Below are 288,358 nucleotides of genomic sequence, written 5' to 3'. Positions count from 1 at the left end.
ATTAATCTCCAATCCCCTGCATCTCCTAGCCATCACTGAAACCTGGATTACCCCCTCTGACATGGTGGTGGTGTTGGTGTCCTTTTACCCTCTAGCTACACCTACCAACTCATGCCTCCAGAACCACCCCTCACATTCTCTACATTCAATGTCCATGCTATACGCCTCTACCAACCTACTAATCTTCGAGTTGCTGTCATTTACCACCCCCCTGGCATTTCCTCTAAATTCCTTGATAACTTTGCTTTCTGGCTTCCTCACTTCCTCTCTTCTGACATTCCCTGAGATTTCAACATCCCTATTAATATCCCCACAAAATCCCCTGCCTCTAAACTCCTTAAACTCACCTCTTCACTTGGTCTCTCCCAGTGAACCTTCTCACCCCCCCATGTGAATGGGAGCTCATTGAATCTGGTTTTCACTCACCATTGTGATATTCCTGATTTCTATAACTCCCCATTTCCCCTCTCTGACCACTACCTGATCTCTGCTTCTCCATCTCTATCTCCTAAGGCCACCATCATTAAGCATAACATTGATACTATTGACACCACATCCCTATCCTCCCTGTTTGACTTACTTATCTCTCCTATTCTTTATCTCTCATGCCCTGACAAAGCCACTTCCCAATACAGTGCATCCCTTACTGCTGCTCTTGACTCTGTCGCTCCACCAACCACTATTCACCCTTGCAGATTACAGCCTCAACCCTGGCACACCAAATGCACCAGATATCTTCAAAAATGCTCATGCACTGCCGAGCGACAGTGGAGGAAATCATGCTCTAAGGCAGACTTCCTCCATTTCAAACTTATGCTCTCATCCTCCAGTGCTGCCCTTTCCCTCACTAAACAGTCATACTTCAAGATTCTCATCTCCTCCCAATCTTCCAACCTCCAGCGCCTCTTTGCCACTGTCAACTCTGCCCACCCCCACCTCATCTCCCCTCCTCACTGTCTGCTCTAGACGTTGCCAATTATTTCACATCCAAGATTGACTCTATACGGTAGGACATCACATCCCACCAGACCATCAGCAACCGGCCACCTCCTATCCCTTACCACCCCTCCCCATCCCTCTCACCAACTCTGACATCTTTCTCCCATGTATCTGGTGAGGAAGTCATTGTCTTCAACTGTTCCTCCCACCACAACACCTCTCCATTTGACCCTATCCCCTCCAACCTCCTATGCTACCTTTCTCCTTGCGCCTGTTCCCATTTTGCCCACCTTCTCAAACTCTCCGTCTTATCAGGCACTGTTCCCTCTGCCTTCAAGCATGCACTCATCTCCTCTATTATTAAAAAACCTACCAAACACCCTCTCCAACTACCGACTCATCTCTCTCCTCTCTTTTGCCTCCAAACTCCTTCAGCATATTGCCTACAATCGCCTTACTGCTTTTCTTTCCTCCCACTCACTGCTTGACCCTTTCCAGTCTGGCTTCCGTTCTTTCCACTCCACTGAAACCTCCCTCACAAAAGTCTGCAATGACCTCTATGCCACCAAATCTAAGGGCCACTACTATTCATCTTGACCTCTCTGCTGCTTTTGACACTGTGGACCACCCTCTCCTTCTGCAAGTCCTATACTCCATTGGTCTCCATGATACTGCCCTCTCCTGGCTGTCCTCCTATCTCTGTGACCATTCCTTTTCTGTCTTCTCTCATGACTCCACCTCTCCCTCTACGCTCCCACCCATCCTCTTTGCTCTGCTAATGCAGGCCGCCTCTCCTGCCTACTGATTACTTCCTCCGACCCTCAAGATTTCTCACATGCTGCTCCCTTTCTCTGGAATTCTCTACCTCTCCCCTTCAGACTATCCACCTCTCTACAAAACTTCAAACAGGCTCTGAAGACCCACTTCTTCACCAAACCAAGCCTAATGTCATTTTAACTTTTTGTTCCATGCACACTGTCTACCCCATCTGTGTCACCCCTGTCTGTCTGCCCCTCCCTTTTAGACTGTAAGCTCTCACAAGCAGGGTCCTCTAGAGTTAAACAGATTTTTGCAAGATACATTTGGAAGGGCTCTTAATCTAAGATTACAAAGAGTACTCTATCTCTTCCTCAATCTGTGGGAGGAGTAGCCTTCACAGATGTGGAAAAATATCACTCTTCTTGACTTTTGAGCCAAGTAAGAGATTGGTTTGAGTTATAATCTCCAAAACCGTGGGTACTTAAAGAAAGATGCATCACGCATCCCTTAGCTCTCCCAGACCTGTTCTGGTTGCCTCCATTTGTTATTTACACACTGTCGGGCCCTTGTAATGTGGTTAGGACCACATTAATTGCTTGGCTAAAGTTGGTTTCTCCAGTGCAGAGATCACTTTTCCCTCTCCAGCCTTATTACTAAAGTCCATAGTGACCCTAATCCCGAATCTACTACTTGACACTTGGACTAGAGGTGGTCTTTCTATGTTAGGTGATGTATTTTAGGGGACAACTTAGCTCCCTTCTTTCACCTTCAGGAATGGTATGGCATCAAAAAGCAGGACTTTTTAAGTACTTACAATTGTGACATTGGCTTCAGCCTTATCTTCCCTCACCGGAAGGTGCCGCTTTCATACAGGGACGTGCTTTCAACCTATGAAAGCACGCCCCTGTGAGTGAGGCCAAAGTGATTGACAGCAGATCCAGTGACGCCCCCCGCTCCCATATCTTTCCCCATGCACAATGGGAGGCACCTTGATCGGTGCCTCCCAAACACACTTTAAACCTATAATGATGAGTAAAATAATAAAGGAGATACTTATGACACAGAATATGTGTCATAAGTATCTTCTTTGTATTATTTTACTCCTTAATGACAGGGGAGGCACTGCCTCCCCTGCCTCCCCTGACTGCATGTCCCTGCACCAATCCAAGGCACCCCTGCAAGTGTCCCGAAGCATCCCAGGGTGCCACGGCACACATTTTGAGAACTCCTGGGCTAGCCCATTCCATAGAGTTACTTTAGTGACTGCTGGGGTCCCTGGTCCGGCCATTGTTAAATAGAGCTACAGTAAAAGGGCTCGCAGTCATTAGGTCAACACCAATTGGTCAACGTGCACATGGTCGACATGGTCAAAAGGTTGACAGTAACAAAAGGTCGACATGTAAAAGGTAGACAATGGAAAAGGTAATCGGGAACAAAACGTTGACAGGAACAAAAGGCTGACATCACAATAGTCGACATACAAAATTTCTACACCTATTTATTTGTTTTTTTGGGGGTGGCACATTTTGATTCTGTTCTCATCTGGGACTTCTATTTGTTGAAATGCATCCCCTCGCAGGCTCCCTGTGCTCGCCATGCTTCGGGAGCGGTGTCCCACTCCACTCCACTTTGCTCACCACAAGATTATTATTTGTGACATGGATAGTCAATGAAGCAAAAGCTGAAAAAAAATACCCCCCCAAGAAAACACGTGTCGACCATATGTGTGTCGACAGGGCCGAAACTAGGCTTTCTGTCACCCGGGGCAAGGCACAAATTCGCACCACACACACACACACACACACACACACACACACACACACACACACACACACACACACACACACACACACACACACACCCCAAAAGAAAAAAAAAAGGTTTTCCACCTGTCCTATATTGTCTTGTAAGTGCTGTTTTCTTGTTTGCCCACTTGATTATGTACTGTGTAATGGGCACTGTGGCTCCCTTGTGGCACCATATAAATAAAGGATAATAATAATAAATAAATATATATATATATATATATATATATATATATATAGTCCTAAACAATAGTAGCAATGGCCCAGGTGCCCTTTGTACTGAATAGATACCCACTGAAAAAAGACAATGGCACTTAGGTTTTTTTTTTTTTTTGAAGTGTTACAAGTATATTGTCAGGTGTCACATCAAATAAGCCAATGTTACGAGTCCGTAGCCCAAAGGGGCTAAGGAGGGGATACAGGCGCCAGAACATTGGCTTATTTAATACTTTACAATATACTTGTAACACTTCAAAAGACCCTGACTGAAATATTTATATATCTATATTTATGTGTATAACATTATATAACATTTTATATATATATATATATATATATATATATATACATACACATACACACATAAGCACATATCCAGCAGACAGTGCAGTGTGCACTGCAGCCAAGCTTAGCCTGTTGCCCCAGTGCCAGCACGCACCTTCTTTTGGGTGCGCATCATGGGCTCACTCTGTGACAGGAATAAACTGTGACTATCTATACAAGTAACCATTGCTAACTGCACCGTTAATTTGTTTCATATATATAATTTGCACATTTTGTCATAATAAACAGATATGTTTATACATATTATATTCTTGAAGAGCGCGAGAACCCACAACCCTTTCTATAATACTATTGCACACAGGGGACGGGTACCCCTGTAAGGGTTCCAGCCGCACTCCGGCATACATGATCTAAAGAGCACATACTCGGTCAATCCCTGTACTTACACACGCTCACTCACTACTGTCCGCGGCCGCCAGACTCCCGCCTCCGTCCTCTCTTTAGCGCGGCCGCATTCTGCCTCCTTCCTCTCTCATCGCTCATGTGACATCATGATGCACCGCATCCGCCGCGTCCCATGTGCCGCGTCCGCATCCCGGAAGCGCCGGGACCCTCTAGTGCTGCTGGCACCTGACAGCAGGTAACTTACTGTCGGGGGAGCTAGCGGGGCCAGTGCTGCACCAGAAGTGGTCTCTTAGCGCCCCCCTACTGCCCAGCACCCGGGGCACGTGACCCCCTAGCCCCCCCCTTGTTGCGGCTCTGGTGTCAACTATTACTGTATCGACAATTTGAACCTGATGACCTTTTGACCATGTTGACCTTTTGTATGTGTCAACCTGGTGCATTTTCACCATATGGTGTCAACCCATTGACTGTCTATCAAGACCAGTGGTGGCCAACCCACGGCTCTTGAGCCACATGCGGCTGTTTCATCTGCTGCATGCAGCTCGGCCGGCTCCTGGCCACCGATGCCTGGCACATACACTTGTCTCCGGCAGCGGTGTCACTCTTCAATTCACCGTCGGTCTGTGAGCCAATCAGAGCTTGCTGACCGGCAGCTAAGGCTCCGGATTGGCTGCTGGACCGCTAGCTTTGATCGGCTCACGGACCGGTGCCTAATTGAAGAGACACTGCCGCCGGAGAGTGAGGGGCAGGAGAGGCGTATGCCACGCTCTCCTCCCCTCACAGACAGCAGCATTGCTGTGAGCAGCATGGGGGAAGGGGGGCATATATATCTGGCACTGGGGGCATAGCTGGCACTGTGGGGACATATATACCTGGCACTAGTGTCATAGCTGGCACTGGGGGCATAGCTGGCATCGGGGGCATAGCTGGCACTGTGGGGACATGTATATCTGGCACTGGGTGCGGAGCTGGCACTGGGGGCATATCTGACACTGGGGGGGCATAGCTGACACTGTGGGGACATGTATACCTGGCACTAGGGGCATAGCTGGCACTGTGGGGACATGTATATCTGGCACTGGGGGCATATCTGGCACTGTGGGGACACTGGCACTAGGGGCATAGCTGGCACTGTGGGGACATGTATATCTGGCACTGGGGGCATAGCTAGCACTAAGGGCATAGCTGGCACTGTGGGGACATGTATATCTGGCACTGGGGGCATAGTTGGCACTGTGGGGACATGTATATCTGGCACTGTGGGGACATGTATATCTTGCACTGGGGGCAGAGCTGACACTTTGGGGACATATATATCTGGCACGGGGGGCATACTGGCACTGTGGGGACATGTATATCTGGCACTAGGGGCATTGCTGGCACTGTGGGGACATGTATATCTGGCACTGGGGACATATCTGGCACTGTAGGGACATGTATATCTGGCACTGGGGGCATGCCTGGCACTGTGGGGGCATGTGTATCTGGCACTGGGGGCATATCTGGCATCATGGGGACATGTGTATCTGGCACTGTGAGCATATATGTATCTGGCACTGTGGGGCATATATGTATTTGGCACTGTGGGGCATATATGTATTTGGCACTATCGGGCATATGTGTACTTGGCACTGTGAGGCATATGTGTATCTGGTACTGTGGGGCATATGTGTATCTGGTATTGTGGGACATATATGTAACTGTGGGGTTATATGTGTCAGGCACTATGGGGATATGTGTATCATGCACTGGGGGCATATATGTATCTGGCACTGTAGGGGCATATGTGTATCTGGCACTGTGGGGACATATATTTCTGGCAGTGTGGAGGCACCCATATATTGACATTTTTATATGTATGTGGCACTGTACAACATGACTAAAAACTGAGTTATGACACAAGGTCATACTCCTACAAATGTCATACCGAAAGGTGTGTGCACAAAAATGGGGTGTGGCTTTGTGAAAACTAGGCCATGCCCCATTTTTGCACGCGCATGATACTGGCTCTTGCCCTTGACTACAGATATTTTCTGGCTCTTTGCCTCTGGCTGGTATAGCTTGTATAGCTGGCACTGTGGGGACATGTATATCTGGCACTGGGGACATATCTGGCACTGTGGGGACACTGGCACTGTGGGGCATAGCTGGTACTGGGGGCATAGCTGGCACTGTGGGGACATGTATATCTGGCACTGGGGGCATAGCTGGCACTGTGGGGACATGTATATCTGGCAGCGACCGCCTCTGGCTCAGAGGCGATCGCTAGGCAACGACGGCCTTCGGCCATCTGGCATGCGCCGGCATGCTACGGCGCCGCCGCATGCACAGTTCCGACCTGATCGCTGCGCAGCGATAAACTGTAGCAAGCGATCGGGTCGGAATGACCCCCAATGTCCCTAGTAGGACTTACCGCCCTACATGCTCGTTGCCACGGTTTTCTTGCTCGTTGCCAGGTGTTACATGCTCATTGCCATGGGTTTCTTACTCGTTGCCAGGGGTTACATTCTCCTCGCTGGCGGTTATATGCTCCTTGTTATATATTTCTATGCTCGTTGCCTGGAGGTTACATGGTCATTGTCCGAGGTTTACATGCTCATTGCCAAGTGCGCCAGTGCTCCCGGAATCTGCACTTCTGGGTAGCGCTGTGAGCGATGCGCTCCCCTGACAGACGTTAGAGGTAAAATAGTACCTCTAGCATCTTTCTCCTCCAAGGCGGTGGCCATTTTTAGAGGGGCGCGGGGTCTGTGCCCTTCGGCGCCAGCAGTGGGCTGGTGGTACAGCATACCGGCCCCATATTTCTTCATTGCTTTCACTATTTCTGAGTAGAAAGGGGGAGCTGGAGGAGCCTTCAGAGGCAGTAAGCGATCCAACTGCAAATTCTGAGAAAAAGATGCGGGCGCATACGCAGCGCCTGTCCTACGCATGCACCCGCATTTTCAGCAAGGGGGTGCAGGAAATGTGATTGCTTCCGCCTGTCAATCAGACAGAGGTGGTCATGGGGTGGGGTGGGGGGGGGGGTGGCGGCAATGCTCCATTTACAGGGCGGAGGTGGCCAAATGGGGGGGTGTCGGGGGCATGATCATGGCGGATGTGTGATGTCACATGCAATCGTCGCGATCGAGAAGCTAAGCTGCGCTGGCAGGAGACTTCACTAATTTCTACGATGAAGCAGAAATTGCGAAGCGATCACAATTTCTGCTTCATCAAGGGTGGGAGGCAGTGGTCAGCATACTGGGTGGCCTTGCCCTGCAATGGGCGGCCCCCAGCATGCTAAGAAAAGGATTGCAAATTCTGCTAATTAGCAGAGTTTGCAATCCTTACTGAATTAGGCCCATAGTTTCTGAGGTTGAAAAAGTACAAATTGTCGATCGAGTTCAACCTATTAATGGTCTCCTACACTGTATTATTTTTAGGACTCATTTTATCTGTTGTGAATGTTAGCTTCTGTTCTTTTTTTTAACTATAGTGCATGATCTACCCCCCATAGCCATGTATATCCTTATCATTTTTCTCTCTGTGTGTGAAATGTCCTCTCCTCTGACCTAAGCGGATGTTCACGTATCCTCTGTGTTGATCTTACCAAAAACAAATTCCCTGCAAGCTCTGTGTATTGTCCTCTTATATATATGTAAATGTTAATCATGTCCTCTCTTAATCTCCTCTTTTCCAGTGTAATCATGCCTTTCCTTGTATTCTAGCATCTCCATCTTCTTAATCAATTTGGTTGCCTGTCTCTGAACCTTTTCCAGTTCCAGGATATCCTTTTTTTTTTGAGAGAATTTTTTTCTTGATTTTAATGTTTAACAATACATTTGCAAAGCAGAAGATACATACATCAAATAATAGCACACATCGCGCTCAGTATTAAATAATAGTAATATTGTATCTGCATGAAAAAGGAAGAGGTGACGAAACAGATCAAACAAATAGGTATGTCTGAGTGTACTGTCAAAGTCGAAAAATATAGCGACCTATGATGCCTTGTACTAACCCCATGCGCTTGCCCGATGCACGTGCACATTCTCTCCCATGCGTGCGCATATTCGCAGTTGCGTAACGACGCCTCCACGGTCGTGCGCTCAGGCGCGTGGTATGTGTATTTACGGTAGAGTTTGTGTGCGTCTGGTGGGCGACTCGATCGTTACATAGTTAATCTAAATAGTGTATTTTATAAGTTATGGTCCCCTTAACAATATCAGTAAGTTTGTTTAGTGTAACTGGTTCATGGACAGAGAGATCCCTCTTTACATGATACGAAGGGTCAGACAGGCTTTGAGCAATGGTGTTTAGTATGTAACGGAAGAGTATATTATTAGTAACATTCCGGTGTTGGTTTGAAAGAGATTAATCGCTCCTGCGAATAGTTATGTTTATAAGAAGTTTATGGACATTTACTGTATTTGTGTTAGGCGCCGAGGGTCCGCTCGTCAGTGCGGCCGGCGCCTAGCAACGGGGACGCCACTGTCGGATCGTGTTCCCCGTTGCTGGGTCTAGGTTTATATCATCACTGGTTTCCTGGCTGTGTAGCATGCAGCTGCACGGCATGTTGTAATTATCACTCATCTGTTTCCCTGGCCATGCAGCTTGTCAGCTGCATGGCATTTAATCCAATCAGCCTCCAAACAGCTGATTGGAAGACTCTCTGTTAAAAGCACTCCCAGGACTCCTCACAGACGCCGGTGATAGCTTCCTGTTTGCCTGATTCTGCTGCAGAGAGAGTTCCCAGTCCCGGTCTGTTCGTTTGTTCCTGTTCTCAGTGATCCAGTACTCGGAAGTTACCATCTGTTCCTGGAGTCTGACCGAGCACCTTTAACATCTGGTGGTGTTCGTGAGTCACGGCGCAGCCGTGTGTTGCGGCTTGTCCGCTACTATTTATTATTGTGTTTATTTTGAGTTCTGGAGCTTTGCGGAGGATTCCGCTTCCACAAGATCCACTCTGGTGTCCAGCGGTGCCGGATAGGAGTGTCGGATCCGTGGATCCTTGGTTGTCCTTTTCCCTGGCGGCTAGTCCGCACATACCTTTTGATTTAGTTAAGTTAGCTTGTAACCCCTGGCTTGGTTGCTTAGTCAGAGGGCCCCTTGTTATCACCCTGTCTCGGACTTCCCCTTGTCTCCCATTAAGACCTGCGGGGGCATCGGGGTTGGGCAGACATAATCCGCCCTTCGAACGCGGCTGCCATGGGCTCAAGCAACCATAGTCTCGCAGGGGATTTCTGATAACACGGGCGAGACAACGGAGTTAGGGCGCCAGGGGTTACTAGGCTCTCCAGCTCCCACAACCTGTATCTCATTCCTGTACTCAGATCTCTGCCATAAGATCTTCTCCAGTCTGGAGTACAGGAATCGTAACATTATCACCGGCCAGACAAAAGAAAAAATTTCAACAGGAGTTAATTTTTTCACTTATCCAGTAGGGAGAATTTTGTCGGCCTCATGAATCCCACCGGTGTTGGGCCAAATCCTGGCCAGTTTTTGGTTAGTCAGATTCAGGAACTTACCCAGATGGTTCAGGATCTGTCCCTCCGGGTGAGCTCACAGGAAGATCTATTACGGACTTCCCCGAGGGTCATCCCTGAACCAAAAATGCATCTGCCTGACCGTTTTTCTGGGGATAGAAAACAGTTTTTTAATTTTAAAGAGTCTTGTAAACTGTATTTTCGTTTAAGACCAGTTTCCTCAGGTACGGAGGCTCAGCGGGTTGGAATTATAATTTCTCTGCTTCAGGGGGATCCTCAGACCTGGGCTTTTGGTTTAAAGACAGACGATCCGGCCTTATCGTCTGTAGACGCTTTTTTGAAATCTTTAGGGCTATTGTATGACGACCCTGATAGAGAGGCATCCGCAGAAAGTCAGTTGCGTGCTCTAAGACAGGGTAGGAATCCTGCAGAGAATTATTGTACAGAGTTTCGCCGTTGGTCGAACGACTGTGGCTGGAATGATCCTGCCCTGCGCAGTCAGTTTCGCCTCGGCTTATCTGAATCTATAAAAGACAGCCTCCTTCAGTATCCCGCTCCTGAGAACCTTGATAAACTCATGGAGCTCTCTATTAAAATAGATCGTCGGCTCAGAGAGCGGAGGACTGAGAAAGGGGCATCTGTAGTTTCTTTTCCCTGTGTTTCTTCCGTTCCGATAGACATGGAGGAGCCTATGCAGATTGGTCTCTCCAAATTGTCTCCGGAAGAAAGAACCAGGAGGCAAAATTCTGGTCTGTGTTTGTACTGCGGAGGTAAGGGACATTTTGCCCGTAGTTGCCCAAACAAGTCGGGAAACTTCCTGACCAAGTGAATAGTGAGGGGGTTCACTTTGGTCTACAGCTCATCTCCTCAAATAATTCACTATTGGTTCCTGCTAAAGTTTCTTATGACAGCCTCTGTTCCTCGGTCTCTGCTTTTGTGGACAGTGGAGCTGCAGGAAACTTTATGGACTTAACATGGGCCAAGGCCTTAGGTATTCCTCAGTTAACCTTAAGTAGGTGTATCACCATGCATGGTTTAGATGGGAGTCCCTTATCCAATGGGGTTATTTCTCTATGTACACCTCCTGTTTTGCTCTCGGTGGGAGCTCTACATTCTGAAAAGATTGAGTTTTTTCTTACCCATTGTCCAGCAGTTCCTGTGGTTCTGGGTCACCCTTGGCTGGCCTTTCATAATCCCATCATAGATTGGCAGTCTGGGGAGATTCTACAATGGAGTACCATCTGTGATAAAGAATGTATTACACTTCCTATCCGAGTAGCTGCTGCCAGGTCCGCACATATTCCTGGAGAGTACCAAGATTTTTTGGATGTGTTTTCCAAGGGCAATGCGGATATTTTGCCTCCCTATAGGCCTTATGATTGTACCATTGAGTTAATTCCTGGTGCCACGTTGCCTAAAGGAAGGTTATATGCATTGTCTGGTCCTGAAACTGTGGCCATGAATGAGTATGTGAAAGAAAGTCTTGAGAAAGGGTTTATCAGGCCATCTAAATCCCCTTTAAGTGCAGGTTTTTTCTTCGTAGAGAAGAAGGATGGTTCCCTCAGACCCTGCATTGACTTTCGAGCCCTGAATAAAATCTCAGTAAAGAATACTTACCCTCTGCCTCTGATCTCTGTCCTCTTTGATCAGCTACGTTCGGCTGTTATTTTTTCTAAGATTGACCTGAGAGGAGCATATAATCTCATTAGAATCAGATCGGGGGATGAGTGGAAAACGGCATTCAGTACTTAATCAGGTCACTATGAGTATCTGGTCATGCCTTTCGGCCTATCTAACGCTCCGGCAGTCTTTCAGGATCTCATTAATGATGTGCTCCGTGAGTTTCTGGGAAGATTCGTTGTGGTCTATTTAGACGACATTTTGATTTATTCTGACTCTATAGAACAACATGTTACCCAGGTGCGTCAGGTACTTAAGAAATTACGTGAAAATCACTTGTATGCCAAACCGGAGAAGTGTGAATTTCATGTCACGGAGGTATCCTTTTTAGGGTACATTATTTCCCCTCGGGGATTCCGAATGGAACCTAAGAAGCTCCAAGCCATCCTGAGTTGGGCGCAACCCACCAACTTAAAAGCAATTCAGCGCTTTTTAGGGTTTGCGAACTACTACAGAAGGTTTATTCACTCTTTCTCTGACATAGTTGCTCCCATTGTGGCACTCACTAAGAAGGGAGCAGATCCTACCAATTGGTCATGTGAAGCTAAAGTATCTTTTCAGGCCTTGAAACAAGCCTTTGTCTCAGCCCCTGTCCTTAGACATCCCAACCCAGAATTGCCTTTCATCGTTGAGGTAGATGCCTCGGAGGTTGGTGTAGGGGCTATCCTTTCTCAGAAGGATCCAGATTCCCTTGAGTTACATCCTTGTGCCTTTATGTCCAGGAAATTCTCATCTGCTGAATCCAACTACGATGTTGGTAATCGGGAGTTGCTGGCTATTAAATGGGCTTTTGAGGAGTGGAGACATTGGCTTGAAGGAGCGACCCATACCATTTCTGTTTTGACAGATCACAAAAATCTTCAATACATTGAATCAGCTAAGCGACTGAATGCCCGACAGGCTCGTTGGGCTTTATTTTTCACTCGTTTCAAATTCATTATCACCTTCAGACCTGGTTCCAAGAATACCAAGGCAGATGCCCTCTCACGCAGTTTTCTTCCCGCTCAAGACAACAGTCCTGTTACTCTCATACTTCCGCCTTCAGTCATTCAGGCAGGTCTCACACAGGATGTTTTTTCTCAATTGAAGCTGCTTCAACATCAAGCTCCGGGAAATACTCCTGCTGGTCGTCTTTTTGTTCCTGAGTTTTTGAGAGCAACTGTTTTGGAGGAATTTCATGATAGCAAAGTTGCAGGGCATCTGGGAGTCGCTAAAACTTTTGAATTGGTATCCCGCTCAGTGTGGTGGCCTGGTCTTTCTAAAGACATTAAAGAGTTTGTTTTTTCGTGTCAGGTCTGTGCACAGCATAAAGTTCCCCGTTCTTTGCCTATTGGTCAACTTATGCCATTGAATGTTCCTCTTAGACCATGGTCGCATATCTCCATGGATTTTGTGGTGGATCTCCCTCTGTCAGCTGGATGCACAGTCATATGGGTGGTAGTGGACCGTTTTAGTAAGATGGCTCATTTTATTGGTCTTCCCCGATTGCCATCTGCCCAGGGATTGGCAGTCTTGTTCCTCCGTCATGTTTTCAGACTCCATGGGTTACCCACTGATATTGTTTCTGACAGGGGTCCACAATTCATTGCACAGTTTTGGAAGTCTTTTTGTGCTTCGTTAAAAATGAAATTATCATTAACCTCCGGTTATCATCCACAATCAAATGGACAGACTGATCGAGTGAACCAATCCTTAAAGCAATATTTGCGTTTGTACTCGGCCAAACTCCAAAATGACTGGTCTGAGTTTCTTCCATTGGCAGAGTTTGCTTATAATAATGCCTGTCATTCCTCCACCAATGTGTCTCCATTTTTTGCAGTTTTTGGTTTCCACCCCAGAGCTAATTCATTTTTCCAACATTCCTCTGTCTCCTCTCTGGCCCTGACCTCTCATCTTAAACTTATTTGGAAAAAAGTGCACATAGCTCTCAGAAAAGCAGCTTTTAAGGAAAAAGAGTTTTCGGACAGGTTCCGGCGGCCGTGCACTTTTAGAGTAGGAGACAGGGTGTGGCTGTCGACTCGCAATATCAAACTTCGACAAACCTCAGCCAGATTGGGTCCTAGATTTATTGGACCATTTCTCATTATCAAAAAAGTCAATCCAGTTGCTTTCCGGTTACAGCTACCAAAAACGTTACGAATCGGAAATACCTTCCATTGCTCTTTGCTCAAACCATATGTTTCATCTAGCAGATTTCCTCGTAAAAAACCTCAGGGGAGATCACCAGTTAATGTACAGGGTCAGCAGGAGTTCGTGGTTGAGAAGGTTCTCGATTCCAAGCTGTCCCGGGGTCGGCTTTATTTTTTGGTGCATTGGAAAGGTTATGGTCCTGAGGAAAGGTCGTGGGTCCTAGATGAGGACCTTCATGCCCCAAGGCTCAAAAGGGCATTTTTTCAAGAATTTCCTCAGAAACCTGGCTTTAGGGGTTCCTTGACCCCTCCTCAAGGGGGGGGGTACTGTTAGGCGCCGAGGGTCCGCTCGTCAGTGCGGCCGGCGCCTAGCAACGGGGACGCCACTGTCGGATCGTGTTCCCCGTTGCTGGGTCTAGGTTTATATCATCACTGGTTTCCTGGCTGTGTAGCATGCAGCTGCACGGCATGTTGTAATTATCACTCATCTGTTTCCCTGGCCATGCAGCTTGTCAGCTGCATGGCATTTAATCCAATCAGCCTCCAAACAGCTGATTGGAAGACTCTCTGTTAAAAGCACTCCCAGGACTCCTCACAGACGCCGGTGATAGCTTCCTGTTTGCCTGATTCTGCTGCAGAGAGAGTTCCCAGTCCCGGTCTGTTCGTTTGTTCCTGTTCTCAGTGATCCAGTACTCGGAAGTTACCATCTGTTCCTGGAGTCTGACCGAGCACCTTTAACATCTGGTGGTGTTCGTGAGTCACGGCGCAGCCGTGTGTTGCGGCTTGTCCGCTACTATTTATTATTGTGTTTATTTTGAGTTCTGGAGCTTTGCGGAGGATTCCGCTTCCACAAGATCCACTCTGGTGTCCAGCGGTGCCGGATAGGAGTGTCGGATCCGTGGATCCTTGGTTGTCCTTTTCCCTGGCGGCTAGTCCGCACATACCTTTTGATTTAGTTAAGTTAGCTTGTAACCCCTGGCTTGGTTGCTTAGTCAGAGGGCCCCTTGTTATCACCCTGTCTCGGACTTCCCCTTGTCTCCCATTAAGACCTGCGGGGGCATCGGGGTTGGGCAGACATAATCCGCCCTTCGAACGCGGCTGCCATGGGCTCAAGCAACCATAGTCTCGCAGGGGATTTCTGATAACACGGGCGAGACAACGGAGTTAGGGCGCCAGGGGTTACTAGGCTCTCCAGCTCCCACAACCTGTATCTCATTCCTGTACTCAGATCTCTGCCATAAGATCTTCTCCAGTCTGGAGTACAGGAATCGTAACAATTTGCAGTTCATTATCCATGCGGCGGGAATCCTGAGATTCCCTCCCACCTGAGCAGTATGAAATAGTCACAGCCCACCTGTTCGAATCAACCTATGACCTTTTGTTATAATGTGAAGACAGATTCCTGTGTCCAATGAACAATGAGATTGTAGGGCCCTTTGTAGTGTACTGTATGTAGTGTATATAAGAACAGCCAGCCACGGCCAGCTCAGTCTACTCTCCACAACGGTTTTCATCATTGACTAACTAGAGAGCTGGTTCCAGGACTGCGCAGCGATCATTCCCCAGTGTGTAAGTTTTTCTCTGTAACCAACTTGTTCTCTGTTTGTATTTGCCATACTCTCTCGCTCTCTGTTATTGTTTAGGATTAAGACGCTGTTGTATATTGTATAATTTCAGTTATTCTGTTTAGGTGTTTTATGTTAGTGCTGTAGTGTATAAGCTGTAACTGTTTTCCCCTTTTACATACTAAAATCATCTAGATAAAGGTTTCGGAACCTTATAAGGTATTGTGTGTTTATCATTACATTGCTAAGGGTATTCGGAGCGTCTCAATCGCTCAAGCAGCTTTTATATTAACAAGGTTAAGAAGCGTTATATCATTACAGTATTTCAGTATTAGGGTTTACAGTATAAGTATATCCCTTCAGTGTGTTGCTAACAAGGTTTACTGTGTGTCATCCTGTGAGCGTCTGCGCCGCTCGTGTTCCACTCGTGGGCACAGCGTCTGCTACGCTAGTAGCGTAGCATTACGGTACTCGGGCCGCCTATAGCGTGTTCGATACCCAGCGTAAGCCGTGAGCGAACGTGCCGCTCGTGCGTCTCGACCACGGCCTAAGCGTCTGCTACGCTAAGTGCGTACCATTACGGTACCCCGTACGCCCATTGCGCACTGAGTCTCTTACCAATATATAGTGAATGTTATAAGATAAATAATCAGCTTTATCAATTGGCGGCTCGTCCGTCCTCCACATATCCGCTCTAGCGAACACAAGCAGACTTTATCTGTCAGCAAAGGGCGGGAAGGTAGTATCCCTTCGTATCCGTGTTGGTGGTGAGGGATACGGTAGTGCTGACTAGATAAGCGTCTGCATCGCTACGTTGTAGGAGTGCTGGTGGAATCCGGAACCGGAAGGTAAGAACAGTACGCTATTGTCTTTTAAAACTGTTTTATTTCTGTTTGGTACACATTGCGTACGCAACACACGCACACACCTGCATTTTTCATTTGTGTAATTTCACATCTCGCCTTCCTGTTTGCCATTTATCATTGATAACGTGCTGAGAAAGATTTGTTGCTATTGGTAGTTAAAAGTAAAATTAATACGTAAGGGAGTAATTTGTAAAACACGCACACGGCTTTGCCTAAGATACAAGGGAAATCTGTGTGGTGTTCAGTAAATGATTACAGTTAAATATCATTTGCATTGATAGAAACGTGTTACTTGTGTTACTGTGGACGTGTCTGGCCTGCGTACACGTGTCCCTAACAAAGGGCGGGACAAGCGTACGCGACGCAAGGGCTTACACACGTAGCGTATATTACGCAACGGAGCGTATGGGTACACCCACATAATACAAATCACACGATAGCATTGTTTTAGTAGGCGAGACGGAAGCAACGCGATAATAGCGCAAGTCAATCTCAGGGTCCTAAATTTTAGCGTAATAAATCCTTCTCTAGTTGTAACTCCTTTGGGACTAGACTGCGATACTGAATGAAAGGGATTTCTGTACAGAAACGAAAGTAAAGAGTATATGAGGTGAAAGAGTGTGTGCATATATATATATAAGTTTCTCATTTTTGTTGGAACCCCCGGAAGTCGAGTGAGGTACACCCGTGAAAGTGACAGCGCGTGGTGGCTTGGGAGGCATCCCTTGTTAAATATTGAAATAAGAGCATTAGAGTATAGCAGATTAGGAGGTCTACTGTAGACACAGACCAGGAGGTCACAGACCAGGAGGTCTAGGTACAGCAGACTAGGAAGTCCGCTATAGATAGAGTCAAGGAGCACAACCCCAGGAGGGTTGGTGCGGTACCCATATAGGCCATTAAGCTCTGGCTGAAGGAATTCGCAGCCGTAATTTTCGATTCCGTTGGTCGTTCCGCACATAAGATTAGTTGCTTATGTGCAGTACGATTGTACCGCATGTAATTGTGTGCATTAGTTTGTAACTTGACCCAGTACCATTTGCGTACGCTAGAGGGGTCATAAACGCTATTTGTACATTCTAACGTGATTTGTGTAAATTTTTTTATTTTAAGGGAGGTTCGCTGGTCACTCAGGAATTCTCTAACAACCGATACTTGCTGGGGACGGGTAACCTACTCCCACAACGCCCCAGTAAATAAAGGTTTATAGGGGCCCTAGGTTGGGTACATCAGCTCTGAGTCAGTGATTGAAGTACTGGCCAACGTGGGCGAGAAGTGAGTGAAAGCACTCGGTCGAACTTTCACCGTCGGCCTACCCCGGACATCTTGGTTTTTGTAAGGGTTCGCTGAAGACCCTGATTTGAAGGTCAGAGGTAGTGAAAGCAACACCTGCAAAGATGGGGGCCAGTTGTTCAGGTAGGGGGCGATCAACCCTGGTTCAGGTTGATGTAGTAAACCGGCCAATAGGGTCGGCAAGGTATATCATGTGTGAGAAATACGGTTCACACACAGAGGTTTTGTGCGATGAATGGGAAAGAATGACTGTGCATGACGGGGAAAAGTTCCCACGGGTAGGCTGTTTTAGCCCCGAGGTGTTACAAAATCTAAGGAGAAGGATATGTCTCATTAAATCTGCAAAGAGACGGATCAAACATTATGATTATTTACAATTATGGCAACAGGAAGGTGAAATACAAAGAGGATTGGCTCAAGCGGCTGGATCTAACCCTACCAGGAAACTGATAGCCACCGCACCACAACCACCATACATAACAGGAGAGAAAGTGGTTACAGAGAATGGCACACTGGTGTATGATAAACATGCACTTAGTAACTGTATAGATGTTAAGAATAATGTAACTAAGATTGTTGATGCTAATACTAACCCGTGCAAGCTGTACCCTGTTTTAAACTTTCCCCAGGATTGTGACCAAGAGGATGAGCCCACAACAATATCGGCACTCTCTCTAGCAGCCACCATAGCAGAAACAACAGTGGGCACGGCCCAACCAGTAAGAGCAGTATCAAAGGCCCCTAGTGGAGGGACAGGTGAGGTCGTATCAACTGGTAAGTACGGCACTGTACACTATGCAGAAACCATTACACCACATGTTGTAGAATCTACTCAGAATGATGTTATTGAACTTAATCCCGTCAGGGTAATTGCAGTACCAAATGGGAAAACTGACACTTCAGGAGTCACTCCTGTCAGAAACATCGCCATGCACTGCCCCTTTTCCCGAACGGAATTAAGATCAGTGGTGTCTGAATTCCCTGATCCTAGGAAAGATCTAGTTGCAAGCCAGAAGTACATTAGAGAGCTAGGAAATACTGTGGAGCCCAATAACAAAGATTGGCGGACATTGCTGAGGGCACGTTTACCCTCCAATGTCGACTCAGCGAAATTTATAGCTGACTGTAGACTAAATGAAGAGGTACCCCTTACTGAGGAGTACAATCAAGATAATGTGAAAAGAATTAATTTGCAGCTAGGAGTATATTTCCCAGCTGTTGCTAAATGGAACAAAATTTTCTCCATCAAGCAAAAAGAGGGAGAAATAGCTGCTGATTATTTTCATCGGGCACTGCAGGAAATGGCTAAGTATACAGGGATAGAAGACATTAAGACAAATGTGAATCATAGAGAAGTAGCAGTATCTGTGTTAATGGATGGTTTGAAGGAAGTATTGAGGACGAGGGTACAGACCACCCAACCATGTTGGCGAGGTTTGTCGGTGGCTACTTTGAGAGAGGCCGCTATTGATCATGATCGGAACATCACCAGACACAGGGAGTCGCAGAGTGATAAGCTGATGGCCGTAAGTATACAGGCCCTTACCACAAGGCCAACTCAGCATAAGTCTCAGACCCCTGTGGGTAAGTCAAATGTGGTAGTTTGTTATAATTGTCACAAAGAGGGACATTTTGCACGAGACTGTAGAGTGAAAAATATACAAAACTCATATCAACCCCCTAGACAACGACATGACACACGAAATTGGGATCAAGGACCGCAGAGACGGAGTTATGAGCCACACGCAGGGGAAACAAAAAGGTATCGCCCAAGAAGAGACTGGCAAGTCTCTGATAGTTCCCATTTACCCCCTTTACAGGTAATAGCTGCCAGCGCAATGCAAGGAGGTCACCACATACAATAGGGGTGGGGCCACACCTGTAGTCTGCAGCCAGTGAAATTAATTGCGAGCCTTGGAAGTGAACCCGAGGTCACAATTGATGTAGCTGGTAAATCTCTAAATTTCCTTGTAGATACGGGGGCGGCCAAGTCAGTGATAAATTCGACCGTGGGCATGAGTACCACTGGTAAAACAATTCCAGCCATGGGAGTAACAGGAGTAGTACAACACTACCCTTTAAGCAAACCTGCAGAGATTACGATAGGGCCTTTGCATACCAAGCATTCTTTTCTGCTGGCTGCATCGGCTCCGACTAATCTCCTAAGGAGAGATTTACTGTGCAAAATGGGATGTGTCATATATTGTACTCCTGAAGGTGTGTTCTTGGACATACCCGAAAACCACGCTCAGGAAGTGCAGGATATGCTAGACTCCCCAACAAGATTAATGTCACACACTGTTATTGTAAATAGGTGTCCGTCCAAGGTAGAGGAAATGATTTCCCAGATACCGGAATCGCTTTGGACCAAGGATGGACAAGACACTGGATTAATGGCAAACGTAGCCCCAGTAGTTGTACAAGTAAAAGATGGTAGGATAGCTCCAAAAATCCCACAATACCCTCTGAAGCCAGAGGTGGAGTTAGGAGTTTACCCTGTAATAGAGTGCTTGCTACAACAGGGCATTCTGGTAAGGACGTCCAGCACTGCCAATAGTCCCATCTTCCCTGTTAAAAAGAGTGGGGGGAGGGGTTACAGATTAGTGCAGGATCTAAGAGGGATCAACAAAATAGTTGAGAGTCAATTCCCCGTAGTGCCAAATCCAGCTGTCATCCTTATGCAAATCCCTCCCACTGCCAAATTTTTCACTGTGATTGACCTCTGCTCCGCCTTCTTCTCGGTACCTCTGCACTCTGACAGTCAATACTTATTCGCATTTACATACAGAGGAGTTCAGTACACCTGGACTCGCTTACCACAAGGTTTCATTGACAGTCCAAGTATTTTCTCGCAGGCCTTGCATGATTGTTTACAGTCTTTTCAACCTGAGAGTGGATCAATATTAATACAGTACGTAGATGACCTACTGCTGTGTTCAGATTCACTTGAATCGTCCCTGAGAGATACGAAACAACTCCTGTTTCATCTTTCAGACACCGGACACAAGGTTTCCAAAGACAAGTTACAATTATGCCAGACCAAGGTAAAGTATTTAGGACACTGTCTGACGCAAGGACTGAGACACCTCACCGCTGATAGAATTCAAGCAATTCGTGACATGACTCTGCCACAAACCCAGCAACAGATTAGAACGTTTTTAGGAATGTGTGGGTATTGCCGTAACTGGATCCCAGGGTTTTCTATACTGGCCCTGCCTTTGCAGGAGATGGTCTCATCAAACAAACCTGATCGGATTTCGCACACAGACGAGTCTGAGATGGCATTTGAGAGACTTAAACAGTGCCTAACGCAGGCACCAGCATTAGGCATGCCAGATTATGGAAAACCCTTTGAGCTGTACGGAACAGAAAGTGCTGGGTGCACGGCAGGTGTCTTAACCCAGAAGCATGGTGATGCCAGCAGGCCAGTAGCCTACTATAGCGCTCAGCTAGACACGGTAGCGCGATCCCTCCCCACATGCTTGCGAAGTGTTGCAGCAATAGCATTGCTAGTAAGTAAAAGCGAAGATGTAGTGCTAGGACACAACCTCACAATTCATACACCACATGCAGTGTCAGCTTTACTGAATTCTGCCCAAACCAGACATGTCTCATCAGCGCGGTTTACAAGATGGGAATTGGCATTAATGGCCCCCGTAAACATCACCATAAGGAGATGCAGTGCATTAAATCCTGCAACGTATCTCCCAGGTGTGCCTGGACAGGCACAAAGGGTGGAGGATGAGAGTAATGGTGAAGGAGGATTTAGTAAGGAAAATGACACACATGATTGTATGGAATATTTGACCCAAAATTTCACGGCAAGGCCTGACATCAGTGACAACCCACTGGAAGATGTAGATTTTACTTTCTACACTGACGGCAGTTGTCACAGACAGACGGACTCGGGAGACTTGTGTACTTGATACGCAGTCGTAGATGACCAAGGTACCATAGAAGCGGAACCCCTAGGCCCACCACACTCAGCACAAGTTGCTGAACTGGTTGCCCTAATCAGAGCATGCGAATTGGCTAAAGGCAAGTCAGCCAATATCTACACGGATTCTAGGTACGCCTTCGGAGTAGTCCATGATTTCAGGGCCCTATGGCGCCTCAGAAATTTCATGACGGCAGCTGGCACACCCGTAGCGCATGCAGCCCACATCAAAAGACTTCTAACAGCGATACAAGAACCCGACAGAGTGGCTGTTATCAAGTGTAAAGCTCACACGTATAGCCAAGACCCGGTGTCACTTGGTAACAGCCGAGCAGACGAAGCTGCCAAATCAGCAGCCAGTACCCCCATACAGACAGACAGCACACAACTGATGGTATTTAATACTGTAAACACACAGAAATTATATGAAATGCAAAATTTGTGTTCACCACAAGAAAAGGCAGTTTGGAGGTCAAAAGGATATGGCCAGGAGTCCTCAGGACTCTGGACAGATGGACAGGGTAAGCCAGTGGCACCCAGAGCATACCTTCCAAGTCTAGCGGAAGCGGCACATGGGCTGACTCATCTAGGCAAAGAAGGAATGTTTAAGTTGGTAAGAGCTTATTGGTGCGTCCCAGGATTTTCTTCCCATGCGGGTAAAAGAGCGATGACATGTCTCACCTGCTTGAGGAAGAATATCGGAAAGGCAATACCAACAGAGCCATCCCATATCCCTCCTACAGATGGCCCTTTCCAGGTAATACAAATTGATTTCATACAATTGCCACCTTGTAGAAATTTAAAGTATGTATTGGTTTGTATTGACGTGTTCTCAAATTGGGTTGAAGCATTTCCCGTGGCCACAAATGCCGCTGTGTTTACTGCAAAGAAAATTGTACAGGAATTTGTGTGTAGGTACGGTATCCCTAGAATCATTGAGAGTGATAGGGGTACCCATTTTACAGGTGAAGTTTTTCAAGTAATGTGTAAGTTGATGGGAATTAATAGTAAAGAAAGGGAGGTATGCTCTGCGCTTGAAACAATATATCAAAAATAAATGTGCAGTCGGACACAGAAGATTGACTCAGTACAACTTCAAAATAATAAAAAACACTTTATATAGTATCGGTTGAAGCAGAATATACAGCATTTAGTAAAAGTAAAGAATTAATAACAATTATACAATTTATCGCATGAACTATCTAAATGAAAATTAGATTATCATACAGCATGCAATAAAACAGTTAAAATAACTATTTCAAGTGGTGATATTGAAGAATCAGAACACTGGCGTCCCAGTGTATTGGTTTAAGTTTGTAATTCCCGCAGAGATATTTTACAGTCTCACAGTCTCAGAAATTATTAAAGAAAAGGCGCAATCTGTGATTAATGCTCCCGTGCTGGTTCCTATAGATTGGTAAATGCTCAATTAGCTTAGTGATATCATTCAGGTGCTCGAAAGGAAGGGGTATTTCTGAGCAAGAAAAAAAGCAATTGTTTCCCCAGCACACTGAATGGATAACAGTAACCAGATATAAATCCCACATGATAATAGAATTCAGAGATCTTCGTTACACATATTTGCGCAAACGTGTGGTTAAGCCCCAAAGCCGCATCAAGGCCTCTCTGTATATTTGGGGTCCCTAGCGCTATATCTAGGTGCAGGGTGTGGCACCCCAAAACACCAGAATGAGCCAGAAAGCCCAGCGTGGCATACCAGTGTAAAAAACTATAGTGTTAATAAATTAGTATTTAGGAAGCCGAAGCTATAGAGGGGGTGATACAAACATGAAATGTAATTAAAATAGAGAAATAGTGTTAGAAAATTAATAAGTGAAAAGTGTTAATAGAATGTAAAGGTATGCCACACTAAAGCCATCCAGCTCAGCCAGTCCAGAGGCACCACACCTCACACCTCCATTACCCCAATCTGGGTCTAATATTAACCAGCAAGGAGCCACATGATAATGGCTCCTTACTAAAATATGTCTAAGCTAAGAGCTACCTACCTTGGAGCAACCCCATAATGCTCCATGTGGCATGTCAGGGCCTGCACCTCCTCCTAATGCAGAAACCTCTCTGCCTCTCACAACAGACATATAGATTGGTAAATGCTCAATTAGCTTAGTGATATCATTCAGGTGCTCGAAAGGAAGGGGTATTTCTGAGCAAGAAAAAAAGGCAATTGTTTCCCCAGCACACTGAATGGATAACAGTAACCAGATATAAATCCCACATGATAATAGAATTCAGAGATCTTCATTACACATATTTGCGCAAATGTGTGGTTAAGCCCCAAAGCCGCATCAAGGCCTCTCTGTATATTTGGGGTCCCTAGCGCTATATCTAGGTGCAGGGTGTGGCACCCCAAAACACCAGAATGAGCCAGAAAGCCCAGCGTGGCATACCAGTGTAAAAAACTATAGTGTTAATAAATTAGTATTTAGGAAGCCGAAGCTATAGAGGGGGTGATACAAACATGAAATGTAATTAAAATAGAGAAATAGTGTTAGAAAATTAATAAGTGAAAAGTGTTAATAGAATGTAAAGGTATGCCACACTAAAGCCATCCAGCTCAGCCAGTCCAGAGGCACCACACCTCACACCTCCCTTACCCCAATCTGGGTCTAATATTAACCAGCAAGGAGCCACATGATAATGGCTCCTTACTAAAATATGTCTAAGCTAAGAGCTACCTACCTTGGAGCAACCCCATAATGCTCCATGTGGCATGTCAGGGCCTGCACCTCCTCCTAATGCAGAAACCTCTCTGCCTATCACAACAGACATATAGATTGGTAAATGCTCAATTAGCTTAGTGATATCATTCAGGTGCTCGAAAGGAAGGGGTATTTCTGAGCAAGAAAAAAAGCAATTGTTTCCCCAGCACACTGAATGGATAACAGTAACCAGATATAAATCCCACATGATAATAGAATTCAGAGATCTTCGTTACACATATTTGCGCAAATGTGTGGTTAAGCCCCAAAGCCGCATCAAGGCCTCTCTGTATATTTGGGGTCCCTAGCGCTATATCTAGGTGCAGGGTGTGGCACCCCAAAACACCAGAATGAGCCAGAAAGCCCAGCGTGGCATACCAGTGTAAAAAACTATAGTGTTAATAAATTAGTATTTAGGAAGCCGAAGCTATAGAGGGGGTGATACAAACATGAAATGTAATTAAAATAGAGAAATAGTGTTAGAAAATTAATAAGTGAAAAGTGTTAATAGAATGTAAAGGTATGCCACACTAAAGCCATCCAGCTCAGCCAGTCCAGAGGCACCACACCTCACACCTCCATTACCCCAATCTGGGTCTAATATTAACCAGCAAGGAGCCACATGATAATGGCTCCTTACTAAAATATGTCTAAGCTAAGAGCTACCTACCTTGGAGCAACCCCATAATGCTCCATGTGGCATGTCAGGGCCTGCACCTCCTCCTAATGCAGAAACCTCTCTGCCTCTCACAACAGACATATAGATTGGTAAATGCTCAATTAGCTTAGTGATATCATTCAGGTGCTCGAAAGGAAGGGGTATTTCTGAGCAAGAAAAAAAGCAATTGTTTCCCCAGCACACTGAATGGATAACAGTAACCAGATATAAATCCCACATGATAATAGAATTCAGAGATCTTCGTTACACATATTTGCGCAAATGTGTGGTTAAGCCCCAAAGCCGCATCAAGGCCTCTCTGTATATTTGGGGTCCCTAGCGCTATATCTAGGTGCAGGGTGTGGCACCCCAAAACACCAGAATGAGCCAGAAAGCCCAGCGTGGCATACCAGTGTAAAAAACTATAGTGTTAATAAATTAGTATTTAGGAAGCCGAAGCTATAGAGGGGGTGATACAAACATGAAATGTAATTAAAATAGAGAAATAGTGTTAGAAAATTAATAAGTGAAAAGTGTTAATAGAATGTAAAGGTATGCCACACTAAAGCCATCCAGCTCAGCCAGTCCAGAGGCACCACACCTCACACCTCCATTACCCCAATCTGGGTCTAATATTAACCAGCAAGGAGCCACATGATAATGGCTCCTTACTAAAATATGTCTAAGCTAAGAGCTACCTACCTTGGAGCAACCCCATAATGCTCCATGTGGCATGTCAGGGCCTGCACCTCCTCCTAATGCAGAAACCTCTCTGCCTCAAATATACAGAGAGGCCTTGATGCGGCTTTGGGGCTTAACCACACATTTGCGCAAATATGTGTAACGAAGATCTCTGAATTCTATTATCATGTGGGATTTATATCTGGTTACTGTTATCCATTCAGTGTGCTGGGGAAACAATTGCTTTTTTTCTTGCTCAGAAATACCCCTTCCTTTCGAGCACCTGAATGATATCACTAAGCTAATTGAGCATTTACCAATCTATATGTCTGTTGTGAGAGGCAGAGAGGTTTCTGCATTAGGAGGAGGTGCAGGCCCTGACATGCCACATGGAGCATTATGGGGTTGCTCCAAGGTAGGTAGCTCTTAGCTTAGACATATTTTAGTAAGGAGCCATTATCATGTGGCTCCTTGCTGGTTAATATTAGACCCAGATTGGGGTAATGGAGGTGTGAGGTGTGGTGCCTCTGGACTGGCTGAGCTGGATGGCTTTAGTGTGGCATACCTTTACATTCTATTAACACTTTTCACTTATTAATTTTCTAACACTATTTCTCTATTTTAATTACATTTCATGTTTGTATCACCCCCTCTATAGCTTCGGCTTCCTAAATACTAATTTATTAACACTATAGTTTTTTACACTGGTATGCCACGCTGGGCTTTCTGGCTCATTCTGGTGTTTTGGGGTGCCACACCCTGCACCTAGATATAGCGCTAGGGACCCCAAATATACAGAGAGGCCTTGATGCGGCTTTGGGGCTTAACCACACATTTGCGCAAATATGTGTAACGAAGATCTCTGAATTCTATTATCATGTGGGATTTATATCTGGTTACTGTTATCCATTCAGTGTGCTGGGGAAACAATTGCTTTTTTTCTTGCTCAGAAATACCCCTTCCTTTCGAGCACCTGAATGATATCACTAAGCTAATTGAGCATTTACCAATCTATATGTCTGTTGTGAGAGGCAGAGAGGTTTCTGCATTAGGAGGAGGTGCAGGCCCTGACATGCCACATGGAGCATTATGGGGTTGCTCCAAGGTAGGTAGCTCTTAGCTTAGACATATTTTAGTAAGGAGCCATTATCATGTGGCTCCTTGCTGGTTAATATTAGACCCAGATTGGGGTAATGGAGGTGTGAGGTGTGGTGCCTCTGGACTGGCTGAGCTGGATGGCTTTAGTGTGGCATACCTTTACATTCTATTAACACTTTTCACTTATTAATTTTCTAACACTATTTCTCTATTTTAATTACATTTCATGTTTGTATCACCCCCTCTATAGCTTCGGCTTCCTAAATACTAATTTATTAACACTATAGTTTTTTACACTGGTATGCCACGCTGGGCTTTCTGGCTCATTCTGGTGTTTTGGGGTGCCACACCCTGCACCTAGATATAGCGCTAGGGACTCCAAATATACAGAGAGGCCTTGATGCGGCTTTGGGGCTTAACCACACATTTGCGCAAATATGTGTAACGAAGATCTCTGAATTCTATTATCATGTGGGATTTATATCTGGTTACTGTTATCCATTCAGTGTGCTGGGGAAACAATTGCTTTTTTTCTTGCTCAGAAATACCCCTTCCTTTCGAGCACCTGAATGATATCACTAAGCTAATTGAGCATTTACCAATCTATATGTCTGTTGTGAGAGGCAGAGAGGTTTCTGCATTAGGAGGAGGTGCAGGCCCTGACATGCCACATGGAGCATTATGGGGTTGCTCCAAGGTAGGTAGCTCTTAGCTTAGACATATTTTAGTAAGGAGCCATTATCATGTGGCTCCTTGCTGGTTAATATTAGACCCAGATTGGGGTAATGGAGGTGTGAGGTGTGGTGCCTCTGGACTGGCTGAGCTGGATGGCTTTAGTGTGGCATACCTTTACATTCTATTAACACTTTTCACTTATTAATTTTCTAACACTATTTCTCTATTTTAATTACATTTCATGTTTGTATCACCCCCTCTATAGCTTCGGCTTCCTAAATACTAATTTATTAACACTATAGTTTTTTATACTGGTATGCCACGCTGGGCTTTCTGGCTCATTCTGGTGTTTTGGGGTGCCACACCCTGCACCTAGATATAGCGCTAGGGACCCCAAATATACAGAGAGGCCTTGATGCGGCTTTGGGGCTTAACCACACATTTGCGCAAATATGTGTAACGAAGATCTCTGAATTCTATTATCATGTGGGATTTATATCTGGTTACTGTTATCCATTCAGTGTGCTGGGGAAACAATTGCTTTTTTTCTTGCTCAGAAATACCCCTTCCTTTCGAGCACCTGAATGATATCACTAAGCTAATTGAGCATTTACCAATCTATATGTCTGTTGTGAGAGGCAGAGAGGTTTCTGCATTAGGAGGAGGTGCAGGCCCTGACATGCCACATGGAGCATTATGGGGTTGCTCCAAGGTAGGTAGCTCTTAGCTTAGACATATTTTAGTAAGGAGCCATTATCATGTGGCTCCTTGCTGGTTAATATTAGACCCAGATTGGGGTAATGGAGGTGTGAGGTGTGGTGCCTCTGGACTGGCTGAGCTGGATGGCTTTAGTGTGGCATACCTTTACATTCTATTAACACTTTTCACTTATTAATTTTCTAACACTATTTCTCTATTTTAATTACATTTCATGTTTGTATCACCCCCTCTATAGCTTCGGCTTCCTAAATACTAATTTATTAACACTATAGTTTTTTACACTGGTATGCCACGCTGGGCTTTCTGGCTCATTCTGGTGTTTTGGGGTGCCACACCCTGCACCTAGATATAGCGCTAGGGACCCCAAATATACAGAGAGGCCTTGATGCGGCTTTGGGGCTTAACCACACATTTGCGCAAATATGTGTAACGAAGATCTCTGAATTCTATTATCATGTGGGATTTATATCTGGTTACTGTTATCCATTCAGTGTGCTGGGGAAACAATTGCTTTTTTTCTTGCTCAGAAATACCCCTTCCTTTCGAGCACCTGAATGATATCACTAAGCTAATTGAGCATTTACCAATCTATATGTCTGTTGTGAGAGGCAGAGAGGTTTCTGCATTAGGAGGAGGTGCAGGCCCTGACATGCCACATGGAGCATTATGGGGTTGCTCCAAGGTAGGTAGCTCTTAGCTTAGACATATTTTAGTAAGGAGCCATTATCATGTGGCTCCTTGCTGGTTAATATTAGACCTAGATTGGGGTAATGGAGGTGTGAGGTGTGGTGCCTCTGGACTGGCTGAGCTGGATGGCTTTAGTGTGGCATACCTTTACATTCTATTAACACTTTTCACTTATTAATTTTCTAACACTATTTCTCTATTTTAATTACATTTCATGTTTGTATCACCCCCTCTATAGCTTCGGCTTCCTAAATACTAATTTATTAACACTATAGTTTTTTACACTGGTATGCCACGCTGGGCTTTCTGGCTCATTCTGGTGTTTTGGGGTGCCACACCCTGCACCTAGATATAGCGCTAGGGACCCCAAATATACAGAGAGGCCTTGATGCGGCTTTGGGGCTTAACCACACATTTGCGCAAATATGTGTAACGAAGATCTCTGAATTCTATTATCATGTGGGATTTATATCTGGTTACTGTTATCCATTCAGTGTGCTGGGGAAACAATTGCTTTTTTTCTTGCTCAGAAATACCCCTTCCTTTCGAGCACCTGAATGATATCACTAAGCTAATTGAGCATTTACCAATCTATATGTCTGTTGTGAGAGGCAGAGAGGTTTCTGCATTAGGAGGAGGTGCAGGCCCTGACATGCCACATGGAGCATTATGGGGTTGCTCCAAGGTAGGTAGCTCTTAGCTTAGACATATTTTAGTAAGGAGCCATTATCATGTGGCTCCTTGCTGGTTAATATTAGACCCAGATTGGGGTAATGGAGGTGTGAGGTGTGGTGCCTCTGGACTGGCTGAGCTGGATGGCTTTAGTGTGGCATACCTTTACATTCTATTAACACTTTTCACTTATTAATTTTCTAACACTATTTCTCTATTTTAATTACATTTCATGTTTGTATCACCCCCTCTATAGCTTCGGCTTCCTAAATACTAATTTATTAACACTATAGTTTTTTACATTGGTATGCCACGCTGGGCTTTCTGGCTCATTCTGGTGTTTTGGGGTGCCACACCCTGCACCTAGATATAGCGCTAGGGACCCCAAATATACAGAGAGGCCTTGATGCGGCTTTGGGGCTTAACCACACATTTGTGCAAATATGTGTAACGAAGATCTCTGAATTCTATTATCATGTGGGATTTATATCTGGTTACTGTTATCCATTCAGTGTGCTGGGGAAACAATTGCTTTTTTTCTTGCTCAGAAATACCCCTTCCTTTCGAGCACCTGAATGATATCACTAAGCTAATTGAGCATTTACCAATCTATATGTCTGTTGTGAGAGGCAGAGAGGTTTCTGCATTAGGAGGAGGTGCAGGCCCTGACATGCCACATGGAGCATTATGGGGTTGCTCCAAGGTAGGTAGCTCTTAGCTTAGACATATTTTAGTAAGGAGCCATTATCATGTGGCTCCTTGCTGGTTAATATTAGACCCAGATTGGGGTAATGGAGGTGTGAGGTGTGGTGCCTCTGGACTGGCTGAGCTGGATGGCTTTAGTGTGGCATACCTTTACATTCTATTAACACTTTTCACTTATTAATTTTCTAACACTATTTCTCTATTTTAATTACATTTCATGTTTGTATCACCCCCTCTATAGCTTCGGCTTCCTAAATACTAATTTATTAACACTATAGTTTTTTACACTGGTATGCCACGCTGGGCTTTCTGGCTCATTCTGGTGTTTTGGGGTGCCACACCCTGCACCTAGATATAGCGCTAGGGACCCCAAATATACAGAGAGGCCTTGATGCGGCTTTGGGGCTTAACCACACATTTGCGCAAATATGTGTAACGAAGATCTCTGAATTCTATTATCATGTGGGATTTATATCTGGTTACTGTTATCCATTCAGTGTGCTGGGGAAACAATTGCTTTTTTTCTTGCTCAGAAATACCCCTTCCTTTCGAGCACCTGAATGATATCACTAAGCTAATTGAGCATTTACCAATCTATATGTCTGTTGTGAGAGGCAGAGAGGTTTCTGCATTAGGAGGAGGTGCAGGCCCTGACATGCCACATGGAGCATTATGGGGTTGCTCCAAGGTAGGTAGCTCTTAGCTTAGACATATGTCAAAGTCAGAAAAATATCCCTATACACGCTGCCATATTTGCACCTCACGCTGGCCCGCGCTGCGCATGCGTGCGCTTTCCCGTGATAGCGCATACCCGCTGATGCGTGCACCCGCTCGCATCGGTATGCGTATTTACGGTAAAGAGTATGTAGTCGTAGCGTGCGACCCAATCGTTACATATTTCCACAATTAATGTAGTTTGTAGATCATGGTCCCTTTGATAGATTCTGAAAGTTTGGTTAATATAGAATGTCCCTGAACGGAGGAATCCCTCTTTGTATTGTAGGAAGGGTCTAACAGGAGTCATACAGCAGTGTTTGGTACCCATCGGAAGAGTATTTAATTAACAATATTCCGGTGTTGGTTTGGAGCGTATTAATCGCTCGTGCGGATAGTTATGGACATAAGAAGTTTATGTCCATTTCTATTATTTACTCATACTCAGGTATGCGGCGGGAAACCCAGTTTCCCACCCACCTGAGCTGTTGGAAATCGTCACAGCCCACCTGTATGAATCAACCTATGACCTTTTGTTATGATGCAGGGCCGAATTCCTTCGTCCAATGGACAATGGGATTGTAGGGACTATGAGATTGCATTGTGTGTGGGGCATAAATAGGCAGGCCGACCATATCCAACTTCACTCTCTCATCAACGGTTTTCTTGCTGATAATCGGGAGCTGGATATCGAGGCGCATGCGATCATACCCTTTGTGCGTAAGTTTTCTCTCCGTAATCATTGTCTTACTGTGAGCCAATTTCTCTCATCTCTCTCCATTTCTCTCTCTCTCTCTCCCTTCTCTTTTCTCTCACATCTCCCCTAGACTAGTATTGTATTGTATTAGATAGTATCGTATTTTGGTTAGGAAGTATCTGTTATATTGTAGTGTATCATTTGTACTGTTATTCTCTTTTACAAGTATATTAGATATAATACAGTTAATAGGCTTTGGACCCTAAACCAGTATCTGTGTATTTCCTATAGTTTTAAGTGTTCACTTGAGCGTCGGTGACGCTCAAGCAGCTTTGTAGTTAGTTAGGTTACACAAGGTTGCACTTACACCCTGTATTCACATTAAGGTATTCTGTGTATTTCATTGATAAAAGGTTTAGACATAAAGGTATAGCGTTGTGAGCGTCTGCGCCGCTGGTGATCTCCTCGTGGTCTCGAGCGTCCGCTACGCCATAGCGAATCATTACTCTAGTCATAGCCAATAACGTGCTGTCCTGTGATCTCTGGGCCGTGAGCGAACGTGACGCTTGAGCGTCTCGCCTACGGCTAAGCGATCGTTACGCAACTAGCGTACCCTTACGGTACTTCTTAAGTAAACCGCGTACAGTGTTCTTAGACTTCATTAAGGGTTGTTTATACGACAAAAGATTTTAGCATTGTCAATTGGGGACTCGTCCTGTCCTTCTCATATCTGCACTAGGTAGATCAGCAGACATTATCCCCCAGAAAAGGGTGGGAGGTTGTCTCACAGTGCTGACGGGATAAGCGTCTGCTTCGCTTAGATAAAGAGTGCTGAAGGAATCCGGGAACCGGAAGTAAGAACAAAACGCTTGTGTCTTTTAAAACTGTTTATTTCTCTTCTGTCTTGCGTATACACGCACGCATACATCTGCATTTCTTTTTCAATTTCGTATATCACTATTCCTGTTTGCCAAATTTTTATAGTTGATAGAAAGTGCTAAAAGAGATTTGCTGTTATTTCATAGTAGAGGTAATAGTTAAAGTATAGACCAACACACTGCTTGTCTGGGAGATAAGGCAGTCAGTGTGGTGTGCGGTAGATGATCAGGGATCATCTACATTGATAAAAGTAGAAATTGTGTTACGGTGGATCTTTTGTTTTGCGTACACGTGTCTCTAACAAAGACTAGCGTACGCAATCCAAAGGCAGACGCACGCAGCGTACATTACGCAACGTAGCGTCCGGTTACGCCCACGTAGCTCAAGTTGTGATAAGGCGATAAGTAACGCAAAGGCGATAAGTAACGCACAGCGGTAGATAACGCGACGCGGTAAATAACGCAAATCTATTTTTGGAAAATTTGAAATTTAGTTTAACAGATCCTGCTCCTAATTGGTAACACAGCTGGGCTAAAGAAAATTTCTGCGCAGAAATAGATATAGAAACGAAAGTGTACATGTGTTGAGTGAGTGTGTTTTTGTATACATAAGTTTATATAACTTAGAGGTTGAACCAAAAAAAGAAATCGGGTACTCGTAAAGGACATACGTGTAAGTGACATATACGGTGGCTAGGGAGGCATCCCTGGTTAAATAATATTTGAGCATTAGAGTATAGCGGATCACAAGGTAACAAGACCAGGAGGTCACAAGGTAACAAGGCCAGGAGGTCACAAGGTACAAGAAGGTCCGCTATAAAGGTACAAGAAGCACAACCCCGGGGGTTGGTGCTAAAACCCATATAGGCCATTGGAAGCTCTGGCTGAAGGAATTCGCAGCCGCAATTTTCGATTCCATTGATCTCTCAGTACATAACAGGTAGTGCTTATGTACTGAACGATTGTACCGCACGTAATTGTGTGCAGTAGTTAGTAATCTGACCTAATACCATTAGAGTAAAGTGGTCACAAACGCTATTTGTACATTCTGACGTGATTTGTGTAATTTTTTATTTTTAAAGGGAAGTTCGCTGGTCACTCAGGAACTATCTAACAACCCCACCTTTACTGGAAAGAGTAAGTGTCCTGCGGGTAACCCTCATATGTTCCAGTAAACAGAAGGTTTTCTGGTAGGGCCCTGTATCGAGTACGCCAGCACCATATCGGTGTGATCAGGTCGTATTGGTCGAGGTGGGCGAGTGAGTGGGGTACTCGGTAAACCGCCACCGCCGGCCTATTTTGAATAATTTGGTTTGCTGTAAGGGTTCGCTGAAGACCGTGATATAAAGATCAAAGGAGTAGTAAGCAACACCTGCAGATTATGGGGGCCAATTGTTCAGGTAGGGGGCGATCAACCTCGGTTCGGGTTGATTCAGGGAACCGACCAGTCGGGTCGGCAAGGTACATCATGTGTGAAAAATACGGAAGTCACACAGAGGTTTTATGTGATGAATGGGAGAGAATGACTGAACAAGACCGGGAGAAATTCCCAAGAATAGGTAGCTTCAGTCCAGAAGTGTTACAAAATTTAAGGAGGAGGATATGTCTCATAAAATCAACAAAGAGACGAATTCAGCATCATGATTATTTACAGTTATGGCACCAGGAAGGTGAGATACAGAAAGGTTTGGCTCTGGCGGCGGGATCTGGGGCAGTCAGGAAACTGATAGCCACAGCCCCGCCACCACCATACATAGCAGGAGAGAAGTTGATTACGGAGAGAAACGCACTGGGTTGTAAAACACAAACACTTAGTAACCCTGTAAATGTTAATGATGTTAACCAAGTAACTCATGCAAGTATTAACCCGTGCAAGTTGTACCCTGTTTTGAACTTTCCTCAGGAGTGTGATCAAGAAGACGAATCCGAAACAGCATTTGAGAGACTTAAGCAATGCCTAACGCAAGCACCAGCACTAGGTTGTCTTATTGATAGATGGGAAGGACCATACCAGGTCTTATTGACTAGCACCACAGCATTGAAGGTTGCTGAGAGAGAGACTTGGGTCCATTCATCCCACTGCAAAAAGGTTGCTGATCCAGAGAAGTCCCGTGATAAGGAACAGACGGTAGAGGTTGTATCACTGGAGTGTCTGTTCCAGGAGGACTGAGGCGGCACCTGAGCCTTGAAGACCGAAAGCAGTTGTTGACTCCCTTCTCCCTTTTATTGTTTTTCTCCACTTCCCATCCCCTCTCCCTTAAAATTTCTTTTTCCCCCTTCTCATTCTTCTCTATTTCCTCCTCAAAGATGGACTTGCCCCAAGAGACTGTGATCCGGATTTTTATGTTAACCATGATGTTGACCAGAGCAGTCTGTTCCGGCGAGAGTACCATAGAGGTCGAGAGAGGTTCTGGAATGGGTTCCGATTATGATGATGGAGGCGTAGTTTTCCAAGATCAACCAAACCAACAAGCAAAGGCGAGTATCAGAAAACGATCCGATAGAAGAAATTGTGATGGATTGTTAGCTGAAGAAAACTGTATCTGTAGGCTCTGTGACAATTTGATTGAGGATGGGTGCATAAAGAAATGCCAATCCAGTTTTAATATCCATATGGACCGGCATCCATTGAGTGACTATCACTCCTTAGTGGGTAACGTATTAAACCAAACAGATTGTTGGGTATGCTCTCAAGTACCTCAGGGTCATAGCAAATCAGGGCTAGTACCATTTCCTTTAACGTTAGGGGAGGTACTTGAGCTAAGTGGTGGGAGACCGGTGGACCGGAGGTTTAACATCTCCAGCCCTCCTAGTTTGAAGCTCCACCAATACCATGTGGATAGGTCCCTCTTATGTTTTAATATCTCCAATCCCCGTAAGCCGGGAAATTGGGAAGTGTCATGGAGCAACCTTACCATGACCTTTTCACACAGAGCAGATAGAATGCCTACAGATACAGAACTTGTACGCCACATAGCCAGTAGAGGAAAATCTTTCCGGTATCGATATACCTTAGGAAATAGGATTACTAGAGTTGGAGAAGTATCACCAGGATACTGTGCACATATCGTACAAACTGATACGTGCATTAAGCAGATGGAAGAATTAGGGTCAGGAGAGTTCACCTGGAAGGTGTGTAATATGGTAATGTCCTTCTCCGTCCCATATGTTCTCCCCGATGATGCATATTTCATATGCGGGAGAAAGGCGTACAAGTGGCTTGCCCCAAACTCTGAAGGATTGTGTTATATTGGAAAAGTATTGCCTGAAGTGATGACTGTTACACATGACAAAATGAAGGACATACACCGTGGTGCCCAAGCTCCTTATACTCACACTCATTACGAGCACCGAGTTAAAAGACAACTGTCAGAAAAGTTAGAGCATCCGGCCTCTGATCTTATCCATGAATCCACCGGGATTCAGGTTCTGGTAGCGTTAGATTTCACTCGCACCGCTCGAGGAGTGATGAATTATAGATACATCTCTGCGCTTGCAAATTTGTTAGATAATATCACTGAAATGTATGATGACACGTTTAGATACACTGGAAGAGAACTCCAAGCTTATAAAACAGAACTAGTTCAGCATAGGATGGTTCTTAATTATCTTACAGCAGTAACAGGCGGATATTGTGTTACATTGGCAACACAGTACGGCATAAAGTGTTGCACGTATATCACAAATAGCACCGAGGATCCGGTAGAGGTCATAGACCAAAAGATGGACGATATTCTCCAATTGAAGTGGGAATTTCGTCAAAAACACAATCTCACCCTTGCTGCTGTAGGTAATGAGCTGACTGGTTGGGTGTCATGGTTGAACCCGCGAAATTGGTTCTCCGGTTTAGGAGACTGGGCTCAAGGAGTCATAATGGATGTTGGAAAGTTTCTCCTATGTATCTTAGGTGTTGTTATATCTATTGGATTGATATTTAGATGCGGGCAGGCTTTAATGAGGTGCAAACAAAGTACAAGAGTGATGAGCTTGAGGAGTGAGGAAACTGTAATTAACCTGGATTTGATTTATGACCCAATGATAGAAACCAGGATGTGATGAAAATGCGATTATAAGGTCCGTTTCTTTCACCTGTTTTTCTGCTTTTTCTCCAAGATACAAAGACCCCCTTGGACGAGGAAGTTGACGAGACGCTATACAGACAACAGACAAGCACCAAAGATGAAGTTTTGACCACTTGAGAAATGGACATTTGATGAACTTTGCCATGGATCCCCAGTTTCCCTAGTATTCTTAAACTCACGCTAGCCCAACATTCTTGTAAATCTGATGGCACTGACAAAGCTATTTGCTCATGCCCAAGGAGCAATACAGCGCAAAGAAGACGACTCTCAACAGATACCGAACAAAACTTCAACAACAGATGTACATTTCCCTGACATAGAATATCATTGCATTTTCCATAAGTGTTCTTTATCTTCATCTCTACAACCCTCAGGTAATAACACACATAGTATAGGGAATACAGGCACAGATATCAGCAATCACATATTCCCCCATTCATGTATCATCAACTAAAATGTGCTCCCCATTTTGTTCAAAAGCCGAAAAGAGCTCGGTAAAGTTTGACAGCCCATCCACAGACCTGTACCACGGGATAAGAAGGAATTCAAATGTATACTTCGCAATACCTCGAAGCTTGATTTACAACACGTACGGCACGATGATACATGACCCCCCCAAACATGGACTCATACACACATGCTTCTGCTATCTCACTAGGTCATACCCTTTTCACACCTACTCCTCTCTTCTTCCTTACCCAACCATGGAAATGAATTAACCCCTGACTTATATTTTTCTCCTGTTGAAATGTTTTAGAAGGTGGCAGTTATTATTGACTGCCAAAGGGTGGACTGTCAAAGTCAGAAAAATATCCCTATACACGCTGCCATATTTGCACCTCACGCTGGCCCGCGCTGCGCATGCGTGCGCTTTCCCGTGATAGCGCATACCCGCTGATGCGTGCACCCGCTCGCATCGGTATGCGTATTTACGGTAAAGAGTATGTAGTCGTAGCGTGCGACCCAATCGTTACATATTTCCACAATTAATGTAGTTTGTAGATCATGGTCCCTTTGATAGATTCTGAAAGTTTGGTTAATATAGAATGTCCCTGAACGGAGGAATCCCTCTTTGTATTGTAGGAAGGGTCTAACAGGAGTCATACAGCAGTGTTTGGTACCCATCGGAAGAGTATTTAATTAACAATATTCCGGTGTTGGTTTGGAGCGTATTAATCGCTCGTGCGGATAGTTATGGACATAAGAAGTTTATGTCCATTTCTATTATTTACTCATACTCAGGTATGCGGCGGGAAACCCAGTTTCCCACCCACCTGAGCTGTTGGAAATCGTCACAGCCCACCTGTATGAATCAACCTATGACCTTTTGTTATGATGCAGGGCCGAATTCCTTCGTCCAATGGACAATGGGATTGTAGGGACTATGAGATTGCATTGTGTGTGGGGCATAAATAGGCAGGCCGACCATATCCAACTTCACTCTCTCATCAACGGTTTTCTTGCTGATAATCGGGAGCTGGATATCGAGGCGCATGCGATCATACCCTTTGTGCGTAAGTTTTCTCTCCGTAATCATTGTCTTACTGTGAGCCAATTTCTCTCATCTCTCTCCATTTCTCTCTCTCTCTCTCCCTTCTCTTTTCTCTCACATCTCCCCTAGACTAGTATTGTATTGTATTAGATAGTATCGTATTTTGGTTAGGAAGTATCTGTTATATTGTAGTGTATCATTTGTACTGTTATTCTCTTTTACAAGTATATTAGATATAATACAGTTAATAGGCTTTGGACCCTAAACCAGTATCTGTGTATTTCCTATAGTTTTAAGTGTTCACTTGAGCGTCGGTGACGCTCAAGCAGCTTTGTAGTTAGTTAGGTTACACAAGGTTGCACTTACACCCTGTATTCACATTAAGGTATTCTGTGTATTTCATTGATAAAAGGTTTAGACATAAAGGTATAGCGTTGTGAGCGTCTGCGCCGCTGGTGATCTCCTCGTGGTCTCGAGCGTCCGCTACGCCATAGCGAATCATTACTCTAGTCATAGCCAATAACGTGCTGTCCTGTGATCTCTGGGCCGTGAGCGAACGTGACGCTTGAGCGTCTCGCCTACGGCTAAGCGATCGTTACGCAACTAGCGTACCCTTACGGTACTTCTTAAGTAAACCGCGTACAGTGTTCTTAGACTTCATTAAGGGTTGTTTATACGACAAAAGATTTTAGCATTGTCACATATTTTAGTAAGGAGCCATTATCATGTGGCTCCTTGCTGGTTAATATTAGACCCAGATTGGGGTAATGGAGGTGTGAGGTGTGGTGCCTCTGGACTGGCTGAGCTGGATGGCTTTAGTGTGGCATACCTTTACATTCTATTAACACTTTTCACTTATTAATTTTCTAACACTATTTCTCTATTTTAATTACATTTCATGTTTGTATCACCCCCTCTATAGCTTCGGCTTCCTAAATACTAATTTATTAACACTATAGTTTTTTACACTGGTATGCCACGCTGGGCTTTCTGGCTCATTCTGGTGTTTTGGGGTGCCACACCCTGCACCTAGATATAGCGCTAGGGACCCCAAATATACAGAGAGGCCTTGATGTGGCTTTGGGGCTTAACCACACATTTGTGCAAATATGTGTAACGAAGATCTCTGAATTCTATTATCATGTGGGATTTATATCTGGTTACTGTTATCCATTCAGTGTGCTGGGGAAACAATTGCTTTTTTTCTTGCTCAGAAATACCCCTTCCTTTCGAGCACCTGAATGATATCACTAAGCTAATTGAGCATTTACCAATCTATATGTCTGTTGTGAGAGGCAGAGAGGTTTCTGCATTAGGAGGAGGTGCAGGCCCTGACATGCCACATGGAGCATTATGGGGTTGCTCCAAGGTAGGTAGCTCTTAGCTTAGACATATTTTAGTAAGGAGCCATTATCATGTGGCTCCTTGCTGGTTAATATTAGACCCAGATTGGGGTAATGGAGGTGTGAGGTGTGGTGCCTCTGGACTGGCTGAGCTGGATGGCTTTAGTGTGGCATACCTTTACATTCTATTAACACTTTTCACTTATTAATTTTCTAACACTATTTCTCTATTTTAATTACATTTCATGTTTGTATCACCCCCTCTATAGCTTCGGCTTCCTAAATACTAATTTATTAACACTATAGTTTTTTACACTGGTATGCCACGCTGGGCTTTCTGGCTCATTCTGGTGTTTTGGGGTGCCACACCCTGCACCTAGATATAGCGCTAGGGACCCCAAATATACAGAGAGGCCTTGATGCGGCTTTGGGGCTTAACCACACATTTGCGCAAATATGTGTAACGAAGATCTCTGAATTCTATTATCATGTGGGATTTATATCTGGTTACTGTTATCCATTCAGTGTGCTGGGGAAACAATTGCTTTTTTTCTTGCCCGTGCTGGTTCCTGCAGGAACCAGCACGGGAGCATTAATCACAGATTGCACCTTTTCTTTAATAATTTCTGAGACTGTGAGACTGTAAAATATCTCTGCGGGAATTACAAACTTAAACCAATACACTGGGACGCCAGTGTTCTGATTCTTCAATATCACCACTTGAAATAGTTATTTTAACTGTTTTATTGCATGCTGTATGATAATCTAATTTTCATTTAGATAGTTCATGCGATAAATTGTATAATTGTTATTAATTCTTTACTTTTACTAAATGCTGTATATTCTGCTTCAACCGATACTATATAAAGTGTTTTTTATTATTTTGAAGTTGTACTGAGTCAATCTTCTGTGTCCGACTGCACATTTATTTTTGATATATTGTTTCAAGCGCAGAGCATACCTCCCATTCTTTTCTAGTCCTTAAATGTTGCAACCTGGCAAGTTGTTCATGCTTAGCTGCTGAAACAAATAGTTTATAAAGATTTATACTATTACAGCGCCGGGTTATCACAAACGGTAACCGTTTTGTGATCTCTCTCCTTTCTTGGGAATTAATAGTAAGCTGCACACTCCGTATCGCCCCCAGGCGAGTGCGAAAGTGGAAAGAGTAAACAGCACTATTAAAAACAAATTAAGCAAGGTAATGGCTGAAACAGGATTGTTGTGGCCCGAAGCTTTGCCAATCGTATTATACAGCATCAGAACCACTCCCAGGTCCCCTCTTAATCTGTCTCCTTTTGAAATTCTGTTTGGTCGACAACCCCATGTTATGATTAACCCCCAGGATGATTTGAAATGTAACAATGAAGTAACTGTAAAGTATTTGGTTAAGATGAGTAAGCAATTGAGGAATCAGAATGATAATCTAAAGTTGGTGATTCCTGATTTGCCAGACAGTAATTGTCATGACATTGAAACTGGGGATTATGTAATGATACAGAATTTTCTACGCTCAGGTTGCCTTATTGACAGATGGGAAGGACCATATCAAGTCTTATTGACCAGCACGACAGCATTGAAGGTTGCCGAGAGAGAGACTTGGGTCCATTCGTCTCATTGTAAAAAGGTTGCTGACCCAGAGAGGTCCCGTGATAAAGAACAGACGGTAGAGGTTGTATCACTAGAGTGTCTGTTCCGGGAAGGTTGAGACGACACCTGAGCGCTGAGAATAATAAGACCGGAGGCGTTTGTCGAGCCAGATTTCTTTTTCCCTTTTGTTATTTTCTCCAGTTCCCATCTCCCTCCTATTCTCCTTCCCCCTTCTTATTTTTCTCCTTTTCCTCCTATAAGATGGACTTGCCCCAACAGACTGTGATCCGGATTTTCCTGTTGACCATGATGTTGACCAGAGCAGTCTGTTTCGGTGAGAGTACCATGGAGGTCGAGAAAGGATCTGGAATGGGTTCTGATGACCAGGATGGAGGCGTAGTTTTCCAAGAGCAACATAATCACCGAGTAAAGGCGAGTATCAGAAAACGATCTGGTAGCATTGACAATAGAAGGAATTGTGAAGGATTGTTAGCTGAAGAGAACTGCATCTGTAGGCATTGTGACAATATAGTTGAGGATGGGTGCATCAAGAAATGTCAGTCCAGTTTTAATGTCCACATGGACCGGCATCCATTGGGTGACTATCACTCCTTAGTGGGTAAAGTGTTAAACCAGACAGACTGTTGGGTATGCTCAGAAGTACCTCAAGGTCATAGCAAATCAGGACTAGTACCATTCCCTTTAACTGTAGGAGAGGTACTTGAGTTAAGTGGTGGGAGGCCGGTGGACAAGAGGTTTAATATCTCTAGTCCTCCTAGTTTGAAGCTCCACCAGTATCATGTGGATAAGTCCTTAGTATGCTTTAACATTTCCAATCCTCGAAAGCCGGGAAATTGGGAAGTGTCATGGAGTAATCAAACCATGACATTTTCATATAGAGCCGATAGAATGCCCATAGACACAGAGCTTATACGCCAGATAGCCGACAGTGGAAAATATTTCCGGTATAGGTACACTCTAGGAAGTAGGACCATGCGAGTTGGAGAAGTATCACCAGGATACTGTGCACATATCGTACAACCGGATACGTGTACTAGACAGATGGGAGAATTAGGGTTAGGAGATTTCACATGGAAAATTTGTAACATGGTTATGTCATACTCCGTCCCATATGTTCTCCCCGATGATGCATATTTCATATGCGGGAGAAAGGCGTATAAGTGGCTTGCCCCAAACTCAGAGGGATTGTGTTACATTGGAAAAGTACTGCCTGAAGTAATGACTGTATCCCATATCAAAATGAAAGACATTCACCGCGGTGCCCAAGCTCCTTATACTCACACTCATTACGAGCACGTCGTTAAACGGCACCTGATAGAGAGGACAGAGCATCCGGCCTCTGATCTGATCCATGAATCCACCGGGATTCAATTCCTACTCGCGTTAGATATCACTCGTACCGCCAGAGGAGTGATAAATTATAGGTATATATCTGCGCTAGCAAACTTGTTAGACAATATCACCGAAATGTATGACGACACGTTCAGGTACACTGGAAAAGAGTTACAAGCCTACAAAACAGAGCTGGTTCAGCATAGGATGATTCTCAATTACCTCACAGCAGTGACAGGCGGGTATTGTGTTACCCTAGCAACTCAGCATGGAGTAAAGTGCTGCACGTATATTACAAACAGCACTGAGGACCCGGCCGAGGTCATAGACCAAAAGATGGATGACATTTTGCAATTGAAGTGGGAGTTTCGAAGGAAACACAATCTCACTCTCGCTGCTGTGGGTAATGAGCTGACCAGTTGGGTGTCATGGTTGAACCCACGAAATTGGTTCTCTGGTTTAGGAGAATGGGGCCAAGGTATTATAATGGATGTAGGGAAATTTCTCTTGTGTATTCTGGGAGTCGTCATATTGGTTGGTCTGATATTTAGATGCGTTCGGACTTTAACGAAGTGTAAAGGTAATACCAGAGTGATGAGTCTGAGGAGCGAGGACACTGTAATAACAACTAATTTGATTTATGACCCAATGATAGAGACAATGTTGTGATGAAAATGTGATTCCACGGTCCGTTTCTTTCACCCGTTTCTCCTTTGTTTTCCTCCAAGGCACAAAGACATCCACTTGGAAGAAGAATTTGACAACCTCTTTTATACAGACCATTGATGAACTATGTCACAGACCCCCAATATCCCTAGTGACTTTAACTTTCTACGAAAGCCCAATACTTTAGAGACTAATTTTATGGACATTGGAAAAGCTTTTGTCGCCATTTACAACAAAAGCACCGAGAGACATCAGACAACATGTACATCAGACAAGACATCAGACAAGACCTCAATCGGCGACTGTTTATTTAAACTCACATAGTTTACGACTGCATTTATAACGATTGTTTCTTATATTCATCTCTACAACCTCCAGGTAGTATCCCACATAGTTGACAGGTGATTCTCACATATTAGCATTCACATGTTCCCCCCCCTTCATGTATCATCAACTAAATGTGCTCCCCCATTTGCTGCAACCAGAAGCCGAAAAGAGCTTGGTAGAGTTTGACAGCCCATCCACAGACCCGTGATACGGGATAAGAAGGATTCAAATGTATACTTCGCAATACCTCGAAGCTTGATTTAAAACACGTACGGCACGATGATACATGACCCCTCAAACATGGATTTCATACACACATGCTTTTACTGTCTCACTAGGTCATACTTTTCCCACCTTCTCCTCTCCTCCCTTTACCCAATCATAAAAAGGTATTTACATGATGACATATATTTTTCTGTTTGAACTGTTTAGGAAGTGGCAGTTATTGGTGACTGCCAAAGGGTGGACTGTCAAAGTCGAAAAATATAGCGACCTATGATGCCTTGTACTAACCCCATGCGCTTGCCCGATGCACATTCTCTCCCGTGCGTGCGCATATTCGCAGTTGCATGACGGCGCCTCCACGGTCGTGCGCTCAGGCACGTGGTATGTGCATTTACGGTAGAGTTTGTGTGCGTCTGGCGGGCGACTCGATCGTTACATAGTTAATCTAAATAGTGTATTTTATAAGTTATGGTCCCCTTAACAATATCAGTAAGTTTGTTTAGTGTAACTGGTTCATGGACAGAGAGATCCCTCTTTACATGATACGAAGGGTCAGACAGGCTTTGAGCAATGGTGTTTAGTATGTAACGGAAGAGTATATTATTAGTAACATTCCGGTGTTGGTTTGAAAGAGATTAATCGCTCCTGCGAATAGTTATGTTTATAAGAAGTTTATGGACATTTACTGTATTTGCAGTTCATTATCCATGCGGCGGGAATCCTGAGATTCCCTCCCACCTGAGCAGTATGAAATAGTCACAGCCCACCTGTTCGAATCAACCTATGACCTTTTGTTATAATGTGAAGACAGATTCCTGTGTCCAATGAACAATGAGATTTTAGGGCCTTTTGTAGTGTACTGTATGTATTGTATATAAGAACAGCCAGCCAGGGCCAGCTCAGTCTACTCTCCACAACGGTTTTCATCATTGACTAACTAGAGAGCTGGTTCCAGGACTGCGCAGCGATCATTCCCCAGTGTGTAAGTTTTTCTCTGTAACCAACTTGTTCTCTGTTTGTATTTGCCATACTCTCTCTCTCTCTCTCTGTTATTGTTTAGGATTAAGACGCTGTTGTATATTGTATAATTTCAGTTATTCTGTTTAGGTGTTTTATGTTAGTGCTGTAGTGTATAAGCTGTAACTGTTTTCCACTTTTACATACTAAAATCATCTAGATAAAGGTTTTCGGAACCTTATAAGGTATTGTGTGTTTATCATTACATTGCTAAGGGTATTCGGAGCGTCTCAATTGCTCAAGCAGCTTTTATATTAACAAGGTTAAGAAGCGTTATATCATTACAGTATTTCAGTATTAGGGTTTACAGTATAAGTATATCCCTTCAGTGTGTTGCTAACAAGGTTTACTGTGTGTCATCCTGTGAGCGTCTGCACCGCTCGTGTTCCACTCGTGGGCACAGCGTCCGCTACGCTAGTAGCGTAGCATTACGGTACTCGGGCCGCCTATAGCGTGTTCGATACCCAGCGTAAGCCGTGAGCGAACGTGCCGCTCGTGCGTCTCGACCACGGCCTAAGCGTCTGCTACGCTAAGTGCGTACCATTACGGTACCCCGTACGCCCATTGCGTACTGATTCTCTTACCAATATATAGTGAATGTTATAAGATAAATAATCAGCTTTATCTGTACAGAACCACAAAAAGGTGGCAATGAGCAGAGGATAAGAACACCATCCAAAAGCAAAGGAGTACCTTTCATTGAGACAATATAAACTACAAGATAGGAACAAAAGTGAAGTTAGAAATGGGAAAAAGAGAGAGAGAGGAGGGGAGAGATAGAGGGGGGGGGGGGGGGGGGAGGAATAGCCAGACGGTCCCAAGCGCCGCAGCCATGCATCAGGTTAATACAGAATGGATATAAACATAGGGCATGAAGAATGTAACAAAGATTTGCTAGATTTCAGTGCGCTGCCCACAGCCGCTATTCGGGTATCACTAACGAGGTTCCTCCACCCTCAAATCACACCAACAATCACAAACATATAGGATACCACTGAGTCAGCGCTGTATGGAGGTCAAGATCGATCGTATTCTTATAATCTCTTTCTCTTAGTCCAACAGACCGAAAAAGGAAAGAGAATTGTGGAACATAGTGCAGTACCTTAAGGTTAAAAGGTTTTTAATCACACAAGTTACACCACATAAAACATTAAAACATCCTGGATAACACCACTTTTTATCAATAGAATAAACAGCCTATGCTGTTGGGCATTCTTTGGTGGACTCAATCCGACATAGATACAGGCAATGGGTAATTACCAGAAAAAGGTAGAAACTGGCAAAATACAGTTCCACAGGCGTGCAGACGTCAGGCCTTTCCAACTGCAGCAGGAGAGTTCTCTGGTGTCAATTCAGCCTTCTTAATCTGGCATAGATGGTACCACGTCCTCCTCTAGTCAGTTAAGTCCACTGGGGCACCCACGCGTTCCGACCCTGCCTGGGTCTTTCTCAAGGTCAGCTCCCTCTGTGAATCGTAGGGCATGAAGACCCTTAAGCATAAGCAGAGGTCGAAAAATAATATATTATATGATAGCTAACGGAGGTTCAGCACCAAAATATGTCGTCCAAGGAGACCATGTTGCAATAAAGTGGACTGGGGTGTCATGAAGTACCGCAGTAATACGTTCTAGTCTATAGGTTTGCCATATAGCGTTTATGGTAGCAGGAACAGTAGGGGGTGATATAGATTTCCAATTAGCTGCAATTTGGCATTTGGCCGTATTCAGAATATGCTTAACTAATTTCTGTTGTTGGCAGGGGGTGTGAGGAACTGGACGAGAAAGCAGATTGTAGAAAGGTGACATCAGAACCGATAGGCCAAGAATGTTAAAAATTAGTTTATGGATCCTAGTCCAATATCCCTTAATCCGCGGGCAGTTCCACCAAATATGCAGCAGGGTTCCGCGTTGACCACATTGTCGCCAACAGCCATCCGAGCAGGAGGGGTAGAATGAGTGGAGACGTGTAGATACCAGGTACCAGCGGTAGTATAATTTGTAAGAGTTTTCTTTAATTCGAACTGATATGGAGCTCGTGGAGATTTCCTGTTTGGCAACAGACCAGTCCTCAGGCGTCAGAGTCTTACCCACCTCCCGTTCCCAAGCTAACTCATGTGGCTCCTTTTGGGGTAAATTATGAGCTAGCAAAATTTGATATATAGCCGAAAGCAATCCCTTGGTTGATCTGCAATTGTAGCACAAAGATTCAAAGTTCGAGTTACTTCCCATGGATGATGGTCTGGGGGTAGAGGTAAAAAAGTGGCGTATCTGTAAGAATTGGTAGAAGGCTGAGTGTGGGAGGGAGAAATGGGATTGTAGATCAGCAAATGTAGGGAACGAATGGAGTGGATGTCCAAAAGGAACAGTATGTTGTTGTTGATCCATGACTAAAAATGCTAAATGGTTCTCACCCGGTGGAAAGCCAGGGTTGTTCCACAGAGGGGTGAGAAGGGGATGGAAGGAACGTGGCTGGTAGAGCCGAGAACAAAGTTCCCAGATGGAAAGAGTAAATCGAACAGTAGGCAACAAAGAGGAAGTAGGAGGGCGGTGTTTCGGATGACACCATAGCAAGCTATAAGGCGAGTACTTTTGAAGTGAGGCTGCCTCCAGATGTGTCCAGATTCTATGTCCAGGAGTACCGTGCCAAAGGACACACGCGGTTAAGTGAGCTGCTCTATAATATTTAAGGAGGTCAGGAACTCCCAGACCTCCCACCAGGCGGTGCTTCTGAAGAATTCGCATCTTCACCCTGGGTTTTCTCCCTGCCCAGATAAATTTGGTGAGATCAGCCTGAAGATTTTTAAGAACTTTAGTAGGGACATGGATGGGGAGAGTTTGCCACAGGTATAGCAGGCGGGGTAGTAAAGTCATCTTAACAGCCGTCATTCGCCCAAACCAGGACAGGATATACTTGTTCCAATTGGTCATGTCATGTTTAATAGAGGATAGTAACCTCGGAAAGTTGGGAGCATAGAGACCAGAATAGGATTTAGTTAAATAGATACCCAGGTACTTGAGCTTATCAGCTTGCCAAGTACATGGGAAGGAAGCCTGGAGAAGTCGGAGATCCACATGTAAGGCCAAGATTTCGGTTTTGTCCGAATTAATGTTATAATTCGAAAAACGGCTGTATGTAGATATCTCTTCCAACAATTGTGGAAGGGAGGCATGAGGGTCCGTAAGGGTAAGAATAACATCATCGGCATAGAGTGCAATTTTGTGATTCTGGTTTCCCGATACGATACCAGATATACAACGATTCAGTCTAATTCTAGCCGCTAATGGCTCCATAATGAGGGCAAATAGCAGGGGGGAGAGGGGACAACCTTGTCGGGTGCCATTTCGTATGGGACTGGGGTTGGAGAATAGGCAGTTGGAGGCTGAGGGATTATGGTAGAGCGAAGTGACACCATTATAATAGGCCCCATGCAAACCCATATTGAGGAATGTCTGTTGTAAAAATGGCCAGGCCACCCTATCGAAGGCCTTCTCTGCGTCAAGGTCCACCACCAATGTCGAAAGGAACTGATCTTGTGCTAGGTGGATAAGGTCGATGAGGTGCCTAGTGTTATCTGCAGCCTGTCTACATGGGATAAAGCCGACCTGATCGGGGTGAATGAGGGAGGGCAGAAATGGGGCAAGTCTATTAGCCAGGATTTTAGCAAAGAGCTTCAGGTCGACATTCAGAAGTGAGATAGGTCGATAGTTTTCCATCTCTAAAGGATCCTATCAGGCTTAGGAATAAGGATAAGGTTGGCCCTGGCGGTGGCCGCATCAAATGATCCCCCGTCTAGGACTGAATTAAATAGAGATTGAATCATGGGGAGCAAAGGTGTTGTACATTTTTTATAGTACAGGGCAGTAAAGGGCAGTAAAGCCATCAGGGCCAGGGGCTGCAGAACGGCGTAGCTGTTTAATGGCCGCCGATATTTCTTCTATAGAGATGGGGGCGTTAAGCTTCGACACATCCGATTCGGAGAGCTTAGGGAGATTACAAGAGGACAGGTAATCTTGGAGTTCAGTGACATGGTGGGAGTCAGAGTCCGTGGTGGATGGAAGATTGTACAAAGATGTGTAATAGTCCCGAAATTGAGAGGCCATACACATTGGGTCGAACGTAGTGGAACCGTCAGCGCAGCATAGAGAAACAATGCGGTTTTGGGTGCGCTTCGCTCGGAGTTTCTGGGCTAGCAAGGTATCAGCCTTATCAGACTTCTCATAGAACCTCTGACGTGCCCACAAGAGTGCCTTGACCGCCTTTTTGGTCAGAATTTAAGACAATTGGCTCTTGACTGCTAGTAGTTTAGAATACGTTTTCCTTCTGGGGCGGCGTTGATGCAAAAGGGTCTCGGACATGTTGCGCCTCGGTTTTTCTTTGGCCAGCCGAGAGGCTTATAAGGTAACCTCGAATGGTGGCCTTGTGTGCTTCCCATAGCAAGGAGGGAGTGATGTCTGGGGTCGCATTATCTGCGTAGTAATTTGTCAGTGCGGTGGTAATATCAGCAACAGTGCCCTTCTTGAGGAGAAGGGATTCATTTAAGCGCCAGGATCGGATAGGGCGGAGTGGAGAGGGAGTCGAAATCTCAAACAGGACAGCTGAGTGGTCTGACCAGGAGATGGGGAACGTCTGAGCACTGAGGAGTTTACGGGTCGTGTCTCGGTCGACAAACACATAGTCAATACGAGTATAGAGATCATGAGGTGGGGAGTAATGAGTAAATCCCTTCGCTGAGGGATACAAGATTCTCCAACCGTCGTACAGATTATAAAGTGACAAATGTGACTGTAGACGTTTAGCCAGTTTGGTGGAAGAAACAGCAGTAGCACCGGGATGGGACCTATCCAGAAGGGGGTCCATAGTAACATTACAGTCTCCACCAATTAAGAACCCTGCTGCGCATTAGGGGCATATACGGAGGCCAGAACAAGAGGAGCCTGGTTAAAGGAACATGAGAGGATAATGTAGCGGCCCTGGGGATCCGATACAGTATCGTGAACAACTATGGGGAGGCCACGACGAATCATGATAGCGGTGCCTCTACGTTTGGCAGGCATATTTGAGTAATATACGTGTGGAAATTGTTTACAGGACATAGAGGGATGAGGGGATTTCAAATGAGTCTCCTGGATCAAAACAATATAGGCTTTCCGTCTATTAAAGAATTGGATGGCCATGGCTCGTTTAGTGGGAGAATTAAGGCCATTAGCATTAACCGAGATAACGTTCAAAGTCATGGTGGGAAAGGGTGCGGGTGATGCAGAGTGGAGGGCAGGGAGGGACCGATCCGGCTATGGGGATGAAAATGAGGAGAAGAAAAAAAAAAGAAAAAGAGAAAAGGGAGAAGAATCCGTATAAGAATACAGAAGGGAGAAACCCATTCCTATAGAAGGGCCGGGTTCAACAAAGAAAGGATAGGCGCCGTCCGGGCGCATCCTTCGGTGGGGGGTTTGGGCTCGTAGCACAAGAGCAAATAAGGTGAGGAGAAACATAGAGACAAAGGGTTTAGGGGAAGCGACCATGTGACAGGGGGGTAGGAAAGGCTGACAGAATTGCATTATGATACCAAATGTGGACATTGCGAGCAGCATGAGCATAGGAAGAGGGCGGGATAAAGCATTTAATAATATCAGGGATTAATCAGATATAAACATTACTGGAATAATATGAACAGGAAAAGAAAAACACAGAACTAGTCTGCCAGCATCTATGCAATGGGTTGTCAAAACAGTAAGGTAGGAAAAGCCCCATAGTGGGGAGCTCCTAGCAGTAAAGCGGGATGCGTACATCACAACAGTATCAGGGGCTGAATAAAGGAGAGAATTACCTAGACTGGCAGTCCATTAACAGAGAGCCCCCTAATTCGTATTGAGAAAAAGATAACACTAATAAAAAACTGGACCTGGTGTAGTGGTAGTCATTTATGAGCGGGTGGCGGAACAGTTAGTAAGCAATGGAGGCAAGAAAAGGAAATATTACTAATGATCCGAAAGGCGTTCACAAGCGGCCGACACAGCGCAGCCAAGAAAATAACCACAGCGTGTCGTCGAATGAGGAGGCCCGCCCAGTACGGCCCAACCAACAGGCTATATAGAAAACATGGAAAACAAATGTGAAAACGAAACTTATAGATAAAAAGATAAACGACCACAGCATGTCGCCGAGCGGGGAGGTCCGCCCAATGCCTCACAACCACCAGGCCGTATAGAGAACACGGGAGACAAATGTTAATACGAGACAAATTAAAACATGAGAGAAATCAGAACAGTAGAAATCACATTAACGAAGACTGTGTAACGAAATACCAGAGAATGTTCAAGTGGAGGACCATTCCGGAGCTGGAGCCCTTGGGCCCGATATAGAGGGCGACAGCTGGTTCCGGATCATCTCAGGTATATCTTCGAAGATGCCAAGAGTCTTGAGCAAATCAACTCCCTGCGTCGGGGTCTTGACTGCAAACATAGTCCCGTTCTGTGTGACCTGTAGTTGAAAAGGGAAGCCCCATTTATATTTGATGGAGTGGGCACAAAGTAAATACAACAACAATAAGGCTGCGCTTAGAGAGATGAATTGTCTAATAATAAAATGAATTTATTAAATATAAAATATAAAATATGTCTTTTGGACAGTAAAATTGAGAATACACTGTAAAAATAGCCTCTAATCTCCTGTTATACAACATACATGCTTGTTCCCAATGTTCCTTAGGACCTTTTAATTTTAGAACCAATTTAATCCTGGGGCTATAGCATAGTCCCTGGGCTGGAATAATCAGAGTCCCAACGCTGGAGGATTAGCAGTTCCAATGGTATGGCATAAATCAAATGGAAAGTCCTCACCAGTGGTGCGTTTGGTTTGCAGAAATCCAGTCCTTAATTGTGGATTTGGTTCAAGACGAGCTGGTTTTTGGGGTCCAAGGTGGTTCAAGCTTGTGGTGATGTATGGTGATAAGGTGACAAGGAGGCTCACACCTGACGCGTTTCACAGCTCCTGCTGTTTTCTCAAAGGTGACTTAGGTTCACAACTATCAGTGTATTTATACCCTAGTTAATTACCTCATACAAAACATGTGTGTAGACAATTCATCTCTTTCTGTGTGCACAAAACATAAACAATGAACTCTTATACTTGATCTAATCAGACTCAGAGGCATACTTGAATAAACTTTAATCTTATTTAATTAGGATTCCACTTAGAAATATTGATATAAGCGGGCTGCGGGTGTTGAGACGCACGCTAGCCCGCTTACTTCCGGCTTTTGAACCGCAATAGTTACTATAGTAACGAAACCTGCTTCTTCGCTCCAATCATGGCGCATCGGTGTGGTCACATGACCGGACGTGAATAGCGTATGTTTGAGCCGCATATTGGCTCCTACACTTCCGGTCTATGGACCGCATCTGTTTCTATGGGGATAAGGTGTGTTACTACCTCCCCTTTCATGGCTGTTTGCGGTCACGTGATCAACTCTCCGTGCTTCATGATTATAGCTTGCTACAATGTTTTTATTACTGATGGGAAAAAAACTAACATTCTTAGTGACTTCATGAAATACTTCTTAACTTTTATACACTGAAATAGATACTTTATACACATTTCTATTGGTTTTTAAATTGCGGACTCTTATTATCCGTTTTCATTATACAGTTTTACGGCACCAGTTTATCTATACTATATTAATAGTATAGATAAATCTTTATAATTTACAAACATAATTATGGCAGTGTTATACCGATACTTGTTCTTCACTTTATGAGATAACAAATGAATATTTATACATTTTTACTGAACAATTTATCAAAGATAGCTTACAGGGATTTCAATAAGGGGGGATTTTATTTCTACTGGAGTATAGAAATGTCAAATTTAATATGCTTGATGTAAAAGGACTACATAAAATCTGTTCTTTAGTATTCATTATGAGACTGCATAAATTCTATTTTTTATTTTTTAGACTCATAGATCAGATGACAGAGTTTAGTTCTACTGCTTCATTTAAGCCTGCAGGAAATATGCTGTTCATTTTTAACATCCAATAGACTTCTTGTCTGCATAAAGTTTTATACCGATCTCCACCCCGTTTTGTTCTAGGTATATATTCTAAGCCTACCAATTTAAGACATTTAGGATTACCATGATGAATATCTGCATAATGTTTTGATACGCTATGTGTGGAGATTTTTTTGATAATGTTCCTCCGGTGCTCAAGGAATCTTGTTCTTAGTGGACGAGTGGTTCTGCCCACATACTTTAAGTCACAACCACAGGTTAACATATAGATTATATACGAAGAGTTGCAGTTCATAAATGTTTTTAACTCATAGTAATTTCTACCTTCATCTATGTTAATCTTAACTGCCTTGGTTATATTGACGAGGTCTCTGCGCTTTTTGAGGGTAGAGGGAGCAAGATCCTGGAAAAGCTGCAACTGAGAGCCGGCATAAGAAACCAACGGTGTCCCCCTAGCCGCCAGCATGATACGCTCTTTGGTAGTGTAGTAATGAAAACCTATAATAACATCATGCGGTGGTTGGTTCGGGGGTGGTTTAGGTCGGAGGGCTCTATGGGCACGGTCCAGGTGGAGAAGGGCTCAGGAACATCCGGAACTAGTTGCAGAAAAAGGTTCTCTAGGTACTCGGGGAGAGAGTCAGAGGACACACTTTCAGGGATGTTGCGAACTCGGATATTGTTCCTGCGATTGTCAATATCCTCTAGGTGGTTCCTGTACACTTCCATATCAGCTCGAATGTCCGAGAGTTCTTGTTCAACTACCGTTTGAAAGTGGCAAACGTCATCAACCTTGCGTTCCAAGGCGTCCGTGCGGGAGCCCAGGTCAGCCAGCTCAGACCTGAACTCAGTTAAGACCGCCCTCATCTCAGACTGAATCGTTTTCGTAACAATAGCCACAATATCCTGAGTAGTAAGCGGAGCAACAGAAGTGGCGGTGTCAACAGAATCAGAGGACCGTTCATTTGACGGTGAACTCCGAGCAGAAGAGCCGGCTTTCTCCCAAGCACGCAGAATACTAGGTTTAGGTGTCTGGGAATTCTTGCAATTTTTTTGAGACATTATGAACACAGAGTCTTGGATCAATATAGTAGGATAATGCAATATATGGGACAGAACTCCAGGATATCCTTTTTGTAATATGGAGCCCAAAATTGTGCACAATATTCCAGATGTGGCCTCACAAATGATTTATATAATGGGAGTATAACACCCTCATCCCTTGCATCAATTCCCCGCTTTATGCATGCTTATACCTTGTTTGCTTTATTTGCTGCAATCCTGCTTTGGGTACTACTGCTGAGTTTGTTATCTATGTGAACTCCTAAGTCTTTTTCCAGTACAGAATACTCTAGTTTTACCCCATTTAGTATGTAAGTGGTATTTTTATTCTTGCTACCAAAGTGCATTACCTTACACTTGTCTATATTGAACCTCATTGTACATTTTGCTACCCATGGTTTCAGTTTAAATAAGTCGTTCTGAAGAGACTCAGCATAGCCCCTGAATTTATAACCTTATGCAGTTTGGTATCGTCTGCAAAAATTTACACCATGCTCTCTAGACCTACTGTACTTCTATATCATTTATGAAAATGTTGAACAATAGTGGTCCAAGTACAGACCCTTGTGGCACAGCACTTAGTACTTCAGTCCAATTCAAAAACGTTCCATTTACCACAACTCGCTGCTACCTATTATCCAACCAATTTCTAACACAAGTGCATATTGTGCTTCCTAGCCCCAGTACTTGTAACTTATAGATAAGTCTCATGTGCGGTACTTTATCGAAAGCTTTAGCAAAGTCTAAAAAGATAACATCCACCTCCTTACCCTGATCTAGGTTCTCGCTAACTATTTCATAAAAGATTAGTAAGTTTTTTTTTACATGATCTATCCTTCACAAATCCATATTGGTTTCTATTAATAACCTTATTGGCTTGGCTTCAAGGAACTTCTGTATACTATCCCTTAAAATACCTTCCAGTACTTTCCCCACTATAGATGTAAGACTAACTGGTCTATAATTACCTGGCTCAGATTTACTTCCCTTTTTGAATATTGGCACAACTTCTGCTATATGTCAGTCTTTGGGAAACATGCCAGATGTAAGTGAGTCATTAAAAATAGCGGGTCTTGCTAGTTCGAAGTGTAGCTCCATGAGAACCCCTGGGTGAATTCCGTCAGGGCCAAGTGACTTATTAATCTTAATTTTTTTTAATCAGTCACAGACCACTTCCTCACTTAAATAAGCACATAGCAGTAGGACGTTATCGTTGTTGAGGTTATGTGTTAATCCCGCTGTCTGTTCCTCTCTTGTGAATACAGATGAGAAAAACTAAATTCATTTTTCCGCTGTCATTATCTTCTTTGATTAAGACGCCCAACTTGTCCTTTAAAGTGCCTATACTATCCTTCTTTTATTTTTTGTTGTTGATGTATTTAAAAAAACTTTTTTGGATTTGATTTACTTTCCTTTGCCACTAATTTTTCAGTCTCTATTTTAGTTGCTCTTATTTCTTTTTTGCATAATTTGTTACAATCTTTCCAGTACTGGAATGACTCTGCTTTCTCGTCTGATTTATATTTTTTGAATGCCCACCTCTTTTTGCCCATTAGTTCCTTAATCTTTTTGTTAAGCCACATTGGTTTGGAATTATTACTCCTTTGTTTGCTTCCCATTGGAATGAATTTAAAAGTATAATTAGCGAGCAGCATTTTTAATATCTCCCATTTCTACATAGTATTCTTTCATTGAAACTAAATCTCCAAATTCCCTGTGCCTTAACGCTTCCCTCATCATGTGAAAGTTGGCTTTGCCTCATGTTGAGAAACCTAGTTGAGCCTATATAGGACCTCTTATGAAAACTGATATTGAATTTGACCATATTGTGGTCACTGTTTCCCATGGACTCCCCTACTATAATATTTGATATCAGTTCCCCATTGTTTGTTAATACCAGGTCTAAGATTGCATTGTACCTAGGTGGTTCCTTGATTAGATGAAGTAGGTAGTGATCATTTAGTGTGTTTAAAAACCTATTACCCCTAGCAGTATCACATTAATAATTTGTCCAATTAATCTCCGGATAGTTAAAATCTTCCATCACTACTATGTCTCCAAATTTTTCAATTTGCTTCAGTAACAATTCCTCATCAGTCAAATTAATATCAGGTGGCTTGTAGCATAGCCCCAATAGTATCTTTTTAGTTCCCTTTCCCCCGCATGCAATTTCTGCCCATAAATTCTCAACAGTGTTTGCAGTCCCCTCGTAAATATCTACCCATATATCAGGTTTTAAAAATAGAAAAATTTGAATCTGTCTCTCCTGAACAGTGTATAACCCTCCAGACTGACTGTGATTCGTCCCACCAAGTCTCAGTAATGCCTATAATATCATACTGCTTGTTTGCTGCAAGGACTTTTAGTTCCCCTTTTTCCCTGTAAGGCTTAAAGCGTTTACATACATACAATTAAGATAAGTATTCCCTCTTATGCTTGGAACATCATTATCTATATGCAGTATTGATGACCCATAATCGTCGTTAGGTAGTGTTTTGGCAATATCCTTTGTAATATCCTTGTTAATACCCTTGACAGCTGATCTTTCCCTTTCCCCTTTTCCACCCCCATTTAGCTCACTACCTTCATCCTTATTATTCTCACTGCTTGACCTGTAGTTTCTAGCTAAACTACCCCCCCAGGCACCTAGTTTAAAATCTCCTCCAACCTTCTAACCATCCTTCCCCCCAGCACTGCTGCTCCTTCCTCATTCAGGTGTAATCCATTGTGACAAAAAAGATGGCACCTGACTGAGAAGTCCGCCCAGTGTTCCAGGAACACAAACCCTTCTTTCCTACACCAGTCTCTAAGCCACACATTTATCTCCCTAATCTCCCTCTGCCTCACTGGCCTAGCGTGTGGCACAGGCAATATTTTGGAGAATATTATCCTAGATGTCCTTGCCTTTAATTTCTTGCCTAAGTCCCTATAATCTTTCTTAAGGACATCCCATCTACCACTAACTTTGCCATTGGTGCCAACGTGCACCAAGACCGCCAGATAGTTCCCAACCCCTCCCAACAATCTTTCTACCCAGTTGTAATGTGTTGTAGCCGAGCACCCGGGAGACAACAGACTGTATGGCATTCATGGTCCTGGTAGCAGATTGCCCTGTGTGTCTTCCTGATAATAGAATCCCCTACCACCACAATCTGACTAGGTACCTCGATTTCTTTTATCCCATCTGTGCCAGAGGGACCGCTCCTCCGTTTGCCAGAGGGAACAGTCTCCTCCTGCTCCATCCTTTCTTTACTACCATCCACAGAATCTTCGTCCAATCGGGTAAATGTTGGGGAGTTTGGTAGTTTAGAGATGTACTGACTCACCCTCTTTTTCTTTTTCCTTCTAACTGTGACCCAGCTGCCTAACTGGCTGTCCTTGTCTACCGGTGTCACCCCCTGCAACTCCTCCACTGTTCTCTCTAAGCTTTGCTCAAGATTGTGAATATCTCTCGGTTTGCTCTAGATCAGTTACCTGGGCTTCCAGGCAACTGTTCGCACACATCTCGTGCATATGTATTCACACTGGGACGGTTGCCTTAGGTGCGCATACATCTTGCACGACATGCACTGAGTGAGATTCTCAATCACGGCTCCACCCATTTGTTTGACAACTCTAACTCCCTATTACCTTCAGAAAAATAATACAAACTATGCAATACAATACTGTACTATGGCCTAGATGTGAAGAGAAACAATATTCACAACAGAACAGTAATTTATAATTCAATCAAGGACAAGGGGAGAGAGAAAAGAAGAAGTCACTTATACAATAAAGTAGGTAATCTAATACTTATCTGTGGGGGCCCTCTCCTTCGGCACCACTTCACCTCCTCCCTTCTCCTCTCTCCAATGTCTTCTCTACTTGCAGTTGCTCTGGCTCACTGCACCTCCGTCCCACCTGGCTTATGGCATTATAGGTATCTTCACCCCCTCACTCTCTCCACCAGCCTGCAGCTCATGCATATCACCATCTTACACCTTGTTCTCTTGCACCTGGCACCTACGCCCAGCACCTGACTCTTTCACGCTCCGTCCTGACTCCATCCTGGATCCTTCCCGCTCCGTCAACTCCTTCCCACTCCATCACGCACCTTGCTTCCCTGCTCCTGGCACCTGCACTCTGCAGCCGGCTCCATCCCGCTCCGTCTCGCGTGTGCGCGGCCGTCACTTCCAGTTCCGGTCCTCCGTGTGTCTCCGGCTTTGCAGCAGCGGCGCAGCATCTCAACCAAACCCTAATTCTAACCTTAACCCTAAGTTATTTGATAATGTCACAATTTCTAATGTCAACATTCTGTTAATGCCAACATTTACAGGTGTCGACATTTTTACCATATTCAGGTCATCAATGGTGACTGCTGTAGACAGTGTGAATGTCGACATGCTCAAACACCAGAATAGTGTTTGAAGGTGTGTTATGTTTTGAATGCAATATAGGTCATAGTGTTGAAGGTCAGTGACTTTTCTTTGTGAACTGAGAGGTTTGAACTAAAAATCAATATTCCCATAGTGCTACAGAAAGGTCTACTAAACCTAAATAATAAATAGCTCTACATAAAAGAGCTACTGATATTATTATATGTAAAAGTTTTGACGCCTTGAAAAAATGTATGTGTCACATTGGGTTGACATTTACTTTGGTGTTAAGTGTAAGATTTTTATTGTCAGCCATTTTCTGCAAAAGGTGTCTCTCTCTCATTGTCACAGGCCGAGTACTTAGAATGCAAAGTGAGTTTATTGCCAGGTAAGTAACCCCGGCACACAGGGGCATAACTAGAACTTTGTGGGTCCCATAGCAAAATTTTGAAAGACCTCCCTTCAACAGAGAGTGGGTACTGGGTGACACACACACACACACACACACACACACACACACACACGGGTTGGGCGGTTTACACTGTGTTATACACGAGAGGGGTAGAGGGTACAGGGTGTCATAAACACACACACAGATAAGAGGTGTACATTGTATCATACACAAGGAGGGGGGTAAAGGGTGTCACACACACAGAGGTAGGGAGTACAGGTAGAGGGGTTTGAGGCCAGGGGCATGGGCGAGTTACTGTAGGCAGAGGCGGAACTACTGTCAGTGCAGGTGATGCAGCTGCTATGGTGACAGACTGCCTCCGGGGACCACTGCTCCCTCTGCACATCCCCAATAGAAACTACCCTGTCCCAGAGCCATACAAGGCAGGTCTGATGGGCCTGTGTCAATGAGAGTCAATTTTTATGCAAAATGCAGGGCACAGAACCCACAATTAATTGAATCAGCACCTAAGTTTACGTTTTTATATCATTAAAAAAATCTATGTCAATATAAATGTTGTCCAAATCATAAAATATGAATTGTTGTTCCCATCATAAATATATCTTTATTGACACAACTAGAAATAATTTAATATTGGCAACTTAATAAATATTGGTCTATTCATCTAATGAGTCATCTAATTACTCACTTAGTCCCCCCTCCCCTAATACATTAATAAAAAGAATAGTACCCCATAAGATTATTATGAAGTTTTTTTATTTTTTATTTTATTCAATACAGAATGATTGGCCACATAAGGCATGTATTAATTTATTACGATTGTACCTTAACAACACTTTAAGCTAGCTTAACTAAGAATAACGACATGGACACAACTGCATTAAAGGTCATTAATAGTTATTAATTGGAATGACCCTATTTGTAAAGGGATGGCAAGGAAGGCGTTACACCAGCTCCAGTCAATTAGATCTTATAAAATGGCGGCGACTGAAATGCCCCAGCTGGAAAATGACGGCGACTTAAACTCCCCATCTATAAATAAGCATAACCTGCTGAAAAGGTCTCACCACCCTTTACTATGAGGACGCTCCCGCAGAGAAGTACCATAGTCCCCCCGCAAGGGCAGGACACACCCACCGTCCTTCAAAAGGGTAAATGCCCCACAACGACCACTTATGCCACACGTAACTGATGGCCAGTAGCGCCTTCCTGACCACTGAATTTTAATTGATTCTGAAGAAATTAGCAAATTGTATGGTATAAAGTTAAACGAATGTTATTGTACTTCCAAACCTAACAATATATTAATATTCAAATTCCCTTTATATACACTAACAAATAAAACCGCCCCTGTACTCCCTGATAGGCTAAACCTAGCTAACCACAAAAATAAACAAAACTTGATCTGCCTAGCAACCAACTGACCTAAACTTAACCCATCACAAAAATGTAAGACTCTTAAATAGTTTTGTGCCTATGCAGCCCTCACCTAATCTAATAAATGTATTGTGCCTATTCATCTTTTGATTGGCTAGGTAGCTTTCTGGAGGCTTTGTGGCGGTTTGACCACTTTTAAATACCCAACATTGACTGCGCTTTGAGAACGAACCTTCAAAGCACTGAATAGTAACTAAATCTAGTGGTATAGAGGTCAAAACTAAAACACAGACTGCCCTTTGGTAAATTCCTGACATTCTTAGGAGGCTTTGTTGATATTGTTGAGAAGGTCAGTGATTCCAAAATATTGATATTGTAGGGCAGGTCTACCAGATGTGAGGAAGATGTGTCCAAGATCCCCCATAACCTAGTAGGAACTAGGTACCAATATAATTTTAGTTAAAAAAAAAGGATTTATTTTTCTCTTGAAGATGACAAGTGCACTATTTTAGGATCATCTCCATATGTATGAATATTGTTTCATGTTACAATTGTTCAATCACTTTATTCAACTGAAACTAATTCCATGGAGAATTCACAGTGAAGAAAACCAGAAATGTATTTAATTTGTTGCAGAATGGAATTGCAGAAAATTGTTTCGTGTCCTGAAAATGATAATTGAACTGATTGTCCAGCAATTTAATAGTTTGTTAAATGTGTGAAAAAGCAAGTACAGCAGTTGTTGCTGGTACATAGCTTTTTGTACTGAAATAGGGTAAAGGGTGGTATGAATCTCAGTCCATTACCTTTCCAAATGTCCCTGATACATGTGGTTCTAATTCTATAGCATACAAATACAGTACCTGTATATAACAATAAATTAGATAATAGTGGGTAATTACCATCTGAGGTGTCTGCCACTACAGCACCTGGAATTGATTTATTAATAATGGAGCCTATTTATTAGTGGTGGCAATGGAGCCTAATAAACTATAATTTCTTTCCATTGTATATTGAGATGATAACAAATTATTATTATTATTATTATTATTATTATTATTATTATGATTAGCAATTTATCCAAATACTCTGTCCTTAACAGTGGCTTCGATAAGAGCTTGTAAATAAACTATTTTCGCATGGTAACTGTTTATGTGATCAAAAATAGGTCTGCGGCAATACCCTTAAATGTCCCTGATACTATGTAATGCGGCATCCACCAAAAGCAGCCATTGGCCTAAAATAATACATTCAGAAATTGACCCCAAAGTCATTTGCAAAGAGTATGTTAACCTCTGACATACCAGCTCAAGAACCAAAACATGTTTTTGCATAGTTCCTTGTTTTGTTCTTTTACAAGCGGTCAGTATATTCATATACCATGCTAAGCAAAAACAGGTTCAGCAGCTTCTTGAAGAACTCCACGAACACACAATGTTGTGCAAATCACATGCAGCTTACCTGTCACATTTATTCTGTTTTAGTTTCTTCTGATTCTATTAAACCAAATGTGGCTACAATAGACCTCTGAGCAGGGGTGTAGCAAGACCTATAGCAAAATTTCCACTGTGCAGTATTAATTGTGGGACATGCACTCACCAGTGGTGGCAATGAGAGGGCAGTGGCCCTCTAACACACATGCTGCAGCCCTGAAGAACAACGTGAACCTCAGACAGACATACTGCCATTCTTACAGGATACATGGGTAAGTGTGAATGCAATCACCCCCCCCTCCCCGGACCCATTTCTGTTCTGGCAGCCTCCGTGCTAGGAGATCAGTGAGGCCAGAGAAACAGGATAAGCTGCCAGCAGTGTAACTGGCTGCAGGGGAAGGGCTACCCGAGCCCCATAGACGGGGACTGTGGGGACTGGTGTCCCGGGCCCTTACAGAGAGGGGGGCCCACCCCCCCATCCAACTGCCAATATCTGTAGAGCTGCACCAGTCTGTGAATTAACATCAGTCTGATGCGCAGGGAGGACTTCTTAAAACAAGCTCTCTGAGAACCATTCCTGTAGGTCCACAACACTCCACCTATATGTAACATCATAATGTATGACATCACATAGGGGTGAAGCAGTGCGGCAGAGTTTTTTTTTTTTTGGGGGGGCTGTCTATTTTGTCAATCCCGGGCCCCACAATTTCTGATGGCAGCCCTGCCCATAGCAGCCGCACCTACTATAGCTACATCTTTGCAAGCCAGCGAGAGTGGTGGGATGAATAAGGCTATAAAATGGTACTACTCAGCTATTATGGCACTTCAAAAATAAAACAGTTGTATCCTATGTTTTTGCACTCACACACAAAAAAAAACACGAATGTACAAATGGGGATAAAGAATGTAAATAATTAAAACAGATAAAACAATGCATTAGTATAATTCAATGTATTATAAGACACAAATAGTTTGGTGTGCCAGAACAATGTGCAGCCTCAAAATGGAAAATAAATATGCCCGCTCTCGGCTTACCCATATTGTACATGGTACCAGCTGCTTGGTAATATTAATGCCATATATGTATACAAAAGAGGGAGAGTTTAGCTATCGGCGCTAACAATAATATACTGCACATCTGTGTGTATGTAGATGTAGCCTCATGCAGTACACAAACAAAAAATCCATAGTGGAGAATATAGATGCACACAACCACCAAGAAGTAACAGAAGTGACTTACACTGTGATTTTTCTCAATAATACGTGTAAGAAAAAAACAATGTATAGATTATTATTGTATTGCAAATGAGAAATGTGCACAAGAAGCTTTCTATAATGCACTCATTGGTGTATCTATAATGAGTGCAGTGTATGCGGTGCACACAGGGTCCTGGGGGGCTCACACTGCACACCATGCGCATGTGCAGACCTGCGCATGTGCACTAGACTCTGGTACAACACTAGGGTCATCTTGAGGTCCTAGTGCCCAGAGTCTATTGCTCTGCTGACTAGAGAGAAGTGTGCCCCGACGGAGACTGCACATGGGCCTCCTCCTCTCTTGATGTGCCCCTGAATGCACTAACCCTTTACAGGGTAAAATGAGCCTTGGATATTGAAATGCACTTCCTCTATTGTCTTCCCAGTGGTTGTATATAGAGGGTTAGAGGGTAAAGGGCCCTACACACTTAAAGATTATCTGTATAGTCTTGCTGATTGGAAAGAAAATCTGACAATGTCTGGGAGCAAATGACAATCAACCATTTGCTTCCAAAATCCAGAAAATGGACAAAAAACGGTTGTTCAGATAAATTGGTTTAATGAAACAAACTTAACCAATTTGTCTTAAAGTCCATTTTTGTCTGTATTCCAGTGTTTGAGAGCAAATGGTCAATTGTCATTTGCTCCCATACATTGCCAGATTTTTGTTCCAATCAGAAAGATTGGACAGGTAATCTTTAAAGGGCCCTACACACTGGCCGACATCACTGCACAATATGAACGATCTCGTTCATTAATGAACAAGATAACGTTCATATCGTGCAGTGTGGAGTCACCAGCGATGAACGATGCGCGGCCCCGCGCTCGTTCATCGCTGGTGCATGTCGGCTGTGCATGCAGGCCAATATGGACGAGATCGTCCATATTTGCCTGCACGTCTACGGAGCCGGGTGACGGGGGAGTGAAGAAACTTCACTCCCCCCATCACTGCCCCCCCGCCGCCGGGTTGCCCGTCGGCAGTATCGGCCATCGGGCACCTCGGCGGCACATCGCGTAATGTGTAGGGACTATAAGTGTGTAGGGACCTTAAGAAACGCCATCTGGAGCAAAATCTTTAAACGTTGATTTATCAATAGAACAAAGATAAAAATTCTTTCTATATAAAGAATCCCACGGGAGGAGGAATAACGGCCTACCAGACACAGGCAAATATTATGCACAACAGCATGGCAGTTCTTTAGATTCCAGAATGTCTCAAAGATAACACCCGCCGCCCTTCTCTCTGCTAATGTCAGGCAGGGAGGTGTGCATTTGCGATGCCTCTGAATCAGACATTAGTGTAGTATGTGAGCAAAACAAAAAACATGAAGCCTAAAATGTTATTTTAAAATGGGATTAAAAAACAATACCAGCACACAAATGTTTCAAGATCTTTTGAATATTTATAATATTGAATATATTTATAATATTGATCTTTTCAATATTTACATTGTTTAGACTAGAGGGAGGGTGATAATGGACAGTCCAAGAGCAAGAGACCATAATCTTAACCTGTCTTTTTCCTGATGGTCCGGGTGGTCCTCTAGTTCCTTTGAGTCAGACTCGTCTTACATCACCACTAGCAGACACGACTGCAGCGGTAGTTGTAGCCTTACCGTCATTACCATTTGTCTGGAAGGATCCGGAGGACCACCCGGACGGACCACTAGGAAAAAGACAGGGTAAGACTAGGGTCACTTGCTCTTGGACTGTGCATTACCACCCACCCGCTAATGCCTACTAAGAACCTAAACTTGTACTTTATGTGATTGAGGCTTCTGATTGGTCCTCTTGCTTACAACACACACTGGGGCCTGGATGTAATGAAGTCCGAGTTGGCCGCAGGTGCGGCCTCCCAGCTGAACTGGGACTTTTTTTTAAAGCGGCAATCATTTATAGGGCATGGAACCCCGCACCTCCGGCCAACTCGGACTTCATTACATCCGGCCTGGATTTCAGACAGTAAAAGTGGTAGTACGGAGAAGCCTCCAGTGTGCAGCTCTGTATATGGGTGAATATCTGCATTTATTTCCATGTACACAGTGTGTGGTATATTTACAAAAATGTGGGTTTTCAGACCTGGAAATGTTGCCATTAGCAAGTAATCAGATTTTAGCTATTATATTCTAGATGATGCTAGATAAATGATAAGTAGAATCTGATTGGTTGTGAATGGCAACATCTCCACATCTGAAAACCCATACTTTAGTAAATATACCCCTGTGAATGCAATTGCAGCCAACTTGCCTATAATTACTCAATTTCATGTTGCACAATTAGACAATGTCATGACAGCACTTGTGAGATATTTACACTGCACCACTATATTGTAATGAACCCTTATCAGTAGGGCAACTTACTTGATATTGTTGGGATTTTCTGAAAACACCTATTTATTCCCAATTGCTGGGCAAATATTTGGAGCACCTTGGTTGATTATGGAATATACTGTCCTTCTCCTCAAAGCTTGTCAGATGCAGGTGCAGTTCCTGTGTAACCTTCTGTCTATAAGGAGCATGAGTGCAGGTGATGATTGGCTGACACAGTAGCTGGAAGTCTGCGGAAGGAAAAAGCATGTACCATGATGCAATCATTATTCACCATTAATAATCTGTCAGGTTAATGTTAGATAATGGAAACTGTTCTCTGCTGTCATAGTAATGATTTTTTTTCTCGTTAAAACATTAGTCATCTATTCCACTAATAAGTGTAAGATGTGCTCTGACCGATGTAAATGTTTGAGGAAAAGATTCCCAATATACTATATATAAATTGCACTGATACACACATATTGCAAATGACTGTGAAAAGTACAGAAATTGTCTTTAGAGTTCAAAGTAACTACATAAAGATAACTCTGATGCCCTTTGCCCCTTTCACAACTTGTTTGTGACTTGCAGATCCCCTCCCCTCCTCCCTTAGGGCTGCCCTCTGATACCTGCTGTATTTATACAGTTCATTGACAACAATCTGGGTTCTTACAGCACTGGACAAGGCTACACAATGGACAGGAAAATACAAGAGCAGAAGGTACTACACTGGTCTCTATTAGCACTAGAAATACTGTTTCCCTTTTGTTTCATTTGTTATCTGTCTGGTGTGTTTTACTATTAGCTTTTGGTCACTTTTGTTATTATGTTTAGAACGTATTTTTATACTAATTTAGGATTTTAAAATTGCATAATCTTTTCATGTGTATTTAGTGCACACACATCTCTTTGTGGCTGTGGTATTGCAGTAAAGTGGCTTGGTAGGTCCTGAAGCCAGGGGTATTGTTTTACTTATTGGTAATACAGGTTGAGTATCCCATATCCACATATTCCGAAATACGGAATATTCCGAAATACGGACTTTTTTGAGTGAGAGTGAAATAGTGAAACCTTTGTTTTTTGATGTCTCAATGTACACAAACTTTGTTTAATACACAAAGTTATTAAAAATATTGTATTAAATTACCTTCAGGCTGTGTGTATAAGGTGTATATGAAACATAAATAAATTGTGTGAATGTAGACACACTTTGTTTAATGCACAAAGTTATAAAAAATATTGCCTAAAATGACCTTCAGGCTGTGTGTATAAGGTGTATATGTAACATAAATGCATTGTGTGCTTAGATTTAGGTCCCATCACCATGATATCTCACTATGGTATGCAATTATTCCAAAATACGGAAAAATCCCATGTCCAAAATACCTCTGGTCCCAAGCATTTTGAATAAGGGAGACTCAACCTGTATTACTTTTATTGCAACTTTTGTTGCAGATATTGTTGACAGAGCCATAGAAGACTGTACTGTAAAGTAATGCACAGATATTAGATTTTTGGGGATAAATCACAGCTCTTAACAGTTATTTACTAACCATTGTACGAAAATTCCATAAATATTTCTATAGGAGCAGAATATTATTATTTTTTTTAGATTTACACACATTTAGAATTATACAGAAAGGAAATAAGCATTCCAAAAAAATAAACCTTTCCTATCATTTGCTTCCCCTGAAACGATGCATGTTATGTGCTGGCTCAGTTCCCTTATCAAATGCACATCCTGACTCCTCAGCTCCAGGAGGACAAGCCTTGTGCAGTCTTTAGTGAAGTTATACTGTAGCTGAGGCTAGGGGTCATCAGCAATACAATGGAGAGCTTCTATAGACAAACAGCCCTCCCAGATGCCTCCTGTAGAGGCTGACCATTGTGTCTACACACAGTCAGAGAAGAGGAATTTACAGACATTTGTTTGCATTAAATAGATATTTAAATATTCAAAGATAGGAAGACCAGAAGACAGTAAAGCTTTCCCGCAGAGGGGATTGTGGGTACAGTTATCTGATGTCTGTACTACATAGTAACATAGCATCTAAGGTTGAAAAAAGACAATTGTCCATCGAGTTCAACCTATTTGTGGTCTCCTATGCACGATTATGTATAACATATGCAGCATCTTGCGCTAAAATGTCTATACACTACATTGTCCTGCATAGGGAAACTTGGACTACTAGTGCTACAATGGTTATGCATCTAGTTTGTTTATACCATGTATTTTGCAGACAGTTTATATTTCTGCTCTGATTCATTTATACATTCCCTCAGTGAAAATTCCATGTTTCTTTCTGATCTTTCTATTTTTTGAACATTTAGGTAATGCAAACCAATGTTAGTCACTGTTCTGTGATCCAGGCAGTGCAGATCCATAAAATAATCTTCATGGTCTACCCAGATTTTTGATGCTGTGACTTATTTGTCCTAAAATGACCATAACAACATCAGCCTGTGTGTGGTCAAAGCTACTGTCAAAGATTGATTGATTGATTGATTTCTTTTTTTTTATTTATCTATTTAAACAATGCTAGCAATTACAAGAGCAATATTTTGCTATGTACACAATCTGTTTAGATAAAATCATTGTTTGGGATTACTGTTTCTTAGATAAGAATGAATAATCTCTAATTCAAATACATTCTAACACTGGGATGAGTGCTAGGGAATCAGAGCAACCTTTGCTCCACACAGCTGCCATCCCTGTGACACACGTACATGGCATACTACTATGGTCTTGGTACTGCTTCTGGCTGACTCATATTTATGACCTTAGAATTGTTTCAGATATGCTGCTGAATCTTGCAATTTACCTTCTGTAGTAAAGTTCTGTGAAGTTCAACCCCGGACACAGACAGAGAAGCAGGGGAAGGCTTTCAGTGCCATAGAGGGTGGCATATGATTGGTTGTAAACTGCTCATAACAATCTCTATAAATGAACCACAAAGATGAAAAATGTGGATGCGTTTCCATTCTGAGGGTTGTAGACCTTTCCCCTTTCCCCAGTACAGAGGTGTTCTATTAATCTGGGATTGCTGAACACTGATGTGCATTACTTACAGGTGTGTTGCAAATGTACTAAAACAAAAATGACAGTAAAATGAATCTTTAAATAAAATCTAGAATTCAGATATATGTTATTACACAGGCGTTTCTCCCTCAGTGTTTTCTTCACCATACAAAATAGAGGTTTAGACACACAGGTTTTAAGGGGATTTAATGAGGGGATGACTCAAAAGCATACAGATAGACAATACTTAGAGGTGGTTTTTCATGAGAGCAACACTCAGCTCCACTAGTATCTCAGAGCAGATGCAAGCACTTGTCAGCTTCATGCGAGCAGAACACAGATGCTCAATGTGTGCACAAGGCAAAGTGGTCATACATGACACAAAAAACATTGGATATTTTTCTGCTGGTTCTTCTTTGTCTCTTTTTGTATGACAATAGTTACTGCTTATTAATTCAATTAACCCTATGATGGCTATACATAGTCTAATCCTTCCACCAGAATTAGTCGGTGGATGGGCAAATAGAACAAGGTCCAACCAGATTGCTTCTGGCTCAGTTAGGCCTGTTCGTGTTGTCAGAAACTGATTTCAGGTGATTAGAAGTCATGCCACTGCCTTTACCAATAAGCCCAATCAGTAAGATTGTTATTGAGCGTCATGGTGATTTTGTGGCCGTGTGCTCATGGTTGTAGAGAGCTGGGCTAGGCCCCATTACTTTTCAAAGGCATGGCCTAAAAGTGAGAAATGGAGCCATGCTGTTAGGGTCTCCTGCCCTGTGCTGCCACGTCGTCATGGCAACCGGGAGACAAGTGCTAGTGGAGTAACCTGAGCGCAGCTGATACTCCGGTTCGGGTCTTTTGCTGTGCAGTGGTTATAGGCTCTGTGCACGGCAGGGGATCCGGTGCTGGTTTTTGTGCTCACAGTCTGTGAGGTCTGAGTGGGGCGTGGACAGCACCTGCTTTATAAGGCCTCTTTTCAGGGTAAGCAGATGCTGCTGAATCTCTGTTGGTTAGTCAGTTCATGAAAGTTAGCCAGTACTGTGTAGCTTTGTATTTGTTTGTTGCTTACTGCAAATAGGCCTGGGGATTTGGTATTACACTCTGCCAATCCAGACCTAGCAGTAAGACTGGAGTCAGTCGTTTAGCTTGCTGGGGTTCTGTTATTACTCTGTGAACTTAGCAAGTTTGCGGCTGTATTCTAACACTTGCCTGTCTAATCCTGTCTCACTGTGCTAGGTGTCAGGGGTCAGTTTAGTGGCAGTAAGCTTAAACCTGTGCACTGCAAGTGAGAATCAGGATTGTGGAGGCTCTCCTTGTGTCTATCATTCCATCTCTGACCAAGGAGTTTACTGCCACACCCGTTGGTAACCCTTTAGGGTTTTGCTGTTGCCCTTAGCAACAGCATTTCGGGTTCTCTACGTATTAAAACACAACATCTTGCTTTTTACATCTGAGCAGTTCTAATACAAGGGAGATACCCAGTTCCTTAGCCTCTGGGCTTCTCTGTTCACTGTGTGTGTATTTTGTTACCCTATCACCTTCTGTGTACGTTATGTCATATTCCCCAGTTTGTCTGTGAGTCCATTTGTTTTGCATAACAGTTCAAACACCAGTACATTCCTGCAGACACTGGAGTGCATAACAGTTCTGACACTAGTACTTTCCTGCAGGCACTGGTGTGCATAACATATTCAGCAGCCTAATACTCCTGTTGAAATTTTGTGGGAATATGGAGCATACCCCTCAAAATACGTTGCAACAGGTGGTCGATCAGGTGCAGGTCCTGACTCGGCAATTTAATGATTTGTCCATTAAAATGCACACCTCCCAGGCTGCTGGCGGAGCTCCCGCAGCAGCAGCACCTGCAGGGGTTAAGGAGCCGAAAGTAAATCTCCCGGATCGTTTTTCTGGAGATCGCTCGCAGTTCTTTTGTTTCAAGGAGAGCTGCAAGCTATACTTCCGGCTTAGGCCTCAGTCTTCTGGGTCGGAGATTCAGCGGGTGGGCATAGTGATTTCCTTGCTACAAGGAGACCCACAGGTCTGGGCATATGGGTTGCAGCCTGACTGTCCGTCGCTTAAAAGTGTTGATGCTTTTTTTACGGCACTGGGCATGTTGTATGATGACCCTGACAAGACGGCCTCAGCCGAGGCTCAGATTTCGATCCTTAAGCAAGGGCGAAGGCCAGTTGAGGTTTACTGTACGGAGTTTCGGAGGTTGGCCCATGATACCCAGTGGAATGACCCAGCCCTGAGACACCAGTACCGAAGAGGTCTTTCTAACCAGATAAAGGACCAACTGGTACAATATCCCTTGCCTGATAGCTTGGATCAGCTCATGCAGTTATCCATCCGGGTGGATAGACGGCTGAGAGAGCGTAGGCTTGAAAGGGAGACTGAGATTTCCTTCCTTCCCAAGGGAACCTCAGACTCTGAGGAATTTTCTGAGGAGCCTATGCAGATTGGGGCTACCCGCCTCTCCTCGCGTGAGAAGACGCGGAGGAGACAGCAGGGGTTGTGTTTGTACTGTGGGAATAAAGGTCATGTGGTAGTATCATGCCCAGAAAAGCCGGAAAACTTCAGGGCCTGAGGGTGATGGGAAATATCCTGTCAGGCCAGAAGTCAGAATTTCCCAAGAAGACTTTTATCATTCCGGTGACCTTGAAGATCCTCGGTCAAACTGTCAAGACTGAGGCCTTTGTGGACAGTGGGGCCGACGGGGTTTTTATGGACCGCCAATTCGCCCTAAAACACTCTGTTCCCTTAGTACCCTTGGCATCGGAAATTGAGATTTGTGGGTTAAACGGGGAACCATTATCCCAAGGTAAAATTACCTCTTGCACTAGCCAGATTTCTTTGTTTATTGGAGCCACACACTCTGAAAAATTGTCCTTTTATGTGACTGTCTGTACTTTTGCCCCATTGGTGTTGGGGTTACCCTGGTTAAGGGCCCACAATCCTCAATTTGACTGGGTCTCTGGGGAGATTCTTAGTTGGGGTACTGATTGTTTCAGGAGTTGCTTGAGCCTTCCAGTCAGGCTCTCGCAGCTAAGTTTGCCAGGATTGCCAGGGTGTTATGCAGATTTTGCGGACGTGTTCTCCAAAAAAGTTGCAGAGGTACTACCTCCCCATCGCCCCTATGACTGTGCCATTGATTTGTTGCCAAATGCTAAGCTTCCCAAGAGCAGGTTGTACTCCCTGTCACGTCCTGAGACTCAGGCTATGGCAGAGTACATTCAGGAGAACTTGGCTAAGGGATTTATCAGACCTTCACAGTCTCCAGTTGGGTCGGGGTTCTTCTTCGTGGGTAAAAAGGACGGTTCGTTGCGACCCTGCATCGACTTCAGGGAATTGAACCGTATCACGATTAAAAACTCATACCCACTGCCTCTCATTTCGGTCTTGTTTGACCAGCTTCGTACTGCCACCATTTTTTCTAAGATTGACCTACGCGGTGCGTACAATCTAATCCGAATAAGAGAGGGGGATGAATGGAAGACTGCCTTTAATACCCACTCAGGGCATTATGAATATTTGGTGATGCCTTTTGGGCTCTGTAATGCCCCGGCAGTCTTCCAGGATTTCATGAATGATGTGCTCAGGGAATATTTGGATAGATTCTTAGTTGTATACTTAGATGACATCCTAATCTTCTCCCATTCCCTGGAGGAACATCGGAAGCATGTACGCTTAGTCCTCCAGAAACTCAGAGACCACCGGCTTGGGGCGAAGCTGGAGAAGTGCGAATTTGAAGTTCAGCAAATCGCATTTCTAGGATATATTATCTCCCCAGAAGGTTTCCAAATGGAGGGTTCCAAGGTACAGGCAGTCCTGGATTGGGTGCAGCCCACTAGTTTGAAGGCGCTTCAGCGTTTCCTGGGCTTTGCGAATTTTTATAGACGATTTATCGCTGGATTTTCGTCTATAGTGGCGCCCTTGGTGGCACTCACTAAGAAAGGGGCGGATGTTGCTCACTGGTCTTGTGAGGCTAAAGCGGCTTTTGCCCGTCTCAAAAGGGCATTTGTTTCGGCCAAGGTGCTGCGACACCCAGATCCAGAGCGTCCTTTTGTGGTGGAGGTGGATGCCTCTGAGATGGGTATTGGGGCAGTGCTTTCTCAGATGGGAGTGTCTGATAATCGCCTTCATCCCTGTGCTTACTTTTCCCGTAAATTTTCGCCTGCCGAGATGAATTATGACGTGGGTAACCGGGAATTGTTGGCTATTAAGGATGCACTCGAGGAGTGGAGACACTGGCTTGAGGGGGCTAAGTTTGTGGTCTCAATTCTCACTGACCATAAGAATCTGGCATATTTAGAGTCAGCGAAGCGTCTCAATGCCAGGCAGGCACGATGGGCTTTGTTTTTTGCTCGCTTTAATTTTTTGATAACATATCGCCCTGGGTCAAAAAACATCAAGGCTGATGCGCTCTCGCGGAGTTTTGCTCCAATCCAGGAGACCACCGAGGAGCCGTTGCCCATTGTTTCCCCATCATGTATTAAAGTGGGCATTACCCAGGACCTCTTATCATTAGTCCTTAGAGCACAGGAGCAGGCTCCTCCAGACCTTCCGGTAGGTCTTTTGTTTGTGCCTCCTAGGTTAAGACAGCGAGTGTTCCTGGAATTCCATGCCAAGAAGTTGGCAGGTCACCCGGGTATTGCCAGAACTCGGGAGTTGCTATCTAGGGCGGTGTGGTGGCCCTCGGAGGCTAAGGATGTGGATCAGTGGGTTCGGGCATGTGACATCTGTGCCCGAAATAAGACTCCAAGAGGGGTTCCTGTTGGCCCATTACATCCACTCTCTATCCCATCTAAGCCATGGACCCACATTTCAATGGATTTTGTGGTGGACTTGCCCAAATCCTCGGGGATGACAGCCATCTGGGTTGTCGTTGACAGGTTTTCGAAGATGGCGCACTTCGTTCCACTGGTTGGGCTGCCATCAGCCAGACGCCTGTCTGAATTATTTATGCTGCATGTTGTGCGTCTCCACGGGTTGCCACTTGATGTGGTCTCTGACCGCGGATCCCAGTTTGTGGCCAAATTCTGGAGGGCATTTTGTTCCGATCTCCAGATTTCTGTCAGCTTGTCGTCAGGCTACCATCCGCAGTCTAATGGGCAGACTGAAAGGGTGAACCAGTCCTTGGAGCAGTTCCTCAGGTGTTATGTCTCCAAGTGTCAGACCGACTGGGTTGCTCATCTGTCCATGGCGGAGTTTGCCTATAACAACGCGGCTCACTCTGCTACAGGGATCTCTCCCTTCCTTTGTGTGTATGGGCATCATCCTAAGGCCAATTCTTTTGACCCCCTGGACTCCACGCCTGGTGGTTCCTCTGTGGTTTCGGTCCTTAGAGGTATTTGGCGGAAAGTGAAGAAAGCCCTTGTATCTGTGTCATTAGTGACCAAAAGGGTTTTTGATAAGCGGAAAAGACCCTGCAGCTTCAAATTAGGAGACTTCGTCTGGTTGTCTACCAAGAATTTGAAGTTGAGACAGCCATCTCATAAGTTAGGGCCCCGGTTCATCGGCCCTTATAAGATCACCAGGGTTATCAATCCGGTGGCATTTCAGTTAGATCTGCCCCGTTCTTTGGGTATCAATAAAACATTTCATTGTTCCCTTTTAAAACGGGCGATTAGTAATCCTTCTTCCAGTGGAAGACCTTCCCCTCTTCTGATACGTGGCCAGAGGGAGTTTGTTGTTGAAAGGATTCTTGACTCCAAGGTGGTTCGGGGTCGGCTGTCATTTTTGGTGCACTGGAAGGGGTATGGCCCGGAGGAGCGGTCGTGGGTGCGCAGTTGTGATCTTCATGCCCCCAGACTGATACGCTCTTTCTTCTCGCAGTTCCCCGATAAACCCGGTGGTAGGGGTTCTTTGACCCCTCGTCAGAGGGGGGGTACTGTTAGGGTCTCCTGCCCTGTGCTGCCACGTCGTCATGGCAACCGGGAGACAAGTGCTAGTGGAGTAACCTGAGCGCAGCTGATACTCCGGTTCGGGTCTTTTGCTGTGCAGTGGTTATAGGCTCTGTGCACGGCAGGGGATCCGGTGCTGGTTTTTGTGCTCACAGTCTGTGAGGTCTGAGTGGGGCGTGGACAGCACCTGCTTTATAAGGCCTCTTTTCAGGGTAAGCAGATGCTGCTGAATCTCTGTTGGTTAGTCAGTTCATGAAAGTTAGCCAGTACTGTGTAGCTTTGTATTTGTTTGTTGCTTACTGCAAATAGGCCTGGGGATTTGGTATTACACTCTGCCAATCCAGACCTAGCAGTAAAACTGGAGTCAGTCGTTTAGCTTGCTGGGGTTCTGTTATTACTCTGTGAACTTAGCAAGTTTGCGGCTGTATTCTAACACTTGCCTGTCTAATCCTGTCTCACTGTGCTAGGTGTCAGGGGTCAGTTTAGTGGCAGTAAGCTTAAACCTGTGCACTGCAAGTGAGAATCAGGATTGTGGAGGCTCTCCTTGTGTCTATCATTCCATCTCTGACCAAGGAGTTTACTGCCACACCCGTTGGTAACCCTTTAGGGTTTTGCTGTTGCCCTTAGCAACAGCATTTTGGGTTCTCTACGTATTAAAACACAACATCTTGCTTTTTACATCTGAGCAGTTCTAATACAAGGGAGATACCCAGTTCCTTAGCCTCTGGGCTTCTCTGTTCACTGTGTGTGTATTTTGTTACCCTATCACCTTCTGTGTACATTATGTCATATTCCCCAGTTTGTCTGTGAGTCCATTTGTTTTGCATAACAGTTCAAACACCAGTACATTCCTGCAGACACTGGAGTGCATAACAGTTCTGACACTAGTACTTTCCTGCAGGCACTGGTGTGCATAACACATGCCCATTAAATACAGGGAAAAAGTATTAAGGGCATTAAACAGGAGGGCACCATGAGCTCCCCAGCCAAGGGCACCCCCTGAGGATGGAGGTGGGCAGATCAGTGTAATCGTTTCCCCCCTGCACAGGCAGAGTAGACTGCTGCCCAGCACACAGCAACGTGTGTTGGGTGAGGGAGAGGTTCTGCTGCTGATGGATAAGAGGGGATGGAAAGGGGGAAGTAGAGGATTGGCGGTGGACCCGGGCCTCTGCTGGGCCCCTCCAACATGCCAGGGTGGGTAACCTGCCCCCACTGGTGGCTCCCTCATGTGCTTTGCAAATGGGCATATATTGGCTGCAAGCTCTTACAAGCAGGGCCCTCCATCACCTTGGCTCAAACACTACACTATCCTTGTCTCAAGGGCACTCCTAGTGACTTTGAGCCTCTTTGTTCACCCCTTCACTGAGCACTGTATCATTGAGTGCTACTGTTAATAATACCCCTGTCACACCCAGGGGCATCTTAACAGCAGTTTAGGCCCCTGGGCAAAGCAATGCTCTGGGGCCCCTAACCATCATCCAGTGTTAGGGGGTGTTCTATCTCCCACTCAGCATGTAGGACCCGGAGGAGTAATTTCTGCTATTCCTCTACTGCACAGATGGTGGGATATGGGGTGGGAGGGGAAACACTAAACTGTATAAGGGGGCATTGGGCTGAATGGAGGGGGCTTGGTACATGACTTCCAGAGTGGTAAATACGTAGGGGTGGGGTGGACAGTGGAATGGGCTTAATATTCAGCATTTTCTGGTGGGAAGGCAGCTTGCTTGACTGCAGATATCCCCAGTTCCTGAAAATAAATTTCTTAGATTTCAATGGAATACAAAACTAAAGAGTCCCATCTTTCAGGAGGTACTGGGGACTTGGGGATCAGAGTTTAGGAGCCAGAGCAATCCACCGACGAAAATATAAAACTGCATACCAGGTGTGTGGAGCTGGAGCAGGGACCAGCTGCTGGAAGGCTGATATCTCTGGTTCTGGACATAGGAGAGACAAGCTGCCAGTGTCCACTGAAAGGGGAGAGTCCCAGCTTTTGGATTATACCCTCAAAAGAACTGTAAATCAGACAGAACCTGAGATATCTGGCTGGGAAGAGCCATTAACAGGCTCGGATGGGGACCACTGCTTTGAAGTTCTCCTGTTCACCAGAGCAGAGGGAGACCTAGATTCCCGATGCTTGTCGGTGATGTCATCTCCAAGCCAGGGCCATGCGCAGGATTTACTGGGGGAAGGTTGTCTTGCATATATATAACCCCCCCAAGTAAAACACATATATATATATATATATATATATATATATATAGAGAGAGAGAGAGAGAGAGAGAGAGAGCAAGAGAGAGAGCTATATATCTAACTATAATCAAGGCAGTCAACAGAAATCCTGGGGCCCAGTACATTGATATCTCAGCCCCTCCCCCAAGTTCATATATACACACATATATACACACACACACACACACACACACACACACACACACACACACACACACACACACACACACACACACACACACCTATGGGAGTACCTGTTTGGTGAAGGTGCCAGGAGCCTGTGTTGGTGCGCCTGTTAATTGTTTTTTAATTAATATGTGGGTGTCCCAGAGCGCACAGTTTAAAAAGCATTCTTATGTGCAGCCCTATTTTTTGCTGCCACTGGTCCTCAGGGCCTCTCTGACCCTCGTGAATACTTATGTACATGTGATTTCTTAGTTTTTTATTTTTTAATAAATTTGCTAAAATCTCAAAAATAACTTTTTTAATGTTGTCATTATGGGGTATTGTGTGTAGAATTTCAAGGACAAAAATGAACTTATTCCATTTTGGAATAAGGCTGTAACATAACAAAATTTGTAAAAAGTGAAGCTTTGAACAAGTGCTTCTTAATTTGGGCTCAAAAGGGCACGTCTCAGTGGTGTATGCTGCATTGAATGGACGTATCAATTTACATCTATTTGATCCTTTGAAAACTAAATGGGAACACAATTTAGGTGAACTTTCTGATGAGCAATGTACGCAAGTGCTGGGTTCCATTAAGTGTACTACCCCATGTGTGAGATACCAGCAGATTTATTTCTATATAATGCACAGAGTATATCGTACTCCTGTAATGATTTCTGGCACCTCTTAAGGTTGTGCTCAAAGGTACTGCCCTTTTGGACTACAGTTTGGGGTGATGTTACTCTTACAGAACCGTCCCTACCTATGCTAGACCCTAGACCAGGCATGTACAAACTACGGCCCTCCAGCTGTTGTGAAACTACATATCCCAGCATGCCTTGACAGTTTTGCTGTCAGAGAATGCTAAACCTGTGTCAGGGCATGCTGGGATGTATAGTTTCTCAACAGCTGGAGGGCCGCAGTTTGGACATGCCTGCCCTAGACTGTGTCTATTCAGGTTGGATATCGAAGAGACACACTCATTGGTCCTATACTGATATGTTTTGTGTTTAACCACTATGGCGAAGGTATTAATAACAAGGAAGTGGCTTTCACCAGAAACACCCAATGTCTCCCACTGGAGAGCTCTAGTCAATGATGTCTCTGGCCATGAGAGATTGATGTTTAGATCTCGGGGTGCGATGTCTAAATACCATGATAAATGGGACAGATGGAACACATCGATTTTTGGGGCGGGATGGTCGGGGTGAGGGAGAGCTGAGTGAGATTTGATAATAGAGCTCAGGGGTCACACACTCACCTTGTAGTTTAACCGGACCGAGATCTTCATACACACTTTCTATGCTGTACACTTTTTCTTTCTTTCCTGTGAATTTTGTCTACATTTTCTTGTATCGTCCTTCTCTCCATGAATAATGGTGTTATGCAGTTCCCTCTACCTATTCTGAAGCCTTAATTTTGCTAGTTTATATGTTGAGTCGTACACCACAGTGACATAGTGTTATCTTTTATTAACAGTGATATTTGTTTACTTTTTTATTGTACTACATGATTTATATCAGACTGTATTTTTTTTTGTCTGTATGTTTGTTTGTGAAAAACTACTAATAAAAAATACCCAATTAAAAAAAAAAAAGTGAAGCGTTGGGAATACTTTCCAGATGCACTGTAAATTGAAGTGTAAAAATAAAGCTGTCCAGCATTGTGGGCTACATGCAGAAGCAGCCGGTATTTACCCTGCATGCAAAAGTAATAAATGCATTTGCATTCCGTGCTGTGCAACATGATTTGTTCTAGATACAAATTAATTTTTTTGCTTAACATATATATATATATATATATATATATATACCAGGCTGGACTTGCGCACACCAAAGGTGCATGTGTGAGTAAATGGAGTTTTGTCTTTAAACCGATAGGGTATGCACCCTAAAATGATGTTTTGAGGGCATACCCGCATAAAACTCTCCCATTTCACCTCACGCTGGGGTCTTGCCCACCACTCTGGGAGCTGCTGGCCATAACCCAGGCTTTCACAGCATAGTGCGGATGAGTGTCACCCATCCCCCCCCCCCAACCCCACTCTGCCCTCAGAACACCGTGGCCCGCAGGTGGGACAGCAGGGCAGTGCCTGAAAAGTAGCACTGTCCCGCTGAAATTGGAACAGTTAGGTGGTATAATTTTTATATATATATATATATATATATATATATATATATATATATATATAGAGTGGGGGGGATATGGGTACCGGCGACTAGTGTTGTTTAAAAGTTAGTATTTCATTAAAGTTAGAATTTATGAGCCAAAAAATATCTAAGATTAACAAACAAGTTTTTTAATAATATATAAAAGTGGAATAACACATAAAAAATTCACAAGGGCCTTTGAAGAAGTCTGGTGTGACGAAACGCGTTGGATTCCCTGCAGTGACCCCCCTTGCCTATCTTAAAAGTTAAGTCAGAATTCCTTACCTTTTACAAAGACTTTTATGCTTTTACCAGTGCTTGTGAATTTTTTATGTTTTATTCCACTTTTATATATTATTAAAAAACTTGTTTGCTAATCTTATATATTTTTTGGCTCATAAATTCTAACTTTTAATGATCATGTTTTAAACAACAACACTAGTCGCCGGTACCCATACCCCCCCACTCTATCCTTTTTTTTAGCAGTACTGTACCAGTACTGCACTCTTAAGGGTTGGCAGACACCTACAGTTAGGTTACGTGTGTGTTTTTAGTTTTTTAAATATTTAAGTAATTTTTAATTCCACTTCACTTACTGAGATTGTACCCCACAAGTGGCGCTGTATCATTTTCTGCTACATATATATATATATATACTGTATATATCCCAAAAACATTATTAGGCGAATGACACATTGTTGCATTTTTTTCTCCATGTTTTATAATGGACATAGAAAGCCATCAGGGAATGGCATAATTCAAAAATGTTGACCCAAATGTGTGTAAACACCTATATTCCATACCTTTACTAATAATTCCTAGTATTATACATTCCTTTGGCAGTTTAATATCTTCCATATGCTATACATTGTGTGACAACATAGTTCTCCCTCATTCATTGCTGCTGACATTTTTGAGATGAGCTCCAGAGATCAGGCAGGCACTGATGAGAGTTGGAGGAAGTGTGATGTCATTGCAGCCCTACTGCTGAATGCTACAGGGGAGCTCCCTGAAATTCAGGAGAGTAGGGAAGCAAGCCCTTATTAAAGTAGCATAACCTAAGGTTGTTGTGAAGATATTCACTGTAAAGTGTGTCAGGTCTGTCTGTGTGTTTGACAACATTGACATAATGCTTATTCCTTGTACTCCTCTCTGCCCTATGTATATGCTCCTGAAAGTGCATATACTGTACGTTTTCATTAAAATCTGCCTTAGTCGGCACATCATGGTCTGACAATGCTTTGCCTGGCACAGTAAGAAAACACGCCCCCTTTACCTACTCATCTTTCCTTTAGGTCATGTATATATCATGCTTTGGTCACATGAGGTGACTGATCCAGGAAATGTATCTCATTACTACTTACAGGACAGGAAGACATTTTTTTTGGTGAGGCTAAATTTCCAGCTGCTACACTGGGTGTTTTTAGTTCTCCTTTCCCAGCATTGTTTTAAAGTTGTGTCTTTTTATTGAACATTAATAAATATGTAGCATCAGCCAGTTTAGGATTTGCACCCATTCGCATTTCTTCCAAAGAAAGCAGACCACCTGGACTGAAGCACTGAGCTGTATCTGCCTATTGTCAATAAACCTCAGCATACAGTATTTATCTATCTAGCTATCTAATCTAATGTCTGTCTGTCTATCTATCCATATATAGGGCCTAATTCAAGGTCGCAAATGCATTTGCAGTTGCCGATAATCGATACACTGCGCATGCGCAAAATGGGCTCAGCGAATGTCCGCCGCTATATTTGCGTTTGGAATAGAGGAAAAATCGCCTCCGCTGTAAACTTGCACAGAAAAACATCCCCTCCACACAAGTTTACAAATGTGGGCGTGTAACAGTGGCATGTAGTGGGAGTTTGTATCTGGGTCCAGGGCTGTGTATACGCATATCTGTAGATAGACAGGCAAAAAGAACGGAAAAAATCAAGGCAGATCCTGGGCAGGTATAGAGCTACACACACTGTGCAAGTTACTATAATGACAGCAGTAACACTGATGATTGAAGTGATGGCTGCACAATTAGCGAATATTGTACACAGCTGATGTTATTTAGTAAAATCACACACAGCTTGTGTGCTGCCTCACTATTTTAGCTAGAGATTTTTGACCCTTTTGCATTTTGAATTTTAGGTTTATTCCTTTGTTTAGCTTATGTTGGTAAGTGCATTATTCAAACTGCTCATGCTTTACAATTTAGGACATTACTAACCTGTGCACATTACCCTTATTTTGTAGTATAATTTACTGCAAACACTAAGGCAGTGGTTCTCTTAGTGCAAATGAATGCTAGTCTGAAAAGAAACTGCAGTAGATTTGCTTCTAACACTAGTTTGCCTAGTTTTCTGGGTGGGTGTGGTTCGTTTTATCGACAGTATCTAGGTCGACAATGTTTAGGTCGACCACTATAGGTCGACAGTCACTAGGTCGAAATGGATGGAAGGTCGACAGGGTTTCTAGGTCGACATGTGCTAGGTCGACAGGTCTAAAGGTCGACATGAGGATTTTTTTTTTGTGTCGTTTTCTTCGTAAAGTGACCGGGATCCCAAATTAGTGCACCGCGTCCCTTCACATGGCTCGCTTCGCTCGCCATGCTTCGGAGATGGTGCCTTCGCTTCGCTCGGCACACTTTACTGTTCCAATCGTAGTCCACGTGGATTGTTAAGTATGAAAAATCCACACAAAAAAAAATGTGAAAAACTCATGTCGACCTTTAGACCTGTCGACCTAGCACATGTCGACCTAGAAACCCTGTCGACCTTCCATCCATGTCGACCTAGTGACTGTCGACCTATAGTGGTCGACCTAAACATTGTTGACCTAGACACTGTCGATCTTCAGACCGGATCCCTTCAGGGTGACTACTCTTTTGTGTTTTGAGATTTTTTTTTGTTAGTTTGCACTTTGGGCATGTATTTTTTTTGTGTGTAGGTTTGCGTTCACTTTGCAAATGTTTGCAAATTTGCTTTTGCTAATACATTTGCGTTCAACCTTGAATTAGGCCCATAGTGTAGAAAATCAGTGCTGATCAGGGACAGGAGGATGCAGCCAGGTCGGTTCAACAGGGGGCAGGGAATTGGCCTATGTAGAGGAGAATTAGCAAAATTCTCATCCATGCCTTTAAATTTGCATTCTAGATCACATTTCACATATTTGCAATGGGAAATGCGATCTAGCAAATGTAGCAAAAAACAAATAAACAGTAAATAAACACCACAAGGAGCCCTGTGATAATATAACTATCTTCAGTTAGCGTTATTTTATTTATTAACAGTTTCTTATATAGCTCACAGAGCCGGATTAAGGGGGGGGGGGCCCGGGGTGTACGTACCCCGGGCCCCCCTTCCTAAAAGGGCCCCCCGCCACAGATCGGAGCTCTTACCGATCTGCGGCGCTGCGCTGCGCTGCATTCCCAGCTCCCGTTTGGTTACCCTGGCAACCTAACACTTGAGCCGTGGCGCCGGCGCCGCCTATCAGTACAGGACAGCTGAGCGACGGCTCAGCTGTCCAATAGTGTGTAATGTAACAGCCTGCGGCTCAGTCACCGTCTGAGCGCGCAGGCTGTATGAGAGACTGTAGTGCAGTTCTTCTCCAAACACCGTACGTAGCGGTGTTTGGAGGAGAAGGAGAGGAACGAACACTCACTCTCCTGTCTCCTGTGCTACAGCAGCCTACCAGCAAAAGTAAGGCTGGCTGTATAATTATGGCTCACGTTTGTGTCTATACATATGTGCATAAATGTTTGTTATAATTATATATATATATATATATATATATGTATATATATATATATATATATATATGTATATATATATAGAAAGACAGCATAAAGGGGCACTCACCAGAGTTTTGCACGTAAAAAGCATTGAATATTTTATTTATACTTATCAAGGTGATTTCACAAGGAGAGTTCTTTCAACGTTTCGATCCATCAGGATCATCATCAGGAAAATACAGCATAGGCAGCATGTACAAAAAGTTGCATCCGTTCATGTACACCAGTATCATGAACGGATGCAACTTTTTGTACATGCTGCCTATGCTGTATTTTCCTGATGATGATCCTGATGGATCGAAACGTTGAAAGAACTCTCCTTGTGAAATCACCTTGATAAGTATAAATAAAATATTCAATGCTTTTTACGTGCAAAACTCTGGTGAGTGCCCCTTTATGCTGTCTTTCTATACGTTGATGTCTGGACTAACACTCTGGACCTCTTGGGAGTCACCCCAGTCAATGTTATACTTCTCTGTGTGAGTGCGACCACATTTGGAATTATATATATATATATATATATATATATATATGTATATAAATGGAAAGAAGGCAGCGGCACTCCGTCAACATAAAAGATCAAACGTGTATTGAAGCAAAAATAACAGTGGTCACATAACAACCAACGTTTCGGGATCCTAAGATCCCTTTGTCAAGACGTGAACAGTGTTAAAAGAGAAAACCCCTTACCTTTATAGCACCCGGTGCAAACCCGCACGTGAAGGAGAGCTGGGCCTGTCGCCGTCAATCGCGGGGGCCGCCGGAAGTCCTCCGGCGTCTCCAGGAAGTGACGTGGTGCCGGGTGCTGGACGCGGTTGCCGTGGCAACCAGCGGCACTATCCCGTAACACCTGCGCCGGCCCTGCAACAAAAACAAATGTGATTGAGAAAGCTGAGAGTGAAATGAAGTAAAGTAAAGTATGGCAGCACAAAATGTAGCTAAAAACACTTAAGGAAGGTGGCGGAAGCTAAGATGGGGCGGCATGGGCTGTGTAAACGGTCTGTATGTAAAGAGGCACATTGAAAATGAACACACAGGGATGTACCATATGAAATGAGTGTGAAGAAAAGGAAAAAGTGTGGAGAGAGATTGTGTAGGACTGAGTGAGCATGGGAGAAAGAGTGACAAGGTTGGGAAAGCAAGATAAGATAGTGAGAAGGAAGATGAATGCAGAAAGGAGCTAGAGTGAGATGAGAAAAAAAGCAATGTGTGCGTGAAGGGGGTGGGGGGGGGGAGGAAGAAGAGAACAGGGGAGTGGGCAGAAAAAGTGATGGGGGGGGGGGGGAAAGAAAGGAAGGAGAGGGAAGGGGAAGGGAAAAGCCGAGCGGAGTAAAGCCCGGGACGTCATATTAGTGAGGAGTGAGTGTGTAAACAAGGAGGGGAGAACAAGATCAAAGTGGAGCATGGAAAAGAGGTGTATGTGTTGAATATGGGCCCTGAACTGAATGATGTGAAAACAGAAAGAAGAAAAAGGGTGATGCAGACCATGTAAGCAGAAAAGGAAGACCCAGATGTGTGTGAGAAAGACCAGAAGAGAAAGAGTATAGGGACCAAAACCTGTGTAACAGTGAAAGTGGAACAAAAGAGCTGTAAACCGCTGGTTCCTGGAGACCCAGTGGATAACCAGTATAAATGATACATGGAGACTGTATCAAGTGCTTTAAAGACTGTTCCACTGGATTTTTTCATTGAGTCCCTTCGGTGGAAAAGTTTCCAGTTTGAATATCCAACGCGCCTCCAATTTTAGTAAAGCACCGCTCCTGTCGCCGCCTCTTAAATTCAAGGGAACATGATTAATTATCATATGTTTCAGTTGGTCTACTGAATGTCCCTTGGTCGCAAAATGTTGCGCCACTGGTTGGTCAGAGTTCCCCTTCTTGATTGCTGCATTAATGGCCGATCTATGTTGTGTCATCCTGGTTCTGAAACTGGTGATGGTCTTACCAACATACCCTAGCCCGCATGGGCAAATTATGAGGTATACCACGTGAGTAGACGTACAGGTCAGCACATGCTTTAGTCTGAACATGAGGTCTTTAGTTGGATGTTTGAAGGAAGGACCGCTGATCATGTTCCTGCAGGTGGTGCAGCCCAGGCATTTATAACAGCCTGGCTGTTTGGTAAGGAAGTTTGAGGGTGTGGAACTGGAGAAGCCGGTAATATCTGCGTGCACAATAGTATCTTTAATGTTTCTGGCCCTCATGAAGCAATTCATGGGCCTCTTGTTGCTGAAACAGGTAAGTTTGTCATCGGTGGCCACTATGGGCCATAGCGCTCGGGTGGCCCGTTGGACCACCGGGCTGGAAGTGCAGAACTGGCTTTTCCAGGGTATTATCTTATCTTTCCTCCTTCCCGATGGCTGCAGTAGCTCCTTCCTGTCCATCTTCATGACCTCTTGTTTGTGTTTCAGCAGGTCAACCTCATTGTAGCCTCTCTGGAGAAATTTGTGGATTACTTTATCCAATTGGATCTCCAGGGTCTCCTGGGTGCTATGGATCCTGGCTGTACGTATTAGCTGGGAACGAGGTAATCCTTTAATGAGTGGTTTAGGGTGATGGCTGCTTGCCAGTAACATCGTATTTTTAAAAAAGGGGAGGTAGAGGACTGCTGCGCCTCAGAGAGCTGCAGTAGGGATACCAACAGATGATCACTCAATCACCCTGGAACACAATGCACAAGAAAATAAGGGATCCCTTCTGCGCTCATCCAACAACAATAAACAGTAATGCAATAAATGATAGGTTCCCAATGGATAAGTCTATGACTAAATTATAGTCTCTTTTAGTTCTTATACAAAGCGGAAGTGCTGGATGTAGGGAGACTCAATGCATACCGTACTCACAAGGAGTCGTGGTATGTCCCGCATGTAGAGGTGTCTTAAGTCGCTTGGTTCTTCTTTACCTTCTCCGAGGTGGAAAGTTCTTATCCTCGTAGTTGGATGACCTTAAATGCAGAGATCTGACCCATCTGGCTCCGCTACCGGTTCGCCCTCCCTGCCGTCCCCGGCTGCTGCTGCTGCGGGCGGTGGCACTGACTGGACTGGTCGCTGTATCTCCGAACTTTCCACCTCGGAGAAGGTAAAGAAGAACCAAGCGACTTAAGACACCTCTACATGCGGGACATACCACGACTCCTTGTGAGTACGGTATGCATTGAGTCTCCCTACATCCAGCACTTCCGCTTTGTATAAGAACTAAAAGAGACTATAATTTAGTCATAGACTTATCCATTGGGAACCTATCATTTATTGCATTACTGTTTATTGTTGTTGGATGAGCGCAGAAGGGATCCCTTATTTTCTTGAACATCGTATTTTTGTCGGTGGGCTTGGTGTATACAGTGGTGTGGATGCTGTTGTTGCGTATGGTGACCTGCACGTCCAAATAATTGATGGTGGAGGCATTACATTGGTAGGTGAATTTGATGTGGACCGCTGCTTGATTGATGTTTTCCATCAACCAGCGGTCCACATCAAATTCACCTACCAATGTGATGCCTCCACCATCAATTATTTGGACGTGCAGGTCACCATACGCAACAACAGCATCCACACCACTGTATACACCAAGCCCACCGACAAAAATACGATGTTACTGGCAAGCAGCCATCACCCTAAACCACTCATTAAAGGATTACCTCGTTCCCAGCTAATATGTACAGCCATGATCCATAGCACCCAGGAGACCCTGGAGATCCAATTGGATAAAGTAATCCACAAATTTCTCCAGAGAGGCTACAATGAGGTTGACCTGCTGAAACACAAACAAGAGGTCATGAAGATGGACAGGAAGGAGCTACTGCAGCCATTGGGAAGGAGGAAAGATAAGATAATACCCTGGAAAAGCCAGTTCTGCACTTCCAGCCCGGTGGTCCAACGGGCCACCCGAGCGCTATGGCCCATAGTGGCCACCGATGACAAACTTACCTGTTTCAGCAACAAGAAGCCCATGAATTGCTTCATGAGGGCCAGAAACATTAAAGATACTGTTGTGCACGCAGATATTACCGGCTTCTCCAGTTCCACACCCTCAAACTTCCTTACCAAACAGCCAGGCTGTTATAAATGCCTGGGCTGCACCACCTGCAGGAACATGATCAGCAGTCCTTCCTTCAAACATCCAACTAAAGACCTCATGTTCAGACTAAAGCATGTGCTGACCTGTACGTCTACTCACGTGGTATACCTCATAATTTGCCCATGCGGGCTAGGGTATGTTGGTAAGACCATCACCAGTTTCAGAACCAGGATGACACAACATAGATCGGCCATTAATGCAGCAATCAAGAAGAGGAACTCTGACCAACCAGAGGCGCAACATTTTGCGACCAAGGGACATTCAGTAGACCAACTGAAACATATGATAATTTATCATGTTCCCTTGAATTTAAGAGGCGGCGACAGGAGCGGTGCTTTACTAAAATTGGAGGCGCGTTGGATATTCAAACTGGAAACTTTTCCACCGAAGGGACTCAATGAAAAAATCCAGTGGAACAGTCTTTAAAGCACTTGATACAGTCTTCATGTATCATTTATACTGGTTATCCACTGGGTCTCCAGGAACCAGCGGTTTACAGCTCTTTTGTTCCACTTTCACTGTTACACAGGTTTTGGTCCCTATACTCTTTCTCTTCTGGTCTTTCTCACACACATCTGGGTCTTCCTTTTCTGCTTACATGGTCTGCATCACCCTTTTTCTTCTTTCTGTTTTCACATCATTCAGTTCAGGGCCCATATTCAGCACATACACCTCTTTTCCATGCTCCACTTTGATCTTGTTCTCCCCTCCTTGTTTACACACTCACTCCTCACTAATATGACGTCCCGGGCTTTACTCCGCTCGGCTTTTCCCTTCCCCTTCCCTCTCCTTCCCTTCTTCCCCCCCCCCCCATCACTTTTTCTGCCCACTCCCCTGTTCTCTTCTTCCTCCCCCCCCCACCCCCTTAACGCACACATTGCTTTTTTTCTCATCTCACTCTAGCTCCTTCCTGCATTCATCTTCCTTCTCACTATCTTATCTTGCTTTCCCAACCTTGTCACTCTTTCTCCCATGCTCACTCAGTCCTACACAATCTCTCTCCACACTTTTTCCTTTTCTTCACACTCATTTCATATAGTACATCCCTGTGTGTTCATTTTCAATGTGCCTCTTTACATACAGACCGTTTACACAGCCCATGCCGCCCCATCTTAGCTTCCGCCACCTTCCTTAAGTGTTTTTAGCTACATTTTGTGCTGCCATACTTTACTTTACTTCATTTCACTCTCAGCTTTCTCAATCACATTTGTTTTTATTGCAGGGCCGGCGCAGGTGTTACGGGATAGTGCCGCTGGTTGCCACAGCAACCGCGTCCAGCACCCGGCACCACGTCACTTCCTGGAGACGCCGGAGGACTTTTGGCGGCCCCTGCGATTGACGGCGTCAGGCCCAGCTCTCCTTCACGTGCGGGTTTGCACCGGGTGCTATAAAGGTAAGGGGTTTTCTCTTTTAACACTGTTCACGCCTTGACAAATTGATCTTAGGATCCCGAAACGTTGGTTGTTATGTGACCACTGTTATTTTTGCTTCAATACACGTTTGATCTTTTATGTTGACGGAGTGCCGCTGCCTTCTTTCCATTTATTCATTGCATCATCGGTTGCGGAGGGCACCCGGATCTACTACGTGTGGGTGGGAGTGCCGGGCATTTCTGCATCATATATATGTATATATATATATATTTATATATATAGATATATATATATATCTATCTGTGTCCGTGTATATATCTGTGTGTGCACATACAGTATATGTAAACATATACTGTATATGTGTGTATATATGTATTTATATGTGTATACATGTGCGTGTGTCTGTATATATATATATATATATATATAGAACAAGGGGATAGGGGTGCTAGCGACCTGCAGTGTCTATACAAACAACAAATATGAAGAATTTGGCAGGATACGTTCTTATAAAAAGTAAAAGATAGGTTTATTTATACAAGATATTGCTTAAAAAGGTGGGCTAATAGGATAAGAATATGATGCTTATCTTAAAAATGGAGGATCAATTGAGGGTGTACCTCAATTGATCCTCCATTATTAAGATAATCATCATATTCTTATCCTATTAGATTGTTGATTTTAGCTTTTTATTGTGTATATATATTTTTTTAGGTTTAATTCGATGCAGTTTTAGTAACCTTCTATACCTGTATTGTTTTAGCCCACCTTTTTAAGCAATATCTTGTATAAACAAACCTATCTTTTACTTTTTATAAGAACGTATCCTGCCAAATTCTTCATATTTGTTGTTTGTACAGACACTGCAGGTCGCTAGCACCCCTATCCCCTTGTTCTATCTCTATTATAAGGCAGCTTATCCCTGCCCAATTATTTAGGGGTCAGCTGACACCTTACATTTTTAAAGGAGTGTCTATAGTCTGGTACTTTTTAACCATAAATACTTACTCTATTCACATACACCTGTGGCGCCGTACTAACACTATCCCATATATATATAAAATACAAGTCCAAGGAAAACAAAGAAGACACAGTTAAATTCATTACCACATTCAATAGACATGAGAAACTTATCCAACAAACCCTCAAAAAACATTGGCATATTTTACTGATGGACCCTATCCTGAAGGACCACCTCACCCAGGAACCGAAACTGGTCTACAGAAAATCCCAAAACTTAAAGGACCTTCTTGCACCTAGTATGTTAAGGAACCCGGACCTAAGAAACATCATGCCAAAATGTGTGGGCAGATTTAAATGTGGCAAATGCAATATCTGCAAATTTCTCCATCACAACAGGAAATCCTTCTCTAACTCCAATACCAACAAAGAATACCGGATCAAACAGTTCATCAACTGCAATACCTCATCAGTAATATATCTCTTGGAATGCCCATGCAAAATGAAATATATTGGTAAACCAAAAGACCTTTGAAACTTTGCATTCAAGAACACATCAGGAATGTAAGGAACAAGGTTCTAACACATGCGGTATCAAGACATTTTTACCACTACCACAACTCAGACCCAGAGACATTGACATATAAAGGTATTGAGCTGGTGGCTTTGGGAGACAGAGGCGGAGATCTTTGCAACCTCCTTTCTAGAAGAGAAATGTTCTGGATTTATGAACTAAACACTCTCCATCCTGATGGGCTTAATGAAGGATACGAAATAGCACCCTTCTTATAATGTAAGCATCCTTCCTTTACTCATTACTCCACCCTCCCTTCGTTCCTTAACTTTTATCCATACAATCGGACCATCATTTTATAGCCATACCACGCTGGGAGGCTTAATCTTGGCCAATCCTGGAAGCAAAGCAGCGTTGGGCCTGGCCAGTACCTGGTTGGGGGACCACCAGGGGAAAGCAGGTGCTGTAATATCAAGGCTATAACATTTATGCCAGATCTACCTTAATATTTTTATAAAATATAAAAAATAAAAAATATATTTATATAAAAAATCATTTTGCTCGTAGTACGATACCATATCTTGTTGCCAATACATTCAACATCTTTCGCAAATGTGTTCCTCGGCTAGTAATCATATGCCCTCCTATGTAATGTGATCGATTCCATTAGGACTGTTTCCACCTTTATGTGGTTGACGTGCTATAAGTATACGGATACATATGAACCCCCATTTATGACTCCTCCTTGTCCTTACAATCATACCATCTTTGGAACGCCCAATGCCATCCGATCTTGGAAGCTAAGCAAGTTTGGGCCCGGCCAGTACAAGGATGGGGGACCTCCTTGGAAGATCGGGTATTGTAAAAACAAAAACTCTGGAGTAGCACTGTGGATATGTTCATACCTGTAATAATATATCTCATATAAACCACCAGGAATTTGTCACATTACCAAATATTTATTAATTATGAACCATGTCCCCTTAGAATTGAATAAAATACCCTCCGACTATTATCTGTTCCACTTATGATGTTTATTTGCCCTATGCTAGTTTCTATACTTTATAAATATGAATTTACTATTAGAATGAAACTATATTACTAATGATATTGGCAGTGCGCTAACAACTTCTTTTCTTTTTACCTTTGCATTCTCCTACTGTCATACTCCATGTATTTCGAAATTGAGCTGGATTAAAATGCACTGAACATTGAACTCAGCCAGCTCCGGTGCAAACACGAACTTGGACTCCTAAAACATGGCCGCCGCTGTAGCTGAAAATCGAGGACATCAAAATGGCCGCTGGAGGCCTATGTTACCATGGACACAAGCACTCGCGGCTATAAGAAAGCAACAACAGCCCAAACTCATCCAGCCACACTGAGCCGGCGCATGCGCATCCGGCCGCCAAGGACACCGGATGTGGGGCGGACATGATATCACGGACGCCCCGGACAGGAAGTTCCCGGCTCCGTGATTTCTCCTTGTTTTAAGAACTTTCTGCTAATAATTTTTGCTTTTTACTCACAGGATGGGATACCCTTATCCATACACCAGTAGAAACTGTGTTTTATCATCATTTTGTAAAATTACAAACACTGTACCTAATTAATTACAGGAAGTGATGTATCTATCACTTCCTGTATAGCCCAGTATATATATAGGATCTGTCTCTAGCATTAGATCACCCCTTGATGAAGTCCATATAGGACGAAACGCGTTGGATGCTGCCTTGATCATACCTCATTTACCAAAAGTTAAGATATTCTTACTCCTACTTTTTATGTTTTGAACTTTTAAGGGAAGGTTTTTTTTTTATATATAAAAAAGTTTTTTTATGTGTAGAAATTCACCCCCCCCTTCCTTTTTTCTTACATTTTATGTCCCATGTCTTTTTTATGCAAAATATTTTGTTGTGTACATGTTTTTACCCTTCTGGCCACATGTTACCCCCTTGCTTTTTGCTCAGAATTTTTAACTCTGTTTTGTTTTAGTGCTATCTAATAAATTTATGTACCATTTTTTATATATAAGTACCCTGCTTCATTTTAATTGTCTAGCACCAGTGGTTGCTTTTAAATACCTCATTTTTTGTTCACAATATATATATATATATATATATATATATATAACCCAGCTGCCTGCCTTTCAATTAGGGGCCTCACTCTCTGAAGTGCCCCCGGGCACCCAGAGCCTTAATCCGGCTCTGATAGCGCAGCAAATTCCGTTGCGCTTTACAATTGGAAATAACAATGATATAACAATACTGGGTAATAACAAACAGACATAGAGGTAGGAAGGCCCTGCTTGCAAGCTTACAATCTATAGGGAAATAGGCCTGTATATACAAGGAAAGGTGCTATCTTTTGCATAGTTGTCCGCCAGATTACAAGGTTCTTGGTGGGCTGTATGATATGGTCACACAGCAATGATGAACCGGGTTCGAGAGGAAGAGAAAGTGAAGAATGAGAAGACGTGAGGATATGTGTGGACTGTGCAGAGTGGATGCAATTTGATAGGAAGGTTTATGAAAGTTATGTGGGCATTCTGGAATTTGATATGCTTGCCTAAAGAGGTGAGTTTTCAGGGAACGCTTGAAGGTGTGGAGACTAGAGGAGAGTCTTATTGTGCGTGGTAGGGCATTCCACAGAGTGGGTGCAGCCCGATGAAAGTCCTGCAATCGTGAGTGGGAGCGACTAATGAGTGTGGATGAGAGACGCAGGTCTTGTGAAGAGCGAAGAGGTTGGGTTGGGAGATATTTTGAGATAAGCGAAGTGATGTACGTTGGTGTAGTTTGGTTAATGGCCTTGTGTGTGAGTAAAAGTATTTTATATTGAATACGGTAGAATACAGGTAACCAATGGAGGGACTGACAGAGTGGATCTGCAGACGATGAACGTCTAGCAAGGAAGATTAGCCTCGCAGCTGCATTCAGAATGGATTGTAGTGGTGAGAGTGTCGTTTTGGGAAGACCAGTAGACTATTGCAATAATCAATCCGGGAGATAATGAGAGTGTGGATTAGAGTTTTAGCAGTGTCTTGTGTAAGGTATGGTTGTATTTTGGATATGTTTTTTTAGATGCATGTAACATGATCTTGAGACAGATTGAATGTGGGGAACAAAAGACAGATCAGAGTCAAGGAAGACACCTAGGCAGCGAGCTTGTGGGGTAGGGTAGATAGTCGAGTGTATCCGAGTTTTCCTGCTCCTGCACAGTCTTCTCTGCTTACTTGCAGTGAAACAAATAATCTAATGAAGTTTAAGGTGTATATTTACTAATAGTTGATTTGGGTCGATTTTCCACTTTTAGTAGATATACCCCTAAGTGTTTTAATACTGAGTTAAGTGACATTGGTGAACTAAAAATATAAATATGAAAAATTAAGTAGAATTTAAATTATTTATTATTTATCTATATATTACCAGTTATTTATATAGCGCACACATATTCCGCAGCGCTTTACAGAGAATATTTGCCCATTCACATCAGTCCCTGCCCCAGTGGAGCTTAAAATCTATATTCCCTATCATATGTACACACAGAAACATTCACGCTAGGGTTAATTTTGTTGGGAACCTTAATTTACCAGTATATTTTTGGATTGTGGGAGGAAACCGGAGTACCCACACAAGTACTGGGAGATTAAACAAACTCCGTACAGTTAGGGCCATGGTGGGAATCAAACCCATGACCTCAGTGCTGTGAAGCAGTAATGCTAACCATTACGCCATCCGTACTGCTCAAATGATGATACTATCCAAAATGGCTTTCAAACTAAGGACATACTAATCTGAATTGGCTTGTTCTACATTATCACTAAGTGCCTCTGAAAAAGAAGCCAATCAATTTGATTGGCTATGCATGCTTCTATCCATAAAGCACGTCATCGATGTGCAAGAAGTGACATGGTGATGCTAGGTGGCTTGGGAATAGCATAGGCTACACCAAAATTATGCTTGATTCTCCAATATATGGGACATATTATAATAAAGGTAAATAAAGCTTACCCAATATGTTGTTGATACTCCATTTGTTTAAGGATTACAGTAAAGTTATATGAAAGAGACTACATAAACGTTGTACCTGATCATCCTATATGGGACTTAAAAGGGGTACACATGGAGAGTTCCATGCTTAAAATCTAAGCAATCTGACTAGATTGCTTAGAAATTAAGCACGGATATCTCTGTGTGTATGCCCCACAGCGATAGCGATTCGCGGCTCCATGATATGCGCGCTATAATACATCTCCCCCAAAGTATTAAACATGTAGATCCATAATTCTTGGCCAATACTAAATCTCTATTATGACAATCAGAAGGGCTATCTTCCAATACAGTAAACTTCAAGGATGATAAATTGGAATTTAGGAACTGCATGAAATGTCTGGATAAACTGTGATTGGATACATTACTGCATATATTGCGTAAAAATGTTCCTGAATTCGTATTTTTTATGATTTTTTGGTCTTACTGATATAGAAGTGACTGCAGCCACTCTCTATACAATAAATCACATATGTGGTATAACAGATTACTATAAAGTATAGTTTTTTCCATTGTCTAATTAATATAACAGATACAGATTGTTTGTCCACATATTTGATTAGTTGTAAGCCAATTGTACTTTTTATGTAATGACTGAGTATTGTAATTACTGGTGGCTAACATTGTTTGGTTTACTAGGAACGTGTGGTCCCAATATAGGGAAATATAGGGTCCTTTTACAAAATGCCCAAATGATTGTTCAACACTTTTTCCATATTACTCAACATTAATCTGAGAAACAAAGGGTATTTTATTGAATTTGGGACTCCACCACAACATTTTGTGGGGTCTGTCTTACTAATAGGTCAGAGTTATATTTAATGCCTTGATCCTTGCTTTTTCCAATATATCCTCATTATAGCAACTATCTACAAATTGTTCTTAAATGAACTGAGATTATATACCATAATTGGCAATCTCTGAACAATGTTTTCAAACTCATAAAAATATTTTAATGGAAACTATTAATCGTTATATAGCTATTAGCGCCTTTAAAAAAAAAAAACAAAAAAAAAACCAGTGTTCATCAGTAATAATAATGACTCTGTTGTTTGGACCAATCTCTAATAATAAATCCAAATAATTAATTTTATTGTTATCATATTTATACATACACTTAAATTCCAATTGTTAGGTTTTGCCATCAAATTTCAATACTTTTGCTGTGACACTCCCATATGAAGATAAAATTGTCAATATAGCTGTTATAGAGATGTATATTTTAGAGATGAGCGGGTTCGGTTCCTCGGAATCCGAACCCGCCCGAACTTCATTTTTTTTTACACGGGTCCGAGCGACTCGGATCTTCCCGCCTTGCTCGGTTAACCCGAGCACGCCCGAACGTCATCATCCCGCTGTCGGATTCTCGCGAGGCTCGGATTCTATCGCGAGACTCGGATTCTATATAAGGAGCCGCGCGTCGCCGCCATTTTCACACGTGCATTGAGATTCATAGGGAGAGGACGTGGCTGGCGTCCTCTCCGTTTATAGAGAAGAGAGTGAGACAGTAGAGAGAGACACAGTAGTAATTTTGGGGAGCATTAGGAGGAGTACTAGACTAGTTACTTGCTGAAGTGATAGATAGTGTGACTGTATTATCTGACTTGTGGCGGAGACACTGACAGTGGGGAGCAGTTAGAGTCTGAGAGCAGGACTCAGGAGTACATATAACGTACAGTGCACACTTTTGCTGCCAGAGTGCCACACTGCCATTGTGACCACACTGACCACCAGTATAATATATATTGTGATTGTCTGCTTAGGAGTACTACTTGCAAGTTGCTGATAGTGTGACCAGTGACCTGACCACCAGTTTAATAATCACCACCAGTTTAATATATATATATATATATATATATATAATTGTATATAATATATATATAATATTGTATACCACCTACCCGTGGTTTTTTTTTTCTTTCTTCTTTATACATACTACTATAGTAGCTTACTGTAGCAGTCTGCGGTGCTGCTGAGCTGACAGTGTCCAGCAGGTCCGTCATCAGTCATTACATAATAAATATATCTACCTGTCCGGCTGCAGTACTAGTGTGATATAATATATATTGATTTCATCTCATTATCATCCAGTCTATATTAGCAGCAGACACAGTACGGTAGTCCACGGCTGTAGCTACTTCTGTGTCGGCAGTCGCTCGTCCATCCATAATTGTATACCACCTACCCGTGGTTTTTTTCTTTTCTTTCTTCTTTATACATACTACTATAGTAGCTTACTGTAGCAGTCTGCGGTGCTGCTAAGCTGACAGTGTCCAGCAGGTCCGTCATCAGTCATTACATAATAAATATATCTACCTGTCCGGCTGCAGTACTAGTGTGATATAATATATATTGATTTCATCTCATTATCATCCAGTCTATATTAGCAGCAGACACAGTACGGTAGTCCACGGCTGTAGCTACCTCTGTGTCGGCAGTCGCTCGTCCATCCATAATTGTTTACGACCTACCCGTGGTTTTTTTTTTCTTTCTTCTTCATACATACTACTATAGTAGCTTACTGTAGCAGTCTGCGGTGCTGCTGAGCTGACAGTGTCCAGCAGGTCCGTCATCAGTCATTACATAATAAATATATCTACCTGTCCGGCTGCAGTACTAGTGTGATATAATATATATTGATTTCATCTCATTATCATCCAGTCTATATTAGCAGCAGACACAGTACGGTAGTCCACAGCTGTAGCTACCTCTGTGTCGGCAGTCGCTCGTCCATCCATAATTGTATACCACCTACCCGTGGTTTTTTTTTTCTTTCTTCTTGATACATACTACTATAGTAGCTTACTGTAGCAGTCTGCGGTGCTGCTGAGCTGACAGTGTCCAGCAGGTCCGTCATCGGTCATTACATAATAAATATATATACCTGTCCGGCTGCAGTACTAGTGATATTATATATATATATATTAATTTCATCTCATTATCATCCAGTCTATATTAGCAGCAGACACAGTACGGTAGTCCACGGCTGTAGCTACCTCTGTGTCGGCAGTCGCTCGTCCATCCATAATTGTATACCACCTACCCGTGGTTTTTTCTTTTCTTTCTTCTTTATACATACTACTACAGTAGCTTACTGTAGCAGTCTGCGGTGCTGCTGAGCTGACAGTGTCCAGCAGGTCCATCATCAGTCATTACATAATAAATATACCTACCTGTCCGGCTGCAGTACTAGTGTGATATAATATATATTGATTTCATCTCATTATCATCCAGTCTATATTAGCAGCAGACACAGTACGGTAGTCCACGGCTGTAGCTACCTCTGTGTCGGCAGTCGCTCGTCCATCCATAATTGTATACCACCTACCCGTGGTTTTTTTTTTTCTTTCTTCTTGATACATACTACTATAGTAGCTTACTGTAGCAGTCTGCGGTGCTGCTGAGCTGACAGTGTCCAGCAGGTCCGTCATCAGTCATTACATAATAAATATATATACCTGTCCGGCTGCAGTACTAGTGATATTATATATATATATATATATATTAATTTCATCTCATTATCATCCAGTCTATATTAGCAGCAGACACAGTACGGTAGTCCACGGCTGTAGCTACCTCTGTGTCGGCAGTCGCTGGTCCATCCATAATTGTATACCACCTACCCGTGGTTTTTTTTTTCTTTCTTCTTGATACATACTACTATAGTAGCTTACTGTAGCAGTCTGCGGTGCTGCTGAGCTGACAGTGTCCAGCAGGTCCGTCATCAGTCATTACATAATAAATATATCTACCTGTCCGGCTGCAGTACTAGTGATATTATATATATATATATATATATTAATTTCATCTCATTATCATCCAGTCTATATTAGCAGCAGACACAGTACGGTAGTCCACGGCTGTAGCTACCTCTGTGTCGGCAGTCGCTCGTCCATCCATAATTGTATACCACCTACCCGTGGTTTTTTTTTTCTTTCTTCTTGATACATACTACTATAGTAGCTTACTGTAGCAGTCTGCTGTGCTGCTGAGCTGACAGTGTCCAGCAGGTCCGTCATCAGTCATTACATAATAAATATATCTACCTGTCCGGCTGCAGTACTAGTGTGATATAATATATATTGATTTCATCTCATTATCATCCAGTCTATATTAGCAGCAGACACAGTACGGTAGTCCACGGCTGTAGCTACCTCTGTGTCGGCAGTCGCTGGTCCATCCATAATTGTATACCACCTACCCGTGGTTTTTTTTTCTTTCTTTCTTCTTGATACATAGTACTATAGTAGCTTACTGTAGCAGTCTGCGGTGCTGCTGAGCTGACAGTGTCCAGCAGGTCCGTCATCAGTCATTACATAATAAATATATATACCTGTCCGGCTGCAGTACTAGTGATATTATATATATATATATATATATATATATATATTAATTTCATCTCATTATCATCCAGTCTATATTAGCAGCAGACACAGTACGGTAGTCCACGGCTGTAGCTACCTCTGTGTCGGCAGTCGCTGGTCCATCCATAATTGTATACCACCTACCCGTGGTTTTTTTTTTCTTTCTTCTTGATACATACTACTATAGTAGCTTACTGTAGCAGTCTGCGGTGCTGCTGAGCTGACAGTGTCCAGCAGGTCCATCATCAGTCATTACATAAAAAATATATATACCTGTCCGGCTGCAGTACTAGTGATATTATATATATATATATTAATTTCATCTCATTATCATCCAGTCTATATTAGCAGCAGACACAGTACGGTAGTCCACGGCTGTAGCTACCTCTGTGTCAGCAGTCGCTGGTCCATCCATAAGTATACTAGTATCCATCCATCTCCATTGTTTACCTGAGGTGCCTTTTAGTTGTGCCTATTAAAATATGGAGAACAAAAATGTTGAGGTTCCAAAATTAGGGAAAGATCAAGATCCACTTCCACCTCGTGCTGAAGCTGCTGCCACTAGTCATGGCCGAGACGATGAAATGCCAGCAACGTCGTCTGCCAAGGCCGATGCCCAATGTCATAGTACAGAGCATGTAAAATCCAAAACACCAAATATCAGTAAAAAAAGGACTCCAAAATCTAAAATAAAATTGTCGGAGGAGAAGCGTAAACTTGCCAATATGCCATTTACCACACGGAGTGGCAAGGAACGGCTGAGGCCCTGGCCTATGTTCATGGCTAGTGGTTCAGCTTCACATGAGGATGGAAGCACTCAGCCTCTCGCTAGAAAAATGAAAAGACTCAAGCTGGCAAAAGCACCGCAAAGAACTGTGCGTTCTTCGAAATCCTAAATCCACAAGGAGAGTCCAATTGTGTCGGTTGCGATGCCTGACCTTCCCAACACTGGACGTGAAGAGCATGCGCCTTCCACCATTTGCACGCCCCCTGCAAGTGCTGGAAGGAGCACCCGCAGTCCAGTTCCTAATAGTCAGATTGAAGATGTCAGTGTTGAAGTACACCAGGATGAGGAGGATATGGGTGTTGCTGGCGCTGGGGAGGAAATTGACAAGGAGGATTCTGATGGTGAGGTGGTTTGTTTAAGTCAGGCACTCGGGGAGACACCTGTTGTCCGTGGGAGGAATAGGGCCGTTGACATGCCTGGTGAAAATACCAAAAAAATCAGCTCTTCGGTGTGGAAGTATTTCACCAGAAATGCGGACAACATTTGTCAAGCCGTGTGTTGCCTTTGTCAAGCTGTAATAAGTAGGGGTAAGGACGTTAACCACCTCGGAACATCCTCCCTTATACGTCACCTGCAGCGCATTCATAATAAGTCAGTGACAAGTTCAAAAACTTTGGGCGACAGCGGAAGCAGTCCACTGACCAGTAAATCCCTTCCTCTTGTAACCAAGCTCACGCAAACCACCCCACCAACTCCCTCAGTGTCAATTTCCTCCTTCCCCAGGAATGCCAATAGTCCTGCAGGCCATGTCACTGGCAATTCTGACGAGTCCTCTCCTGCCTGGGATTCCTCCGATGCATCCTTGCGTGTAACGCCTACTGCTGCTGGCGCTGCTGTTGTTGCTGCTGGGAGTCGATGGTCATCCCAGAGGGGAAGTCGTAAGCCCACTTCTACTACTTCCACCAAGCAATTGACTGTCCAACAGTCCTTTGCGAGGAAGATGGAATATCACAGCAGTCATCCTGTTGCAAAGCGGATAACTGAGGCCTTGACAACTATGTTGGTGTTAGACGTGCGTCCGGTATCCGCCGTTAGTTCACAGGGAACTAGACAATTTCTTGAGGTAGTGTGCCCCCGTTACCAAATACCATCTAGGTTCCACTTCTCTAGGCAGGCGATACCGAGAATGTACACGGACGTCAGAAAAAGACTCACCAGTGTCCTAAAAAATGCAGTTGTACCCAATGTCCACTTAACCACGGACATGTGGACAAGTGGAGCAGGGCAGGGTCAGGACTATATGACTGTGACAGCCCACTGGGTAGATGTATGGACTCCCGCTGCAAGAACAGCAGCGGCGGCACCAGTAGCAGCATCTCGCAAACGCCAACTCTTTCCTAGGCAGGCTACGCTTTGTATCACCGGTTTCCAGAATACGCACACAGCTGAAAACCTCTTACGGCAACTGAGGAAGATCATCGCGGAATGGCTTACCCCAATTGGACTCTCCTGTGGATTTGTGGCATCGGACAACGCCAGCAATATTGTGTGTGCATTAAATATGGGCAAATTCCAGCACGTCCCATGTTTTGCACATACCTTGAATTTGGTGGTGCAGAATTTTTAAAAAAACGACAGGGGCGTGCAAGAGATGCTGTCGGTGGCCAGAAGAATTGCGGGACACTTTCGGCGTACAGGCACCACGTACAGAAGACTGGAGCACCACCAAAAACGCCTGAACCTGCCCTGCCATCATCTAAAGCAAGAAGTGGTAACGAGGTGGAATTCAACCCTATATATGCTTCAGAGGTTGGAGGAGCAGCAAAAGGCCATTCAAGCCTATACAATTGAGCACGATATAGGAGGTGGAATGTACCTGTCTCAAGCGCAGTGGAGAATGATTTCAACGTTGTGCAAGGTTCTGCAACCTTTTGAACTTGCCACACGTGAAGTCAGTTCAGACACTGCCAGCCTGAGTCAGGTCATTCCCCTCATCAGGCTTTTGCAGAAGAAGCTGGAGGCATTGAAGGAGGAGCTAAAAGGGAGCGATTCCGCTAGGCATGTGGGACTTGTGGATGGAGCCCTTAATTTGCTTAACAAGGATTCACGGGTGGTCAATCTGTTGAAATCAGAGCACTACATTTTGGCCACCGTGCTCGATCCTAGATTTAAAACCTACCTTGGATCTCTCTTTCCGGCAGACACAAGTCTGCTGGGGTTCAAAGACCTGCTGGTGACAAAATTGTCAAGTCAAGCAGAACGCGACCTGTCAACATCTCCTCCTTCACATTCTCCCGCAACTGGGGGTGCGAGGAAAAGGCTCAGAATTCCGAGCCCACCCGCTGGCGGTGATGCAGGGCAGTCTGGAGCGACTGCTGATGCTGACATCTGGTCCGGACTGAAGGACCTGACAACGATTACGGACATGTCGTCTACTGTCACTGCATATGATTCTCTCCCCATTGAAAGAATGGTGGAGGATTATATGAGTGACCGCATCCAAGTAGGCACGTCAGACAGTCCATACTTATACTGGCAGGAAAAAGAGGCAATTTGGAGGCCCTTGCACAAACTGGCTTTATTCTACCTAAGTTGCCCTCCCACAAGTGTGTACTCCGAAAGAGTGTTTAGTGCCGCCGCTCACCTTGTCAGCAATCGGCGTACGAGGTTACTTCCAGAAAATGTGGAGAAGATGATGTTCATTAAAATGAATTATAATCAATTCCTCCGTGGAGACATTGACCAGCAGCAATTGCCTCCACAAAGTACACAGGGAGCTGAGATGGTGGATTCCAGTGGGGACGAATTGATAATCTGTGAGGAGCGGGATGTACACGGTGATATATATCGGAGGATGATGATGAGGTGGACATCTTGCCTCTGTAGAGCCAGTTTGTGCAAGGAGAGATTAATTGCTTCTTTTTCGGTGGGGGTCCAAACCAACCCGTCATTTCAGTCACAGTCGTGTGGCAGACCCTGTCACTGAAATGATGGGTTGGTTAAAGTGTGCATGTCCTGTTTATACAACATAAGGGTGGGTGGGAGGGCCCAAGGACAATTCCATCTTACACCTCTTTTTTCTTTCATTTTTATTTGCGTCATGTGCTGTTTGGGGAGTGTTTTTTGGAAGGGCCATCCTGCGTGACACTGCAGTGCCACTCCTAGATGGGCCAGGTGTTTGTGTCGGCCACTAGGGTCGCTTATCTTACTCACACAGCTACCTCATTGCGCCTCTTTTTTTCTTTGCGTCATGTGCTGTTTGGGGAGTGTTTTTTGGAAGGGCCATCCTGCGTGACACTGCAGTGCCACTCCTAGATGGGCCAGGTGTTTGTGTCGGCCACTAGGGTCGCTTATCTTACTCACACAGCTACCTCATTGCGCCTCTTTTTTTCTTTGCGTCATGTGCTGTTTGGGGAGTGTTTTTTGGAAGGGCCATCCTGCGTGACACTGCAGTGCCACTCCTAGATGGGCCAGGTGTTTGTGTCGGCCACTAGGGTCGCTTATCTTAGTCACACAGCTACCTCATTGCGCCTCTTTTTTTCTTTGCGTCATGTGCTGTTTGGGTAGTGTTTTTTGGAAGGGCCATCCTGCGTGACACTGCAGTGCCACTCCTAGATGGGCCAGGTGTTTGTGTCGGCCACTTGGGTCGCTTATCTTACTCACACAGCTACCTCATTGCGCCTCTTTTTTTCTTTGCGTCATGTGCTGTTTGGGGAGTGTTTTTTGGAAGGGCCATCCTGCGTGACACTGCAGTGCCACTCCTAGATGGGCCAGGTGTTTGTGTCGGCCACTAGGGTCGCTTAGCTTAGTCATCCAGCGACCTCGGTGCAAATTTTAGGACTAAAAATAATATTGTGAGGTGTGAGGTATTCAGAATAGACTGAAAATGAGTGGAAATTATGGTTTTTGAGGTTAATAATACTTTGGGATCAAAATGACCCCCAAATTCTATGATTTAAGCTGTTTTTTAGTGTTTTTTGAAAAAAACACCCGAATCCAAAACACACCCGAATCCGACAAAAAAAATTCGGTGAGGTTTTGCCAAAACGCGGTCGAACCCAAAACACGGCCGCGGAACCGAACCCAAAACCAAAACACAAAACCCGAAAAATTTCAAGTGCACATCTCTAGTATATTTATCATAATATCTGGTTCATTACAGATATTTTCCTGTTCCCACATGTAGCCCTTTTGTAACCAAGCTGGATTCTTTTATTCCAGACTGTACCTTCAACAATTCCAAGGATATTGATAGAATCTTTTAAATAAGACCTCAACTTCTTTTATATATGGCTGTAATTCCAAGTCAATATAGTGAGATAAATTCCCTGACAAACACTCCACACTGGAGATGATGAGACACCAATGTGTGTATTGTGCAAACAATTTTGAATATTTTCTTTTCATTCCCACTATCTATTTATCTGTCTATCTATTTGTCTGTCTGTCTGTCTGTCTGTCTATCTATCTACAGTATATCATACTTGCCTACACTCCCGTGATGCGGGCAGGATGAAGAGATACACTGCCATATTCGCGAGTCTGTGGGGTGGGGAAGAGGTTTAAATGATGCGAATCGCGTCATTTTAGCCCCGCCCTCTTCCCACGGACCCACGAATTGCGGTGTTTCCTGATGAGGGGGCAGGGCTTAATGATGTCACAGCCCCGCCCCCTGAAGTCTCCTTCTGTGACTCCGGGCTTCTCCCGGGGAGGAGCTATTTAAAGTAGGCAGCCCTGCAGTATATATATATATATATATATATATACATACAGTACATATATTTATGTCCTGAGACAGCATTTTCAGAGGGCTCACTGTGATACACTGCCTCCTGCACATCTTTTTCTGGCCGTAGGCAGAGAAAACTGTGCAGGGACGCGGCAGTGTGATCAACTATGATCACGGTGTTAAAAAAAAAAAAAAGTAAAGTGGAAAAAAAAAAGCATACCTACCCAGGATTCGGCGATCGATGCTCCAGTGAGGGCTGCCAGTCATCGGGGCTCCCTACCACTCTTGTGACCCCAGGTGCAGTAAAGTTATGCTGCAAAGTAGCAGCTCCTTTACAATACCAAAGGTCACAATAGCAGGGACCCCCGATGACTGGCAGCCCTCCAGGAGCACCGATCACCAATCCCTTGGTAGGTAAGTATGATGAGAAGTGTGTGTGTGTGGGGGGGTGTCATTGTCATGAGGGGGGCCCGGCAGCGGTTGGTAGTGGTGATGTCAGCAGCGGCACATGCCCAGCACATACATAGGGTATTATTTAGAAAACATACCATAATGCTGCGAGGTGTCATTACAGGGACAGAGCTTTCTCGCAAGCTCTGTCCCTGCATGTGATAATTGATACATCCATGCGATGTTATCAATTATTGCGGATTAGGTTGTTTTGATCACATCCCATCAAGATCTTTAGATGCGGATGGTAAAAAAATCTGCCCCTTAGAGCGAGAGAGGGATGTACCAAGCAATTGTGGTACATCCCACCACTTACAATGATACTAATCGCATATGTACTAACATACTGTATGCGATTAGTATTGCAAAGGACAACTCTTCCAATAAGAGCTGTCCTTTGCAAACAGAGGGGGTCCCCGAACTTCCGGGTTTATAACCAGGGAGTCCATCTGCGCAAGCACAGAGGGAACAGCCACCGCGGGGGGAGCTGGGAGGGATCCGATCAGATCCCTCACAGTAAAGGTATGCGGAAAGAAGCCCTTAGGCTTCTGTAGGGTAGCATAAGCAATAGCTAGCATTACTCTCAGCACCGAAGCCTGTCATTGCCCTGTGTTAGTCTGCAACAAGTTAATACCACGCTTCTATATAATAGAATATAATAATAATAATAATAATAATAATAATAAATAACTCTGATAGTTATCACTATCATCGCATATATTTGCACCAATCCTCTGACACCCGCAAGACATATGCCCCATAGCATATCTGCATATGTGTCCATGATTAATTGTATTGCAGTTACTTGAATGTGTCTTGTATTCACTGTAAGCTTGCCAGCTCCTGTTCTCCACCATACTAATGCTCTAGTAGCAAGGAGCTGTGGCTGGAAGATGCAAAAAAATAATCATCTACATATGTAGTTTTTTGTGCAGTAAGAAAATACATATCTTGTCCAAAGCCCTCAAAAATACAATGACAGTATTGTTCATTTATATAGAAGTTAAAGGTCATTCGCGCAACCACTGTGGCAGCCAATTAAAAGGTATATCCAAATGTTTCTATTGACTATAAACATGAAGATGCCTGCAAAGAGGACATCAGCTGGAAGTATGTCTCAGGAGCTGACAATCCGTTCTGACTGTTTTGCTTTCTCTCTTTTGAAGAATTTAACTGGAACTCTGATAGTCGCTGTCTTCACTGCAGTGCTGGGCTCTCTACAGTTTGGATATGGAATTGGAGTCATTAATGCCCCACAAAAGGTAATGTGATTATGCACTACGTTTATTATAATAGGACATTTATTATAAAACACATTCCATTTCATTATTTTAGTCTTGCCTTGATTTTCAGTGACGTTGCTTTTCCATATATTGAGAATTTTGTGTAAGGAACATAAATTATAGCTGGACATTAATGGATATATCACAGTTATACAGCCCATATTAGAAGGTGAATGGTTTATGTGAATCAGCATTCTGTGTAACCAGCTCAATCAGGATATCATATGTAGTCAGTGCAGTATTTTTATGACAGTACTGATAAAGAGCAACAATTAAATGTTCAAAGGAGACACAAAGCCACACACGAGGAATATATGCACATAAATGATGCAAGTTTTTATTGCATGTAAGAGATCATCAAGTCTGCCTGAATGTCAAAAGAAATAGATTACATGTGTAACAGTGATATTGGTGAACCATACTTAGTGGACTATTGTTTCAAACCTTTGTTTTTACTTCCATATGTATTTGACTTAAATAAAAAGAGATGACTCTATAAAAATATTGCAGAACTGTACCTAGTATCAATAAAGGTTCCTGCAAATGTGACCACTGTAATCCATACTTGCCTACCCTCCCTCATTCTGCAGGAGACTCCCTCAAATAGCAGCAATCTCCCTGACTCCCTGAATAGTCCAGCAATCTCCCTGATTGCACCTCACCCCCATTATGTAGCTGTTACATTCTTGGGGGAAAAAATAAATTAGAGATACATACATTTAAATGGGATCATCAGTGCCATTTCCCTGCATCAGTTATAAGGCACAATGATCCCTATGGCTACTAGGCTACATGCATTTTAAATAGGGTTTCTTCTGGCCGATTACAGTATATGCAACACAAATAAATTCTGAAAAATATCAGTGTCTTTCCTTCAACAAGTAGATCTTAATAACTTTGGGCTCAGCTACATTTGGATGTAAGTCATTTTCATGACCCACCTCTCAGATGTATCAGTACACGTCCGCGCTGATAGGTGCTACAGTACAGTACTTTCACAATCTCGCTGAAACAATTTTTCAAAAGTAGGCAAGTATGCTGTAAACATACATTATTACACAGTATATATATAGTAGCAAAGCAAACTGTATTTATGAATATATATATATATATATATATACTCTCTATATATCTATATAAATACAGTATATATATATATATATATATATATAAACATACATACATACCTCCCAACATTTGGGATAGTGGTGGAGGGATGTCTGCACGGGGGTGGATTTTGAAAAGGGTCGGAGCCTAGAAAAGGGGCGTGGCTTCACGGGAGTGCCGCGATTGCGAGCCACGCTCCCCATTTTCATCCCTGAAAGGGCATGCGCAGCGCTCTGTGAGCTGTTGGCATGCCCCTTCTCCCTCTGTCTTCAGTGAAGTCGCCCTCTGTCTCCAGTGAACAGTTGCTGTGCATGCGCACATCGCCTATTCACCACTGCTCTGCTAAGCAGGGCAACCATGACAGGAGCCCCCCAACTGCCCCCCCCCCACTGCGGGATACTGTATATATATATATATATATATAATTCACATACCAGTGCGGCACTCAGCAATCATAAAATGGAAACAACTACCGATGTAGTAACAACGTTTCAGTGCTCTTTATTTAGCACTATCTTCAGGATACATAAAACAGTAAAAAATACAATCTTACCTTTATAAACACTTACACCCATGTGAATAGGCCGTGGTCGGGCATCCCGCCGGAAGCCCCGACCCGCGTCCACTCTAAAAATGACGTCACCCCCGGAGGGGCGATGCCGTGAACCATCACCATAAAAACACCTAAACAAAAGGATGTATAGCAGCGGGTAATCAATATATCCAGTTAGAAAGACAACATGCATGACACTACCAAATTGCTGTTAATAATTCTGGGGCAGATTTATTAAGCTCGGTGAAGTGATAAAGTAGAAGGTGATAGAGCACCAGCCAGTCATCTCCTAACTGTCATTTTTCAAACCCAGCCTGTAACATGGCAGTTAGGAGCTGATTGGCTGGTGCTTTATCACCTTCCACTTTATCACTTCACCGAGCTTAATAAATCTGCCCCTCTATCACATAAACAATAAAGCCAATGTTAATCATAAAATTAGAAACATGCAAGACTAAAGTTTTCATTGAGACCACGGGGACTCAAAACAGATAAGCGGTGAATCCATTGTGCTTCTCTCTGGAGAAGCAATCGATTTCTATCACCTCCCCTTCGTGGCTTGGGAACAAAGTCTATCATTCTGTATCGTAGAGATGATAAACTATGTTTCTTTTCCACAAAGTGGCGAGCTACCGGATGATCCAATTTGCCTTTACCTGCCAGAGCTGCTCTAATCGTGGAACGATGCATAGTCATACGTTCCTTAAACATGCATTGTGTCTTCCCGATGTAAGACAACCCGCACGGGCATAAAATTTGGTAAATCACATATGAAGACTCACAGGTCAGATGATAGTTAATAGTATATTTCTTCCCTGAATGGGGGTGAGAAAAAGAATCACCTGCTAATAGAAAATTACATGTAGTGCAGCCGCACCTGAAACAGCCATGTTTTTTATTAGAAAGAAAATGTGTGCCTGATGCTTTATCATATTCAGTAATATCAGTTCTCACCAGAAGGTCCCGAAGGTTACGCCCCCTAGTGAAACATGGCATCACATCCATGTTGTTAAATGGAAGAGAATCATCAGTTTTAAGTATTTTCCAATTATTTTTAGCTGCTGCATTAACAACATGGATGTGATGCCATGTTTCACTAGGGGGCGTAACCATCGGGACCTTCTGGTGAGAACTGATATTACTGAATATGATAAAGCATCAGGCACACATTTTCTTTCTAATAAAAAACATGGCTGTTTCAGGTGCGGCTGCACTACATGTAATTTTCTATTAGCAGGTGATTCTTTTTCTCACCCTCATTCGGGGAAGAAATATACTATTAACTATCATCTGACCTGCGAGTCTTCATATGTGATTTACCAAATTTTATGCCCGTGCGGGTTGTCTTACATCGGGAAGACACAATGCACGTTTAAGGAACGTATGACTATGCATCGTTCCACGATTAGAGCAGCTCTGGCAGGTAAAGGCAAATTGGATCATCCGGTAGCTCGCCACTTTGTGGAAAAGAAACATAGTTTATCATCTCTACGATACAGAATGATAGACTTTGTTCCCAAGCCACGAAGGGGAGGTGATAGAAATCGATTGCTTCTCCAGAGAGAAGCACAATGGATTCACCGCTTATCTGTTTTGAGTCCCCGTGGTCTCAATGAAAACTTTAGTCTTGCATGTTTCTAATTTTATGATTAACATTGGCTTTATTGTTTATGTGATATAATTATTAACAGCAATTTGGTAGTGTCATGCATGTTGTCTTTCTAACTGGATATATTGATTACCCGCTACTATACATCCTTTTGTTTAGGTGTTGTTATGGTGATGGTTCACGGCATCGCCCCTTCGGGGGTGACGTCATTTCAGAGTGGACGCGGGTCGGGGCTTCCGGCGGGATGCCCGACCACGGCCTATTCACATGGGTGTAAGTGTTTATAAAGGTAAGATTGTATTTGTTACTGTTTTATGTATCCTGAAGATAGTGCTAAATAAAGAGCACTGAAACGTTGTTACTACATCGGTAGTTGTTTCCATTTTATGATTGCTGAGTGCCGCACTGGTATGTGAATTATTTGAAATTTTCTGTGAAGGCACTGGCGCGATTACATGCAAGTTTTCAAGAGTGCCGGATTGATGTTCTAATATATATATATATATATATATATATATATATAAATAAAATAAATAATCTAAAAAAAACAACTATTTGTTGCAGAAAGTTGTAGGTAAAAAATAAGACTGGCCACAAAAGGTCGGACAGAGAACAGTAAAAGGTTCTTAAAACCCAGTATACTTGTGTAGGCCTTATATGTATTCCCCCTCAGGCTCTCTGCTGGATAAAATGAAATCCTTTTTCAATGATAGATGATGTCTCTCCCAGCCATAAGTATGTGTTTCTTAGTTCAAAATGATAGCCTTCAAATCCACCCCTGCTTCTTCACTCATGTACTTGTCAGAGTTTCTCCCTAAATCCCTCTCTCATATAATGGAATCGGGGAAGAGAGTCAAACAAAGCAGACCAGTAGTGCAGAGTTTTCTTGGTAAAATATAACTATTTAATTGTAAAATGCACTCACATCTTAAAAACAGTAACAAGCATAGAGAACACTCAGCCAATTCCTCTGCAGCTTAGATACTCTTAGCAGGTGCCAAAGAGGTACACAGCACAGCAAACAAAGTTCTGGATACAGAGGCTGCTTTCTGAAAGGGTCAGTAGATGTTCCCTGTAGGGGATCAGTATGAGTTCCCGGCGTATGGTATCCCGTTGTTCGAAATACTGACACTGGGATACCGAAGTTGAAAAATACCAACAGGGGTTCTCCCATCTCCCCACCCCCCCTAACCCTCCCTACCCGCAGCCTAACCCTAACCTCCCCCCTTTGTGCCTAACCCTAACCCCCCGCCCACCGAGATGCACCCTAAATGTAACCCCCCTTTCCCCTCGGTGGCTTACCTCTGCAGCGCTGCAGTGTTTCCTCATTCAGAATCCCTGTTGTCGGGATTCTGGCTACCGGGTTCCCGACAGCCGGGATACTGACTGCTTCCCACCAGAAGTGGTCAGCAGAAGTCCATAGAAACAGCCATCACTTAACTAATTTCTTCTATTGGCCTGGCCACAGTGCGGCAATACCCCCAGCACCAGGTAATTTCTGGCTACCACAGAGGGTAGACTGAGCTCATGGCTACCTTACCACTGGTCTCTCACTGGCAGTCTCTGTATTTCCAGTGCAGCCCTGCAAATTTGGTGAGTTTTGACTTTTTGACTATAAAAATGATTAGAATAATACAAAGATGATATTTATAAGTTATTTGTATTATTGTATTCATATTTATAGTCAAAACGCTGGGATTTACTAGAATATGACAGGTAAGGCGCTGTCTTTCCTGCCTACCCTGACTGCTTGTCACTGATATGTAGGTGTCTAACTGGATGATAGCTGGCTGATTGGTGCATGGTACAAGTGACTGAGATGTTCTTGGCTTCACTGAAGCCTGTTAGTACAATTGGAAGATAACTACACATACAGGCCAATAGCAATTATCTTTTAATGTTATTTTCCAATATGTCCAATAATAATCCATTTGATCTGATGAGTACTTACCAACATTTTATTGCTCCCCCCTGGAAGATACCATTCGTGGCATTATGCAGGGGCGCTGGCCAATTCACTGTAAAACAAGTACCCATTCCTGCACACTTCAATGGGCAAGTGATGGCGAGATCAGTGAGGGTGGGCTACTCTCTCTACACAGCAGGGGAACTCACCGAAATCTGGGTGTCTCATGGACATGCACAAATGAATTCTGATTGTTATTAGGCATCAGAAATTTTACATCAATTGTCTGATATATCCTGTTATATTGCAGCTTATATGGGCTTCTTATGTCTACACACACAACTCATCATTTAGTACAATTGTCACCATTTATCTTCTCTTTTTAGGATAATTTTTTCTCCCCAGAGTCCCATTTCCATCTGTCATTCTATACAAAAACGTTGGTCATAGCCTAGTGGTAATTGGTATGAATGACATACTTGGGGTTAGCTCATTGTATTACTGTATGCCAGGCTAGGTCCTGAAAATACAAAAACTATAAGAGCTTGTACAGATGCCTGTACAGAAGGAATACATACATACATATACATTCCCCAGTGACAAGCACAATTACATAAAGTATATTGTGAGCCTGCAATTTTCTGGTTGGTTTTCATAGAGTAGATTTTCTCTCAATACCTGACTCGCAGACAGAGCTGCTTTCCAGAATTACATGTTACATAGTCTGAATCTTCCCCCATTGGCCCCCTAACCCTCCCTATCTTTAGCCTAAAGCTAACCCTCCCTCCCCCGCAGCCTAACCCTAACACTCCCCAGTGATGCCTGAACCTAACCCGCCCTTCTTGCAGCCTAAACCTAACCCCACCCTCACACCGCAGCCTAACCCTAACCCATTGGGGAAGTGCCTAACCCTAACCTAACCCCCCCCCCCCTACACATCCTAAACCTAACCCCCTGGGCCGCAGCCTAACCCTAACCCTCCCCTTGCAGCCTAAACCTAACCTCCGCGGCTTACCTCTCCTGGCTGCTAGGGCACGATCGTTCGGTATCCTGGAGGTCGGGATTCCGGCGCTGGCATTGTGACCCTATTCAGGATGCCGGTGTCAGCATTCTGAGTAGTGTCAGTATCCTGGCGTCGGTATGTCGACTGCCTGGATCCCTGCCTTACAACTAAAGCACTGATGACCCCATTAGAATATATACATGGATACATATGATTCCCCCCCCCCAAGTACATGACAGCTACATAATGTGAGTATAGTGCTGTCAGGGAGATTTCTGGATTATAAGGGGAGTCATGGAGATTGCTGCCATTTCAGAGATCTCCCTGACATTCAGGGAGACTTGGCAAATATGGCCTAATTTATAATATGGTTTATATACTGTGATTTTTTTTTTCTATATAGTACATTGGGGGTCATTCCGAGTTGATCGCTTGTTGCCGATTTTCGCAGCGCAGCGATCAGGAAAAAAAACGCTGAAACTGCGCATGCATATGCACCTCTATGCGCACGCGTGTGTCGTATGGGTATAAAGAGCATCGTTGCTGTGCAATGCTTCTAGCGACGAATCGATTCGCACAGCCGATCGCAAGGAGATTGACAGGAAGAGGGCGTTTATGGGTGTCAACTGACCGTTTTCTGGGAGTGGTTGGGCAAACGCAGGCGTGTCCTGGCATTTGCAGGGCGGGTATCTGACGTCAATTCCGGGACCTGTGTCGCTAGAATCATTGCACAGGATAAATAACTACAGGGCTGGTCTTATTTTGCACAAAATGTGTTTGTGTCGTTCGGCTACACATGCGATCGCACACTTGCAAAGCAAAAATACACTCTCCCGTAGGCGGCGACAATGCGTTTGCGTGGCTGCTAAAAGTAGCTAGCAATCGATCAACTCGGAATGAGGACCCTAGTGAATTTCTATTTCGTTTTTAACTAAGTAGACTAATAAAGGCTTATTTTCTTTGCCAACACAGGTCATTGAGAAACACTATATGGAAGTGCTGGGCTTACAGCCGGAGGAAATTGCGGTGAAGAGTGGAAATATGACAGAGGAAATCAAAATGCCCTCTGTTGTTACCATGTACTGGTCCCTCTCTGTGTCCGTTTTCTCCATAGGGGGTTTGGTGTCTTCCTTTTTTGTTGGCTGGATTGCAGATAAACTAGGAAGGTAAATACTGTGATATTAATGAGTTTGTAGCTATAAAATATTGGATAAATAGAAATTTGCTAAAAGCTATGTACAATATATATTATGTCTTTGTTGCCCATGTGCCCACTCTTCTGGTCAGTACTGCTACATTTATGGAAGAAATGTATCATATCAGAATAATAATAAGAAGAAGAATCAACTTTATTGGCCAGGTACTGTATACTCACTTACACTAGGAATTTTTTGCAGTACAATGCATCGCCATGCAGCAACATGAAGGGGGAATACATAGCATAAGAAGGGGGGAAAACGTAGCATATTACACATATGAGTTCATACTGCACATTGCAACTGTACGAAAGACTCGACATATTCTACATGTTAGACTTTTTATATATTGTTCAGCTGGTAGACAGCTAGTGGGAAGAAGCTTTTAATGGATCTGGTCAACTTCGCGGTTATGGACCTTTAGCGTCTGCCTGATAGAAGTGGTTCCAACAGTTTGTGACCTGGGAGCTGCATATCTGCCACGATTTTCTCTGATTGCTTCCTGACCCTTGACTGCTATAATTCCTGGACGGGAGGGAGGTCAGTCCCAACATTCTTTTCAGCTGTCCTCACCACCCTTTGCAGCCTCCATCTGTCACTCTCATTGGCAGCTCCATACCAGACTGTGAGAGAGGAACAAAGGATCGAGTCTACAATCGCTGTGTAGAAGATGAGCAGCAGCTTCTGCAGGATGTTGAATTTCCTGAGTTGCCTCAGAAAGAACAACCGTTACTGGGCCTTCTTTACGACAGTGTTTATGTTGGGTCCCCATTTGAGGTCTTGTGAAATTTTTGACACTAGGAATTTGAAGGAGTGGTTGCATGTCATTGGGTTTCCTTCTGAAGTCCACCACCATCTCAACTGTTTTGAGGGGATTTAGGTCACGGTTGTTCCTGCTGCACCACTGCGTTAGCCGTTCCACTTTGCGTCTGTATGCAGATTTGTCTTCGTCCTTGTCAAACAGTATTGTCAAACAGAAACAGAAGAATATGTTTAATTATTTAATTATTGATGATAATGAACTTGTTTAATTTAAATAGCTTCAGTCTTCCTATATGCAAATGTTCGTAAAAGGGAAATAGCGATTTTGTTTGACCACAAGCATGAAGTCGGGTGGGTATGGGGACATTGGAAACAATGGGTGTTTAATAGTTACACAATATCCTGATAAACTGATATTAATTTCTGCTATTGTTCTGAATTTTAGGATCAAAGCAATGATGGCTGTAAATACTCTGGCTGTCATTGGAGCACTTCTCATGGGGTTGGCTCCTCTGGGTCAAGCTCATGCTCTAGTTATTTCTGGTCGACTTGTAACTGGCCTTTATTGTGGTAAGTGTGCCATATACAAATGACACGTTTCCATGTACAACGTGAAGGATGAAGTGGATACAGAGCCTGTATGTATAGTATTTCTTGCTTTGAATTCCCATTGTGCATGCACAGAACAGTATGTACAGGTGGCATATGAGCCCATGTACACGTGTGTTTCTGCTACCTACAACTGCCTGGACCTGGATTGGTGGAATGGGGGAGTCTTCATGTAGGGAAGTACAGTAAGGGCTTATTTGCACAATTATGAACACATGCAAGGGAGCAAAAAGACGCATACATGCTTTAAAACGATATAGGAAGTGGGCGCTAGTATACTGACTGTGAGACACCTAAAAAACTTCAGTAGTGACTGCAGCTTCACAGTTTGGGGTGCTGAACCTCAAACAATCTAAAATATATAGACAAAAAACAATTGGAAGCGCTATCACCAAGAGAAGTATCCAGTTTAATAAAATTCCATTTTATATTATTCACAATACCACATACAATTATAAAATCAACTCTCCTAAAACTCTACACCGTTCTGCTGACTCTACATTATAGATACAATGCTACATTAGATTTTATACAGTAACCTATTAGTAACCACACTAAGAAACTCTATTAGGCATACTGTAGCAATATTGAATTTAATTTCCAGTGGAATCCTCAGCAGTTCTTTCGTAATCAGAGGAACTACCAAAACATGCAGACTCCACACATGAACTGATTCCTTGGATGAGTTTATTAGTATCTTTGATTTATTATAACAAATTTAGGATCCACATTTAAAGATGTTTCAAATTCAATCTTTCATGGTGTTCTATTCAATTCAACACTGATTTGTAGCCAACTTCTCCGTTAGAACACACCTAATTATGTGGTCCGGAATTTAGGAGACGTGGCTGGGGTTAAACATTAGTTATTAAGCACAGTTCTTTTATGTTGTTTGTAATGATTAGAGCACTTTCGCTCTCATAAAGGCAGTCAATGACAACACAGTGCTTACCCCGTCTCTATTGTTGTGCGGACCAGCGGAGCTTATAACCATAGATTCGGGTGCCGGCTACCCGTGAATCTAAGTGTGATGAATAAGATCTAACCGGGACTGTAACTGTCCATCTCCGGCCGCTGCTCCCAGTGCGGATCGGCCAGCAAGGCAGGGGAGGCTTCCAGCGTTGATCTGACCGGAGCTTGGCTATCAGTCTCCGTCTGCGGCTCTCAAGGTGGATCAGTGTAATATCAGCAAAGCAGAATGCAGCTCTCAGCGTGGAACAGTCAGCAGAATGGACGTCCTCAATACTTAACGCGTTTCTCAGCCGCAAACCAGGGGCTGTTTCATCAGAAGTCAGCCGGCACCCGAATCTATGGTTATAATAAGCTCTGCTGGTTCACACAACAATTAGGACATTAGGAGGGATTCAAATGGATCGCTCTCAGGAAGAATGCGAAAAGAAGCCCATAGACTTCTATTAGGTAACACCATCAACAGATGGTGTTGCCTACTGGGTCCAAGCTCTGGAATGTATCGCATTCCAGAATTTGGTACATATGGGAATGTGGCCAAAACTCTGAAAACTGCATTATCTGTGTCATAGCTGCATTTTCAGCTATAGTACATCCTGTCCCCTGCCACCCTCTGGCTCTGTCAATCTCTGCCTCTCCCCATCACCCTCTGCCTCTCCCTGTTACCCTCTGCCTCTCCCTTTTACCCTCTACTTGCCCCTGTGACCCACAGACTCTCCCTGTCAGTCCCCTTTTCAGTCCTGCAATTGAATAACAAAACCCCGGGGCTGCAGGAAAAAAAACCATGCCACAGGGTTTTTTTAAATTTACCACCGGCAATTGAATTTGCCCCTCTGCAATGAGTACAAGGATATACTGGGCATACAAGAAGCAAACAGAATGGGGTCATTTTGTTATCTAATAAATTATCACAATATTTTAAAATGAAAAAAGTAATTAACAATAAATGTTGCTGTAATTTACCTACTGTATTTCACTGCTTATATAATCTATAACAATAACGAATGCCCTGTATTTGTTTACATTATGCTAGGATTAACATCAGGATTAGTTCCCATGTATATCGGGGAGATTTCCCCCACGGCACTACGAGGAGCTCTGGGAACCATGAACCAGCTTGCGATCGTCACTGGAATTTTAATAAGTCAGGTACAAGTTAATTATATCTGTAATAAATAAGCATTTGCTACTTATATTAATATGATAAAAAAAGCTAAGACAACGTGGGGTATATTTACTAATGTTCGATTTTGGGTTTTTGGTGATTTTGCATTAAATTTTGCAATGTGGATATTTACTAAAGGCTAAATCGAATGTTAAATAGAATATAAAACCAAATCCGATTCAAAATCGAATATCGGCACAACATTGGTACTTTTACATAGATGAAAATAGGTTCCCCTGATTTACTAACATTCAATTTGAAAATCGAACACAAATAAAACACAAAATCGGGGATGAGAGGTGAACCCTTGGTAATGCAGCGTGGAACAAGGCAAGGCTGCCCACTTTCCCCATTACTTTTCAATCTGTCCATAGACCCCTCTTTAGAATTTTGCAAAATTCCTTCCTATTTGAAAGGAAAGTATCAGCGAAAGGGAGGTTATGTTATCAGCACTTGCAAATTATGTCTTATTGTACATCTACAATCCTCAATTTTCTCTATTTAGAATTCTAGAATTATTAAAGAAATTTGGGACGCTGTCGGGGTTTGAGGTAAACATAGACAAATCAATAGGCATGTATTTAGTACAAGGGATAAAGAAGCCAGCATGGAGTGGGCAATATCATATATGATTCATATAAATACCCTCGTCCTGGGCAAAATCATATATCACTTACATTGGTATTAAACTCCCAAAATGTCCTTCTAAATGATACAAAATAAATATTGGGGAGGTTATTTCAGCCATCTCAGCTGAACTAGATGGGTTGAACCATTTATTATTATCCTATCTTAATAGAGCGAGTTTAATTAAAATGTCCACTTTCCCTTGTCCCCTATATATCTTACAATCCTTACCTTTACTACTAAGGATTCTATTCAATTATTGTCAGATCCTCTCCAACGGAGAGGATCTGACACTGCAGTATTCAATTTGCAGGCATTTTTTCGACAGATTTTTGCCCATTTTCGACAATGCCAATCCGACTTTTTTTAAAACGGGCCAAAAACCTATTGGAAACGCCCGCAAATCTGAGAAAATACATGGATCTATGGCTAATCCGCTGATCCACGTGTTTTCCGAAAAGTTGGAATTCCCGAATTGTCAGAAAAAAGACAATGGACTTTCAAATTTGAAAGTGACGTTTTTCCGACAATTCGGGAATTCCCGACAATAATTGAATAGACCCCTTAGGCAATCTGATGTGATTAAACGTAATGCTGTATTTCATCGCTTTATATGGAAAAGTAAACGACCTCGAATAGCATTGTTACAGCAATCTAAAGTAAATGGAGATATAAATTTCTCGCAAATTCAATCCTATAATTAATTACGCAGCTTTACTGAGATAGTTTAGGGAATGGATTTCTTCTAGCAAAATATATGCTAACAAGCTACTTGAACAACAATTCCTACTGGAAGGTGACTTGGTCACCTTTTTCCATAAATTTTAAGTAGAAGTAGACCAGAGGCTAAATGTAATATGGTGCGATTTCGGAAAATGTGCGATCACTGCTGCGTCTTTAGATTCCCCACCCCCAAAACAGTGACAGCCTGGGGCTTAGAGGACACTGTGTGCGACGACGCAGGACCCATTCTGCACGTGCACATAATGGGTCCTGTGCATGCGCAGATGCCACAGCATTGGAGATGTACACATACCAGCACAGGTGCCCCACCATCGGAGATGTACACATACCAGCACAGGTGCCCCACCATCGGAGAAGTACACATACCAGCACAGGTGCCCCACCATCGGAGAAGTACACATACCAGCACAGGTGCCCCACCATCGGAGAAGTACACATACCAGCACAGGTGCCACACCATCGGAGAAGTACGCAAACCAGAATTAGAGGAGCCACAGCAGCTTCTGCATGTGATATGTTTTGTCCAATAGAAACACAGTGTTTGTTTTACTTTTATCTGTGAGTTTATATTAGATTTTTACACTACACATCCAAAACTGAACAAGAAACTACTAGTCAAAATCAACACACATCGAATTCGATTTTAAAATTGATTTCAAAATCAAATGTTTATTAAATTAAAGATTTGGACAGTGAACAAGAATGTTGATTTAATTCGATTTCAGTTGATTTAAATTGACCTTAAAATCGAATACAAAAACATTAGTAAATATACCTCTATATATTCAACATAACTTGTGTTAATTTCGGTAGCAGAGATATTCACTACAAACCTTGTGTGTTCTCTAGCCCCCCCAAAAAATGCAAAATATATTTGGCTCCATACTCTCTCCCTATTGCGGGTAATGAGAACTGCAGTATCCTGCATTACAGTTAACTCAGATGTCTCCTGCATTAAGCCTTTGGTAGATTGCAGGGATACTTTAACCACCGGTGTAGTTATAGTGGGTGCAGGGAGTGCAATTGCTATGGTTCCCAAAGGCTTAGGTGGTCCAACTCTGGGGCCTGACTCAACTGTACCAGGTTATTCCCGGAATGCCACTATCAGTGTGTGCTATAAAGTAAACTGGGGGAACTGTGTGGCATGTGCACTGGAGGCATTACATTGTGACATTATGGGGTATATGCAATTGCGGTCGAATTCCCGAAAATGTCGAAAAACGGGACATTTTCGCCCAAAAAAATAATTCGACAATGCAATTCAGTACTTTCCGTCAAAAAAACGGACTTTCCAAATTCGACTTTTTGAAATTCGACATTTGTCAAATTCGACATTTCTACAATGGTACAAATGCGGCAATTCGACAAAAGTATATTCAATTGAAGTTTGGAAATTCGACAACAGTGCTTTTAGACAGTAAATTCGTCATTTTCAATCCGCCACACTTTGGTGGCGGAATCTAATAAATTTTTTTAAAAACATGTTTTTTTGGGTGTTTTTTTTTATTGGTAATAGCATATCTATTTATATTAGAAGGGATTAGGTACTTGGTTTGTCTATTTTGGAGGCACAAGTATTATTTATATATTTTTAAAAATATATATATATTTTATTTTTTAAATGGAATGGTAAAAATCAGAAAAAAATTGCGTGGGGTCCCCCCTCCTAAGCATAACCAGCCTCGGGCTCTTCGAGCCGGTCCTGGTTCTAAAAATCCGGGGGGGGGGGGGGGGAAGAATGACAGGGGATCCCCCGTATTTTTAAAACCAGCACCGGGCTCTGCGCCTGGTGCTGGTGCAAAAAATACGGGGGACAAAAAGAGTAGGGGTCCCCCGTATTTTTTACACCAGCATCGGGCTCCACTAGCTGGACAGATAATGCCACAGCCGGGGGTCACTTTTATACAGCGCCCTGCGGCCGTGGCATTAAATATCCAACTAGTCACCCCTGGCCGGGGTACCCTGGGGGAGTGGGGACCCCTTCAATCAAGGGGTCCCCCCCAGCCACCCAAGGGCCAGGGGTGAAGCCCGAGGCTGTCCCCCCCATCCAAGGGCTGCGGATAGGGGGCTGATAGCCTTGAGAAAATGGAAAGAATATTGTTTTTTTCCAGTAGTACTACAAGTCCCAGCAAGCCTCCCCTGCAAGCTGGTACTTGGAGAACCACAAGTACCAGCATGCGGGAGAAAAACGGGCCCGCTGGTACCTGTAGTTCTACTGAAAAAAAAATACCCAAATAAAAACAGGACACGCACACCGTGATAGTAAAACTTTATTTCACACATGTCGACACATACATACTTACCTATGTTCACACGCCGACCTCTGTCCACTTGTCCAAGTAGAATCCACGTGTACCTGTGAATAAAATTATACTCACCTGATCCAGTGTCCAGATTATAATCCACGTACTTGGCAAAAAAAAAAAAAACGAACACCCGGACCAAACGGACTGAAAGGGGTCCCATGTTTACACATGGGACCCCTTTCCACGAATGCCGGGACCCCACGTGACTGCTGTCACAGAAAGGTCCCTTCAGCCAATCAGGAAGCGCTACTTCGTGGCACTCACCTGATTGGCTGTATGCGCGTCTGCTGGCAGACAGCGCATCGCACAGCTCCCTCCATTAGTTTCAATGGTGGGAACTTTGCCGTCAGCGGTGGGGTTACCCGCGGTCAGCCGCTAACCGCGGGTGACCTCACCGCTGACCGCAAAGTTCCCACCATTGAATATAATAGAGAGACTTTGCGATGCGCTGTCTGACAGCACAGACGCGCATAGCCAATCAGCAGAGTGCCAGGACGTTGCGCTCGCTGAGACCTTTCTGTGACAGCAGTCACGGGTGGGTGTCTGCATTCGGGGAAAGGGGTCCCATGTGTAAACATGGGACCCCTTTCAGTCCGTTTGGTCCGGGTGTTCGTTTTGTTGTTTTGCCAAGTACGAGGATTATAATCTGGACACTGGATCAGGTGAGTATAATTTTATTCACAGGTACACGTGGATTCTACTTGGACAAGTGGACAGAGGTCGGCGTGTGAACATAGGTAAGTATGTATGTGTCGACATGTGTGAAATAAAGTTTTACTATCACGGTGTGCGTGTCCTGTTTTTATTTGGGTATTTTTTTTCAGTAGAACTACAGGTACCAGCGGGCCCGTTTTTCTCCCGCATGCTGGTACTTGTGGTTCTCCAAGAACCAGCTTGCGGGGGAGGCTTGCTGGGACTTGTAGTACTACTGGAAAAAACAATATTCTTTCAATTTTCTCAAGGCTATCAGCCCCCCATCCGCAGCCCTTGGATGGGGGGGACAGCCTCGGGCTTCACCCCTGGCCCTTGGGTGGCTGGGGGGGGGACCCCTTGATTGAAGGGGTCCCCACTCCCCCAGGGTACTCCGGCCAGGGGTGACTAGTTGGATATTTAATGCCACGGCCGCAGGGCGCTGTATAAAAGTGACCCCCGGCTGTGGCATTATCTGTCCAGCTAGTGGAGCCCGATGCTGGTGTAAAAAATACGGGGGACCCCTACTCTTTTTGTCCCCCGTATTTTTTACACCAGAACCAGGACCTGCTCGAAGAGCCCGAGGCTGGTTATGCTTTGGAGGGGGGACCCCACGCAATTTTTTTTCGGGTTTTTTACCGTTTTTTTTAAAATCGGATCAAAATCCGTCAAATCGGCCGTTTATCGACAGCGGGACTGTCGAATCCGTTTTTTATTGAATATGTTGAATTCCGGCACCCACTTGCCGGAATTCGACGGTCGAATTGTGTCGAATTAAAAAACGGGCGAAAAATTGCCGCGATTCGCCGCTAATTGCATATACCCCTATATGAACTGGGGGCATTGTGTGGTATAATCTAAACTAAGGCACTACTATGGGCATAATATTAATTATAGTTCATATAATAAACCAGAGCACGGCTATGGCGCATAAAATGATCAACCGCTGTGCAGGTGTCTCTATAACAGTGAAGGGGCCCCTTGTTGCTATGGGTCCCGCATAGTTCTGGCTACGCCCCTGACTTTAATCATACACAAATGTCTTGTTTTTTATGATTTAATTAGCTTGATACATTTTTTGTTCTTGTTAATAATTCTGTTTTTCAAAAGTTCAACATGTGCACAATGCCACCTCTTGTTCTGTGTGCAATTCTTGGTACTGTATCTTATTCTGTATGCTGTATACATGTTTAAGAAAAGTAATAACATTTCCAGAGTATTCTTTGGTGAGTCCAAGACTTAAGTGGGCCCCATATTGCAGAATATATTTAAGGTCAAAATATATGTGCTGTATAAAATATTTTCTCTTTGGCACACATACTCCAGTATGAAACTGTAACAGATGAGTCCATTTACACTGTGGCACAAGTCGCGCAATATAGCCCCTCTTGTCTTTCAGGCCCCGGGAGACTCTGCCGCGCTAAGTGTCCTTTTCCCTCAAAATGTGCATTTTACTTGCATAATTAAAACAGCTAAAAGGGACAAAACTACATTGCTAGCATACGCTGAGCACTGGGGCATGCGACATACATCTGTGTGCGGTTGAGTCTGATTCTATGGATAAAGGGCTCCAATACGAGCGGCTTCTCCTCACACCAAGTTCTACTGTTTTTCATCTGCATCTTTATATGTGTGTTATACCAATTCCTGTGCAATTGGAGTCACAGCCTAGTGTCTCTAGTACACTGAGAAGTTTTTTCATTGCATTTGTGGTACCGTACCCATTGCAGTCACGCAGGGCATCAGGCACCTTATGGCGTAACAATACTCAATGTAATAGGCACATGTATATAAGCTAACTCTAGAAAGAGTGTTTAAAATGACATATTAGCCATGTTAACTAATTGTGTCATGTCTGCCTACACTACACTGTACCAAGGGGGTCATTCCGAGATGATTGTAGCTGTACTAAATTTAGCACAGCTACGATCATTCACACTGACATGCGGGGGGACGCCCAGCACAGGGCTATCCCGCCCCGCATGTCAGTGCCACCCCCCCCCCCCCCCACACACACACACAGAAGTGCAAAGGCATCGCACAGCGGCGATGCCTTTGCACTTCAAGAGCAGCTCCTGACCAGCGCAGCTTTAGCATGCTGGCCGGGAGCTAGTCATCGCCCCCCGGCCCGCAGCGGCTGCGTGTGAGGTCACGCAGCTGCTGCAGCCCACCCCTCATTTGGTCCGGCCACGCCTGTGTTGGCCGGACCGCGCCCACGAAACGGCGGGCAAACGCCGCCGTTCCGCCCCCCCCCCCCTCCTGTCCAGCGACCGCCTCTGCCTGTCAATCAGGCAGAGGTGATCGTAGCGGCCCGATGGCCTTCGGCCATCTGGCATGCGCCGGCGCTCTGCAATGCCGGTGCATGCGCAGTTCTGACCCGATCGCACCGCTGCGATAAACTGCAGCGTGCGATCGGGTCAGAATGACCCCCCATGTGTATTGCACATATTGTAGATGGATTCTATTTGAACATTAATAATGGTCATCCTGTACTGATGGAAAATGTCCCATTTTGCTTTTGTAGATTGTTGGCCTAGAATTTATCCTGGGCAGTGAGAGTTTATGGCCTGTCCTCCTGGGACTTTCTGGTGTCCCCGCTGTTATTCAGACTATCATGCTGTTCTTTTGCCCAGAAAGCCCCAGATATGTCTACATTAAACTCGGAAGGGAAGAAGATACTAAAAGAAGTAAGTAATAACCAGAATTTGCCATATTGTGTGTCATGTATGTTACATAAACTTTATTGCTGTAACAAGCCATGTAAAATAGGGTATAATTGGGTAAAATGTCTATTGTCCCATGTTCTGTAAATTTATTTTCAGAACCTAAATCTATGATTTTATTTAAAGCTAATTAATATTGCAACAGATTATTTATTCTTTCGTGCAATATTCAGGGGACTGTAACCGTATGTTTTTTAATTACCTACTTTATAGTATAGTATATTATTTATAGATTTAGTAAGTCACAGAGCTCACTATTTAGTACAATTCTGATTCTTGCTTTCTCTTCCCTATAATTTTTTCATCTCCTGTTATTTTTAGAGATGAGCGGATTCGGTTTTACTCGGTTTTACTCGGTTCTCAAAACCGAATCTTATTGGCTCACGGATGTCACGTGTTTTGGATAGCCAATAAGATTCGGTTTTGAGAACCGAGTAAAACCGAGTAAAACCGAATCCGCTCATCTCTAGTTATTTTTGGTGTGATTACTTTCTCCCAGTACAGTAGCGTGAGGATATGGGGTGCTGGATCCGCAGCACTCATACTGTACATCCCCACTATCACAGTGGGGGCTGATTCAGATATGGACGGTGTTGTACAGCAGCTGCTGTGCAAAAATGAGGGAAAAGATGCCTCCTGCCAGCACCTCAGATCACAGTAGCATTTGATCACCATGGCAACCACTGGTGGCAGCATCAGCAATGGGAGTAAGTCTAATTTTACTCAGGATGGCCAGGAATGTTTTTCCTGTCCCCAGCATGCAGCATTTTAAACCCTGCAACAGGGTGATTGAACAATCCTGATTTAAAAAACCCTGCAACGGGTGATTGAACAGCTTGTGTAGTTTCCAAGTTGTTTGTTTTCGGTCCCGAGCTAAGTGGTTCGCAACTGTGTACCACTGTGACAAAATGGCGCCGTGCACGGGCAGTACTAAGGTTGGTGGCCATCTATGGGGGTCATTCCGAGTTGTTCGCTCTGTATTTTTTTCTCGCAACGGAGCGATTAGTCGCTAATGCGCATGCGCAATGTCCGCAGTGCGACTGCGCCAAGTAAATTTGCTATGCAGTTAGGTATTTTACTCACGGCATTACGAGGTTTTTTCTTCGTTCTGGTGATCGTAATGTGATTGACAGGAAGTGGGTGTTTCTGGGCGGAAACAGGCCGTTTTATGGGAGTGTGTGAAAAAACGCTACCGTTTCTGGGAAAAACGCAGGAGTGGCTGGAGAAACGGAGGAGTGTCTGGGCGAACGCTGGGTGTGTTTGTGACGTCAAACCAGGAACGACAAGCACTGAACTGATCGCACTGGCAGAGTAAGTCTCGAGCTACTCAGAAACTGCACAGAGAAGTCTTTTCGCAATATTGCGAATCTTTCGTTCGCAATTTTGATAAGCTAAGATTCACTCCCAGTAGGCGGCGGCTTAGCGTGTGCAAAGCTGCTAAAAGCAGCTTGCCAGCGAACAACTCGGAATGAGGGCCTTAGTACAGTCGTTTAAGCCTCCCTGGAGTAACTGTAAAATGTAGTCTGCGTAGTAGTGCACACCATTTTCAATAGTTACAGCTTGAGGAAGGACAATTAACAATTGTATTTAGTGGAACTGTTCCAGAGTGATGTCTACTATTTGCTCTCTCCTTCCCTTCTCTCTGTCTCTAGAAATTCATCTCTGTAGTTTTCAAGGTGCTTTCTGTTTTTAGACATATGTAATGGTTTTTATTTATAAATATTTATAAAAATTTCTGTTAGTGTAATGTAGAAATGAATATGATTACATTATATATGTGTGTGTGTGTGTGTGTAAATATATATATATATATGTGTGTGTGTGTGTTTGTGTGTTTTATACACACACACACACACACACACACACACACACACACACACACCTTTTTTGCACATTACCTGATATGCTGCTTCATAGGAGGATCTTTTGCAGGTAATGCTGGTCTGGTGTAAAGATAAGTGATGATGACACAGCAACTGCATTATATAACTGTTTCTGATTGGCTAATGCAAACTGACAACGTCACTCATTAGCAGCAGAACTAGGGGGATCATTCCGAGTTGATCGTAGCTGTGCTAAATTTAGCACAGCTACTATCATGAACTCAGACATGTGGGGTGACGCCCAGCACAGGGCTAGTCCGCCCCGCATGTTAGCGTCGCCCCCCCCCACAGAAGTGCAAAGGCATCGCATGCCTTTGCACTGCAAGAGTAGCTCCCGGCCAGCGCAGCTTTAGCGTGCTGGGTGGGAGTTACTCTTCGCTCCCCGACCCGCAGTGGCTGCGTGTGATGTCACGCAGCTGCTGCAGGCCACTCCCCACACGGTACGACCACACCTGCGCTGGTCGGACCGCGCCCATGAAATGGCGTCCAAACGCCGCCCTTTCGCCCCCCTCCCACCCATCGACCGCCTCTGTCTGTCAATCAGGCAGAGGCGATCGTAGTGTAGCGACAGGCGGCCATGCGCCGGCGCACTGCGGCGCCGGCGCAGATCTGACCCGACCGCTACGCTACGATAAACTGCAGCGTGCGATCGGGTCAGAATGACCACCTATATTATAAAAAAATTGCAGCTATCTCTTCTGATTATTTATTAGTCATTTCCATTTGAACTACAGCAGGAAAGAAGATTCCTATTGATTTTGAAATCAATAAACAATGGATGCGGGGGTGTTTGCAATTAATTAAATTTTATATTGACTATGTAGTTTTTGCATTTATTAATATAACTGTCAAGCCGCTATTGTCTCTTGGCCATATGACACCATAGGGAGATGTATTGGCCCTCATTCCGAGTTGTTCGCTCGGTATTTTTCATCGCATCGCAGTGAAAATCCGCTTAGTACGCATGCGCAATGTTCGCACTGCGACTGCGCCAAGTAACTTTACTATGAAGAAAGTAATTTTACTCACGGCTTTTTCTTCGCTCCGGCGATCGTAATGTGATTGACAGGAAATGGGTGTTACTGGGCGGAAACACGGCGTTTCAGGGGCGTGTGGCTGAAAACGCTACCGTTTCCGGAAAAAACGCAGGAGTGGCCGGAGAAACGGTGGGAGTGCCTGGGCGAACGCTGGGTGTGTTTGTGACGTCAACCAGGAACGACAAGCACTGAACTGATCGCACAGGCAGAGTAAGTCTGGAGCTACTCTGAAACTGCTAAGTAGTTAGTAATCGCAATATTGCGAATACATCGGTCGCAATTTTAAGAAGCTAAGATTCACTCCCAGTAGGCGGCGGCTTAGCGTGTGTAACTCTGCTAAATTCGCCTTGCGACCGATCAACTCGGAATGAGGGCCGTATTATCACTTACTTAGAGAACGTTATTCCCGCTGCATCACTTCACAGCTTTTTCGCAGTGATCTGCCTGCACACATCGCCAGAATGTACAACCCCCTGGCCTGACATCATAGCGATGCACTCTCTCTCTGGTCCGGTGATGTACCTGTTTGCGTTCGTTGTGGTCCTGCGCATGCGCAGTAAACTTTCCTGCCCTGCACGTCTTCCTGTGCATGCGCGATTCATCTAAGTACTTGGAGGACTTAAGGCGAGTGTGGCAGTGCGCATGTGCTGTCTCCCCAGCTCCCAGAGAGCCATGCTGTGTATACCGACGTATGCGCAGAGGAGCCCTCAGTACGCCGTGGCCAGACGAAAAAGTTTTATTTAAAAAAAAACCCAACAACAAAGTAGCTACAGTGCTGCATTGCCAGCCCCGAACTGGCGAAGTGACAGAGGGGGATTATCATGAGGTGCAGAGCCTCCTCAGTGTTCATACATCAGGTGCCCATCGCCTTCCTATGCCCTATGCAAACAGTACAGCAGATGTTATTGTAGTATGCGCTGTGTGCATTCCTTAAATCCCCGCTGAGAGTTGCTTCATACATTGCGGTGAAGCGGGGAATGCAGGACTTAGCGTGCGCTATGTGCACAAAGGCACATAGCGACACTTCATAGATCTGCCCCCATATTACTTTTTAATGCATACAAATTAAGTAATAAAACTTTCTTATTTGCATTATAGCCAACACTGTTAAACCACATTTGTACACTTGACAACAGGGATGTAACTACAGGTGTGCAAGCTTTGCAGTCACTCATGGTGCTGGGCCCTGGGGTGGCACCATGGCTCCCCCACGGCACTTGCATATAGCTTGTAAGGTGCCTGGAACAATAGAGTGCCCCCCTTCGGCATGATGCCCTGTACAGTAGCCCTTCCTGCACTGCCCAATGTTATTGAGTTTAGAGTTGGACAGACCATGAGATAGATGCATGCTAGTCACAATGCACACATAAAACAGCAATGTTGCAGCTGAATAGTTAGGATTCCATCTGTGCCATAAACATACTTACATACTCTCCCGGAAGCTGTGGGAGACACACAATTATTCAAGTAGTTCCCCGCATCCCCAAAAAGTGGGTGAATCTCCCACATCCTGCCCACCTTCCAAGTGAAGTGAGCAGGATGGGGGAATAATGCCATGAATAGCAAGTGTGTATGGAGGGGGTGAGGCTAAATGATGCAAGTTACATAATTTAACCCCACCCCACCCTCACACTTACCTGCGAATCGTGACATTTTGTAGCTACATGGGCATGGCAGCTACTTTTCTGTACCTTTCTTTGTGTTTTTCTTTCATTAAGGTGTATTTAACATCTTGAAGTTTTTATAAGTTATTATTACAATTCTTTTAGGTTTATATTGTTCTACAGTTCTCCTCAGTGTTGCTGAGAGGGTAAGTCAGAGCACACGTGAAGCGGTGACATGCAAGACAGACATGTGATAATGTCAAATATTACCTTAAAACATAAAGCTATACACTATTACCGTGGAGCCGCTATGGCCGCTAGACTTATTACACACACTACGGACTAAGTACGCTATTTGCGTACTGAATACCGTATGGATACGCACTTAGCGTATCAGACGCTGTGCCGTGGGCGCGACGCACACGTGGCACGTACGCACACGGATTGAAATACTGTAAACCTTATTAATGAAACAATGTAATGATATGCTTATACTTTAAACCTTAAATAGCACTGGCGACACAAAGTATCTGCAGTGCATACACCTTAACAATGCAGGTTAATCTAAAACAGGTTAAACAAGTTAATCTACTTTAAAAGCCCAGGCAGGAAAAATGAAAACACAACACCGGGTTTTGCTAAAACCACAGGGCTCTAATACCGCAGTGGATTATTCAGAGAAAAGGGGTAAACATATACAAATTATACACTACAAGCTAACAGGGAAATCTAAACAGAATAACAGAGAATAATGGCTACAGAGAATATACATACATGGGAAATCGTTCGCAAGCGCGACCTGGATCCAGTCCTCAGCTATTCAGGTAGAAAGCCTTCAGAGTCTCCAGCTGGCCAGGCAACAGTGGTCTTTATATACACAACATACATTCACAATACAATGGTCCCTGTAATCTCATTGTTCATTGGACACAGGGATGTGTCTCTACATTACAGGAAAGGTCATAGGTGGATTTGAACAGGTGGGCTGTGTCTTTCCCCAACTGCTCTTGTGGGTGGTATCCTCTGGATTCCTGCCGCATGTGTAATTTACAGCAAATACAGTTAATGTTCATAATCTACTTCTGTACATAACTATACGCAGGAGCGAGCGATCCTTTCCTAACTAACACCGGAATGTTACCCTTAAAATACCCTACAGCTGGATACTAGACACCACCTTTCATCCTTTATCTGACCCTTCCTATCATGCAAAGAGGAATCCCTCTGCCCAGGAACTGTTTAAACTAATCATACTTGCTGACATGGTCTAGAGGGACAATATCTACAAAATGCACTATTTGGGTTAAATATGCTACGTTCGAGTCGCACGCTACACGTTCACAAACTCCGCCGTAAATACACATATCATGCGCACGAGTCGCTAGAGCGTCTCTTACGCAACTTGCGGGTATGTGTACGCATGGGGGACCAGGTGCACGAGCAGCGTGCATGTGCACGAGGGGTTAGTACAAGGGATATGCATCATGATATTTTTCGACTTTGACAGTCCACCCTTTGGCAGTCAACAATAACTGCCACTATCTAAACAATTAAGCAGAAAAATATACAATACAATGAAATACCTACAAATGATTGGGTGGAGGGAGGAGAGGAAAAGGTGGGAAATGTATGACCTAGTGGGATAGTAAAAGCATGTATGTATGAAATTCATGTCTGAGGGGCATGTATCATCGTGCCGTACATGTTCTAGATAAGCTTCGAGGTATTGCGAAGTATACATTAAATCCTTCTTATCCCGTATTAAGGGTCTGTAAGTGGGCCAACAAACACTACCGAGCTCTTTTCGGCTTCTTGTTCCAACAAATGGGGGGGACATTAGTTGATGATACATGGATGGGGAAAAACATGTGAGTGCTAATATATGTACCTATATCACCTGTCGACTATGTGTGTCACTACCTGAAGGTTATAGAGATGAAGATAAGAAACATATGTCACAAATACATTCATATGATAATGTGTATAATTGTCCTTGGGTGTCTGTTGAAGTCTTGTCCGGAGAGGTGTATCTTTGCTGTGAGTGATAAGCAAAGTCTTTCAAGTGTCCATACAAAGTCTTTTAAAGTCTCTAAAGTGTCTCGCAAAGTCTGTGGAAATGTTCATTAAAGGTCTGTAGAAATGTTCATCAAAGGTCTGTAGAAATGTTCAACAAAATCTTCTTCCGAGTGGATGTCTTCTTACCTTGGAGAAAAACAAAGGAGAAACGGGTGAAAGAAACGGACCGTGGAATCACGTCTTATCACAACATTGTCTCGATTGATGGGTCATAAATTAAACCAGTTGTTGTAACAATGCCCTCGCTCCTCAAACTCATCACTTTGGTACTGCGCTTGCGCTGCATTAAAATCCGAACACATCTAAATATCAAACCCATCATTATGACAACTCCCAGGATACAAAGGAGAAATTTTCCTACATTCACGATAACATTTTGAGCCCATTCTCCTAAACCTGAGAACCAATTGCGTGGGTTAAACCATGACACCCAGCCGGTCAATTCATTACTCACAGCAGTAAGGGTAAGGTTGTGTCTCCTTCGGAACTCCCACTTCAATTGCAAGATATCGTCCATCTTTTGATCTATGACCTCGGTTGGGTCATCAGTGTTGTTTGTGATATATGTACAACACTTCACACCATACTGAGTTGCTAGGGTGACACAATACCCGCCTGTCACCGCTGTGATGTAATTGAGAACCATCCTATGCTGGATCAGTGTCATTTTGTAAGCTTGCAATTCCCTCCCAGTATACCTGAAGGTGTCATCATACATCTCGGTGATATTGTCTATCAGGTTCGCTAGCGCAGTAATATACCTAAAATTTATAATTCCTCTGGCGGTACGGGTGATATCTAACGCGAGTAGGAATTGAATCCCGGTGGATTCGTGGATCAAATCAGAGGCTGCGTGCTCTGTCCTATCTATAAGGTGTCTCTTAACAGTGAGTGTGAGTGTAAGGAGCTTGAGCATTGCGGTGAACGTCTTTCATCTTATTATGGGTAATGGTCATTACTTCTGGCAACACTCTTCCAATGTAACACAATCCCTCTGAGTTTGGGGCAAGCCACTTATACGCCTTCCTCCCGCATATGAAATATGCATCATCGGGGAGAACATATGGGACAGAATATGACATCACCATATTGCAAACCTTCCAGGTGAAAAATCCTATCCCTAACTCTCTCATTTGCTCAGTACACGTATCAGGCTGTATGATATGCGCACAGTACCCTGGAGATACTTCTCCAACCCGCATGGTCCTACTTCCTAGAGTGTACCTATACTGAAAATATCTCCCACCGTCGGCTATTTGGCGTATAAGTTCTGAGTCTATGGGCATTCTATCGGCTCTGTGTGAAAATGCCATGGTTTGGTTATTCCATGTCACTTCCCAATTTCCCGGCTTTCGGGGATTGGAAATGTTGAAACATATTAAGGACCTATCCACATGATATTGGTGGAGCTTCAAACTAGGAGGCCTAGAAATATTACATTTCTTGTCCACCGGTCTCCCACCCCTTAATTCAAGTACCTCATCTATTGTTAAAGGGTATGGTACTAGTCCTGACTTGCTCTGACCTTGAGGTACTTGTGAGCACACCCAGCACTCCGTTTGGTTTAAAACCTTACCCACTAATGAGTGATAGTCACTCAATGGATGACGGTCCATGTTGATATTAAGGCTGGACTGACATCTCTGGATGCACCTGTCCTCAACTATGTTTTCACAATTTCTACAGATACAATTCTCCTCAGCTAACAATCCTTCACAATGTCTCCTAGTGTCATGACTACCAGATCGTTTTCTGATACTCGCCTTTGCTCGGTGACTGTGTTGCTCTTTGAATTCTACTAATCCGTCCTTGTCATCAGAACCCATTCCAGATCCTTTCTCGACCTCTCTGGTACTCTCACCGAAATAGACTGCTCTGGTCAACAACAGGGTCACCAGGAAAACCCGGAACGCAGTCTCTTGAGGTAAGTCCATCTTGCAGGAGGAGAAAGAAAGAGTGGTAATGGGAGGTAAAGAAAATAATAGAAGGGAAAGAAAACTGGTGCGACAACCGCCTCTGATCTTGTAGTTCTCTGTGCTCAGGTGCCGTGACAACAGTCCTGCCTCTCAACCTTCCCGGAACAGGCACTCCAGTGATACGGTTTCCTCTACACTCTGCTCTTTGTCACGGGCTTTCTCTGGGTCAGCGACCTTCTTACAGTGGGACGAGTGGACCCAAGTCTCTCTTTCGGCAACCTTCAATGCTGTCGTGCTGGTCAGTAAGACTTGGTACGGTCCTTCCCACCGGTCAATAAGGCAACCTGAGCGTAGAAAATTTCGAATCATTACATAATCCCCAGGTTCAATGTCATGACAATTACTGTCTGGCAGATCAGGAATAATCAGCTTTAGATTGCTGTTTTGATTCCTCAACTGCTTGCTCATCTTAACCAAATACTTTACAGTCACTTCATTATTGCATTTCAAATCATCCTGGGGGTCAATCATTACATGGGGTTGTCGACCAAAAAGAATCTCAAAGGGTGATAGGTTAAGAGGGGACCTGGGAGTGGTTCTGATGCTGTACAATACAAGTGGCAAAGCTTCTGGCCACAACAATCCAGTTTCAGCCATCACTTTGCTCAGCTTGTTCTTAATAGTGCTGTTTACTCTTTCCACTTTCGCACTCGCCTGTGGGCGGTACGGAGTATGCAGCTTACTATTAATTCCCATTAATTTGCACATTACCTGAAAGACTTCACCTGTAAAATGGGTACCCCTATCACTTCCAATTATCCTAGGGATACCATACCTGCACACAAATTCCTGCACAATTTTATTTGCAGTAAACACAGCAGTATTTGTGGCAGCGGGGAACGCTTCTACCCAATTTGAAAACACATCAATACAAACCAACACATACTTTAAATTTCTACAGGGTGGCAATTGTATGAAATCAATCTGTATTACCTGAAAAGGGCCGTCTGTTGGCGGGATATGGGATGGTTCTGTTGGTATTGACTTTCCAATATTCTTCCTCAAGCAGGTAAGGCATGTCATTGCTCTCTTACCCGCATGAGAAGAGAATCCTGGCGCGCACCAATAGGCTCTTACCAACTTGCACATACCCTCTTTGCCCAGATGAGTCAGACCATGTGCCGCCTCAGCCAAACTTGGAAGATATGCTCTGGGGGCCACTCGCTTACCCTGTCCATCTGTCCAGAGTCCTGAGGACTCCTGGCCATATCCTTTTGACCTCCAGACTGCCTTTTCCTGTGGGGAACACAAATTTTGCATTTCACTCAATTTTTGTGTGTTGATGGTATTGAATACCATCAGTTGTGTGATGTCTGTCTGTATGGGGCTGCTGGCTGCTTCTTTCGCAGCTTCGTCTGCCCGGCTGTTACCAAGTGACACTGGGTCTTGGCTGTATGTGTGGGCTTTACACTTGATAACAGCCACTCTGTCAGGTTCCTGTATCGCTGCTAGAAGTCTTTTGATGTGGGTTGCATGCGCCACGGGTGTGCCAGCTGCCGTCATGAAATTTCTGAGGCGCCATAAGGCCCCGAAATCATGCACTACTCCAAAGGCATACCTCGAATCCGTGTAGATATTGGCTGACTTACCCTTAGCCAATTCACACGCTCTGGTTAGGGCGACCAGCTCAGTAACTTGTGCTGAGTGTGGTGGGCCCAGGGGTTCTGCTTCTATGGTACCTTTGTCATCTACGACTGCGTATCCAGTACACAAGTCTCCCGAGTCCGTCTGTCTGTGACAACTACCGTCAGTGTAAAAAGTAAAATCTACGCCTTCCAGTGGGTTGTCACTAATGTCGGGCCTTGCAGTGAAAGTTTGATTCAAATATTCCATACAATCATGTGTGTCAGTGTCTATACTAAATCCTCCTTCACCATCACTCTCATCCCCCACCCTTTGTGCCTGTCCAGGCACACCTGGGAAATACGTTGCAGGATTTAGTGCGCTGCATCTCCTTATGGTGATGTTTACTGGGGCCATTAGTGCTAATTCCCACCTTGTAAACCGTGCTGATGAGACGTGTCTGGTTTGGGCAGAATTCAGTAAGGCTGACACTGCATGAGGTGTATGGATAGTCAGGCTGTGTCCTAACACTACATCTTCGCTCTTGCTCACCAGCAATGCTATCGCTGCAACACTTCGCAAGCATGTGGGGAGAGACCGTGCTACAGTGTCCAATTGTGCACTGTAGTAAGCTACCGGCCTGCTGGCATCACCATGTCTCTGGGTTAGAACACCTGCCGCACACCCAGCACTCTCCGTACCGTATAGTTCAAAGGGTTTCCCATAATCTGGCATACCTAATGCTGGTGCCTGTGATAGGCACTGTTTGAGTCTCTCAAATGCCAGTTCGGACTCATCTGTGTGCGAAATCCAATCTGGTTTGTTTGACGAGACCATCTCTTGCAAAGGTAAGGCTAGTATGGAAAACCCTGGGATCCAGTTTCGGCAATACCCACACATTCCTAGGAAAGTGCGGATCTGTTGCTGGGTTTGTGGCAGAGTCATGTCGCGAATCGCCTGTATTCTATCAGCGGTGAGGTGTCTCAGTCCTTGTGTTAAGCAATGTCCCAAATATTTTACCTTGGTCTGGCATAACTGCAACTTATCCCTTGAAACCTTGTGTCCCGTATCAGAAAGATGAAACAAAAGTTGTTTCGTGTCTCTCAAGGACGATTCGAGTGAATCAGAACACAGCAGTAAGTCATCTACATACTGTATTAATACTGATCCGCTCTCAGGTTGAAAGGATTGTAAACAGTCATGCAAAGCCTGTGAGAAAATACTTGGGCTGTCAATGAAACCTTGGGGTAAGCGAGTCCAGGTGTGCTGTACTCCTCTGTATGTAAATGCAAACAAGTATTGGTTGTCAGGGTGCAGAGGGACCGAGAAAAAGGTGGAGCAGAGGTCAATAACAGTGAAAAATTTCGCAGTGGGAGGGATTTGCATAAGGATAACAGCTGGATTTGGCACTACGGGGAATTGGCTTTCAACTATTTTGTTTATCCCCCTTAGATCCTGCACTAGCCTGTAACCCCTCCCCCCACTCTTTTTCACAGGGAAGATGGGACTATTGGCAGTGCTGGACGTCCTAACTAGGATGCCCTGTTGCAGCAAGCGCTCTATGATTGGGTACACTCCTAACTCCTCCTCTGGCTTCAGAGGATACTGTGGGATTTTTGGAGCTATCCTACCATCTTTTACTTGCACCACTACAGGAGCTACATTTGCCATCAATCCAGTGTCTTGTCCATCTTTGGTCCAGAGGGACTCCGGTATCTGGGAGATCATTTCCTCTACCTTGGATGGACACCTGTTTGTAACAGCAGTGTGTGACATTAACCTTTGTGGGGAATCTAACATATTTTGCACTTCCTGAGCATGATTCTCGGGTATATCTAAGAAAACACCTTCAGGAGTACAATATATGACACACCCCATCTTACACAGTAAATCTCTTCCAAGTAGATTAGTCGGAGCCGATGCAGCCAGCAAAAAGGAGTGCTTGGCCTACAAAGGCCCTATCGTAATCTCTGCTGGTTTACTTAAAGGGTAGTGTTGTACTACTCCTGTTACTCCCATTGCTGGAATTGTTTTACCTGTGATTTTCATACCCACCATTGAATTTAACACTGACTTGGCCGCCCCCGTATCTACAAGGAAAGGTAGTGATCTACCAGCTACATTAACTGTGACCTCAGGTTCACTTCCAAGGCTCACAATTAATTTCACTGGCTGCAGACTACAGGTGTGGCCCCACCCCTATTGTGTGTGGTGACCCCCCCCCCCCCCCCCCGCAGCGCGCTGGCAGCTACAATATGTGATGGGGGTAACTGAGAATTTTCAGAGACCTGTGAGTCTCTCTTTGGTGGGTACCTCCTTGTTTCCCCTGCATGCGGTTCATAAGTTCTCCTCTGCGGTCCCTGATCCCAATTACGTGCGTTATATTGTGTGTCATGTTCTGGTCTAGGGGGTCGATATACCTTATGTGGGTCTCTAAAATTACAGTTTCGTGCGTAATGACCTTCTCTCTGACAGTTAAAACATTTTACCATATACGACTTACCAACAGGGGTCTGGGGTTTAGGCTGATGTGGCTTTGTTGTAAGTGCCTGTATACTTACCGTCATCAGCTTATCCCCCTGTGACTCCATGTGTTTAATGATGTTCCGATCGTGTTCAATAGCGGACTCTCTTAAGGCAGCCACCGAGATACCTCTCCAACTAGGTTGAGTGGTTTGTACCCTGGTTCTCAACACTTCCTTTATACCGTCCACCAATACGGACACAGCTACCTCCCTATGGTGCACATTATCCTTAATGTTTTCGATCCCAGTAAAGCTAGCCATTTCCTACAGTGCTCGATGGAAATAGTCAGAAGCCGTTTCACCTTCTTTTTGTCTAATGGAGAAAATTTTATTCCACCTGACAACAGTTGGGAAATATACTCCTAATTGCAGATTGATCTGTTTTACGTTCTCCTGATTGTACTCATCAGTGAGAGGTATTTCTGCATCTAATTTACAGTCCGCAATGAATTTCACAGGGTCAATATTGGAGGGCAAACATGCCCGTAGCACTGTACGCCAATCTTTGTTATTGGGTTCGGTGGCGTTACCTAGTTCCCTAATAAACCTCTGACATGCGACTAGATCTTTCCTGGGATCAGGAAATTCAGACATAATTGTTCTCAATTCTGCCCGGGACCAGGGACAGTGCATAGCAATGTTCCTGATGGGAGTGACTCCCAGAGCGTCAGTCTTTCCACAACAATCCAGTTTCAGCCATCACTTTGCTCAGCTTGTTCTTAATAGTGCTGTTTACTCTTTCCACTTTCGCACTCGCCTGTGGGCGGTACGGAGTATGCAGCTTACTATTAATTCCCATTAATTTGCACATTACCTGAAAGACTTCACCTGTAAAATGGGTACCCCTATCACTTCCAATTATCCTAGGGATACCATACCTGCACACAAATTCCTGCACAATTTTATTTGCAGTAAACACAGCAGTATTTGTGGCAGCGGGGAACGCTTCTACCCAATTTGAAAACACATCAATACAAACCAACACATACTTTAAATTTCTACAGGGTGGCAATTGTATGAAATCAATCTGTATTACCTGAAAAGGGCCGTCTGTTGGCGGGATATGGGATGGTTCTGTTGGTATTGACTTTCCAATATTCTTCCTCAAGCAGGTAAGGCATGTCATTGCTCTCTTACCCGCATGAGAAGAGAATCCTGGCGCGCACCAATAGGCTCTTACCAACTTGCACATACCCTCTTTGCCCAGATGAGTCAGACCATGTGCCGCCTCAGCCAAACTTGGAAGATATGCTCTGGGGGCCACTCGCTTACCCTGTCCATCTGTCCAGAGTCCTGAGGACTCCTGGCCATATCCTTTTGACCTCCAGACTGCCTTTTCCTGTGGGGAACACAAATTTTGCATTTCACTCAATTTTTGTGTGTTGATGGTATTGAATACCATCAGTTGTGTGATGTCTGTCTGTATGGGGCTGCTGGCTGCTTCTTTCGCAGCTTCGTCTGCCCGGCTGTTACCAAGTGACACTGGGTCTTGGCTGTATGTGTGGGCTTTACACTTGATAACAGCCACTCTGTCAGGTTCCTGTATCGCTGCTAGAAGTCTTTTGATGTGGGTTGCATGCGCCACGGGTGTGCCAGCTGCCGTCATGAAATTTCTGAGGCGCCATAAGGCCCCGAAATCATGCACTACTCCAAAGGCATACCTCGAATCCGTGTAGATATTGGCTGACTTACCCTTAGCCAATTCACACGCTCTGGTTAGGGCGACCAGCTCAGTAACTTGTGCTGAGTGTGGTGGGCCCAGGGGTTCTGCTTCTATGGTACCTTTGTCATCTACGACTGCGTATCCAGTACACAAGTCTCCCGAGTCCGTCTGTCTGTGACAACTACCGTCAGTGTAAAAAGTAAAATCTACGCCTTCCAGTGGGTTGTCACTAATGTCGGGCCTTGCAGTGAAAGTTTGATTCAAATATTCCATACAATCATGTGTGTCAGTGTCTATACTAAATCCTCCTTCACCATCACTCTCATCCCCCACCCTTTGTGCCTGTCCAGGCACACCTGGGAAATACGTTGCAGGATTTAGTGCGCTGCATCTCCTTATGGTGATGTTTACTGGGGCCATTAGTGCTAATTCCCACCTTGTAAACCGTGCTGATGAGACGTGTCTGGTTTGGGCAGAATTCAGTAAGGCTGACACTGCATGAGGTGTATGGATAGTCAGGCTGTGTCCTAACACTACATCTTCGCTCTTGCTCACCAGCAATGCTATCGCTGCAACACTTCGCAAGCATGTGGGGAGAGACCGTGCTACAGTGTCCAATTGTGCACTGTAGTAAGCTACCGGCCTGCTGGCATCACCATGTCTCTGGGTTAGAACACCTGCCGCACACCCAGCACTCTCCGTACCGTATAGTTCAAAGGGTTTCCCATAATCTGGCATACCTAATGCTGGTGCCTGTGATAGGCACTGTTTGAGTCTCTCAAATGCCAGTTCGGACTCATCTGTGTGCGAAATCCAATCTGGTTTGTTTGACGAGACCATCTCTTGCAAAGGTAAGGCTAGTATGGAAAACCCTGGGATCCAGTTTCGGCAATACCCACACATTCCTAGGAAAGTGCGGATCTGTTGCTGGGTTTGTGGCAGAGTCATGTCGCGAATCGCCTGTATTCTATCAGCGGTGAGGTGTCTCAGTCCTTGTGTTAAGCAATGTCCCAAATATTTTACCTTGGTCTGGCATAACTGCAACTTATCCCTTGAAACCTTGTGTCCCGTATCAGAAAGATGAAACAAAAGTTGTTTCGTGTCTCTCAAGGACGATTCGAGTGAATCAGAACACAGCAGTAAGTCATCTACATACTGTATTAATACTGATCCGCTCTCAGGTTGAAAGGATTGTAAACAGTCATGCAAAGCCTGTGAGAAAATACTTGGGCTGTCAATGAAACCTTGGGGTAAGCGAGTCCAGGTGTGCTGTACTCCTCTGTATGTAAATGCAAACAAGTATTGGTTGTCAGGGTGCAGAGGGACCGAGAAAAAGGTGGAGCAGAGGTCAATAACAGTGAAAAATTTCGCAGTGGGAGGGATTTGCATAAGGATAACAGCTGGATTTGGCACTACGGGGAATTGGCTTTCAACTATTTTGTTTATCCCCCTTAGATCCTGCACTAGCCTGTAACCCCTCCCCCCACTCTTTTTCACAGGGAAGATGGGACTATTGGCAGTGCTGGACGTCCTAACTAGGATGCCCTGTTGCAGCAAGCGCTCTATGATTGGGTACACTCCTAACTCCTCCTCTGGCTTCAGAGGATACTGTGGGATTTTTGGAGCTATCCTACCATCTTTTACTTGCACCACTACAGGAGCTACATTTGCCATCAATCCAGTGTCTTGTCCATCTTTGGTCCAGAGGGACTCCGGTATCTGGGAGATCATTTCCTCTACCTTGGATGGACACCTGTTTGTAACAGCAGTGTGTGACATTAACCTTTGTGGGGAATCTAACATATTTTGCACTTCCTGAGCATGATTCTCGGGTATATCTAAGAAAACACCTTCAGGAGTACAATATATGACACACCCCATCTTACACAGTAAATCTCTTCCAAGTAGATTAGTCGGAGCCGATGCAGCCAGCAAAAAGGAGTGCTTGGCCTACAAAGGCCCTATCGTAATCTCTGCTGGTTTACTTAAAGGGTAGTGTTGTACTACTCCTGTTACTCCCATTGCTGGAATTGTTTTACCTGTGATTTTCATACCCACCATTGAATTTAACACTGACTTGGCCGCCCCCGTATCTACAAGGAAAGGTAGTGATCTACCAGCTACATTAACTGTGACCTCAGGTTCACTTCCAAGGCTCACAATTAATTTCACTGGCTGCAGACTACAGGTGTGGCCCCACCCCTATTGTGTGTGGTGACCCCCCCCCCCCCCCCGCAGCGCGCTGGCAGCTACAATATGTGATGGGGGTAACTGAGAATTTTCAGAGACCTGTGAGTCTCTCTTTGGTGGGTACCTCCTTGTTTCCCCTGCATGCGGTTCATAAGTTCTCCTCTGCGGTCCCTGATCCCAATTACGTGCGTTATATTGTGTGTCATGTTCTGGTCTAGGGGGTCGATATACCTTATGTGGGTCTCTAAAATTACAGTTTCGTGCGTAATGACCTTCTCTCTGACAGTTAAAACATTTTACCATATACGACTTACCAACAGGGGTCTGGGGTTTAGGCTGATGTGGCTTTGTTGTAAGTGCCTGTATACTTACCGTCATCAGCTTATCCCCCTGTGACTCCATGTGTTTAATGATGTTCCGATCGTGTTCAATAGCGGACTCTCTTAAGGCAGCCACCGAGATACCTCTCCAACTAGGTTGAGTGGTTTGTACCCTGGTTCTCAACACTTCCTTTATACCGTCCACCAATACGGACACAGCTACCTCCCTATGGTGCACATTATCCTTAATGTTTTCGATCCCAGTAAAGCTAGCCATTTCCTACAGTGCTCGATGGAAATAGTCAGAAGCCGTTTCACCTTCTTTTTGTCTAATGGAGAAAATTTTATTCCACCTGACAACAGTTGGGAAATATACTCCTAATTGCAGATTGATCTGTTTTACGTTCTCCTGATTGTACTCATCAGTGAGAGGTATTTCTGCATCTAATTTACAGTCCGCAATGAATTTCACAGGGTCAATATTGGAGGGCAAACATGCCCGTAGCACTGTACGCCAATCTTTGTTATTGGGTTCGGTGGCGTTACCTAGTTCCCTAATAAACCTCTGACATGCGACTAGATCTTTCCTGGGATCAGGAAATTCAGACATAATTGTTCTCAATTCTGCCCGGGACCAGGGACAGTGCATAGCAATGTTCCTGATGGGAGTGACTCCCAGAGCGTCAGTCTTTCCATTGGGGACTGCGATCACCCTGACAGGATTCAGTTCAATTACATCACTTTGTGTTGACTCTACAATGTGAGGTGCAATTGTTTCGGCATAATGTACAGTACCATACTTACCTGTGGACATGACCTCACCTGTCCCTCCACTAGGGGCCTTCGCTACTGCTCTTACTGGTTGGGCCGTGCCCACTTGAGTATCTTGTATGGTGGCTGCTAAAGAGAGTGCCAATATCGTGCTGGGCTCATCTTCTGGGTCGCAGTCCTGAGGGAAGTTTAAGATGGGATACAACTTGCACGGGTTAGCATTAGCATTAATACATTTATCTACTTTACTCTTATCATCATTAATACATTTATTAAGTGCACTCTTATCGTATACCAGTATGCCATTCTCTGTAGCCATTTTCTCCCCTTTAATGTACGGTGGTGGTGGTGCGGTTGCTATCAGTTTCCTGCTAGGGTTGGAACCAGCTGCTTGAGCTAATCCCTGTTGTATCTCACCTTCCTGTTGCCATAACTGTAAATAATCATAATGTCTAATCCTTTGTTTTCTGGATTTTATCAGACATATCCTTCTCCTTAAATTTTGCAACACCTCAGGACTAAAACTGCCTACCCTAGGGAACGGTTCCCTATCTCCCACAGTCATACGTTCCCATTCATTGCATAAGACCTCTGCGTGTGATCCATATTTCTCACACATTATGTACCTCGCCGACCCTTTGGGCCGCGGAATATCAACCTGAACCCTGGTTGATCGTCCCTTACTTGGCCCCCATTCTTTGCAGGTAATCCTTTACAAAAACCAAATTACTCAGTGGTAAGGCGACGGTGAAAGTTCAACGAGTGCTCTCACCCACTCTCGCCCACGTTGGCCAGTAGACCCACACACTGTGCCCAATGCTGGTCGTACCCAACCTAGGGCCCTGCGTAACCGCTATTTACTGAGAGCGTGTGGGAGTATGCTACCCCTCCCAGTAAATACCAGTTGTTGGAGACTTCCTGAGTGAACAGCGAAACTCCCTTAAAATAAAAAAAACCTGTTACACAAATCACGTCTGTGTGTACAAATAGCGTCTATGATCCCGCGATTGTACGCAAATTGCGTAATGGGTATCAAGTTGAACTAACTAATGCACACAGTAACGCGCGGTACAGTCGCACTGCGTATAAGTAACTATTACTTATCCACCGGACGACCAACGGAATCAATTGTTTAGGCTGCGAAACCTCAGCCAGAGCGTATTCTCAAAACGGGCCTATATGGGTACTACGCAAACCCCCGGGGCTGCGCTCTCACCGCTGACCTTTCTCAGGCCACGGTTTTCAGAGCTTCGCTTGACTTAGTCAGCGGATTTCTGACTTCGCTGACCTCTTGGTCTGCTGTTATACTTGCTACCTTGCTCCTTTATACCTTATACAATGTTAACGTGAGCAAGCCAATCTCACGCCACCAAGTGTCCACTCACCTGATGTGGTCTCCTACGGGATCCCGAATTCTGGGTTCACAAAACCTTTATTTGCACACTCATGCTCGTTCACTCATATACACTTTGATTTTTCTGTACAGAAAATTAACTTACATTCAAGTGAAACAGCCTAGTCCCAGAGGTGATGCAATAAGAGAAGGTTCTTTTAAACTAACTTTTGGAAACTGAACAAATTTGTACTATTATCACGTGGCTACCGTATCGCCTAAACTAAAACAATGCTATTGTGTGATTTGTATTTAGTGGGCGTATCTGTACGCACGTTGCGTATAATATGCCACGTGTGTAGGCCTTTGCGTTGTGTACGCAGTCTCGCACGCTGTCCGAGACACATGTACAATGGCCGGATACGTCCGCAGCAATACAAATAACACGCTTCTATAAATGTAAACGATATTCAACTATAATCGCTTACCAACACGTGTGTGTTTTACACTTACTCCCTTAAATATTACTCTTTACTTTTAACTAAACAGCAACAAATTTCTCAGCACGTAATCAATGCTAATGGCGAACAAGCAGGTAGATATGCAAACTACCCAAATAAAATACAGGTGTGTGCGTGTGTTGCATGCGCAGTTGGCACCAAACCGAAATTAAACAGATTTAAAAAAAACAATAGCTTTACGTTCTTACCTTTCGGATCCCACCAGCATCCCTACAAACCATGCGGAGCAGACGCTTATCTAATCAGCACTAGTGTATCCCCAACCAAGAAAAGGCTAACAGGGGATACTACCTTCCCGCCCTTTGCTGATAAAGTCTGCCTTGTCCTGCTAGGTTGCGGATATGAGGCGGACCGGACGATGCCCCCAATTGATAATGTCAAATATTACCTTAAAACATAAAGCTATACACTATTACCGTGGAGCCGCTATGGCCGCTAGACTTATTACACACACTACGGACTAAGTACGCTATATGCGTACTGAGTACCGTATGGATACGCACTTAGTGTATCAGACGCTGTGCCGTGGGCGCGACGCACACGCGGCACGTACGCACACGGATTGAAATACTGTAAACCTTATTAATGAAACAATGTAATGATATGCTTATACTTTAAACCTTAAATAGCACTGGCGACACAAAGTATCTGCAGTGCATACACCTTAACAATGCAGGTTAATCTAAAACAGGTTAAACAAGTTAATCTACTTTAAAAGCCCAGGCAGGAAAAATGAAAACACAACACCGGGTTTTGCTAAAACCACAGGGCTCTAATACCGCAGTGGATTATTCAGAGAAAAGGGGTAAACATATACAAATTATACACTACAAGCTAACAGGGAAATCTAAACAGAATAACAGAGAATAATGGCTACAGAGAATATACATATGTGGGAAATCGTTCGCAAGCGCAACCTGGATCCAGTCCTCAGCTATTCAGGTAGAAAGCCTTCAGAGTCTCCAGCTGGCCAGGCAACAGTGGTCTTTATATACACAACATACATTCACAATACAATGGTCCCTGTAATCTCATTGTTCATTGGACACAGGGATGTGTCTCTACATTACAGGAAAGGTCATAGGTGGATTTGAACAGGTGGGCTGTGTCTTTCCCCAACTGCTCTTGTGGGTGGTATCCTCTGGATTCCCGCCACATGTGTAATTTACAGCAAATACAGTTAATGTTCATAATCTACTTCTGTACATAACTATACGCAGGAGCGAGCGATCCTTTCCTAACTAACACCGGAATGTTACCCTTAAAATACACTGCAGCTGGATACTAGACACCACCTTTCATCCTTTATCTGACCCTTCCTATCATGCAAAGAGGAATCCCTCTGCCCAGGAACTGTTTAAACTAATCATACTTGCTGACATGGTCTAGAGGGACAATATCTACAAAATGCACTATTTGGGTTAAATATGCTACATTCGAGTCGCACGCTACACGTTCACAAACTCCGCCGTAAATACACATATCATGCGCACGAGTCGCTAGAGCGTCTCTTACGCAACTTGCGGGTATGTGTACGCACGGGGGACCAGGTGCACGAGCAGCGTGCATGTGCACGAGGGGTTAGTACAAGGGATATGCATCATGATATTTTTCGACTTTGACACATGAAAACAAAGGGTAATGAGGGAGCTTATAGACTAGCAGGAAGATAAAAAAGTTGTTTTTCCAGTCAGTACTTGGAGTTGTTTGAATTAGCTCTTAGCATTACCTGGAGACATGATCACTGAGCACTGTGTAAAAGTTTACAAAGATAAGATACTCGTACGAATAGGTAATGGTAGAAAATCTATTGATTAACTGAACAAAAGGTACTATTAAGGGGATTTATAGGGGTGGTATTCATGTGACCGCCGGTCAGCTGACCGACAGTCACATGACCTCCTCCACCAGCCCGACGGGTCACTGTCCCGATGGTCGGCATGCCGACCAACAAGGACTATTTCCACCCGTGGGTGTCCACGACACCCATAGAGTGGGAATAGAACCCGTGGTCGCCACCGAGCCCGAAGCGTGGCGAGCGCAGCGGTAAGCATCGGTAAGCTGACCGGCGGTCAGGAGACCGCCGGTCAGCCGTACTACACTCGATTTATAGTCATGTCACAGTAAGGTATCCTGGACTCAATTCCTAAATGCAGCATAGATTGTACTGTATTAACTACCATTATGCCATTCCCCTCTGTATGGGTGTGGTATGGTATGCCGACGGCCGGGCTCCCGGCGACCAGCATACCGGCACCGGAAGCCCAGCCACCGGCATACCGACAGCGTGGCGAGCGCAAATGAGCCCCTTGCTGGCTCACTGCGCTCGCCACGCTGCGGGCACGGTGGCGCTATTTATTCTACCTCCAGGGGGGTCGTGGACACCCACGAGGGAGAAAAACTGTCGGTATGCCGGCCGTCGGGATTCCGGCGCCAGTATTCTGTGCGCCGGGATCCCGACAGTCGGCAACCTGAAGACCACCCCTCTGTACTTGGGCCGGACAGGCCAAACAGTCTGATGTAATGAGCGTCTGTCCGTATTAGAAGTGACATATTAATACTGCAGTGTGGTCCGGGTGGTAACCATGTGACCGGTGGTCGGGAGACCGACAGTCACATGACCTCCACCAACATCCTGCCCCCTCACTATCCCGACGGTCGGCATGCCAACCAACAGGGACTATTTCCACTTCTGGGTGTCTACAACACCCATAGAGTGGGAATAGAACCCGTGGCGACCACAGCGTGGCGAGCGCAGCGAGCCCACAAGGGGATTGCTGCACTCGCCCCTCCCCACCGGGATCCCGGCGTCGGTATGCTGACCGGCGGTCTCCTGACCGGCGATCAGCCATACCACACCCGTGTGGTTCTAATTGGGATTAATAGACAATACTTCTGATGGATGCAGGGCAATATACCATGACAGCTATACGACTGTGTTTGAATACGTACCCGAAAACTCATTGCATTGTTTGGTGAATATGACAGTTTGTTACAAAACGGGTCTGACATTGTTTTGCAGTTCTAATGCACTGGGTGTGCATTCTATGAGTCAGTCTAGTATGTCTAAATTAAATACCAATAAGTATTAACACATTTGAAGGTGTCATACAGTGCCCATTTGCAGTAAATGGTTACATGCTGCCAAAACACAGTACTCTGAGAACTAGATAATCTGCTAGTTTTTTTTTATCTGCTCAATCCAAACAAGGATTGCCAGTATGGTGGCCAATCCCGGGATCGGGATCGGCGGGATCCTGGGATTTAGGCCCAAAAATGGCCGGGATTCAATCCCGGGATTGGAAGCTCCAATCCCGGGGATTGAGGGATCAGTGTTGAGCGTCCACAGGACGCTCAAATGCTGCCCGGCTTCCTCTTTCCGGGTCCCCAGTGCAGTGTGAGAGGTCACGCTGCGCTGTCAGCGGCTCCCAGCAGCGAACAACGGATGTTCCCCTCCCGCCCGCCTTCGGTATATAGTAAGTTATATGTGCGGGGCGGGCATGGCGGGGTGGGGCGAGGGGGCGGCCACCTAGCTAAAAGCCAATCCCGGGTATCCCGGGAATCCCGGGATTGGCCATTTTTTAATCCCGATACCCGGGATTGAAAAAATGGCCCAGGATTGGCTTCCCTAATTGCCAGTTATTAGACCCGTGCAAATGCTAACATCACTGGAGCATAGGCTCACTGGAACACTGTCTGAGCTCTCCACGGAGACATCAAGCAAAATTCCCTGTATGCTGCATTCAAAGCTTATGGTTACTGGCTGATATATCGGCTGTTCTGTTAAACGGACGATATATCGCTCGTCCGTTGGCAAGTGTGTACCAACGATATGCGTCATTCACAGACATATTGGGTCAGCCCTGCAGCACACATGATGACCTATATACCTACAGCTATACTGGTACATCGCTCTGTGTGTGTACGGGCATTCCACCGACCCATACACCTCCTGCAGCGCAACTGGGCAGGCGCATGTAAATGCCCGCCCGGTTCGTGACGTCAGTCAAGACGGATCGGGCAGTGTGTATGCACAACACACTGCCCGATCCATCTGTAGATATATCTGCCAGTGTGTACCCAGCATCACTTGTCTACATTTAAATGTCCCCTGTGGAGGGAAGGTGGAGTTGGAGGCATGGTCCCATCCACAGGGCACGCCTTGCACTCCAAAGTCCAAGGCCTACAGGCTCCATCAAAACTGCGCTCCTCACCTAAAATTAGAGATGAGCGCCTGAAATTTTTCGGGTTTTGTGTTTTGGTTTTGGGTTCGGTTCCGCGGCCGTGTTTTGGGTTCGAACGCGTTTTGGCAAAACCTCACCGAATTTTTTTTGTCGGATTCGGGTGTGTTTTGGATTCGGGTGTTTTTTTCAAAAAACACTAAAAAACAGCTTAAATCATAGAATTTGGGGGTCATTTTGATCCCAAAGTATTATTAACCTCAAAAACCATAATTTACACTCATTTTCAGTCTATTCTGAATACCTCACACCTCACAATATTATTTTTAGTCCTAAAATTTGCACCGAGGTCGCTGTGTGAGTAAGATAAGCGACCCTAGTGGCCGACACAAACACCGGGCCCATCTAGGAGTGGCACTGCAGTGTCACGCAGGATGTCCCTTCCAAAAAACCCTCCCCAAACAGCACATGACGCAAAGAAAAAAAGAGGCGCAATGAGGTAGCTGTGTGAGTAAGATTAGCGACCCTAGTGGCCGACACAAACACCGGGCCCATCTAGGAGTGGCACTGCAGTGTCACGCAGGATGGCCCTTCCAAAAAACCCTCCCCAAACAGCACATGACGCAAAGAAAAAAAGAGGCGCAATGAGGTAGCTGTGTGAGTAAGATTAGCGACCTTAGTGGCCGACACAAACACCGGGCCCATCTAGGAGTGGCACTGCAGTGTCACGCAGGATGTCCCTTCCAAAAAACCCTCCCCAAACAGCACATGACGCAAAGAAAAAAAGAGGCGCAATGAGGTAGCTGTGTGAGTAAGATTAGCGACCCTAGTGGCCGACACAAACACCGGGCCCATCTAGGAGTGGCACTGCAGTGTCACGCAGGATGTCCCTTCCAAAAAACCCTCCCCAAACAGCACATGACGCAAAGAAAAAAAGAGGCGCAATGAGGTAGCTGACTGTGTGAGTAAGATTAGCGACCCTAGTGGCCGACACAAACACCGGGCCCATCTAGGAGTGGCACTGCAGTGTCACGCAGGATGTCCCTTCCAAAAAACCCTCCCCAATCAGCACATGATGCAAAGAAAAAGAAAAGAAAAAAGAGGTGCAAGATGGAATTGTCCTTGGGCCCTCCCACCCACCCTTATGTTGTATAAACAAAACAGGACATGCACACTTTAACCAACCCATCATTTCAGTGACAGGGTCTGCCACACGACTGTGACTGATATGACGGGTTGGTTTGGACCCCCCCCAAAAAAGAAGCAATTAATCTCTCCTTGCACAAACTGGCTCTACAGAGGCAAGATGTCCACCTCATCTTCACCCTCCGATATATCACCGTGTACATCCCCCTCCTCACAGATTATCAATTCGTCCCCACTGGAATCCACCATCTCAGCTCCCTGTGTACTTTGTGGAGGCAATTGCTGCTGGTCAATGTCTCCGCGGAGGAATTGATTATAATTCATTTCAATGAACATCATCTTCTCCACATTTTCTGGATGTAACCTCGTACGCCGATTGCTGACAAGGTGAGCGGCGGCACTAAACACTCTTTCGGAGTACACACTTGTGGGAGGGCAACTTAGGTAGAATAAAGCCAGTTTGTGCAAGGGCCTCCAAATTGCCTCTTTTTCCTGCCAGTATAAGTACGGACTGTGTGACGTGCCTACTTGGATGCGGTCACTCATATAATCCTCCACCATTCTATCAATGTTGAGAGAATCATATGCAGTGACAGTAGACGACATGTCCGTAATCGTTGTCAGGTCCTTCAGTCCGGACCAGATGTCAGCATCAGCAGTCGCTCCAGACTGCCCTGCATCACCGCCAGCGGGTGGGCTCAGAATTCTGAGCCTTTTCCTCGCACCCCCAGTTGCGGGAGAATGTGAAGGAGGAGATGTTGACAGGTCGCGTTCCGCTTGACTTGACAATTTTGTCACCAGCAGGTCTTTCAACCCCAGCAGACTTGTGTCTGCCGGAAAGAGAGATCCAAGGTAGGCTTTAAATCTAGGATCGAGCACGGTGGCCAAAATGTAGTGCTCTGATTTCAACAGATTGACCACCCGTGAATCCTTGTTAAGCGAATTAAGGGCTGCATCCACAAGTCCCACATGCCTAGCGGAATCGCTCCCTTTTAGCTCCTTCTTCAATGCCTCCAGCTTCTTCTGCAAAAGCCTGATGAGGGGAATGACCTGACTCAGGCTGGCAGTGTCTGAACTGACTTCACGTGTGGCAAGTTCAAAGGGCATCAGAACCTTGCACAACGTTGAAATCATTCTCCACTGCACTTGAGACAGGTGCATTCCACCTCCTATATCGTGCTCAATTGTATAGGCTTGAATGGCCTTTTGCTGCTCCTCCAACCTCTGAAGCATATAGAGGGTTGAATTCCACCTCGTTACCACTTCTTGCTTCAGATGATGGCAGGGCAGGTTCAGTAGTTTTTGGTGGTGCTCCAGTCTTCTGTACGTGGTGCCTGTACGCCGAAAGTGTCCCGCAATTTTTCTGGCCACCGACAGCATCTCTTGCACGCCCCTGTCGTTTTTTTAAAAATTCTGCACCACCAAATTCAAGGTATGTGCAAAACATGGGACGTGCTGGAATTTGCCCATATTTAATGCACACACAATATTGCTGGCGTTGTCCGATGCCACAAATCCACAGGAGAGTCCAATTGGGGTAAGCCATTCCGCGATGATCTTCCTCAGTTGCCGTAAGAGGTTTTCAGCTGTGTGCGTATTCTGGAAACCGGTGATACAAAGCGTAGCCTGCCTAGGAAAGAGTTGGCGTTTGCGAGATGCTGCTACTGGTGCCGCCGCTGCTGTTCTTGCGGCGGGAGTCCATACATCTACCCAGTGGGCTGTCACAGTCATATAGTCCTGACCCTGCCCTGCTCCACTTGTCCACATGTCCGTGGTTAAGTGGACATTGGGTACAACTGCATTTTTTAGGACACTGGTGAGTCTTTTTCTGACGTCCGTGTACATTCTCGGTATCGCCTGCCTAGAGAAGTGGAACCTAGATGGTATTTGGTAACGGGGGCACACTGCCTCAATAAATTGTCTAGTTCCCTGTGAACTAACGGCGGATACCGGACGCACGTCTAACACCAACATAGTTGTCAAGGCCTCAGTTATCCGCTTTGCAGTAGGATGACTGCTGTGATATTTCATCTTCCTCGCAAAGGACTGTTGAACAGTCAATTGCTTACTGGAAGTAGTACAAGTGGGCTTACGACTTCCCCTCTGGGATGACCATCGACTCCCAGCGGCAACAACAGCAGCGCCAGCAGCAGTAGGCGTTACACGCAAGGATGCATCGGAGGAATCCCAGGCAGGAGAGGACTCGTCAGAATTGCCAGTGACATGGCCTGCAGGACTATTGGCATTCCTGGGGAAGGAGGAAATTGACACTGAGGGAGTTGGTGGGGTGGTTTGCGTGAGCTTGGTTACAAGAGGAAGGGATTTACTGGTCAGTGGACTGCTTCCGCTGTCACCCAAAGTTTTTGAACTTGTCACTGACTTATTATGAATGCGCTGCAGGTGACGTATAAGGGAGGATGTTCCGAGGTGGTTAACGTCCTTACCCCTACTTATTACAGCTTGACAAAGGGAACACACGGCTTGACACCTGTTGTCCGCATTTCTGGTGAAATACCTCCACACCGAAGAGCTGATTTTTTTGGTATTTTCACCTGGCATGTCAACGGCCATATTCCTCCCACGGACAACAGGTGTCTCCCCGGGTGCCTGACTTAAACAAACCACCTCACCATCAGAATCCTCCTGGTCAATTTCCTCCCCAGCGCCAGCAACACCCATATCCTCCTCATCCTGGTGTACTTCAACACTGACATCTTCAATCTGACTATCAGGAACTGGACTGCGGGTGCTCCTTCCAGCACTTGCAGGGGGCGTGCAAATGGTGGAAGGCGCATGCTCTTCACGTCCAGTGTTGGGAAGGTCAGGCATCGCAACCGACACAATTGGACTCTCCTTGTGGATTTGGGATTTCGAAGAATGCACAGTTCTTTGCTGTGCTGCTTTTGCCAGCTTGAGTCTTTTCATTTTTCTAGCGAGAGGCTGAGTGCTTCCATCCTCATGTGAAGCTGAACCACTAGCCATGAACATAGGCCAGGGCCTCAGCCGTTCCTTGCCACTCCGTGTGGTAAATGGCATATTGGCAAGTTTACGCTTCTCCTCCGACAATTTTATTTTAGGTTTTGGAGTCCTTTTTTTTCTGATATTTGGTGTTTTGGATTTGACATGCTCTGTACTATGACATTGGGCATCGGCCTTGGCAGACGACGTTGCTGGCATTTCATCGTCTCGGCCATGACTAGTGGCAGCAGCTTCAGCACGAGGTGGAAGTGGATCTTGATCTTTCCCTAATTTTGGAACCTCAACATTTTTGTTCTCCATATTTTAATAGGCACAACTAAAAGGCACCTCAGGTAAACAATGGAGATGGATACTAGTATACAATTATGGACTGCCTGCCGACTGCAGACACAGAGGTAGCCACAGCCATGAACTACCGTACTGTACTGTGTCTGCAGCTAATATAGACTGGTTGATAAAGAGAAGATGTCTATGTAACTATGTATGTATAAAGAAGACTGAAAAAAATCCACGGTTAGGTGGTATACAATTATGGACGGACTGCCTGCCGAGTGCAGACACAGAGGTAGCCACAGCCGTGAACTACCGTACTGTACTGTGTCTGCAGCTAATATAGACTGGTTGATAAAGAGAAGATGTCTATGTAACTATGTATGTATAAAGAAGAATGAAAAAAAATCCACGGTTAGGTGGTATACAATTATGGACGGACTGCCTGCCGAGTGCAGACACAGAGGTAGCCACAGCCGTGAACTACCGTACTGTACTGTGTCTGCAGCTAATATAGACTGGTTGATAAAGAGAAGATGTCTATGTAACTATGTATGTATAAAGAAGAATGAAAAAAAACCACGGTTAGGTGGTATACAATTATGGACGGACTGCCTGCCGAGTGCAGACACAGAGGTAGCCACAGCCGTGAACTACCGTACTGTACTGTGTCTGCAGCTAATATAGACTGGTTGATAAAGAGAAGATGTCTATGTAACTATGTATGTATAAAGAAGAATGAAAAAAATCCACGGTTAGGTGGTATTACAATTATGGACGGACTGCCTGCCGAGTGCAGAGACACAGAGGTAGCCACAGCCGTGAACTACCGTACTGTGTCTGCTGCGACTGGATGATAAATGATATAAAAAATATATATATATCACTACTGCAGCCGGACAGGTATATATTATATATTATATAATGACGGACCTGCTGGACACTGTCTGTCAGCAGAATGAGTTTTATTTTTATAGAATAAAAAAAAAACACACAAGTGAAGTCACACGACGAGTGTTTAACTTTTTCAGGCAATCACAATATAAGTATACTACTAACTATACTGGTGGTCAGTGTGGTCAGGTCACTGGTCAGTCACACTGGCAGTGGCACTCCTGCAGCAAAAGTGTGCACTGTTTAATTTTAATATAATATGTACTCCTGGCTCCTGCTATAACCTATAACTGGCACTGCAGTAGTGCTCCCCAGTCTCCCCCACAATTATAAGCTGTGTGAGCTGAGCAGTCAGACAGATATATAATATATATAGATGATGCAGCACACTGGCCTGAGCCTGAGCAGTGCACACAGATATGGTATGTGACTGACTGAGTCACTGTGTGTATCGCTTTTTTCAGGCAGAGAACGGATATATTAAATAAACTGCACTGTGTGTCTGGTGGTCACTCACTATATAATATATTATGTACTCCTGGCTCCTGCTATAACCTATAACTGGCACTGCAGTAGTGCTCCCCAGTCTCCCCCACAATTATAAGCTGTGTGAGCTGAGCAGTCAGACAGATATATATAATATTATATATAGATAATAGATGATGCAGCACACTGGCCTGAGCCTGAGCAGTGCACACAGATATGGTATGTGACTGACTGAGTCACTGTGTGTATCGCTTTTTTCAGGCAGAGAACGGATATATTAAATAAACTGCACTGTGTGTCTGGTGGTCACTCACTATATAATATATTATGTACTCCTGGCTCCTGCTATAACCTATAACTGGCACTGCAGTAGTGCTCCCCAGTCTCCCCCACAATTATAAGCTGTGTGAGCTGAGCAGTCAGACAGATATATATAATATTATATATAGATAATAGATGATGCAGCACACTGGCCTGAGCCTGAGCAGTGCACACAGATATGGTATGTGACTGACTGAGTCACTGTGTGTATCGCTTTTTTCAGGCAGAGAACGGATATATTAAATAAACTGCACTGTGTGTCTGGTGGTCACTCACTATATAATATATTATGTAGTATGTACTCCTGGCTCCTGCTATAACCTATAACTGGCACTGCAGTAGTGCTCCCCAGTCTCCCCCACAATTATAAGCTGTGTGAGCTGAGCAGTCAGACAGATATATATAATATTATATATAGATAATAGATGATGCAGCACACTGGCCTGAGCCTGAGCAGTGCACACAGATATGGTATGTGACTGACTGAGTCACTGTGTGTATCGCTTTTTTCAGGCAGAGAACGGATATATTAAATAAACTGCACTGTGTGTCTGGTGGTCACTCACTATATAATATATTATGTAGTATGTACTCCTGGCTCCTGCTATAACCTATAACTGGCACTGCAGTAGTGCTCCCCAGTCTCCCCCACAATTATAAGCTGTGTGAGCTGAGCAGTCAGACAGATATATATAATATTATATATAGATAATAGATGATGCAGCACACTGGCCTGAGCCTGAGCAGTGCACACAGATATGGTATGTGACTGACTGAGTCACTGTGTGTATCGCTTTTTTCAGGCAGAGAACGGATATATTAAATAAACTGCACTGTGTGTCTGGTGGTCACTCACTATATAATATATTATGTACTCCTGGCTCCTGCTATAACCTATAACTGGCACTGCAGTAGTGCTCCCCAGTCTCCCCCACAATTATAAGCTGTGTGAGCTGAGCAGTCAGACAGATATATATAATATTATATATAGATAATAGATGATGCAGCACACTGGCCTGAGCCTGAGCAGTGCACACAGATATGGTATGTGACTGACTGAGTCACTGTGTGTATCGCTTTTTTCAGGCAGAGAACGGATATATTAAATAAACTGCACTGTGTGTCTGGTGGTCACTCACTATATAATATATTATGTACTCCTGGCTCCTGCTATAACCTATAACTGGCACTGCAGTAGTGCTCCCCAGTCTCCCCCACAATTATAAGCTGTGTGAGCTGAGCAGTCAGACAGATATATATAATATTATATATAGATAATAGATGATGCAGCACACTGGCCTGAGCCTGAGCAGTGCACACAGATATGGTATGTGACTGACTGAGTCACTGTGTGTATCGCTTTTTTCAGGCAGAGAACGGATATATTAAATAAACTGCACTGTGTGTCTGGTGGTCACTCACTATATAATATATTATGTACTCCTGGCTCCTGCTATAACCTATAACTGGCACTGCAGTAGTGCTCCCCAGTCTCCCCCACAATTATAAGCTGTGTGAGCTGAGCAGTCAGACAGATATATATAATATTATATATAGATAATAGATGATGCAGCACACTGGCCTGAGCCTGAGCAGTGCACACAGATATGGTATGTGACTGAGTCACTGTGTGCTGTGTATCGCTTTTTTCAGGCAGAGAACGGATTATAAAGTAAACTGCACTGTCCTCACTAGTAAACTCTCTCCACTCAGTCTCTACACTTCTACAGTAACAGTACTCCTCCTAGTCAGCTCCAGTAAATCTCTCTCAGTCTCTTATAATCTAAATGGAGAGGACGCCAGCCACGTCCTCTCCCTATCAATCTCAATGCACGTGTGAAAATGGCGGCGACGCGCGGCTCCTTATATAGAATCCGAGTCTCGCGATAGAATCCGAGCCTCGCGAGAATCCGACAGCGTCATGATGACGTTCGGGCGCGCTCGGGTTAACCGAGCAAGGCGGGAAGATCCGAGTCGCTCGGACCCGTGAAAAAAAACATGAAGTTCTGGCGGGTTCGGATTCAGAGAAACCGAACCCGCTCATCTCTACCTAAAATCATTGTTCAATAATAAGAGACAGCTGTTTCTGGTACTGCAACACCAACTTACTTCCCAACTCTCTGCAAGTCATGTCAAACCTACTGACTGCGTGGAAGTAGGAAAATTCCCACTGAAAATGAGACAGTTGAGAGGTATGTAAAAATAGCATTCATTGATCATTGCATGGCAGTCTGTTATAATGCAGCACATAATGGTATAAGGAAACAGCAGTCTGCACTGAAGTAATTTATTTATGTGAATATGTAATAATTCTGAATATATATATATATAGAAGACTGCCAATGTGATCCCAGATTGTGTATTCAGTTGTATTAGATACTTATAATAATGCAGAAAGAAGAGAGATTAGATCTTGTGAAAGGAAATGCTGGATCCTTCGTTAAGCTGGATACACACTGGCCGATATATCGGCTATTCTATTGAATGACCGATATATCGCTGGCCCGTCAGCCAGTGTGTACCAACAATATGTCTGTAAATGCCGTCGTTCACAGACATATTGCGTCAGACAGAGGCGGAACTACCGCCAGTGCAACCAGTGCGTTGCACTGGGGCCCGCCTCTGCCCAGGGGCCCAAAGCATGTAATGAGTAAAACTGACTCATTACATGCCGCTGTGTGATGCGGGCAACCGCTGCCCGCAGCACATAGCCGCCCAGAGAGGAGAGGAGCGCACTGCAGCGGCCACGGGGGGAAGGAGGAGGAGGGAGGTGGAGGAGGGAGCCGCAGCAGCGCTTTGTTACTGGTGGAGGCGCTGCTGCTGCTGTCCCTCTGCTTCACTATAGGCTGTCTTCCGAGAACAGCCTATAGTGAAGCAGAGGGGCAGCAGCAGCAGCGCCTCCACCAATAACACAGCGCTGCCGCGGCTCCCTCCTCCTCCTTCTCTCCTGCCCGGGAATCGTGACCAGAAGCTGCACCGAGGAGCCTGAGCCAGCGGAGAGGGTAAGTATAATTCTTTCTTTCTTTCTTTCTTTCTTTCTTTCTTTCTTTCTTTCTTTCTTTCTTTCTTTCTTTCTTTCTTTCTTTCTTTCTTTCTTTCTTTCTTTCTTTCTTTCTTTCTTTCTGTCTTTCTTTCTTTCTGTCTTTCTTGGGACTGCCTGCCGCAATGTGTAAAAATGGGGAATCTGCCTGCCGCAATGTGTAAAAAATAAGATTTTAAACCTACCGGTAAATATATTTCTCCTAGTCCGTAGAGGATGCTGGGGACTCCGTAAGGACCATGGGGTATAGACGGGCTCCGCAGGAGATAGGGCACCTAAAAAGAACTTTGACTATGGGTGTGCACTGGCTCCTCCCTCTATGCCCCTCCTCCAGACCTCAGTTAGAGAACTGTGCCCAGAGGAGATGGACAATACAAGGCAGGATTTAGCAATCCAAGGGCAAGATGCATACCAGCCCACACCAATCATACCATGTAACCTGGAACATACATAACCAGTTAACAGTATGAACAAAACAACAGTAACGGTCCAAGACCGATGTCAACTGTAACATAACCCTTATGTAAGCAACAACTATATACAAGTCTTGCAGAGTTTCCGCACTGGGACGGGCGCCCAGCATCCTCTACGGACTAGGAGAAATAGATTTACCGGTAGGTTTAAAATCTTATTTTCTCTTACGTCCTAGAGGATGCTGGGGACTCCGTAAGGACCATGGGGTTTATACCAAAGCATCCAATCGGGCGGGAGAGTGCGTATGACTCTGCAGCACTGACTGAGCAAACGCTAGGTCCTCATCAGCCAGGGTATCAAACTTTTAGAATTTAGCAAAAGTGTTTGACCCCGACCAAGTCGCCGCTCTGCAAAGTTGTAATGCCGAAACGCCTCGGGCAGCCGCCCAAGAAGAGCCCACCTTCCTAGTGGAATGGGCCTTAACCGAATTTGGTACCGGCAATCCAGCCGTAGAGTGAGCCTGCTGAATCGTATTACAGATCCAGCGAGCAATAGTCTGCTTCGAAGCAGGAGCGCCAATCTTATTGGCCGCATACAGGACAAACAGAGCCTCTGTTTTCCTAATTTTAGCCGTCCTGGCTACATAAATTTTTAAGGCCCTGACTACGTCCAGGGATCTGGAATCCTCCAGGTCACTTGTAGCCACAGGCACCACAATAGGTTGATTCATATGGAACGAAGAAACCACTTAAGGCAAAAATTGCGGACGTGTCCTCAATTCAGCTCGATCCACATGAAAAATCAAGTAGGGGCTCTTGTGTGACAAAGCCGCCAACTCTGACACTCGCCTTGCTGATGTTAAGGCCAACAACATGACCACCTTCCAGGTAAGAAATTTCAACTCAACCTTGTTAAGCGGTTCAAACCAGTGTGATTTTAGGAACTGCAACACCACGTTCAGGTCCCATGGTGCCACTGGAGGCACAAAAGGGGGCTGGATGTGCAGCACTCCCTTTACAAACGTCTGGACTTCTGGAAGAGAAGCCAATTCCTTCTGAAAGAAAATCGAGAGGGCCGAAATCTGTACATTAACAGAGCCTAATTTCAGGCCCATATCCACTCCTGTCTGTAGGAAGTGGAGAAGACGACCCAGATGAAAATCTTCCGTAGGTGCATTCTTGGTCTCACACCAAGACACATACTTTTGCCAGATACGGTGATAATGTTTTATCGTCACCTCCCTCCTAGCCTTTATTAACGTAGGGATGACCTCTTCCGGAATCCCCTTTTTTGCTAGGATTCGGCGTTCAACCGCCATGCCGTCAAACGTAACCGCGGTAAGTCTTGAAATACACAGGGCCCCTGCAGCAACAGGTCTTCCCTCAGAGGAAGAGGCCAGGGGTCTCCTGTGAGCATCTCTTGTAGATCCGAGTACCAAGCCCTTCGAGGCCAGTCTGGGACAACGAGTATCGTCCGTACTCTTCTTCGTCTTATGATCCTCAACACTTTCGTGATGAGAGGAAGAGGAGGAAACACATAGACCGATTTGAACACCCACGGTGTTACCAGAGCGTCCACTGCTATTGCCTGAGGGTCCCGAGACCTGGCGCAGTACCTCTGAAGTTTTTTGTTGAGACGTGACGCCATCATGTCTATTTGAGGAGTTCCCCAAAGACGTGTGACGTCTGCAAAGACTTCTTGATGAAGTCCCCACTCTCCTGGATGGAGATCGTGTCTGCTGAGGAAGTCTGCTTCCCAGTTGTCCACTCCCGGAATGAAGACAGCTGACAGAGCGCTTACATGATTTTCCGCCCAGCGAAGGATCCTTGTGACTTCTGCCATCGCGACTCTGCTTTTTGTCCCGCCTTGGCGGTTCACATGAGCCACTGCCGTGACATTGTCTGATTGAATCAGAACCGGTAGGTTTCGAAGAAAATTCTCCGCTTGTCGAAGGCCGTTGTAAATGGCCCTGAGTTCCAACACATTGATGTGTAGACAGGACTCCTGGTCTGACCACAGACCCTGAAAATGTTTTCCCTGTGTGACCACTCCCCATCCTCGGAAGCTCGCGTCCGTGGTAACCAGGATTCAATCCTGAATTCCGAACCTGCGACCCTCCAGGAGGTGAGCACTTTGCAACCACCACAGGAGGGACACTCTGGTCCCTGGGGACAGAGTTATTTTCCGATGTAAGTGCAGATGGGACCCGGACCACTTGTCCAGAAGGTCCCATTGAAAAGTCCTTGCATGGAACCTGCCGAAGGGAATGGCCTCGTAGGCCGCCACCATTTTCCCCAGTACTCGAGTGCATTGGTGAACTGACACCCTTTTCGGTTTTAGCAGTTCTCTGACCATGTTCTGGATGTCTTGGGCTTTCTCTATTGGGAGGAAGACCTTCATTTGTTCCTTATCCAGTATCATACCTAGGAACGGCAGTCGAGTTGTCGAAATCAACTGTGACTTTGGTAGATTTAGAATCCAACCGTGTTGCTGGAGCACTCTCAGAGAGAGCGCCACACTGCTCAGTAATTTCTCTCTTGATCTTGCTTTTATCAGGAGATCGTCCAAGTATGGGATAATTGTGACACCATGCTTGCGCAGGACCACCATCATTTCCGCCATTATCTTGGTGAAAATCCTCGGGGCCGTGGAAAGTCCAAACGGCAACGTCTGAAATTGGTAATGACAATCCTGTACAGTGAATCTCAGGTATTCCTGATGGGGGGCATGTATGGGGACATGAAGGTACGCATCCTTTATGTCCAGAGACACCATAAACTCCCCCTCCTCCATGTTGGCTATTATCGCTCTGAATGATTCCATTTTGAATTTGAATCTTTTTATGTACAGGTTTAGGGATTTCAGATTCAAAATAGGTCTGACCGAACCGTCCGGTTTCGGGACCACAAATAGGGTTGAGTAGTAACCTCTTCCCTGCTGGTGCAGGGGAACCTTGATTATCACTTGCTGTATACACAGCATTTGAATTGCAGCTAACACTACATCCCTTTCCGATGTGGAAGCTGGTAGGGCCGATTTGAAAAAATCGGCGCGGGGGCACCTCCTCGAATTCCAGTTTGTAACCCTGAGAAACTATCTCCAGCACCCAGGGATTCAGGTCCGAACTGACCTAGGCCTGACTGAAAAGTCGAAGACGTGCCCCCACCGGTGCGGACTCCCTCAGGGGAGCCCCAGCGTCATGCTGTGGGTTTTGAAGCAGCCGGGGAGGACTTTTGTTCCTGGGCACCTGCCGCAGCAGGTGCTCTCTTGCCTCTGCCCTTACCTCTGGCGAGGAAAGAGGATCCCCGACCTCTTTTAGACTTGTGCGACCGAAAGGACTGCATCTGATAGGTTGTTACTTTCTTTTGCTGTTGGGGAATATATGGTAAAAAATTTGATTTACCTGCTGTAGCTGTGGAAACCAGGTCCGTCTGCCCATCCCCAAACAATACATCCCCCTTATAGGGTAGTACTTCCATATGTTTCTTGGAATCCGCATCACCCGTCCATTGGCGAGTCCATAAGGATCTTCTCGCTGAGATAGCCATGGCATTGGCCCTAGAAGCTAGCAATCCAATGTCCCTTTGAGCATCCCTCATAAATAAGACTGCGTCTTTTATATGGGCTAGAGTTAGGAATATAGGGGGTAATTCCAAGTTGATCGCAGCAGGATTTTTGATAGCAATTGGGCAAAACCATGTGCACTGCAGGTGGGGCAGATATAACATGTGCAGAGAGAGAGAGATTTGGGTGGGTTATTTTATTTCTGTGCAGGGTAAATACTGGCTGCTTTATTTTTACACTGCAAATTAGATTGCAGTTTGAACACACCCCACCCAAATCTAACTCTCTCTGCACATGTTATATCTGCCTCCCCTGCAGTGCACATGGTTTTGCCCAATTGCTAACAAAAATCCTGCTGCGATCAACTTGGAATTACCCCCATAGTATCCTTATCCATAGTATCAAATTGATCTGCCAGCTCATCTGTCCAAGCTGCAATTGCGCTACACACCCATGCCGACGCAATCGTCGGTATTAGCACAGCACCCGTATGAGAATAAATACCCTTTAAGGTAGTTTCTTGCCTGCGATCTGCTGGGTCTTTAAGGGCCGCTGTGTCAGGAGACGGTAGCCCCACTTTCTTGGATTAGCGCGTCAGGGCCTTGTCCATAGTGGGGGGTAATTCCCAAATCTCCCTGTCCTGCTTAGGGAAAGGGTATGCCATAAAAATTCTTTTGGGGATCTGCGGTCTCTTATCCGGAGTCTCCCAAGCTTTTCCAAAGAACTCATTTAATTCATGAGATGTGGGAAAATTAATAATCTGTTTCTTTTCCTTAAACATGTGTACCCTTGTGTCGGGGACCGAGGGTTCATCCACAATATGCAAGACATCCCTTATTGCCACAATCATACCCTGAATAGTTTTAGTCACCCTAGGGTGCAATTTTACTTCGTCATAGTCGACACTGGAATCAGAATCCGTGTCGGTAGTAGTGTCTTGTGTTAAGGGACGCTTTTGAGACCCCGACGGGCCCTGTGAGTCGGTCCAATCTGAGGATTGACCACCTGATGTCCCCCCTAAACCAGCCTTATCAAGCCTCTTATGTAAAGATGCCACACTTGCATGCAACGTATGCCACATGTCCATCCAATCAGGAGTTGGCACAACCAACGGGGACACACCACTCATTTGCTCCACCTCCTCCTTGGAGAAGCCTTCCGCCTCAGACACGTACCGACACCCCCCACACACAGGGATTTACCTATAAGGGGACAAAACCCCAACCAGGCCCTTAGGAGAGACAGAGAGATAGAGTATGCCAGCACACACCCAGCGCTTAAAAACACTGGAATATACAACCAGATAGCGCTTTTATATGTTTATAATCGTAATCTCCACTCACTGCGTCGCCAAAGTGCCCCCCTCCTCCTTTTTCCAACCAGTGAAGCTCAGCAGGGGAGAGAACAGGGAGCCAGCGTTTTCCTCATGCAGCCTCTGTGGAGAAAATGGCGCTGGTTAGTGCTGAGGATCAAGCCCCGCCCACCCGAAGGCGGGCTTCGGTCCCTTCATCATATATTAACAAAATGGCGGGGGTCCGCGGATTTACTGTCCCCCAGCCTAATCCACCTTATTTATGGCCAAAACGAGGTTTATTGCTGCCCAGGGCGCCCCCCCCCTGCGCCCTGCACCCTTCAGTGCCTGCATTGTGTGTGTGACAGGGAGCAATGGCGCGTAGCTTACCGCTGCGCGCTTACCTCATGAAGATCTGATGTCTTCTGCCGCCTGAAGTCTTTTCCTCAATACTCACCCGGCTTCTATCTTCGGCATCTGTGAGGAGGACGGTGGCGGCGCGGCTCCGGGACGAACCCCAGGTGAGATCTGTGTTCCGACTCCCTCTGGAGCTAATGGTGTCCAGTAGCCTAGAAGCAGTGCCCAACTTCACAAGCAAGCTCTGCTTCTCTCTCCTCAGTCCCACGATGCAGGGAGCCTGTTGCCAACAGGACTCCCTGAAAATAAAAAACCTAACAAAATTCTTTTTCCACAGAAAACTCTGGAGAGCTCTCTGCAGTGCACCCATTCTCCTCTGGGCACAAGATCTAACTGAGGTCTGGAGGAGGGGCATAGAGGGAGGAGCCAGTGCACACCCATAGTCAAAGTTCTTTTTAGGTGCCCTATCTCCTGCGGAGCCCGTCTATACCCCATGGTCCTTACGGAGTCCCCAGCATCCTCTAGGACGTAAGAGAAATGGGGAATCTGCCTGCCGCAATGTGTAAAAAGGGGGAATCTGCCTGCCGCGAATGTGTAAAAAGGGGGAATCTGCCTGACGTAATGTGTAAAAAGGGGGAATCTGCCTGCCGCAATGTGTAAAAATGGGGAATCTGTCGGCCGCAAATGTGTAAAAAGGGGGAATTTGCCTGCCGCAATGTGTAAAAAGGGGGACGCTGTCTGCCGTAATGTGTAACAAGGGCATGCTGTCTGCCGTAATGTGTAACAAGGGCATGCTGTCTGCCGTAATGTGTAAAAAGGGCACGCTGTCTGCCGTAATGTGTAAAAAGGGGGACGCTGTCTGCCGATATGTGTAAAAAGTGTACGCTGTCTGCCGCTATGTTTAACAAGGGCACGCTGTCTGCCGTTATGTGTAAAAAGTGTACGCTGTCTGCCGCAATGTGTAAAAAGGGGGACGCTGTCTGCCGTAATGTGTAACAAGGGCAGGCTATCTGCAGTAATGTGCAAAAAGGGGACGCTGTCTGCCGTTATGTGTAAAAAGGGCACGCTGTCTGCCGTAATGTGTAAAAAGGGGGACGCTGTCTGCCGTTATGTGTAAAAAGTGTACGCTGTCTGCCGCTATGTTTAACAAGGGCACGCTGTCTGCCGTTATGTGTAAAAAGTGTACGCTGTCTGCCGCTATGTGTAACAAGGGCACGCTGTCTGCCGTTATGTGTAAAAAGTGCACGCTGTCTGCCGTTATGTGTAAAAAGGGGACGCTGTCTGCCTTAATGTGTAAAAAGAGTACTCTGTCCGCCGTAAGGTGTAAAAGGGTCTCTACCTGGTGTAGTGGTGTTACTGTGCGGCGTAATTTGAATAATGGAGACTACTGTGCACCGTTTTATGAATTGGTATTATTTTGTGGCCACACGCCTTCCCCACGAAGCCACGCCACTATGTATTTTTGCGTGCGCCTATGGAGCGCACTGCCCCTGTTTTGCATGCAGGGGTGGGGCTCCGATGCCGTTTCTTGCACACAGTGCTAAAATGTATAGTTACTGCACTGTTGCTAGGTATCCATTTCTCTGGCCCTGAGCAGGTCCCCCTCACCAGATCCTCTCCAGGGGTGAGGGGGTGGACTTGGATGGGATGGGAGGGGGGGGGCAAAGCATTTTGTCGCACCTGGGCCCACCGCTCGCTAGTTCCGCCACTGGCGTCAGATATATTGGTGTATTGTTGTGTGTGTACGGGCAGTCAGCCGACTGCCCGTACACATGCTGCTAAGTCCGCCGGTGATTAACGGCTCAACTGGGCGAGCACATATAAATACCCGCCCAGTTCGTGACGTTAGTCATGACGGATCGGGCAGTGTGTATGCACAACACACTGCCCGATCCGCCTATAGATATAGCTGCAGATCCACCATTACATTAGTTGTGCAACTTGTATCAGGCTTACTGACAGACAGCAGTGGCTATATTTCATACAGTATATCTGGCTACTGAACCCAAAACACATACTCACTAGAAGTGCATGATGTTCAAATTTTTAGCATTTTTTTCTAAGCTGATGAACTATTTATTCTTACTCTTGCTTTTGCTGATCTGACAGAATATAGTAAGCCTGACAATACAAATTGTGATTGTGTCATGATTACTTTTAGTTAAAGGAAATGACCTATAGTTCTGTTTCCGTGGCTCACAACCACACAAACAAGCACCCTTGTAGTGCTTAGATCCCACATTTATTTAACATCTCGGTCACCTATAACCCTGTGATCCTCCTTTGCAAGTGGAGTACTGAGAAGTCATTTTTGAACATACTCCTGCTGTGACTGTTTTGGTTGGAAGTTCTTTTTATTTATGCTATTATACTATTGACAAATATATTTCTCTTAAGGGGGACCGAGTTGCGGATACTTAATTACGGACCAATATTTAGTGTTGCTCAGCTACATGGACAGCTGCTCCAAAAATCAGCTGTCCCCACGATCCCTAACACTGCTACAGAAGTAACAGTGATACTTACTTGGTGCTTGTCTGATATGAGGTCACGCATTTGCACGTCCGCCGAGCACTCATTGTGGTGGCAGCGGAGGGATCTGCTCAGATCCGTCTTCACAACCTAAACCTCCTTCCCATAGGAAGAAGCAGGTCTCCGGGAGTCAATGCCATCTGAACATGGCGTTGGTCCCTGCAAGCAAACTCCATGAACATTCAGTTTTCAGAGTTTGCTGAATACTAGGGCCCCTAATAATGAATACGCTTGTTGCTTTAAACATGTACAAACTAACATTTCTGCGAGTGTGATGATGAATAGGACAAAGAGACAGAGAGGATTATTTATGTGCCTACAGTAAATGCTTGTAGCCATGCTGTTTATAGTTTGTGCAACTGTCAGGGCCATAGAGAGGTTCGCAGAGCCCAGGTACTTTATGGGGGTCATGGCATATCCGGGGGCGTTGATCTTACCTAGATCCGGCAAGCGGTGCCCTCCTCCTCAGCGGCATTATCTTCCCAGTGATATTCTGGAAGATGGAGCATGTGCACTAGAGAGCAATCTACGGTGCCATCTTCCCAAAGAGATGTCACTGTGAAGATGACCCCGCGGAGGAGAGACACGCTTGCCGGAGCAAGGTAAGTATACTTGTGGGGGGTGGCAGACCTTGGTGGGGTGGTGGCGACCCAGGCTTGTTGGACCTCTCCAACAAGCCTGGGCCTGGGTAATTAGTACCCCCCCCACACACACACAAACAAACAAACAAACACACTCATCGACACTGGCAGCTCTGTCTACCACAGTCACATAGTCATGCTCACTAGGTACATATATGTAAACCTGTGGAAACCAAGCTCATCTGGGCACAGGACAAAATGGGGTCTACTACAGGGTTCTCTGCTACGATAGCATAGCATATATGAAAGAAGATGGCCTCCAAGAGGCTCACAAATAGAAACAAAGTCTTGGCATGTATGGCCATGCAGGGTAGCATACTCCTCAGGACAGAAGCAGAACTACCATTGGTGCAGCAGGTGCATTGCACCAGGGCACCTGAGGACAAAGGGGCCCACTGCTGCCCAGACCAGCAATAAGTTGTCCCCTGGCAACCCCACAGACCAGTCTAAGCAATGTCGGATGAATGGCCCAGTGCAGAGAGCAAGGTGGGTCCCACTGCCTGAGGAACCTGCCCCTTACCTTAGGGAGACATGGCTGACCGGACTGATAGGCGTCCTGACCAGCGATGCAAGTGGGCGGGTACGCACGAGTACGGCATACCCTTAAGAATTTAGCCGTGGGTACGCTGTAACCACTGCCACTGGGCCACCGCTCATTGCACTCACCAACTAGACCTGCGGTGGCCAAACCACGGCTCTCGAGCCGCATGCGGCTCTTTCAACCCCCGCATGTGGCTCGATCGCCTCCCGGCCACCCCTCCCTCCGCTGCTGCTCACCACGCTGCTACTCACCGCGCTGCTGCTGTGAGGGGAGGAGAGCACAGCTTGCGCCTCTCCTGCCCCTCGGTGTCTACCTTCAATTCGGCACCAGCCTGTGAGCCAATCAGAGGTCGTGGACCGGCAGCCAAGGCTCCATTTTCATTGACCACACCATGTGGCATTTGACCACACCCATTTTTGGGTGCGTGTGCCTTCGGCACGCGCACACAGTACCTATAAGACATTTTTTTCTACCTGCACCACTGGTCCTGCCACGTATCAGCACTGATTATCACAACCACACACTGCTTCTTATTAACAGACAGCTGTACATTATTCTGATTCACTGCTGTCTGTGAATTAAAGACAGCTCACAACCAGTGTAACTGGCACTGTCAGAGTCTGCCTGACTGAGTGCCAAAAATCTGAGGAAAGCACAAGGGCTGGGGGTCCCTGTCACAGACAGAACAGAGGCCGCTGTTTTTTTGCCCCCACCAAGGTACATGCCCCCTGTTCTCCACACCGTGCAGGACATTGTACTTGTACCCTTGTCACCCACTGTCTCTGACTGTCACCCACTGCCATCCCCTGTATTCCGCTGTCACCTTCTGCCTCTCTGAGTCAACCTCTACCTCTACTGTCTTACGCTGTTACCCTTTGCCTCTCCCAGTCACCCACTGCCATGTGGCATATTGTTAACTTGGTTGGGGAGGAGAAGGGCTGCCCAAATTATATTTTTGCACCTAGGCCTACCACTCACAAGTTCCGCCACTGCGTCAGTACATTCTTGCAAGTGTGGATACAGACATTGCCCCAGGTGCATCATCCATCTAAGCATCTGTTTTATAACTGTCTTTCTGCACAGGTATTGTTGGATGCCCATTAACTGAGTGATGGTGTGCCCAGGAACAGCCTATTTTCTGGCACCCAAGTATATGTTGTAATCCTGAGGGCCTGGTGCCTTATAAAATGATAAACTGTGTTAAGGATGGTTTGTGACTTGCCCGTAATCAATTGACACTGAAAAAGGAAAAAATATCCAGAATTGTCACAGGCTCATCATCATGCATGAGGAAGTCAAAGAGACAAAATGCATTGGGTCAAAATCTTGCATTTATCCAACATTTGAGGACCTTTGTTGTGTATCCCTGAAGAAAGGACACAATATAAAGTCCTGAAACTTTCGATTAATCAAGGAATCTGAATCAATGTATCTGTGCAGTGAGTGCCACCCAATTGTCTGACTTATAAATATTTTATTTTTCATTTACAACTGCACACAACTCAGATACAAATGATAATAAAACACAGCTATAACCACCATAATGCATACAATAGGGAATGTAATGAAAAACAAATTAAGCTAAAAGTACATTTCTCTGAGCCATTGGCTAATTTTTTACAAGATATCAGCCGCCCAAAGACACAAAACTCAGGGACAATCTAGTTCAGTCGAGGGTAAGGTTAGATGACTATTCTGTAAGTAAGACACAGGGAGAAGGGGTGGAATACTGGTGACCTGAAATATTTATATAAAGTATTTTATGGTGTGTTCAATTATGTTAGTAGTTAAAGGAAGGTGGAGTTCAGCATTGGCAACCCTGTGAGACATTCTTTAGTTTAATGTATAACTTAACTAATTGTTTCCTAACAAAGGCATTCCTAAACATGTCCATACATTGCACATCATAATCTCAGCCATGGGAAGATAATGCAAATGAAATATTGTGTATTAGATACAGCATAATTTTATATTCTTGCAGATGAACTCCTCAGACCCAGATTAAATAAGACACAACACACCATGGCTGGCGGAAGAAGGTCCACATTTTATTGATCACTTCCACAAAGTTGGTTGCCCAGGAAAAGCAATTGCAAATATACTATTCAAATTTGGTAATTGGGGTGGGTATTCCAACCCACCCCGTCCACAGGTGAGCACCGATGTGCCCACCCACTTTGCGGACTGGGTTCTTCAATCCTACTGTCCATGAAATCAGACCTCACTCCTCCCTTTGCTAGCGGGTGATGGTCCGAGTTTGGTACCAATGGTCAGCTTGGGAGGATCAGCCTTCACGGTCTAACATCGGACAATGGGGCCGAGATATTACTAGCAGCAATATGGCCCACACCTTGCACAGGTGTCATACACCACCCCGGCATGAGGCAGGCCATTCCGTGAAGTGTGCCAAATCACTACACGGCCCCGGAGGACATATTGGGGGTAATTCAGAGTTGATCGCAGCAGCAAATTTGTTAGCAGTTGGGCAAAACCATGTGCACTCCAGGTGGAGCAGATATAACTTTTACAGAAAGAGTTAGATTTGGGTTGGTTATATTGTTTCTGTGCAGGGTAAATACTGGCTGCTTTATTTTTACACTGCAATTTAGATTTCAGTTTGAACACACCCCACCCAAATCTAACTCTCTCTGCACATGTTCTATCTGCCCCCCCCCCCCCCTGCAGTGCACATGGTTTTGCCCAATTGTTAACAAATTTGCTGCTGTGATCAACTCTGAATTACCCCCATCATCCTCCCACAACCTTGTTAACAATGTAATTTTGTTATTTTTAGTTTGCAATTGCATTTCTCGCCACAGCTAGGACCTAGCCCCCCACCAACTAGCCTCCTAACCCCTGTAGCAAATTCCCAACAAAGCAAGATATGCTAAGTTGAGACAGAAGCATTCCATCTTCTCTGTACAGGGATTCCATTCTAGGTTTCAGTTGTGGGTGACATTTACTTCACCATCTAGGTCGTGCATGCAAGCCTGCATTAAGTTGTTGATTTTTCTCCTTGTTCTGTTCATTGCTGCACCTGACCTTCATGCCTGTGTTTCCTTGGGACTAAATTTGACCAAACTATGTGGGTGCCTGGCCACAGGGCTTTTAATTGTTCCAAATTTGTTTGTTCCTGAATGTCCTTGTGCCTAAATCATCACCCCCCATGTGAATTACTATCTTATTTGGTTTCCCGTACTTGCTGCCCAATGCAATGAGTGCAGACTTTAATTGTTATACTATATATGCCCACTATATTCCCCTCATCTCTGTCTACTATATAATTTGATCCTGCTTGTCCCTGTCACTGCTCAACTTATGGTCTCTAACAAATTTCTCAGCCCAGAAGATGAATGACCCACAATCCCCATGTCTCCGGGCACCACAAATCTGAAATGTGAGGAAGAGGGCAGTAATTATAAGTAGCTTATGAATACATGCCCACACATACATAACTCTCTCTCTCTCTCTCTCTCTCTCTCTCTCTCTCTCTCTCTCTTGCCTACAAAGTGACCTATGCATATATGCATATTACTATATCTACCCGTAACCGCACCCTCAAAGGGGCAGACAATATGGGCCAGATAGTTTCTGTCTGCTGCCCAACTATATGCTATTATGTTACACATACAGTATGTATGTAACCTACCTATACTGGCATACATACACCTATATTATGTACCTTCATGCTTGTATATCAGCCAACGTATACATGTACCTTGATTTGCATAAATACATAGCCTTATACCTATGAATCTACAATTATATACACATAAACACATAGGCAGCACTACTCCACAGCACTGAGGTCATGGGCTTGACTCACACTGTGGCTTCAACTGTGAAGCTTGCATCCTCTTCCCATGGCTGTCTGGGTCCCCTCCAGGCAGGGGCGTATCTACCTATTGGCCAGGATGGCACTCGCCAGGGGTGCCAGCCAAGGAGGGGGTGCCGGCCAGCAGTGCCACCTTCGGTCAATGGGTGGAATCACTTAGTGGTGGCATCGCATGGGCTGGAGGATCTCAAAGTAGGCAGGAACAGGTGGCGGCGTTTGGCACCGCAATGCACTAGTGAAGAAAGTGAAAGTAAACTACAGTTCCCAGCAGCCCTTGCTGTCGGGAACTCCTGGCAGCAAGGGTTGCTGGGAACTGTAGTTTACTTTCACTTTCTTCACGAAGTGTGGTGCGGTGCTGAAATGTGGTGTTTCTGCCTACTGTGCAATCCTCCAGCCCAGGCGATGCCCAGCTCATCATACTTGGTACTGCAACATATTAAATTGATATGTGCTTTGAGGCGAGAGGACTATATGCAGGGAGGGGAGAGGACTATATGCAAGGAGGGGGAGGACTATATGTAGGGACGTGAAAGGACTATATGCAGGGAGGGCGAGACTCTGTGCTGGGAGGGTAGAGGACTATATGCTGGAAGGGGAAGACTATGTGCTAGGAGGGGAGAAGACTATATGCATGGGGGGGTTAACTCTGTGCTGGGAGGGGATAGAACTATATGCAGGGGGGGACTCTGTGCTGGGAGGGGAGAGGAATATATGCAGGGGTGGGGGGAAAGTGTGCTGGGAGGGGAGAGAACTATATGCAGGGAGGGGGAGACTCTGTGCTGGGAGGGGAGAGGACTATATGCAGGGAGGGGGGAGACATTGTGCTGGGAGGGGAGAGGACTATATGCAGGGGGGAGACTCTGTGCTGGCAGGGGAGAGGACTATATAAGGGGGGGATGACGACTCTGTGCTGGGACGGGAGAGGACTATATGCACGGGGGGAGACTGCTGGGAGGGGAAGGACTATATGCGGGGGGGACGAGACTCTGTGGTGTGCTGGGAGGGGAGAGGACTATATGCAGGGGGGGGGGCTCTGTGCTGGTAGGGGAGAGGACTATATGCAGGGAGTGGGGAGACTGCGCTGGGAGGGAAGAAGACTATATGCAGGGAAGGGGGAGACCATGGCTATATCTATGTGCAGGGAGAGGGGAGACCATGGCTATGTGCAGGGTGGGGGTTGACCATGGCTATGTGCAGGGAGGGGGTTGACCATGGCTATGTGCAGGGAGGGGGGAGACCATGGCTATGTGCAGGGAGGGCGAAGACCATGGCTATATGCTGGGAGGGGGATGGGTGCTACGGCTATGTGCTGGGAGGGGAATGGAGATTACGACTATGTGCTGGGAGGAGGAGGGGGACTACGACTGTGCTGGGAGGGGAATGGAGATTACGACTATGTGCTGGGAGCGGGATGGAGGCTACTTCTATGTGCTGGGAGGGAGTGGGAACTACAGCTATGTGCTGGGGACAGGAGGTTATCTACCCATTGGCCAGGATGGCACTCACCAGGTGCACTGGCAGAGGAGGGGGCGCTGCCTGGTGGTGCCACCCTTGGCCAGGGAGTGGAATCACTTAGTAGTGGCAGTGCCTGGGCTGGTGGGTCGCACAGCAGCCAAGAGCTGGCACCGGTGTTCGGCACCACAATGCACTATAGTGAAGAAACTCAAAATAAACTACTAGAATGCTATTCTTAATATATCACTACATCACCACTACTAGGTAGTGCGCAGAGATCACTTTTCACTGCCATTAATATTTGATTATACCCCCTGACTTCGGGTGGCATCGCTGTGCAGTGCCCCTCATTGACTGCACCAGGCACTGCTGATTTCTCCACAGTGTGACAAGGATTACTGTGTAAGGGGCACTAGTGTGTGACATAATGTGTATAAGGGGTACTACTGTGTAACGTAATTTGAATTGGGAGTACTATTGTGTGGTCATGCTCCCTTCCCACAAGATCGTGCCCCTTTTTTGCACATGCACCTTCCCTATTTCAAATATGGGGGGGAGGGGGGGGCAGTCCCTTACTTTTCCAGGAGCGCCTGGTCCCCTAGATACACCTCTCCTCCAGGTACTCCTGTGTCCTCCCACAGGCTAATTGGCTCCCAACAAAATTAGCCCCCGCGTGAATATGTGTGTGTGTGTGTGTGTGTGTGTGTGTGTGTGTGTGTGTGTGTGTACATGTGGTAGGGAATATAGATTGTAAGCTCCACTGGCGCAGGGAGTGATGTGAATGGCCATATACTCTCTGTAAGTGCCTAGGAATAAGTGTGCGCTATATAAATAACTGGTAATAATAATAACACAACCACAGTTAATCCTACCATGAATGTGTGTGCGTGTACATGTAGTATGGAATCTAGACTGTAAGCTCCACTGGGGCAGGAGCTGATCTGAATGGCCAAATATTCTCTGTAAAACTCTGCGGAATGTGTGCGCTGTATAAATAACTGGTAATAATAATTAATATACGCATGTGTATATGTGTATACATGTGCACACACCTATACACCCACATCCATGCACCTATACATACAGATATATACATACATATACCTATATACATCCATGCACATATATACCACATGTATACCCCTGCACAAACTGACCCCTACCTATGTGCCAACACCTATAAGCATGCACACCCATATGTAAATACATCCAACCCACACATGTGCCCGCACGAGCTTGTGTCACCATATACACAAAAGATAATAATAAATGAATACACTTCAACATATCTACAGCAAGCAATGAAAGCACTGATCTGTATTATTCTACCTCATACCATGTAATATAACTAGGCACATTAATGTAATAACTGATCTGCATTATATTGTATAGTATAGCGCTATGTGCATACTCAGGTACACACACACACACACACACACACACACACACACACACACACACACACACACACACACACACACACACTGAGGTGACTGCACATGATGGGATGCTTGCATGAACATGTGTATATTAGATGTAAGTACTATTACAGGAGATAGGTGAACATGCAGAGGGACTGTATGTGTGTGTATGTACCTATAGGGTGGGGGTAGTTAATGGAGAGAGTTAAGTGAGGCCTAGTTAAGGGGGGAGGGGATAAGTGATGGAATTTATTTGTCCAGAAACCTGAGGGAAGGGGTGGCTGCTGAACTGAGGAGTTGGAGGAGGTTAATTGTAGTGATGACCATCGATGACCTCCTCTGAATGAAACCATCATCAGAAACCATAGATTACAAGTGTCCCGCCCAATCACTGTTGCTGCTTAACTATCGAGCACAGGCATGGATGTCATACTATCGACTACATTACATCAATGACCGAACAGCCCAGACTCAGCCTCTGACCATCGATGTTTGAAAAAAAACAAAAACATTAATTTGCAATGGTCAGCACTTAGCAATTGAATTTGGGATTAAAAATAAGATTTTACTTACTGATAAATCTATTTCTCGTAGTCCGTAGTGGATGCTGGGGACTCCGTCAGGACCATGGGGAATAGCGGCTCCGCAGGAGACAGGGCACAAAACTAAAGCTTTAGGATCAGGTGGTGTGTACTGGCTCCTCCCCCTATGACCCTCCTCCAAGCCTCAGTTAGGATACTGTGCCCGGACGAGCGTACACAATAAGGAAGGATATTGAATCCCGGGTAAGACTCATACCAGCCACACCAATCACACCGTATAACTTGTGATCTAAACCCAGTTAACATTATGACAAACGTAGGAGCCTCTGAACAGACGGCTCACAACAATAACAACCCGATTTTTTTGTAACAATAACTATGTACAAGTATTGCAGACAATCCGCACTTGGGATGGGCGCCCAGCATCCACTACGGACTACGAGAAATAGATTTATCGGTAAGTAAAATCTTATTTTCTCTGACGTCCTAAGTGGATGCTGGGGACTCCGTCAGGACCATGGGGATTAAACCAAAGCTCCCAAACGGGCGGGAGAGTGCGGATGACTCTGCAGCACCGAGTGAGAGAACTCCAGGTCCTCCTCAGCCAGGGTGTGCCCCTGACCAAGTAGCAGCTCGGCAAAGTTGTAAAGCCGAGACCCCTCGGGCAGTCGCCCAAGATGAGCCCACCTTCCTTGTGGAATGGGCATTTATATATTTTGGCTGTGGCAGTCCTGCCACAGAATGTGCAAGCTGAATTGTACTACACATTCAACTAGCAATCGTCTGCTTAGAAGCAAGAGCACCCAGTTTTTTTTGGGTGCATACAGGATAACAGCAAGTCAGTTTTCCTGACTCCAGCCGTCCTGGAAATCAATATTTTCAGGGCCCTGACAACATCTAGCAACTTGGAGTCCTCCAAGTCTCTAGTAGCCGCAGGTACCACAATAAGCTGGTTCAGATGAAACGCTGACACCACCTTAGGGAGAAACTGGGGACGAGTCCGCAGCTCTGCCCTGTCCGAATGGACAATCAGATATGGGCTTTTGTGAGACAAAGCCGCCAATTCTGACACTCGCCTGGCCGAGGCCAGGGCCAACATCGTGGTCACTTTCCATGTGAGATATTTCAAATCCACAGATTTGAGCGGTTTAAACCAACGTGATTTGAGGAATCCCAGGACTACGTTGAGATCCCACAGTGCCACTGGAGGCACAAAAGGGGGTTGTATATGCAGTACTCCCTTGTCAAATTTCTGGACTTCAGGAACTGAAGCCAATTCTTTCTGGAAGAAAATCGACAGGGCCGAAATTTGAACCTTAATGGACCCCAATTTAAGGCCCATAGACACTCCTGTTTGCAGGAAATGCAGGAATCGACCGAGTTGAAATTTCTTCGTGGGGCCTTCCTGGCCTCACACCACGCAACATATTTTCGCCACATGTGGTGATAATGTTGTGCGGTCACCTCCTTCCTGGCTTTGACCAGGGTAGGAATGACCTCTTCCGGAATGCCTTTTTCCCTTAGGATCCGGCGTTCAACCGCCATGCCGTCAAACGCAGCCGCGGTAAGTCTTGGAACAGACATGGTACTTGCTGAAGCAAGTCCCTTCTTATCGGCAGAGGCCCTGAGTCCTCTGTGAGCATCTCTTGAAGTTCCGGGTACCAAGTCCTTCTTGGCCCATCCGGAGCCACGAGTATAGTTCTTACTCCTCTACGTCTTATAATTCTCAGTACCTTTGGTATGAGAAGCAGAGGAGGGAACACATACACCGACTGGTACACCCATGGTGTTACCAGAGCGTCCACAGCTATTGCCTGAGGGTCTCTTGACCTGGCGCAATACCTGTCCAGTTTTTTGTTCAGGCGGGACGCCATCATGTCCACCTTTGGTCTTTCCCAACGGTGCACAATCATGTGGAAAAAACTTCTCGATGAAGTCCCCACTCTCCCGGGTGGAGGTCGTGCTGAGGAAGTCTGCTTCCCAGTTGTCCACTCCCGGAATGAAAACTGCTGACAGTGCTATCACATGATTTTCCGCCCAGCGAAGAATCCTTGCAGTTTCTGCCATTGTCCTCCTGCTTCTTGTGCCGCCCTGTCTGTTTACGTGGGCGACTGCCGTGATGTTGTCCCACTGGATCAATACCGGCTGACCTTGAAGCAGAGGTCTTGCTTAAGCTTAGAGCATTGTAAATTGCTCTTAGCTCCAGTATATTTATGCGGAGAGAAGTCCCCAGACTTGATCACACTTCCTGGAAATTTTTTCCCTGTGTGACAGCTCCCCAGCCTTTCAAGCTGGAATCCGTGGTCACCAGGACCCAGTCCTGAATGCATAACTGTGGCCCTTTAGTAGATGAGCACTCTGCAGCCACCACAGAAGAGACACCCTTGTCCTTGGAGACAGGGTTATGCGCTGATGCATCTGAAGATGCGATCCGGACCATTTGTCCAGCAGATCCCACTGAAAAGTTCTTGCGTGAAATCTGCCGAATGGAATCGCTTCGTAAGAAGCCACCATTTTTCCCAGGACCCTTGTGCAATGATGCACTGACACTTTTCCTGGTTTTTGGATGTTCCTGACTAGCTCGGATAACTCCCTGGCTTTCTCCTCCGGGAGAAACACCTTTTTCTGGACTGTGTCCAGAATCATCCCTAGGGACAGCTGACGTGTCGTCGGAGACAGCTGCGATTTTGGAATATTTAGAATCCACCCGTGCTGTCGTAGAACTACTTGAGATAGTGCTACTCAGACCTCCAACTGTTCTCTGGACCTTGCCCTTATCAGGAGATCGTCCAAGTAAGGGATAATTAAGACGCCTTTTCTTTGAAGAAGAATCATCATTTCGGCCATTACCTTGGTAAAGACCCGGGGTGCCGTGGACAATCCAAACGGCAGCGTCTGAAACTGATAGTGACAGTTTTGTACCACGAACCTGAGGTACCCTTTGTGAGAAGGGCAAATTTGGACATGGAGGTAAGCATCCTTGATGTCCAGGGACACCATATAGTCCCCTTCTTCCTGGTTCGCTATCACTGCTCTGAGTGGCTCCATTTAGAATAGGTCTCACCTAGCCGTCTGGCTTCAGTACCACAATATAGTGTGGAATAATACCCCTTTACTTGTTGTAGGAGGGGTACTTTGATTATCACCTGCTGGGAATACAGCTTGTGAATTGTTTCCAATACTGCCTCCCTGTCGGAGGTAGACGTTGGTAAAGCAAACTTCAGGAACCTGCGAGGGGGAGACGTCTCGAATTTCCAATCTGTACCCCTGGGATACTACTTGTAGGATCCAGGGGTCCACTTGCGAGTGAGCCCACTGCGTGCTGAAACTCTTGAGACGACCCCCCACCGCACCTGTTTGTACGGCCCCAGCGTCATGCTGAGGACTTGGCAGAAGCGGTGGAAGGCTTCTGTTCCTGGGAATGGGCTGCCTGCTGCAGTCTTCTTCCCTTACCTCTATCCCTGGGCAGATATTATGGGGACGAAAGGACTGAGGCTGAAAAGACTATGTCTTTTTCTGCTGAGATGTGACTTGGGGTAAAAAAAGGTGGATTTTCTAGCTGTTGCCGTGGCCACCAGGTCCGATGGACCGACCCCAAATAACTCCTCCCCTTTATACGGCAATACTTCCATGTGCCGTTTGGAATCTGCATCACCTGACCACTGTCGTGTCCATAAACATCGTCTGGCAGATATGGACATCGCACTTACTCTTGATGCCAGAGTTTCGCATATATAGAAATGCATCTTTTAAATGCTCTATAGTCAATAAAATACTGTCCCTGTCAAGGGTATCAATATTTCCAGTCAGGGAATCCGACCAAGCCACCCCAGCGCTGCCCATCCAGGCTGAGGCGATCGCTGGTCGCAGTATAACACCAGTATGTGTGTATATACTTTTTAGGATATTTTTCAACCTCCTATCAGTTGGCTCCTTGAGGGCGTCCGTATCTGGAGACGGTAACGCCACTTGTTTTTATAAGCGTGTGAGCGCCTTATCCACCCTAAGGTGTGTTTCCCAACGCGCCATAACTTCTGGCGGGAAAAGGTATACCGCCAATAATTTTCTATCGGGGGAAACCCACGCATCATCACACACTTCATTTAATTTATCTGATTCAGGAAAAACCACATGTAGTTTTTTCACACTCCACATAATACCCTTTTTTGTGGTACTTGTAGTATCAGAAATATGTAACATCTCCTTCATTGCCCTTAACAAGTAACGTGTGGCCCTAAAGGAAAATACGTTTGTTTCTTCACCGTCGACACTGGAGTCAGTGTCCGTGTCTGTGTCGACCGACTGAGGTAAAAGGACGTTTTAACGCCCCTGACGGTGTTTTAGACGCCTGGACAGGTACTAATTGGTTTGCCGGCCGTCTCATGTCGTCAACCGACCTTGCAGCGTGTTGACATTATCACGTAATTCCTTAAATAAGCCATCCATTCCGGTGTCGACTCCCTAGAGAGTGACATCACCATTACCGGCAATTGCTCCGCCTCCTCACCAACATCGTCCTCATACATGTCGACACACAAGTACCGACACACAGCACACACACAGGGAATGCTCTGATAGAGGACAGGACCCCACTAGCCCTTTGGGGAGACAGAGGGAGAGTTTGCCAGCACACACCAAAAACGCTATATTATACAGGGACAACCTTTATATAAGTGTTTTTCCCTTATAGCATTTTAATATATATATACATATCGCCAAATAAGTGCCCCCCCTCTCTGTTTTAACCCTGTTTCTGTAGTGCAGTGCAGGGGAGAGCCTGGGAGCCTTCCCACCAGCATTTCTGTGAGGGAAAATGGCGCTGTGTGCTGAGGAGAATAGGCCCCGCCCCCTTTTCGGCTGGCTTCTTCTCCCGTTTTTCTGAGACCTGGCAGGGGTTAAATACATCCATATAGCCTCCAGGGGCTATATGTGATGTATTTTTAGCCAGAATAAGGTATTATACATTGCTGCCCAGGGCGCCCCCAGCAACGCCCTGCACCCTCCGTGACCGTTGGTGTGAAGTGTGTGACAACAATGGCGCACAGCTGCAGTGCTGTGCGCTACCTTCATGAAGACTGAAAAGCCTTCTGCCGCCGGTTTCTGGACCTTCAATCTTCAGCATCTGCAAGGGGGGTCGGCGGCGCGGCTCCGGGACAAACCCCAGGGTGAGACCTGTGTTCCGACTCCCTCTGGAGCTAATGGTGTCCAGTAGCCTAAGAAGCCAATCCATCCTGCACGCAGGTGAGTTGAACTTCTCTCCCCTAAGTCCCTCGATGCAGTGAGCCTGTTGCCAGCAGGACTCACTGAAAATAAGAAACCTAAAAACTTTTTCTAAGCAGCTCCTTAAGAGAGCCACCTAGATTGCACCCTGCTCGGACGGGCACAAAAACCTAACTGAGGCTTGGAGGAGGGTCATAGGGGGAGGAGCCAGTACACACCACCTGATCCTAAAGCTTTAGTTTTGTGCCCTGTCTCCTGCGGAGCCGCTATTCCCCATGGTCCTGACGGAGTCCCCAGCATCCACTTAGGACGTCAGAGAAAGGTACAATTTGGCTTAAGAAAGGAAAAAGAAAACTCACATTGCTTAAAGTGGCCCTGAAATGGGGGATGAAAGAGAAACTCGAACCCTCCCACCTTCACGTGTGGGAAAGGAATATACACAAAAATGCAAGAACATTAATAAATTCTAGTGACAAAGGGATGAGGGGATGGGAAAGAAGAAAAGTAATACATAGGGGGGAATTCAAATGTTTGAAAAGTCGGTTGGGTGTCTATTTTTCCTGTCTATTAGATAGGAAAAACCAGACACCCAACTGACTTTTCAAACAATTGAATCTCCCCCATAGAACCAGGGGGTACATTTACTAAGATGGGAGTTCTATTTCAGATGGGATGTTGCCTATAGCAACCAATCAGCTTCTACTTCTCATTTATGCAGCACCTTCTAGAAGATAACACCTGAAATCTGATTGGTTGCTATGGGCAACATCCCATCTTAAATAGAACTCCCATCTTAGTAAATTTACCCCCAGGTATTTAGTGTAAAATACAAGCTGACTTTGGTATGACACCGTTCAGATAGTGCGACCAAAAGTATTAAGTAAAATGCTAAACAACAGAGCCGGACAAATAAAGTGTCAAAACATTTTTTTTTTTTTACATCAAGTTTAAATGCTGCATGTTATGGGATGATTTGTGGCTAAGCATATTGTACAAAGCTTCAAACAGATAAATGCCGACAGATTCCTCAGTGTGGGACAATGCTTAACTTCAGGCTAATAGAGCTACAAATTTGTAATTTCTAAAACAGATAATGAGGGCAGTAGGATAGAATTTAAGGTAAAAGCATAAGGCAAAACACACACATACGCTTACATACACACATATACACATACATATGCACACGCACCCATATACATACATACACATCACATACATATCCATATGTAAGTATTAAAGGGATGGCAATGTGCTGGCTGTGGGGGTAATTCCAAGTTGATCGCAGCAGGATTTTTGATAGCAATTGGGCAAAACCATGTTCACTGCAGGGGAGGCAGATATAACATGTGCAGAGAGAGATAGATTTGGGTGTGGTGTGTTCAGTCTGCAATCTAATTTGCAGTGTAAAAATAAAGCAGCCAGTATTTACCCTGCACAGAAATAAAATAACCCACCCAAATCTAACTCTCTCTGCACATGTTATATCTGCCTCCCCTGCAGTGCACATGGTTTTGCCCAATTGCTATCAAAAATCCTGCTGCGATCAACTTGGAATTACCCCCTGTGTCTGGTATTATGCATGGATGGTTGCTAACTAGCAGCCTATTCTTTTTTTATTATTTACATTTTTATTGAAACTGATCAACAGTCACCGAATTAAAATACACACATTTAGTTACAGGTCATGATAATGAACTTGTTATAAAGTTGTTTTAACAATGTAGTAGATTCATTATACAGAGGAACATTCAAAAATTAAAATACATAAACATATTATTCTATATCACTAATTGTTAACTGAGAACAACATCATGTAACCTGTCTAAAAATAATTTATTGGTTGATCAAACTCCTTTTTTTTTAAAAATATATAAACTTTACAAAAACTAATAACAGAGAGCATTTAAGATCAGATCAAAATTAAAGGAAAAGAAAAAAGATTAAGTATAAGGTTGGGTAAGGGAAAATGAAAAGTTAGAAGATGAGTAAATAAAGGATTAGTTGTGAACATAGACAGGGATATCAACAGAGTCCGGGTATGGATAGAGAGTGCGTAAGGTACCATGGGGACCCGATTTGATGGAATTGGGCCACTGTATTATTCCGTAAACTAGTGATATATTCCATGGTAGCACTGTAGTTAATCTTAACCACAAGTGCTACCAAAGAGGGCGCTTTTTTACCTTTCCAGTGTTTAGCTATCATGGATTTAGCCGCCATACATATTCGCATAATAAGCTTATTTTGATCTTTGGGTAGTGCAAGTATAGGGGCATGGAGCAAAGCTGTTTCTGGAGAGAGGTCAACATTATGCCCATAAATTTGAGCAATCAACTCCCCCACTTTATTCCAGAAGGGTCGAAGAAAAGGGCAGGACCACCATGTATGGAAAAAGGTACCTTCCTCTTCACAAAGTCTCCAACACTGATTCAAGGTCGTGGGAAAAACAGAATGAAGTCTGGAGGGGACTAGATACCACCGAGTATAGACTTTATAACAGGTCTCCCTAAGCGCAACGCTAAGAGAAGCCTTAGCAGTACGTGTTCTAATTTCGTCCCATTGATCGTCTTCTAAAGGATGAGAGAGGTCTAATTCCCAGACTAGTTCATGGGGATCACAAGAAGGAGGTCCTGGAGCTAAAATGGTGTTATAGTTTGTCGAGAGGTTCCCTTTCCTGCCAATTGAAAGTAAACACAAATGTTCGAAAGAGGTACGTGGTCTCAAAGGAGTAGTTTTAAGTTATGAGCCAAGGAAACTAAGAATTTGGATATAATGGTAATGACATGAGGATGGAACATAAAGGCGTTCTTGAAATTCTCCAAAGGAGTTTGGTGCGGAGTGGCTTTTAACATGAATAAATCTCGTAATGCCCCTAGATTGCCATGGGTCTGCCAAGCGACGGTCGCAACCTGGGGGAATGGCAGGATGTCCCCATATAGGTGATAGAGGTGAAGGGTATGACGAGAGATTATGGGTGGTGCGGAGTTTGCTAGCAGCCTATTCTTAAACAGGGATAGGGCAGATAAGGAGAAGTTTAGGAAAGTGTAAATGAGAAGAAAACAAAAATGAAGAAAATGCAGATAGTGGACTATAGAGTGGAGACACATGAAGGAAGATCTAGGGCATACATTCAATCCTGAAGAAAGAGATGAATGATTGGTACTTATCTGTCCCACATATTCCTATTTCCGGAGGAAAGATTCTTACACAGAAAATGTGGAATTTTTTCATCACTGTCTTTTGTTCTCCTGAGTCATCGCCTCCTATATCTCCTCCTCTCTTTTCTCTGGACCTTCCCTTTCTTCATAACAACTTTAAAGTTTCAACCCATCCTTGTCTGGACTAAGCGCCCCCTGCTTCTGCAGATATCATATACTTCAGGAGGCAAAATGTAGCCATCAGGCTAACCTTCAATTTATAGCCCCAATACTACATTCCTTAACTTCATTGCGCCTAGATTGCAGGCGCTGCTTCCACCTATCATCTTCTGCTGTAGCCAAGTCTGTGACTTTATACTAATGCTAGTATCAGCTCTTCTCTTGTGTACAAGCACCTGCCTGACTGTGCAATGACTGAGACGCCCACTTTGAGCATCTCCTGTATTACCGCTCGGTGTGTCAAAACTTGCATCAGCCTTATGATGGGTGATGATACTCTGTCACAGTACGACCTCTAATGTGAGCGATTAAGTGTCTGAATTTGCATATAGTCAGGCGAAACTCCCATACCATGCCGATAATATGCCCATAATACTGACCGTCTTTGTGCATCTTAATTGCCACATCAGAGTCATCAACGAGGAATACCCAGTACATTTCCAGCACATTTTGGATGTCATGAGTCTCAATTGCAACTGCAAACTGCGTTTGCCCTCAGCAGGGGCGAACACCGGCTCTCTGGAGGTGGTTCTCCAAATGTTTGATATTAGAGCAATTGTCGCCAGCCCATGAAGGATGCATAATTAGCATGTAACAAGCATAGTCAAGCCCAAATAAAGAGCAGTTTATGTAATACAGTATAATATGTAGGCCTAATGATTATGGTAAGCCACTTACCAGATTCTCTCTCTGGTGCTATGCACTCAGATCCAGACACACACACAGCAGACTTTGTAGGAAAATCTGCTGCCACTGGGCATGTGCAGCAGCTCGATTCCACCCTTTATACTGCATGTAGTAAACGCTGGCTAGACTGTGGGAAAGGGGGGTTTCCAGGCAACTGAGAATTCTCCATCTGTCTGGACGACCTGCGATAGGTACTGAATTCTGCACGCCAACATCAATTTTGCAAAAAAAAAAAGAAGAAGAAGAAGAATTCCCTCTGACTGGGCTTTCCCCACAGGGGAAAGATGGCGTTGGCTAACAGAGATCTGTACAATAGCCCTATATTGCCACCCACCGTGAAAAGCTGCAAGCACTTTTGTACTGAACACAACAATATTATTCTTAAATAGTTAATTTTGCCTTAATCTGACTAAAAAAATCAATTTTCAAGTTTTTTTACATAATTAATTTGATATATAGGTTCCTCATTACTGGCCAGTACTGTCATTTGTAGGGCATGTAATATTAATGCACACCTAGATTAATATACATTATTTATAACACATTTTCCCATGTATTGTGTGTTCTGTTTATAGTTTTGAAAAGACTTAAGGGAGATTATGACACATCCAAAGATATTGAGGAGATGAGGAAGGAGAAGGAAGAAGCAGCGCGTGAAAAGAAAGTTTCTATTATTCAGTTGTTTAAATCTCCAAATTACAGACAACCCCTCCTAGTATCGCTGGTCCTTCACATCTCTCAGCAGTTTTCTGGCATCAATGCGGTAAGAAGATACATGTTTAGCACTGATGCCTGTGGGAGGAAAGGCACAAATAACCCATGTACATCTCTACGTTCTTGTCATGCTGGGTGCTTGTCCAGTGCTCTGGGAGCTGCTGTTCAGCCACCAATCTCTCCCAGCACAGTGGATTATGTACACATGTAAGTGTTATCCATCAATGCTACAGCGCTGCTCGTGACATCATCTGAGGGGCTAACACCAAAATAGCAGGGCAGCAGCTGGCGTCAACTGGTGGAGGCACTGCACCCGGGGTTTCCAATTAGCCCTGTTATTGCAGTTTCGCAATAAATTATTGAAAATACGGTAATTCGGTTTCCTATTAGCGGCGATAAGTTATTGGCGATAAGTATCCATAGTGTTTATCGTTGGATTTCTCTTCACCATTTCTGAGCAGGTGATAAGTAGTGCAAAATCCCTATTTGAAGGTAACAATCTCTGAATTTTGTTCACAATCCCTGGGACACCCCCCTGTTTTTTTTATTATTTTTAATTGGCCAATGATGACATGACATTTTTGGTGTCAAAAATTGCAAAGTGATGAATATTTGGGTATAAGGTTTGGGACAAGTATATTGGGGTTCTTTATGAGTAGGACAATTGTTTTTAGACTTGCAGGTGGTAGTAATCGGTCCGGTACAATTTTTTTTTTTTAAGTACCTTATGGGCAGATTTCCTCACTTTCTCCTTTAATTATCTCAGGTTTTGCAGGCTAGAATTATCGGGCGAATCCCATTATCATAATTTTTGATAGGATACAGTGACGTGTGGTGAGGTGAGGCAGGTGAGGCAGAGCCTTCCCTGTCATACTTAACGTTTCTACCAGCGTTTTGATTGTATAAAGTATATGAAAAATACAAAGAATATGTTTGAAATATCTTTTTTGCATTATTCTAATCATTTTTATAGCCAAAACTCTGGAGTAAAAAGTCTATGGCAGGTGAGGCAGTGCCTCACCTGGCTAACTTTTCCGCACATCTCTGATCAAAACTCATCAAATTTCCAGGAGTTTATACTGCTGCACCTGTGTATAATGCCCACATGTACGCTTTGGCTCATATTTTGTGTGTAAATCTGGCTCTGGTGCTAGCTAGTGTCCCCTTAGCCTTTTAGCTCACCGCACGTCCCTGATAGGATAGGTGCGATAAACAAGATCGTACAGGCTGCAATCGATTTTTTGGGAGATAGGTGTGATAACATTAGCTGCAATCACGGAATGCATTACCGTGGTTATTTGGATACCCCACTTAACGATGGTACTCACGGAGCGATCGCTGCTTAAAATCTAAGCAATCTGACTAGATTGCTTAGAATTTAAGCAGCAATCACTCTGTGTGTACCCCTCACAGTGATAGCTTTCGCTGGTGCTAGATTAGCCTGCATGCAGGCCAATCTAGCAGGTCGCTCACTTCACCGCTGTGTGAAATGAGCGCCCCCCCGTATGCTCAGCACACATCGCGCTGTGCTGAGCGGGGGGAGAGATGTGTGCTGAGCGAACCGCTCAGCACACATCTGTTCCCAAATCGGCCCGTGAATACGGGCCTTTAGTCTCAAATAATGGTTTAAAAAAAAACAAATCAAATAAAGGTGCTAAGAGCATTTTGTAGTTAAAGCAAATGCCAAATTAAACATTGTAAGTCAGTCAACTGTCATTAATTATTTTCTTGTTTAGTTTTTTTATATTTGTTTTCCCAGTTTTAATTTGTAGCAACATTTACAACATTTAGGTTTATAAAACTATACACCAAATTGTTTGTTCCCTGTTTTGCTGCTGACTTACACATGTATGTGTCTATCTGTATGACCTAACTGGTTATAACCAGTCAGGAGTGGCACAAAGGCAGCCTCTTTTGTTTATATGCATGGGGGTTATTTTCAACATACTGTAGATTGCTTACACAATACCTTATGCTCAGTGTAAAATAAAATAAACTTTCATCTCTTAACAGATTTTTTACTATTCTACAAGCATATTTACTAAATCAGGAATTAGCCAACCAGTATACGCAACCATAGGAGTTGGTGCGGTAAACACAATCTTCACTGTGGTTTCGGTAAGTATATATGCAACAGAAATGATATGCTTGTAAAAAACAAACACAAGAATATATATCAATATATATACACGATACACCAGCATACACATACACCATACAGTACTTGCCAGCTGTTCCGGAATGCCGTGGTGACTCGCTGGTTTGGGGAGATTTTGATGGAAAGTGGATCCGGAAATCGGTTAAATGGTCGACATTAACTATATCACCTTTCATAAGGTCGACACCACAATGTTGACTTCGGAACGTCAACATGATTCAACAGGCACTATGTCGACATCCTCAAACAATGTTGACATCTGAAATTTCGCCATGTGTATGCAGACGGGTAGATGCCAGCAGGTTAGGTAGCTGGGGAGGAGGAGAAAGTTAGGATTAGGCAGAAGGGTTACGGGTAGGGATTAGGCATAGGGGAAGAAATATTCATCAGAATGCTGCAGTATCAGAGGTCCCATGTGACCATTCGAACCTGGGAAAAGACGTTGGAGCCGTCGATGTGGCTGGGAAGAAGTAAGAAGCCATTAGGCTACGATGGAATGTTTGTGGATAGTTTATCAGCATATCATCTGGATAGACATGTTGAACGTCAGCATTATCATGGTCTACATGCTGCATGTCAACAGTTCTAGAAGAAAAAAGAAAAATCACAAATCGGTAACCGATTGTGATAACCCGGCGCTGTAATGATTTAGTTCCTTATACACTAATTGTTTCTGCAGCTGAGTATAAACAACTTGCCAAGTTGCAACAATTGAAAACTAGAAAAAAAGGAGAGATAAACTCTGCGCTTGAAACAATATGTCTAAAGTGAATGTGCAGTCGGACACAGAAGATTGACTCAGTACAACTTAAATGTAATGAAAAACAATTTTATAGTTTCTATTAAGACAGAGAATGTAACATTTGGAAAGATAAATGAATAAATAATTATTTGGACATTTTACTCATATGTACTATCCAGATGTAAACATACAACATACAATAGGTTTGTTAAAATAACTTTTTCAAGTGGTGATAGTAAAAAATCACAAATCAAGAACACTGGCGTCCCAGTGTATTGATTAAGGTTTGTAATTCCCGCAGAATTGATTGATAGTTCCACAGTCTCAGAAAATATAACACTTTAGAGGAAATGGTGTAAACTGTGTTTCAAGCTCCCGTGCTGGTTCCTGCATTAGTATGCAAACAGGGTCCTTTTGCTCAGTTCATCCGCGACAGCTTTGGCCGCAGCTTATTGCCGCACGTTGGATCCTTCACTGCCGCACGGCTTCAGAAACACTGGTCGGGTGAGTTCCATGTGACCCTCGCTGTGGGGCCTAACACCTGTCTCCAGAAGTTTCATTCACGGCGGCTATATTTATATGAACGTTACCTTATATCTAAACCAACTAACACTTGTTTGGGAAATACTGCAATTACCAGCTGCTATTATAATAAGAACTAAATGGAACTCTTTCACTCCACGTGTACTTAATCTATTCAAAAGGACCCTGTTTGCATACTAATGCAGGAACCAGCACGGGAGCTTGAAACACAGTTTACACCATTTCCTCTAAAGTGTTATATTTTCTGAGACTGTGGAACTATCAATCAATTCTGCGGGAATTACAAACCTTAATCAATACACTGGGACGCCAGTGTTCTTGATTTGTGATTTTTTACTATCACCACTTGAAAAAGTTATTTTAACAAACCTATTGTATGTTGTATGTTTACATCTGGATAGTACATATGAGTAAAATGTCCAAATAATTATTTATTCATTTATCTTTCCAAATGTTACATTCTCTGTCTTAATAGAAACTATAAAATTGTTTTTCATTACATTTAAGTTGTACTGAGTCAATCTTCTGTGTCCGACTGCACATTCACTTTAGATATATTGTTTCAAGCGCAGAGTTTATCTCTCCTTTTTTTCTAGATGTCAACAGTTCTACCCTGTTCTCACACCCCTGGATAGGTATACTTCCTCTGAGACCTTCATGATGCAATCACCGCCCTGCCCCCACTGCGCCATACTGCAAATTGCTGCATTTTGCAACAATGGCAGGTCCATAAGGACGCTGGTAATATCACTACACTAGCCACACTTGCCACTTAAGTAGGCAATAGGTCATACATACTATTCTTCTTATGTGTTGCTTAAGTGGGCTGGTTTCCAATCATTTAAACATTTATGTATATTACATAAAAACATATTTTGATGGTTAATTGACAAATATAGAGGTGGGTGGAATTTGCATCTGAATTGCAAGCACAAAATGCACCCTGAAAGAGGCACATCTTACTTACACTCAGGGGTTAAAGTGGGCTTGAACGGGGTGGAACTGCGTTCCATCAGTTCCATTTGGAGACGGAACCATTTCCGCCTCCTCCGGCGCACCTAACCCAGGATCTCAAGTCAGCACCGCGAAAGATGCCGGCTCCTTCCTCACAGCTGCAGCCGGAGGCAGGAGTTCACTCCTGTGCTCAGGCTTCTGGTTCTCGCTATGTGCACTATGGGAGAGACATCATGATATCATGACGTCTCTCCCATAGTTCCGTGGAGCAGGTGGCTAGACGGATGGCAGCAGTTGGACACAGAAGAGGGGCTTAAGGAAAGTATTGCAGGGGTTTTTTTCTGTGCAAGGGGCCCTACTACAGGGGGTATTACAATGGGGGGCACTTCTACAAGGGTCATTAACACTTGAGGCACTACTACTGGATACATTATGATTGGGGGCACTACTACAGGGGGCATTACAACAGGGGGCATCACTACTATGGACACTATTCCAGGGGGCATTACTACAGAGGGCATTACTACTGGGGCACTACTACAGGGGGAATTCCTACTGGGTGCACTATTAATGGGGGTATTGCATAGGGGGCACTGCATAAGGGGCATCACTCATGGGGGCATAAGGGGCACCACTACTGAGTGCACTACATAAGGGCACCACTACTATGGGCTCTGCATAAGGGAAACTACCACTGTGAGCACTGCATAAGGGACACTACCACTATGGCGGGTATTGCATAAGGGGCTCTACCACTACAGTGGGCATTGCATAAGAGGCACGACTGCTGTGGGCATTGTATAAGGGGCACTACTGCTGTGGGCATTATGTATAGTGGTGCACTACTACTGCGGTTATTGTGAATTAGGGGCACTAATGTGGGAATTGTGTATAAGGGGCACTACTGTGTTTCATAACATGAATAAGGGACACTATGTGGTGTAATGTGAATAAGACTGTGCTACTGTGCGTCGGAATTTGAATTGGGGATACTATTGCGTGGCCATGCCCCTTTCTTTTTAATTTAGCATTTTAAATGATTCCCCCTTTGAAACATAAGGCAGACTTGCTGGGAACTCGCTGATGCCCTGCGTGGTGCAGGCTGTTGCGTTTAGTCCATAGCCTTTCTTATTTGTAGTTCATTAATTAAATGATCTGGGATGTTTTTTTTTTATATTATAGAATGAGTTATGTTAATAAATGTTAATAATCCCCTAATAAATCCATATTGATTTCTCTGCAACTTCAGACATATTGTGGCAGCCAAATTGACTGAGAGCTGTGTGGTGCACTGTTTAATCTAGGTCAGACAGTGGTGCTGAAATTATTCCCAGGTAGTGTACATTGCTGACATGAAAAGTTCACCTGGGAGAACAGAGCATTCTGTATTTTAGCCTGTAAGCAATTTATTTTATCTCCACATACAAGGTCAGAATCTCATTAAATGCTGACACCCACAAAAATAGCTTTTGCAGCTAGGCAGTCTGTTATTTATTACCAAATATACTGGGTAATATTTGAATTGCTGAACCACTAGATACCACTGAAAAATTCTGCATTTAAGTAAACTTGATATAGAACTAGATTAATTCATTTACCTTATAACTTAATCACTGTATTCTACCGCCAAACAATTTTATATTGTCTATTGTTGGAATGTAAGTTATTGCCACTTGTTGGTCACACACACACACACACACACACACACACACACACACACACACACACACACACACACACACACACACACACACACACACACACACACACAGAGACATATATACGTATATATACACATACATACACACATATACATACATACATACATACATACATTATACACATGGGTTACATTCAAGATCCCAGCTGCCGGGATCCCAGCAGCCGAAATACCGTTGCCGGAATCCAATAAATGTCAGGATCCCATCGCCGGAATCCTGACAGCCAGAATCTCATAGGTAAGTATAGCCAGGAGGGTTAGGCTGCGGGGCAAAGGGGGGTGGAGGGTGGTGTTAGTTTTAGCTGTCACATGGGGGGGTTAGGGTAAAGTTGTGGGTGTAGGGAGGTTAGGAATAGGCTGTTAGGTTTAGGCACTACGGGGGAGGTTAAGGGTTAGGCTGTGGGGTTTGGGGGTTAGGTTTAGGCAGTAACCGGGGTAGATAGGGTTAGGCACTAATGTGGGGGTTATGGCTGTGGTAAGGAAGGGTTAGGAGGGTAGGGGGCTGAGGATGTCAGCGCCTGTATTCTGACTACCAGCATCCCTTGTGCCAGGATCTCACACCCAACCCATACACATACCCTGAACTGAGAGGAAACTGGTGACCACTGTGTGGGTGGGATGTACTAAGGGGAAAATGCGGTAAAACACCAATTTTCTGGTGTTTTGCAGCATTTTCAAATGTACTAAGACCCGTCCGCTGGGTTTTTGCTGCCCAGGATATTGCCATCTTATCGCCAGCCGCCGCAACCCGCCGCAGATGCCTCCCCCCTCTCCCGCCGCATACCTTCCTCCAGGAAGCCTGGACCCGGAAGGTAAACTCCCCCTCCCCCTAGTAACGCAGCCGGTGGTCCTTCCGGCTGCAGGGGGGAGAAGGAGGCACCGGGGACAGCCAGCTGCTTCTACCCGGCATGAGGGGAGTGTGGAGAGCCCAGGGAGGTGATGGAGACCCCCCAGCACACCACCTCATAGATATCGCGGGGGGCCTCCGTCACCACATTGCGATGTTGATCACATATATTAGTACATATGCGATCAACATCACTGCGAGGGGCGGCGATATATGTTAATACATCCCGCCCTGTGTTTGAATGGAGGTCCCTTCAGCAGCTCTCCCCAGACATTCTGTGTGCAGACAGCTTGTTTGATCCAAGCTCCGTGTAGTCTGTCGTGCCATCTCCGTGATCGCGATTACGGTCATGGTTTTTGCTGAGAGGGAGACACAGCTGTCTCTGAATAAGAAAATTTGGGCCATCAGGAGGGGGGTTTCTAGGTATTTAGACACTCCCAGAAAACGGTTAGTTACCACCCACAAACGGTGACTTCCTGTCAATCCCCTTGCGAATGTCTGTGCGATCAAAATTTTCGCACCAGCTTGTCGCTGTTTGGCGATGCCTGTTGCTTGGCAACGTGTGTTCACATTGTGGTGCATACGCATGCGCAGTCAATCGATAATCGCTCGCTGTGTGAAAATGCACAGCCGCGATCAGGTCTGAATCGGGCTAAATGTCCACAGTTATGATATCTATACTATTGAAATGTCAACAGCTAACATGTTGATATCTGCAAAATGTTGTCATGTTCATAATATTGACAATGCAAATGTCTAAGGTGAAATGCTGATATTTTGCGAAATACTGACATTGGGTATATGGGTAAGGTTAGGGTTGGGGACATTCCACTACAACTGCCATTTTGCTTCAACCTGCCTCAAGCAGCAAATGCCAGAACATTAGCCACAGCTGCCAGGTTGGAGTTAAGGCTAGGGTTAGGCTTAGGGTACTATTGTCAGAATAGCTTCCTCGCTGCACCGCCGAATATCACCATTGTTAGAATGTCAACATTTTATCAGTGTCGAAATGCTCAATGCAAGGGAAGATTAAGAGAGGAGAGGGCCCATGTGCAGGCTCCGTGTGGGACCCCTGCTCTCTGGCAGCAGCGCTGTAGATTCTGGCAGCTGCCTGTGTGCTGAAGTCTACTGCGCACGTGCAGGTCTCTGGAAACATAGCATCTTCTCCTTGTTCACGTGACATCCTTACTGTGCATGCACAAATCACAGAGAAAATGTCTGCCACACAATTTTCCCGATGATTTCTGTCTGCAGAACCAGCGGTCGTCGAGGGACTCCAGAGGGGTACGTATAATTATATGGATACAGGGTGTGCGAAAAAGCACAGCAGCGAACAGGTCTGAATTAGGCCCAAAGGTAGACAAGCAGGGCTGTAAACTGGTAACCAAAACATACTTGCCTACCCTCCCTCATTCTGCAGGAGACTCCCTGAAACAGCAGCAATCTCCCTGACTCCCTGAATAGTCCAGCAATCTCCCTGATTGCACCTTAACCCCATTATCAGTTCCATCTCCCTGCATTGGTTATAAGGCACAATGATCCCTGTGGTAGATGCATTTTAAATAAAGTTTTTCGTGGCCACTTACAGTATATGGAACTTCTTGTAAAGCACAATACACAAAGAAATTCTGCAAAATATCAGTGTCTTTTCTTCAACAAGTAGATCTTACTAACTTTGGGGCTCATTTACATTTGGATGTAAGTCATGCACTGATAGGTGTTACTTTCACATCTCCCTGAAATGCTTGAAAGTAGGCAAGTATGAACCAAAGGCTTAAGCAGTGCTGCACTTACAGTAGGAACATAGGGGGTAATTCCAAATTGATCGCAGCAGGATTTTTGTTAGCAATTGGGCAAAACTATGGCCCTCATTCCGAGTTGTTCGCTCGCTAGCTGCTTTTAGCAGCTTTGCACACACTAAGCCGCCGCCTACTGGGAGTGAATCTTAGCTTTGCAGAATTGCGAACGAAAGATTCGCATAATTGTGAATAGAAATTTCTTTGCAGTTTCTGAGTCGCTCGGGACTTACTCTGCCACTGCGATCAGTTCAGTCCGTTTCGTTCCTGGTTTGACGTCACAAACACACCCAGCGTTCGGCCAGACACTCCCCCGTTTCTCCAGCCACTCCCGCGTTTTTCCCAGAAACTGCAGCGTTTTTTCACACACTCCCATAAAACGGACAGTTTCCGCCCAGAAACACCCACTTCCTGTCAATCACACTACGATCAGCAGAACGAAGAAAAAACCTCGTAATGCCGTGAGTAAAATACCAAACTTCTTAGCAAATTTACTTGGCGCAGCCGCAGTGCGAACATTGCGCATGCGTAGTTAGCGGAAAACCGCTGCGATGCGAAGGAAAATAACGAGCGAACAACTCGGAATGAGGGCCTATGTGCACTGCAGGGGAGGCAGATATAACATGTGCAGAGAGAGTTAGATTTGGGTGGGGTGAGTTCAATCTGCAATCTAATTTGCAGTGTAAAAATAAAGCAGCCAGTATTTACCCTGCACAGAAATAAAATAACCCACCAAATCTAACTCTTTCTGCACATGTTATATCTGCCTCCCCTGCAGTGCACATGTTTTTGCCCAATTGCTATCAAAAATCCTGCTGCGATCAACTTGGAATTACCCCCATAGCCAAGGTTTTTTAGAGACAGAATCATAGTCATTCAAAGTCCAAGATATCTAAAAGCAATCAGGAACAGGAGCAACTAGATCAAGGGTTTACCCACAACAATCAGGCACTGGTAAAATTGCTTTCCTGCCTACAGGGAATTTGCTGCGGCCAGGATATGGGCAGAAAGCAGAGAAAGTTCAGAGTGCTTAAGTATAATCAGAACAAAAGTTTGAACAAATTACAATTTCTGTTGGTTACAACACTGGTTTCAAATGCACAAGGTCCCAGGATCAAGTTCTGTGGAATGCTTTAGCCCAGTGGTTCTCAAACTGTGTGCCGTGGCACCCTGGGGTGCCTCAGGACACTTGCAGGGGTGCCTTGGACTGGTGATACAGGACCAATTCAAATGGTATATGGTTAGTGTAATAAGCAAAACCAGTGCTGGTGGCTGTCAATCATAAAATATGTGGACAAACAGAAGCAAATCTTGTCCCTCACCACACAATTGCACCTACGGACAATTTAAATTAATTCAATATTTCTTTCTAAATATCTCAATAAGAAAACTTTGGCCTAGGGGTGCCGTAAAATAAATTCTGACACTTTAGGGCATTTGGGAACCACTGCTTTAGCCCTTTTTATTGCGTGACGACTGCAGTGAGGCATCTTGTTTATCTAAGGTGTCTCTGTTTGCTGTATTTCTACCTTATTAGCCTGTGTCCAGGAAACATTTCTGCTACTAACAGGAGGCAATGTAGCATCCAGTAGGGTTGGTTGCGATATGGCGACAGTCAGATGTTCATATGTTATAATATCCAGAGTGTTGTTAACTCCCAATTTGCCAGAGATGATTGCCAGGTCCTAGTGGTGTAAGAAGAAGCTCAACGCGTTTCACTGGTGGTATCCAGCTTCCTCAGGAGCATAATATACCAACACACATACAGGTTTGTCTTAAACTGCACCATACCATCATAAGGACTATACCAATAACATATGGAGATTGCTGTGTTATGAAAGACCTGCTACGTCACAAGGACTATACTAATAACACTATGGAGATTGCTGTGTTATGAAAGACCTGCCACGTGTCTGCAATTGAATACCCCACCTGCATTGAAAGGACTCACTGCTAAATGACCTTTTATGGGGAACACCTATTCCTAGCAAACAGATCTCCTATATGAAAATTGGGATTCATCAGGAATTTACCTGGTTATAGATATCCTTACTGAGTGCAGTGCTCCAACGTTACAAGCCCCAGCCAGATTAAATCTAGCGGTATCCTGTGTTTTATATACCTATTTAAATTATTATTTACACTAACGGTATGTGATGTTGTACCGTGTAAACTTTTTTAATTTGATCATGTCTTTTTAATAAATTTGTTTATTATAACAAGCCGTTTTTATTTATATAATTTCTTATATATATAATTCCTATACAGCCAGCGCTGTTTCTCATTATTTTTAAACAGGGAAATCTGTCTGTAACACCAAAAAAGCCAGGAATACATTATAGAAGTCAAATGGCTGTTATATGCATTTAATTATATATTGGAATAAATAATAGAAAGCTAGGCTTGGGATTCCCCTAGGCCAGGCAGGTCCAAACTAGGCATTTGCCTATAATGCCTATGCCTATACCTCTCAACTTCTTGAAGTCCCAAGGAGGGACAACTTTGCTTGCCTCCGGCGTGCGCCTGACATTAGGGGGCGTTTTTGTCACTATGGGGGCATGAATAGCGCTCTTTGAGCTGCTGGCCATGCCTCCTATCCCTCTCTGCCGGTGAATAGATGCTGTGCACATGCGCACAGTGTCTATTCACCACTGTTCTGCTAAGCAGAGCAGCGTGAGAAAGGGTCTCCCAACTGCACCCCCACTGCAGGACACTGTGGCCCGCAGGTGGGACAGCTGTGAAAAATGGGACTACTCTGCAAAAATCGGGACAGTTGGGAGGTATGCCTTTGCCTAGAGCTGGCTCTGGCAACATATGTATAAGAGCATAGCCAGGAACCTCATCCCTTGAGGAGGGGTCCGAGGCAGTGGGGACCTCCAAGGGTTTCCCTTGTACCCTTGTGGGCCAGTCCGACCCTGACTGTGACCATCTGGATGCCAGCGTCGGTATTGTGACCACCTACATCTTGTCCACCGGTCACGCATACCGATCCCAGATAGAATGCTGTTTCTATAAAACAAAATATATTCTAATGCTTGTATATTACACATTAGTTACTGTATCCATTTAATGTGGCAATAAAATATCATCATATTCTCTAATAATGTAAAATGTTTAAGATAATTTGGAGAAGCGTTCCTTTACACTATCTTTCATCCTTGTTCTAGTTATATGTATCTTATAGTTTAGCTTTTGCTGCAAATTCTGAATGTCATAGCAGAAATTGTGAAGGGGGAATACTGTTTGTCCACTGTGATGTCCTAACTTATGTTACAGTACATGCAAGAATGCAGTAACAGCATGACTTCTCTGTGTTATGCCACAGGTGTTCCTTGTAGAGAGAGCTGGAAGAAGGTCCCTATATATCATTGGTTTAGCAGGCATGTGCGTTTGTGCTGTCATCATGACTATTTCTCTAGCTCTTCTGGTAAGTCCAATGTGAATTACAGTCTGCTGTTTAGCACCAGAAAAGTTGTGTCACGTTGCAAGCTCACTAAGTAAAAACATTTACAGAATAATGGATAAAAGCATGATCTAGATGAAACAGCCTTCATGTGTCACATTCAGTTGTGTTTTGTCTGGAGTGAGAATAGATTCTAGTGGGGTGTGGTATGCAAGATCTACATGTATTAGGTCTACAGTCATTAGTTCGACCACATATGGTTGACGGACAAAAGGTTGACACTGATAAAAGGTCGAAATGGACAAAAAGTCAACATGATAGGTCGACATTTGAAAAGGTTGACATGGACAAAAGTTTGACAGGGTCAAAAGGTCTACATGACAATGGTCTACTCAAAAATGGTCGACACGCTTTTTGCATTTTTAGGGTAACTGTGGATAGTTTTTTCATCTGGAACCACCATTTGTCTTGCGCAGCTCTGCTTCGCTTGCCACAAGGTTACTAAAGGTTATGATTTGTGACATGGCTGATCAAGGATGACTGACCATATATGTATGTTGACCATTGCCATGTCATCCATATGAACATGTCAACCTTTTCTAGTGTTGAGCTTTCATATGACAATCTTTTGTCCATGTCGACCTTTTGTCAGTGCCAACCTTTTGTCTGTCGACCATATGGGGTCGACCTAGTGCATGTCAACCCATAGTCCGGAACCCATTCTAGTCGGTATCACTGCTTATTCAAGCAACAGTGACCGCATACTGTACTTGCCAACTCTTCCTGAATGTCAGGGAGACTCCCTGAAATAGCAGCAATCTCCCTGACTCCCTAAAGATCCTAGCAATCTCCCTGATTGCACCTTACCCAAATTATATAGCTGTTATATAGTCAGGGGGGAAAAAATACATCAGAGATATATTTATTCAATTAAGATCATTGCCCTGCACTGGTTATTATAAGGCACAGTGATCACTATCGCTACATGCATTTTCAAATAAGGTTTCTCGTGGCCACTTATATGGAACCACAAGAGAGCAGAACTCAATACATTAGCAAGCCTTGTAAAGTTACAGCATATAATCATCAACAAATATATCTTACTGAGCAACAACTGCAGCATATGATGGATAGATCTATCTAATTCTATACAAAGTTTAAAGCTACACATCCAATTTAAATATATTTTCATGATAAGTTATGATAAAAATTAGTATGAATCATTAAACAGTTGTTCAACAACAGCACAGGCATAACTGGTGGTATCCGGATGATAGATAGATAGACACCATATATTAGACAGACATTAGGTCAACAGTGTCAAAAGGTTGACATGAAAAAAGGAAGACAGTACAAAAGGTCGACAGGGTCAAAAGATAGACAGGGACATAAAAAAAGGTAGACAGGTTTTTTTTTACATGATTTTGGACTTTTTCTCACCTTCTCTATCCATGTCGGCATAGAGTTGGTTATAAACCTTGTGACGAGCGCAGCGAGCCACCGAGCCTGAAGCGTGGCGAGCTTATGCCTTTCTACAATTAGGGGTCCCAGATGACAAAACTATCCACACAAACCACAAAAATTTAAAAAAATTATGTCTACCTTTTTTAGGTCGACCTTTTGACCCTGTCGACCTTTTGTACTTTCCTACTTTTTTCATGTCTAACTTTTGACCATGTCAACCTTTTGACTGTCTAACATGTGTTGTCTATCTATTGACTAACTAGACACTATCTATCTATTATATCACACCCATAACTGGTAGCACGTACCTAATGAATGAATGAATGAATGAATAAATAGATCAACTAATCAACAGCTGTTGTTTTCTAGACAGATCTTTGCCCAGTGTTCACATTTCTTAAACCATTCAAGTTATATAACTGTATTTTAGTTGTATTGGACTCCTAAACTTGTCATTGGCATGTGACTTAAAAACTGCTTGATGAAGGGGGGTACTCACGGAGCGATATTCTAAGCAATCTGACTAGAATGCTTAGAATATCAGCATGATCGCTCCGTGTGTAGCCCCCTCGGCGATAGCGATGCGTGGCCCCGCACATCGCTATCGCTGCTGCTAGATTGGCCTGCATGCAGGCCAATCTAGCGGGTTGCTCACTTCACCTGCTGGGTGAAATGATCGTCCCCCCGTCTCCCCCCGCACGCTCAGCACAGATCGCGCTGTGCTGAGCGGCAGGAGAGATGTGTGCTGAGCGGTTCGCTCAGCACACATCTCTCCTGCATCGGCCCGTGGGTACTGGGCTTAACATGCCTAGTCTTCTCCTGTGTTGTCCGCTCTAGTCTTTGTTACTGTTACTGTGCTGTAAAAAACACATACCACTCCTTATATGTGTCATCAATTCTATTTTTTTTTTTTTTTTTTTGGGGGGGGGGGGGACCATTAAATAATAATTAGTTGTATATGTAATAATGAATAGTCAGGGGTAAATGTCAACTAAGTGACTGAACCAAAAAAACAATATGATCTAATTGCTTTCTTCTCTTAGGCTCAGCATGCCTGGATGAGCTATCTGTGTATGGTTGCCATCTTTCTCTTTGTGATCTTCTTTGAAGTCGGGCCGGGTCCCATCCCTTGGTTCATTGTTGCTGAATTGTTCAGCCAAGGTCCTCGACCTGCAGCTATGGCAGTATCTGGATTTGTCAACTGGACCTGTAACTTCATAATTGGAATGTGTTTTCAGTACATTGCAGTGAGTATGAAATACTCATAGAATTTGAAATCAAAACTTGTGGATGTATACATCATGCAGTGTTCCCTATTCCAGGCGTGGGACACTCTCCCAGTGGATTCATTGGACATGTGATATTATATTTGTGTAGTCCCACCAAATTACGTAGCACTTTTCATAGCATTTTGCACCATTCATGCTAGTTCCTTTTTATCACTGGAGCTTACAGTCTAAAAATTGTCTTCTACACAAGCAAATTATACAAACACATAAGGGTCCATTTTGTTAAAAGACCATCAGTATGTCTCTGGACTGTGGGAAGAAACCAGAACAGCCAGAGAAAGCCCATATTAACTCGGGGAGAACATGCTAGATCCACACAGATAGGGTCCTGTACAGGATCAAATCCAGTGCCATGAAGCAGCAATGCTAATCACTGCACCACCACCATGATGTATTTTTAATGACCCATTATTTATATAGTGCACCAATATTCCACAGCCCCTTACAGAGAATATTTTAGACATTCACATCAGTCTCTGCCCCAGAGGAGCTTACACTCTATATTTCCCATTGCATGCACACACACTAGGATTATTATTATTATTATTATTATTATTATTATTATTATTATTATTATTATTATTATTTGTAAGAAGCCAATTAACCTAACAGTATGTTTTTGGAGTGTGGTAGGAAACCGAAGCACCCAGAAGATACTCACTCATACACAGGGAGAACATGTAAACTCTGCACTGATGTGCCACGACTGGAAATAGAACTTATAATTTCAGTGCTGTGAGGCAGTAATGCTAACCACTACACTACACTTCAATGCCCACATTTCCTACCATCTCTAAAATTGTAAACATTTTACTTAGTATTATAAATGACTTCTGGGTATTGAGAGGTTCTCCTGGCCATACCTTTTGCAGTATTCTCAGTTTTCATTCCTGCACAGACCACAGTTGTTTACTCAGATTACTTGCAGCTGGACAAACAAGATTATAGTCACTTATACACAGAAGCTTTGTTGGACTGCCCTCCCGGGGGAATACAGTGGTAGGAGACCATGCTTAGGGATGTGGCCATTCACTGCAGAGTCAAGCATCCCTTGTTTTTGTGTTAGTCATTGAGTCTCGTCAATATTGGGCTCTCATAGAGAGATCATGGCCAAACATTATTGAGGGCATGGCAACACCTCCAGACTGGCCTGTGTACTTTGTATCATTCCTCCACCCACCCCCCTCCTCTCTGCAAACCTGGTAACAAGAGCATGCAACATTTCTGTAAAATCAAAATGTGACATTTTCTCTCATAATTAAAGCATCGTTATAGGGAATATCCAACTGAGTTTGTTATTTTCCCCCCACACAGCATACAGAATTTTGGGCAGCCACAGAGTTTTTGATATTCAATTAGACATGATAAATTTAACCGATTAGTCATTCGGAAATCAATCAGCTTAATTACATGTCAATGCTGGGGTGAAATTCTGCAAAGTGCTTGATAATGGATTAAAATATGCAGGCCAGGGCCAGATTAACAATGCGGCGGATGGAGCTCCAGCTCCAGGCCCCAGATAAAAATAGGCCCATCACCATGACAGCATGATGATGATTAACTGCTCAGCTGGTCACATGGTTGCCATAAATTCTAAGAATTAAAATTATATATTTGGTTTCCTCACAAAGTGATGCTGTTTTTCTACTTTTACATACTTTGGGAGACATTGGGACTTATAGTTTAGGGAGTGTACACGCCCATATGTTACTGGCCACAACCACACAACATTAGCCACAGCCATACCTCCCAACTTTTAGGATGCTGACAGCGGGACTCTTGCACGGCGAAGCCGCGCGCTGATCCGAAAATGGGGCGTGGCCTCGATCGTGATGGACGTGGCCACACTCGAGTGGGCGTGGCCTCGCCAAATGGTCCGGTTTTTTTCATTTTGGGGGCGTGCCCAACGCTCTCCCAGCAGCTGGGCAGCCTCCGCTCCCCTCCTAGCTCTGAATACATGCCGTAATTTAAAGTGACCTCAAAATACCCCAAAATCAACTTTTTCATTTTTTTCTTTCCATTTTTATTTAAATGAAAGCTGGCTTTTAACCATTTTTTACTGCTATTTTAAAAAATGCAGAAATCTATCTTTTGAACCAATATTTTTCTTGGGGGACAGTAATTATCATAGATATGTTTACCAATGTTTATTTGGTGTTTTTTATGGTACAGACAGCCCTTCTCTTTTTTTTCTATTTTTCACATAAAGGTTTTTTTTTTTTTTTTTTCATGCCCTGTTTTACAATTGCATATCCTGAGAACTGGGAGCACGTATAGCTGCGGTAATGAAAATTTGGTCACGATAACAGCATTTAATTTCTGTGTAAAAAATCTTGTGGCCAATTAGATATGCCCCTATAAGTGTAATAGAGGAACCAGATATACTGTGCTGTACTTGTTTTGTTCTTTTCCAATATAGCTAAATATTAACTGCACAGGACGTTATCTTAGATACGACATGTAATGGCTATAAGATTGCTACAAGAACAATAGGTTTAATGAATTATGTCTATACAAATTTGCAACATATTGTGTATAGTTGTACAAGACATGTTAGCCAACAACACAGCAGTCTACATTTACAGTAAGTCACAAATTTACACAACTATATAAAAGCAATTTTTTGTGTTGTTCTTATTTTTTAGGATGCATGTGGACCTTACGTGTTCATCATTTTTGCAGTTCTTCTACTTGGTTTTACCATATTTACATACTTCAAAGTTCCAGAAACAAAAGGGAAGTCTTTTGATGAGATATCTGCTGAGTTCCGTAGGAAGAAGCTCAAGGGAGGCAAATCGACAGAGATGGAGTACCTGGGAACAAGTACAGAAGCTTGAGCTCTATGAGACGTGGACATTTATTTTTACATTTCAGAAACGACCATATGTGAAATAGGGTAACAACTGACCATTTTGTGTTTTTTTATAGATACATATTTTTATAAAGCTGAACTTCTGATATTAGGGCATGGAGAATGCATGTGTTGTATGTATGTGAATGAGGTTAATAGCAGAGGAACACACTGAACTTATTTCCAAAAATAAATGAGGGTTAATTAGTGAAATGATGATCATTTACTGCAGCTGAGAAATACCTCTAATATCAGTTTTGCTCTACTGATGCTGTAAGAATCCTTCAAGTCACCTGTACAGAGCAGAAGAACATTACTGTAGAAAGCATACATTTGATGTTCTTAGTGTCTGCAGTATGTTTGTTTTGCCCTGATTATGCAAGCTATTAGTGTAAAAACAGTTCATTTATCTGATAACACTAAGTCTAAATACAAAACAATCACAGAACCATGACACCACTTTCCAGAACATTTGTCGTGGTGGAAGAACCTATGTACCTGTCCATATCCATTCTTGTGACTTGTGCTAGTTCGTGGGCACCCTAGGCGGTGCTTGTCTCCATTGTGCATCTCCTCTTGCAGCCTACTTTAGGGGGCAGGAGGTGGGGGGAGGCATCAGCTCCTCCTGGAGCTGTGTGTGTGTGGAGCTTGGCTGTATCATCATACAGTAGCAGTAGCAATGCCTGCCCTGCTTATACAACGGTAGAAAGAATATGGAGACTACACCACAAATCCTGGACTATGGGGTCATTTTTTTTTTTGAGTGACCAACATTTTTTATGTTTGGTCAAAACATACAATAAGATCTATAGCTGGTATATTTTGGACTTGATATGTAAATATGAATATTAGTGTTACACAAGATAATGTTAACAATAACTTATTTGTTGTGGTAAATAGAAGTCAAAACCAGAGTACTAAATTATGAAGTTTTGTCCCAGTACTATTTTGTAGAATCTGGAAACAGCACACAATCGACATAATTAAAACTATTAAATGAAAGTAATTTCAGCAAGGACAGCTTACTTCGGGCCAATATACAACCGTTTTAACAGTAATGAACCAGTTTATGTGAAAGCAGTTTAATTACAAATCGAAATTCTGTGTTTTAAACTCTTCCATCCAATACATTTTTTAATAAAAAAAATCACCATTCCAAGTATCAGGACAGCAGGTGTTCTAGGCTTGGAACCCCTGCCACTCATCAAATAAACCCCCTTCACACACAAATAGGGATCTAATGGCTAAGTCTATTGCTTGGCAGGACTATTTATAAAAAACAGTGTTTCTGGCACATAGGGCTTTTCATATATTAGGAGCGCTGATTAATGAATCAATCAATTTACTGTTTACAGTTTTACACCAGTCTGTTACATTATCTAGGTGGTTTATTTTATAGTAATCTAGAAGTGACTTGGAATATTTTCAAAATGACCATTTGAGTATTTTGGGTTAATGAATTTGATTATTGTTATGACTGGGCATAAATCTAAACTATAATTTATCATGTAATGAAAATATTGTTTATCTGGTGTGGGGTCTGTTACAATACTGTATGCTGTTGTAACACACTGTCCAGCAGATATGTCAATATAACCTGGAAACAGAAGTGCCCATTTATAGGAGGTTAGTATGCCAGTATTTATTATTGTATATTATTACTGTTTATATTAGTCATTTGGAGAATCATTTCTAGAATATTCTAAAATACATATAAAAATGATCTTCATCCTCAGAATTCTACCCTTCATTAAATTGTTTACAAGAATTCCTCAGTACTGGCAAAGGGAGTAACAAAACAAATAAAAACATATCTCCTTGATCAGTAATTAATTGAACGGAAGCTTTTGTGAAAGGCAATGAATTAAGCAATCGGGGTGCTTAGAGGAAAGGTCTTCAGGTGTACCCCAGGAGATAAGAGGTGAAGTTGAGGTAAGGACAGGGACCTTTACAGACTGTATAAATGCAGCCTGTGTAAATAACCACACACTGCCCATACTACACACATGTGGCTGCATCTGTATTTATTACCTTCAGTGGCGCAGAGAGAGGGGGGGAGAGGGTACAAATGACCTGGGCCTAGGTCTGATGGGGGGGGGCCCGGGTCCCCTCTCATCCCCACCCCCCCACCCCTCCTTGCCTGGAAGCAGCAGGTGCAGCTTTTCTTCACTGCAGTATGGAAGTGCTTAAAATACAATTTTTTCAGTTTTTTATTGTAAGGGTGCATGGCCACGCCTCCTGTGATTGGACCATGCCCCCTGAAAAGTAAGCACAGGAAGTTGTTTTACGGGGGCCCAGGATTTCTCTTGACAGCCCTGATTACCTTCCTTCTTAAGTCCCGCCTCGACATCTGACCAATGCGTCTCTGGCCTCTGCCACTTTAATTATCCACCAATATGGAGTCCTATTTGCCAACTCTTCTGTGCAAAATTGCTCAAGCTGGTTTAGGTTAATTGAACAGCAAGTTTAGCACCTTGACACTGATTTGCAAAATGATGTAGGTTAGGACTCTGAATTGATGCCTTAAGGACTCAATGTTCTTTTGTTTAAGCCACTTCAGTGTTGCTTTTACAGTGTTATTTGGATTATTGCCATATTTAAAGACAAACTTCCTTTTTGTGCACTTTTCATCTACCTGCTGATCACAAGAAGACTATCAGTCCTCCACCACTAAAAAACAACCCCATAACTTATTGTTTAACTTTTCATTTAATGGAGTGGATGGTGGTTCTTGGCTTGTGTACAGTGTTTTATTAGTTTTATTAGTATAATATAATATCAAGGGAAGAAAGTTTCATTGTAGTCTTGTCTGATCTTACAAGATTTTCAGCCACTCTTTACTGGTGAGGATGGGCTTTTACTCAATCTGGCCTTCATCCATACCACATGTAACGCCAGCTGAGGACATGAGGATAAACAGTCAGCACCTTCGTACCAGTGAATCTGTCAGCTGTTGATCTTCAGTATCAGTATTACGCTAGGAGTGTGGTGTGGGAATGTGATGATCCTAGATGGTCACACCAACCTCCCACCTACAAAGATAAGAAGCAATGGCGTGGTGGTGAAATGACCAAAGTTTTTTGCCACCTCAACGGGTAGGAGAACATATAGTGCCTGGAGAGCTTGCCTAACCCTGAATACATTTACAGTTGTCTTGTACCCCTCTTAAATTCCTTGCAATTCCTCCATGATTCTGTAGGTCCTCACAGTGAAATAGGGAGTGATCCACAAATTTCTAACATCTGTAGGTGAAAAATTGTGTGATTCTTGAGGCAAAGTAATCATATCAGTAGATCATATACCACCATTATCCTTGGTGGTCCTATAAATGTATCATCTGAACACAAATTTGTATTTACTGTACACTCCATAAAGTGAATGAAGGAATTTAGAATTAGAATGATGGAATTAGGACTGGAATTTATTCGGGTCACTGGTTGATATTTACTGGTAACAGTTTACCAGAGGAAATTACTAATTACTATTATTTTTATAATTCCTTTTAAAGTTTCTCAGCTTTCTAGCTCACAAAAGGGATCTGTTTTATAGGATTACATTTATATCATAACTTGATAGAGCCGGGAATCAAATTTAGTACATTTATAAAATCTTTTCTATGTATGTGTCTAGACGATTACCTGTTAGGGTCAGAACTCAAAGAGAGGTCTGTGGCTGTTTTTGCTGGTGGTTTTCATACTACCAGACTTAATAAAGGCAAAACTGCGAAAAACAAACCCCACCAGAAATCTGCCATTTAGTAAACACCACAATCTGTACTGTTTTCTATTGCTGAACAGATATGCAGCAATAAGAAATTCTAAGTCCCAGTAATTGGTAAATATGTCCTCACCATACCTCCTAACATTTCAAAGTAAAGAATGGAGACACGTTAGATGTCCAGACTCTTCAGATCATACCAAATTAATTAAAGATTTATTAATTTTAGGCAAATAAATCCTAAAAGATTCTTCTCTGTACTCGGATAGTTTGGTGACCATGGGGCATATGTCATATTGTCCGAGTTTGCCGGAGATGCGGGATGCTGGCTGATCTTGGAGGTTTTCTTAAAGCAGCAATCATTTACAAGGCATAGTTTTGCCTTGTAAATGATTGCTGCTTTAAAAGAACCTCAGAGATCGGCCGGCATCCCGCACCTCCGGCAAACTTGGACAATATAACATATGCCCCCAGATGTCTGAGCCTGGTGGGGATATGTATCAAACCATTTCAAAAAGTGTGCTAGATGAAAGAAAGTAACAAGCTGATTGGTAGCTTTGGGCAACTTCTCCGCTTTATCTTTCTCCAAGACTTGATACATCTCTTCCTATATCTTTTTTTTTTTAAATCTCATACAGATATCAGAGTCACATCCTTAATAATTTCATAACAAAACAAGGGGCCTGATTCAGAGCCGCACACTGGGGGAGATGTGGTTGTAAAGAGCATTGCGCCAGCTTACTTGGAAGCAGAAGCGATGATCAGATATGGTAATGCAGCAGGAGGCGTCTGGTATAAGTAGATGCCTCCTGCATGCATGTGTGATCCCGTGCTGCATCACAGCATCATATCATCTCTGCACGTAATACCAATGTTAACATAGATGAGTGATTTTTAGCAACTGTTAATGCGTTAACATTTCTAAACACTGTGTATGCATTACACAAAGGTGTTGTTGCGATCAAAATAGATGGTGTCAGAAATGTTGCAGAAAGTTTGGACATTCCTGAGCGGTGACTGGGAGGTGGCTAGAAATGCACTCGGAAGTGGTCCGTTTAGTAGGCTTGTTATGAGAGTGTTGCAGGCGTGTCAGTGTAAGCGGCTGCACACACAGACACAGGCATAGATGGAACAACTGACATTGGCAGGTGGGGAGTCTGACTGGGGCGGTACACCTGTCAAACTGTAACGCAGGTGTTCTAAGGTGAGCTCAGGGAGGACAGAAACCTCCCGTGGAGCAGAAGGGATAGGTCTGGTGAAAGCTTTGATGGTGCGACCGATGGTGGTGTGTAAGCATGTACCAATCGGTATTATAGCATGCATGGATCATGCATCTCAGTGAAATTGCACATTTTGCCACACCAATATGCACAAGGGAAGGAGTTTGTATCAGCATTTGCATAAAGTCGCCCATGGGCGACCACCAATAGTCATTGCAGCATGTGCTTCTGTGTCCGAATTCGAATCAGGCCCATAATGTTTCAGTAAGAATATTTGCTATTTGCCCTTGATAATTTTGTTGTTATAGTTATATTAAGTAAATTAACTGATCTAATGAACCATTACATTATGAAGCCCTGACAAGTGAAACTTGATCCAAGTGCTGACAAATAATATGTTATGGGCAGACCAGAAAATACAAGTTTAACCCAATGAAATCAAACCACAGGCTGTCAGAATGTAAGGAAATAAATGGCTTTGATTTGCTAAGAGATGATGCAGGAGCTGGTGGGAGATCCATATCATACAGAGCAGGTTGCTGGAAAATCCACTTTATAACATGAAAGGTATATTTTAGACCTAATATTAAATTGGTACATAGCTTTCACAACAATAACACCATGCTATTATTTTTAGGATATATTTTATACTGTATGTGTATTTGATGCTGTCTACCTGTTATTATAAGGTTGAATACTGAAATGACACTTTGCTAAGATAATATATTTTTTGACATTTTCCAGTTTCAATGGAAACACAAACATGTTTTCTGCTATTAGTATCAAACGGTCTTTGTAACATTGTGCCAATATTGCATGTAAGCCTGTTTTAATGTAACTTGAACAGTCACTATCAGTATTAACTTTTTTTGTGTTTTTGTGTTTAATTTCTGAATAAAAAAAATATATGCTTTCATGTAGTCATTTATTGGTATATATGATTAAAATTCAACCCTATACCGGCCCAAAGAGTGTACCAAACCTGTCAGGCAGCAGCCAGGAAATTGCACTCCAGCTGACCCTAACCCTAAATAAGGTTTTGTCACCTATCCGTCTGGATGACATGTCAAAGTTGGCTTATCATTTGCTGGTGCTCAACCTCTGGTGCAAAATATGCACTGAAGATGATGACAGCAGTTTGAAGTTGCTTCTGATTGGCTATAGTGTCTTCAACCCTCCCACTGATACTATTATTAGTGTGTCTGCTCCTGCAATCTTTTTTGCATTACTTATAAATATTGGATAAGGCAGGTAGAACCTAGAAAGCCTGATAAGCACTGCAGGAGAGCGTAGTTTTTTTTCCAGCAGGTGATGTCCTCAGAGAGAGAGCAGAAATGATACGGTCATTAGGTCGACAGTCATTAGGTCAATCACTATTGGTCGACATGGTCACTAGGTCTACATGGTGACTAGTTTTTCACTCTTTTTTTTTTCATTTTTTGAACTTTTTCATACTTTACGATCCACGTGGACTACAATTGTGAACAGTAACCTGTGCCGAGAGCAGCAGTAGCGGAGCGAGGCACCTTGCCCGAAGCATGGCAAGCGAAGCGAGCCATGTGAGGGGACATGGTGTCCTAATTGGGGTTCCCCGTCACTTTACATAGAAAACGACACCAAAAAAAGTAAAAAAAAAACCTAATGTCGACCTTATTACATGTCAACCTAGTACATGTCGACCTAGTGACCATGTCGACTAATAGTGGTTGACCTAATGACTGTCGACCTTTGTGTGGTCGACCTAATGACCAATACCTGAGCAGAACAGGGTAATCGGCGCAAGCATGGGGCTATGGAGGGAGTGTAAAGTGTGCAGTGAGGCTTCAAAGTGGCTATAAGCTGCATGCACCTTGGGCATATTTTACATCTTCACTTTTGGCTTTTAGTGACTTTAGAAGGACTTAAAGCAGATCAGATTTATAGATGCAGAGAACTGGCAGCTAGTAATAGATTACTTTATCTAGGACAAACAGTAACAACAAGAATAGAAGAACTAGTTACTAGAACTCAACACTGAGAGATAATGTAAGTTTAGAGGCCTGTAACAACATTTAATGCTGAAGATGTTGTCACTTTATATTGTTATATACTGTACTTAGAAACGTCCTTTATCCACCCACTTTGCATTCTCTTCAAATACCTCCTTGGTGCACAGATCTATGAAACTACCATATAAACAGGGACATTTACTGTGGTGTATCCAAATCGTTTTGGGCCCCATAGGAATATTATGTTTCTAGTGAGACACCTCTCTCTGCAGCAGTTGTTGATAGTAAACCCCATAATATGCCTTAGTTCATTTTCTGAACCATAGTAGTGCCCTAGTTAATGTTATGCCCCATAGTAGTGCCTTAGTTAATGTTATGCCCCATAGTAGTGCCTTAGTTAATGTTATGCCCCATAGTAGTGCCTTAGTTAATGTTATGCCCCATAGTAGTGCCTTAGTTAATGTTATACCCCATAGTAGTGCCCTAGTTAATGTTATACCCCATAGTAGTGCCCTAGTTAATGTTATACCCCATAGTAGTGCCTTAGTTATTGTTATACCCCATAGTAGTGTCCGAGTTAATGTTATGCCCCATAGTAGTGCCTTAGTTAATGTTATACCCCATAGTAGTGCCTTAGTTAATGTTATACCCGATAGTAGTGCCCTAGTTAATGTTATACCCCATAGTAGTGCCTTAGTTATTGTTATACCCCATAGTAGTGTCCTAGTTAATGTTATGCCCCATAGTAGTGCCTTAGTTAATGTTGTACCCCATAGTAGTGCCTTAGTTAATGTTATACCCCATAGTAGTGCCTTAGTTATTGTTATACCCCATAGTAGTGTCCTAGTTAATGTTATGCCCCATAGTAGTGCCTTAGTTAATGTTATGCCCCATAGTAGTGCCTTAGTTAATGTTATACCCGATAGTAGTGCCCTAGTTAATGTTATACCCCATAGTAGTGCCTTAGTTATTGTTATACCCCATAGTAGTGTCCTAGTTAATGTTATGCCCCATAGTAGTGCCTTAGTTAATGTTATGCCCCATAGTAGTGCCTTAGTTAATGTTATACCCGATAGTAGTGCCCTAGTTAATGTTATACCCCATAGTAGTGCCTTAGTTATTGTTATACCCCATAGTAGTGTCCTAGTTAATGTTATGCCCCATAGTAGTGCCTTAGTTAATGTTATACCCCATAGTAGTGCCTTAGTTAATGTTATACCCCATAGTAGTGCCCTAGTTAATGTTATACCCCATGGTAGTGCCTTAGTTATTGTTATGCCCCATAGTAGTGCCCTTGTTTAGTTTATGAACCATAGTAGTGCCCTAGTTCACATTGTGTTACATTGTATGACTGCCAGTTATGCAACACAGTACCACCAATTTACATTATGACATACAGCATCCCCAGTTCATATTATGCCATATTACAGTGCCCCAATTCACCCAATTCATCTTATGCCACACTATAGTGTCGCCACGTCATATTATGCCACATTAACGTACCCCAATATATATAATGTAACATTATAATGCCCTCCAATTCATTTTATACAACATTACAATGAGCAGGTGTGGGGGCATAACTAGATGTATTGTAGGCCCAAAGCAACATTTTGTAAGGGCCCCTATGTACCACACAGGTGTAAAAAATGTATATAACACATGTAATGGTAATAGAGAATGTGAGCCCCTCTCAGCTCTGTACCCTATAGCAGTTGCGCTCCCTGCACCTATGGCCGCTACACCCTTGAACATTTGTGCATAAATATCCACATGATATCACCAAATGTCAGATGTGCTGCCTATATGACAGATTCTTTAATGTGTTCAACAATCTAGACTAGCTATTGATCTATAAATGTGCATTGTAAATGATTTGCCATTAAACACTGTATATTATCTTCTGAACACTCCACTCATCTCATATGATATCTGTATACCATGTAATATGTAATCTATTTATTTCACAATAACTAAGTAATTTTTGTTAGTACACACTAACAATTAAACAAATGAAATTCAATGACACCATGCTCATAATGTCAGTGTGGTCAAGGTTACCATCTGCCCGGTTCTCACCAGGACAGTCTTGTTTTCATATATTGTACTGCCAGGAAAAAAAGGTTAGGTATATCAGGCACTTTAACAAACAATGGGCCTAATTAAGACCTGATCGCAGCAGCAACATTTCTGCTGTGGGGTACACTGGGCTCCACAAGTCTGGACAATGGGGTGTAGAGTAGGATCTTGATCCGAGGCACCAACAGACTCAAAGCTTTGATTGTTCCCAGAATGCACAGCGCCGCCTCCTATATCACCCCGCCTCCCAGCACAGGAGCTCAGTTTGTAAGTTGGTGCTGCAGTAAGAAGGCACTTAACAGAGGGTCTGCTCCATGCAGCCCTAAGAAAAGCTTTTTTCTGAAGAAAAAGTGAAGACTTCAGGGCAGCAGCAGTGGTAAATGTCTTGAGACATTCTCTGCTGCGGCTCCAGCTCTCCCCAGCGGCGCTGTACACTCCCGAGCCCTGGTTACCGGGTACCTACAGCGGAGGCTCCGGTTTACTTCACGTTAGGCACACACGGCTGGGGCTCTCCAGGATCGCGTGGCCGCTCTTCGCGAGGTGGTAAGTGGGTCCCGCTCGCGGGACCCGGTCTTTATCGCGATCTGATGCAGTCAGTGGGAGGCGGGCCGCGCACGCTGGCGGTGGACACTGTGGCAGTACAGGCGATCCAACTAGATCACCAGGCCATGGGCGCAGGTCAGGTTTTCTCTCAAAACCAATTTTAATATAGCCCACAGTACCCGGTGGTTTTGCCAGCAAGAGGATAAGGCTTAGACCTGAAGACCCTCCCCCAGCCCCAGGGCGCCATTTCTAGCAAGTGTTCCACCCTGGAGCTGCATCTCTGTCTTTTCCTCACTCCCTGTCAGTGTCTGCGGCGCCATTACTCCTCAGTTCACTGTTCCTGGGACTGCTTGGGCAAATCCTCCTATGTAAAGCCGCCTGGTTGTCAGCGCTGTGCCTTTACATGACACTTAAGTATTCTACCTGCCTTTTTAGTCAGTGTTAGTTAAGAAAGAGTGCATTTAGTCAGGGTTTTATAGTACAATTACCCTGTGATATACATCCAGTTCTTACTGTGTACTGTTATATCTCTTGACTATTTAGCTATACAAGCTAGTCCAGTGCAGTATTATTGTCAGTAATAACCTCTGCATTGTACAAACTGTGACTATTGTGTGTGCATTTGATTGCTGAGTGGTGTCCATTTCGTGTCTTTCACTCAACTTGCTATCCCTATATTCTATAACCTGAGGGGGCTTGGTGCGTCAGGTGTTATTTAATATAGGATTTTCACAAAGATATACTGTATTACGTATTTTTCTCTGTGATTTAGTCACCATATCTCTCCTTTTTCTCTGCTGGTGCTGACTACACTGCGCAGGGGTTTGGGTTTAGAGATATAGTGCTGCTAATAATTGTACTGTGTTACCTCATACTGAAAGTTATATCATGTCTGCTTCTGAGGGTAACGGTTCTGGGGCTGAGCACACTGCTGGGGTTGCTGCAGCCACAGACCCATATGAGGAGAATATAGCAGCTGTGGGCTCTGTTTCTGGGGGCTCTTTGCCCCCCAGTGGGACTGTGGCAACGGAGGCACATACTGACCCTCCGTGGGCCGCTTTTTCCACGCTTCTGCATACGCTAGTTCACAAACTAACACCCCCTATGGGACCCCCAATGCCGGTACAACCGTATGTGGTCCCTGCAGCTAACCCGCCATGGGCGGATGATTTATCTGCTCAATTAAAGAAGTTGAACCAGTCCCTGACTACTAAAAAGTCTGACCAACGCTCGCCTAAGTCCAATAGGTCCTCTAAGCGAGCGCTTGTCTCCTCACAATCCACTGCTGTCACTGACACCTCGTCTGATGAAGACAGGACATACACTGACCCCACAGGTTCTGACTCAGATACGGCTGATGGGGAGGGTAGTTCACATGTGGATGTTCCTGATTTGTTGGAGGCTATTAAATTAATTCTGCAGATTATGGATGATCCCGAGCCATCCGTTCCTCCTAAGAAACCAGATAGGTTCAAGCGTCAGAAGGTGGTTAAACAGGTTTTACCTCACTCTGATCACCTAGTGGATATACGTCAGGAACCCTGGGAAAGCCCGGGTAAGAAGTTTGTGCCTCAAAAGAAGATGCTGGCTCGCTATCCCCTCGCGCCAGAGCTGTCTAAGAATTGGGAAACGCCTCCTCCAGTAGACTCACATGTGGCTAGGATGGTGGTTTCCTCAGCTCTACCTGTCACTACCGTCACATCTCTAAAAGAGCCTACGGATAAACGTGTGGAGGGTTGTCTGAAAGCGATTCACACCCTCACGGGTGCTGCACAAAGGCCCACTATTGCAGCTACATGGGCTGCAGAGGCTATTGAAGCATGGGCCTTGGAGTTAGAAGCTGAAATCTCCTCTGACCATGCTAGACAATGCTTGTCATATATTGTCACAGCTTCTCGATATATTAAAGAGGCGGCTTCTGATGCCGGTATCCTAGCAGCCAAGGCCTCTACTACGTCAGTCCTGGCTCGCAGGATATTGTGGCTGAGATCCTGGTCTGTGGATCTGGACTCTAGAAAATCCCTGGAGGTACTCCCTTTCAAGGGAGATATTCTGTTTGGGGAGGACTTAAATAAGATAGTGACTGACTTGGCTACCGCCAAAACTGCCTGTCTGCCTAATACAGCTCCTTCTGTTTCGAAGGCCAAAGGCACGTCCTTTCGCCCCTTTCGTCCTTCAGGTAAAGCAAAAGGTCAGGCGTACCATAAGCAGGCCCGCACTTCCAAACCTGGTAAGCCGAAGCCCAAAAGAGCCTGGGCTGCCCGTCAGCCAGCTGCCAAGACCGATAAGCCTGCCGCATGACGGGGCGGGCCTCCCCCTGGGGGATCCCAGGTAGGGGGTCGGCTTCTAGGGTATACCCAGGAATGGTTCAAGACCACTTCAGATGCCTGGGTATGGGAAGTCGTCACTCGAGGTTATGCCATAGCCATCAAAAACCAACCCCCTCATCGATTTTGCCAGACAGGCGTCCCGTCGGACCAGACAAAGGCAAACACTCTGCATTCGGTGGTACAGACCCTCCTGGATACAGGAGTCGTAGTACAGGTGCCTCTTGCTCAGAGGGGCCGGAGGTACTATTCTCCGCTGTTTCTAGTCCCGAAGCCGAATGGGTCCTCCCGGCCCATTCTCAACCTCAAGGAACTGAACAGGTTTGTGAAGGTTTTCAAGTTCCGTATGGAAACCCTTCGCTCTATAGTTCTGGCCTTGGAACCTGGGGACTACATGGTCTCCCTGGACATACAGGATGCTTACCTGCATATTCCTATAGCAGTGTCACATCAACAATACCTGAGGTTCGCTATTGGCAACCTACATTACCAGTTTCGGGCGTTACCTTTTGGTTTAACAACGGCTCCGCGAGTCTCCACCAAAGTTATGGCGGTGATGATGGTGGTACTCCGCCGTCAAGGGGTCAGGATACTGCCGTATCTGGACGACTTGTTAATCCTGGCAAATTCCCCAGATCTTCTCCTGCGTCATCTGGATATGACACTCACAACCACAGGTAGTTCTTGTCTCAGGAGAAAGTCCTGAAGCTTCAGGACATGATTTGTTGCTTCCTTTCTCGTCCGCAAGTGTCGATACATTCGGCTGTGCAGGTGCTGGGCCTCATGGTGTCAGCATTCGACATGGTGGAGTATGCTCAATTCCATTCTCGTCCCCTCCAGAAGCTGATTCTAGCCAAGTGGGACGGCCTGCCTCACCGGATCAGGTCTCAAATGATCTCTTTGACTCCGGAGGTCTGTCTGTCGCTGCTCTGGTGGCTCCAGGACCAACAATTGTGCAGGGGCCGTCCCTTCTGGATATCCAACTGGGTCCTGTTGATGACAGATGCCAGTCTAAGAGGTTGGGGTGTGGTGCTGGAGCAGCACTCCTTGCAGGGTCGGTGGACCAAGGAGGAATCTCTCCTCTCGATCAACATTCTGGAATTGCGGGCGGTCTTCAATGTGTTGAGCCTAGCCCAGCATCTGATTCAGAACCGTCCTGTTCAAGTACAGTCGGACAACGCCACCACAGTGGCTTACATAAATCATCAAGGCGGCACTCTAAGCCATTTGGCAATGAAGGAAGTCTTACAGAATCTATGTTGGGCAGAACGCCATCTACCAGCAATATCGGCAATATTCATTCCGGGAGTCCTGAATTGGGAAGCGGACTTTCTCAGTCGTCAGGACGTGCATGCCGGCGAGTGGGGCCTCCATCCAGAAGTGTTTCAACTCCTCGTGGAAAAGTGGAGTCTTCCAGATGTGGATCTGATGGCGTCTCGACACAATCACAAGGTTCTGGTCTTCGGAGCAAGGACAAGGGATCCTCAAGCAGCATTCGTGGATGCGCTGGCGGTGCCGTGGAGGTTTCAACTGCCATACGTGTTCCCACCGGTGTCACTCTTGCCCAGGGTATTCGGAAGTTCAAGCAAGAAAAAGGAAATCTGCTTCTCATAGCTCCGGCGTGGCCCAGACGGCACTGGTTCTCAGACCTGCAGGGCCTGTCGTCAGAGCGTCCAATTCTACTTCCACAACGCTCCTCGTTCAGGGCCCCTGTGTCTACCAGGACCTAGCCCGGCTGTCTTTGACGGCGTGGCTCTTGAAGCTTCCGTCTTGAGGGCTAAGGGTTTTTCTGAAGAGGTCATTAAAACTATGTTGCGGGCCCGGAAACCGGCCTCATGCTCGGATTTACCATAGGGTCTGGCATTCTTACTTTGTTTGGTGCACATCTAATAATTATGATGCTTCCAAGTTTAGTACAGCCAAGCTTTTGGCTTTTCTTCAGCAGGGCCTGGACTTAGGCCTGCGTCTGGCCTCCCTCAAGGTTCATATTTCTGCCTTGTCAGTGTGGTTTCAGAGAAAAATTGCGACTTTGCCTCAGGGTGTTGCGTATCCAACCTCCCTATGTCCCGCCTGTGGCTCCTTGGGACTTGTCGGTGGCTTTGGAGGCGTTGCAGGAACCTCCATTTGAACCCCTGGGTTCAGCTGACCTTAAGTGGCTTTCTTTTAAGGTGGTGTTCTTGCTGGCTATTGCCTCTGCTAGAAGAGTGTCGGATCTGGGTGCCTTGTCTTGTAGTTCCCCATATCTGATTTTTCACCGTGACCGGGCGGTTCTTAGGACTCGTTCCGGATATTTGCCTAAGGTGGTTTCTTCGTTCCACCTTAATCAGGAGATTGTGGTTCCGGCCCTTGTCTCTCCTGATTTGTCTCCCAAAAGAGCGGTCTTTGGATGTGGTACGGGCTCTCCCTATCTATGTGAAGAGAACTGCTTCTATTCGAAAATCTGATTCTCTGTTTGTTTTGTTTGGATTTCACAAACGTGGCTGGCCTGCTCACAAGCAGACCCTGGCCAGATGGATTAGAATGGTGATTGCACATGCTTATGTGAAGGCTGGTCTCTCTGCTCCTGATCACATTACGGCCCATTCTACTCGGTCTGTTGGACCTTCTTGGGCGGACCAACGTGGTGCGACCCTTGAACAATTGTGCAAGGCGGCTACGTGGTCTTCCGGGAACACGTTCATAAGGTTCTATGCCTTCGATACTGCCGCTTCCCAGAATGCTTCCTTTGGACGCCGGGTTCTTGTGCCCACTACAGTGCATCCCCGCCCATAAGGAACTGCTTTAGGACATCCCCATTGTCCAGACTTGTGGAGCCCAGTGTACCCCGCAGCAGAAAACGAGTTTTATGGTAAGAACTTACCTTTGTTAAAACTCTTTCTGCGAGGTACACTGGGCTCCACAAGGCGCCCACCCTGACGCACTTAGCTTCTTTGGATTGCTATGGCATTAGCCGCTGACACTTCTCTTGTCGTGAGAGTGTGGTGTATGTGGCTACTAACCGTTATCGTCTCTTTTCCTGCTACTGCATTGGGCTGGTTAACTAAAACTGAGCTCCTGTGCTGGGAGGCGGGGTGATATAGGAGGCGGCGCTGTGCATTCTGGGAACAGTCAAAGCTTTGAGTCTGTTGGTGCCTCGGATCAAGATCCTACTCTACACCCCATTGTCCAGACTTCTGGAGCCCAGTGTACCTCACAGAAAGAGTTTTAACAAAGGTAAGTTCTTACCATAAAACTCGTTTTTTCTCTAATAGGCAATTCATGTGCACTGCAGGTGGGGCAGATATAACATGTGCAGAGAGAGTTAGATTTGGGTGAGGTGTGTTCAAACTGAAATCTAAATTGCAGTGTAAAAATAAAGCAGCCAGTATTTACCCTGCACAGAAACATAATAACCCACCCAAATGTAACTCTCTCTGCACATGTTATATTTCCAAATACAAAACGAAAAAGGTAAAATCTCACTTGCACTCCAAATTGTCCAAAAATTTAGATGATCCTCAGTGTGTTGATTGCACAATGGAGTCAAATGATGTATTAACCGATGATAATCACATAAAAAAGAAACATATAGGGCGGTATTCAATTCTTTTCATCTCCTTCCACACCTGTTCTGTTTCTGCCCTTGTGGGCGTGGGATCATCATTTCAGCTTGCTACTCCTGGGGTAGCAAGGCACCCAACTCTTTATACAGCTAAACCTTATTACTACAGGCATGATATGTGCGATAATGGGGATCATTTTAGAAAGGTGATTGGGCGTGATATATCATTTGAATACCACCCATGGTGTAATACTGTAAATCAGGGGTGGGGAACCTTTTTTCTACCAAGGGCCATTTGGATATTTATAAAATCCTTCGGGGCCATACAAGAATTCTCAACTTAAAATATTACCCTGCCCCCCAGTAGGTCTGCCCCTTAGAGGTACTGTGTGCGCGCGCGCCCAAAAAATGGGTGTTGCCAATTAAAATGGGACGTGATACACATATGCCCCCAATAGTGCAGTGCCAGATCCACATTTGCCCCCAGAGTGCCAGATCCACAATTGCCCCCACAGTGCCAGGTATACAAATGCCCCCACAGTGTCAGGTATACAAATGCCCCCAACAGTGTCAGATCCACAAATGCCCCCACAGTGCCAGATCCACAAATGCCTCCTCAGTGCCAGATCAACAAATGCCCCCACAGTGTCAGGTATACAAATGCCCCCACAGTGCCAGATCCACAAATGCCCCCACAGTGCCAGGTATACAAATGCCCCCACAGTGCCAGGTATACAAATGCCCCCACGGTGCCAGATCCACAAATGCCCCTACAGTGCCCCCCCCACCCTACTTTGCTGCTCACCGCTGCTGCTGCTCCATCCATCGGGTGTCAGGGGGACAGGACAGGGAGGAAAGCGTGGCTATGTCGGGCGGCGGCGGCGTGTAGGACCTCAAACCAGCCGCCGGTTCGTGAGCCAATCAGAGCTCGTGGACCGGCAGCGGCGGCTCCTGATTGGCTGCCGGTCCGCGAGCTCTGATTGACTCACGAACCGGCGGCTGGTTTGAGATCTTACCTGCCGCCGGACATAGTAGCTGCTCTCTCCGCCCTGACAGCTGAGACACGCTGCCGCCGAACTGAGCGGCGGCGTGTCTCACTGACACAAGCGGGTGGGCCTGAACCAATGGCTTTGCGGGCCTTATACAGCCCGCGGGCCGGAGGTTCCCCACTCCTGCTGTAAATAAACACAGTTCCTCCAATTGGTGTTGGGGAAAGGATGAGTGAGTGGATAGTCCCAATCCAATTCCAAGATCCTCCTTCCTCTATGATGACACCCAAAGTGGTGATAGATGTACACACCAACGAATTCTTAGATGTATGCTTACTTGTAGCAAATGGATGCGAAGCACATAAAGGTTTATTTACACTTCTAATGGGTCCTCCCTGGGTATTAGTGGTGACTGATGTCTCTCATTACATATGTATAAAGCCAGAGAAGGATCGTATTAAACACCAAAACTATTTATTGCAATAGTAAATCCATAAAAATTGGTCAAGACAACCATATCATATAGATGTTATTTATAATCCACTGACAGATGTAACCTGGGTATCAATATGTATGCAGTGGGTTCAAGGATATGGATTTTGGTTGTCAGTCCAATCTCAAAACACTGTTTCTACGCATTTCAACACTCTGCGGTGTCTTTGTCAAGATAACAACATTGTTATATCTGCCCCAAAGGGGCGTAACTAGAAGTTCATGGGCCCCATAGCAAAATCTTGAAACCCCCACCCCGACCCACTCCCCTGCCCCTGGAGCAGGAGATAGAGAGAAAAAGGGTGTAAGGGGGAGAGAGTGAAAGAGAGGAGCAAGAAGAGGGGGAGGGGGTCCGGGAGAGAGAGAGTGAGAGAGTTTCATGGAAAAAGAAAGAATAAGAGAAAAAGTGAGAAGCGAGAGAGAGGGTGTCATTGAGAAAGAGAGAAAGGGATGAGAGGGGAGAGAGAGGGTGTCGAGAGAAAGTCGACGGGATGTAGGGGGTCATTCCGAGTTGTTCGCTCGTTGCCGATTTTCGCTATACTGCGATTAGTCGCTTACTGCGCATGCGCAAGGTTCGCAAAGCGCATGCGCTTAGTTATTTTACACAAAAGTTAGGTATTTTACTCACGGCATAACAAAGCTTTTTCATCACTGTGCTGATCGTGGTGTGATTGACAGGAAGTGGGTGTTTCTGGGCGGAAACTGGCCGTTTTATGGGAGTGTGTGGAAAAACGCAGGCGTTCGAGTTGCAAAACGCAGGAGTGGCTGGAGAAATGGGGGAGTAGTTGGGCAAACGCTGGGTGTGTTTGTGACGTCAAACCAGGAACGAAAAAGGACTGAGCTGGTCGCAATGGCTGAGTAAGTCTGGAGCTACTCAGAAACTGCTAAGAAATTTCTATTCGCAATTCTGCTAATCTTTCGTTCGCACTTCTGCTAAGCTAAGATACACTCCCAGAGGGCGGCGGCTTAGCGTGTGCACTGCTGCTAAAAGCAGCTAGCGAGCGAACAACTCGGAATCACCCCCGTAATGCAGTCCGAGATTATCAGATGTTTTTTAAAGGGATAATCACTTACAAGGCAAAACCATGCCTTGTAAGTGACTGCCCCTCTAAACATTACATCCCGCCGTGTGTGTCAGAGAGAGAGAGAATGGGGAGGAGCAAGAAAGGGAGGAGGGCAAGAGGGAGTGAGAGAGAGTCTTAGGGAGGGAGAGAGAGAGAGACAGACAGACAGTGTCAGGGAGAAAGAGAGAGAGAGACAGTGTCAAGGAGAAATAGAGAGAGACAGTGTCAGGGAGAGAGAGCGGGAGTGTGTCAGGAAGAGAGTGAGGGAGAGAGAGAGTATCATCAGTGAGAAAGAGAGAGGAGCAAGAGAGACAGGGAGCGAGAGGGAGAGAAGGAGGGGGAGAGAGCAGTAGCACTACATGACTTCTTCAGAGGTCTCTGATGGGGGTGGGCACTTCCCAACATTAGGCCCCGCCCCCTAAATACCTGCAAATTTCTGAACTTGGACCTGGCTGTGCTGGCACCCCCTTCCCCCCCTTCCTGCATTCTCCTTGCAGTTGCCGCTGCACTGCCTCGGTAGACCGAGGTTAATGATATCAGCGGCGGCCGTTCCTCTTTGCAGGGGGTGGGTGAAAGGGAGATATGGACCTTGGGTGTGCAGGGGGAGCAGTGGACCATCAAAGCAGCCCGGGCCCCATAGCAGCTGCACCCCCTGCACCCTCGATAGTTAAGCCAGTGCTGCCCCACCTGCAGTGTACATAGGGTCTAATCAAGATCTGATCGTAGCAGCAAATTTGTTCGCAAATGGGCAAAACCATGTGCACTGCAGGGGGGGGGGGGGGGCAGATATAACATGTGCAGAGAGAGTTAGATTTGGGTGGGGTGTGTTCAAACTGAAATCTAAATTGCAGTGTAAAAATAAAGCAGCCAGTATTTACACTGCACAGAAACAATATAACCCACCCAAATCTAACGTTTGGCTGCCCTTTTGGGGGCGCAGTCCGGCCAATGCAGGCATTGCCGGACCGTGCTGGGGGCGGGCCGCAGCGGCTGCGTGACGTCACACGCAGCCGCTGCGACCAGGGGCAGTGACGAGCAACTCCCGGTCAGCCGCAGGAGCTGCGCTGGCCAGGAGTTACTCAACATGTACAAAAGCATTGCCGCTGTGCTATGCTTTTGTACTTGTGCGGGGGGGGGGGGGGGGCAGACAGACATGCGGGGCGGGCTAGCCCTGTGCTGGGCGTCCCCCCGCATGTCTGGGAACATGATCGTAGCTGTGCTAAATTAAAATACGTAGGAAAGACAAAGAGACTGCTTAAGATCAGAATCCAAGAGCATGTGAGGAGCATTAGAGATAAATTGAACACTCACACTGTTCCTAGACATTTTAATAAATGCCATGCTTCAAATCCTGATTTTTTAACATTTAAAGCAATTGAATTAGTAAAGCTAGAACCAAGAGATGGGGACCGTGGGAATACATTATCAAAAAGGGAGATGTATTGGATATTCCAATTGAATACAATGGCTCCCAACAGTTTAAATGATAATTATGAGATAGCACCGTTTTTATGAAACATCCTCTTTATGAAATATCGTTTCTATGAAAAATGTTTTTTATGAAATATTTTGTTCATGATATGTCCTTTTAGCTGTGTTTTTAGTATCTATGCCTATATGATATTTTATGTAACTATATAGGGGGTCATTCCGAGTTGTTCGCTCGTTATTTTTTTCTCGCAACGGAGCGATTAGTCGCTAATGCGCATGCGCAATGTCCGCAGTGCGACTGCGCCAAGTAAATTTGCTATGCAGTTAGGTATTTTACTCACGGCATTACGAGGTTTTTTATTCGTTCTGGTGATCGTAATGTGATTGACAGGAAGTCGGTGTTTCTGGGCGGAAACTGGCCGTTTTATGGGTGTGTGTGAAAAAACGCTACCGTTTCTGGGAAAAACGCGGGAGTGGCTGGAGAAACGGAGGAGTGTCTGGGCGAACGCTGGGTGTGTTTGTGACGTCAAACCAGGAACGACACTGACTGAACTGATCGCAGATGCCGAGTAAGTGTGGAGCTACTCAGAAACTGCTAAGAAGTGTCTATTCGCAATTCTGCTAATCTTTCGTTCGCAATTTTGATAAGCTAAGATTCACTCCCAGTAGGCGGCGGCTTAGCGTGTGCAAAGCTGCTAAAAGCAGCTTGCGAGCGAACAACTCGGAATGACCCCCATTATTCACTGTGAGTCCCGGGTGTTGAGAATGATACAGGATGTCCATTTAAATATATGTGAAATCAGACTTCAGCAAAATGGAGGACTGACCCCGGAAAGGTGTGGCCGCTCTAGCGTGTAAGGGGAGCGGCACTGTGACCGCGTCAATTCCAGCGCACGCACGGGTGGTCACGTGTCCCGGAGGTCACATGTTCTGGAGGTCACGTACTAATACACTATGCGTCATCAAGTTGCCACGTTGCAACGCGGTGATGTCATCCCGCAGTTCGCCATGTGAGGGATGCCGTGCACTGTATGGGAGATTCACTGCCCTGAAAAGAAGTCCGTGACTTCCGCCGGAAGTGGAAGTGATGTAATACGAAATGCCTGATGGCGGCAATCCCACCCCTAACCTAATCATTTAAGAAGGGTATAAATAGATTGTACTCTAAATAGACAGTATGCTCCTGAGGAAGTCCAGGCAGACTGAGCCATAAGGACGAAACGCGTTGAGCAGTGATCATCTACCTGTTCTCTATCAGATAAGCTCCATAACTTTTAATTTGATGTACAGGTTTTATTGTATTCTGGGTGCTAATAAATTTTGTTAAACTATACTGCACGATTATTGGTCTATCTCTTGTTGTCTCCCCTCTATGTGATTGCTCTGGATGAGCTTTGAAGGGACGGTAAAGCTGCGACATCAGAGGACCTCTGGTCAACCAGGAATTGTTTTCCAGCTACATATGTTTTAAAGGGAGGATCTATTCCACTCTATATGGTACTTATTCAATCCATTTGGTGCTTTGATATATGGTGGAGGGACCTTTATGAGGGGTCACGGTTAATGCACTAGGAGGCGCTATTCTCACATCTTTCTTTCAGCAATACACAAACCGCTTGAACAACGGTATATTGGAGGAGAGCTGCCACTCATAATGTGTGATACAGTTGCCAGGTTTTAATTTTTGAGACTTTGTGATAGTGTAGGACCTGCATGAAGGTGGGGTACCTTGGCGAGCGGTATGCAGGCTTCCGTGCATTGGCCAATTCACTAACTAAACCCCCATCATTTATTTATTGATGTTGTGAGGATAAGTGAGCTTGCTACGGTGAGTGCTGAACTTTCTGTTTGTATATATATATATATATATATATATAAAAACTATTTGTGGTCTGAGACCGGATGTATATCTCAGAATACTTTTACAATATATTCTGGCACAGGTACACTTGTTCTTAACTAACACTGTCTTATTGTCGACATGTAGAATACTTAAGTGTTTGTAAAACCACGGTGCTGATGTACGGGCGGGTTTACAAAGGAGACCTTGCCCTGCAGTCCCGGAGACCAGTCTCATCTAATTTAGAAAATGGCGCCCAGCGTCTCAGTCAGGGAGTGAGGGAGAGTGTGAGGCAGCTCCAGGGGGGCAGGAATACCTGCAGTTGATGGCGCCTGGAGCTGGGGGAGGGGCTACAGGTCAAGCACCTTTTCCCCAATGCTGGTCCTCCCCACCGGGTACTATGGGGCCTTATTAAAGTGGATATTTTACTATCCGACCTGTGCTCCCATGCCCTCGTGGATATAGTGTGGTCCCTGCTCTGTCACAGTGTCCACGGCAGCGTAACGGTTCGTCTCCTTAAACCGCGACAGGAACGTGATTTAATGGTGGGTCCCGTCTGGGGGACCCTCTTACCTCCTCCCTTAGAAGCAGCCACGTGATCCAGGAGAGCGTCTGTGATGGTGTGCCTAGGAACCGGAGCGCCTCCGCCGCAAGTACCCGGGAACAGAGCCAGCGGGAGTATGCAACGCCTCTGGGGAGGTGATGGAGCCGCAGCACAGTATGTCACACTGACATATGAAGTACTGCAGCCCTTGAAGTCTTCTGAAAAGCTTTTTCAGGGCTGCCTAGCGCAGCACCCCTTTTAAGTGACCTGCTTCACGCAGGCACCAACTCTAAAACTGAGCTCACAGTGCCTGGAGGCGGGGTTATAGAGGAGGCCCCGCAATGCATTCTGGGACAGTCTAAAGCTTTAGCCTGTTGGTGCCTCTGGATCAAGATCCAGCTCTAGACCCCAATGTATTCCCTGTGGAACACAGTGTACACCGCTGCAGAAATTTCTATTATACTAGGGGTATCACTATATATTTCTATCATACTGGAGGCCTTACTATATATTTCTAGCCTTGCCTTCAGAGTGCAAAGAAAAGGGGCTGTGTTGTTTGGCCACGCCACTAGTGTCATGCAGCCACTCCTCCTTGTGTCATGTGGCCACGCCCCCTCACAACACATGACCACGTCCATTTTTCAGCCTGCTCCCCATTATTTAAAGCCACAATTCCCAGCGAGGCACAATGAAATAATTTGGCGCATCCAACTGCCCTTAGTACAGTTGGCAGGGGCAGACGGCAAGGACCTGTGTCCAGGAGACTTGACTACTCTACCTGGAGTTTGAGAGAGCCCCCAGAGATTTGTGAATATCCTGGATGTTACGGGGAGAAGACAAGTATGGTACAGTTATCCTTTTTTTTTTTACCCAAAATTTGAATCAATTCTAATCAACACTTACAAAATTACGCAGTGATACTAAAGCATTTTATAGAATTGATGGAGGATATGGGAATGAGTCCTTTCTTACCTCTCAAGGATATTTCCATACACAAAACGCAAATAGGATAAATATGAATGATTCATTCTAATCTTACTATATCTAATGGCACAAAACAAAGCTGCTCACTATTCCCACTAATCTTTATAGTAAGACTTAGCGAGAGCTGTAAGAATCTATCTGGGCAGGGGTTAAAGTAAGGGGGAACGAGGTGGAACTGAGTTCCACCACCTGTAATGGTAGGGAGAACTAGTTCCACCAGCTCCATTGCCCTGCACAGTAATTCCAACAGGAAAGCCTGCCCATCTCCTACAGCAAGCAATGATGCAAGCGGCGCTAGTGTTACTGATGAGCTACAGCCACCTCCCCTTTTCTCAGGCCCTGGTAGCTCCACGTTCCTTCTCCATTTACAGCCCATCCCTCCTGGTTTTCACACACCCTGGGGTAAATTTACTAAGATGTGAGTTCTGTTTAAGATGGGATGTTGCCCATAGCAACCAATCAGATTTCAGGTATTATCTTCTAGAAGGTGCTAGATAAATGAGAAGTAGAAGCTAATTGGTTGCTATGGGCAACATCCCATCTTAAATAGAACTCCCATCTTAGTAAATTTACCCCACTGTGTCTGTTGGACAGCATTCATCCTCTTCTCAGGTCTCAGTGGTTTCCTTGTCCGGCACGGTGTATGGGTGTATGTGATGTCATGCTGTCCCTGCTGCAGAAGTGAAGAGGAGCCATGAAGAGGAGCAGGCTCTCTGCATCTTGAAGATAACATGATAGGTGTCATGCTCAGCGTAAATTGAGGTTCCGACAACCGAATTTTGGCTGAAGGGACGGCTGCCCGTGAGGTGAATAAATGAGGTGGCTGAATGTAGTTCCTCCTCATGGGGTGGAGGCCCAATTAAGTGGTAGCATTGGCAGGAAGGCGTAAGGAACTAGGAGGACTCCGTAAGAAGATAACTGTAGTTTTAATGAATAACAGGTTGTACACAAATACTATGAAGAACTCTGACTTTGAAGAAGTGGATACTGTGGCTGGTGATAGACGAGCCTGAAGAGCTTTGACTTTGAAGAAGTGGATACTGTGGCTTGAGGTGAGGAGATGTCTGCGGGAACCACCGTTAGCACCCAAAGCACCTCTATGACTTGGGGACCCGTGAGTGCTTCCACGAGTGGCGACGGGCTTAGACAACAGGACTGCAGCAGCGTTAGAGTACCGACGGATGAGAGCACCCAAAACCAGGACACCAGAAGCAACCTGGGAGCACAGAGCTAGAGAACCATTCACAGGAAAGTAACTTGAAGCACTGGCACTCTCCCTCTGGGCCAGCTCCCTTTTGTAAGGGGAAATTACACTGGATTGGCTGGACACTGAGTGGGAACTTCATTGGCAATTCTCTAGTCTCCAACATGGCTGCCCCCAGCACAGGAGACATACTCAGCTTTAGTACACAGCTTTAGCTCAGCTCTGGCCTCTGATACACTGAGTCTGTGTCACGCTAGAGGACCCTGCTGCAGCAACTCCTGCTACAGCGCCCAGCTCTCCGGTCCCCCGGCCCCCGGAAGTTGCACACCCGTCCAGGAGGACTCGCCACCAGTAGTTCCCTGTCGCCGCAACCGCGCCAACCACTGGCACAGCAACCCCGAGAGCCCCTGCCGGAGGTTAGGCTCCGGATACTGACAGTACCCCCCCTTTTTAGGGTGGGCTCCGAACACCCTTGTGCTATCATCTGGTTCTTAGCATGAAAGGCCCGGACCAATCTTGGGGCATGGACGTCCTCTGCAGAAACCCAGGATCTTTCCTCCGGTCCATATCCCTTCCAATCAATAAGGTATTGGAGACGACCATATCTTTTACGACAGTCAAGGATCCTGTGAACCTCAAATTCTTCTCCCTGAGCAGCTTGCACCTTGGGAGATTTGGGAAGCGCAGCCCGAAAACGGTTAAGTATGAGAAGCTTCAGTAAGGAGATATGAAATGCATTAGGGATCTTCAAGTAAGGAGGCAACGTCACCTTGTATGCTACTGGATTCAAAACTCTTTCAATAGGATATGGTCCAATGAATCTGGCGGCAAACTTTTTGGAAGGGACCTTGAGTCTTAAGTTTCGAGTAGAAATCCAGACTTGATCCCCCACTTTGAGACTAGGGACAGCCTTCAGTTTCCGATCTGCAAAAAATTTGTATTTATTGGATGTTTTAAGCAGAGCATCATGAACTTGTCTCCACATCTTAGTAAATTGTTGAAGGGCTAACTCTGCAGCAGGTACTTCGGGAGCTGGAAGAGATTGGAAAACGGGAACATGTGAGTGAAGTCCCTAATTCACATAAAAGGGTGTGGAATGGGTAGCGAAATGGTAAAGATTATTGTGAGCGAATTCAGCGAATGGAAGATAGTCCAGCCAATCGTCCTGGGAAGAAGACATGAAGATTCGCAGAAAAGTCTCTAAATCTTGGTTCACTCTCTCAGTCTGGCTATCCGACTGAGGATGGTATGCGGAGGAGAAACTTAACTTCATTCCGAAGGCTGAACTAGGAGCTCTCCAGAATTTAGCCACAAATTGAGGCCCTCGATCGGAAACAATCTCTTGTGGAAGCCCATGTAACCGGAAGACGTCTGATATGAACAATTTTGATAGCTGTGAAGCAGTTGGAAGACCTGTGAGTGGGACAAAGTGCGCCATTTTGGAAAACCGGTCCACAATGACCCAAATGGTGTTTCGACCTCTGGAGGCAGGCAAATCGGTTATAAAGTCCATGGCTATGTGTGTCCAGGGTTTTCGTGGGATCGATAGAGGATGTAGAAGACCAGATGGCGATCCTCTCAGACTCTTATGTTGGGCGCACTTTGGACAGGCTGTTACGAATTCTAGAACATCAGTTTTAAGATGAGGCCACCAGTAGGAGCGTTGGATAAACTTAAGGGTTTTGAGACCACCTGCATGTTTCATGCAGTGTGAAGTATAGGCCCATGTAAGTAACTTATTTCGGAGCTCTGGTGCAAAGGTTCTCCCGGGTGGAGGACATGGAGCAGTATGAGCCGCGGCAAAGGAGGTTGGATCCAAGGTGAATTGTCTCTCCGGAAGATCTGTGGACTCATCCAAATTCACTGAACGAGAGAGAACATCTGCTTTCTGATTGGGTGAACCTGGGCATTAACTGAGCTTGAATTAGAAACGGGAAAAAAACAGTGCCCACCTGGCTTGCCATGGGTTTAGACATCGGGCGGTTTGAAGATATAAGAGGTTTTATGATCTGTGATTACAGAAATTGGATGCTGTGCTCCTTCTAGCAAGTATCTCCACTCCTCAAAAGCTAGTTTTATGGCCAGCAACTCCTGTTCCCCAATAGCATAGTTCTGCTCTGCCGGAGAGATTCTCCGGGAAAAGTAAGTGCAGGGATGAGCTCTCTGGTCTTCGCAGAACTGGGATAAAACGGCTCCCACTCCCACCGAGGAAGCATCTACCTCCACTTGGAAGGGACGACTGAGAGATCAGGTTGTCGAAGGATAGGAGCAGACATGTAGGCCTCTTTTAGAAATGGGAAGGCTTTGAGTGCCTCAGGTGGCCACGCAGCAGGATTGGAACCCTTCCTTGTCAATGTGGTAATAGGAGCAGCGATGGAGGAGTAATCTTTAATGAATTTCCTATAGAAATTAGCGAACCCCAGAAAATGCTGGATACTCTTCAGGGTAGCAGGAAGGGACCATTCTCTGATGGCCTGGATCTTGGCAGGGTCCATCTGTAACTCCTTCCCAGAGATAATATAACCTAGAAAGGGAATTGAAGAAACTTCAAAAGTGCACTTCCCCAATTTACAGAAGAGCTGGTTTTTCCTTAGACGATTCAGGACTTCTTTAACCTGTTCAAGATGGATCTTCAAATCTTTGGAGAATATCAGGATGTCGTCAAGATACACAACCAAACACTTGTAGAGTAGATCTCGGAAGAGCTCGTTGACGTAATTCTGGAAGGCCGCTGGAGCATTTTACAGGCCGAAGGGCATCACCAGATATTCGTAATGCCCATCATGGGTATTGAACACGGCCTTCCAGTCGTCTCCCGCGTGAATGCGTATAAGGTTATAAGCCCCACGTAGGTCTAATTTAGTGAAAATGGTAGCTCCCTTTACTCAGTCAAATAATTCGGGGATCAAGGGCAAGGGATACCTGTTCTTAACTGTGACTTCATTAAGGCCCCAGTAGTCAATGCAAGGCCGTAGGCCCCCGTCATTCTTCTTAACAAACCCCCCCCCCCCCCCCCGCCCTGGCTGTAGAAGAGGAAGGGCAAATGAATCCTTTGACGAAATTCTCCTGTATGTACTCAGACATCGCTTGGGTTACTGGGAGGGACAGAGGATATGTTCAGCCTCTATGAGGTGTTTTACAAGGCAATAAATCGATAGGACAGTCCCAACTACGGTGGGGAGGCAGAGTGTCTGCCCCCTGCTTACTGAAGATGTCTAGGAAGGATTGGTAGGCATCCGGAAGATTAGTGGAATGTAGGGTAAGAAGTGGCTTGACAGTGGATAAGTAACTTTGGGAACACGACTTCCCCCAGGTGAGCACATCCATAGTTTGCCAATCCAAGCGGGGATTGTGCTTATGTAACCACGGGAATCCTAGAATTATCTTTTGAGAGGCTTTGGGAATTACCAGAAAAGAGAGAGCTTCGGAATGGAGAATACCAACTTTCATTTTCAGAGGAACAGTACGGAGAGTGATGATCCCTTCAGGGATATAACTTCCATCAACCGCGGTGATAGAAATAGCTCACTCCAAATGAATGGTCGGTACCTCAGGATGTTGGACTAAGGCAAAAGTAATGAAACTTTCAGCAGCTCCGGAATCCAAAAGTGCTGCAACATGAAGAGAAGAAGAGGGAAGTTCCAAACAAACAGCCAATAGTGACTCCTTCCTGGTAAGTTGGTTAGGGTTAGCTAGCTTAACCTCTCATGCGGACATTGAATACAAGACTTAATGAAGTGGTCGGCCGCCCCACAATACATACAGAGGTTGCCCTGTCTGCGTCTTTGACGTTCCTCATTTGTGAGACGGGAACGGTTGACCTGCATGGATTCTTCGGTAGAAGGTGAAGATGATCTAGGGGTGGGACTGGCCCGAGGTTTGGGTCGCTCAAATATTGTTCTCTCGAGACAGCGCTCCTTGTATCTCAGATCAAGTTTACTGCATAAAGAGATTAGCTGATCGAGCTTAGTTGGCCCATCCTGAGTGGCCAGGTCATCTTTAATCTTGTTGGAGAGACCGTTCCAAAAGGTGGCTATGAGAGCCTCTTCATTCCAGCCCAATTCAGAGGACAGAGTACGGAATTGGATCACGTACTGGGTGACGGAGCGGGTTCCTTGATGCAGACGCAGAATCTCCAAAGAGGCAGAGGTGGTCCGGCCTGGCTCATCAAAGATTTTTCGAAAAGTTGCCACAAATTCCAGATAGTTCGAGAGTATGGGATCAGCTCTGTCCCACAAGGGTGAAGCCCAGTCCAAAGCTTGTCCGGTCAGAAGTGAAATGATGTATGCGACTTTGATCAGATGGGAAGTTAGCTGATTGAAGCTCAAACTGGATCTCACATTGATTGAGGAACCCTCGGCATTGCTTTGGACTACCGTCAAATTTACTAGGTGGCGACAGTTGTAGACGAGGAACTGGAATTGACACAGGAGGATTAGATGCTGGCAGATTAGAAGCTGGAGCTGGAGTCTTGGACAAGGATATAGCTGCATGAAGAGAATCTAAACGAGTGGACATATTCTGCATGAACTGTGCGATCTGTGCCTGCACGGCCTCCTGTTTACTTAAACTGGTCAGAATATTCGCAGAGACATCGCCCCCGGCAGCCTGCTCACTTGCCGGATCCATGGTGCTAGGGCTTACTGTCATGCTCGGCGTAAATTGAGGTTCCGACAACCGAGTTTTGGCTGAAGGGGCGGCTGCCTGTGAGGTGAATAAACGTGGTGGCTGAATGTAATTCCTCCTCATGGGGTGGAGGCCCAATTAAGTGGTAGCATTGGCAGGAAGGCGTAAGGAACTAGGAGGACTCCGTAAGAAGATAACTTTAGTTTTAATGAATAACAGGTTGTACAAAAATACTATGAAGAACTCTGACTTTAAAGAAGTGGATACTGTGGCTGGTGATAGACGAGCCTGAAGAGCTTTGACTTTGAAGAAGTGGATACTGTGGCTTGAGGTGAGGAGATGTCTGTGGGAACCACCGTTAGCACCCGAAGCACCTCTACGACCTGGGGACCCGTGAGTGCTTCCACGAGTGGCGACGGGCTTAGACAACAGAACTGCAGCAGCGTTAGAGTACCGACGGATGAGAGCAACCAGGACCAGGACACCAGAAGCAACCTGGGAGCACAGAGCTAGAGAACCTTTCACAGGAAAGTAACTTGAAACACTGGCACTCTCCCTCCGGGCCAGCCCCCTTTTGTAAGGGGAAATCACACAGAATTGGCTGGACACCGAGTGGGAACTTCATTGGCAATTCTCTGGTCTCCAACATGGCTGCCCCCGGCACAGGAGACATACTCAGCTGTAGTACACAGCTTTAGCCCAGCTCTGGCCTCTGACACACTGAGTCTGTGTCACACTAGAGGACCCTGCTGCAGAAACTCCTGCTACAGCGCCCGGCTCTCTGGACCCCCGGCCCTCGGAAGTCGCACACCCATCCAGGAGGACTCGCGGCTAGCAGTTCCCTGTCGCCGCAGCCGTGCCAACCACCGGCACGGCAACCCCCGGGAGCCCCCGCCGGAGGTTAGGCTCCGGATACTGACAATAGGGGGCTGAAGGGACAGGAGAGGTGGGGAAGCAGCTGGAGGGACACAGGTGGTGAGCTGCTAGAGTGACAGAGGCAGATATGTGTTTAAGGGGCAGTACTGTGGGCATTATGTGTATAAGCGGTACTACTGTGGTCATTATGTGTAAGGGGCACTACTACTGAGGGCATTATGTGTTACGGGCACTACTACTGAGGGCATTATGTGTAAGGGACACTACTACTGTGGGAATTGTGTATCAGGGGCACTACTGTGGGCATTGTATATAAGAGGCACTACTGTGTGGCATAACAAGCATAAAGGGTACCATTGTGTAGAGCAATGTGAATAAAGGGCACTACTTAGTGATGTAACCTGAATAAGGTATTATAATATGAATCAGCGGCACTACATGTGGTGTAATGTAAAGAACATTGTGCTACTGTGTGGTTTAATTTAAAATGGAGGTACTTTTATGTGATCTCGCTGCTTCTTTCCCTTTATAAAGTATGGGGCGTATAGCACTAATTTATAGTTTGCAGGGAGTTGCCGAATATGCTAGCACTGGCTCCACTTAATGTGTGTGTGTGTGTGTGTGTGTGTGTGTGTGTGTGTGTGTGTGTGTGTGTGTGTGGGAAGGGAGGGGGGGGCAGGTGGCGGGGAAAATGAGTTCCACCACCTCTCCAGGACCACTTTAACCACTGTATCTGGGTAGTACAGGAATAGAGTTGGAAGGAACAGATCATAAAAACACTGTTTGCTGATTTATTACCAACTATTGAAAAATCAGTAAGCTACTGTATCTGTTTAAACTTCCCTAAAGGTTCATAGACACTTGCCGAGAAAATGAGCGACGTCGCTCATTTCCTTGGCGAGTATTTATGCCTCCAGCGACAATCAATACACGGCCCCGCAGGTCGGCAACGATCGTCACTGTCGGCAGTGCATGCAGCTCAATCTGGACTGTCGTCCAGGAGCTGCATGCACGGCCGACCACTGCGTGACATCACTGAGCAATATGAGCAGTCATATCGCCCAGTGTGTATGGGCGGCCACGACCACCCAGTCCAGGAAGGGAAACACCAGGGCCGGTTTTACGCATACGCTGGTTACGCCGCTGAGTAAGGCGCAGCATAGAGGAGGGCGCCCTACTCAGCTGCACCAGCAACATGTGTAACGCTGGCCGTACCTAACATGCCCCCTGTGCACTGCTGCCGCTGCCCAGGGACTCACCGAGCAGGCATTGATGTTGGCGCCGCCGCATCGTGTCTGTCAAAGCACCCGGCTACAGTAACGTAAAGAAACACAAAATAAACTACCACTCCCAGAAGACCTCTCGGAGGGACAGCATGGGCTACTGGGAGTGGTAGTTTATTTTTAGATTCTTCACTGAACATGCAAAATAAACTACCACTCCCAGAAGCCCTTGCTTCTTCATAATACTACAGTGCGGTGGCAGGTACAGCGCAGCCGCGGCGGCGCCAGCACCACTGCCTGCTCAGTGAGTCTCCTGGCAGGAGCTGGTAGGCTGCACAGGGGGCATATTTGCTATGTTGATGAGGCTGGGGAATTACCCTGTGCCGGAATCACCGCGCTCCTCACTCTTGTCTATGGTTGCATGCGGGTAACAGCCACTGAGCTGCGGGTACCTGCTGGCTCCTCCCTGGGAGTAAGGTCTACGACGTCTTAGGCTTCATCATGGTACAACCGTGCAGGGAGAGACTGCTGCGTCTCTGGCACCGACATCCAGGAGGACTAGGACGTACCGCCGCACCGTCACTCTGACAATGCCCTCCGCTGGCTGGAACAGTATTATGTGGGCTAGCTGGAGCCAGAGGAAAGGGGAGAAGTGGCACAACAGGTGAGATGGTCTCGAGGATTATGTGTGGTGGGGTGCACCCAGCATGCATAGACAGGCGTACTTATAATATGCTGCCCATTTAGAGAGGAGTTGCCTGCTACCCACCTAGTGCAGGTTTGGTGCTGTGCTATAAAGTGTTGAGAAGTTCAATAGACTTCTTGGAAAGCAGCCAATAACCCCTATTGCACACTGTAACTGAAGCCGCTGCGGCCGCTGTAATAAATCCTTTACCTACGTACTCTGTCCCCAGTTAGCGTACACAGTCCCGTACTGTGCACGCACTTTGCGTACACACGCCGGAATAGCCGTGCAGCTTACACTCAGTGCATACACACAGACCGACACGCTGAGAGCACGAGGCAGCTCTAGGTGTGGCAATTACACTATACAAACGCTCAACAGAAACTGAATGCGACACCAGTATTTGATTGTAAGTTGTGGTCCAAAGCAGCAACAAGTAATAATATATTTGAAAAAAGGGGGTTACAATAAGTTACAATATAAATGGTACAACACAATACAATTCAATCACAGAGAGAGAGTCACACCCAATGATACGTACGCTTTGTCGCTTGCGCCACCCGGATCCAGTCCCCAGTCGTCTGGCGAGACGACCTATGAGTCTTTAAAAAAGCAGAGAGAGAGAGTGACCGGCCCAGGTGCAAGGTTTATATACCCTTGCCCAAAATACAATACAATGGGGTTGTATGCTCTCCACTGATTGGTTGGAGGGATGGTCGTTTACAGTACAGGAGAGGTCATTGGTCGGTTTGAAGAGATGGGCGATGCCTTGATCCAGGGGTGTGTACAGCTGGTCAGCTCTGGATTCCCACCGCATACCAAGTACATAATAAACACAAATATACCTTTAATCTGCCTTTGCGAATAACTATTCGCAACTACATGCGATCTTCTCCAAACCAACACCGGATTATTACTCATAATTATCCGTACACGTAGATACCAGGCATGATGCTCTGATCAGTTACTGTCCCCTCGCATACTGTAAAGGTGTATAATTCCCTTGTTGTGCCTTGTAAATAAGTAAAAGTTGCATGAGGGGAAAGGGGAGACTATGTGTAATGTGTGTACTAAGTTTGGGAAATATGTAATGTGTGACAGATATTTCCATGTTCATAAGGTTACTTTGTTATGTTATCTCCAGGCAACATGATCCTACACATGAAATGACCAACCATTCTCAAGATACACACACACATATATATATATATATATATATATATATATATTTATAAGTGTTTCCCTGCTATTATATCTATCTTTAAAAGGTTTTCTAGACTGCAGGCTGCCTGTAGTTAATAATTTGCAACCGCAGGCTTGGGTGTATCTATTGGGATATTTGTCTCCCATTGTTCTGGCCCCCACCAAACGATGACTTGTTCGGTTTGTGTTTGTCTTTCTTCACAGACCAGGGGGTCTGTTCAAACATTGAAGTGAACAAGACATTGTGTTGGAAGGATGTGCATGTTTGGTTAGATTAGTGTGTGTGTGAACAGTGACTCGACACAGGCTGGGCACTGTGGCATGTGTCTGTAATCATTTCCATTGCAAGTAAGAATCTTTCTGTAATTGCTCATACCACGCCCGTACGCGCACTCCCGTGGGAGGCGATTGTACGCAATTTGCGAGTATGCGCACGCACGCCAGACTAAGTACATGCATGGATGCCATCTGTGTGGTGTTTGCATGTGGTGTGTGTATTGCAATATTTTTTTACTTCGACAGTCCACCCTTTGGCAGTCAACAATAACTGCCACTAATATTAATAACAGAAAAAAATATTTACATGCTATACATTACAATGGGCGAGTATGTACCTTGGAAGAGGGAGAAAAGGTCATAGGTGAGAAATGGATGGCCTAGTGTGATAGGAAAAACGTGTATGTATGAGTAACTGCCTGAGGGGGATGTATCATCGTGCAACACTAGCTTCTAGGCTTTGCGAAGTATTCATTATATTCCTTCTCATCCCGTATTAAGGGTCTGTACATGGTCCAACAAACTCCACCGAGCTATATGATAAATGGGGAGCACATTTATCTGATCATACATCGTGGGGATCCATATGTGTGAGCAGTTATGTGTCCCTATTATTTAATGACTATGTGTGTTTCACTAACCTAGTCCTACAGAGATGAACAGAAGACGTGTAACGGTACATACAACAATAAAATGACATTTTTGGTGATTGATGAGTTGGGTTCCGGTTTGTGGATTTCCTTTTTCTGATGCAAGCCTTGGCGAAAGTGATACGCTGATCCTGGGGTCCTACCAACCCGTACTCTCCATCAGAACTCACTCCAGATCCTTGCTCGACGTCTCGGGGGCCCTCACAAAAACAAATTGTCCTGCACAAAAACAAAACCACCAGAAAAAGCCGGAATACAGTCTCTTGGGATGGATCCATTTCGTTAGGGACAAAAATAGGAAGATGAGGGGGAAAAACAAAAACAAAGAGAAAGTAGTGGAGAGGTGAAAAAAGAAAAACTGGTGCGACAACCTTCCTTGATCTTTGTTAACCGTCTCTGGCTGCACCAACCGTCTTTGCTCTTTCCGCTCCCTACGCTCGGGTGCCGCTCAACAGTCTTGCCTTTTTAGTTCTCCCGGAATAGCTGCTCCAGTGATACAAGATTCTCTTCACCTTTCTCCTTATCACGAGCTGTCTCCGGGTCTGCAACTTTCTTGCAATGGGACGAGTGGACCCAAGTCTCTCTTTCGCCGACCTTTAGTGCTGTTGTACTGGTCAATAAAACTTGGTACGGTCCTTCCCACCTGTCAATGAGGCAACCTGAGCGTAGAAAATTTCGAATCATCACAAAGTCCCCAGGTTCAATGTCATGACAATTACTGTTTGGTAGGTCAGGAATCACCAGCTTTAGATTTCTTTGTTGATTTCTGAGCTGCTGGCTCATCCTAACCAAATATTGCACAGTCACTTCATTATTACATTTCAAATCATCCTGGGGGTCAATCATTACGTGAGGTTGTCGCCCAAAAAGAACTTCAAAGGGTGATAGGTTAAGTGGTGACCTGGGAGTGGTTCTGATGCTGTACAACACTAGTGGCAATGCCTCTGGCCACAAAAATCCAGTTTCAACCATCACTTTGCTAAGCTTGTTCTTAATAGTGCTATTCATTCTCTCCACCTTTGCGCTCACCTGTGGCTGGTACGGAGTATGTAGCTTGCTATTAATACCCATCAGTTTGCACATGACCTGAAAGACTTCACCTGTAAAATGGGTACCCCTATCACTTTCAATTATTCTAGGGATACCATATCTACACACAAATTCCTGCACAATTTTCTTTGCAGTGAACGTACAGTAGCAGTATTTGTGGCAGCGGGGAATGCTTCTACCCAATCTGAAAAGACATCTGTACACACTAGGACATATTTCAGATTCCTACAGGGTGGTAACTGTATGAAGTCTATTTGTATTACCTGGAAGGGTCCGTCCGTAGGAGGGATATGGGATGGTTCCGTCGGTATTGTCTTCCCAACATTCTTTCTCATGCAGGTAATACAAGCCATTGCCCTCCTACCTGCATGAGATGAGAACCCTGGTGCACTCCAGTATGCCCTGACCAGTTTGCACATACCTTCCTTGCCCAAGTGGGGCAGGCCGTGAGCTGCTTCCACTAGGGCTGGAAGATATGCCTTGGGGGTCACTGGCTTACCGTGCCCATCTGTCCAGAGGCCCGAAGACTCTCTTCCATATCCCTTCGCCTTCCAGACGGACTTCTCCTGCAGGGAACACAAATCTTGCATTTCAATGAGTTGTTGTGTGCTTATTGTGTTAAATGTCATCAGTGGTGTGATGTTGGTTAGTGTGGCTGAACTTGCTGCTGCCCTGGCAGCTTCGTCTGCCCGGCTGTTACCAAGTGACACTGGGTCTTGACTGTAAGTGTGGGCTTTGCACTTGATAACAGCCACTCTGTCGGGGTTTTGTATTGCTGATAGCAATCTTTTGATGTGGGTCGCAAGCCACGGGTGTGCCAGCTGCTGTCATGAAATTTCTGAGGCGCCATAGGGCCCCGAAATCATGTACCACTCCAAACGCATATCTAGAATCCATGTATATATTAGCTGACTTACCCTTTGCCAACTCACATGCTCTGGTCAGTGCTACCAGCTCAGCGACTTGTGCTGAGTGTGGAGGGCCAAGGGGTTCAGCTTCTATGATACTTTCGTCATCTACAATTGCGTATCCGGTGCACAGGTCTCCTGATTCTGTCTGTCTGTGGCAACTACCGTCAGTGTAAAAAGTGAAATCTACGTAATCTAAGGGGTTGTCACTGATGTCAGGTCTTGCAGTGAAAGTTTGGTTGAGGTATTCCATACAGTCATGCGTGTCAGTGTCAACACTAAATCCCCCTATGTCATTATTGTTCTCACCTCCCACCCTTTGTGCATGACAAGGCACACCAGGCAAGTAAGTTGCTGTATTTAGCGTGCTGCACCTTTTGATGGTGATGTTTACAGGGGCCATCAAGGATAGTTCCCACCTTGTAAACCTGGCTGATGAGACATGTCTGGTTTGGGCAGAGTTTAGCAAGGCTGACACTGCATGAGGCGTATGGATGGTCAAGTTATGCCCTAGCACTACATCCTCACTCTTACCAACAAAGCGATGGCTGCAACACTTCGTAGGCAAGTGGGGAGAGACCTTGCTACAGTGTCCAGTTGTGCACTGTAATAGGCTACCGGTCTGCTGGCATCACCGTGTTTCTGGGTCAAGACTCCAGCCGCGCACCCAGAACTTTCAGTTCCGTACAATTCAAAGGGTTTCTCATAATCTGGCATTCCCAATGCTGGCGCTTGTGACAAGCACTCTTTTAGTCTCTCAAACGCCATCTCGGAGTCCTCAGTGTGGAAGACCCGGTCTGGCTTGTTTGACAAGACCATTTCTTGCAAAGGTAGTGCCAAAATAGAGTATCCTGGAATCCAGTTCCAACAGTACCCGCACATTCCTAGAAAAGTACGGATTTGTTGTTGGGTTTGCGGCAGAGTCATGTTGCGAATCGCTTCTATCCTACCAGCAGTGAGGTGTCGTTGTCCTTGTGTGAAGCAATGCCCCAAATACCTCACCCTTTTACTGCACAACTGTAATTTATCCTTTCAAACCTTTTGTCCTGTCTGGGAGAGGTGAAGCAGCAGCTGCTTCGTATCTGCCAAGGACATTTCAAATGAGTCAGAGCACAACAATAAGTCATCAACATACTGTATTAGCACTGAGCCATTTTCAGGTTGAAAGGATTGCAAACAGTCATGCAGTGCTTGGGAGAAGATACTTGGGCTGTCAATGAAGCCTTGGGGAAGACGAGTCCAGGTGTACTGTACTCCCCTGTAAGAGAAGGCGAAAAGGTACTGACTGTCAGGGTGGAGAGGGACAGAAAAGAAGGCAGAACAGAGATCAATGACAGTGAAGTATGAAGAGGTTGCGGGGATCTGCATCAAGATGACAGCTGGATTGGGCACTACGGGGAATTGACTCTCAACTATTTTGTTCACCCCTCTTAAATCCTGCACTAGCCGGTAACCCCTCCCCCCGCTCTTTTTGACAGGGAAAATGGGACTATTGGCTGTGCTGGGCGCCTGACTAGGATGCCCTGCTGTAGCAGCCGTTCTATGACAGGGAAAATTCCTAGTTCTACCTCTGGCTTCAGAGGGTATTGGGGGATTTTTGGAGCTATCCTGCCATCTTTTAATTGTACCACTATTGGGGCTACATTCGCCATCAATCCAGTGTCTTGTCCATCTTTGGTCCATAGGGAACCCGGTATTTGTGAGATCATTTCTTCTACCTGCGATGGACATGCGTCTAGGACAGTAGAGTGCAACATTAGCCGTTGTGGTGTGTCTAGCATATCTTGCACTTCCTGTGCGTGGTTTTCAGGGATATCTAAAAACACGCCTTCAGGTGTACAATATATGACACATCGCATTTTGCACAGTAGGTCTCTGCCTAGTAGATTAGTCGGAGCCGACGCAGCCAACAAAAATTAATGTCTGGTTTGCAAGGGCCCAATCGTAATCTCTGCAGGTCTAGACAAAGGATACTGCTGCACTCTTCCCGTCACTCCCATAGCCGAAATGGTTTTGCCCGTAGTCAGTAAATTGGTTGGAGCTTTGAGTACAGATCTGGCCGCCCCTGTTTCTACAAGAAATGGTTGTAGTGTTCCTGCTACTTTTACCAAGACCTCAGGTTCATTCCCAGGGCCAGCGATCAGCTTCACAGGCTGCAGACTACAGGTGTGGCCTAACCTCTATTGGGGCCGTGGACCCACCCTTTGGGCGTTGGCAGCTATGATATGTGAGGGGGATAACAGTAAGTCTTCGGGGGCTCGCCAGTCCTCCCTTGGTGGGTACCTCCTTGTTTCCCCTCTATGCGGCTCATACTCTCTCCTGTATGATCCCTGATCTCCTCTATGTGTATAATTACTTTGCTCGTGTTCTTGTCTAGGGGGTCTGAATTTTTGTGTGCTGTTACAATTGCTGGCATAATGCCCTTCCCTTTTACACAGATAACAAACTCTTGGCTTTTTCCATGTGTCAGGGGCCTGGGGTTTTGGTCGAGTTGGTGCTAATGCCCTTCCCTTTTACACAGATAACAAACTCTTGGCTTTTTCCATGTGTCAGGGGCCTGGGGTTTTGGTCGAGTTGGTGCTCCTTCCAGTGCTTGGATGCTCATCACCATCAACCGCTCCCCTTGTGCCTCCCTGGTTTTCTGGATATTACGGTCGTGCTCCAGTGCTGATTCCCTATGTGCAGTCACCGTAATACCCCTCCAGTTTGGCAGAGAAGTTTGCACCCTGGTTTTCAGTGCCTCCTTCAATCCCTCCATTAATACAGAGACAGCTACTTCCCTGTGGTTGACATTGTCTCTAATATCCTCAACCCAGTGAATTTAGCCATTTCCATCAAAGCTCTGTGGAAATATTCGGATGCCAGTTCATTCTCTTTCTGTCTTATGGAAAAAATCTTATTCCATCTAACTACGGCTGGGAAATACAAACCTAGTTGCATATTGATTTGCCTGACATTCTCCTGATTGTTAGCATCAGTGAGTGGCACTTCTGCATCTAGGTTGCAGTCTGTAATAAATTTTGGGATGTCAATGTTAGAGGGGAGACTCGCTCGCAACACCGTCCGCCAATCTTTGTTTGTGGGTTCTTGGGAAAGTCCTAAATCTTTTATATATTTCTGGCATCCGACTAAATCCTTTCTGGGGTCAGGGAATTCTGCCATAATTGACCTCAGCTCCATACGGGACCAGGGACAGTACATTGCAATGTTCCTGATTGGGGTCACCCCCTGAGTGTCAGTTCTCCTGTTAGGGACTGCAATCACCCTAACTGGATGCAACTCAACCACATCTTTCTTGTTTGTCTCTACAATACGGGGAGTCACTGTTTCTGCATAATGGACTGTGTCGTATATGGTGGCAGCCAGGGCAAGGGCTGAGATCATACTAGGCTCATCCTCTACGTTGCTGTAATCTTGGGGAGAAGGTAAAACAGGGTACAAGGTACAAGCGTTAGTTTTAATACATTCGCTGCGCATTTCCCTGACCTCTACTTTTGCATCATTGGTGGTGACACTCTTCTCTCCATCAACATATGGTGGTGGTGCTGTCGCATTCACGTTTCTGCCTGGTTTGGAACTTGCTGTGCGAGCAAGCTCCCTTTGCACATCCCCCTCTTGTTGCCACAAGTTTAAACAATCTGTATGCCTTACCCTTTGCTTTCTGGATTTGAGCACGCATATTCTAATCCTTACATTTTGTAGTACCTCTGGATCAAAACTACCTATCCCAGGAAATTATGCTTTATCCCCCACAGTCATTCGTGTCCATTCATCATAAAAGGTCTCAGTGTGGGGACCATACTTCCCCCACATTACCAACCGAGCTGACCCCCTGGGTCTCAATTCTGCTGTCTGAACCCTGACTGAGGAACGTCCCTGTGTTGTGCACTTGGCTCCCATTGTGGACCCTTTTAACACGGGAAAACTTCCTAAAATGCTCCAAACACCGTAGTCTAACGGTGGAAGTCCTCAAAGTTCTTCCACTAACTTCTTCTGCTCCGAGTACCACGGATCTGCTCTATTTAGCAGACACACGTAGCCAGTGCAGGCCCTACTTCGGCCTATATCCCCTGGGCCTTTAGGAGTAGCTTACCGTACCCAGTGAATATCTGCCTAAAAGACAATTTTTACACAAATCACGCTTGCATGTGCTTTACACAACGCGTATGATGACGAGATTTACGCACAAATATGCAAAACTTCGTATCACGTTGCGCCACGTATCGCTCACACAACCGTGCGGTCCAATCATACCGCTTATAGACACTTGCTATCTATAAGTTGTAGAATCACTGGAGTCTTCACACTGTGCTCCAAAACAGCCGCAGTGTAATACCAAGAAAAAAAAAACCCTTTAAAACAACAACTTCACAAAGCTTTATCACACTCCATTGCACGTGTTCACCTAGACCGTGCTCACCAAGTTCACCGAGTTTCACCGAGTTCACCAAGTTCACCAAGCGGGGTTCAATACATTCACACCTTTTTCAGCCCACACTAACACTCTATAGTTTTCTGATCAGAAAAATATCCTTTCCTGTAAACTGATAGCTTTCCCCAGAGGTAACACACTTTATCAATGTTATTCTAATCTGCGTTTGAAACCGGATAGTTATGTGCTATTTGTAGATAAACATCTACTACTCCGCTTTAAATTGAACTATTGTGTGATTTGTCCTTGGCTTTAGCGATCTTACGCAACTTGCATGTGCCTTTTCACGCTTGTGCGCGCTCACGTACTTTGTCCGGGCCACATGTACAAAAGTGCGCCCGCACTAAAACAAATCACACAGTATAAATGTGAGCGATATAAACTATTGTCGCTCACGAACACACCCCACAATTGCTCTGTTTAACCTAAAGGACTAGGCCAGAGCTGCGTTTTGTGTTCTTACAACTATATCATTAACACAGTTACTTCAAATGTATATAGCAACACAGATGTATCTGGTTTCACACAAACCTATAAATGACCGTTATAACCTATGGCAACAATATGTGGGATGGATGCAAAGTATGGGTACACTGTGTGCGCCTTTACGCAAGGTTACATGTGCAAAAGAAAAAAAAGAAAAAACTTTTAAATGGCTTTTTTTTCTCCCTTTGTCCTTGCGGTTCACGCCAGCATCCCTAACCAATGCAGTACAGGCGCGGTTCAGCAGCACAAGATAGCTCAACACAATATAATAATGCTAATCCACCCTTTGCTGCTGGCAAGCGCCTGCAATGTTGTGCAAAAGCCGGGTATGAGACGAGCCGGACGATGCCCCCAACTGAGAAGTTTGATAGATTTCTTGGAAAGCAGCCACTAACCCCTATTGCACACTGTAACTGAAGCCGCTGCGGCCGCTGTAATAAATCCTTCACCTACGTACTCTGTCCCCAGTTAGCGTACACAGTCCCGTACTGTGCACGCACTTTGCGTACACACGCCGGAATAGCCGTGCAGCTAACACTCAGTGCATACACACAGACCGACACGCTGAGAGCACGAGGCAGCTCTAGGTGTGGCAATTACACTATACAAACGCTCAACAGAAACTGAATGCGACACCAGTATTTGATTGTAAGTTGTGGTCCAAAGCAGCAACAAGTAATAATATATTTGAAAAAGGGGGTTACAATAAGTTACAATATAAATGGTACAACACAATACAATTCAATCACAGAGAGAGAGTCACACCCAATGATACGTACGCTTTGTCGCTTGCGCCACCCGGATCCGGTCCCCAGTCGTCTGGCGAGACGACCTATGAGTCTTTCAAAAAGCAGAGAGAGAGACAGATATTTCCATGTTCATTAGGTTACTTTGTTATGTTATCTCCAGGCAACATGATCCTACACATGAAATGACCAACCATTCTCAAGATACACACACATATATATATATATATATATATATAAGTGTTTCCCTGCTATTATAGCTATCTTTCAAAGGTTTTCTAGACTGCAGGCTGCCTGTAGTTAATAATTTGCAACCTCAGGCTTGGGTGTATCTATTGGGATATTTGTCTCCCATTGTTCTGGCCCCCACCAAACGATAACTTGTTCGGTTTGTGTTTGTCTTTCTTCACAGACCAGGGGGTCTGTTCAAACATTTGAGTGAACAAGACATTGTGTTGGAAGGATGTGCATGTTTGGTTAGATTAGTGTGTGTGTGAACAGTGACTCGACACAGGCTGGGCACTGTGGAATGTGTCTGTAATCATTTCCATTGCAAGAATCTTTCTATAATTGCTCATACCACGCCCGTACACGCACTCCCGTGGGAGGCGATTGTACGCAATTTGCGAGTATGCGCACGCACGCCAGTCTAAGTACATGCATGGATGCCATCTGTGTGGTGTTTGCATGTGGTGTGTGTGTATTGCAATATTTTTTGACTTCGACAGTGTACATCAGCAGGACACCCACAGGGCAGAGGTACTATTCATCTGGGGTTGGGTGGGTGTGCACGTATAAGGGGCTCTACTGTGGCGTTACATGTATAAGCGGCTCTATGTGGTGTAACATGTATAAGACGATGTACTGTGTAGTGTATTGTGAATAACAGACACTACTGTGCAGTGTAATGTGAATTGGTACTATTCTGTGACCACACCCCTCCCCCATGAAGCCACGTCTCTATATATTCCACTAAGGGGCGCCAAAATATATATTCGCTTACCAGAAAAATTTGACTCGGGCCGGCCCTGGAAAACACTAAACAACGTCACTCATAGAGAGACATCGTCTAGTGTGTATGGACCATTAGAAATCTTTAAATTTGGTTATTAAGTTGTAAATAAACAACATGAAATGAGTAGACCTAAGCCTTATGGTCCACAACAAATTATTTAAGGATGGAAGCAATGTGCATTCAAATGGCATTCCTCCCAAATAGAGAGGTCTATGGACTAAGCCTTCGATGGAGATAAAATGTATGGAGATAAAGTGCCTAATTCAGACCTGATTGCTAGGCTGCGTATTCGTACAGCCTGTGATCAGGTCTGAACTGCACATGCACCACAATGTGCAGGCACATCGGTCCGCAGCGACAGGGATCGGCGGCCAGCGACAGGATGTGCGAGAAAAACGATCGCATGGGCGATTGCAAGGTGACTGACAGGAAGAGAGCGTTCGTGGGTTGCAACTGACTGTTTTTAAGGAGTGTCCAGAGAAACGCAGGAGGGACTTGGCGTTTGGAGGGAGGGATTCTGACATCAGCTCCGGCCCTGATCATCGCACTGGAAGAGTAAGCCCTGGGCTTCTGTTTGTGCAGCTCTCCTGCACATGCGATCGCACCCCTAAACAGCGATTTCCCCCTCCCCCTGTAGGCGGCAACTACCTGATCGCATGGATGCATAAAAGGCACCCTAGCGATCAGGTCAGAATTAGGCCCAAAGTCCCAGCCAACCAGCTCCTAACTCATTGTTTAAACACAGCCTGTGACATGTCAGTTAGGAGCTGATTGGCTGGTACTTTATCTCTGTCCACTTTAGCTCCATCTAAGCCTTAGTAAATAGACCACAGAATCTTTAGGCATACTTTCATAACATTGGCTGACTAAAAATAAAGAAAAAAATTGTAACAGATCAATTTGGAAAAGCACACATTTCGTTCTCATAAACGGTCATACAACATTTTTTATGGATAGCAAGAGTTTATATAACTAAAATAAATATACTTACAAACTTAATACAGGTTGAGTATCCCATATCCAAATATTCCGAAATACGGAATTTTCCGAAATACGGACTTTTTTGAGTGAGACTGAGATAGTGAAACCTTTGTTTTTTGATGGCTCAATGTACACAAACTTTGTTTAATGCACAAAGTTATTAAAAATATTGTATTAAATGACCTTCAGGCTGTGTGTATAAGGTGTATATGAAACATAAATGAATTGTGTGAATGTACACACACTTTGTTTAATGCACAAAGTTATAAAAAAATATTGTCTAAAATTACCTGCAGGCTGTGTGTATAAGGTATATATGAAACATAAATGCATTCTGTGCTTAGACTTGGGTCCTATCGTCATGCTATCTCATTATGGTATACAATTATTCCAAAATACGGAAAAATCCGATATCCAAAATACCTCTGGTCCGAAGCATTTTGGATAAGGGAGACTCAACCTGTATATGGGGGCATTTATTAGTAGGCAAGAAAGCTGCAAATATGAAAGGGACCCAAGGAGACTCAATTATACACTGAAGAAGATACATGGCCTTATTCTGCAAAAACCAATAACAACTTGGCATTGGTAGATTGTACACTGCTGTCCTTGATCTTTCATGCTTGGCTGGTACTCCTGTCAGACTTGTTTGTTATATATAACCAGAGGTAATGATTACACAATAGCTGAGAACCTGGAAACATATTTAGATCAGTAGGAGTGTGGTTTATTTCTAAGCATGTCTTTTTTTATTACAGTGATCATGCAGCAAGTTTGTGACCTAAGGATAATGCAAGTCATTAGTGCAGAGAAAACTATTTACTGCAGTAAGCTGATAATGCAATGATGAACTTCGGACCTCAAGGATCTCTAAGTCTATACAGTTCATGCTTTGATTTTTTTTACACAGAGCAGATTTTCTTAACACATACAGTAGATGTTAGAGAAACTGAATGATAGAGCATGGACAGGCAGTGATGTACTCTATTGCCTGTAATATACAGTATGCATATAGCTCCCTCCACTTGAGGCTGGTGGATGATTCCTAGCTCTGTAGCAGGCCAAAATTGCTCATAGAAGAGAACATATGAGCTGCAAGGTTCATTGCTCATAGAAGAGAACATATGAGCTGCAAGGTTCATTTCTCATAGAAGAGAACATATGAGCTGCAAGGTACAGTATACAGTAGCTTGTGTGAGTGCTACCCAGTCTGCCAGTGTCTCTGGCTTTGTCTGCCATTAACCCTCTTCCTTTCTGGTTGAAATAACATTGTCAATGTTTTGATATCTTACTTTTAAAATTGAGTGTGAAACATAGAACTGATGGTAGATAAGAACCACCTGGCCCATCTTGTCTGCCCCTTTTAATGATCTTTTAGGTAACCTCAACCCTATTTGATCATTAGTTATTTGTAAGGATATTCATATGCCTATCCCATGACTATGTCTTGTCAACAGTCATCAGGTTGACATGAGAATGTAGACAGGGTCAAACTCTCAACATGTATGTCAGAATGTCAACAGTGGCCATGTCAACTTTCATCATGTGTACCCAGATGATATGTCGACATGATGAACTGTCGACAAACCGTCCGTGGTGGTCGAGTGATCTCTTACCTTACTCCTGCAGTAGTGGCAGATTCAGTGTTGTCTTCCAGATGCCGGAGGCCACGTGATGATCCGTTCTGTTGCAGGCACCTGAGGATCGGAATTCTTCTGATTACTTCTGCCTCTATCCCTAACTCTAATCCATTACCCTAACCCTCTCCCTGGTGCCGAACCCTGACACCCCCCCCCCCCCCACACACACACACACACAACCATAACCTCCTCCTGCAGCCTATTACTAATCCTTCCGACTGTGCCTAACCCTAGCAGCTGGCATTCTCAGAATGTTGACATTTCACATGGTGACATTTCAGATGTTGACATTGTGAACCTGTAGACAGTATGGGGATATCGACCTGGTGCCTGTTGACAGGATAATACCCTGAAACCTGTGGTAATATATCATGCAACCATATGTGTCGGTATGTTTTGCTTTCATCTCTAGTTTCTGACATTGTTTTTTTAAACTGCATTCATTTTTATTATCCTTGATTTTTTACTAACTACCCCTATCTGCTTGTAACCATGGCCCTTAACTTATTTCCTGACATTGACGCTGTGACCAAAGAGCACTTTATTGATGGAATCAGTTAATAAAACCATTTATATGAGTATTTAAATGCAGAAGCCAATAAAACATGAAATTAGTTGCTATCTAACATGGGAGCAGGGTGTGCAGCGCACACAGGCTCATGAGACAGGAAGCCCATGCCAGTGCAGTGACTTTTGGACCACCCTACACCCACAGTTGTGCAGGTCAACATACTGAAATTGGGGCCAGTGCTCTGGTCTGGTCATTTTTGTTTGTCCTGTTGGTTGGACCCTTACCAAGGACAAGCTACCATGTTAAATTAATTTCTGCTTATAGCAGGGGTCAGCCTCATGTCCTAGTGCTCTCATTTGTGCATGCGCATGCGTCTACCATTGATGGCTCAAACCATCAAACTGTTTCCATACAATGGTTATAGGTTATCATTAGGCACATAACAATGGCAGCAAAATGGAACAATTTAATGCTGCCCTTACGATGGTTATCCCTACTATGTCCTGTTCACCAGCCTTGAGCCAGTAGCATCACTAGGGGGGTGCAGTGGATGCGGGCCGCACTGCACCATCTGAGGGGTTGACATCAAAATAGCAGAGCTGCTGTACTATTCGGATGATGTCTCTGAGCAGCAGTGAGGCCAGACAAAAACAAACCAATTCCCACAGCACACTGCAATAGATCAGCAAAAGAGACTTACTTCCAACATAATAATAGAAACGCAGAGATCTCAGTTACATACATTTACATACATATGACAAGCCATCAGCTATGGCAAGGTATCTCTGCTCTGGAATGATATTAGCACCACTTAGGGTCATACATATGTAACACCCTCTAGTGGTGAGGGTGCCAGTGAGTGGACCATACCTGTGGATTACACAGGATTCTCTGTCTTGCCTCAGCTGGACGTCTCATGATCACTCAGCTTCAGGAATCCCTTGATTTTATGGCAGAGAAATGGGAACCCCCTAGATACCCTTAAACAAGTCACTACTAGTTTGGACAGTGACTAGGACTTTTTTTTTTTTTTTGAATAGCGTATGTTTATTCAACAAAGTATATCGTTACAGACAGTACAGTGTAATATGGGAAACACAGTCGGCATTATGCAATATACTTAACACTTTATCTACCCGATCAGTAAACATGTACAGTAAACATGCCTAATAAATATAATTCTAAGTTCTGCCAGACCCGCGATATGAGTGTTTTCTGACCTCTGTAATCATATCTTCTTCCACAAACATAACATTTTCAATTTTCTCCCCAAATAAGTTTAATTGCAACCCAAGTGGTAGGCCAAAGTATAGCCTACAAAACTCCCCAAAATACAATAAAACAAAATAAGAACAGAAAAAAACCAGTAAACATTTCCTACACAAACAAACAAAAAAAGAAAAAAGAGAAAAACTCCTAAATCGACACAACTATGCAAGGTGAGCTGCGTCAGCAATATAATTTATAAAATATAAAAGATCTCAGATCGGCATCGCAAGGCTCAAATAGCGCACTGCCACTAGGGTGCGATGTACCCTATATCGTAAGGGCAGGGGAGGAGTATACAGAGTTAATCCAAGGGGACCACATTTTCTCATATTTGGGAAGGGCATTAATTTTCATATATATATAGCGATCCTTTAATAGAGTGTCGTTCACAAGAGCCCTAAATGCTGATACCGTAGGGGAATGTGAAGCCATCCACGTTCGTGCAATACACACCTTGGCAAGGGCGCAGATATTACGAGCATACATATCCTCCCACCTAAACCCAGGATCTATACCCCCCATTCCCAGAATACAGTATCTCGGGGTCAGCATGCCTCCTAATATCCCGGTGTGTTCCAGAATCGACCTGACCCCAGCCCAGAACGCCTGCAGGGATGGACACTCCCACACAAGGTGCCAGAAGGATCCTCCAGCGGCCCCGCATTTAGGACAAGCATCTCTGCCAGCCCCAAACCTAGCCAGCCTATTCGACGTCATATATGTTCTGTGCAGAATGAAAAGTTGTATTTGTTGGAACTGTAGTGATTTAGTGACCGAACTTGGGTTTCCTAGTGCAGCCTCCCAGTCTCCCACATCTGTGGGGCCCAAGTCACACTCCCAGCGTTCACGAAGGCTCGAGAGCGGGTCTGCGTGAATTGTTTTAAGGAGGTACGAGTAAGTGAAGGAGATCACCTTAACTCGTCCCAGTGACTTTAAAAAGGTCTTTATGGGGAAGGGGAGGAGCACCGGGGGGGGGGGGGGGGGAATCCCCGAACTGTGACTGCAAGGCGTGTCGGAGTTGTAGAAATCTATAAAAGTATAAGCCTGGCAAACTAAATTCCTCCTTTAATTGCTGAAACGATTTCAGTGTGCCATTGCTATACAGCTGGAATATGGAAACTATGGAGTACAGTGCCCCCCCCCCTTCCCCTCCAGGGACCCCAGCTCAAGAAGCGAAGCAGAGTGCCATAGGGGAGCATCCGGGTCCATACCATCATACCCGAGCAGACCCTTCAAAGCTAGCCAGATCTTCATGGCCTGAAAAACAATAGGGGGAGGGAACCGAGAAGCATTCCCTCCCACCAAAATCTGCGCCGGGGAAAGGTCCGGGTAGTAACATCTGAGAAAGGCCCAGTATAAACCACTATCATCCCATCCCCGGAGCCAAGTGCCAATATGTGACAGCTGGGCCGCATAATAATATAATTGAAAGTAGGGCAGTGCCAAACCGCCATCCGCTTTATGTCTAGTGATAGTGATGAGCGGGTTCGGTTTCTCGGAAACCGAACCCCCCCGAACTTCACGCTTTTTACACGGGTCCGAGGCAGACTCGGATCTTCCCGCCTTGCTCGGCTAACCCGAGCGCGCCCGAACGTCATCATCCCGCTGTCGGATTCTCGCGAGGCTCGTATTCTATCGCGAGACTCGGATTCTATATAAGGAGCCGCGCGTCGCCACCATTTTCACACGTGCATTGAGATTGATAGGGAGAGGACGTGGCTGGCGTCCTCTCCGTTTAGAATAGAAATAGATAGTGAGAGTGAGACACTTGATTTACTGGAGCTTAGGAGTACTCAGAGAGTGCAGAGTTTACTAGTGACTGACCAGTGACCACCAGTGCAGTTTTATTATTATTTAATATAATCCGTTCTCTGCCTGAAAAAAAAGATACACAGTGACACAGTATACCATATCTGTGCTCAGCCTCAGTGTGCTGCATCATCTATGTATATCTGACTGTGCTGAGTGCTCACTGCTCACACAGCTTAATTGTGGGGGAGACTGGGGAGCAGTTATAGCAGGAGTACATATATTTAACAGTGCACACTTTTGCTGCCAGAGTGCCACTGCCAGTGTGACTGACCAGTGACCAGTGACCACCAGTATATTGTGATTGTCTGCCTGAAAAAGTTAAACACTCGTCGTGTGGTGTTTTTATTCTATAAACGCATTCTGCTGACAGTGTCCAGCAGGTCCGTCATTATATAATATATACCTGTCCTGCAGTAGTGATATATATATATTTTTTATATCATTATCATCCAGTCTATACTAGCAGCAGACGCAGTACGGTAGTCCACGGCTGTAGCTACCTCTGTGTCGGCAGTCGCTCGTCCATAATTGTATACCTACCTGTGGTGGTTTTTTTTTTTTCTATCTTCTTCATACTAGTAGTTAACTTTAGGAGTCTGCAGTGCTGACAGTGTCCAGCAGGTCCGTCATTATATAATATATTCCAAGGTATTTAAACTGGTCTGTCCAGCATAGAGGCAGGAAGAGCTTCGGGGCCAGGGGAGGAGAGCCCAGAATGGGCATTATAAATGATTTGGACCAGTTTATGCGGAGACCAGAAAAGTCACCAAATTTCTCAATGACCTGCAGCACGACAGGCATATCAGCAGCATAATCATGTAGGAATAACAGCAGGTCATCCGCGTAAAGGTCTATTTTGTCGGTGCATGGGCCTGTAGCAACTCCCCCAATGTCCGGGTGTGTCCTAATCAAGCAGGCCAAGGGCTCGATGGCTATTGCAAACAGGGCAGGAGAGAGGGGGCAACCCTGTCTGGTGCCCCGAGTCAAGGTAAAGGAGGAAGAAATGTAGCCGTTGACCAAGATCCTGGCACATGGACTTTGATATAGTAATCTGATCCATTGTATAAAATTAGGACCGAAGCCCATACATTTCATGACTCCCCACAGGTAAGACCATTCGACGCTGTCGAACGCCTTTGCCGCATCCAGTGAGACCATGACCGCATCCGAGGGGAAGTCATGAGGAGCCTGCAAAATAGTGTACAACCTGCGCAAATTGATGGATGTGGACATTCCTGGCATAAAGCCGGATTGATCCTGGTGTATTATGGATTTAATAACCGAGTTGAGCTGGATCGCCAAAATTTTTGCCAGGATCTTGGCATCGGTAGGGATGAGAGAGATCGGCCTATAGGACTCCAAGAATCTGGGGTCCTTACCGGGCTTTGGCAACACTATAATAACAGCCTCGGACATTGAGGGAGGAAGTTGATTATTGGCAAAGATATCCGTATACATGTCGTGTAATTTAGAGCCAAAAAACTGTATGTACTGTTTATAGAGCTCAGTGGGAATACCGTCGCTTCCTGGAGACTTACCAGAGAGAGACAAGCCCACTGCCGCAGTCACCTCTTCCAAGGTCAAAGGCGTGTCCAACATGTCTCTAGCCTGAGGGGAGAGGCCAGAAAGGGGTATATTAGTCAAATACAGGTCTAAGTCTTCCATGGAGCATGTCAGCTGAGAGTCGTATACCTCTTTAAAATATGAGAGGAACATCTGTGCAATGTCTGGGGTGTTGTCTACAATGGAACCGTCGGGGCCAGACATCTGCACTATCGTAGTCCCAGGTCGGTCGTAGTGCACTAAATGGGCCAGCAAGCTACCCGGTCTGTCCGCCTGCATATATATATATATATATATTAGTGGCCCTGAAAAGGGAGCGCGCATTTTTACCCGAGAGGTGAACCAACCATGCTCCCTGAGCTGTCAACCAACACGCCTTCAGCGCAGTGGTGCCCTCTGCCAGATAGCGGGCCTCCAGGTCCCTATACTCGGATTCAAGGTGTCTCTCTGTCGCCCTACATGCCATCTTGCGGGCAGCGATTTTGCCAATCAGTGTACCCCGTAAATAAGCTTTGAATGAATCCCAGACAACAGGTGCCGGGGCCGAGCCCACATTATCCACAAAATACCCTCCCACTTGGCCGTCAGATCCGAGCAGTCGCCCAACTGAGCCAACCAGGACGGATGTAACTTCCAAAATGATTGTCCCCTCCGGCTCTCAACATCAGGGGCCTCATAATGAACATCCGTTATACTAGGTAGGATGTCGGGCGAGACCAGGGCCAGGGCGATTCTGGAGAATGAGCCATACGTGCTAGAAATACATGAGAACTGCCTAAGCGTAAGATACCGAACCCTCCAGGCGTCCACCCATTGCATACTATCCAGAAAATCCGCAAATTTCGATTTAGATGGGCCACCCACCACCCATGGAGCCTGAGAGGACCTCCATCTATCCAGAGAAACATCCAGCACATTATTAAAGTCCCCCAAGCAGATAACAGGGGTATGGGGGGAAGAGGCAGTAAATGAGGCGGCTTTCTGCAGGACATCATACGAGAATGGTGGTGGAACATATACAGACAGAAGATAAAAATTGCGGGAATTCAATTTGCATTCCAGGAACACAAACCTGCCATAAGGGTCAGTATTTACCGTGATCAATTCAAACTGAACAGTTCTCTTTATCATGACCGACACCCCTCGAGAAGAGGAGTGAGAGGAATGATACGCCCATCCCACCCAAGGCCTGCAGAGCGACAGCAGTCTATTTCCCTCTAAGTGGGTTTCACTTAGGCAAACAATATCTGGGCCGTATTTCTTAATAATTTTAAGTATCAGGGATCGCTTTACTTTATTATTAATGCCCCGGACATTCCAAGCTAAAATTTTTAAGGCAGACATGATGTCCTCAATGCCATCTGGGACACAGCACACAGAGACCCCGTGGGGGGTCTAACCACGCATCTACCTGCCCGTACAGAGTACCAGTGGCATCAGAAGGCGGGTGCAGGGGGTGCAGCTCGCACCTGGGTGTCCCCCTCGGCAGGGGTGACACCAAAGTGCCAGCTCTTCTGTAGTGACAGGAGCCGAGTGCTGAAGGGAGATAATCTCCTGCAGCACTCGACTCCTATCACAGATAAGAGCCAGCACTGCAAGCTGACCAGTCTCCGGGGGCAGCCAGCATCTTCGGGGGAAGCTGGACATGCCCCCGGAACGAAGGAGAAAAGGTATGTGAGGCCACGCCCACTTTTAAATTAGGACACACACCCTTTGCAGCCGCCCACGGCTCCAGCGGGCTGAGGGGGGTGCTAATACAGAGTGCGCTCCGGGTGTCACCACACGGTGACGCCTCTGCCGAGCACCACCCCCTAAACTAAGTTGTCCGCAGGCCCCAGGCCGTGAGCCAAGCCCGCCAGAGTAATACAACATCACCTCACAATAGAATATACAGATGTATAGAAAATAATAAACTAAGAAAAGAAATAAAAAAACTACAGAAAAGCAAACAGCATCCCAACAACATCCTCCCTCCCCGTATACCTCCCCGAACTGTGGCATACACATATCCCTAACAGAACCCTAACCCTAGAGATCCAAAGGCCTACGGCAATCCTATGCATAGCATACAGACCTAAAAACCCACTACAGAAAACCTATACGTATATAACACTACGCAGCAAAGTCCAGAACCACTAAAACAAGAGGGTGCTCCCCGGACAAATACTTGCATGCTTGAGGCCCATGTAAGGAACAAATGGAAAGCCAGTCCGGAGCCAGCTGATGGACACCCAGAGCATATCTGTCCAGCCAGGCTGCCGCCTCCCTCGGAGAGCTGAAGAACTTGGTTTCCCCGTCCGCCACCACACGCAGCCTGGAAGGAAACAGCATTGAATAGGAGAGATTCAGGTCACGCAGTCGCCGCTTAATAGGCAGGAATTGGGCCCGGTCTTTTTGGACATCCGCTGCGAAATTTGGAAATGCTGACACCCGGACACCATTCCGAAGTAGGGGGCCCTTTGCGCGGCCCAGGAGTAAGACGGAGTCCCGGTCTTTATAATGCAAAAATTTGGCAATAAATGTTCGTGGTGGGGCACCTGGGGGCAAAGGCCGGAAGGTACCCTGTGGGCCCGTTCCACCGCAAACTGGGATGTAAAGGAGTCAGCACCATACGCCTCTTTGAGTCAGGACTCCAGGAAGTCCTCAGGATGTGCCCCTTCTTCCTTTTCAGGCAGGCCCACGAATCTCACATTATTTCTGCGAAGGCGTCCTTCCATATCCAGGAGTTTAGTGTGGAAAGGGGCCGCGTAGAGGGTCGGGGCTGGTACACTTACCGAGGGCGGTCTCTCTGCTCCGCTTGGAATACTCCGGGTTCCGCTCGGGGGTGGCTCTGGCTCACTAGACGGGAGTGGCTGCGGGTGCTGGATGATTCCTGTCAAGAAAACAGAACCTGCATACACACAGACAGAGAGGAGGGAAGGCAGGACACCCCCAGGCGGGCTCAATGATGGGTCATCATTGGCACTTGTGGCCTCAGACTGGGTGCCCGTGAGGTGCGAAAGCACCTGGTCCGATCCTGGATGGAAACACCCGCAACCAGGGGAAGGGGTGGGGAATGGAGCGACAAACTTATGTAACACACACGGAACACCGATTGGCTCACCCGACTCGATCTAGTCCGCTTGCGTGACGACCGATCACTCTCCCGATACCTAGGATGTAAATGCGCAAGAAACAATGCAACAGGTGGGGGGACGCACGGAGCTGGGCCGGAGCGAGCGGCTCTCAGCCCCTGACCGGAACTCGCACAGCTAACCACCTACCTGCGAGGGGAGCCTGACCGGGAAATGACGCGCGCAGGCGGGACTGCAGAACGCTATGCGCACCGGAAGTACCATACAAAACATACAGTGACACAACAATTAGTCTATGAGACTACAGAGGACCACAATACCTACCCTAGGAGAATATAGCAAAACACAATTACTACACTAAGAGACTACGGTAGAACACAATAACTACACTCAGGGAATACAGTAAAACACAACAGACAATGCTGAAAGGGGGCCTCACTGAGGGCCTACCTGGATCACCAGACAGCAGGGTCAGGGGTCCGGCTGAAGGCAGCTTGCGAGGAGCTCTGGGCAGGAAGGCTAACAGGGCACACCAGAGCAAAGGCAGCAGCAGGACCAGGAACAGCAGCAACAGGACCAGCAGCAGCAGCAACAGGAGCAGTAGCCACAGCAGCACCCATCCTCCACTCTCTCTCCTCCACGTGCAGCCTTTCCCTCCCTCCCTCTCGCCGGCCCTTACATAACCCCCTGCAGGGGCTTCTGGGCCGGGTGACGTGGCGGCTCCTCATTCGTTGCCCGCGTCGCCCTGTGATGACGCGCCACAGCACGTGGGCGCACCTTGCGACGCGGGGACCAGGGCTGACACCCGGCCAGGTGGCCAGGAGAAGGAGATCTGCATCTGCTTCCGGCCGGGTGACCGTGGCTTCCGGCCGGGCGGCCCGCAGTGGGGGATGGCGCCCGTAGTGTCCCACACTGCTGGCATCCGGCCGGGCGGCCGGGAGAAGGGGACCTGCGTCCGCCTCCAGCCGGGTGACCGTGGCTTCCGTCCGGGCGACCCGCAGTGCAGGATGGCGCCCGTAGTGTCCCACACTCCCCCCCTCCTTTTCCTTTGTGGTCCCCACAAACAGCTGGTTTACCGTCCAGTCAAAATCTGGGTCCACGAATCGTGGGGCAGGCACGGCCATTGTGGTCCAAGTTGACCTTCGGGGCGGCGCAGCCTGGAGAGGGGCTGCCGGCCGAACCTCGGCAGTGATCTCGGGGGGAGGTGTCTCCTCTTCCGGCTGGGGCAGCTCCAGGTTCTGCAGGACCTCCTCCATGGGGGGCGGCCCCGAGGTGATAGGGGTCCACCAGTACAGTGTGGCGGGGGTGGTGGCCGGTTCAACGGAGGCGAGATGCAGAGGCTCTGGCCCTGGGGCCGCACAGGGGTGCAGCATGTTCCGGTGTAAGACACGATCACTTCTGCTGCCGTCCTCTGTGCGTACCTCGTAGACCGGGTTTCCGGAGGATACTCTCCGTTTGACAGTGGAGGGCGGGGTTTCCCCACAACAAGCTGAGCGACCGATGGTCCCGGACACGGATGCGCTGTCCTTCCTTGAGGGGCCCGCAACGGGGATTGCCCAGGTTGCGGGTGGATGGTGGCTTCCATATTCCGCTTGGCAACCTCTCCGGCGGCTCTCAGGCGGCATCTCAGTTCCTCGCCCCACTGGCTCTGGGTCCGCTGCCTGTCGTTTGTATTGTCGGGGAAAGATCGAGGTCTTGTAGTTCTCTTCCGGGTTTCCCGAACATCATGAGATAGGGGGAAAAACCCGTGGTGCGTTGGACCCTGTTGTTGTACACCCACACCAGCTCCTGGACGAAATCTGGCCACCGTCTCTTCTGCTCGGCCTCTAAGGTCCGGAGCATCTGCAGGAGGGTCCGGTTAAATCGTTCACAAGCCCCATTCCCCGCCGGGTGGTAAGGCGTGGTCCGGGATCTTTGCATGCCATAGGTCTGGCAGAGGCGCTCCATCACTCGGCCTTGGAAGCATGCGCCTTGGTCGGAATGTATGCGTTCAGGGCAACCATACCTGCGGATGAACTGCTCGACGATGGCCTTGGCGGCTGAGTCCGCGGTCTGGTCCCGGGTTGGGGCGACCACCGTGAATTTGGTGTGGTGGTCCGTCATCACCAGGGCGCACTGGTATCCTTGTGCTGACTCTCCGATGATCATGTAGTCGATCATCAGTAGCTCCAAAGGTTGGGTGGTGACGATGGTTTGTACGGGCGCCCTCTGCTGCATAGGTTTAGTGGCCTCACACCGATCGCATACTCGACACAACTCTTCCACCACCTGCTGGAGTCCCGGGCAGAAATACTGCCGGCATAGCCACTGAAGGGTTTTTGCCACGCCGAGGTGGCCCCCTTCTCGGTGGGATTCCACCACCAGATCCCAGGCGGGTCTCTCTAGGAGGACGATCTGCCACACAGTGCGGAGTTCCTGCTCGAGGTAGATGTGTCGACACAGCACCCCTTCCAGGACGGCAAGTTGGTTCCAGTGGTGCAACACCCCCCGACCTACTTCCCCGAGCTGGTCTCTATCACAACGGGCCGGCCAGTGTCCTTGCTCCTTCAATTGGCGGATGCTCCTCAAATCTGGGTCCCGGCCTTGTTCCGCGGCCCAATCCTGGGGGGATTTCCGCAACTGGAGGCCACAAATGGTGATCTGCTGGACTTCCGGAGGGGGCCCAAATCGGGCAAAATCTGGTATTTCCCACCTCTCTTGTTCTTCATCGGTAGGGCCGGTGGGGGCATCTACCGGAGACCGGGACAGGGCATCTGCATTGGCTTTGTCCTTCCCATATATTTAGGGGGAACTTGGCCAACCGGGCAGTCCAACGCTGTTCCAAGGCCCCCAGTTTGGCGGTGTCCAGGTGGGCTAGCGGGTTGTTGTCTGTAACTACTTCGACTTCGCCCGCCGTCAGGTTCTCCGGGAATTTTTCGGTCACGGCCCACACCAGGGCCAACAGCTCCAGTTTGAACGAACTGTAGTTCTCTGGGTTTCGCTCCGACTCCCGAAGACCCCGGCTCCCATAGGCAATCACCCCCTCCTGGCCTCCCTGGACTTGGGACAGCACAGCTCCCAGGCCCTTGTGGCTTCCATCGGTGTAGAGTATGAACAGGTTGTCGAAATCCGCGTAGGCCAATACTGGGGCTTGGGTGAGGGCCTCCTTGAGCTGAAGGAAAGCATCTTCCTGCGCCTGGCCCGACTTGATTCTCCTTTGCCGGGAGTCCGTTGCCAGGCCCCTCAGTAGCTCGTGCAGGGGACCAGCGATCTTGGCAAAACCTTTGATGAATCGCCGGTAGTAACCTACTAGGCCCAAGAAAGCCCGTACTTCGGTCACTGTGGTGGGGGTCTTCCATCCTTGTATAGCGGCCAGTTTGCTAGGAGTGGGTTGCACCCCCTCTGTGGATACCACGTGGCCCAAGTATTCCAGGCTGGGCTTCAAGAGGTGGCACTTCCGTGACTTCAGCTTGAGGCCGTAGTTTTCCAGGCGCTGCAAGACCAGGTCCAACCTCCGCAGGTGTTCGTCAAGGGTAGGGGCAACACACAATGATGTCTAAATATATCAAGATGGCCTCAAAGTTCAGGTCCCCTAGGCAACGCTCCATGAGGCGTTGAAAGGTGGCAGGTGCGTTGGAGAGTCCGAACGGCATCCTGCAGAAGTCAAACAGTCCCATGGGGGTGATGAAGGCCGTCTTGGCTTGGTCCCGTCCTGCCATGGTGACTTGCCAGTAACCGCTGGCCAAATCCAACGTCGAGAAGTACAGAGACTTCCCTAGTGCAGCCAACGACTCCTCGATGCAGGGAAGGGGGTATGCATCCCTCACCGTGCAGCTGTTCAGTTTACGGTAATCCACACAGAAGCGCAGGGCTCCATCTTTCTTTTTGACCAGGACAATTGGGGCCGCCCAGGGGCTCTTGCTTTCTCTAAATGACCTGGCTGTCTAGCATCTGGTGGATCATGGTTTTTACCTCCTGGTATAACCGAGGCGGAAAGGGGCAACTGTCACCGGTGTTGATCTCGTGTTCTAGCTCCCGGGTAAATCCAAAGTCCTCCTCGCTGCGCGAGAACACCTTCTGCCTTTTCCACAGCATGCGTTCCAATCGTTTGACATCCGCTGGGTGGAGTTGATCCAGGGTCACGTCTGTCTGTTCCAGGATGGCCCGGCCATTCCAATTGTCGGTGGGCATCTCTTTTTCCTCGACCGTCACAGCCAATGTCCAAGGTGTTTCCGCATCCAGGTGGAGTGCCAAACCTGGTTCTGGTTGGATGTGGCTTGCCAGGATGATGTGTAGCTCGGCCAAGGTCGTCCTTGCGGGTATTTCCACTGAGTGGTCTCCGAGATTACAGATTTGAGGGGCACCATGCCGCCTTGGACCACGGTGAGGGCTCGGGTCACCACCAGCCCGGTCTCTGTTTGCCAGAACCAACAAGGCTCGATGAGGACCTCCTTTCCCTCCAGTCTTTGTTGGGACCATACTGGCAAGTCCAGGACCACCTCTTGTCGGGCGGGAACCTTCACTTTCTGCTTGTGTTGGGTTTTGATTTGGACAACGGGTCCCCCTCTGCCCGTAGATTTTGGTTCCTCACACAGTTGGATCACCCTCTGAAGGGCCTGTTGCACGGGCTTCTGTACCTTCAGGTGCCTCCAATATCGGGGGCCTTTCTCTTGGACCAGCGCCCGGTCCAGGCAGCGCAAGATATTCATGCCAAGGATGACCGGTCCGTGGGTCAATTCTTCCCCTGTGATTCCAACGACATCCTTCTTCCCCAGGGGCTGGTCGTACAGCTCTACCTCGATCCACACCACCCCCACAACGGGGATGGGGAGGTTGTTGGCGGCCTTGAGGTTCACCCAGCTCCCTACGCTCATTTTCGTAAGGTGGGCGTAGTGCTCCCAAAAACATTGTTCGGACATGGTCAATACTTGGAGCCCGTATCCTGGAGGCATCGTTGTTCCTTTCCTGCCAGCCGGGCTATTACAGTAGGGCACTTTCCAATTAGGTCCGAGGCGTAGTTGGTGTCCATGCGCTCGGTCTCTTTCCTCGTGGTTTGGCCCGCAACCGCGAGGGTAGTTAGTTTAAAGGTCTCCAACGATAATCCCCGGTACGCCTTGCTTCTGGGCATTCCCGGGCGAAGTGCCCCGGTTGGTTGCACTCCCAGCATCTGGGCGCTTGGGTGTTCCTCCTCAGAGCCCCGGCTGTCCCTTGGCTGGTGGGCACTCCCCACCTCCAGTGGTGCCGAGGGGAGCTGGCCCCTGATCGTCGGTCTGCATGGGCATCCTCAGGTCTGATGCAGTAGCGGATCTTGCCACTAGGCAAGCAGGACTTTTGCCCGGGGCGCCACCTTCCGGAGGGCGCCGGTGCCATCCGGAGGGCGCCGCACCATGGCAAGATCCGCTGCTGCTGTGCCCCCCGCTGCCGCTGCCCACTGTGAAGGGAAACTAGATGCTACGCGTCTAGTTTCCCTTCGTGGGCTGCCTGCTGTGAAGGGAAACTAGACACTATGCGTCTAGTTTCCCTTCATGGAGAGGACCTTTTCTGTAATGATGTGCGGTGCGCGTTGACGTCATCGCGCACCGCACAGCAAAGGTCCTCTCCACGAAGGGAACGAGACGCGTAGCGTCTAGTTTTCCTTCGTGGAGAGGACCTTTGCTGTGCGGTGCGCGATGACGTCATCGCGCACCGCACATCATTTCAGCGGTGCTACTACTGTACTGGGGGCGTAACTGACCACGCCCTCTGTATGAAGCCACGCCCCATATGGCCGCCCGGGGCACAAAAAGACCCTGAGCCGGCCCTGGTCTGATGTCGCCTCTCTGGGTCTGTTTGCTCTACCCGCAGTCTTAGCTGGGACATCTCCTCCCTCATCTGTAGGAGTAGTGTACTCAGTGTTTCCACGCCACTGTCCGGCGGACTGGCTTCTGGGATGGTTGGGGCGACCGGTATGGCCGTGCAGGCCACAGTGCAGATGCCACCCCTTAATTCCTGGTCCTTTGCCAGAGCTTGGGTCAACACAGCGTGCAACGTTAGCGTGGCGTTTTCCTCAATCCGGGCCCAGAGGTGGGTTTGCAGGCGTTGATTCTGTACTCCGGACATGAACAGTCCTCGCAAAGCGAAGTCCGGGTTGCCCGTTAGCAGGAACTCATCTTCTCTGGCCTGTAAATCTTCCATATATTCTTGGAGAGCATTGGCAAACTCGGAGATGCTCTCATCTCTCCCGCTGCTTGCGGGTGAAAGCGCGTTGCTGGAGATCTGTGACGGTGAATTGCTCTCGGTAGACCATCTTGAGTGCCTCAAACACCCCCTTGATGTCCTTCTTCTTAGCGGTGGGCAACCGTAGTAGAGTCTTCTTGGCGTCTCCTTGGAGGGTGTCCAAGGCTAGGTTTACCTGTTCGGAGTCGGGCACACGATACTGCCGAATTGTGGTATCCAGTTGGTCCTTCCAGTCGTCCAAGTCCATGTTCCGGCCGTCAAATTTCTTTGGGGTCCGTGGGGGGCCGCAAGGACCTCCATAGCCTGGTCCATGGCGCTGGTCCTTTCGGATCCTGCCGACTAAGCCAAATGTGGAAAGGGGCCACGTAGAGGGTCGGGGCTGGTACACTTACCGAGGGCGGTCTCTCTGCTCCGCTTGGAATACTCCAGGTTTCCCTCGGGGGTGGCTCTGGCTCACTAGACGGGAGTGGCTGCGGGTCCTGGATGATTCCTGTCAAGAAAACAGAACCTGCATACACACAGACAGAGAGGAGGGAAGGCGGGACACCCCCAGGAGGGCTCAATGATGGGTCATCATTGGCACTTGTGGCCTCAGACTGGGTGCCCATGAGGTGCGAAAGCACCCGGTGCGACCCTGGACGGAAATGCCCACAACCAGGGAAAGGGGTGGGGAATGGAGTGACAAACTTACGTAACACACACGGAACACCGATTGGCTCACCCGACTCGATCTTGTCCGCTTGCGTGACGAGCGATCACTCTCCCGATACCTAGGACGGAAATGTGCAAGAAACTACGCCACAGGTGGGGGGACGCACGTAGCCGGGCCGGAGCGAGCGGCTCAGCCCCTGACCGGAACTCACACAGCTAACCACCTACCTGCGAGGGGAGCCTGACCGGGGAGTGACGCGCACAGGCGGGACTGCAGAACGCTATGCGCACCGGAAGTACCATACAAAACATACAGTGACACAACACTTAGTCTATGAGACTACAGAGGATCACAATACCTACCCTAGGAGAATACAGTAAAACACAATTACTACATTAAGAGACTACGGTAGAACACAATAACTACACTCAGAGAGTACAGTAAAACACAACAGACAATGCTGAGAGGGGGTCTCACTGAGGGTCTACCTGAATCACCAGGCAGCAGGGTCAGGGGTCCGGATGAAGGCAGCTTGCAAAGAGCTCTGGGCAGGAAGGCTACCAGGGCACACCAGAGCAAAACCAGCAGCAGGACCAGGAACAGCAGCAACAGGACCAGGAGCAGCAGCAGCAACAGGAGCAGGAGACATAGCCACAGCAGCACCCGTCGTCCACTGTCTCTCCTCCACGTGCAGCCTTTCCCTCCCTCGCTCTCGCCGGCCCTTACAAACCCCCCTGGAGGGGCTTCTGGGCCGGATGACGTGGCGGCTCCTCATTCGTTGCCCGCGTCACCCTGTGATGACACGCCACAGCACGTGGGTGACCAGAGCTGACATCCGGCCGGGCGACCGGGAGAAGGGGATCTGAGTCCGCTTCCGGCCGGGTGACCGTGCCTTCCGGCTGGGCGGCCCGCAGCGGGGGATGGCGCCCGTAGTGTCCCACACTGCTGGCATCCAGCCGGGCAAAGGGGACCTGCGTCCGCCACCAGCCGGGTGACCGTGGCTTCCGGCAGGTCAGCCCGCAGCGGGGGATGGCGCCCGTAGTGTCCCACATTAGTTTGCATTGTCGAAACTTGCTGAGAGACTGCAGATACAGACTGCTGTAGAGGGCCACAGAGGTCCTCCAGATTAGAGACCCGCTTCTCGGTTTCACCCACTCTCTCTCGGACGCACTGGACATCCTGGCGTAGCAATGATAAATCGCACTGCACCTTCTCCATTTTGTCCGACAGACGTTGTTCACTGGCCGCTATGGCCTCTAGGACCTGTTGAATGGAAGGAGCAGACGGCTGCATGTCCGCACCCGAGTCGGGCCCGGCCGGGGGAGTGGGGCGGGCAGAAGGGGAAGGTTTAGGAGATGACTGCGTCGGCTGGGCGGTAGGTTGACGGGCAAACTTCTCCAATTTAGCCGCAGCCGCGCTCTGGCCACCTCTCACCATAGTACCAAGGCTCAAGCAGCGCTCGGAGTCCGTATATTCAGTGTCAGGGAGTGCAGCAGTGAGTGATATATGCAGTATCAACAGCTCACCAGGATCCAAGACCTCCAGCGATGAAACAGAGGGTGGGGGGGGACCCAAGGGTGAAAGCTGTAGTAAAGGCTAGGCAGCAAAAGGCAGAGCAGCCAGTTCAGGATCACTCCAGTCAGCCCTGCAGCCCTCTCAGAGACACAGAGCAGTGCAGCACGGAATATTGTACGGAGCTGCTTTCAAGATGGCCGCTGGGCCCACAGCCTCACCCCTCCTCCCTCAGGGACACTGATCTTGGGCACCAGGGGACCAGGAGCAAGGTATGGGGTCCAGGGGGTGCAAGCGGGGGGTCCCGCTCACCCCAGGCTTCTGTAGGCGTGAGACTTCGCCACGGGTTCGCGCCCACGGCAGCACAGCGGTAGTCCACAAATCTAGGCCGGGGATGTGCTGGCGGCCTAGGCCGGAAGTTCAGGCGGCTGCCGGCGCAGGCTGAAGACACAGACGGGGGCCCTCCGGTGATGCCCGCCGCCTCCCCAGAGAGACCGAAGGGGATAGCAGCCGGGAAGCGGCCTCAGAAGGGGCCCAAGGAGAGTAACAGGATTTTGGTCCGGGGAGCTCCTGCGTCCTGCTTCCTAGCCGCTCGCCGCCATGGCCACGCCCCCTCGACTAGGACTTTTATATAGCTGGAATAGAGTCACTTGCTATTTTATGGACAAGAATGTAGATTAGGCAAGTAATCACAATATTTCAAGTAAAATTACTATTTCAGAATCACTTAAAATAAACTGATACTCTTATCAAGTTACTATCGGTTATACACAAACAATGCATATGATATTAAATGCATCATGAGAATACAGGGGACAAAAGTGAATTAATAAGGCAAAATACACAGAAAGAGTTCAACATAGGAGTTTGTAAGGCAGTATTCAATAATAACACACAGTCTCACATTTCCGGTCCCTAGAACAGAGTCCTTTAGGAAGCACTCTTTAAGAATGGTAACTCCTTTTAGAGTCTGCGTAATGAAAGTACCTCTGCAATATTTCCTACAGTCACTAATACCCCTTTCACACCGCACAAATAACCCGGTATCGACCCGGCATATTGCCGGGTTGACACGGGTCGGCATGCAGCGTGAAAGGGGCATAGCCGAAATCGCGGGTCACCTGACCCGGCAATTCAACCCGGGAATAAAGCAGTGTTATACCCGGGTTGAATACCAGGTCGGTGGCTGCGTAAACGGGCTCCCGGGTCGATGCGTCCCTGGACCCGTTTACTACAGCAGGGAGAGGCGGCGCTGGGAGAATAGATCATCGCCGCCGGCTCTGCCCCCCACTTCTATGGCAACCCGCCCGGCATATTGCCGGGACAGGGAAGCCTAATAGGAGGCTCCATCATTACACTAAATGAGTGCTGCTAAAACATGAATTTGCTGCAGCTTATGGTGCCTTCCTTTTGAAATAAGGCGGAGATTGGATAAGTCAGTCACTGCACAAATATTTTAAGTGTGTGAACTTTTAACCTGTGAGTCGGAACTACACCATTATTTATATGGCTTGATAATGTCGGTATTATCTTAGACCGCAAAGCTATACCCCTTTGTACACTATTACCGTTGAGCCGCTATGGCCGCTAGACTACGCGCACGTGCTACGCACTTTGTACGCTATTTGCGTACAGAGTCCTGCACGTCGTACGCACTTGGCGTACGCACGCTGCGCTGAGTGTAAGGAGTACACACAGCGAGCGCTCATACAATGAATAACCTCTAAACCTTGTTAATGATACAATGTAATGATATGCTTATACTTTAAACCTTTGGCAGCACAGGCGATACAAAGTATCCGCAGTGCGTACACCTTAACAATGCTTATACACCTTAAACAGGTTAATCTACTTTAAAGCCCAGGCAGGAAAGTGAAAACACAACACCGTTTGTAGTTTAAACCATAGGGTTCTAAGGCCTCCGTGGATTGATTCCAAAAAGGTAAAACAATACAATTTATACACTACAGACTAACAAGTAAATCTAAACAGAAATAATGGCTACAGAGAATGTACGTACGTGAGAATATTCGCAGGCGCAACCCGAACTCGGTCCTCCGCTCGTCATGCAGATAGCGTTTAGAGTCATCTGACCGGCCAGGCAACAATGGTCTTTTTATACACAAACATGCATACACAATACAATGGTCACTGTAATCTCATTGTTCATTGGACACAGAGATATGCCTCCACATTACAGCAAAGGTCATAGGTGGATTTGAAAAGGTGGGCGATGTCATTCTCAACTGCTCTTGTGGGTGTTATCCTCTGGATTCCCGCCGCATATGTAATTTACAGTAAATACAGTTAATGTTCATAATCTACTTTTGTACATAACTATACGCAGGAGCAAGCGATCTTTCTCTAACTAACACCGGAATGTTACCCTCAAAATACCCTACAGCTGGATACTAGACATCACCTTCCAATCTTTATCTGACCCTTCCTATCATGCAAAGGCGAATCTCTCAGTCCAGGAACTGTTTAAACTAATAATACTCGCTGACATGGTCTAGGGGAACTATATCTACAAAATACGCTATATGGGTTAAATATGCTATGTTCTAATAACACGCTACATGCTCACAAACTCCGCCGTAAATACCCATATCATGCGCATGATTGCCGGAGCGATCTTACGCAACTTGCGGATATGTGCACGTACGGCGGACTGAGTGGACGAGCAGCGGGCATGTGCATGGGGTTAGTACAAGGCATATGTATTATGATATTTTTCAACTTTGACAGTCCACCCTTTGGCAGTCAACAATAACTGCCACTATCTGAACATTTAAACAGAAAAATATACACTACAATATCTATAAATGATTGGGTGGTAGGAGGAGAGGAGTAGGCGGGAAATGTATGACCTAGTGGGATAGTAAAAGCATGTATGTATGAAATTCATGTCTGAGGGGCATGTATCATCGTGCCGTACATGTTCTAGATAAGCTTCGAGGTATTGCGAAGTATACATTAAATCCTTCTTATCCCGTATTAAGGGTCTGTAAGTGGGCCAACAAACACTACCGAGCTCTTTTCGGCTTCTTGTTCCAACAAATGGGGTGCACATTTAGTTGATGATACATGGAGGGGGAAAAACAAGTGAGTGCTAATATTTGTATCTATATCACCTGTCGACTATGTGTGTCACTACCTGAAGGTTGTAGAGATGAAGATAAGACACGTATCACAAATACATTCATATAACAATTGTGCAATCATCCTTGGGTGTTGGTTGAAGTCTTGTCCGGATGGGTGTATCCTTGCTGTGGGTGGTAATCAAAGTCTTTCAAGTGTCCATAAAAAGTCTTTAAAGTCTTTAAAGTGTCTATCAAAGTCTTTAGAATGTCCATCAAAGTCTGTGGAATGTCCATCAAAGTCTGTAGAAATGTCCATCAAAATCTTCTTCCGAATGGGTGTATTTTTGCTAGGGAGAAAAACAAAGGAGAAACGGGTGAAAGAAACGGACCGTGGAATCACGTTTTATCACAACATTGTCTCAATTGATGGGTCATAAATTAAACCAGTTTGTGTAACAATGCCCCCGCTCCTCAAACTCATCACTTTGGTACTGCGCTTGCGCCGCGTTAAAAATCGAACACATCTAAATATCAAACCAATCATTACGACGACTCCCAGGATACAAAGGAGACACTTTCCTACACTCACGATAACATTTTGAGCCCATTCTCCTAAACCAGAGAACCAATTGCGTGGGTTCAACCATGAGACCCAGCCGGTCAGTTCATTACTCACAGCAGTAAGGGTAAGGTTGTGTCTCCTCCTGAACTCCCATTTCAATTGCAAGATATCGTCCATCTTTTGATCTATGACCTCGGTTGGGTCATCAGTGCTGTTTGTAATATACGTGCAGCACTTCACACCATACTGAGTTGCTAGGGTGACACAATACCCGCCTGTCACCGCTGTGATGTAATTGAGAACCATCCTGTGCTGGATCAGTTCCGTATTGTAAGCTTGCAATTCCCTCCCAGTATACCTGAAGGAGTCATCATACATCTTGGTGATATTATCTATCAGGTTCGCTAGCGCATGAATATACCTAAAATTTATAATTCCTCTGGCGGTATGGGTGATATCTAACGCGAGTAGGAATTGAATCCCGGTGGATTCGTGGATCAAATCAGAGGCTGCGTGCTCTGTCCTATCTATAATGTGTCTCTTAACGATGTGTTCATAATGAGTGTGAGTGTAAGGAGTTTGAGCATTGCGGTGAACGTCTTTCATCTTATCATGGGTTATGGTCATTACTTCTGGCAACACTCTTCCAATGTAACACAATCCCTCTAAGTTTGGGGCAAGCCACTTATACGCCTTCCTCCCGCATATGAAATATGCATCATCGGGGAGAACATATGGGACAGAATATGACATTACCATATTGCAAACCTTCCAGGTGAAAAATCCTATCCCTAACTCTCTCATCTGTTCAGTACACGTATCAGGCTGTATGATATGCGCACAGTTCCCTGGAGATACTTCTCCAACCCGCATGGTCCTACTTCCTAGAGTATACCTGTACCGAAAATTTCTTCCAACGTCGGCTATTTGGCGTATAAGTTCTGAGTCTACGGGCATTCTATCGGCTCTGTGTGAAAATGCCATGGTTTGGTTATTCCATGTCACTTCCCAATTTCCCGGCTTTCGGGGATTGGAAATGTTGAAACATACTAAGGACCTATCCACATGATATTGGTGGAGCTTCAAACTACGGGGCTTAGAAATATTTAATTTCTTGTCCACCGGTCTCCCACCCCTTAATTCAAGTACCTCATCTATTGTTAAGGGATACGGTACTAGTCCTGACTTGCTCTGACCTTGAGGTACTTGTGAGCACACCCAGCATTCTGTTTGGTTTAAAACCTTACCCACTAATGAGTGATAGTCACTCAATGGATGACGGTCCATGTTGATATTAAGGCTGGACTGACATCTCTGGATGCACCCGTCCTCAACTATGTTTTCACAGTTTCTACAAATACAATTCTCCTCAGCCAACAACCCTTCACAGTGCCTCCTAGTTTCATGACTACCAGATCATTTTCTGATACTCGCCTTTGCTCGGTGAATGTGTTGCTCTTGGAATTCTACAAATCCGTCCTTGTCATCAGAACCCATTCCAGATCCTTTCTCGACCTCTCTGGTACTCTCACCGAAACAGACTGCTCTGGTCAACAACAGGGTCAACAGGAAAACCCGGAATGCAGTCTCTTGGGGCAAGTCCATCTTGTCAAGGGAAGAGGAAAAGAATGAGAAGGGGGGAGGAAAGGAGGGTGATAGGAGGTGGAGAAAATAATAAAAGGGAAAAAGAAAACTGGTACGACAACCGCCTCTAGTCTTGTTGTTCTCCTTGCTCATATGCCGTCTCAACAGTGCTGCCTCTCAGTCTTCCCGGAACAGACACTCCAGTGATACGATATTCTTTCCGAGTCAGCGACCTTTCTGTAGGGAGCATAAATCCTGCATTACCATGTGTTTAACTGTTGTGTGAAATAAACCATCCGTAGAACATGAAAAAACAAAAAGAGAGAGAGAATAATAAAAGAAAAAAATTGTCAGATTTCCGTTCACCATCAGGCTGTCACACCAACATGTCTATCGGTATCTCTGCACAGTCTCCCTCCACCAGTATTTCCACTCTCCACCCTCTGTGCATGGCCAGGCACAATGATGCTGGTGAGATATACCGGGGTTGGGCAGACCTCTGAAAAGACCGAGTAGACATGTGACGTTTGAGCTGTAGTTCTGTCGGTGAACGTCAGAGATGAAAAGGAAACTTTAAAGATAAATCACAGAGTTTACCTGGCCGCTCCTGTATCTACAAGGAATGATCTACCAACTACATCAACTGCGACCTCAGGTTCACTTCCAAGGCTAGCAATTAACTTCACTGGCTGCAAACTACAGGTGCGGCCCAAAATTTTTCATATGTTATCCCTGATCCCAATTACGTGTGTCATACTGTGAGTCATGTTCTGGTCTAGGGGGTCGATATACCTTGCTTTTATAATTACAGTTTTGTGCGTAATGTCCTTCCCTCTGACATTTAAAACATTTTACTACATACGACTTACCATCAGGGGTCTGGGGTTTCAGCTGATGTGGCCTCGTTGTAAGGGCCTGTATACTTACTGTCATCAGCTTATCCCCTTGTGACTCCCTGTGTTTAATGATGTTCCGATCGTGCTCAATAGCGGACTCTCTTAAGGCAGCCACCGAGATACCTCTCCAGTTAGGTTCAGTGGTTTGTACCCTGGTTCTCAACGTTTCCTTTAAGCCGTCCATTAATACGGACATCGCTACCTCCCTATGATGCACATTTTCCTTAATGTCCGTGACCCCAGTATATCTAGCCATTTCCTGCAGTGCTCGATGGAAATAGTCAGAAGCAGTTTCACCTTCTTTTTGTCTAATGGAGAAGATTTTATTCCACTTGACAACAGTTGGGAAATATACTCCTAACTGCAGATTGATCTGTTTTACGTTCTCCTGATTGTATTCATCAGTGAGAGGTACCTCTGCGTCTAGTTTACAGTCAGCAATGAATTTCACAGGGTCAATATTAGAGGGCAAGCATGCCCGTAGCACTGTCCGCCAATATTTGTTATTGGGTTCGGTGGCGTTACCTAGTTCTCTAATAAACCTCTGACATGCGGCTAGATCTTTCCTGGGATCGGGAAATTCAGACATAATTGTCCTCAATTCTGTCCGGGACCAGGGGCAATGCATAGCAATGTTCCTGACGGGAGTGATTCCCAGAGCGTCAGTCTTCCCATTGGGGACTGCGATCACCCTGACAGGATTCAGTTCAATTACATCATTCTGGGTTGCTTCGACAATGTGAGGTGCAATTGACTCTGCATAATGTACTGTACCGTACTTACCGTAGACACGACCTCACCTGTCCCTCCGCTAGGGGCCTTTGCTACTGCTCTTACTGGTTGGGCCGTGCCCACTTGGGTATCTTGTATGGTGGCTGCTAGAGAGAGTGCCGATATCGTGGTGGGCTCATCTTCTTGGTCACAGTCCTGAGGGAAGTTTAAGATGGGATACAACTTGCACGGGTTAGTATTAATACATTTATTAAGTTCACTCTTATCATATATTAGTACGCCATTCTCTGTAGCCACTTTCTCTCCTGTAATGTACGGTGGTGGTGGTGCAGTTGCTATCAGTTTCCTGCTAGGGTTGGAACCAGCTGCTTGAGCTAATCCCCGTTGTATATCACCCTCCTGTTGCCATAAATGTAAACAATCATAATGTCTAATCCTTTGTTTTCTGGATTTTATTAGACATATCCTTCTCCTTAAATTTTGCAACACCTCAGGACTAAAACTGCCTACACTTTGACAGGCTCTAAACTAAAGTAACTGTGCTGAATATAGAGTTCTTAAACACTCATTGTTACTAATACCCCTTTTCCACTAGCTCCTTAAAACACGGGTAAATGCGCGGGGGCGCGCATTTACCCGTGTTTTTCCCTAGTGGAAACGGGTCCCCCGGCAAATTCCCGGATCAAGTGATCCGGGAATCCTACCCGGGTAGCTAGCCGGGTTGAACACGTGTTCAACCCGGCTAGCTGTCTAGTGTGAACGGGTGCCGTGTCGAGGCGACACGGCTCCCGTTCACAGTGTATAGGGAGGGCGGCACTGGGAGATCATGTGATCTCCCAGTGCCGCCCCTGCCGCGTCAGTAGTAGCGTCATGAACCCGGCAATATGCCGGGTTGGTGAGCGCTGCTGAAAGGGGGCTGTAGCACGGGTCGCAGCCGTGTCAGGCGACGCGGCTGCGACCCGTGCTAATAGTGGAAAAGGGGTATAATTGTAACAGAAACATATGCTTTTGTTATAAAGAGTAACGAATATGGGGGTCATTCTGAGTTGTTCGCTCGTTGCCGATTTTTGCTGTACTGCGATTAGTCGCTTACTGCGCATGCGCAAGGTTCGCAGTGCGCATGCTCTTAGTTATTTTACACAAATGTTAGGTATTTTACGGCATAACAAAGCTTTTTCATCGCTGTGCTGATCGTAGTGTGATTGACAGGAAGTGGGTGTTTCTGGGCGGAAACTGGACGTTTTATGGGAGTGTGCGGAAAAACGCAGGCGTTCGAGTTGCAAAACGCAGGAGTGGCTGGAGAAACGGGGGAGTGGTTGGGCAAACGCTGGGTGTGTTTGTGACGTCAAACCAGGAACGAAAAGGACTGAGCTAGTCGCAATGGCTGAGTAAGTCTGAAGCTACTCAGAAACTGCTAAGAAATTTCTATTCGCAATTCTGCTAATCTTTCGTTCGCAATTCTGCTAAGCTAAGATACACTCCCAGAGGGCGGCGGCTTAGCGTGTGCAATGCTGCTAAAAGCAGCTAGCGAGCGAACAACTCGGAATCACCCCCATGGCTCTGTAGGCATTTATCTTTTTTAACTGTTGTATTGCTCTGTTTTGTCTATCAACACCGGCTGAGTGTATTGTATTGTATTGTATTGTATTGTAATTGTGCAATAAATATATGTACTTTTTTAAAGAAATTTTATAAAGTGATTGCCTTATAATTTGTGCATTGGAACAGCAGCGCTACGTATATACATTTCTTTCTTTTTGGTGTTTTAGTGGATTGAGTGATCCCTTTATTGTAGCGGCAGCTGGACCAAGGCATTTAAATTGTTAAAATGGGATTTGTCTTGTTTGAGCAGCCAGTGCCCAGGACTCAGTCACTCAGTGGCTGAGTATATAAATTTTTTTGTTTCTCTCTTTGTTTGTGGGTATCACGCAGAGCTGGATTAAGGCTTTGGGGGGCCGGGGTATTTAAGAAAGGGGTGCCCTAAGGTTTAAAATTGACCAGAAGTACATACCTCCAGTGTCCCTCCTTAATCCATCTCTGGTTACGGTGACCTCCACTATAGAAATATTGATGCAGCACTCTCCAGTCCGGTATAGAAAATACACTGCTCAAAAAAGTAAAGGGAACACTTAAACAACACAATGTAACTCCAAGTCAATCACACTTCTGTGAAATCAAACTGTCCACTTAGGAAGCAACACTGATTGACAATCAATTTCATATGCTGTTGTGCAAATGGAATAGACAACAGGTGGAAATTATAGGCAATTAGCAAGACACCCCCAATAAATGAGTTGTTCTGCAGGTGGTGACCACAGACCACTTCTCAGCTCCTATGCTTTGTGGCTGATGTTTTGGTCACTTTTGAAAGCTGGCGGTGCTTTCACTCTAGTGGTAGCATGAGACGGAGTCTACAACCCACACAAGTGGCTCAGGTAGTGCAGCTCATCCAGGGGGTGTAGTACTGCTGACCGGCGGTCAGGAGACCGCCGGTCAGCTTACCGACGCCGGGATCCCGGCAGTTTACAGACGCCGGGATACCGGCAGGGAGGGGCGAGTGCAGCAAACCCCTTGCGGGCTCGCTGCGCTCGCCTTGCTGCGGGCTCGGTGGCGACCTGCGGTCGCCACGGGTTCTATTCCCACTCTATGGGTGTCGTGGACACCCACGAGTGGAAATAGTCCCTGTTGGTCGGCATGCCGACCATCGGGATAGTGAGCCGTCGGGCTCGTGGAGGAGGTCATGTGACTGTCGGTCAGCTGACCAGCGGTCACATGAATACCACCCCATCCAGGATGGCATATCAATGTGAGCTGTGGCAAGAAGGTTTGCTGTGTCTGTCAGCTTAGTGTCCAGAGCATGGAGGCGCTACCAGGAGACAGGCCAGTACATCAGAAGACGTGAAGGAGGCCGTAGGAGGGCAACAACCCAGCAGCAGGACCGCTACCTCCGCCTTTGTGCAAGGAGGAACAGGAGGAGCACTGCCAGAGCCCTGCAAAATGACCTCCAGCAAGCCACAAATGTGCATGTGTCTACTCAAATGATCAGAAACAGACTCCATGAGGGTGGTATGAGGGCCCGACGTCCACAGGTGGGGGTAGTGCTTACAGCCCAACACCGTGCAGGACGTTTGGCATTTGCCAGAGAACACCAAGATTGGCAAGTTCGCCACTGGTGCCCTGTGCTCTTCACAGATGAAAGCAGGTTCTCACTGAGCACATGTGACAGACGTGACAGAGTCTGGAGACGCCAAGGAGAACGTTCTGCTGCCTGCAACATCCTCCAGCATTACCGGTTTGGCAGTGGGTCAGCAATGGTGTGGGGTGGCATTTCTTTGGGGGCCGCACAGCCCTCCATGTGCTCGCTAGAGGCAGCCTGACTGCCATTAGGTACCGAGATGAGATCCTCAGACCCTTTGTGAGACCATATGCTGGTGCGGTTGGCCCTGGATTCCTCCTAATGCAAGACAATGCTAGACCTCATGTGGCTGGAGTGTGTCAGCAGTTCCTGCAAGACGAAGGCATTGATGCTATGGACTGGCCCGCCCGTTCCCCAGACCTGAATCCAATTGAGCACATCTGGGACATCATGTCTCGCTCCATCCACCAACGCCACGTTGCACCACAGACTGTCCAGGAGTTGGCGGATGCTTTAGTCCAGGTCTGGGAGGAGATCCCTCAGGAGACCATCAGCCACCTCATCAGGAGCATGCCCAGGCGTTGTAGGGATGTCATACACGCACGTGGAGACCACACACACTACTGAGCCTCATTTTGACTTGTTTTAAGGACATTACATCAAAGTTGGATCAGCCTGTAGTGTGTTTTTCCACTTTCATTTTGAGTGTGACTCCAAATCCAGACCTCCATGGGTTAATAAATTTGATTTCCATTGATAATTTTTGTTTGATTTTGTTGTCAGCACATTCAACTATGTAAAGAACAAAGTATTTCATAAAAATATTTCATTCATTCAGATCGAGGAAGTGTTATTTTAGTGTTCCCTTTATTTTTTTGAGCAGTCTATATCTAAAATATATATCTATACATATGACTAAGAATAAAATTAAAATATAACCAGCCTTACACTTAGAGCTGTAGTCAGGGCAGCTGAGCGATGGCTCAGCTGTCCAATTGCTGTCTGGGTCAGCAAGCCTGCGGCTCAGTCATTGGCGTGCCGCAGGCTGCACTGAAGAAAGAGGAGGGACAGGGCAGCGGGGAGCTTGACAGGGCAGCGGGGGAAAGGGGAGCATGTTTGACAGGGCGGTGGGGAACCGGGACTCGTGAGCGCGGCACCGTAGATCGGATTGAAGAAAGATCCGATCTGTGGCGGGTGGCCCTTTTAGATTGGGGGGCCCGGGGTACATACCCTCCAGGGCCCCCCCTTAATCCGGCTCTGGGATCACAGAATGGCTCCCCTTCACTAGCTCAGTCTCCTCAGCCTAGTGTTCCCTCTCTCTAGGCTGCTCCTCCGGTCACAGGTCGGCCTGTTGCTAGGTCTCTGTACTTTTCTGCTCAATGGGTGTTGTAACTGCCTTTCCACTGGGTCCTAGTGGTCCTTTGTTAGCTGCTGATGACACTAGGTGGGTAAGCTCTTAACCCCCACAGTGTCCAAGCAATCCTGACCCAGACAGCTTTTACAGTATAATACAGACAGAAGCTTCTTGAGTGCCAGGTCCTGATATGCCCAACAGAACCCTTAGTGGGGTGTCAGACATAGATGTATTTCTAAATAGAGAGTAAACTCACCTGGAGGCACCCCAGAACCCTCCAATATGGCACTACAAGGATCAGCATAACCTTCAGCTACTGATCCCATCCATGACTCCCAGTTTTTTTCTTGTCTATATTAACCCCAACCTTACATGCACCTGTAACAGGCCAATAAATTGATTGAGCAACTTACCATTCTGTGGATCACTATATTACCTAACGGGCTGATTTTGAGTAAGATGCACTGCCGATGCCGCATCCTTTGGCCAATGTGTTAAACCTGCACATATGCCCCAGTCAACAGCGCATGCATCCCTATTATTTGCGCCCACAGATGAAGTACATAATTGGGCACGGGGTCTGTGAATTTTAGTGGTCACTTCTGGGAGGTAACAGGGATGTGGCTAAGTTGACACAGGCGCGCCGCTGAAAGAGGCTGCAACCAAATATGCTTAACCCTTACACAGGAGGCCATATAGAGGGTTAGTGTACGTTTTCGAAGGTGCAACCAAGAGTGCACCAATGATGCATCTACAGACGCACACAGATGAAATGCACTTTGTCAAGACACTGCAGGTGGACGTCTCAGCTGCAGCATTATCAAAAGATGCAGATACGTTCACATCTGCGTCTGGCTTTGAACCAGCCCTTAACTCTCTGGAACACATAGAAAAAGCAACCCCTGCACCCTCTCTAGCTATGATCATGCAAGCGTCAGTGTGTATTGGACTCATGTTTCCCATACAGACAATTTTAGGTTAGAGCTACATCTGTCAAGTTGTATTCACCATTCTGTGAACACAGCAAGATACTTCCTAATTGTAAAGCGCAATGGAATATGCTGGCGCTATATGAGTAAATTTTAATAATACATAAAATAGCCATTTAAGCAGGGGCATAAATTCATCACATTCGCCCGGAGGCAAGAGGAGGATAGAGTTTGGTGTTACCAAACCCCCACCCCCCACCCCCTCCCCCACACCTAAAAAAATACACACAATTACAGAATTGTATAAATAGCGCCCTCAGTCAGACTGGAGCATACAGTGAATTGGTAGGGCCCAGTTACACTGAGTGACAACAGCCGGTGGGTCAGAGTATAATATGATATATCATTCGGTCGTTACCAAGATTGCATGTCTGCTTAATCTCACTTGTCCTGGACTCAAGGGAAATCGTCAGTAAAGTTGGATCGATTGCTGGTCATTCCATTCAAGAGATAACAAGGTATTGTTGGGTCTGCTATAGGGAAAATAGAAGGCTCTTCAATTTATAAATATATAGATACAATTAGTTATATTGTGCCAGACAACATGTATCTGACCAATAACATAAGTCATGTAGGAAAAATGGCCTACGAGTATAGTACATCCAGTGCCAATTTATTACATGTACCCATTTGTTGACCAGTGTCACCCCTTTATCAATCCAAAAACCGTGCTCCTTGCTTTATGACATCTCTATTTGTCCTGAGTGATAAGGGGCTTTCTCACATTTCAGGATATTTATATAGGGTTAACCTAGGAAAAAATAGGATTTCCTTTGCGGCATCCCAATTTTCATTGATTCCCCTTTACACAAGTATATATAGGCTTACCATACTATCCCTTTAAACCAGAACACTCATAAATTACACAGATTCCGGGGTTGGTTGACTTCATGCCTGCATTTCACCTGCTTTTAATTAGTGATGAGTGGGTTCGGTTTCTCGGAAACCGAACCCCCCCGAACTTCACCCTTTTTACACGGGTCCGAGGCAGGTTCGAACCTTCCCGCCTTGCTCGGCTAACCCGAGCGCGCCCGAACGTCATCATCCCGCTGTCGGATTCTCGCGAGATTCGGATTCTATATAAGCAGCCGCGCGTCGCCGCCATTTTCACTCGTGCATTGGAGATGATAGGGAGAGGACGTGGCTGGCGTCCTCTCCGTTTATTGTTGAAGTTGATTGCTTTATTGCTTAATTGTGGGGAGGACTGGGGAGCAGCTGTTAGGAGGAGTACAGTGCAGAGTTTTGCTGATAAGTGACCACCAGTTTTATCCGTTCTCTGCCTGAAAAAAACGCTCCATACCATATCTGTGCTCAGTGTGCTGCATAATATATCTGTGCTGAGTGCTCACACTGCTTAATTGTGGGGACTGGGGAGCAGCTGTATTATATAGCAGGAGTACAGTGCAGAGTTTTGCTGACAGTGACCACCAGTATACGTTGTCTGCCTGAAAAACACTCCATATCTGTGCTCAGTGTGCTGCTTTATTGTGGGGACTGGGAACCACCAGTATAATTAATATTATATAGGAGGAGTACAGTGCAGAGTGCACTGCTGTACCTACCTCTGTGTCGTCATCCATTAAGTATACTATCCATCTACATTCTATACCTGTGGTGCATTTTAGTTTTGCAGTTTGCTGACACAGTGACCACCAGTATACTATATATAGCAGTACAGTAGGCCACTGCTGTACCTACCTCTGTGTCGTCATCCATTAAGTATACTATCCATCTACATTCTATACCTGTGGTGCATTTTAGTTTTGCAGTTTGCTGACACAGTGACCACCAGTATACTATATATAGCAGTACGGTAGGCCACTGCTGAACCTACCTCTGTGTCGTCATCCATTAAGTATACTATCCATCTACATTCTATACCTGGGTGTGGTTCGTTTTATCGACAGTGTCTAGGTCGACAATGTTTAGGTCGACCACTATAGGTCGACAGTCACTAGGTCGACATGGATGGAAGGTCGACAGGGTTTCTAGGTCGACATGTGCTAGGTCGACAGGTCTAAAGGTCGACATGAGGATTTTTTTTTTTTGGTGTCGTTTTCTTCGTAAAGTGACCGGGATCCCAAATTAGTGCACCGCGTCCCCTCGCATGGCTCGCTTCGCTCGCCATGCTTCGGGCATGGTGCCTTCGCTCCGCTACCGCTTCGCTCGGAACACTTTACCGTTCCAATCGTAGTCCACGTGGATCGTTAAGTATGAAAAAATCCCCCCCAAAAAAATGTAAAAAACTCATGTTGACCTTTAGACCTGTCGACCTAGCACATGTCGACCTAGAAACCCTGTCGACCTTCCATCCATGTCGACCTATAGTGGTCGACCTAAACATTGTCGACCTAGACACTGTCGATCTTCAGACCAGATCCCCTATACCTGTGGTGCATTTTAGTTTTGCAGTTTGCTGACACAGTGACCACCAGTATACTATATATAGCAGTACGGTAGGCCACTGCTGTACCTACCTCTGTGTCGTCATCCATTAAGTATACTATCCATCTACATTCTATACCTGTGGTGCATTTTAGTTTTGCAGTTTGCTGACACAGTGACCACCAGTATACTATATATAGCAGTACGGTAGGCCACTGCTGTACCTACCTCTGTGTCGTCATCCATTAAGTATACTATCCATCTACATTCTATACCTGTGGTGCATTTTAGTTTTGCAGTTTGCTGACACAGTGACCACCAGTATACTATATATAGCAGTACGGTAGGCCACTGCTGTACCTACCTCTGTGTCGTCAAGTATACTATCCATCCATACCTGTGGTGCATTTCAGTTGTGCGCAGTAAATATAGTAGTAGGCCATTGCTATTGATACTGGCATATAATTCCACACATTAAAAAATGGAGAACAAAAATCTGGAGGTTAAAATAGGGAAAGATCAAGATCCACTTCCACCTCGTGCTGAAGCTGCTGCCACTAGTCATGGCCGAGACGATGAAATGCCATCAACGTCGTCTGCCAAGGCCGATGCCCAATGTCATAGTAGAGAGCATGTAAAATCCAAAAAACAAAAGTTCAGTAAAATGACCCAAAAATCAAAATTAAAATCGTCTGAGGAGAAGCGTAAACTTGCCAATATGCCATTCACGACACGGAGTGGCAAGGAATGGCTGAGGCCCTGGCCTATGTTCATGGCTAGTGGTTCAGCTTCACATGAGGATGGAAGCACTCATCCTCTCGCTAGAAAAATGAAAACACTTAAGCTGGCAAAAGCACAGCAAAGAACTGTGCGTTCTTCTAAATCACAAATCCCCAAGGAGAGTCCAATTATGTCGGTTGCGATGCCTGACCTTCCCAACACTGGACGGGAAGAGCTTGCGCCTTCCACCATTTGCACGCCCCCTGCAAGTGCTGGAAGGAGCACCCGCAGTCCAGTTCCTGATAGTCAAATTGAAGATGTCACTGTTGAAGTACACCAGGATGAGGATATGGGTGTTGCTGGCGCTGGGGAGGAAATTGACAAGGAGGATTCTGATGGTGAGGTGGTTTGTTTAAGTCAGGCACCCGGGGAGACACCTGTTGTCCGTGGGACGAATATGGCCATTGACATGCCTGGTCAAAATACAAAAAAAAATCAGCTCTTCGGTGTGGAATTATTTCAACACAAATGCGGACAACAGGTGTCAAGCCGTGTGTTGCCTTTGTCAAGCTGTGATAAGTAGGGGTAAGGACGTTAACCACCTCGGAACATCCTCCCTTATACATCACCTGCAGCGCATTCATCATAAGTCAGTGACAAGTTCAAAAACTTTGGGTGACAGCTGAAGCAGTCCACTGACCACTAAATCCCTTCCTCTTGTAACCAAGCTCCTGCAAACCACACCACCAACTCCCTCAGTGTCAATTTCCTCCTTACCCAGGAAAGCCAATAGTCCTGCAGGCCATGTCACTGTCAAGTCTGACGAGTCCTCTCCTGCCTGGGATTCCTCCGATGCATCCTTGAGTGTAACGCCTACTGCTGCTGGCGCTGCTGTTGTTGCTGCTGGGAGTCGATCGTCATCCCAGAGGGGAAGTCGGAAGACCACTTGTACTACTTCCAGTAAGCAATTGACTGTCCAACAGTCCTTTGCGAGGAAGTTGAAATATCACAGCAGTCATCCTGCTGCAAAGCAGATAACTCAGGCCTTGGCAGCCTGGGCGGTGAGAAACGTGGTTCCGGTATCCATCGTTAATTCAGAGGCAACTATAGACTTGATTGAGGTACTGTGTCCCCGGTACCAAATACCATCTAGGTTCCATTTCTCTAGGCAGGCGATACCGAAAATGTACACAGACCTCAGAAAAAGACTCACCAGTGTCCTAAAAAATGCAGTTGTACCCAATGTCCACTTAACCACGGACATGTGGACAAGTGGAGCAGGGCAGACTCAGGACTATATGACTGTGACAGCCCACTGGGTAGATGTATTGCCTCCCGCAGCAAGAACAGCAGCAGCGGCACCAGTAGCAGCATCTCGCAAACGCCAACTCGTTCCTAGGCAGGCCACGCTTTGTATCACCGCTTTCCATAAGAGGCACACAGCTGACAACCTCTTACGGGAACTGAGGAAGATCATCGCAGAATGGCTTACCCCAATTGGACTCTCCTGGGGATTTGTGACATCGGACAACGCCAGCAATATTGTGCGTGCATTACATCTGGGCAAATTCCAGCACGTCCCATGTTTTGCACATACATTGAATTTGGTGGTGCAGAATTATTTAAAAAACGACAGGGGCGTGCAAGAGATGCTGTCGGTGGCCCGAAGAATTGCGGGCCACTTTCGGCATTCAGGCACCGCGTACAGAAGACTGGAGCACCACCAAACATTCCTGAACCTGCCCTGCCATCATCTGAAGCAAGAGGTGGTAACGAGGTGGAATTCAACCCTCTATATGCTTCAGAGGATGGAGGAGCAGCAAAAGGCCATTCAAGCCTATACATCTGCCCACGATATAGGCAAAGGAGGGGGAATGCACCTGACTCAAGCGCAGTGGAGAATGATTTCAACGTTGTGCAAGGTTCTGCAACCCTTTGAACTTGCCACACGTGAAGTCAGTTCAGACACTGCCAGCCTGAGTCAGGTCATTCCCCTCATCAGGCTTTTGCAGAAGAAGCTGGAGACATTGAAGGAGGAGCTAAAACAGAGCGATTCCGCTAGGCATGTGGGATTTGTGGATGGAGCCCTTAATTCGCTTAACCAGGATTCACGGGTGGTCAATCTGTTGAAATCAGAGCACTACATTTTGGCCACCGTGCTCGATCCTAGATTTAAAACCTACGTTGTATCTCTCTTTCCGGCAGACACAAGTCTGCAGAGGTTCAAAGACCTGCTGGTGAGAAAATTGTCAAGTCAAGCGGAACGTGACCCGTCAACATCTCCTCCTTTACATTCTCCCGCAACTGGGGGTGCGAGGAAAAGGCTAAGAATTCCGAGCCCACCCGCTGGCGGTGATGCAGGGCAGTCTGGAGCGAGTGCTGACATCTGGTCCGGACTGAAGGACCTGCCAATGATTACTGACATGTTGTCTACTGTCACTGCATATGATTCTCTCACCATGGAAAGAATGGTGGAGGATTATATGAGTGACCGCATCCAAGTAGGCACGTCAGACAGTCCGTACGTATACTGGCAGGAAAAAGAGGCAATTTGGAGGCCCTTGCACAAACTGGCTTTATTCTACCTAAATTGCCCTCCCTCCAGTGTGTACTCCGAAAGAGTGTTTAGTGCAGCCGCTCACCTTGTCAGCAATCGGCGTACGAGGTTACTTCCAGAAAATGTGGAGAAGATGATGTTCATCAAAATGAATTATAATCAATTCCTCCGTGGAGACATTCACCAGCAGCAATTGCCTCCAGAAAGTACACGGGGACCTGAGATGGTGGATTCCAGTGGGGACGAATTAATAATCTGTGAGGAGGGGGATGTACACAGTGAAAGGGGTAAGGAATCGGAGGATGATGATGAGGTGGACATCTTGCCTCTGTAGAGCCAGTTTGTGCAAGGAGAGATTGATTGCTTCTTTTTTGGTGGGGGCCCAAACCAACCAGTCATTTCAGTCACAGTCGTGTGGCAGACCCTGTCGCTGAAATGATGGGTTCGTTAAAGTGTGCATGTCCTGTTTATACAACATACGGGTGGGTGGGAGGGCCCAAGGACAATTCCATCTTGCACCTCTTTTTTCTTTCATTTTTCTTTGCATCGTGTGCTGTTTGGGGACAATTTTTTGGAAGTGCCATCCTGCCTGACACTGCAGTGCCACTCCTAGATGGGCCAGGTGTTTGTGTCGGCCACTTGTGTCGCTTAGCTTAGCCATCCAGCTGTCAGATTGTGTTTGGTCTGTGTCCCCGGAGGGGGCGCTAGTGGGTCAGTGGAGGTGGAAGGAAGGAAACGAGGAGGTTGAATAACGTTCCTGCGCATGAGCGCAAAGGTATTTTTATTAGGCAGATGTATAACAGTTATTGCAGCAGAAATAATAATAACAGGTGAAAAAAGTCAATCACTCAGTAATGAATCTGAAAGTCTATGGCAAATGAATGATAAATGAATTTGAGAAATAATATCCAGAATATAAATCAGAAGAGCAGAATGTCTTATGGAATGGTTCTGGCTTGGAAACCAGTGCAGGGTTAAAACGGGAAACTAGGCAGTAGATGATATGGCAAACCTGAGCATAAGCAGGAGACCGACTCACAGTGCAGGTGATGGGCACTGGCAGCAGCAAGCTGTGTCACAGGTGGAGGAAATGAACGCACCTGGAGTTTGTCTTCAACTGCAGGCCGAAGCACACAAGATGGTGATGAGTGTGAGGCCTTATGCAGGTTGCAGGTATTGCTGAGCCTTGAAGTTCCACGGGAGAATGCAGAGTAACCAGGAGTATAGTGTTCTTAGCAGAGAACCAGGAACTCAGGAGAGACAGGAACCGATCCTTTCATGTAGGTCGCAGATAGACACAAAGTCCAGGATGCCTGTGAGCTGTACCTGTAGCCTCCTATATACCCCATGGTACGCAGGGATTGGATGAGTGCAGGAAAGGTGGGTGCGGCCACGCACCGGATTGGCCGCAGCATACTGGCTATTGCAGACTGTCATGGCGGCGCCCACGCCGCGGCCCAGCGGGGACGCGGCGCGCTACACGCCTGCTGTCTCAGCAGTGCCCCCAGGATCCAGATGATGACCCATGGCAGGGGCATAGGCGACCGGTGACCGCAGGGAGCCAGGACGGAGTCCGCAGCGGCGGACGGATGTCAGCCTGGTAAGTCGATTCCTGACAGTACCCCCTCCTTTAGGGGTGGACACCGAACACCCACGTGGTTTGGAGGGATGAGTGCTGTGGAAAACACGGACCAACCTAGGAGCATGGACATCAGATGAATTCACCCAGCTTCTCTCCTCTGGGCCATAACCGCACCAATCGACCAGGTACTGGAGACGTCCATACCGGCAACGGGAGTCCAGAATCTTGTTGATCTCAAATTCCACGCCCCGCTGAGTTCGGATCTTGGGACCTGCTGGAAGAGTATTCTGAAAGCGGTTTAGAACTAAAGGTCTGAGGAGAGAAATGTGAAAGGCATTAGGTATACGAAGTGAAGATGGTAATTTCAATTTGTAAGCCACTGGGTTGATGACACTCTCAATAGGGTAAGGACCAATGAAGCGTGGTGCAAACTTCATGGAAGGAACCCTGAGACGAAGGTTGCGGGTTGATAACCAAACTCGATCCCCAGGTTTCAAATAGGGAACCGCACGTCTCTTGCGGTCGGCAAAGATCTTATATCGACTGGAGGCTTTTTTGAGGGAAACGTGAATCTTTTTCCAAATGGTTGAAAACTGAGTTAGTGCAGAAGTGGCAGCTGGAACATCCATATGAGGAAGCTCTTGGAATTCAGGTACACGGGGATGTTGCCCATAAACTGCAAAGAATGGTGTCGTATCAGTGGCAGTATGATATCGAAAGTTATGGGCAAACTCGGCCCACGGGAGCAGATTGAACCAATCATCCTGGGAAGATGACACATATAACCTTAAAAAAGTCTCAAGTTCTTGATTGACTCTCTCTGTCTGCCCATTCGTCTGAGGATGGTATGATGACGAGAATTTCAATTTTACCTGCATGGCAGAACAGAGGGCCCTCCAAAACCTCGCTACAAACTGTACCCCCCGATCAGATATTATTTCAGAGGGTAAACCATGTAAGCGGAAAATCTCCTGTATGAAGATTTGGGCAAGTTTCGGGGCAGAAGGGAGACCCTGGAGGGGAACGAAATGAGCCATCTTGGTGAATCTGTCCACTACAACCCAAATGGTATTATGTCCCTGAGAAGATGGAAGGTCAGTGATAAAATCCATGGACAGATGAGACCAAGGACGACTAGGGACAGACAAGGGTTGTAACTGACCTGCTGGTGACTGACGAGGAGTCTTGTGCTGCACACATTTAGGACAGGATGCCACGAAATCCTGGATGTCCATTTTCATCTTTGGCCACCAATATGATGCGGAAAGGAACTTGAATGTTTTCAGGACACCAGGATGACCAGTGAACTTGGACTGATGGGCCCAAGATAGCAACTTGGGACGGAGTTCTGAGGAAACAAAAGTCTTACCAGGAGGAGGAGCTGGGGAGACTTGAGAGGCAGCGAAAACCACGGGACTCAGGATGGAATGTGGCACAGAGTCAGATGTTCCTTCTTCAGATTTCATGGATCGGGATAATGCATCGGCTTTCACATTCTGTGAACCTGGGCGGAAATGAAGCTTAAAATTAAAACGTGAGAAAAACATAGCCCACCTGGACTGGCGAGGGTTAAGGCACTGGGCTGCTTTTAGATAAAGCAAGTTCTTATGATCCGTGAAGATGTTAAACGGATGTTTGGCCCCTTCTAGGAGATATCTCCATTCCTCGAGAGCCAGCTTGATTGCCAGTAACTCTTGATCTCCCACGGAGTAGTTAGCTTCTGCAGGAAGAAACTTGCGAGAATAGAATCCACACGGGTGGACTTTCCCATCAGATCCCTTCTGGGAGAGAACAGCACCTACCCCAACTGTAGAGGCGTCTACCTCCAACTCGAATGGTCTGTCGACATCTGGCTGTGACAGCACTGGAGCAGACATAAAGGCTAGCTTGATTTTCCGGAAGGCTGCCAAGGCTTCTTCTGACCAGTTGGAATGATCTGCCCCTTTCCGAGTCAGGTTGGTAATAGGAGCGATGAGAGTGGAGAATCCTCGAATAAATTTTCTATAGTAGTTGGCGAAACCCAGGAACCGCTGGATAGCTTTGAGGGAAGTTGGAATGGACCAGTTGGCAATGGCTTCCAATTTCGTCGGGTCCATCTGAAGATCCGATCCGGAGATTATATAACCCAGAAAGGGTATAGAGGGAACTTCAAAGGTGCATTTAGATAGTTTCCCGTAGAGACGATTCTCACGAAGACGTCGGAGAACTTCACAGACTTGTAGGCGATGAGATGGAAGGTCTTGAGAAAAGATAAGAATATCATCTAGGTAGACAACGAGGTATTTATACAGCACATCTCGAAAAATTTCATTCACAAAGTGTTGGAATACCGCTGGAGCATTACTCAACCCAAATGGCATTACCAGGTATTCATAATGGCCATCTCGAGTGTTGAAAGCTGTTTTCCACTCGTCACCACTCCGGATTCTGATGAGATTATAGGCACCGCGGAGATCTAACTTGGTAAAAATGCGGGCCCCCTTAACTCTATCAAAAAGTTCGGTAATGAGTGGTAAAGGATAACTATTCTTGATGGTAATGTCATTGAGACCCCGATAGTCAATGCATGGACGCAGTCCTCCATCCTTCTTTTTGACAAAGAAGAAACCTGCACCAGCGGGTGATGATGACGGACGGATGAATCCTTTCTGGAGATTCTCTCTGATGTAATTACTCATCGCCTCTGTTTCAGGAACAGATAAAGGGTAGGTGCGCCCCCTAGGTGGCTTCTTGCCAGGAAGGAGATCGATGGGACAATCCCATTCCCTATGGGGCGGCAGAATATCAGCAGCCTTTTCACAGAAGACGTCTGCGAAGTCTTGATAAACTGCTGGAAGACTTAGCTGTGACTTTACTTCGGTTGATTTAATGGGACACACTTGGGCTAAGCAGGATTGGTGACAATGTGAACCCCATGAGGTAAGCTGCAACGTTGTCCAGTTGAACTGTGGGTTATGTAGCTGGAGCCAAGGCATGCCCAAGACAATCTCCTGGGTGGCCTGAGGGATGACCAAGAACTTGATCAGTTCTGAATGAAGAAATCCAACTCCCAGAACCACTGGGGTAGTTTGATGTGAAATGTTCCCCTTAGAGATTCTACTACCATCCACAGCAGTAATGTATACAGGACAAGAAAGTTCACAGGTAGACAGACGAAATTTATTTACGGCAGCTTGGGTGATAAAATTTCCTGCAGCACCGCAGTCCACTAATGCTGACGCAGACTGGAGCCCAACGGAGGTTTCTAGCGTCACTGGAAGAATGAGGTCTTGTTGGGAAGGAGCTTGACTGAGAGATCCTAACTTGACTCCTCCCTTACAAGTCAGGATCTGGCGTTTCCCGAACGCAACGTGCAGGAGTTAATTTGATGACCAGCAGCAGCATAGTACAGGCAGAGCCTCTCCCGTATTCTTCTTGCCCGCTCTTCAGGAGATAGGCGGGACCTATTAATCTGCATAGGCTCGTCAGAAGAGGGAGACTGGAACTGTACAGGAGGTATGTACCTTGGTCTGCGAGACTCACTCCGAGCGCGTTCATTATTGCGTTCGCGGATGCGAGAGTCCAGCTTAATACATAGGGAGATCAAATCAGGCAGTTGAACAGGAATGTCACGGGTTGTCAATTCGTCCTTGATCCGATCCGAAAGTCCGTGCCAGAAGGCTGCTACCAGAGCTTGGTTGTTCCACTGGATCTCTGCAGCCAACGTCTGGAACTGGATGACATATTGTCCCATGCTTCGGTTACCTTGACGAAGTTGGATCAGGTCTGCCGAAGCTGATGTTGCTCGACCAGGTTCGTCAAAGATCCGTCTAAAGGTTGACACGAAGTCTGAGTAGTTGTTGATCAGAGGGTCAGCACGTTCCCACAGAGGAGACACCCAACTCAGAGCAGAACCAGAGAGTAAGGAAATGATGTAGGCAACCTTGGACCTTGGTGTGGGAAAGTTATGTGGCAATAACTCAAACTGTATTTCACACTGATTGAGAAAGCCGCGACATAGTTTAGGACTGCCATCATATTTGCTCGGCACGGGCAGGTGCAGGCGTGATACTGGAACTGATGCAGCCGACGTAGAAGAATTTACAGCACTGGCAGGTGCTGGAGTAACTGGAACAGTAGGTGAAAGTACACTGGGCAGGGATTGCTGCAGTGTATCCAATCGGGAGGACATCCCTTGTAGAAAGTGAAGCATCTGCTGCTGCGCAACCTCTTGACCATCCAGACGGGAGACCAGATCTTGCAAGGCCTCTGACCCCACACTCCGTCCACCATCCGAGTCCATCGATCCTGGACTTACTGTCAGATTGTGTTTGGTCTGTGTCCCCGGAGGGGGCGCTAGTGGGTCAGTGGAGGTGGAAGGAAGGAAACGAGGAGGTTGAATAACGTTCCTGCGCATGAGCGCAAAGGTATTTTTATTAGGCAGATGTATAACAGTTATTGCAGCAGAAATAATAATAACAGGTGAAAAAAGTCAATCACTCAGTAATGAATCTGAAAGTCTATGGCAAATGAATGATAAATGAATTTGAGAAATAATATCCAGAATATAAATCAGAAGAGCAGAATGTCTTATGGAATGGTTCTGGCTTGGAAACCAGTGCAGGGTTAAAACGGGAAACTAGGCAGTAGATGATATGGCAAACCTGAGCATAAGCAGGAGACCGACTCACAGTGCAGGTGATGGGCACTGGCAGCAGCAAGCTGTGTCACAGGTGGAGGAAATGAACGCACCTGGAGTTTGTCTTCAACTGCAGGCCGAAGCACACAAGATGGTGATGAGTGTGAGGCCTTATGCAGGTTGCAGGTATTGCTGAGCCTTGAAGTTCCACGGGAGAATGCAGAGTAACCAGGAGTATAGTGTTCTTAGCAGAGAACCAGGAACTCAGGAGAGACAGGAACCGATCCTTTCATGTAGGTCGCAGATAGACACAAAGTCCAGGATGCCTGTGAGCTGTACCTGTAGCCTCCTATATACCCCATGGTACGCAGGGATTGGATGAGTGCAGGAAAGGTGGGTGCGGCCACGCACCGGATTGGCCGCAGCATACTGGCTATTGCAGACTGTCATGGCGGCGCCCACGCCGCGGCCCAGCGGGGACGCGGCGCGCTACACGCCTGCTGTCTCAGCAGTGCCCCCAGGATCCAGATGATGACCCATGGCAGGGGCATAGGCGACCGGTGACCGCAGGGAGCCAGGACGGAGTCCGCAGCGGCGGACGGATGTCAGCCTGGTAAGTCGATTCCTGACACCAGCGACCTTGGTGCACCTCTTTTTTTCTTTGCATCATGTGCTGTTTGGGGACTATTTTTTGGAAGTGCCATCCTGCCTGACACTGCAGTGCCACTCCTAGATGAGCCAGGTGTTTGTGTCGGCCACTTGTGTCGCTTAGCTTAGTCACACAGCGACCTTGGTGCGCTCTTTTTTTCTTTGCATCATGTGCTGTTTGGGGACAATTTTTTTGAAGTGCCATCCTGCCTGACACTGCAGTGCCACTCCTAGATGGGCCAGGTGTTTGTGTCGAGCCACTTGTGTCGCTTAGCTTAGCCATCCAGCGACCTTGGTGCGCCTCTTTTTTTTCTTTGCATCATGTGCTGTTTGGGGACAATTTTTTGGAAGTGCCATCCTGCCTGACACTGCAGTGCCACTCCTAGATGGGCCAGGTGTTTGTGTCGGCCACTTGTGTCGCTTAGCTTAGTCACACAGCGACCTTGGTGCGCCTCTTTTTTTCTTTGCATCATGTGCTGTTTGGGGACAATTTTTTTGAAGTGCCATCCTGCCTGACACTGCAGTGCCACTCCTAGATGGGCCAGGTGTTTGTGTCGGCCACTTGTGTCGCTTAGCTTAGTCACACAGCGACCTTGGTGCGCCTCTTTTTTTCTTTGCATCATGTGCTGTTTGGGGACAATTTTTTGAAAGTGCCATCCTGCCTGACACTGCAGTGCCACTCCTAGATGGGCCAGGTGTTTGTGTCGGCCACTTGTGTAGCTTAGCTTAGCCATCCAGCGACCTCGGTGCAAATTGTAGGACTAAAAATAATATTGGCCCTCATTCCGAGTTGTTCGCTCGTTCTTTTTCATCGCATCGCAGTGAAAATCCGCTTAGTACGCATGCGCAAAGTTCGCACTGCGACTGCGCCAAGTAACTTTACTATGAAGATAGTATTTTTACTCACGGCTTTTTCTTTGCTCCGGCGATCGTAATGTGATTGACAGGAAATGGGTGTTACTGGGCGGAAACACGGCGTTTTAGGGGCGTGTGGCTGAAAACGCTACCGTTTCCGGAAAAAACGCAGGAGTGGCTGGAGAAACGGTGGGAGTGCCTGGGCGAACGCTGGGTGTGTTTGTGACGTCAACCAGGAACGACAAGCACTGAACTGATCGCACAGGCAGAGTAAGTCTGGAGCTACTCTGAAACTGCTAAGTAGTTAGTAATCGCAATATTGCGAATACATCGGTCGCAATTTTAAGAAGCTAAGATTCACTCCCAGTAGGCGGCGGCTTAGCGTGTGTAACTCTGCTAAATTCGCCTTGCGACCGATCAACTCGGAATGAGGGCCAATATTGTGAGGTGTGAGGTGTTCAGAATAGACTGGAAATGAGTGGAAATTATGGTAATTGAGGTTAATAATACTATGGGATCAAAATGACCCCCAAATCCTATGATTTAAGCTGTTTTTTTAGTTTTTTTTGAAAAAAACACCCGAATCCAAAACACACCCGAATCCGACAAAAAATTTTCGGTGAGGTTTTGCCAAAACGCGTCCGAATCCAAAACACGGCCGCGGAACCGATTCCAAAACCAAAACACAAAACCCGAAAAATGTCCGGTGCACATCACTAGTTTTAATCAGCCACAGAACCTGTGTAATTCATGAATGTCCCAGTTTAAAGGGATAGTATGGTAAGCCTAAGCATATAACCATAAAGAAAATATCTCTGACCTGTGCACACATGGGTTCACTACGATATGCCGGCGGTCGGGCTCCCGGTGACCAGCATACCGGCACCGGAAGGCCGACCGCCGGCTTACCGACAGTGTGGCGAGTGCAAATGAGCTTCTTGCGGGCTCGCTGCGCTCGCCACGCTACGGGCACGGTGGCGCGCGACTATTTTATTCTCCCTCCAGGGGGGTCGTGGACCCCCACGAGGGAGAATAAGTGTCGGTATGCCGGCTGTCGGGCTCCCGGCGCCGGTATGCTGGTCACCGGGACCCCGACCGCCGGCATACTGAAGACCACCCTGCACACATGATGGACATTATAAATAAACTGATCAGCACTAAGGGGCTTAATGTAGGCATAATAGAGATAGGATGAATTAAAGGAAAGTTACCATGGAAACACATCAGTGAGGTAAAAAGAGTGACAGTTGGTGTGAGCTAACAGCTGACTGAGGTGGCAGTAAGCGCTGATCTACCCACCAGTAGTAAGCCCCCGTTAGTTCCCTATAAATCCTGTTATTGGAAATAGAAAGAGAGGTGTGAAAGGTAGCAGAGAACAAATGGAGAAACTGGCAGCCAGTACAGGGTTTTATTACTGTACTCAACTGAAGACGTATCCAGAAATGACCGAAAGAGGGGAGGCAAAAATGGAGCCTTTGTGAGGAAATCAGAAAAGGGTTGGATCATCAGAGTAACAGAGTGAGGTATTAGAGACTCCCTGAGAGGAGAGACAGAGTAAGGTCTGAGAATGAGGACGGTTGGCGGTGGTGATGTGGGGTAAGGGTATGTGTGTGTGTGTGTGTGTGTGGGGGGGGGGGGGGGGGTGGGGGTAGGGGGGCGGTAGCCCGCTTGTAAAAGTATATAAAGAAAATCCAGATCATTATGGTGCAGTTCAATACATGAGTGAGGAATAAGGACAGGAGTTGTGTGTTGACTATTTAAATACTAATAGCCTCTATATCATCTAACTTTAACACTAATAAGTAATAATAAATGAACAGGAGATACACAGCTTGTAGCTATACCACAGAAGTTTGGTCAGTAACACAACACTCCTGTCAGTT

General features: G+C 45.6%; 1 protein-coding gene and 1 pseudogene across 1 annotated transcript; both read left to right on the top strand.

Annotated features, from left to right (window-relative positions):
* Positions 1-65,228: 65,228 nt before the first annotated feature.
* On the top strand, positions 65,229-203,537 carry SLC2A2 (solute carrier family 2 member 2). Its single transcript, XM_063916230.1, has 11 exons — positions 65,229-65,271; positions 104,204-104,299; positions 111,471-111,664; positions 112,902-113,026; positions 115,068-115,183; positions 122,091-122,253; positions 181,521-181,708; positions 183,673-183,777; positions 193,745-193,846; positions 196,330-196,533; positions 199,221-203,537. Exons 1-11 carry the CDS (start codon positions 65,245-65,247, stop codon positions 199,410-199,412), a joined length of 1,512 nt encoding a protein of 503 aa, XP_063772300.1. The 5' UTR covers positions 65,229-65,244; the 3' UTR covers positions 199,413-203,537.
* On the top strand, positions 89,468-89,586 carry LOC134913850 (5S ribosomal RNA; annotated as a pseudogene).
* Positions 203,538-288,358: the final 84,821 nt, after the last annotated feature.

The sequence above is a fragment of the Pseudophryne corroboree genome, chromosome 4 (genome assembly GCF_028390025.1).
Source record: "Pseudophryne corroboree isolate aPseCor3 chromosome 4, aPseCor3.hap2, whole genome shotgun sequence".
NCBI lineage: Eukaryota > Metazoa > Chordata > Amphibia > Anura > Myobatrachidae > Pseudophryne > Pseudophryne corroboree.
The sequence above is the reverse complement of the archived record's forward strand: the minus strand, read 5'-3'. Positions and strand labels throughout refer to the sequence as shown.

Bases quoted from the DNA above. Each gene is read 5' to 3' on its own strand.
- SLC2A2 (XM_063916230.1), top strand. From the start codon at position 65,245: ATGGACAGGAAAATACAAGAGCAGAAG. The intron at 181,709-183,672 runs GTAAGAAGATAC...ATCTCTTAACAG, and splicing joins AGTTTTCTGGCATCAATGCG to ATTTTTTACTATTCTACAAG. The intron at 196,534-199,220 runs GTGAGTATGAAA...CTTATTTTTTAG, and splicing joins TGTGTTTTCAGTACATTGCA to GATGCATGTGGACCTTACGT.